At 35.8% G+C, this 203,173-nt stretch overlaps 16 protein-coding genes, 1 long non-coding RNA gene and 1 pseudogene across 22 annotated transcripts; 9 read left to right on the top strand and 9 right to left on the bottom strand.

Annotated features, from left to right (window-relative positions):
* The first annotated feature begins 8,851 nt into the window (after positions 1-8,851).
* Positions 8,852-30,370, top strand: LOC136809429 (uncharacterized). Of its 3 annotated transcripts, none has more exons than XM_067065962.1 (13): positions 8,852-9,459; positions 10,006-10,059; positions 10,321-10,413; positions 11,805-11,906; positions 12,209-12,414; positions 14,128-14,258; positions 14,780-14,871; positions 15,094-15,180; positions 15,411-15,631; positions 15,769-15,835; positions 16,604-16,785; positions 17,305-17,515; positions 30,020-30,172. In XM_067065962.1, the coding sequence occupies exons 1-13, from the start codon at positions 8,863-8,865 to the stop codon at positions 30,134-30,136; spliced, it is 2,160 nt and encodes a 719-aa protein (XP_066922063.1). In that variant the 5' UTR covers positions 8,852-8,862; the 3' UTR covers positions 30,137-30,172. The 3 variants fall into 3 exon arrangements, with proteins under 3 accessions (XP_066922063.1, XP_066922062.1, XP_066922060.1); XM_067065961.1 differs by lacking the exon at positions 30,020-30,172 and adding an exon at positions 18,056-19,041; XM_067065959.1 differs by lacking the exons at positions 8,852-9,459; positions 10,006-10,059; positions 10,321-10,413; ... (7 more) ...; positions 16,604-16,785; positions 17,305-17,515 and adding exons at positions 21,990-22,650; positions 23,543-23,596; positions 24,813-24,905; ... (7 more) ...; positions 28,947-29,128; positions 29,352-29,562 and having other exon boundaries at positions 30,020-30,370.
* Positions 30,371-39,458: 9,088 nt separating this feature from the next.
* Positions 39,459-77,097, bottom strand: LOC136809528 (polycystin family receptor for egg jelly-like). Its single transcript, XM_067066067.1, has 62 exons — positions 76,981-77,097; positions 76,436-76,727; positions 76,128-76,268; positions 75,912-76,020; positions 75,187-75,299; positions 72,627-72,753; positions 72,020-72,260; positions 71,608-71,746; positions 71,450-71,518; positions 70,247-70,360; positions 70,019-70,081; positions 69,517-69,876; positions 68,651-68,707; positions 64,923-65,084; positions 63,768-63,971; positions 63,622-63,671; positions 63,384-63,520; positions 63,078-63,206; positions 62,812-62,990; positions 62,460-62,665; positions 62,000-62,171; positions 60,826-61,020; positions 60,471-60,634; positions 60,172-60,286; positions 57,917-58,140; positions 57,524-57,658; positions 57,219-57,392; positions 56,774-56,877; positions 56,505-56,618; positions 56,224-56,430; positions 55,944-56,065; positions 55,277-55,545; positions 54,744-54,998; positions 54,486-54,654; positions 54,000-54,172; positions 53,787-53,892; positions 53,465-53,682; positions 52,863-53,141; positions 52,197-52,431; positions 51,657-51,842; positions 51,366-51,490; positions 50,929-51,159; positions 50,344-50,470; positions 50,083-50,226; positions 49,643-49,788; positions 49,443-49,552; positions 48,862-48,935; positions 47,230-47,420; positions 46,840-47,063; positions 46,637-46,760; positions 46,131-46,297; positions 45,793-46,015; positions 45,288-45,456; positions 45,001-45,130; positions 44,700-44,836; positions 44,444-44,605; positions 44,087-44,319; positions 43,789-43,909; positions 43,006-43,167; positions 42,324-42,645; positions 40,905-41,017; positions 39,459-40,059 (listed from the first exon to the last, which is right to left on the bottom strand). Exons 1-62 carry the CDS (start codon positions 77,095-77,097, stop codon positions 39,716-39,718), a joined length of 10,404 nt encoding a protein of 3,467 aa, XP_066922168.1. The 3' UTR covers positions 39,459-39,715.
* A 2,879-nt stretch (positions 77,098-79,976) lies between these two features.
* On the bottom strand, positions 79,977-84,867 carry LOC136809428 (DNA mismatch repair protein Mlh1-like). Its single transcript, XM_067065958.1, has 7 exons — positions 84,637-84,867; positions 84,191-84,506; positions 83,432-84,079; positions 83,086-83,350; positions 81,428-81,681; positions 80,745-81,295; positions 79,977-80,300 (listed from the first exon to the last, which is right to left on the bottom strand). The coding sequence occupies exons 1-7, from the start codon at positions 84,778-84,780 to the stop codon at positions 80,052-80,054; spliced, it is 2,427 nt and encodes an 808-aa protein (XP_066922059.1). The 5' UTR covers positions 84,781-84,867; the 3' UTR covers positions 79,977-80,051.
* Positions 84,868-85,416: 549 nt separating this feature from the next.
* On the bottom strand, positions 85,417-86,907 carry LOC136809427 (manganese-dependent ADP-ribose/CDP-alcohol diphosphatase-like). The gene has a single exon (XM_067065957.1). It carries the CDS (start codon positions 86,614-86,616, stop codon positions 85,579-85,581), a length of 1,038 nt encoding a protein of 345 aa, XP_066922058.1. The 5' UTR covers positions 86,617-86,907; the 3' UTR covers positions 85,417-85,578.
* A 9,359-nt stretch (positions 86,908-96,266) lies between these two features.
* LOC136809425 (adenosine receptor A3-like) lies at positions 96,267-97,656 on the top strand. Its single transcript, XM_067065956.1, has one exon. The coding sequence runs from the start codon at positions 96,489-96,491 to the stop codon at positions 97,527-97,529; it is 1,041 nt and encodes a 346-aa protein (XP_066922057.1). The 5' UTR covers positions 96,267-96,488; the 3' UTR covers positions 97,530-97,656.
* A 409-nt stretch (positions 97,657-98,065) lies between these two features.
* LOC136809424 (neurochondrin-like) lies at positions 98,066-106,340 on the bottom strand. Its single transcript, XM_067065955.1, has 2 exons — positions 105,086-106,340; positions 98,066-98,905 (listed from the first exon to the last, which is right to left on the bottom strand). The coding sequence occupies exons 1-2, from the start codon at positions 106,335-106,337 to the stop codon at positions 98,268-98,270; spliced, it is 1,890 nt and encodes a 629-aa protein (XP_066922056.1). The 5' UTR covers positions 106,338-106,340; the 3' UTR covers positions 98,066-98,267.
* A 772-nt stretch (positions 106,341-107,112) lies between these two features.
* Positions 107,113-108,232, bottom strand: LOC136809423 (uncharacterized). Its single transcript, XM_067065954.1, has one exon. The coding sequence runs from the start codon at positions 108,217-108,219 to the stop codon at positions 107,332-107,334; it is 888 nt and encodes a 295-aa protein (XP_066922055.1). The 5' UTR covers positions 108,220-108,232; the 3' UTR covers positions 107,113-107,331.
* Positions 108,233-119,596: 11,364 nt separating this feature from the next.
* On the bottom strand, positions 119,597-142,099 carry LOC136809422 (smoothelin-like protein 1). 3 transcript variants are annotated; one of them, XM_067065952.1, is made up of 8 exons: positions 141,846-142,099; positions 134,764-134,831; positions 124,078-124,893; positions 122,352-123,056; positions 121,963-122,030; positions 121,422-121,742; positions 121,051-121,299; positions 119,597-120,404 (listed from the first exon to the last, which is right to left on the bottom strand). In XM_067065952.1, exons 2-8 carry the CDS (start codon positions 134,812-134,814, stop codon positions 120,248-120,250), a joined length of 2,367 nt encoding a protein of 788 aa, XP_066922053.1. In that variant the 5' UTR covers positions 134,815-134,831; positions 141,846-142,099; the 3' UTR covers positions 119,597-120,247. The 3 variants fall into 3 exon arrangements, with proteins under 3 accessions (XP_066922053.1, XP_066922052.1, XP_066922054.1); XM_067065951.1 differs by lacking the exon at positions 141,846-142,099 and adding an exon at positions 138,581-138,988; XM_067065953.1 differs by lacking the exons at positions 122,352-123,056; positions 141,846-142,099 and adding an exon at positions 138,581-138,853.
* Positions 142,100-142,121: 22 nt separating this feature from the next.
* LOC136809421 (uncharacterized) lies at positions 142,122-143,311 on the top strand. Its single transcript, XR_010846980.1, has 2 exons — positions 142,122-142,702; positions 143,007-143,311. It is a non-coding gene; the product is annotated as an uncharacterized lncRNA (long non-coding RNA).
* Positions 143,312-154,032: 10,721 nt separating this feature from the next.
* LOC136809527 (uncharacterized) lies at positions 154,033-156,378 on the top strand. The gene is made up of 4 exons (XM_067066066.1): positions 154,033-154,174; positions 154,609-154,882; positions 155,128-155,768; positions 155,942-156,378. The coding sequence occupies exons 1-4, from the start codon at positions 154,033-154,035 to the stop codon at positions 156,376-156,378; spliced, it is 1,494 nt and encodes a 497-aa protein (XP_066922167.1).
* Positions 156,379-160,166: 3,788 nt separating this feature from the next.
* LOC136809526 (uncharacterized) lies at positions 160,167-161,099 on the top strand. Its single transcript, XM_067066065.1, has one exon. The coding sequence runs from the start codon at positions 160,167-160,169 to the stop codon at positions 161,097-161,099; it is 933 nt and encodes a 310-aa protein (XP_066922166.1).
* A 1,089-nt stretch (positions 161,100-162,188) lies between these two features.
* On the top strand, positions 162,189-162,818 carry LOC136809525 (3-oxoacyl-[acyl-carrier-protein] reductase FabG-like). The gene is made up of 2 exons (XM_067066064.1): positions 162,189-162,278; positions 162,660-162,818. Exons 1-2 carry the CDS (start codon positions 162,189-162,191, stop codon positions 162,816-162,818), a joined length of 249 nt encoding a protein of 82 aa, XP_066922165.1.
* On the top strand, positions 162,660-169,174 carry LOC136809419 (3-oxoacyl-[acyl-carrier-protein] reductase FabG-like). The gene is made up of 8 exons (XM_067065948.1): positions 162,660-163,539; positions 163,868-164,007; positions 164,237-164,329; positions 165,094-165,179; positions 166,324-166,376; positions 166,488-166,528; positions 168,220-168,390; positions 168,836-169,174. The coding sequence occupies exons 1-8, from the start codon at positions 163,500-163,502 to the stop codon at positions 168,992-168,994; spliced, it is 783 nt and encodes a 260-aa protein (XP_066922049.1). The 5' UTR covers positions 162,660-163,499; the 3' UTR covers positions 168,995-169,174.
* A 263-nt stretch (positions 169,175-169,437) lies between these two features.
* Positions 169,438-171,912, top strand: LOC136809420 (3-oxoacyl-[acyl-carrier-protein] reductase FabG-like; annotated as a pseudogene).
* A 525-nt stretch (positions 171,913-172,437) lies between these two features.
* LOC136809418 (zinc finger C4H2 domain-containing protein-like) lies at positions 172,438-174,834 on the top strand. Its single transcript, XM_067065947.1, has 3 exons — positions 172,438-172,563; positions 173,291-173,462; positions 174,006-174,834. The coding sequence occupies exons 1-3, from the start codon at positions 172,496-172,498 to the stop codon at positions 174,183-174,185; spliced, it is 420 nt and encodes a 139-aa protein (XP_066922048.1). The 5' UTR covers positions 172,438-172,495; the 3' UTR covers positions 174,186-174,834.
* On the bottom strand, positions 174,078-178,833 carry LOC136809416 (myophilin-like). 2 transcript variants are annotated; one of them, XM_067065946.1, is made up of 6 exons: positions 178,697-178,833; positions 176,875-177,008; positions 176,456-176,525; positions 176,086-176,223; positions 175,439-175,549; positions 174,078-174,167 (listed from the first exon to the last, which is right to left on the bottom strand). In XM_067065946.1, the coding sequence occupies exons 1-5, from the start codon at positions 178,745-178,747 to the stop codon at positions 175,439-175,441; spliced, it is 504 nt and encodes a 167-aa protein (XP_066922047.1). In that variant the 5' UTR covers positions 178,748-178,833; the 3' UTR covers positions 174,078-174,167. The 2 variants fall into 2 exon arrangements, with proteins under 2 accessions (XP_066922047.1, XP_066922046.1); XM_067065945.1 differs by lacking the exon at positions 174,078-174,167 and having other exon boundaries at positions 175,152-175,549; positions 178,697-178,832.
* Positions 178,834-185,171: 6,338 nt separating this feature from the next.
* LOC136809415 (myophilin-like) lies at positions 185,172-187,947 on the bottom strand. The gene is made up of 5 exons (XM_067065944.1): positions 187,823-187,947; positions 186,928-187,070; positions 186,207-186,276; positions 185,826-185,963; positions 185,172-185,479 (listed from the first exon to the last, which is right to left on the bottom strand). The coding sequence occupies exons 1-5, from the start codon at positions 187,871-187,873 to the stop codon at positions 185,369-185,371; spliced, it is 513 nt and encodes a 170-aa protein (XP_066922045.1). The 5' UTR covers positions 187,874-187,947; the 3' UTR covers positions 185,172-185,368.
* A 1,082-nt stretch (positions 187,948-189,029) lies between these two features.
* Positions 189,030-191,585, bottom strand: LOC136809414 (uncharacterized). The gene has a single exon (XM_067065943.1). It carries the CDS (start codon positions 191,382-191,384, stop codon positions 189,510-189,512), a length of 1,875 nt encoding a protein of 624 aa, XP_066922044.1. The 5' UTR covers positions 191,385-191,585; the 3' UTR covers positions 189,030-189,509.
* Positions 191,586-203,173: the final 11,588 nt, after the last annotated feature.

Raw genomic sequence — 203,173 nt, 5'->3', positions numbered from 1 at the left:
TGCGGCCGAAACACCCGACCGACAGAAAGAGATATACCTTTTTCTATTGAGATTTGTTAAGAATATTCAATTTTTTTTTTAAGCTTTAGGGTGTTCTTTCTTTTGAATCTTAACCCTAAAAATATTATTGAAATTTTTACGGCGATCTTTAACCGGTATGACCGATTTTAAGGGATCCCAACCGTGATCAGGATAGGATAGAGTGATCTGTTGAAAACGAAAGTGTCTCAGAAATTGTGACCTGGTTGATGTATGTATCAAAAAACTTCTTTCTTCTACATTTTGACTTGTCATAAGGAGACTTTATCATTACTTTTAGAGATACTAAAGAAACGCTACACAGATAGTGATCTGTGAAAACTACAGTAATTTATTTAAAATTATTTAAAAAATAATGTCAAATTCGATTCATCCATTATTTTATAAATTTTCTTGTGCCGCTTCTTAGAAGCCGTATACAGTACGTTCTTTATAAAGTTTTTGACATTGAGATTTCAACCATTACTTTTTGCTAGACGGAACAAGAAAGCGATATTCCATTCACTTTAATAGTTTGTTTGTTAACACCTTTAAACAAAGAGAGAGATCAACCATAGACTATTTATTGTTGTTTCATTTGTTTATTAACACCTTCACATGAAAGAACAATTTTCTTGTTTAATTTCAACAGCTATAAAGGTGTTACAGAACAATACAATTAAAAAAAAAGCAAGTAGAAACCACCTCTAATCTCAAGATCAATCAGAAATAATTTATGCGATTATTCATGCATATATTATGACGTAAAAGAGAAAATAACAATAGGAGACGAAGTAAGGATATGTGACGAAGTAGTGCTATGCACACCCCGGCGTGCGAATAAAATTGAGGGGGCCAAAAAAATATGTCGCCCACCATGGTTGGGCGACGAAGAAAATTTTCGACTTTTCACCCTTATTTCACCCCTCTAAACGGTATATGTAAGATCTTTTAAAGTAAAAAAAATTACTTTGCAAAATATTGGGGGGGGCCATGGATTCAGTACTAAAGTCTGTTCACGATAATCCGATAAGTGTGCGCTCTTTTTTCTTTTACATATAACTTTTGAAGGAATTCTTCAATCTTTATAAATTTGGTATCGTTGTAGAGATATTTGTGAGTGGAACAATTTGAAATAAAAAAGTCTTTAAAAAAATTCTAAAAACGCCGAAGATGAAAATAAAGAAGAAAAAAATGAAGATCTTGTAGAAAAATGCTATAACTTTCATTTTCACTGGAGAGATTTTTTGATTTTGGGAGGTCATCACTGTGAAAAAATTTCACTGAAATATTTATTCAATATAAAGTTATGATACAAAGTTAATAAGTGATTGACCCCAAAAAAACAGCAGAAAACAGCAGAAAACAGGGTTTTTAGACGTCAATCAGCTTATATAACTTTGTTTGATATCTTTTGACTGAATGATTATTTTTTAGAAATTTTTTCACAGTGATGACGTTCGATGATCAACGATTCATTTCAGGGAAAATGATAGTTATAGCACTTTTCTATAAGATCTTCATTTTTTTCTTCTTCATTTCCATCTTCATTTTTAGAATTTTTTTAAAGACTTTTTGATTTTATATTGTTCCACTCACTAATATCTTTCCAACGATACCAAATTTATGAAGATTGAAGAATTCCTTCAAAAGTTATAGGTAAAAGAAAAAAGAGTGCCTGCACACTTATCGTGAATAGACATTAGTGTAGTATATCTAGACGACTAGAATTATAAGCTACTGTATAAAGTAAGGAAGACCATTATAATATACTGTTTATACAAACTCCCGTGATAAATTGTTGCCATATCGAATAAGATTACGTCATATAGATAAACGACTCCAGTCTAATTCAGTACGAAAACTATCTAATTAGAAAAACTTTTCATTATGTGTTTGTTCGCTTTTTTGATTAATGTAAGAAATGCATTTGAACCATGAGTCCAACAACGTACGCAATTTATTGCAAACTTCCTTTATATTTTATAATTTGCTTTTCTGTGACGGTAATAGCTGGGTGTATGAGTATTATCTCAATGGGTTACATGGGCGCCCCATGGGCGATCTATTAAATGTTTTTTTGTATCGTTATATATCGTTCTATCATTTTATCAACAATAGCAAAGTATGTTCTTCTTTATGTTATCATATAATTTATATACCAAATTGAGACAATGCCGTTCTTTAGTACAAAAGTCTCGATTGTCTCGATGCACCGTTCTCCAAACTCGTTTAAGAGACTTAACTACGGAAAACTTTAATGGGCTCAATTTGGCAGCTACATACCATTTTGTTTGTTGCTGTACTATTCTGTTAGATCCGCCCCTAAAACAGTCAGACAGCTGCACGTTTTGTATAAAAACGTTATGATTGTAATCCCTTGACACGGAAGTAAAATGAAGTACACTTCGCAACTGTATTCGGCTACAGTTATCTATATATTAATAGCCGTAGTCTGTATGTCAGTTTGTATGTTTGTTTTTTGTGTGTCACTTTCGTTTTCGCAAGCAATATTTTTTTTGTTCTCGATAAGTTTGTTTTGATTGACAGATCGGATAGAGCCTGGTTTAGACTTTATTCAGCCTTTGTTTTGAAATTTAAGGCCCATCTACATTTAATAATTTTAATTTCTGCTCAGCTTTGCCCGATCCTGTTTTTCTCTTTTCTTTTGTTTGAAATGTTTTCGAATAAATTTAACGATCGTATTTATTAATGACATTCGAATTCTTTTCAAAACAAAACAAGTTTCTTTTATAGAAGAGAACATTTCAAATGTAAATCAAAACATAAAAATTAAAAAGTTTGTCGAACAATAACAGCATTCAAAGGGCGATAAAAAGCAAGAGAAGAAATTAGTCTATCTCTTTCTTCATATTAAAACATTCAAGTGGTTGATACTGTTAAGGGACTGTTAAAGGGGTATTGACGGACTTTCCCAGGGGGGTCTGAGCCTTAATTTTCCAAGGGGTTTTTGTTCATTTTCAGATTTTCCAAGACGGTTATTAAAGGTTTCCAGGGGGTTCTCTTCTCAAAAACAGACATCAATAGTCATTTTCCAGGCTCTTTTTCATAAAATTTCACTTTCCAGGGGTGTTGACCCCTAATTTCAAGGGGATAGTTTGTTATCCAAAATTTCCAGGGGGTTTAATGAAAAAAGTTTGTCAATACCCCTGTTACAATTTTTATTTGGAATAGCCCATTTTACATGTTTAAATTCGAAAAGTTATGACAAGGGTTTAAAAAAAGCAATTTAGAATTGACTTATTTATCGTTTTAAATCTGATAAAAACAAAGTTGCACTATTCTTTGTGGCTTTCCCGCTTTTTCCTGAAGAATTGTCATTTCTACATTTCACTCCTCTTTACCATGACATTTTCTCAAATTGTCGAAAACTGGACGGCGTATTTAATGCGAGCGAAGCGAGAAAAAGATCTCCGGGCGAGGGTTCGAGGGTTAGAGTCAAACTTTGAAGATATCTTTTTATTCATTTGATCGTTTTTTTAAAGCCAGCTTCAACATCCAAAGGACTTTTAGTGCGTTCAGCTACAGCTTAACCGGCGTGCGACGCCGGGTACCGGCTAGTACTTTATATTGTTCTTGTAGTAAGTCATATAATGGTTGTTTGGTATGTTTGCATAATGTGTAGATGTGAATTGAAGCCATTTTCTATTAACGTCCAAATTCCATTCAAGACCCGAATTGGGGCCATTCAAAAAGTACGTTCGTCGCCGAGGAGGGGGGGGAGGGGGTCAGCAAAAAAGCGAACAAAAACGAACGGGAGGAGGGGGGTCAAGTCGATCTGTGTACGTTCGCTTTTGCGGGATACGTGACTTTAAACTTAGTCTATGAAAAATCTTTTTCTATCTATCTCCTAATTACATTTTTTCTTTGAATCGATAACCGAAGATAATTGTTAATCCCCTAAACAATTGTGTATGTTATAATTGTTTAGCAATTATTAGATAATTAGAGAGCAAAAACGGGGGGGGGTAAAAACTTTAGATAAAAACGAACGTACAAATGGGGGGGGGGGGTACTTCAAAACGAACGCTGACGAACAAGGGGGGAGGGGGGGTCTGAAAAATAAGGGAAATTTGGACGAACGTACTTTTTGAATGGCCCCATTTCCTAAGTTTTTGAATAATAATAAGCAGTCACGGTGTTTGCGATTTCCGAAATACCGAATAATTTTGCCAAAATTTCCGAAATTCTGTAAAAAAATACTTGCAATTCCGATACCGATTTTTTTGGGTATATATTTCCTCGTTTTGACCAATTTTTCATCAAATTTTTCATTTATGAATTGCGAAAGAGGGGGATGAAAACTTTATAATACCAAAATTTCGAAGCAAAATTTCATAGATTTCCGATGCCGAAACAATTTCAGAATTCCGAAATACCGAAGGAGTTTTGCCCGATTTCTGAAATTCCGAAGAAAAGAGGGTCGATTTCCGCAATTCCGAAATAGCGTACGCCCCCCACATCATGGTACTTGTATCAGAGATTTTGAAAAGAAAATATAGGAATTTAATTGGTAGAACCGCTTTTATCATTATTATATTCCTTTCTTTTCCTTTCAATTCGGAATTCTCAGATGGGGAGGTACGGTTCCACTATTTGTACGTAAAACGGCTATAAAAAGATCATTAAAAGACATTATCATTTGAATTTTGATGATTTGAAACACAACAAGGACGTCGCAAGGACGAAAAACTAAATTCATTGTTATTTTTGGTCAAAAAGTCAAATGTAATATTTTCCATGTAGAAAATATGATCACGATTCTGTTGGTAAAGTGATCAGTTTTTCTCGGCATGGGCTCAAAACATTTGGCAAAGAAATTTTAAAATTCCTTTATCTGATTGGCCGAAAAGATTGTTATTGTAAGTAGTTTAATTTCACCTTACCTTACCTGTGTTCTTCGCCAAACGGATCTATCGGACATCAGTGTTACCAATTCAGTTGAGTTGTATATACCTGTATCTCTTCTGAGGGTATCGATGTACGTTTTTTTGGTCTTCCTTGTTTGCGATGAACCAGCTAGCGATGAACATGCTTCGGTTCCCAAAGAATAAGATGATGCGTGCTGAGCTCAGGATGAAAAAAACTATAGCTAATTGGAGTCGTCTTGATACAATCTTATCGCTTAAAGATGGAAGTTTCCCGTACAACTCTGTGTTAGGTATTCGATCACTCCAGTGCACATTTTTGACAACCCTCAACATCTTGGGTTGCTGTTAATGTCACAACCGTATAATAATACAGACTCGCCAGTTGCTATGATAAGTTTCACTTTTAGGGAGGTGTTCAGGTTAGATTTCCATATCTTGTTCATACCTTTAAGTGATTGCCAGTCAAGGGGTTTTCTGACACTGACATCTTTGTCAGTAGAGTTTACCCAGGACCCGAGGTATTTGAAATTGTCCACCCAAGTAAGGTTGGTACCGTTGGATGTGTGGAGTGGTGTAGGACTATCGATGTTATATGCAAGGTATTTCGTTTTCTTTTTCCGAGTCACACCTTACTACACTCTCCTTCCACTGCAGACAACAACTTTTGTGCTTTCGCAATATCATCTGATAGTAACGCTATATCATCAGCGATTAAGTCTAGATCAGTCAGGACGATTGAAGGGTGTCTCCTGGATTTTCTTGGAGTTATGGTAAATCCAAATTCAGATTCTTTGCCTGTAATTGCCATCCGCAGAGAAGGATTAAGTGAATGATTATGAACAAGAAAGGAGCTAGTCTGGAGATCCATACTCTCTATTCAAAGTTACACCACATAAGCAAAAATCCCATCACAAGCTACTCATTGAGAGTATGGTATTTTTGACCCAGTTTGAATTTTTTTACATTTGGTCTGAATGTTCCGTGCCAAAAAAAGCTGTTGATAAGGTTAGCCAATCAGGTTCGCGTACTTCCAATCAAAACAATAATATCACATGATTTCAACAATTGTTTAACAGCCAATAGAATTCTGCGACCAGATTTGGCATCTACAAACCCCGGCTACTCTGTTATTTCTATATTCTAGAAAGGAGCTAATGAAATAGCTAATTTCAACGATTTCAAAAGAAACGAGAGTAAAACAGCACGTATTATATACATATACATGAATAGCGCGTTTCTCATCTCCCTTTCCAATATCTCTGCTTGTATTGTAGATTATTATTATTAAGGTAACAAATTGTTTTATCAGCCTCTCCCTTCATTATCGTACGAGGATTATGAAAGGTTAGCAGCTAGCTTATCTTGGATAAACAATCAGACGGTAAGTGATGTGAATGAAACGAGAGGTTGTGCAAAAGTATTTCCTGTTCAGAATGGTTTGTGATAGCTTGAGTAGATTTGCAAAGTGAAAAATTGACAAAGTAAGAAGTTTCTGGCATAGTGAAAAAGTAAATCATTGGTCAAGTCGAGCTTTTGAATAAAAGATTCAGAAGCAGCTGTTGGCCGATTTTTAGGAGATGACGTCATTGTTGGCCAACAGATCATTATTTTCAGGTCCGGGGTACTTAGCCAAATGGAGGGTACGGTATGTGCCGCCCTTAAGGGTACGCCTTTTTTGGATTTCCAAAATTTCTAACCCTAACCCTAACCCTAACCCCGCCAGGAACAGCTCCGAACTTAAGAGAAAAATTTCTACAGTCTACAGGAATATCTCCTATTTTCTAGTGGGGCGTACGGTATTTCGGAATTGCGGAAATAGACCCTATTTTCTTCGGAATTTCGGAAATTGGGTAAAATTCCTTCGGTATTTCGGAATGCTGAAATTGCTTTGGTATCGAAAATCCATGAATTTTTGCTTCGGAATTTCAGTATTATAAAGTTTTTATCCCCTTTCTTTGCTTTTTCGGAATTCATACATGAAAAATCAAATTTGATGAAAAATTAGTCAAAGCGAGGAAAAATACTCCAAAAAATCGGTATCAGAATTGCAAGTATTTTTTTACGGAATCTCGGAAATCTTAGCAAAATTATTCGAAAATTCGGAAATCGCAACCCCCCCCCCTTCTAGTCAATGGGAAAATTACTGACCCATTCATAATTTTGCCTGGAACAGCTACATTTTCCAGGATAATTATTTTTCCAATTTTTCAGGAACAGCTAAGCTACTTCTGGCTCAGATAGGCCTTTTGGCCTTTGCTTTCGGACGGTAGTTTAGTATACAACATGTTATAAACACAGTCAGAAGCGGATCTAAAAGTTGATTTTGTCGTATTTTTAGATACGACACTTTATTGCTAAAGTGAATTTTAAACGATAACTAGTTTAAAACAAGCACAATGTGAACTTTCCGTGTTGACGTCACACGTAGAATATTTTTGTATTTACGTAGGAACTTTTTCATGTAATACATTTGTAAATAAAATGCATTATAGTCAATATGTATTCTGCTATACAAATTAAAAAAAGGTAAACAAACACCCATAATATTTTCGTTTCTGGGTCAGTGAAAAAAAAGGCTGACATGAAACCATAATCATATATTATATGTTTCAAATAAACGGTTGACTAAAACAACAATAAAACAATAAAATTATAAATTTATAATTCATAGAAACTTTGGATTAAGTAAAAATAACAAAATAAAAGAAACATGGAAATACTATGAATAGTTTCAATCATGAATATAAGAGTAAATTTACAATTCTTTACATGTAAATGAAAGGAATTGAATGATATAAATTTTTCAATGAAACACGATAAAACATTTGACCCAGAACAAAATATCGAACAATTTATTTATATACGAGATTCATGTATGATAATTCTTTTCGCAAACACAACAATAATCATAACAAAGCTGCAAAGCTGTTGCCATGTAAGATAAATGGTGGAAGTTATTTAGTATACGATCTGTCGTTTTGATAAAAAGTATAGTTTAGTGGTATAGATTCGGAACAACATAAAACAACATTGGAAATAATGGGTTGGTCCTCTAACACCATCGGGGTATGTATTTTAGTAGTATCAGTACATAGCTTGCCTGGGGGTACTACCCTTGCCGACGGACAGGGGTGCTCTGCTGAGGTTCGAAAAATAGACCCTACGTGGGACTTGTTTTTTCAAAAAATTTGCCGAAATTTGCGAAAAAAGTGACCCTAAATAATGGGACTAAAATTCCAAATGTTCTCAAAATATTCTACTTTTTCCCAAAAAAGAGTTTCTAGCCTCCCGCATAAGTTTTAATTTTTCACCCGGTAACGCAGAAACGAATAATTTTTTGGGTTGGCCTTTCTTGAAAAAGTTTTCAGAATAACTTTAATGAAAACTTCTTTGAACATTTTAGATTTATAAATATCTTGAAATCTCGTTAAAAAGAATCGTATCAAGATGTTGGATTATTCTTGAAAGTAGATCTTCAGGCACGGATATAGGATTTAAATAAAGGATCTCCGAAGAAGACGTGAATTTCCTTTTGAAATATATCGCTCACCTTCCCTTGTTTTGTGGCACATAAAATGAAAAAATGAAAAAAAATTTCGTCCGGGGGCATACTTGGGCAAAAAAGAATATACTCTTGTAAGGACTCTTTTGAAAATTTGAGAAAAAAATCTTTAACTAAAGAGTTTTTACAGATCGTGGCTAGGAAATCCAAGGGAAACGTTCGTAACTCGTATGTAATAGGGAATTGTCATATTGAAAGTCTGAGGCTTACCCAGCTGGCACACAACGTTGTTTCAACGTCCATCTAATGTTCACAACGTCCATATAACGTTACATGAACGTTGAAACAACGTTGTTTGCCAGCTGGGTATGAAGAGGTTCTTACTCTCCAAGTATATATTTTCATCCTTTTATATTTAATTATTCCCAACAATAGAATATCATAGACATTATGTCGTTAAACGGAACGGCTCAGAATGGAACGCTGGCCGAAGACCTGGTTGAGAAACCCTCAGAGAAGATCAAATCAGTATTGGTCATGTGTGTCTTCATTTTCGTATTTGCTGTTATCTTCTTCACATTTACGAGAAAGAAGAACCGAAAGGTATTCGCCCCTCGACTTTTATTGCTCGGTACTGAAAGTTCGATCAAGGAAGGGTTATTCTCGTGGGTAACTGATGCATTTTCAACAAAAGATGAAGATATCTTTATGCTTGCTGGCATGGATGCTCTTGTCTTTCTTCGTTTCATGAGATTGATGTTGAAGTTTGCAGTGTGTTCATTGCCATATGGTATATGTGTTTTGATTCCTTTGAATGTCCACGGAGGGAATGGTTTGGATGATGGGTTAGAAAAAATGAGCATGTCAAATGTCGAAGAAAAGTCGGCCTATTTATGGGCACATTGGGTGGCAGTATATTTGTATTCGATTTTGATTCTTGTGTTTTGTCTGCAAGAATGGAAAGTCTATATCAGTTTCCGTCAACGCCATTTGAAGAACGCAACGTCCAGTGACTTTGCTGTATTGGTCAAAGAACTTCCTAAAAACGTGAGTGAACAATAGTTTATCATATATAAGTGTCTTTGAACTTTGCAACAGAATAACTGCACGAAAGAATTTTCTGAGCTTTGAATGCTCAAGGAGCTCTGGGAGAGTAACTGCCTACTATAAACTTCCTTTCAACAGACGTATTCATGAAATCTAAGCTCAACTATTCTAGGAAATGAACCTAAACTTTTGCTCCTATTTGTAGGGGGGAGGCTCAATTTCCATTTTTTGGGAATAAATTGCCAAATTTTTTTACCTAAAATGTGCTCTAATTCAAAAAATATTTGAAATATCTTTGAAAACTCAACGATTTTGAAATCGCCTTTAACGAGAGCAGCACTTTAAGCCACTTATTACCCCTTCTACTATACTAGAAAACAATGTTGGGGGACCCCGCCCTCATTTAATTAGACCCCACCTCCTACGATTAGGGACAAAAGAGTAAATTCATAAACCAACCAAAATATACTTACGCTCTCTCCAATCCACCCCCATTAAAACTCTGATGATCATCCATTTAGTTATTTCATTTTCTTATTTTTTCAGATGACTGACGATGATACTCTTTATGAGTTTGTCAATGAACTTTTCCCTAACGAGGTAAATATATCATTTTAAATACAAGTTGGTACTATTATTGTACGGTTATTGTATGAAGTTAGACACACCTGTACTGATACATCCAGAAACACGTCATAGCAACACAGAGTGAAGAGTGTATTTTGCTAATTCTCCGTTGCTCGTCGGAATTTATCTCAAATTCCGTGGTAATTTTTAGATCCGCTTTCAAACAAGTTAGCCTTTAAAATATTTGAAATGGCATAAAATTATCATTGTTAATGAATCATTGATCATTTTTAGGTTGCAAGTGTTTATGTTATTAGAGATTTGGGTAAATATAAAACTTTGGTCGAAAAGCATGATCTTACTGTTCTACAATGGGAAGATTCAAAGGTATTTCAATGGAACAAAAATCTTTATTGATCTATTATTTTTCTATTGTATCTATACATACAGCCAACTCTCTCTCTCTATCTTTATTGTCATCTCAGAGGCCCCCCAGGTCACCCCTCAATTCATGTCTTCCAGCAAATATTTTTCAAAATTCATGCATTTATGCAATCCTGTTTTTTCTATAATCGGGGAAAGTTTCACGCATTTAGCAATTCACGTATCAAAAATTCACATTACGTTTCTAGAGGAGGAGTTGAACCTCCCTTACCTGGGAGTCAACCCTCCTCAAATCCAAACCCCATACAAAATTCATATAAAATTTTCAAACCTTTCCTTATTACGAAATACTGCACTTTACACTACGTTCTTGCTGCTACCACAGGGTTCCCCGGCAGCTCATAGCTAATTATTTTTCTAAAAAGTAACCTATATCATCTTTTGAAAGTGATTAAGGGACTGGAGCCCAGTGTTGAAAGTTAGGGGGCCAATTGAAGTGATAACCTTAGCTTAGAGCCAAACTGAGGCACCACCATGGTTGAGAATCGCTGCGGGGCCAAAAATTTCTATTGGAGCTGATTCCAGGGTGCTGAAACGGCTAAGATGGACTTGTTTTTCTGTTTGTTTTCTTATCAGTATCTCAACAAAGTTTTATTAATTCACGCATCGAAAACTCACTTTTCACGCTTCACGCAAGCAACCTGAATTCACGCTATCACGCAAAAAAATCCCATTCACACAATCACGCAAACGGCTGGGGTCAAACATCTCTATACCAAACCTTTTCTATGTCGAACAGCGTCTCCTGCAAGTTTGAGCGGAAGAGATTTCTCTGTATTTATAATTAAATATACAATTTTATATTGATTTTACTTCAACTCAACAAATTTTGAAATGAGTTGTCAATCAATTAGTCTTTTCGAAACAATATAAAAGACAAATTTACGGCAATAAAAGAATTATTGGGTTTGATTGAAAGATGATCTCTTTACATTGACTTTATTTTTGTTTTGATTGATATAGTGTCTATGTAAGAGTAATCTTTCAACTATTATACATGTACATGACTTCGTGGCCATATATTCCCCGCATGCGACTACCATAATTTGACTGATTTGAACAATAGCGCCTTTTGTTCAACTCTCGTCCAATCAGATACCGTATTGTGTCAGATTTTCCCAAATTTGACTGCTAAAACAATAAGAGCTGTGTCAAATTATTGTTTGATTTCAAATTTGGGACTATACTGCAATCTGATTGGTCTCTGCGAAATTTGAGACTATCCTGCGATTTGATTGGCCGAGAAAACGAAAGCGTTCTTGAAACAAGATGGTCACCCGACGAAGCGACAGAAGCAAAATTCATCTACTTAAGATATTTTTTTCTTTTCTCAGTTTTTCGACGATTCCAATGACGAGAAGAAGATGATGACCAAAGGATGTTGCTGTTTCGGTGAAAAGGTTGAAGCAACTCAAGAATACGAGAAACAACTCGAGGTAAAAATATAAGAAAATGAATTTTGTATCATTTTCTATCCTATATACTAGTGCAGAATAATTTCCCCCAATCTTTCAGCTTATTAGATCTGCTCATTTTTCTAACATGAACATATAATAATAGGACTCATAACATGAATGATTTTGACTATCTTCTGCTGGAATTTCTCTCAAAAGATTTAAAGTAGATCAGACAAAAATATTAACGTGAAAGTGAAGAATACTCCTCTGCCACCACTAATAATTTTCAAGATATGGATAGGCGTTAATAACTAGGATGATAATATTTCTATTCGTTTTAGATTCTTCAAGGAGATATGAAAACCGAGAAAACCGAAGGCAATAGAAATCCAATGAATTGCGCTTTTGTTGTTTTCAAATCAATCAAAGCAAAAGAATTAGCTTTGAAAAGTACATGGACAAACAATCCAATTGATTATCAACCATGTGCTGCTCCTACAGTTAAAGAAACTCTCTGGTGTGCTTTGAAATTGAACTACTATGTCAGGTACGAAGAGGAGTTTCACAGCTTTCTGTTTCATTTGACTTAATCTGGTCATAACAGAACAACACCCTGGACGTCTTCCAAATCTAGAATCTTTACTTATTGATGAAGGATTAAAGTTAAAAAAGACTGAACACTCCCAGGGATATGTTATAGCGGAGCTGGATAACGCACATTAAAAAGCCTTGTTCTATCTCTGTCCCTGACATTAAAATTTGATATGAAATTTAACTTTTTTAATTGCAAACTCGTGAAATTTGGATTTCCTCTTAGCCAATGATTCTGCTGCTGCATTTATCGTTCACGATTAAAAACTTTTAATTATCAAGAGGGTCTGTAAAACATTGGTGAATGACAATTTAAAAAAATTAAAAACATTGTTTTCATTGTAAAGTTATAAGAAGTTTCTTCTCTAAGATTATAAATAGCTCTTTTTCATTTGAAATACCGCGCTACACCGCGGGGTGCCTCACTTTCTAACTGATATTTTCCGATAGCAAGTCGGTATGTCTGATTATGGGAGAAAATTCATGTCAATTGAAACAATATTTGTCAAAATATTTACATCTGAAATTTTTAAAGAGAAATCGTGAAAGCTTCTCAAATTCATAACACACGCTGATAAAAATAAAGAGATATACATTAGAATAAATATAAATACCTATTATAAGACTAAATTAGTTAAAAACGAATAATAAGAGGCAAACAAATCAAGTATCACAAATCCACATCATAAGGATAGTGGCTGATAAAAATAGATTTTATTTACAAGGAAGCTTTTGGGGTATCTTCTACAAAAAATTATTTTGATGAAAAGCGGGAACATCATAGCAAAATATGTGCAAACGTACTGCATGAATACTTTGTCTGCCTAATTTTTCTTATAAAAACAGAACACTCAAGGGGACAGAGATGGATTTCTATTATCAACAGTTTACAATAGAAAAGACAAAGAAGCAATCCGCTAAGGAATTCTCGTCCTTCATCCAGCTCCGCTATAACATATCCCTGACACTCCTAAACAATGGATTTGCATCAGCAAGCCCCCAAAGCGTAGCGTATTGTATTCGTTTGTTAAAGCTAAATCAAGTCTTCAGAAAGTCATCTTGACAGTCACCCTTGTCTATTCTTACAAGCACGGATCTAGAGGTGCAGCTCGTGTAGCTCAATCACTGCGATAGAGTCGATAGAGTGTAAAGTATTTAATGATACACTCCCTTCTCACAGCCCCGGTGGGACCCCCCACCCACTGGAAAAATAGCCCCAAAAACGTCCCCGGTGGAAAGTAACCCCAGAAAATTTGTCCCCGGTGGAAAATAACAAAGAATGCTATCCCCCTCGGAAACTTTCTATCTTAGTTTTCCATCCCTACTGTTTTTTTTGTAGTTGAAACAATAGAATTCAAATCTCCGGTCATAAAAAAGAACGGAATTTCTATCCCCATTGAAATTTAGGTTCTAAATTTTATCCCCACTGGTCAAAAATTTCCCACCGGGTCTGTGAGAAGGGGGTGTAATGATATACTCGATTTAGATTTAGAACTAAATATCTCAGCATACAGCAATCCTTATGTCTAGATTCACCCTTCTCTTATAATAGACATTTTTGAAGGCCATCTCGTTTTGCTCTTTTTAAATAGTTCTATATTTTATACGCCTTTGTGTTATACATGGCGTGTAAATGAATTAACATTTTACTAAACTTTATATTCTCTAGGTTGGCATTAGAAGCAATTGGTTATGTTATTGTTTTCTTGTTGGTATTGTTTTGGGCCATCCCAATTACTTTCGCTGCTTCCATTGCAAAGTTAGATTCTCTTGCTAAAGAAGTACCTTGGATAAACGACAGTATGTGATTTAAACAGAAATATGAATAGACTCAGCCTTTCTGTCATTACATAGTATAGCGTATATTAGTAGAATGTTTGAATGTTCTCGTTGGAAGCCCGGGGGTACTTGGGAAAATGGAGGGTACGGTATGTGTCGCCATTAAGGGTACCTTTTTTGGATTCCCAAAGTCCCGCTAAGTGTTGGAAAAATCAAATTTCAGTCCCATTAAGGGTCGGAGAAATAGGAAAATTTCAACTTTTTACCCCCGGAAAGATCAAAATTTGGTCAAAATTTGTTAAATTAGTCCCAATAAGGGTCGTAAACTCACAAAATTTTCCCTTCTTTTCTCCTTTTTAGTCCCAGTAAGGGTCCAAGGATCGAAAGTCAGGCGGCAGCCCCCCCGTCATCTTGCGACCCCATTACCCCCCCCCCCTCCCCGGGATTAGAAGATAGTCTTTCTGCATGAAAAAATATTTGGTGTGTAATGAATTGATATGTAATTTACACTTAATTTGGAAAGCCTGTTAATTTTATTTTAGTCTTGAATGCATTGTCGCCTGGTTTTGTGAACTTCGTCCAAGGATTATTACCCGTCATTCTCATTGCTGTTTTCTTTGCTCTGCTTCCATTGGTAAGCATTTTAATATTTTCAATCTAACATCCCTAGTGATTTCTCTTCATTACGTACGACACTATCTCCTGCAAACTGTAAGATAAGACAAGACATACACCTTTCCAAAAATGGGAATCGGCCCTAACCTATAAGTCAGAGGTCATTGTACAATAGAAAATTGGAAACTGTTCTATTTTTTTTTTTTTAAACTAACTTGTTCGTTATTTTGTTCCATATTAGATTCTGTTCTTAATCGCAAGACTTCAAGGAAATTATTCAACCAAGATTTGCGCAGAGTTAGTTTTTAAATACATGTTTATTTTCCAAGTAAGTTAAATTATTTTTAAAATTGTTTTAATATAAACGAAAGGAAGGTGTGTACGCCTAACGCAATGCAAGAATCTCGAATCCAATGTTGACAATGTTGACTTGAGAAATGCAATAATAAAGAATTAAATTGCTTTGTATTTGACCACAAATTCTCCTACTCTTTCAGATTTTTAGATCCCTTTAAGTGCTAAATCATGACGTTAAATGTATAAACATTGTTTCTTTAGACGGTCAATTCATTCTTCATCTACGTATTATCTGGTTCCATTATCCAACAAATCTCTTCAATCGCGCAAGATCCATTCCAAATCCCAAATCTGTTAGCCAAATCACTTCCCAGTCAATCTGGATTTTACATCAATTATCTTGCTTTTGCAACTTTTATTGGTTATTGTATGACATTAACCAGAATTGTCCCTATGATCATTATTTGGCTTAAATTGAAATGGTAAGATTTTGTTGATGTTTTATAGGATAACAAGCAGAATGTTAGTAAAACCAATAATGTTAAATTCTACCAAAGTAGCGCGAAATATGGAGGTTCAGGAAGATTACACTTTTGTTGTATTTTTATCTCTCTTTAAGGTTGGCAAAAACACCACGACAAAGATTAGAAGCCTGGAAACCACCACGAGCTGTTTATGAACTTTTGGTGAGGCTTGATTGATATACAGAAGCAGCCGGCGGAGAGATTTTTTGGAAATATGTGTTCTTATCTTCTAGGAAACCAAATGTTATGACCATTCAATTTTTTATACAAATGATGTGTTCTGATTTCTAGGAAACCTTTATCGCACCTTTTGTCTCCCTAAACTTATCATTACTTTATGGTTTGATGTGTTCTAAATCTAGGGAAAACAGTTTGCCAAAATAAACTTGTAAGATATTTATTTTGCTCCACGAAAGATGTGTTCTGAAAATTTCTAGGGTTACACGGTAGATGACTTTGATTATATCCCTGTCTCACCAGAACACATCATTATTTCTAGCTGATTAATTTTCAAAGATCTGATCACAACAGATCAAAATTTCTAGCTGAAATATGCTCTCAGAACACATCGGAAAAAAGGTCGCCTCGCCGGCTGCTTTCGGATATACTATTTTTAAATTATTGTATTTTAAAGTCTTTAGATTTGAGAATTATAGTCTTTTAACAACGAAGACACCCCTGTCTCAGTGCCCCGGTAGAACCTTTTCCCTCAGTGGGGATGAAAATTTCTATCGAAATTCTAATAGGGATAGAAAATCTATTGATTCAAGCTCAAAAATTCCAGCGGGAAAGGTTTTGGAGTCCCAGTGCGGTTAAAAATGTAGAATATTTTTTCCCCCGAGGACGATTTTTTAGCCTATTTTTCTACCGGGGTAGGGCGTCCACCGGGTCTGTGACAAGAACGTAAATCATTAATTTATTTACTTTCAGTTTTCGAAAGCATTGTTGTTTTTCTTGGTTGGACTTTCATACTCTGTTCTTTCACCGATTATTGTTCCATTCGTCATCATCTTTTTTGGATTCGGATATGTTGTTTATCTTTATCAATTGACACATGTTTATATGCCAGAATTTGATCACGGTGGTAGATTCTGGATTTATATCTTCAACAGGTAAGTAAAATGACTTTCATTCATTTATTTATTTATTTAAATTGAACTGTTATCAATGAGGGTCCTTGCTAAAAACATTAAATTTTCACCACCAAAGGCCTCACGAGGATTGAACTTGGGTCCACTTGAAAAACTTGCAACAGAGATACAAATTACCTATCTTATGCTTAGACAAAATAAGGTCGGCCTAATTTTTTGTCGAAATAATTAATTATTCGTCAGACAAAATTTTCGTCACCCTCGAATATTTTCGTCTTTTTTGTCCTAAAAAAACATCTTCTTTTGGATTTTTTATTCACCAGTTTTGGCCGGACAACAAATAGCTCTAAAACCTTAGGCAATATGCAATATTTTGATTAAGATTATTTTTAGATAATTAAATTTAAGTCTTTCTGTTTTGTTCGATTTTCCCAGTTCTTGTTCTGTTCATAGTGGCCCTTTGTGGAAACAATTCTTCAGCTGCCTAAAAGCTTTAGAATTTTTCGGAGCATGCCACTTAACTTTTTTCTTGTTTTTTAGAATAATGGTAATAGTGTTTTTATTCCAATTGTTGATGGTTGGAGTGTTTTTATTAAAAGAAGGTTTCACTGCTGGTATCCTTGTCGTCCCCCTTATCGTCTGTACAATCTTCTTCTGGATTTATGTCAACAATAAATTCGAGAAAATCAGTTTGTATCTCACGCTTAAAGAATCTGTTGGTATGAAAAATGGTTACCAAGAACGTCTTGACGTAAGCTACTTATGACATGTTACACGTTTTTTTTATATAAGGAACACGTTTATAAGGAACTCGAGGCTGAAAATGGTCCAAAAAATAAGGAATTGTTTAGGAACTGCTCAGGCTGAGAATAAGAAAACAAGTCTTAAGGAACAGTAAGCGATGGTTATCCAAACTTAGCAGCTATGTAAATAAGGAACTCGATAAGGAACTTTGAGGCTGAAATTCTCTGTAAAAATCAGGAACTCCAGGCTCAGAGCAAAGTTAAGGTTCCTTATAAAAAAAACGTGTATAAAACCAAAATAACCCAAATTTGCATGAGCATTATTCGTACCGTTCTATCGACTAAAAGAAAATCCGGGGGTTTTAACTGCGTCATACTTACATCATACTTACTTACACCAAAATCTTGGCCACTCGTAACTAATTATTCAAAAACCAAGGAATTTTTTATATCAATTCAAAGTTTGACGTAATAAAGAATTATTGCTTATTTTCCCTCTGAAAATCACTTACAATTAATAACAAGTTTTATATTTTCAACACTTTTAGGATTTGAAGAACAGTTACATCCTTGATCACAGCGTACCAGAAATATTTGCAGTCAGTACAGATAAAGCACAAACTGAAGAAGACTCGCTTTCATTAGCCAAAGAAGATTCCAAATTGTTGTAAACATAAAAACAAAACAACAACAACAAAGATACGATATTGTTTTAACTTGATCTGTCTACGTTTCACCTCGAAGAAGAAGATAAAAAAACAATGGTGAAATTCAGTCTAAACAAAGAGACATCTTTAGATGCCCAGCACATATCAATATACATTTTGAATGACAAAAAAGTTGTATACTCCCTAGTCATTAACATTCTGACACTCTATCCATGGATATTTTAGATAGAACATATAGAAGACATATACTTGTACATTTTATTTTAGATGTCAAAGATTGAGATAATTCCACCATTTTAAACTTAATGGAATCTTCTCAAATTGATAATTTTACTGAACAATATTATTTCAAGTCCCGGGGGGCACTTAGGCAAAATTGGGTACGGGGACGTGTCGCTGGTCAGGGTCCCTTTTTTAGGCTCTGAAGATATCTGACAGGGTCTTAAATTTACTAATTTTCAAGATGTTCATCTGACAGGGTCGACTCTTGGTAATTTTTGGCAATTTTCACGGTGAAAATGGGAAAATTTTCCGATTTTTCTTTTTGACAGGGTCCCAAATTTACCAGATATTCATATCTGACAGGGTCCATTTTTTCAAACTCCAGCGGCACGTCCCTGTCGGCCGTCAAGGTCAGTGCCCCCCCCCCCGGGTTTCAAGTAGATAATTATTTTGAATCTTATGTTGATAGTACAAAGGATATATAATAAGAAGAAGCCTTTTTTTTTCATGCACAATTTTCTCTTTTTTATTTCATTGTAAGCAACTTTTATTGTGATATTTACTTATTTAGTGATAATAATATTTAGTGATATTTTAATCATCTTACGAGTTTGGTAAAAGAAATTACAAATTTTAATTTTTCACATTATTAGAAGAATTTTTTGCATTTTTTAAAATAACACATAAAAGCGTCTTCGAAATAATATTAAGGAGCCCCCCCCCCCCCCAGCGAACCCTCAACACGCAATCACGCAATTTTTTTTCGGAATTCACGCATTCACGCAAACTTTCCTCGAGTTTCACGCAATAACCCGATTTTTCAGAAATCTGGGAAACATTGAAAAATCGGGAAAACTGCACATAATCGGTGGAAAAAAGGGGAAATTCACGTATTCTCGCACAAAATAGCCCAGATTCACGCATTCACGCAATCTAAAAGTGGATTTTCACATTCACGCAACTTTTTTCAATTCACGCATTCACGCATTTTTTTTTCAATTTTCAAGCATTCACGCAACCGAAAATGCCCATTCACGCATTCACGCAAACCGCTGGGGGGGGCCATTAAGCACATGTTGAGTACACTAAACTAGTACACTAAACGTGATCTCAAACAGAATTTTAAAAACGATTATCTTTGAGACACAACAACAACCTTGAAAAAAGTATCAGAAGTATTTCTAATAAAAATTATTTTAGTCGTCTATGCGAGTCTGTGTAACTAAGCTCGTTGTTTTGACACTCTTTGCTCTTAACAGCACCGTGAAAAGATAATCTTAACTTCTTATTCTTAAACTCAAACGAAAATAACTTTTGTTTACAGTATTTTCATTCATAACACACATCAAATTATCATCACACCCTCTGTCCAAGTATCTTTTTTTCCTCCTTTTTTTGAAAAATCAATAAACACAGATACAGATACTTCAAATTTATAATTTGCCATAATTTAATTTGTTTGAAAATTTATTTCTTAAAATAAGCAAAAAATTTTCGGAGATAAATACATCGATAGAATTCTGTTAAAAGACACATTATAATTCTATACAAGTTTTTTAAAAAAGTTATATTCACGCAATAGAAAATTGTTTTTGTTATAAAGTAGTCTGGTTATAAAGTGGACGACCGAAAAAAAGTCAAACGATTTGTTTCCCCTCAATGAGATAAACACTTAAAAACTCTTTGCGTGCTTTATTACCAAGGTTACCACTGTTGTTTTTTTATAGTAACCATGATGTGATGGCTTAAGCAACATCCTTAGGAAAATAGATGATCAAAATCGGAACCAAGCCACCAAACGCAGGAAGTATTGTCTACATCTTGTTTATTGAGATGACTCCTGATTTGTTGGACGTCAGATGGATGTTGTTGAAAGAATAACGTTCTTTTTTTACTACAATCGTCGCCGTTAAGCCTTAGAGCTCGAAAGACGCCATTTGTCGTTCTGAAAAGGTAGTTTTACCGCACCACACTCTCTTGGCTATAGCTCAAAATCATTTCATTTTAAGGCATATAGGGGCATATAAAACTGGTGTTTTTAGAAAGAATATGAGAATGCCAAATTCTTAGGCTACACCTCATGCTTTAACGGTCCTTTGAAGTTTGAATCTTATGTAAAAAAGTTGTGAAATTGTTCACTTTTTTTTCAAAGTTACTGCGGTGTCAAAAAGGTTAATAGACCGAATAGAAATTTTCAAACTTTTTTAAATGACTCTAAACTGCTCAAAATGACAATTGGTACTAAAACAAAGTAGTTTAAGGCAGAATTAGTGAGAAAAAAATACTTGGGTGCCTGTTAAAGGACGTCGGGTTCGTAATTGATTGCTTAAGTTAACTTTAATATATTAAACGTTATGGGAAGAAGGGTGTTTACTCACTGGTGGGGCAGCTGAGATTTATTGAAACTTGTACGTAAAAGTTAACGCTGTTTGCTTGAGGTCATCAAATGATATGGACACCATAATCAAAGAGGATTTTATTAATCATACGGAGATTATATGCGACAATCTTTTCTTAATGCAAATTGGGAACAAAGTTTTATTACAATATTCATCAGCAGGTATTACAAAATGCGGCAAGTATTATCAAGTGCAGCAACAGGCTGATGTTCCGATCAATAAAACGCATATAACCAATTCAATCAATGCAGGACCTTTTATTAGAACGAGACGATTACACGTTTTTTTTTTATGAATGTGCTTATTTTTTTAGCAATTTTCAGCCCAAATTGTTCTTAAATGCGTTCTTAATTTTTTAGACTCTAAATCGACAATAATATCATGCAAAATAAAGAGCACTTAAAATTGGTAAAATTTGGATAATATTGGACTCTCGATGTAGCTTCTTGTCATTTTTTTCCAAACTGAGGCTGGGCATGTTCTTACGATGTTCTTAATTTTTCGACGAATTTCAGCCTCAATATTCTTATAAAATAGGTTCTAATAAAAAAAAAACGTGTAGTTGTTTATCCGGAATAGTTTTATCATTTTTGTAACTTTTTTCCAAGTGACGTCACAGGGACAAGCATTGTGAAATATGGAAGTGCCTGAAAAACAGTTTAATAAAAAAAAATAAAGATAATGTAAACGAAGCACAACCCAACCTAGTAACCATTTTATCTTTAAATTGAAAAAACATTTTACTCATTTCGGAGAGATGTTAAAAAAGCTCCAAATCTCACACACACAAAAATTGGACCAACCCTCTCCTTATAGGGATACATAACAAGGAACAATACGAGTTTGTTATTTCTAACAACTAACCACTTCAGTGAGAAACATATTTGACCTCGAGAAAAGATGGAAAAAACCTTTACATTTACTACGATATGATATTCTTTCAAATCATTTAAACATCGTACACTGTAATAGAAGTTGAGTGAAACGATACCAAATATGTATTTTGCAGTGGCTATTTATTGCATCCTTTGTTATTCCATTTCTTGCGATTAATAATTACTGTTTGAGGCACGTGTCTCCTTTTTCGATAGATTTGAAATATGATGGGAAACTAATTAAGTTTGAACTTTTAAAGCGAGTCTGTGTAGGTTTTTGGAGAATTAATTTCTGTCAGTTTCGGAAAACATTTCATTTGTTTTACCTACAGTATTTCTATTGAATGATTTAGGATACATATATACCATGGCATTGAATGGGACAACTTGGACCAATGGGACCAATGGGACGGCTGACAAATCCACCGATGAAAGTGTGGAAAGACCTGCAGACAAAATCAAGTCAGTCTTGGTGCTATGCGTTATTTTCTTCATTTTGGCCATTCTCTTTTTCACCTTTACGAGAAAGAAGAACCGAAAGGTATTCGCCCCTCGACTTTTATTGCTCGGTACTGAAAGTTCGATCAAGGAAGGTTTATTCTCGTGGGTAACTGACGCATTTTCAACAAAAGATGAAGATATCTTTATGCTTGCTGGCATGGATGCTCTTGTCTTTCTTCGTTTCATGAGATTGATGTTGAAGTTTGCAGTGTGTTCGTTGCCATATGGTATATGTGTTTTGATTCCTTTGAATGTCCACGGAGGGAATGGTTTGGATGATGGGTTAACCAAAATGAGCATGTCAAATGTCGAAGAAAAGTCGGATTATTTATGGGCACATTGGGTGGCAGTATATTTGTATTCGATTTTGATTCTTGTGTTTTGTCTGCAAGAATGGAAAGTCTATATCAGTTACCGTCAACGCCATATGAAAAAGTCCAGAGATTTTGCAGTGCTGGTCAAAGAACTTCCTAGTAATGTAAGTGAGCTACTGTTTATTATATTTCAGGGTAAAAAGATTTCCTGACAAAAACACCCCTTTGCCACAGACCCACTGGGGCTCCAGTCCTACTGGAAAATATGGCAAAAATTTTGTCCCCGGTGGGAAAAATACCCTAGATTTTCAGCCCCACTGAGAAATTGACTTTGATTTTGTTCCCATTCGAAACTCAACGTTTAAAAATTCCACTCCAAAACCATCCCATGGGATTATTTTACCTTGGAACAATAACGAAATTTTTATCCCCATTAAGATTTCAATCACCACAATTTTTATCCCCGCTGTAGGAAAAAGTTTCACCGGGGCTGCGAGACTGGGGTGTACAAAAATCAGGATTCGAACACGGCTAAGCCCGTACTAGGTATATTCTCTTATTCATTTATAAAAAGTACCTGACTTTCTTATTGACAATGAATTTGAATTAGCATAAGAAGAAATCTGTAGGATTGGCATACGTTTGGTAGTATGTAACATGAAATTGATCTGCCAAATTAACCACGTCGTTCGTCTTTAGTACAAAAGATTCTAAAAATTGCTTGAATAAAAGAGGCAAATTTTTCTCTCGATGCTTCGTTCTCCAAACTCGCTTAAGAGACTTTTCTACGGAAAACTTCAATGGGCTCAATTTGGCAGCTGCATACCTCTCTAACAAAAAGAATATTAAAAGATATATTCCAGAATGTCAAGTTTCATGCTCGCGTTGTGGACAATATTCAGCTAGAAAGACGAACTTTCAGTTGTCGATGAGAACTTTCTTCTGAAGGGAAAACATCGTATTACGAATTAATCTTGCTATTATAGAATATATTTTCATCCCAAAAAATTTGGAACATTTGGGTCTTCATTTTTATCTTCATTTTATTTTTCGTAGATGACCGGCGATGACAAACTTTATGAATTTGTCAACGAACTTTTCCCCAACGAGGTAATTTTTATATTTCTCCAATAATAGTCGGACGTCTGCTAGGTGCCTCCCCCTCCCCACCACCTCCAGGAGTTGAATGTAACCACTTCACTATGCAACTTAAACCTATTATTTAAAAATTAATCGCGTGACCGAGCTAAGTTTTTGCAAAGTAATCGACAAGATTCATCTACTTTTGTAAGCTGATATTTCAAAATATAGATCATACAACAGACTCTCGATAACTCGAACACCCAAGGGGGGGGTCGAAAATCGTACGAGTTATGGAGAGTTAGTGTTGTGGAGAGTTTGAAATTTTCGCAAAATTGTTCTCTAGTTCAGGAATGAGTTGACCATGGAAATGAAATATTTGATAAATTATCTACTTTTTGGGTTGAACATTTTAGCATCAACAATTTTTCATTTTGTTTAATGTTAATTTAAATCCTAAAAGGAAGCAAGTATTACTTCCCGAAGTTGGAGAAAAGGCTAAAATCTCGAGAAATTTGAGTTATAGAGAGAAAATACTCCAAGGGACCAATAATATCATTCGAGTTAAAGGAAGATTCGAGTTATGGATGTTCGAGTAATAGAGAGGTTTTTATAAGAATTTGTTAGAAAATTTTTACATTTGCTCGAGTTAAAAGAGATGTTCCATTTATAGAGAGTATATTGATTTGAGATTAATGTCAACAACTTTTTTTCAGCACTTTTTGTCAAAGGGTGGTCGATTAAAAACACTAACATTTGACAACAACTTGCCACCATAAACAACTTCATCAAAACATTATGGTTTAAAGATTGTCTCCCTAGATCTCTCCCATCTCTCTAAATAAAATATAAATATAAATTTAGATTTTTGACCATTTGATAGAGATTTAGATCTTATTTACTCAGTTTAGCTATTTTAGCTTCATTTAGCCTACTTTAGCGTACTTTTATTCTTCATATGTCTGCCAAATTTTGAATCAGTTTCTAGCAATACCTAGGGGGGGGGGTACCTATACTTGTCGTTTGTACCGAGATTACATGTTTGTTTGTCCTTAGAGTAATTTCCTTCTCGTTGTCTAATTATTCCAAATAGCGTCATTCTAATTAATATATTAAAATTATTATTATTTTTATTTTTCATTTCATATCAGGACCACTAGTAAAATTTGTTTTCCCCTCGCAATAATCAAATCTGAACCCTTCTCATCTGAGAAAGAAATTAAAAATACCCATTATTCATTTTTAGGTCGCAAGTGTATATGTCGTGAGAGATTTGAAGAAGTATTCAAATCTGGTCGAAAAGCACGATCTTAATGTTTTACAGTGGGAGGATTCAAAGGTATGTCTCTATATTAAACATGTTTTATAAAAATTGATAAAATCCACGTCAATTACTATATCTAAATGTTTTTTACATTTCTGATGTTTATTTTCTGAGCTTCCTTAGAATAATTGCTCTTAAACATAACTATCTATAATATATATTTCCACAAGCGATCTGTTGGTTAAGAGAATCTGGAAAAAGCTCGATTTGAGAAGTAAGTAACTGTCTCATTCTGCTCTGAGAAGAACTCCTAAAAAGGGGAAAACTGCTGGTCTTGTAATCTGTGCTCCTGGTTTAGAACATATATTGTTAGAGAGACTATATTGTTAGGATCACACAGCACTTCGCACTAAAAAACAAGTTGGTTACCCAGATAACCTCTTTGAGAGGCCAGAAAGCTATACGCATCTGTTAAGAAATAAAGGAATGACAATGACCATTTTCCATTTCAGTTTTTCGACGATTCCAATGGTAAAAAGAAGATGATGACTAAAGGATGTTGTTGTTTCGGTGAAAAGGTTGAAGCAACTCAAGAATACGAAAAACGACTTGAGGTATAAAGAAAAAAATTGAAAGATTTTGCGCAAAATTATCATCTCGACTACCCTCTAGCTCATCTCGAACATCTTGAACCGAGAATCTGTTGTTTTCAATTGGGATGGGCTTTTTTATAGTGGGAAAATGAATTCCTATATGATGTATTATGCTAATTTTTCCACCGGGAAATATTTTTTGGCCGTGTATTTCCAGTGGGTATGGGGTCCCACCGGGGTCTGTGTAACATGTGTGTTGAATATGCGGAATCTTCTTTCTATTCTTTAGGTTCTTCAAGGAGATATGACAACTGAGAAAACCAAAGGCAATAGAAATCCAATGAGTTGTGCTTTTGTTGTTTTCAAATCAATCAAAGCAAAAGAATTAGCTTTGAAAAGTACTTGGACAAACGATCCAATGGATTATCAGCCATGCACTGCTCCTGAAGTCAAAGAAACTCTCTGGTGTGCTTTGAAATTGAACTACTATGTCAGGTACGAAGAGGATTGTCACAGCTTTCAACAGTCTTTTTTACTTGGTCTGGCAAAATTTAACTTGCACTATAAATAAGGCATTCATAATGTTCTTTTTTCAGTATAAAAATGACTTAAATATATCTTTCTCAAAGCATAGGAAATTGTGGGAATAAGAAGTCTTAAGGGTTGCAAGAAACATCAGAGAATTGAGTAAAAATACTTTAAACAAATAACACGAGGAACAAATTAATTTGGAAAAATTACAGTCGAGGATATGGACCTACCAAATTCTTGAGCTTATTGAAGTCTCTAAAACGAGTTGTGAAGAAGGAAACATCGAGACAAAAATTAGTCTCTTTTATTCAAGCAAGTTTTAGAGACTTTCGTACGGGTTTCGTACTAAAGAACAACAAATCTTGCACTATAATGCTTGATTTAATCACCATTCTAGATTGATATTAGAAGCGATTGGCTACATTCTCATTTTCTTCCTGGTAATCTTTTGGGCTATTCCAATAACCTTTATCGCATCATTGGGAAAATTGAACTCCATTGCAAGAGAAGTGCCATGGCTTGCAGACAGTATGTATTCTTAAAAGATTTTTTGTTAGTTAATTCTAAAAGTATCAAAGTATCAAATAGTGTGGATCCATACTCATTTTCACCCCCATTTTTATAAACTCACATGAGAAAAATTAGCATGATAACTTTGCGCAGTTTGAATTTGCATCAGAATGACAGTTGAGAAATTCAATTAATCGAGTCGCACGAATTTCAGCCCGCACAAAACAAACCGCAATAGGGATTTCGGCCAATCAGAGCATTTCTTCAAGATCTTGAAGGAAAATCTATCCAATGCGATCCGTGTACTTTCCACTGGGCGAAATAAGAGATTTCCAATCCTGGAAATTTCTTGAAAATATGATATTTCAGAATTGGAAACATCATGAAATATGATATTTCCACAACTTTGGAAATATAGAAAAGTCATATTTCCATATTTACAAATGTATATGGAAATATCATATTTTCAAGATATTTCCAGGATTGGAAATCTCTTATTTCGCCCAGTGTTCGACTTGAATAAGAATCGGATGTAGCCCGGATCCCATCTAAGTATTACAAAAACTGAATTTGATTTTTTTCTTCTTTCAGTTTTAAGGGCATTATCAGTTGGTTTTGTGAATTTCGCTGAAGGATTGTTGCCTGTCATTCTTATTGCCGTATTTTTCGCGATCCTTCCTTTGGTAAGTATTAATGGTTTTCATTTTATAAGTCAGATAAGAATAGGATGTAGACAGGATTCAATCTAAGTACGAAGTATGACGCTACACAGATGACTCAAGAAATTCAAGAAAACTAAAAATGTCAACCAAGGTATTTTGACACATAAAATTCATAAGTTTTAGATGAAAGTGGGACCTTGATAAGTTGGATTTTAAATACTAATAAGTTTCTGTTATTTCTGTTTCATATTAGATTTTGTTCTTAATTGCAAGACTTCAAGGAAATTATTCATCCAAGATTTGTGCAGAGTTGGTTTTCAAATACATGTTTATTTTCCAGGTAAGCTAATAAATTAAAGTCATGTGTGAACTGTTCTATGGTCTTGTGAACATTGATTCGAACCACAAACATGTCATTTCTGTTCGGTCGTAGAATAGATGGTAGTCTCTATTAAGATTGCCTGCACCAAAAAATTAACCAGAAATACGGAAACTGCTCCGAGATCCTGTATGACTTTTTTTCTTTTTGAACACCTACTTCCTCCCCCTCCTGGAATTGCCATGGTTACGCGTCAAAGGAAGGGGCTATCTAGATAGTCTAGTATGTCGTGTCAAGAGTATGTATGAATTTTATTCTCATTTTCTTCTTTTTTTTAGACGGTCAATTCTTTCTTCATCTACGTATTATCCGGCGCATTGATCGAACAAATCACTGCAATCGCTCAAGATCCATTCCAAATCCCAAATCTGTTAGCGAAATCAATTCCCAGTCAATCTGGATTTTACATCAATTATGTGGCTTTTGCTACAGCGATTGGATATTTCTTAACTTTGACACGAATTGTACCAATGATTGTTATTTGGCTCAAATTAAAATGGTATGTCAATGTTATATCCAAGTTTCATTAATTCTTGATCCTTAATATGTAGCCTGAAAATCTTCGGTAAACGCCAAATATTTTCTTATCAAATATAACAATATTTAATCAAGAACATGTTTAAAAAGGGCTACAAGGTTATTTTCATATGCTCACATCCAGAGGTGTTTGCACTCAAAAATCGCGATAGAGTTTCCTATTCTTTGACACTTTACCGATATCACTCCCTGTGGGAGTTACAACATACCTCAAAAATCTCTGAATCGGCTTTACGTTATTTTTATTTTGCTATACCTTAATGGAAGAAAATTTCGCCGCATTTGATTTTGTGGTGAGAGTAAACGCCAATTTTAGGGGTACACTTTCGAAATTTAAGATTTTATGTGTTTCGTGGAATTCAATTTCGCAGTTGACACCCAAAACCGCTAAATTAGATTCTGAGAAAATAACTTCCACGAAAACTCTTCCCCTAAGGGGGGGGGGGCGTACGGCTTTGACGGTGTGACGGTATTAACCCTTTTTCTGTCGGTGTTTCGGTGTTTGAAGAAAAAAGTGACGGTATTTCGGTGTCAAACATGCCATGTGGTGACAAAAATAAGGATTTTACCAAATTTTGCCGTCAGTGTTGACGGTAATCCAAGAAATATGCGTCGGTATTTCGGTGTCTGCGACCCCCGTACGCCCCCTCCCTTAAGGTATGTTATTTTGCTAGATATGTTGACAGATTTCCACCAACGTATTATAAGAGTACTGAAAGTTTTTCATTTTACATTTAGTTTGGCAAAAACACCACGACAAAGATTAGAAGCATGGAAGCCACCACGAGCTGTTTATGAACTTTTGGTAAGTATTGGTTGATATTAAATTGTTGTATTTTAAAGTCTTCAGATTTGAGAATTATAGTTTTATAACAACATAAATCATTAATTTATTTACTTTCAGTTTTCGAAATCATTGTTGTTTTTCCTGGTTGGACTTTCATACTCTGTTCTTTCACCGATTATTGTTCCATTCGTCATCATCTTTTTTGGATTCGGATATGTTGTTTATCTTTATCAATTGACACATGTTTATATGCCAGAATTTGATCACGGTGGTAGATTCTGGATTTATGTCTTCAACAGGTAAGATATTGAAATATTTATTTATAAGTCATCTTCTGTTTTTAAAATCTGGCTACACCTCCAGCCAAAGAAAACAAATACTGCCGTCACAACAATAAATTTAGGACGTCATAACAATTAATTTCAACTCGATTCGCGAGCTAGGTAAGCAAGTAAATTCTGTAAACTTACTGAAAATTCTAAAATAAAACTTGCAAGCCGAATTGTATTTCTTCCTTTTTAGAATAATGGTTATAGTATTTGTCTTCCAATTGTTGATGGTTGGAGTGTTTTTGTTGAAAGAAGTTTTCACCATTGCAATCCTTGTTACTCCTCTTATCATATGTACAATCTTCTTTTGGATTTATGTTAATAATAACTTCGAGAAAGTTAGCCTGTTCATCACTCTTAAGGAATCTGTTGGTATGCAACATGCCGACCCTGCACTTTTAGAGGTAAGCAAGTTAAGAATTTAAGGGTGGAAAAAAACGTAAACATGTATTTTTCAAAAATCAAATTTTCTTGTCTTACTTGACTTTTTTCTAAACTTTTTGACTGATAATAATTCAGTGTATTTGCTATATATCTCAGGACGTCTAAAAAGTTTTTAAGACATCCACAACGTACAGAAGACCATTTCAATATAGGCTGCTTACACCTCTAGCGAATCTCATAGCATTCATATCCTTGTAGAGGCTGCTCATCAGGCTCAATTTCCTTGTTCGAGGACTAACCGAAAAAAAAGCCGAATAATATTCTGCTGATTAGATTTCTCATTCTGCCAATATTTTGAAAATGTCTAATAAAATTTAGAAAGTATTAAGGGAACGGTTTTAACTGTTTTAACATATTGCTACACAATCACAGTTAATTTATGAGACAAACAATTTTTCATATTTTCAACACTTTTAGGATTTGAAGAATAGTTACATCCTTGATCACAGCGTACCAGAAATATTTGCAGTCAGTACAGATAAAGCACAAACTGAAGAAGAATCGATGAATGATGAAACTTCAAGATTGTTGTAAACCTATGGACGAAAACATACACAAAAAGAACATGCTGCTCGTTAAACAAGAAATAGACAACACACTGACTCATATTATTTTTCTACACGTTTTTCTTTTTATAAGAAAAAAGTATATAAGAACATAAGGCTTCGATGGCCGAAATATTAAGAACATGTTAAGAACATTTTAAGGCTTTGTGGACTCGAAAACACCCAATTTCTTAGGAAATAGCACAAAAATACTCACAAAATGGTGAAAATAAGAACATTTTAAGAACATTTTTAGGCTGCAAATCCAAAAAACTAAGAACATCCGAAGGCTTCGAAAATTTTTGACGTTCTTATAAAAAAAAAACGTGTACAATCTGTAGCAAAAATAAATTACCAGCAATGAAAATGAAACCCCTACTTCCCAAATATAAATGTTGAAGACATGCTTTTTTTTTATGATTCAACCATAGAAGTCAACACTAATACTTGGAGAGACGGGGACTCAATTTGTTGTAGATTATCATCTTTGGCCACTGGTTTTACGAACACATACATGTTATCGAACTGAAATGACTACCCGTCGACTTCACATGGCAAAAACCGTACACAGCGCACTCCATAACCCCGAATGGCCATCTTTCCTACGTATATCCAAATTAACCAACCCTGACAGAGAGCTGTGCTCTGAAAACATTATTTTGCATGATATTGAAAACATAAGTTGTGTGGCTGGTACCTTTGAGCACGAGGGTGCTACACGTTTTAATGATCTACCTATCAACACAAAGCATATCGAATCAAAAGATTGTTTTGCAGATCTAGCTTGGAATTTTTATTTTGATAGGGCATTAGCTAAATCAATGAATTCATTTTGATCTTTGAAATAATCACCTATCCGAAGTTATCTAAGTATCTCAATACCTAGATTCTTGACCGTGTTGCGAATTCTAATGTTTTACTACTTCAAGATCCTCCCCTGACCAATCCTATAGCCAGCCAACTTCATCCTTTCCTTCTCCTGCTTCTCATTGTAGCTTACCTTAGATTTTGACATACACGTTTTTTTTTTTATTAGAACACCTAAAATTTGGCCTGGATGTGCTTATTTTTTTAGCAATTTTCAGCCTAAAATGTTCTTAAATGCGTTCTTAATTTTTCAGACTACTCTAAATCGACAATATGATACAAAATAAAGAGCACTTAAATTTGGCAAAATTTGGACAATATTTGTCTCTCGACTTTTGAAGATCCACCCCTAAATTCGGTTAAAACTGCTTAAAAAGAGGAAAAATTGTAGCTTCTTGTCATTTTTTTCCAAACTGAGGCTGGGCATGTTCTTAAGATGTTCTTAATTTTTCGACGAATTTCAGCCTATATGTTCTTATAAACTAGGTTCTAATAAAAAAAAAACGTGTATTGAGCTTTAAATTTGTTTAAAATTTATTTACATTTATGCTTATACTCCTCTTGCATTTTCGTTTGCATGTTTTTTTTTAATATTTAGTAATTAATTCTATTAGCGACGTATCACATTCCTCAACTAAAACGCATCATTGAATCAACTACAATAGTTTTTTTTCACACTTCTTACGATCTTGTTTTTATGCCTAGTCTATATGAAATCATAATATATTTATGAGGTAATATTTATCTAAGAATGGTATATTTATTCCTTACTTTCTGCCATAATTTATCTAGGACGACTATCTTGCGACCAAGAGGAATTTTCCTTTTTTCTCAAATATTATGACTTTGATTTTAGTTACGCGACGGTGATGACAAAAATTGTTTTTTCGAGGTTTCTCTGAGACGGGTAGCATGGCAGTACCTTTACGGCCAATCAAAATTTTAGCTTCTCAAATCTAAAATCAGCCTCTCAGATTTGGAATTCGGCTTCTCAGATTATAATTTCAACTTCTCAGTTTTATGATATCTTTTTACTATTAAAGTTTTTCTTCTTCAAAAATTAAGAATTGATTATTTTGCTTCTCAAATCATCTTTCCAGATTCTCAGATCATCTTTTTTCAGCTCCTCAGATCATCTTTTAACTTTATAACTTCTCAAATTGAATAACTGTGTTCTAATTCAAGTTGATGCCTGAGTTAATGCTATTGGGAATAAATATAAGCTGAACAGCTGATTTGAGAAGCTGAAAGGCTGAGAGTAAAAATTTGAAAAGTAGGATCGATGATTGGCCGAAAAATACCTCTCATGGGGTAGACCACAAAAGAACGATTGAACTGTAACTTGTTTATGTCTCAATTTTTGATGTAATCTGATTCATGTGACCTATCTGCTATACGACTAGTTCAAATGCAAGAGTTCAGAAGAAAATGTGATTGGATAACACAGGAGCGAATTTTCGATTTCCAAGGTTGGAAATTTCAATTTTTCTCCAATGGAAAATCCAACCTGAAAATGTGGGAATTCTCCAAGGTTGGAAATCTTGCATTTTCCATGGCTTGGAATTTTCAGGTTGAAAAAAGCCAAAATCCAAATTTAACAAGGTTGGAATTTTTTAAAATTCAATTGGAAAAAAGCCAAAATCCTAATTTAACAAAGTTGGAATTTTCGTAAATCCAGGTTGAAAAAAGCCAAAATCCAAATTTAATAAGGTTGGAATTTTTTAAAATTCAGTTGGAAAAAAGCCAAAATCCAAGCTAAACAAGGTTGGATTTTTTTTTAATTCAGTTGGAAAAAAGCCAAAATCCAAAAAGTGATGGCAGAGATGTGGAAAAAGAGATCTTAAACAAGGTTTTTGGTTTTGTGATTAGTCACTCGCTAGCCTAGGCTCGATGGCTCCCGGTCAATCTCTCGTTATTGGTTCGCACAGGTACGTGGTTGATCTTAGATCACTCACACAGCTCAGCAGGCCACCATTTGAAACTATGACACAAGTACCCTATGTGCTTCACTGTGCAAACATACTGTGATTGACCGAGGCTGCTCCGAAGGTACGCCTCACCTGACGGAAACTTACAGCTTAGGTTAGCCATACATCAAAACAGTTTTGAGCGAAAAATCGCTTGTGGTTTTCTCAAAGGGCATGCGCAGAAAATGATTAAAAAAACGTATTTTCCACATGGATTTTTTTTAACGTTTTCAAAACTGTTTGGAGAAACACAAATTTCCAACCCAAAAAGTCTATTTTTCCAAGGAAGAGTCTCAATTTCACAAAAATGTAATATCAACATGGATTTTTAACGCTTTTAAAATTTAAATTTTCCGACCCAAAAAGTCTAGTTTTTCAACCCGAGGTATCGAATTTACAAAAATATCTATTTTCACACTTTTTTTCAATTCCCAAACTGTTTGGAAAATAAAAATTTAATGCCACCCAAAAAGTCATGTTTTCCAACAAGCCTTGGAAAGTTGTCATTTCTACATGTTTTTTTTTCAATTGACTTTTTAAGGGCATTGGTTTATTCTACAAAACCTATGGGCCCGGGGGGGGGGGGTGTTACTTAGGCAAATGGAGGGTACGGTATGTGCCGCCCTTAAGGGTACCTTTTTTGGACTTCCAAAGTCCCGCTAAGGGTCGGAAAAATCAGAAAATCAAATTTCAGTCCCACTAAGGGTCGGAAAAATAGGAAAATTTCAACTTTTTACTCCCTGAAAGATCGAAATTTGGTCAAAATTGGCCAAATTTGTCCCGCTAAGGGTCGTAAAATTCCCAAAATTTTCCTTTGTTTTCTCCTTTATAGTCCCGGTAAGGGTCCAAAGTTCGAAAGTCGGGCGGCACCCCCCCCGTCAGCTCGCAACCCTAGTACCCCCCCCCCGGCCTATGGGTAATTTACGTTTTCCAAATCAGCTTAATAAGGTAATCGCTCAAATTTCCAACCTTCAATTAAAAAACCAAAATTTCCAACATGGAAATCGAAAATTTTTTCCTGTGTAAAAAAGTTTATTGATTAGATTAGAGAAATTTTGATTGTTTCTTTTGATAGTTTGTTCCCGGGGGGTACTAGGTTTGCGAGGTGACGGGTATGTCCGAGCCGAAACTCGAAAATCGACCCTTTGAGAGACAAAAGTTTGGTGATTTTGGGACCCATTGAGAGACTTTTTCCTAAATTTTGGTCCATTTTTTCCAAATTTTGGTTTGATTGTCACCAAATTTTGGTCAAAATTTTTGGAAATCGTGACCCTTTGAGAGAGAAATTTTTTATTTTCGTGATTTTGGGACCCTTTCAGAGACTAACTTTTGAATTTGTACCCCTTTGAGCAACTTTTGAGGAATGAGAAAAGGTACCCTTATGGCTCGCACATACCCGGCACTCATTTTGCCTAAGTACCCCCCCCCCGGGAGTTTGTTGCTTCTAGTTGTAAAGAGTGCTCGATGTCAACAAAAAGTCGAAGAACTGTATCAATATCATAATTTTATTTGTCAGTAAAAAATTACACTACTGTCAGTTTCACGCTGAACGATTGTCAAGTGTAAAACTTCTTCGAAAAAATCTCATTAAAATGTACAAAAAGTTGTAATCCCTTAAGGAAACATATTGATTAACTATTGACAATAAAAGGTAATAAAATGCTAAAAATAACCGTAGTAAAATGTAAAAATGTAAAAATGTAAAAATTCAATCGTCCGGAGGGACTACTTTGTAGCTATTAAAATAAAATTTGCTGCTATGGCGACAGTTAGAAATTAATTCAGTTCTTTTGTTAAGCAACTTTAAGTTTTAAGTTATTATATGATACTTTCCAGTCAAGCATAAATTACAATTTTTGCTGTCATTCCGGTACGCTGGGGCGTGGTCAATAATTTCCCAAGATAATGTTGGTGTTGAACCGGCTTTTTTCAAACTCCAAACGTGTTTAGATAGTTCAGTAGATTTTTCTTTGGACTCATTTCTAAAATCATGGCGATGGTTGTACCAGCGATTTTTGAAAGTGCTCTCAGTGACACCAATATAATGAACACCGTTGTCTTCTGGGTTGGCTTTTACGTGGCATTTGTAAGTAACGCTTTTTTGGAGGCATTTTCCGTGCCAATTCAATATCAAAAAGCTTGTGAATTAAAATTTGACGAGTAAGCAAACGATGTAACTAACATTTAAAAACAAAACCTTTAACTTTACTTTAAGTTAAAAGATATTGATCCTAAATCTAATTTTCAATGATTTCTGATGCTAAATGGTGACATTTAATGCAGCAAATCTTTTCGCCATTTACTGCCGTTAATTTGTTTTGAGGGCTCTGACTATAGTGCATTTCTTTCATATCCTCCTCAAAAACCTGATGGAACCCCCTTACTACTGGAAAACTTGGGGAAAATATCGACCATCCCCACTGAATTTAATGACTCAAAAATAACTGGAACTCAAGTCCCCAAACATAAAACAAGCTTCATCCTCAAAAAGTAATCTTCAATTACTCTTAGGTGCCAAATAAACGCCCCCCCCCCGCTTGTTAATTTTTCGATTTTTTTCCAACCCCCCGGACCTTATTAGGACCCCCCCCTGTTTATTAATTTTTGAAAAAATTCCCAGCTACAAAAAGGAAAATTCCTTGTTGTACTCTAAAAAGCCTAAATTTAGTCTATTTTAACCTTTTTTAGGGTTTTTAAAAGGTCCATTTTCCAACCCCCCCGGTAATTAGGTCCCCCCCGTTTATTAAATTTGAAGAAATTTTCCAACCCCCCCCCATTTATTCGAAACCCCCCCCCCGTTTATTTGGCACCTAAGAGTATCTCATTATGGTCAGAGATCTATTTCAAATTTGTCAATACAGTAGACTCCCGGTTATTCGAATAATTCGAAGTTTGAAGTGAGATGGCGTTCCCCTTGGATCTGCTTACTCAACCCAGGCAAAAACACTCTCAGTTATTCGAACTTTTCTTTATTGGAAGATCGTCGAGTGAGAACATTGATTTTCTATGCGATTGAAATACTTTTTTTCTTTAAGAAAGCAGGATTCAATATTCATGGCTATATATCGCTATTCGTGCAATTTCTTTGTGTTTATGACGCTCATGAACCGCATTGTCTCAACTACCTCAGAAAAGTCCCTCCAATTAAGGTTAAGTTGAGAATCTGGCGCTAAACGAATTTTTCAATTATTCGAACTCCCGGTTATTCGGAGTAAATTCTTATCCCCCTTGGAGCTTCGAATGACCGGGAGTCTACTGTAGTTGATTAAGGAATTAAGCGTCGACATAAAAAGAGCCGATAGGTAAAATGGAACGATCCGAAAATATTCTAAAGTGATAAACTTCCAGGTGAAATAGTGCTGTCAAAATGTCGAAGAGAGGTAAAATTTATTGAAAACAGACTTACGCTTCGAATGAACCGGCCAAGATACCAAGACAAGAAGTGAAAACCAAAGCCGATAATATGAAGCCATTATTGTACAAAGCCATGAACCAAGCATAAGATGAAGTAAAGAAAGACCCGTTCCCTATTTGTATACTTGGAAAAATGACGTAAAGGAACAGAAAGCCTCATTAAGTCGCGTTTTTAAAGAAGACACATGTTTCCTCATGGCATCGTGTTCCTCAATATAATTAAACTTGATTGATTGATTGATTTATTTTCTCTGGACGGTTGTTTCTTAAGCTTCTTATCAATTATGGTATTGATGTATTAATTAATTTTTACCAGTGCGAGGATACATTTTTATAATATGTATCTTGCTCCACTCGTCATTGATTCTTTTCTATGATTGCCGAGCATTATGCTGGGATTCACTATCGTTTTGGAGTCTTTGGTATGACTCTGCTAGGGATTGAACTTTGACCTTGCACACTGTAGCCAAAGGCTCTCATTTTGCACGATGATTCACTAAAACATAGCCTTTGTCTAGCCATAGTCATTATAAAAATACTGGCCTGGAAGGCTTTTGTCTCTTTTTATTATTAAAAGATGGAGCTTACGTACCGAAATCGATTTATTTTGCAAACTTTTTGATCATGTGATAAGAAAATAGACCAATCCAAAGAGGAGAATTTGGTAACGTGATCAAAAAGTATGCAAATCTCAACTTGTCTTTTGTTTGTAACAAAAGAAAATTGAACAAAAAGCTAAAACAATACATTGCCAGACCGGGGTTTTTTATAATGACTATGGTCTAGCTCGCAAACTTATTTCAAGATAAAATAGCTCAAAATTGTTCCAAAAAGGCCCACTAAAACCGCCCCAGTACTTTTTTCGCATCTATAGGCAATAGAGAAATGTGTCAAAAAAGGATTGGGTCGAGTTTAGGGGGATGATTAAATGATTAAGTAGCACGCGCCTGACCGCGCGACTACACACGCCTGTGTCACAGACCCGGTGGACCCCCGCCCGGTGGAAAAATAGGCCACAAAATCGTCCCCTGTGGAAAAATGCCTTACATTTTCAACCCCACTGGGAAATTGCCCTCATTGAAAATTGAATGGAAAAATTGGACTCCAAAACCATCGCCACTGGAATTTTTGAGCTGGAAACAATAGATTTTCTATCCCCATTGGGATTTCGATAGAAATTTTCATTCCCACTGTGGGAAAAAGGTTCCACCGGGGCACTGAGACAGGGGTGTGACTACGGTCGAAAAAGTGTATAAAACTTTCCCAAATGGAAGTATGAGCTTACTTAACTGGCAATTAAGGGCTCTGACCATAGTCCAAAAATTGATTTTGGTATTTAAACATAAAAGTTATATTTCAGGTTCCTTAACACTTTTAACAAAGAATTGCCTTTATAAATTGCTTTTTAATCGAATCCCTTAAGAGTAATTAAGAATTTAATTGCAAAAATGACGTTATGAACTTTAACAAGATGTTAATAATATGTTGCATCACCCTCTTTTACAAAAAGTGCTTAGTTTTAAAGGGTAATTAACTTTTTTGTTTCAAAATTTTTTTACACTGTCCGCAAAGAATTGAATTATTTTAAATTTTGCGGAAAATTTTTCTAAAATAATGTGTCAAAAGTTATGACTGTTTTTTTAAGCAAAATCCAGATGAAAAATTGATGAAAAACCACTATTTTGAAGATTTCGAGACAAAGAAGCATTTACAAAAATTTTCCGCAACAATTTTTATTGTTCGGTAAAAGATACACCATCTACTACGAAAATTTTTTCAAAATGTTTTTTCTTCGCCGAAACTAAGCTCTTCAAAGTCGAAATACTCTTCCTCGCAAAAGTCTTCAGTTTCTTCTTCATCAAATTTTTTCATTGCGATTTTTGAATTTTCAGATTCAGGAATAGTTTGTATAACAGAAAATGTATAACATGCCATAGTTTTGTTGGTTACATCAGTCAGAAAACACATTTTAAACACGGCAATTATGAAAAATTCACTATGGTCAGAGCCCTTAAGGCTGAAATCTCTAAACTTTGAACTCTGAAAAACGACAAGACTCAAAAATCTCAAAATATTTCGACATGATTGTAGATGGTATGAAATTAACGGAATTTAATTCTTGATCAACACAAAATGCTCTGACCGCAAAAATGTGCTCACACGCCGTTGATAGTTGTTTGGCTAGATGACGCCTAAGGAACACAGCACATGGTCGCATGTTTCGATTTTCTAATTAAAATGGACTTTTAATTGCGATATAATGAATAAAGAATTCACACGAAGGTACCGTGGTTTGAAAAAAAAAACTTATTTGGCAATGTGGTCTCCTAAGTAGGATAGGAAACGAGTAGTGGTGCAAAAAATCAATGAAGTAGTTTTGCGATAAAAGGTCTGTTTTTTTATTTAAGGACTAAAGTTCATTTGCTTTGAGTATACACTTATGTTTGTTTTGCTTGTAACTTGTAACTCCATTTTGGTACAGATGTATTTTGAAGCCTCCAAAGATATGGGTCTTAGAAGGTTATCCGTTGAAGTGAAAAAAAACAAACACCAAAAACGAGCTACCTTCTAGAGATTGTGACCTTCGATGCAAGAACGTCAAGGAAAGAAATAACTGTCGCTGAAATAAGGATGCTTCAAAGTATCCATGTACCAAAATTAAGTTTCTAGCGCTAAAGAAAATTCATTTTTCTTCTTCGATTTTCATTTTCGAATTTCTAAATTTTTCGAATAATCTGTTTTCTCTAAAGTAAAGGAAAGTTAGATATCGGGGCTGTTCACTGACAAAATAAGGACAAAGGTTAATTTAAAGGACCTCCAGGTAGGTCCAAAATGGGTTTTACTCTGTTGCGTACGATAAAGTGTCAACCTTTTTCCCTTTTTCTACTAACTAACAGCCCATATTGGAAAACTTAAAAAGGTCTTTTATATACAAATATTTAACACTTTTTTATTTATAATTATAATAAAAATATTGGTCAAATTTATCAAAAATTGCTACCCTTCGATAGGAAAAGTTTTTGGATTTGACTTATTTTTTGAAACTTTACTTGTTTTGACATATACGGTAGTCATTATTGTATTTTCTTATTGTATTAAAAAGGTAAACTGAAAAATTTATGTATTGAACATATAAGCAATGACACGCTTCCAAATGATATACAATATTCGACGAATCAAGCCGAAGTATTCTATATATTTATTCCTGAACTTTCTCGAAATATTTTCCAGACGAAAATAAAGAACGTCTAGAAAGTCTTCTCAAAGGTGTTTTATGTGTATTGGTAGAATGTTTGGGATGCGTATGTGTGAAGCAATTCTCACTTTTTCAAACGAATCAGTTCAATGGAAGGACTTTCTCTCCCATCGATGAAAGGATGAACACCCAACCTCTCTTTCATTCTGTCTGCATCCGACTCTTCACCGTCACACGGAGCTTCATACGTCTTCAAATCAACGTCAACAAAATGTTGATCAACATATCTTTCAATCTTCATAACACGCAATTCGAAGTCTCTCAATAATTGTTCAGTGTGCTCATAATTTTGCTGATTCAGCATTTCATTTTCATCCTCTTCCCCGTCAATGCGTATTTCGTGAGTTTCATTCAAACCGAGCAAATCCTTCAGGTGCCGTGTCATATATTCAAATACATGAATATCACCTGTCAAAAACGAGAAAACATGAAATTAGCTTTAAATAAAAAAATGGAACTTTATCGACAGCCATTTGGTAAAATAAGATTGGAATAGGATTATATGATTGGAAAAGAACAAGTCTCGATAATTCAAACATCTTTCTGATCCCTCCAAGTAGCGAATCCTATGAAGCAAGGCCGGTAACTCGACTTTTCTCTAACTCGAGCACATTTCAGTTTCCGTCCAACCCGGGGGGGGGGTAAAAGCGTTGCGAGCACAGATATCTGTAAAGCCCGAAGGGCTAGATAGGCAACTTTAAGCTTTCTCCAGCAAAAGAAAGTGAAGCAAAAATTTGACTTTTTAAATTTCGTGCCGATGGATAGGATCTAGCATTTTAATTGTTTTCGGAGCGCAAGATCAAAAAAAGTTGGCGCCAAACGCTATTTAACATCTCTCAAACCGGTGAAATTGCATATTTTAGTCACGTGACTTTGGTAGGAAATCCTTCCAAACCTAGGCGGCTTCACTTTTCGATAAAAGCCGCAAATCTAGCCCTTCGGGCTTTACAGATCTGTGGTTGCGAGCTGACGGGTATGTGCCGCCCGACTTTTGACCCTAGGACCCTAAGTGGGACAAAAAGGAGAACAAAATAGGAAAATTTTGCGATTTTTACGACCCTTTTTGGGACTAATTTGACCAAATTTTGATCCTGAAAGGAGCAATATGTTGAAATTTCCCTATTTTTCCGACCCTTAGTTGGACTGGAATTTAATTTTCTGGTTTTACCAACCATTACAGGGACTTTCAGGTCCCCAAAAATGTGTGAAAGCAAAATGAAGGGATAATATCAATGGATGCATGGTGAACTCACCAGCTTCCTTTTGGAATTGTTCATCGTAATCACCATCAATGGCTTCGCAAATAATCGCCATGAACATATTAAAACAGATCATGATCATGAAACCAGAAAACGCCAAGTAATATCTAAATAAAGGTGACATTCTACTACTGTCACTATAGTTAATCAATTTCATGAATAGAAAAAAAAGCCTAATATTTTAGGAGCTATCAACAAAGTTTGTCAATCGAACAGAAAATACCTTTTTGTTCGAAAAGGGTTATTGCTTATTCATACACTTAATATATATTGAAACAAGTGATATTTTTATGGACCTACCTGGTTACGCATTTAACACATATATACTACATAAGCGTGACCATTAAACAATAATTCAGAACACAAATAGTGACGATCTATTAAAATTAGTCGTTTGTTTCTTATAAAAAAACACGTTCAGAAACCAAAATTTCATGCTCTTGAAATATTCTTTCATATTCAAGACTTCGAGAGCAAAAAACATATCTCATCAAAAAATTCAGTAATTTTAAGAATATTGATGTATGCTTATTTAATAGTGATTCTTATAGATAAATATGCGTTTTTTGAGCTGAAAAATTCTTTTTTTACAAAAATCTGCTTGAGCCATCTTTTACCTACTTTCATGCAAAAAGTCAGAAAATAACAAGTCCAAAAAACCCTTTTTTTAGCCGTTTTTTAGCTGAAATTTACCCCAAAATTTTTTTCCCAAAAATCGAGCCTCGTCACACTCGAGGGTTTATAGTTATGCATCTTTGTGCAAAAAATCATAAAGATTAAAAGAGCCAATCTCGAGAAAAGCTAATACCTAAGTAATTGATAGTGTGCTTGTAAAAAATATCGAATTTGGCCAGTTTTTCTATAAAAACACGCCAAGCAACCAATAGTTCATGTCGAAACACACATATTCTTTAAAAGTAAGCCCTCCTGAGCAAAAAAGAGCATCTATCTCATAAAAAAATTGAGTAATTTGACTAAGAACATTGATGTATGCTTATTAATAGTGATTCTTATAGATAAACATGCGGTTTTTGAGCCAACAAAATTTTTTTGCAAAAATCTGCTTAAGCCATCTTCTACCTACGATGGTACCCTACTTTCATGCAAAAAATCAGAAAAAATTAACGACCTGATTTTTCACAAATTCCAAAAAACCCGTTTTTTAGCCGTTTTTTGGCCCAAATTTGCCCAAAATTTTTTTTTTTGAAAATCAGGCTCGGTCACATTCGAGGGTTTATAGTTATGCATCTTTGTGCAAAAAATCAGAAAAAACTAACGAGCCAATCATGAGGAAAGCTAATAACGAACGAACGAACGAACGGACGGACAAAGGTTAATTTATAGGACCTCCACCGGGGTAGGTCCAAAAAGTATCGAAGAGGAGAGGAATAGTGTTATTTTAAAAGAACTTACAAAGGTCCAAAAATCGGGTTATTTTCTTTGAGAGCTTCAAAGTCAGTGGCACCCAGTAAATGTAAGAATTGTGTTGTGATTGTGCGCAAGATGGTTTGGTAATCTTCGGAGATTCCACCGAAGCCGAGATGAGCGCACCATGCGAAGAGGAGAAAGTAAAGTGTGAAAGGGATGGTGAAGATGAGAAGAGGGTAGGAGAAAGACTTCATCACTTTTCCCACCACAAAGAAGAGTTTGGCGAACTGCATCAAACGCATGAACTTAATGTTGAGAAGGAAACAGATGATACCCATCACTGCCATCAGGGCTTCGTCTGATGCCGCTGAAAAAGAAATGTAATCAAGCTTGCTTTAGAGAAAATGGTATCGCATTAGTACAGAATAGCTTTTCTTTGAATAGCCTGTTCCCGCTAAAGTGCAAAGCAAACAAACTTTTTGTAAAAAGGTATTTTTGGTGAAACGTTCTCTGGCTGTCAAACGAAATAAGAAAAGAGTGTCCAAATTAAATCATCGAATAATGGACATCGTCAGAGGTTCGAAATGACCATTGAGTTATCATGCAGCATTGCCTCATTTTGCCAAATCTCAGAATAACGTCTTACTATATAAACAACTTATTTTGGGTAGGCTACATATCATCAAAAGCTAAAAATCGAGTATAGAAACAAGCAAAATCGACTGACCAGAGTACTGAAAGCTGACGAAATCTTTGGGGTTTGCTTTAAATGATTGAATATTGCGTGAAGCTGTGAGCCATCGAATGATAATCAGGGTGAACATGACGATATAGAGCGGCATCAGTGTGAACTCCAACACGTTGAAAAAACTTTTGAAGTACAAACAACCTGTGTCAAAAAGAAATCAAATCTCATTTCAATCTCTGTGCTTTACTTTAGGGGTATAAACTTTCGCGAGAAGAAACTTTTAGCGAATTTTAGCCCTTTTCGGGAAAGTAAATGTCTTTGAAAATTCTTGACAGGGTAATTCGCGAAAGTTTATGCTCGTGAAAAAAAATCTGAAAAGAAAATTTACTCATAATTTCCTCTTTGATGGTAACAAGGATAAAATTTAGTGTAGATATTATGCAAAAGTCCACCAATTGTGGTTTGAATACATTTGAACGATCAAAACACTAATTTTATGCACCGAAAACTTGAATTTTCTACTAAAAATATACCTCTTTCGCGAAAGTTTGTGCTCGCGAAATTTTTTTTGTCAAACAAAAGTAAATGTCGTAGATTTCGCGATTTTTTGACCTCGCGAAAGTTTCTGTTCACAAAAGTTTTTACGGCTAAAGTAATTCAGCCAGGGGTCTTGTAAATGTAAGAGATGATCAGGCCTGTTAAAATCATACTCCAGAAGTAAAGACTTTATTATGCAGTTTCAAAATATATTCTTTCGGTGTATAACTTTTTGTTTCAGACCGTTGACGATTGAAGCTAAAGAAACTCTTTGGAAAAGGTCACCTTGTTTTAACATGCGGCTGATTTCGCGAGCGGAGTAATAAAGCATGAAAATAATGAAGAGCATTTCAGCCCACATCGATTGCAAGCCATCTTTGGCAGAGTAACGATATCCGTTGAACACCTGAAAATTGAAAGAAGTATTGAGAAAGTCCTTTCTTTGGTGTATGGTTCTGTGAATTCATGGACTTGACTGGTTATGCTAGGAGGCTCTTATAGGACCATACAGAGTGGCGAGCGGTCGAAAATAGAATTTCATTAGAAATGAATGTCCCGTGTAGTCAGGCATGTAGTCACCAACCTTAAAGTCAACCCATGGGAAGGCGCCTCCGGTGGGCAAAGTTTCGATGTAAAGAAAAGCGGTTGCAAAGAGGTTGACATTTCCGTTATAAACAGTGAATTCAGTGAAAACAGCGCGCGTTTGTCGATCCAACCAATTATGCACGTGCAGGTCAGCAAGAACTGTCCATGATGTCTCTTCGTTGTAACCCAGGTTGGCAATAAACCCTCCTCCTGAATAAGTTGTCAATCGTCCTAAGATTGAAGCAATAAACGAAAAATGGTATTACCACCGCTATCCAAAGTGGACAGTAGTCACAGAGAAAGGGACTTGGTAATACTGGGCGGGGTGTTTTTATAATCTCAAAGAAAAGTTTACCTGGAATAGGGAAGCCTTCCAGTTGGTCAGAAGTGAAGTACATCCATCGATCTTTGCATGATAAAATCGTTCCATCCGGCAACAGCGCTTCCGGCGAAACGTAGTATACACCAGCACCCAAATTTCGCATTTCTTTGCGGCGACGCAGTTGCTTGCTACGACCTGTAAGAAAGATTTACGAGATTTTATCGTAAGACCAATGCCTTGTAATACAAGAACTCCGAAGGAAAAGCTTTTGGTTAAAAGGCTGTCTAACCTGTAGCCATGGTGTGGTAGGCTGTTCCAACGGAAGCCGAGGAGGTAGATGCAGATACTGCACGTCGTTTCCGATGGTATCTATCACTTTTTACTGAGGTATGATCTACCTTCCACCCGGTAGTTTCACGGCGCTTCCTGAAAGAACGAAAGAAGGAAAAAAATCTTTAAGTTCCTGGATAATTTATTTGTTCATTGAATGAAATCTGCTTTTAGTGATTTATTCCTCTTCAGCATTTGATATTCTTACCGCAGTTCAACTTGTTTCTGTAAGAGTTTATATTTACTATAATATACCTTACCTGTTGTAGTTTGAAATATTATAAGGAGTCCATGCTATGCCATAACTACTATCATCTTCGTTGTAAAGTTCATAATAACCGTCACACTCTTCAATTAAATTCTTGAACTCTGCAGGAACGTGACAGCTTTCTAAAAATTAGAATAAAGCGGGACGCTTTTCAATTTTCCGAAAGTATTAGATAAAACGAAACCCAGAATCTCTCTAATAGACAAAATCACCCGTATCTTGGGGTGGTTCGATACAGCCTACTCCTAAATGAAAAAAAAAGCACGAAAGAAGGCTTACTTTTTCGGACGCGCAATTGACGCAATCTTGGAATGCTGACCAAAAGACTTTCATGATTATCGATGAATCCTTCATACTTGGAAATTTCATCATTATACCAAGGCCCTGCAAACACCCCTGGTATCAACGTATCTCGAATCCATGAATAAAAATAGCCATGATTCGACACCTGCAAAGACAAATCGTTAATAAAGTTACTTATGATTTTAAATAGAAAACTACACTCTAAAATTTGATGAAAAAAGAGAACAACATTTGTTTAAAAATTGAAGCAAAAGCTTTTTGGTCTAATGCATCATCAGTTCTATAGATAGTTAAATCACAAATTTATCAGTCTAAAAACAATTAAAAGCTGTTAAAAAGTTAAAAAAAGAAAGTCATTAAAAATCTATGTTAAATCATCGCGAAATAAAATGAGCCGTTTTGAATCTATGGGAGCTGGTCTTATTACAAGAAAAAATAGCAAATGACACAGGAAGGTAAAGAGAAGATGACTTTGACTCACTTGATCGAAGTCCATAGTTTCAGGGCCGGAGTACGTTGCTCGATGAAACATGTTCACAAGGTCCTCTCGAAACATGAACGTGTGGTAATCCCGTTCAGCGTACGCCAATTTGGCGACCACAATGAGAAAGATGACATAGATGGAAATCTCTTTAATCGTCACGTAGGTGATTTTATCACGCAAAGCAGATTTCCGTGCTTTCTCCAAATCGCTGTCTGTTGGCCTAAAAAATATAAAACAAATTTCTTCGTCGTGACCCTGTAAATAAACTATCATCAACTATCATTGAGACAGAATGAAAAAGTTCGACGAACAAACATGGCTCCTTTACTGGATACCTTATGATTGGGATTTCGTCTGCAGAAATAATTCCATCATTTCCAGCAAATTCTTCGAAGCCTTCCTCCACTTCTTCTTCATCTTCTTTTGCCAGTTCAGTGATTTGAGTTGCTTTTGATTCGTTGACGCTTTTCAATGAAGATCGCTTTTCTGCCAACTCATTGATCTGTCGGTGAAAAAGGAAAATCTATAGAGATATACAATTTTAGGAAAAGTAGTCTACCATCGAGTCTTCAAATTGTTTTAAGTGCAAGAAGTATGCGCTTTCATTCCCAGAGGTCAATTTGAGCTTCAAGTTTTATTTCTTTTCTCCCGAACTCTCTCTCTCTCTGTAACGTGTAAAATGATATTGCTTTTTATTCTTATTTCTAAGAGGTGAATTTGATATGAAATCAAATCATCTCGGCTTTGGCGAAGTCGAAATACAGTTGACTCATCTTTAACCCTAACTTGAATGGGAAATATCGATATTTTATGGAAAAGACTAAAAAAGACGGAAAATTACCTTGACAGAGTCATGTTTTATCGGCATTCGGCAAATGATGGACAATAAAACAGCCAGGAAGACAGCTTTCAAAGGTTGAATCACCAACACTGATTGGAAAAAACCCATAAACATCGAATCCAACCTGGAAAATTAAAAGAACTTTAAGTAAGCAATCTCTTTATGAAAATAAACATCCAAATGTTAAGTAGAAAGCAGATTACCATTCATCAGACTTCCGTGCTCCCCACATCATGGAGTAGAAGAAACAGATGACTGAAGAGCTGGCCACACTGACCAGAACCAAGAAATATGCCAAGTATTTGAAACTGTTTGGTAGGAGGAATGGATCACCCTTCCGTTTCTCTGAGTGGATGTGATGTGCTTTTCTGATGAGGTTTTGTTGAGAGGATATTGATGAAGGATCACTGTCAACACCCACTGAAATCTAAAAACGAGAATGCAAATGTATTACAACATTATGTGGGAGTTGCACGAAACAAAGTTTGGACGCCTAAAGTAGCAGCGTTTATAGGTTCACAGTTAGAAATAGTGTGGTAAAAAATGGCTTAAATACGAAGAAATTTCTGTTCGACTGGAAGACAACAACAAACCTCACTATCAAGCGCATTATCGTCCACTCCTTCTTTCTTCTCCTTTCTCGGGCCCAGTCTTTTGAAGATTTCGATAATGATCAAACTAGGCGGGATGATAATGATACTAGACTGTATTCCAATGATGATGCCTGTAAAATTGATCTTGAAATTGCCAAGGTAAGCAATCTTTCTTGAGCCAGGATTGTCATCTGGAAAAAGGGAGAATTTCGAGAAACATTAGAACATAATATTAATACGTTGAAAAAGAAGTACCACCTTATCGGGGAAAAAAATGTCGGAGTTTTATATATTTTATCAAACCATTAGTTTTAACTAAGCTTGTTGTGTTTACTAGGCAAAAGAACTCGTTTGAAAAGAAAGTCATTTTATTTGTTCTGTTAAGAAACATCCCTGGAAACGTTTACAATGGAAAACTAGGACAGAAGTCCTTTTTTCTTTTGAAATAAAAAAATCGAGGAAAAATCTTGGTCGAGGATTAAAAAATCGGGTAAAAGTTTTGGTCGGGGATAAAAAAATCGGGTAAAAATTTTGGTCGGGTGATAAAATATCGGGGAAAAAATTCGTCGGGGGAAAATTTCGTCACCCCCTCAAAATTTTCGTCACATTCCCCCGACAATTCTTTTCCCGATAAGGTAATTAGCAGTCAAAACAGGGGGGGGGGTCGGTACTAAAATTCAAGACATATATGAGTACTAAAAGGTTTTTTAACCATTTTTGACATACCCCCACCTAATTTTTGAAAAAGGAATTTTAATACACATCTACTAATTTTTTTTTGACATTTTAGCATAGTGACCACCTAAATTAGGCTTATTTTGGAATTCGTTTCAGAGAATGGGTCTTCCAACAAAATGCCAACTCTGTTTATGCTGTCAGTGAACCTGATCTATGATTCTAGATAAAGACTCAGAAACAGTCAAGACACTTTTTCTCTGCTCTACTTCAGTTATTGCAAAGATTGATTTGTTATTTTTCACTTCTAATTTACAGCTTGCTATTTCTTTTCTATCTAGTTATCTATGGTTCTTTACAAAAACAAAGCATTCAACTTCGAAAACATTTTTTATTCCATAGTATATAAAAGCAGAACATTAAATACACCCCTGTTTCACAGCCCAAGTGGAACATTTTTCTCAGTTGGGATAAAAATTCCTATTGAAATGCTAATCGGGATAGAAATTAAATTAAAAACCCACAGTGGGGATGGTTTTGGAGTGCAATTTTTAAACATGCAATTTCGAGTGGGGATGAAATCAAAGTCAATTTCATAGTGGGGCTGAAATTCAAGCGTATCTTCCCACCGGGGACGAAATTTTTGCTTAATTTGTGACACAGGGGTGTTTAAGTCTTATTTTTTTCATTTTGCCTAAAATGCTCGGTCAATAGTTAAATTTCCTAAAATTTGGTGATTCTTGAGTACTAAATTTTTTCTAAAATTTCTTGGAAACTAATTTGGGATTTTAGTACACATGGTACTAAAATGTTTTAAGGCTTTTTTCGTAATACCACCACGTCACTAAAAGTCATGAAATTTTAGTACCGACCCCCCCCTGGTCAAAATTGAATTTCTTTTCGACTGATGAATCATGATGAATGGATAAAGATTTATAAAACAGCATTTCTTTTTACCTGCGCCGAAGAACATTGCGTTTGTTAACATCGTCAGGAAGATCAAGGCCAAACAAGCGGTCAATCTTCGAACCCTGTAACGTACAGACAAGAATACACTTTGATCGACCTATCTTACTTTCTCTTAATAATTCAACTCTTTAGTTTTTGTTGACAATGCCGGCAATGAAGATGAAAAGTTTGATCAAGCATAGTAATACTAGGTCACAGTGTGGATCTAAACCACGCTGGAACGACCGCCTTCCATCACGCATCACGCTCGCAAAAGAGCGCGCGCACACATTAACGCCTACATTTCATTTCCAGTACATTTTAGATTATTCATTGAAAACAGATTACAATATAGTCATTTTTCATGTCTCGATTATTCAATTCTGAATAAAAGACATTCAGGGGAAAAAAAAAGAAACACCTGGGTAATCTAGCTAAAAAAACCGAAAGTAAATGGTAGACAAAGTAATGAGCCAAGGCAAAACGAGATTAGCGTACCACTAATGAAATAATGAAAGAAACCGCCTCCGGCGGTCGATAATTTATCGGAAAAATAATAGATATACGGAACCAAAGGGAAATCAAATTACCTTGTGAAAGTGCTTTGATTTGGACGAAGGAAGACTGAGAACCAAATATGGCCATCAATCAAGCCTTTGGATATTGTAGATGAAAACACCAAATGTGGTTGTTTCATCTCCTAAACAAGAAAAAAACAAGGTACGAGCAAATGTACACAACAAAGATTAGTTCTTCATTTCCAAAGAATACAACAGGAGAGACTACTAACCTCAGGTGCAGCGAGGTGAAGTTGCTTTTCAAGCTGACCGTGGCTGCATTCCACTGCCAACCAATCTTCACATACGAAGGGGAATTCTTCATCTGTCTCCAAATCTGTGATCAAAATACTCCTCAAAAACCATGAAGGACTTCGACCTGAAAATAGGTTCTTATTGATCACTTGTCTGTCCTTGACTGTGATAGGTATCAATAGTTAAAAAAAAACCGGTCATCCCTGTTAAAATAAACAAGCCACGAAAGCTCATTTAATTCACAACCACAAAAAATCATGTAAATACACCCGAAGATTCTTTCAAAAACCCGAACTTCCAATCAATTTAATATTCTAAGTCAGGGAAGTCAATTTATTGATCCCCATAAAAATAGCAAACACGATTGGTATTGGTTTAATCATCAAACTGGAGCGCGAGAAAGACAGTGTAAACATACCTTTATTATCGTGGAACACTCGTATGCTCAACAAATCACCGATGTCCTGTTCAAGCAACACTTTCACCACAACTGTCGACCGCGATTTGAACAAAGAGCGACTTTGGTAACTCAAAGGGATGATTTTGCTGTCTCCCTTCGAACCTACGGAAAGTGTTTAGTTTATTATTGTACGAACTTTTCAGAATACCCATGTATAAGATATCAATGAAAAAATAGTGTACGCAAAAGGTGTCCGAATAAATTCAAAAGATCGCTCACCAGTGAGTATGCAGTAAACGTTGGCAGTTGTACCAGAGTTAGAAGAAGCTCCGGTGAGGACGTTCAACAGGAATGTCTGTTTAGCTTCCAGATCATCGGTGGTACAATCCACCGTCACAAGGCGACTCTACCAAGATAAGATTCACAAAGCATTCATTTAATACGATCGATATGTCGTGGTCGAGTCTCAACAACCACATAAAATACGTTAACATCAAGTATTATATTATTCACATACGAAAACAGTTAAAACACTGATAATTCATATTAGCAGTTTATTAGACAAAATTTCACGGATTTCGCAGATTTCGGTTTCATCTGCAGAATTTAGTCCCAATGGAAATTTGGAACGGCCTCAACCGCGAAATATTTTTAATCAAAACTCAAAAAATGTCAAATAAGTATTTCAACGATCAACATGCATGATTTGGCAGTAAACTAAAAGGCGCAAATCGTGAAAATATTGTCTCCCAATAATGCCGTGCCTGCAGAAATGTTAAAATTTCGCAGATGAGCTCAACCGGGAAATTTAATCCCCGCGAAACTTTTTCTTGTTAAAGTACAATGCATGGAAAGGGAACTCACATCAACTTCATCTTGTCGATCCTTCTTCCTAGCCCACACACACAACACGACGTACAACAAGATGAGAGTTACAATCACCATCAACACTCCTAAATTATCGCCAATGTTCTTCAATCCTTCAAACACTTCATTCATATCGATCGGGTTGGGTGCCACCAAAATGTCTCCACCAAAGTCTGTCAAGTGATCGCACAGACAGTGCGTCAATTCAGGTGTTGTGTCGGAACCAACCTAGTAGCCATCAGAAAAGGATTCGATGTGAAATCGGCTGTGAAATTTCAATAATTACTGTTTCCTAGTTGTCATACTTTTTGGACCGTGGAAAAGGCACTAGCAATTTCGAGAAGGCCTTTAAATCTTTACCATACTCAAATCTTTATTTAGCGTATTCATTTTTCAGAGCAAATGAAACAGCTGAAAATCACAGATCGTCTTACCACGCAGCCTTGAGATGTCCAGGTCTCATTGACGGGCTCCCAGAACAAACACTTCGCTTTGGTAATACTTAAGCTGTAGTTCAATGAAGAATTGGTCACGACTGGAGCAATGTCCTTAAATGTACCTGCAATAAAATATATGAAGATCTATGATATATGAAAATTCCTTCATAGGTACTGAGATATTAAGCCAGTGTTCATAACAGACATTCATCGCCATAGTTACGGACATCAGTAGCTGATATATTTCTAGACTAATTCCTCTCTGGCGATGAAATAAACAAAAAATACCTGGACCAAGAGTGGGCGAAGGAGTTGGCGGGGGAGGTTTGATGATGACACAAAGTTCTTCATCGATTTTATCTGTATCCATCTCTTCTGTGTCATTGGCGACATTTCGACGTCGTCGACGTTTCGTGGTCCCCGCGTCTTGTGTCGTGTTCGAACTTGTCGAGTTTTGAGGATAGTAGAAGATACCTGAAAATTTCAAGAGATCAGTTCCAAAATTTCTCTACTGAAAAAAAATGAACAAACATGTCGTACGGAGATGGTTTATGATAGCACTTTCATCTTCGGTTTGACTGCAAAAACCAACTGGTTTTTTTTCATTTTTTCAAGGAGGTAAAAAATTATTTCAAAATTTCCGGGGGTTGAAAGACTGATTTTAATTCGTTCACCGTCACTTTAAGGTATGAAAATAATTTTTTACATTTTCCAGGGGGTACCCACACATTTCCAAAAAACATTTTTTGACTTCAAAAGGTTCGTGCACGACCCCCTGTATGAAAATTCATCTTCATCTTCAACTCATCCCAGCCAGGTGAAACTTACCAAGATAGTAAATACCATCAAGTTGTTCTTTATCGCTGATGAAAATGGAATAGGTATCTTTGGTGCAAATGAACTGATCAGGGTTATCATTCAACACGTCAATGGAAGCATTCTGATTGGTAGAAATGTTTTTCCATTTGCAAGAAGAACTATCTGGTAACCGCCATTTGAACAAATATTCTCCGGGCGTTGGGCGCTTACCGGACTGCAGATAAACGTCCAATCTGACAAAATCCTGCAAAAGAAAGACTTCGAATTTTCCGGAGCATGCCAATTAAAATTATATGTTATTAGGCGAAAATAAAAAAATATAGTGTTTCCGGAATGCGGGTGAAGGAAAAAAGCTCTAACTACTAACAAACAAAACTTGATTTACAAGTGGGAATATCTAACCAAACGACGTTTGATAGCTTTAACGGTCAACTTGATTTTCTTTATGATGAACCATATAGATTAACCCATAGTCTACGGCCGGGTTAGAAATTTTTTTGTTCACCCAGCCCGTTTCCGGAAACACTACATTTTTTTTATTTTCGCCTTATTATTATTATAATGACTGAAAAGGGATGATGGTCCTTCAAACTGTTGTTATGATTTAATAAATAGCAAAATATAAAATGACCCTGAAAAATAGACAATAGATTTCTTCGAAAGATGATATTTTACCATTGGATTAAGAACGGCCCTCAAACTTTCATTTCGAATTTCAACTTTGTGGAAGGCTGATTGGACGTCAGAATTCTCCTCCTCGGATAAAGAATTATTTCCCGATTCACTTCCGTCTTGTATTGGATTATTGGGTATGGTGATCAACATCGGTTGACGAGAATTCCGAACTTCTACAGGTTCGCCCGATCGGGTTTCTAACGTGATACCGACAACGTTGGATTTGACGCGCGACGCCGTGGAAGAATGACGGTACGGATTGTATTGAAGGTTTTTCAACTGGAAAAGTAAACAATTAAAACTTACGCGCTTCATACATAAACTCCTTACAAGACCGTAATTTCAATACAATGACAAATTGAACATTCAAATAAAACAACTCTTTGTTTTTTGTTCTTGTGAATATTTTTCTTCAGTTTTTGCTTAAATTGTATTCGTCACTTTTGTGGGCCAATAAAAATAGACGGATCTGCAATATAGCACTTCATGACGGATATCATAAAGGTGATAGTAAACACCCTTACCTTGGTCCAATGATTACAAAACTATGAAGAGAAATAGTCTAGGGTAGTTGAAAATAGATCTTGTGTAAGATTGCTCACCTTAACAGCAGTATAGTTTTTCGCTGTAGAATAGTGCTGGGTTACTTCTTCTGACAACGTATTATTGTCTGCTGTCGTGGATGAGGTTGTAGAGGGCTGCCCACCGACTGCATCAGGCTGCAGTATGGAAGGGTCGAATGAAATGCCAATGGAGCCTGAAACCTGCACCGAAGCATCTTTAGCAGCGGGTAATACTTTGCGAACTGCAACTTGTGCGCCTGCAAAGAGATTTCATACGTAAGTATACATTCCAGATATATCAACTCTTTTGGAGAGCGAGAATTTATCATAGTATGTCAAAAGAGAAGAAAAAAAGTGTTACCTTCACTTTGGACGACGATTTCAGCGCCTCCAGGAACACAAAATTTACCAATCAGATTCTGAGCTTTTGTCAACTGGTCTTCTGCCTGCTTGATCTGATTCAAAAGCTGAAAGCGAATGTTGATCGAAAAATGAATCATTGCTAACAAAATTGATATCGGTAGAACTAACCGTTTTTGAGGCATATAAGAAGCTTTGGAAAGCTATGGAGTACCTTTTGTTTGCTTTCTTCAGCATCGCCCACCAAACTTCTGACAGCTTCGACATCTAAATCGTTGGGGTTGACGACGTCGACGATATTTGAGGAGACCAGGGCCACCTTGCTCGCCATGTTGATGACACCAGAGAGGCTTTCTTGAACGTCTTCTGCTGATAGATCATCGTCATCTGCAATTCAAAAAATTGCTTCAAAATTTAAAAATTCCAAAAAAAGAGCTTTCATCAAAATCCACACAAGAATTTTTCTTCAAAAAAACAAAGAAAGATTTCCAAAAAAGTGCAGAGGGAGATCCTTTTTCATACCTAGATGAAGGATGATTTTGTTAGAAAATACAATCAGGGTGTTTCCCGAAGACACAAAGAACGTTCATCCAAAACACATAATATGTTAACATTTTCCTTCAGAACAGATATAAAGAATTCTCTCTCTGCATAAAAAGGCATGGCGATTGTAAAACACTTTAAAACTTTGATGTTATACCTAATATTTGAAGGAAGGAGTCTACTTGTCCAAGAAGTGTTTCTTGAGTCCGTGGAGGAATTTCATTCGGTATCTTGACAATTTCTGCATTTGTTCCCGTCACAATATTGATATCTTCAATGGTGGTCACCTCAACTCTATCCACCTTTTTGAGCAATTCTTCACGTAGCTATGAAAGGAAACACAAAAAACAATTTGATTTGGTCTGCTTGCAGTTGTACACACGCATGGTGGATGACGTAAAATGTTTGAGGATACCTGCATTCTTTTCAGTTTGCTTTCCCTCATTTCTTGCTTTTCATTGTCCGTCAGATTGTAATTGGTGGTAGAGTTGGCCAGAACTTTCTGTTCATTTTCAGTCGCTTCGTTCAAGAGGGAAGTGTACATCGAAGCGTAGTTGGAAAACACCAAATATTCTTTACTCTCTAAAAGGACGTCCACTGTCGAATCGTTTGACGTCACTGAATTAATGACGTCATCAAATACACTTTGGATTTCGACAGGCTTGTTAACCTAAAGAAAGAGAATTCAAATATTATCGAACAAGGCCTTAAAATTGGAATTATATATTTTTTACTTCATTCCAGGCAGATTTATCAATAAATATCACTCGTAAACTTAGAAGCTCTCAACCAATTGAGCAGGACAAGGATCTGGATCCGTGAAAGGTCGTTGTTTTTTTTCGGGCCATTTTGTAAAAGTCCTTGAAAACCACCATTTACCACATCTGGACTTCCTTTCACGAAACAGAAGGAAACTTGAAAATGACAAAAGAAAAACAGATTTAATACCGTCACGTTTAAAAGAACGTCAGTTCGTCCTTTGTATCGATCCATAATGGACGCATAAACGTTCAGCCGATAGTCTTCCGATGATTGGCCGATCGGTAGAATGGTTTGACATTCGGGATCAACGGAATCACACAATGGTTTCTTGACGTCGTCAATGATGGTGAAGAATTGATAGGTTAGTGGTTGATGTTGGTCTTGCCAACCCGAACAAGAGATGAGATATTCATCGATGAGAACTGTACCGACTTCCGGACTGATGGAACAAGAACCTACAGATGGAAAAAAGTGGCAAAAGGTTTTCTCTTTAAGTTTTTTCTTTTATTCAATAGCTTAGTACTCTTGGCGATATCACTTAGTGCCTTTTGGGGGGAGGAGCTATTTATTTTTTCTGTGTTTGTTTTTGTAAGTAAATGTTCGTAAGTGTAATGTAGTTTCTCAAATCATATGTTAAAAAAAAAAGAAGAAAAAAAAAGTGGTAAAAAATACGAGCTTAGATCTCTTCCATCTTCCGCCTTTATGTGTACTCGCCATCTTAATCATTTCAATTAATACCTTTGTTTCGAAAACACAATTTCCTACTTTATGCCTGAAAGTAAGGTTTCAATGTTTCACTCTATGCAAAAATTTATACTGGCCTATTTTCTACCAGTGCTGTTAATTCTCATACCTGATTTGGGGTTTTCATTGACGAGAAGCATACGCGAGCTTTCACCAAAAACATGGCGCGTTTTGTAAGCACGGAAAGCTAATTTGTACCACTGGTTGTCTTCATACGCATGCGCATAAGTGCTGAAAATGTAAAATAATAGTCAATTATGTCATTATCGAAAGAGATTCTCAAATTCCAAGCGATACTACGGAACAGATTTCCTCCCTTTGTTGTTTATTAACCACACGTTGCCTATGAATGAGTCTTTGGAGGATCATTGGAGAAATCTTCAACTAACCTGTAAAATAGGCTATCCAGATCGGTGCTGACCATATCTTGCAATTTGTCATGGTCTACTGGCACACACCCATCACCCTGTTCATTTGAACACTTGTAGAGAAGCCATTGGAATTGAAAAGAGTCTGTCCCGTCTGCAGATTCCAATTCTACTTCATAATTATTTGGATATCGATTGTTGATCGATCTGCCGGAATTTTTCAGGCCCCTGAAAAAGAAACGTACATATATAAAGATACGGAAAAGATATATGAACCTTATGAGGTCTGTAATGAAACTTACTTTATTCGGACGGTCGGCGGGCTTCCGGATACCACCGATAACTTCTGCACAAAAAATGAAGTTCGGGGGTGGTTTTTGGGTTGCAAAGCATGCATGAAGATGATCAGTTCATATCTTAAACGGAAGACGAGAAAGTCAAGGATGAGATTGTGCGTTGAGTAGTAGCTAAAGATGAGATACAGTAGGATAAAATGCGAAAGAAAATTTAAACTGACATTTTACATCACTTTATTAAAAATGAAAGCTCCCAAAATTTTTAAACGACTCACGTTTGATCCCAAATCATGTTTTGTGTTTTCAACGTAACTTGAAGTTTTTCATCGCCGATGATTTGACCAGCGCCGTTGCCATAACAACCACCTCTTGAAACAAACTTAAAAAAAATTCCTATGGTCATCTTTCAGTACTTCTCAATCAGGACGACTACACAACTACAAATGCCTGGTAGTGATGCCTTCATATCCTATATATAAGCTCTTGACCTGTAGTAGCGGAGACACACCTTTGAATGGCACCTGGAGATAAATTGTCAACAATTTACAGCAAGAACCAATCCACGTACTTTTCTTTCTCGGATTTCTGAAGATAACTAGATTTTTGGAAAAAGGAAATTTTTAGGCCAACCAAAAGTCGATAGACGCGACGTCGAAATCGAGAGATACGCATTTTTCAATGTCATTGTTTACAACGTGTGTTTCTAGATTCAAAACTTACACCCGGAGAATTGACATTTTCCAAGGAAGGCGATTTGTAAGGGAACGAAAGAACGTTCGAAAGAGTCAAATTGAAAGGTGGGTCGTCCATTGATCGACACAAAAAGTGAACCTGGACATGAGCCAATGATTCGTCTTCGTCTGGGTCACGTGACATTGTAGCATCAATGAGGTACTGTAAGAATGAAAGAATTCTAGAACAATGAAGTCGGTGATGGCACGGATAAATTCGAAGACATTTCATAGTTTTGAAGAGAAAAGATATTTCATAGTTCTGAAGGGAAATAGAGAACGAATAAGTCTCACGTCTAGCTCTCCAGCAGCTTGAACTTCGACACCGCCCTCGATGACCGCCTCAAGAGGAGAGGGTTCGATTTGAAGGAAACCACACGCCATGGCATGGAACATTTCGTCCACCATCATATACGTGGTTGAACACACCTAAGCAAAAAAAAAGTTCATTCGGGCATAAAGATAATACACAAAGTCACTATTTTGATCACAAAAAGTTTTCCCGGGCCTAATCCGCGTCCTCCCTCTCAAAAATATCTTGTAATATACTGTTCTTTGGAATAGACTAAAAATGGTTATAGGTCGTAGAAAAGATGTCACGGAACCCCAGGCTTGGCCCCCTACTATTATGGATAAATCATAAATGTTTTCTTATTCATCCATAAATGTGAATCTTTGATATTTTACCTTGTAGAGACCATAAGAAAGTACTCTCGGTTTCATATGTACAGCCACCTGACTGCTCAAATATGCCGTCAAATTGACAGGTTGGTCGAACAGTTCACCACCATTAAAAGTCCAAACTGTCCGTGTTATGTTGGAAGCGATACAATTGATGGAGCGTTTCAACTCCACACGGAATGATTCGCTACGTAAGTGAACCACTGGAAGGTCTTCTTGGATACCGATGCCTGACAAAAATAAACAAAATATTAAAGAAAACTTACCACGGAATAACGGTTATTACTATGGAATAAGAGTACAAGAAGTAACGAAGTAAGTAGGTAACGAGAAGTAACAAGTAGTAACGAGAAGTAACGAGAAGTAAAAAGTAACGAGAGTAACGAAGTAACGAGAAGTAACGAGAAGTAACGAGAAGTAACAAGTTCTCAAATGAAAGTAACGAGTACCAAACCTAAGTAACGAGTACTTTAGTCAAGAAAATGCCGTTCCATTGTCTTTCTTTGTCAACGGTTAATTGTTTTAAGATTGATGACGTCATTTCTAGATTTTTTTCAGGCACCTATATCTTGTGATTGGCTTGTCCGTTTCTTTTCAAATTTGGCATGTGACACCTTGACAATAATGCCTTGAAATTAACCTAATTAGATTTTGTCAATTTTGGCGATGACGTCATCCTTTGGGTCCTTTAAATTTGGTACTGGAATCCGGACACCTATATCTCGTGATTGGCTTGTCCGTTTCCTTTCAAAATTGGCATGTGAGACCTTGACAATAATGCCTTGAAATTAACCTAATTAGATTTTGTCAATTTTGGCGATGACGTCATCCTTTGGGCCCATTTTGGTACTGGGATCCGGACACCTATATCTCGTGATTGGCTTGTCCGTTTCCTTTCAAATTTGGCATGTGAGACCTTGACAATAATGCCTTGAAATTAACCTAATTAGATTTTGTCAATTTTGCCGATGACGTCATCATTTGGGCCCTTTTTGGTACTGGAATCCGGACACCTATATCTCGTGATTGGCTCGTCCGTTTCCTTTCAAATTTGGCATGTGAGACCTTGACAATAATGCCTTGAAATTAACCTAATTAGATTTTGTCAATTTTGGCGATGACGTCATCCTTTGGGCCCTTTTTGGTACTGGAATCCGGACACCTATATCTCGTGATTGGCTAACAAGAAGTAACGAGAAGTAACAAGAAATAACGAGAAGTAACGAGAAGTAACAAGAAGTAACGAGTAGGTAACGAGAAGTAACGAGAGGTAACGAGTGTTTAAATGGAAGTAACCAGTACCAAACTTAAGTAACGAGTACTTTAGTCAAGAAAATGAGGCTCCATTGTCTTGCTTTTGTCAACGGTTAATTGTTTTAAGATTGATGACGTCATTTCTAGATTTTTTTTCAGGCACCTATATGTCGTGATTGGCTTGTCCGTTTCCTTTCAAATTTGGCATGTGACACCTTGACAATAATGCCTTGAAATCAACCTAATTAGATTTTGTCAATTTTGGTGATGACGTCATCCTTTGGGCCCTTTTTGGTACTGGAATCCGGACACCTATATCTCGTGATTGGCTTGTCCGTTTCTTTTCAGATTTGGCATGTGACACCTTGACAATAATGCCTTGAAATTAACCTAATTAGATTTTGTCAATATTGGTGATGACGTCATCCTTTGGGCCCTTTTTGGTACTGGAATCCGGACACCTATATCTCGTGATTAGCTTGTCCGTTTCCTTTCAAATTTGTCATGTGACACCTTGACAATAATGCCTTGAAATTAACCTAATTAGATTTTGTCAATTTTGGTGATGACGTCATCCTTTGGGCCCTTTTTGGTACTGGAATCCAGACACCTATATCTCGTGATTGGCTTGTCCGTTTCCTTTGAAATTTGGCATGTGACACCTTGACAATAATGCCTTGAAATTAACCTAATTAGATTTTGTCAATTTTGGTGATGACGTCATTCGTTGGGCCATTTTTGGTACTGGAATCCGGACACCTATATCTCGTGATTGGCTTGTCCGTTTCCTTTCAAATTTGGCATGTGACACCTTGACAATAATACCTTGAAATTAACCTAATTAGATTTTGTCAATTTTGGTGATGATGTCATCCTTTGGGCCCTTTTTGGTACTGGAATCCGGACACCTATATAGTAACAACCCGGAATAACTTGTAATTTTATGGTATTAATTTTCAACCTTGTTGATTGATTTAATGTTTGATTAAATATCCTTTTGATGATACCTCTCATTTCGACGACCGGAGATTCACAATCCACATCCGATACTGAGATGATGTGAGTTTCCCTTTGATCATGCACGTCATTCTTCGCAGTAACTCTGAAATTGTAATCACCAACCTGCAGAAGAACATGTCATAAAATCGTTATATATATATGCATGCAAAGAAAGAGACTTTGTTGTCTCAAAATTCAATGTCTTTAAAACATGGAACAAAAGAAATACAGGGCAGGAATCTAGATGGGAATGAAGTAGAAATCTAATAAATGGAAACCAAATCCATTTTTTACAGAAAAAACATACCGCTTGATAATTGTGTATCAAATCAACTGTCATATGACCATCCTTGTGAGTCCGAAAATCAACATGCTGAACAGAATGTCCGGAAATGTCAAGCTCTCTACTGATGCAATTGTGTGTGTTGTGAGGTGCGTTCGCCTCGTGCAGGATAAACATTTTGCCATCGCCTGCAAAGAATTATATTTATAAACCTTCTCAAGAAAGTAGTCCACAGTGATCAAGAAATTTTCCCCGTGAACCAATTAGAAGTAGAGCCTAAGAAATAATATGTTTTGATGCGCTTAAACTGATGCACTTAATCTCTTTGTCAAGGAGAGTAAAAAATAGGTCTAAGAGTTTTAAGAGAAAATCGGCGTACCTGTGGAAAAAGCCAAACAACTGTTTCTACCGAGCTCGTAAGCATTCACAGTCACAACAGAATCTGTGCCCAGAGTTTGACCGAGTTGTAAATTGAGTGTGATGTTCATCCCGACGTCCACACAAAAGGAATCTTGGAGAATGGTTGAGATGGCGTGACTGGCCGACACAATCACCGTTACGTTATGGCAATCTCCTATTTGAAAGATGCAATCACAACAGTAATGAATGATGTCATCAAAGATATTCTTATAAAAAGGGAGCGCGCCTCTTAGCTGACAAAACGAAATTAAAACAAGTGATACTTTTATGGACCTACCTGGTTATGCATTTAACACATATATAATTGATATCTACATAAGCGTGACCATTAAACAATCATTCAGAACACAAATAGTGACGATCTATCAAAATTAGTCGTTTGTTTCTTATAAAAAAAACGTTTAGAAACCAAAATTTCATGTTCTTGAAATATTCTTTCATATTCAAGACTTGGTGAGCAAAAAAAACATCTATCTCATAAAAAAATTGAGTAATTTGGCTAAGAACATTGATGTATGCTTATTAATAGTGATTCTTATAGATAAACATGCGTTTTTTGAGCCAAAAAATTTTTTTTGGAAAAATCTGCTTAAGCCATCTTTTACCTATGATGGCACCCTACTTTCATGCAAAAAATCAGAAAAAGTTAATGATCCAATTTTTCACAAAGTCCAAAAAACCCGTTTTTTAGCCGTTTTTTGGCCCAAATTTGCCCCAAATTTTTTTTTTGGAAAATCGGGCTCCGTCACATTCGAGGGTTTATAGTTACACATCTTTGTGCAAAATATCAGAAAAAACTAACGAGCCAATCACGAGGAAAGCTAATAACGAACGAACGAATGGACGAACGGACAAAGGTTAATTTATAGGACCTCCATCCCACCGGGGTAGGTCCAAAAATATTTTCAAAGCTTTGTGCTAGCACGGCGTGGGAGAGGGGAATTTGTTATTTCTTTTGTCCTTTTACATCAAATAGAGGGTCAATACAGGAATATCGACAAAACAAAAATTATTACATTAGTGCTGAGTGGAATGTTCACCGATGAGTTGATTTAGTTTCACCTTGTGTTGAAGCTGTATAGGAAATGATGATCACGTGATATCAAAATTGAAATGACTAAATCTCCACAAACCTGCATTGACACTTGGCAGTCGATATAAATATTCTGGTATTAGTTGGTCGGCTTCTGTCAAAAGAATTCCGTCGACGTCATACGAATATCGGTATTCCAGTTCATCGTCTGTCGTGTGTTTGACGGCAAAACGAATACGATATAAACCGTCAAACTCCAAAGAAGACGGTACCTTCACATAAACAATAAAAACATATCATAAAAAAAAACACAACATAATATACGTAGGATTGACAGAGTACGTGTGGTGATCACCCTTGCGATGAATGATATTTTGATATGTCGTCTTGCGAAGGTTGAAGGACTATTTCTGGATAAGCCCAATCGGAGCACGCAAATTCTATTTCTAGCTTTTGAATTTTGAGAAAGAAGCAATGACAGGCAGAAAAGATATATTTTCAATACAAATGTTTTGTTTAAATTCTCAGTTTCACAAAAGAAGTCTTGAAAGAAAACTGACCTTGAAAAATCGTTTTGAAGAAGTCAAATCCAAACTAGCGACCAGCAACTTTTTCTCTACCACCTCCCGATGTCCACCACGACTCAAAGTGGTCAACTTCAAAGCATAGTTGCCAGTGTTATCCAAAACGTGATGGAATTGAAGGTTGTGTCCATCAGTGGATCTAATTTCAATGTAATTGAATTCATACGAATCGACCAAATCCCCTGAAACGGCAGATTTCAAAAAACGATAAATAGAATGTCTATAATCCCTTGTTTTATCGCATTCTAAAGTCGCTCCACTAAGTAACGAATGTTTAGATCAACCACAGATTTATTGTTCGCAATAAAAAATTGGACCGTTCTCTAACCTTTTGTATCCTTTTGCAGAAGTGCCAACGATTCTACACTCTTCAAATGTTCGGATTCAATAATCGGGATATGAAATCCGGATGGTTTTGTTTGCACGGACAACATTTGAAGGAGTCCTTCTGAAGCAGTAGTATGGTTGAAATAAAGGTCGAAACTCATATAATCTCCGGCGTGATTCCTGCAAAAGAATGAAGAAGATAAATTGCCTGATGCAATATGATGAAAATCATAAGCAACATTCACTTAAAATGAAACCAACTCTTACCAACAGTATCCATGAACTCTCTCTGTTACTGTGACGTCAACAAGGAGCACGAAATCCATTGTTTCGCCTTCACAACCAAGCTTTTTTAGCTCACCAATGCTTTCACTCAACGGGCAGTCGATTTGGTATCTAGGAAAAGAAAGTATAACTGTAGGAATTCATTGCAAGAATAGCAAAAACATAACACCTTTCATAAGTGTAAACTGTACTCTTCGATGCATTGAAACACTGAGTAACATTCCAGAAGTATAAAGAAAACGATAAATAAATCGAAGCGAGGAAATATTAAAGAAAATGAATGCTCACAAAGCGGTATCTTGTTGAGCTTGATATGTTGTTACTGCACACTCCGGCTCGTTGTCGTCGCTTCTGGAAACTGAGACAACGACCTCACAGTGCCGCAAGTCACAATTTGTGTAATACGGAGGCGTTGAGAACGTAAGCTAATGAAAAAAACATGGAGAATGGTATGCAAAAATGATCAGGTGCAATATATGACAAGGAAGATAAAAGAAAAGCTTCAGAGAGAACTTGAACTCCATACCTCCGTGTTCGATGACGGAAGAGGCGTAGGTGTGCTTGTCGAAGATTGTTCTGAAACAACAAGCATATCATACTCAACAACTCATTTGAAATAGAAAAACAAGTTTTGATGCTCTGACATAACAGTGAAGATAAAAAAAGTTTTACCTGCACGGGCGGTTTTGCAGACATACGCGGATTGAGCGTCACAATCTGCATCAAACATAGCATATCTATCGTTGCTATCATAATGCAATGAGAGGCAGTTTTCTACCAGATTTTCCTCGGGGCGATTGTAATACCAATAACTGTAACTCCAAGGCGTGTTGTCTGTCCAATACCACAAAGATGTTCCAGGAGACTGGTAACCACCTAATATTTGAATATAAACGCTATGAAGTAAGGGATTCATTTTTATTTCAATTATTCCCCTATCAAAGCACAACTTCAAAAGGAAGTTTATTTTCGAAGTACTGGTGGATGGATACACTTTCACGATGCAGAAAAGTTTGAAATAAATTTTTCATAAAATATTAAGTTTTATGTAAAACCAAGATGAAGCTTCTTGTTGTTTAAGTTCATTTTACAAAGGTTGGCCGGGATAAACTTATATGATTGACAAAGTGCAATCATGTTATATTGGAGACAAAAAAAAGAATGTCGTTGGGAAGGTATTGAACATTAGACATGTGATCTTTATATGTTAGAATCCAAAGTCCAAAGATATTTCTATGAGGCTTAGAATATATATAGTCTGGAAGCAAATAATTCCTTCTTAAAGCTAGATGTCCGATGGAAGTAAAGTGGAAGTGCCATCCTCAACCGAATTTTAAATTTTGAAAAATGTTGAAATACCGCAATGTGTCAATACATTTTGACCATGTGGCAAAACCTTTGATTTAATTTCCATTTTCAGAGCTTATTAACCATGTTTGTCGAATCTACTTCATTTTTGGCATAACCTAGTTGGTCTTTGTTAGCTCAAAAAGAAGCGAAGCTTCCTTCGTCCTCAAGGAGTAATGTTGGTTTTGTGCAAAACTGAACAGATGTCGGCCGACTCTAGCTAGCTTATTAGCTTATTATATTCATAGGAAGTAAGAGAGGTACTATAAGAGAAGTACTATGAATTAATTTTATTGTTGTGCTTATTATTATTATGTTTCTTATACTTATTTTTATTGATCAGAAATTTGCTATGGAAAGCAGGGGAACAAAGGGGACAAATATTTATTTTGCGGATTCTTAAAACGAAAATGAGAAAACGACTCAAAGAAAGGAATAACCAGGTTGGACGAAAATAACTTGATTATTATGAAAACCCACCAATCCAATAAGTGGTATTGTCTAAATTTCTACTCGTTAACTCAGCCGATAGAAAATCGAGTTCGTCATCCGATAGAACGCTTGCCAGGTTTCCTCCAAGATTGTCACAAGCTCCATGTGCGTCGTTCCACTGCAATAAGTTACCTCCAAAAAAATATTCATCTAAAAGAATAGAAGTATACAGTTTTATCGTCAACATGAAAAATATAAGCAATCTGATTGGCTAAAAACGCGTACATAAATGTTGTATTTTTTATTGTACCGTACAAATACAAGACCGCGTTCAAAAAGGGTCTGGTAAGCGAGAGATCGTATTCTGTACACTTTGATGGTTAGAAATGTTTGCTTTTAGTATTGGTCTAGCCGTCACCCGGCGTCGCACCCGCCGAGGAGTAGATAAGCTGAACCCCGGGGGGGGGCACTGGGTTTGCGGACTGACGGTATGTGCGGGCCAAAAATTGGCTTTTAAAATTGCACCCTTACAGTGCAGCAAAAATCAGTGAAAATCATACCCTTAGAGTGCATTTTCCCCCAAATTTTCGATCCCTTTCGTGCAAAAAATGGTCAAAATTCTAGCATTTTTGGTCAAAATATCTAGATTTTTCAAGAATTTTCTGAAATTTCTACCCTTACAGTGCATTTTAAACATATTGGAAAAGGTACCCTTAGGACCCGCACATACCCGTCGGTCCTTTTGCCCAGCTGCCCCCCCCCCGGGAGCTGAACGCATCATAAGCCCTTTGGATAGTAAAGGGGAAACTTTTGACTGATTTAATCCCAAATAACAAAAATTGTCACTCAAGAAGACCAATCAAAACTCGAAAAATCGTAAATTTAATGTTTTGTGACGTCATTTGGGTCCTAAATGACGTCATTGAAAGGGTAATAAATGTTTTGCTTGACTGAAATCAATTTGTCATTTACCGAAAAGATTCTCTCGATGATTTCCGATCCAATGAGGGGTCAATCATGGCTTAAATCCTTCTCAAACCCAAGGTATTGTATTTTTCCGTTTTCAATGACGTCATCGGACCGAAAAAGCCTTAATTTGAATATTTTTAATTTCGAAAGTTTCTATATACCCACTCTTAGACCCTCCCAACTTATTCTCCATTAAGTTTCCGATCCAATGAGGGGTCAACGACCTCCCAACCCCTTTCCAATCTCGAGATATCGCATATTTCCTGTTTTGATGACGTCATGAACTGAAAACGCCTAAAAATTCAGCTAAATTTTAAAGTCACACTCAAGCCATATAAACCCTCCCATCTTATTCCTCATTGAATTCTCGATCCAATGAGGGGTCACCGACCTCCCAACTCTTTTTCAAACTCGAGATATCCCATTTTGAAGTCTTTCCCCGGGAGTCTTTCCCAAATCTATGACGTCATTGGGTCCCTTTACCCCTAATGTTGTCAACGGCCAATTCGCGAATTTCGGAATTTTTGCGGTCAACGGGTAGCTTATGCCCCAAGGGTCCCAAAAAAACAAAAAACGTCAATTATTTCCACGGGAAAGTAAAAGTCTTTTAGTTTTTAAATTTGCGAAAGATTTGCACTGCAACGACTTCTTACAAAAACGCTAATTTTCACACTCTTCCCCTGACCACTTTCGCTTTCGTTTTCAACCACCCAGCCAACCACCCAACCAAAAAATCGGTCACGTAACTCTCGAACCCCCATCTCAAAAATCCATAATGGCCCCCTCACGGCTCACTCACATTAGACTTTTAGTATATAGACTAGCCGTCACCCGGCGTCGCACCCGCCGAGTAGAGTGTTTTTGAACACATCAAAAGCCCTTTGGATGGTGGGGGAGTATAAAAAGATCTGATTTGTATATTGTAAGCCCAAAGAACGAAATATTACCACTTTTCACTGATCAAAACTCGGAAAACCGCATATTTCATGTTTGGTGACGTCAATTTGGCCCTAAGTGACGTCATCGAAAGGGTAATAAACTTTTCACTTCACTGAAATCAATTTGTCATTCATCCAAAAGATGCTCTTGATGATTTCCGATCCAATGAGGGGTCAATCATTGCATAAATCCTTCTCAAACTCGAGATATTGTATTTTTTAGGTTTTGATGACGTCATCGGACCCAAAATGCCCCAATTTGAATATATTTATTTTCGAAAGTTTCTATATACCCACTTTTACACCTCTCAACTTATTCTCCATTAAATTCCCGATCCAATGAGGGGTCAATGACCTCCAAACTCCTTTCCAATCTCGAGATATCGCATTTTTTCTGTTTTGATGACGTCATCAACTAAAAACGCCTGAATTTTCAGCCAAATTTTAAAGTCATATTCAAGCCATATAAACCCTCCCATCTTATTCTCCATAAAATTCTCGATCCAATGAGGGGTCACCGACCTCCCAACTCCTTTTCAAACTCGAGATATCGCATTTTGAAGTTTTTCCCAAATCTGCGACGTCATTGGGTCCCTTTACCCCTAATGTTGTCAACGGTCAATTCGCGAATTTCGGAATTTTTGCGGTGAACGGGTAGTTTATGCCCCAAGGGTCCCAAAAAACCAAAAAACGTCAATTATTTCCACGGGAATAGAAAGCGGGTTTTTAAATTTGCGAAAGATTTGCACTGCAACGACTTCTTCACAAAAACGCTAATTTCCACACTCTTCCCCTGACCACTTTCGCTTTCGTTTTCAACCACCCACCCAACCATCCAACCAAAAAATCGGTCACGTAACTCTCGAACCCCCATCTCAAAAATCCATAATGGCCCCCCCACGGCTCAATCACATTAGACTTTTAGTATATAGAAATACACAACAAGAAGCCCAGAGGGCATGAAGGCCCAGCGAATAAAAATATGAACTGAACAAGACTTGAGTAGCAGAGGGGATTTGAACCTGGAGTCGCTAATACAAGCCATAAACGCCTTAGACCACTCGGCTATCTCTTATTTGCAACAGGGTTGGTGTAATTTAAGATGCACAATCTAACGATGTACACTTTGATGGTTAAAAATGTTTGCTTCAAATATACAACAACTTCAAAAGTTCAAATCTTTTTTCGAATGTTTTGATGTTTGATATTTCATCAAAATAGAGGAGAAGTAAAAAAGATTGCAGAGAGAGAAGAACAAAACAAAGAACAAGAGACGGTACACGAATGGAGAGAGAAAACGCAAAAAAGTTTGTTGATATTTTTCAAGTTGACGATAAACCGGTTGTCACACTTTTACTGATACTCGTACTAAACTAAAGGCTCGGAAAATATGACGAAAAATCTGAATATATCCTATATTGTACTCTGTACCTCGCGATAACTATTAAAAATCATAACCAATGTATTTCCCAATATGTGATGACAAACGTAGTCTAGTAGGTCTTTTATTCAATACTTCAGGGTATTAGCTGGTCTTTATTACAGGCATACGCAAAAACGTCAAAAAACCTGATCTACTAGAGGCGTATGATTGTAAAATTCGCTATACGTGTTGCTAATAGGATTATATTAAAAGCTCAAAAGTTTCAGAGTTTCAAAAAAGTTTTCCAGTGAGCTATTAGCAAAAGGCGCCAGGATGCGAACTTTTAACAGCGGAAAGGGAGCGGGGTAATGTTGTGTTGTTGTGTAAATTCTCTTAACCTTGAAACATTAACGAAAAATGAATGGATGGGGCGATGAGGAGATGTAGCAAAATTAAAAGTGGACATTTTGAAAAGGCACTTTTACCCATGTTAAAAATTAACTTACGTTGGTTCCAAGAGGTAGTAAAGGAATTGAACACCACTGTACCACTCGTCTTTGTTGCTAAAAAAATGGCATCATAGGTCAGGTGATATATTCCTTTCAACAACATGGTGATGTAAAAGAGGGCTTCTACCCTGAAGGTTTCTTGTTGGAAAGAAGCTTCACCTTTAGAAGGTATATAGAACTGTATAACAGCGTGCGAAATTCAGAAAAAAGAAAATGAGATTGTTTAATAAATACCCCACAAACTGACATAGTTCACTATTTCGGCCGCTGGTCTACTGAAGAAGGTTTCATGGAGAGAATGTTACCTTGGAAAGGGGGTTATTTTGGATAGAGGGTTACCTTGGAGAGAGGGTTATCTTGGAAGGAAAGTTACCTTGGAGAGAGTGGTTACTGTGGAGAGAGGGCTGTGAAGAGAGGGTAAATTTGGGATGAGGGTTTCCTTGGAGGGGAAGGGTTACCTTGGGGTTAGGGTTACTTTGGAGAGAGGGTTACCTCAGTTGGAGTGTTACCTTTGGGAAAGGGTTGCTTTGGGGAGTGTGTTACTTTGGGGTTATCTTGGAGAGAGAGAGAGTTACCTTTGGGGATAGTTATCTAAGAGGGAAAATTACCTTGGAGGGAGGGTTACCTTGGAGGGAAGGTTACCTTGGAGATTACATAAACAATACATGAATATTAGAACCCATTCACTTTCAAGGAAAAGATAACGCAGTTTTGAATGTTTTGGCTGAAAAATCAGGTGAAAAATCTTTTTATTTACCATATGCCTTTATGGCAGCACGTGGTATGAGCAGAATGGATGATCTGTAATAAGACTACCTGTCAGCAAAAAATCAATTCTTTAATTCTAGAAGAAGAGATCATACCTGTTTTCTTGCAAACATAATGGTATTCAGCTGCACAATGACCATCTCTCCATAGGTGAGCAAGAGGGGTTACTGATGAGCTTAGCGCAACATGAACACATTCGACGTCATTTGAACCAAGAGGTCTTTCGAAGTCCCAATGCGTAAAATTCAAAGTATTGCCATCAGACCATTGAGAGAACGGTTCCCAATTTTCTCTTTTGAGGCCTATCCAAAAATTACTTCCTCTTTGATCGAACTGCTCACTTAAGAAAGTCATCTCTTGTTGGGACAAAATACTGACCAAATGCGCATCGTACATCTGACATCCAAATTCTGCATCGATCCAGTTTAGAGTGACGCCATCGAAGATGTATTCATCTGCATAGAAAGAGTTATAAGCATGATGAAAAAAAGAAATAGGAATACATTGAAAAAGTGAACCACCGCGAAATAACCAATTCGAATGATGCAATCTGCAAGTTCAAAATAAAAGTTTTTCCGTAAGAACAACCGAACTTACTCTGCTCCCAAAAGATGTTTGTTGGTAAAGTGACTGCTACTTGTTGAATGGTGGTCGTCGAACCTGTTGAGTAGGACCAAAGTAACATTGTTAATTCGAAGAACAATCTCGCTTGAGGTTGTGGTCACCCAAAGTTTACCCAAAAATTCATAGTTTATGAAATAAAATAAATGTTTAATCATCACTGAGTTAAAATGCGTTAAATTACGCTGGGAATTATATACTTACCCTCGGTAGATTGGCTTGTGGTGGCGGTTGTTGTGGTTGTGGTGGCGGTTGTTGTGGTGGTGGTTGTGGTGGTCTGCAATGCAGTTGTCGTACTAGGAGTAGAGGTTGTAGTGGCTAAGAATAAGAAAAATCCATTCATTGATTTCTTCCAAAATTTAACATGTAATGTTTTTTCACAGTATTTACGATACTAACTAACTTGTCATTATTTTGATAAAAGGTTTTTGATACCGGGTGACGCATAAAAAAGTATAACGTTTTGATGGCTAACTGTGTGCGAAACAATGTGAACTTTTAATGAATTCTTTTGTCATTGTAACATGTCACATGCGATGGTTGTTGAAATTTTTTACCAAGGGTGACAGGGATGTAAGAAAGTTTTTTTACCAAGGATGACAGGGATGTAAGAAAGTATTTTTACCAAGGATGACAGGGATGTAAGAAAGTATTTTTACCAAGGGTGACAGGGATGTAAGAAAGTATTTTTACCAAGGGTGACAGGGATGTAAGAAAGTATTTTTACCAAGGGTGACAGGGATGTAAGAAAGTATTTTTACCAAGGGTGACAGAGATGTAAGAAAGTATTTTTACCAAGGATGACAGGGATGTAAGAAAGTATTTTTACCAAGGGTGACAGGGATGTAAGAAAGTATTTTTACCAAGGGTGACAGGGATGTAAGAAAGTATTTTTACCAATGGTGACATAGATGCAAGAAAGTATTTTTACCAATGGTGACATAGATGTAAGAAAGTATTTTTACCAATGGTAACATAGATGCAAGAAAGTATTTTTACCAAGGGTGACAGGGATGTAAGTAAGTTTTTTTACCAAGGGTGACAGAGATGTAAGAAAGTATTTTTACCAAGGGTGACAGGGATGTAAGAAAGTATTTTTACCAAGGGTGACAGGGATGTAAGAAAGTATTTTTACCAAGGATGACAGAGATGTAAGAAAGTATTTTTACCAAGGGTGACAGGGATGTAAGAAAGTATTTTTACCAAGGGTGACAGGGATGTAAGAAAGTATTTTTACCAAGGGTGACAGGGATGTAAGAAAGTATTTTTACCAAGGGTTACAGGGATGTAAGAAAGTATTTTTACCAAGGATGAAAGGGATGTAAGAAAGTATTTTTACCAAGGGTGACAGAGATGTAAGAAAGTATTTTTACCAAGGATGACAGGGATGTAAGAAAGTATTTTTACCAAGGGTGACAGGGATGTAAGTAGATGGATTCCCTTGACCATTGCCACCACTGATTTTCAAATCCTGACCTGAAATAAATCAAATGCTCTGTTAAAAAGATTGACTATATCATATAGATCACATGGTGTTGTGAATATGTAGTTAAAAACCAACCTACCTGAAGTGGCGGGCAATTTGACAACATAGACAAGCCTTGCAATGCGATCCATCTTTTTACCGATGGTTCGGTCACCGGCGAAATAATTCTGACCCAATGTCATAGTGTAATCGTTCCCCTGTGTCTTCTTGAACAGAAACTAACGAAGAGAGAGGATGATATCGGTTTCAAGTCAGATTATCGCATATATTATTTTCTTTCTGGTCGACAACAAAGTTTTGATATATCATTAGAACGAGATGCAAAAGGAGGTAATCATGTAGTCAAAAAGTGACCAATATAAAGGGGGGTAACAATTTACCGAAAAACATTTTACAAATCGAAAGTTGAAATTGGGCTGGTAGTAAATCACTAAATAATCACTATTATTATACACCTCAGATTGTTAAAAAAATATATTTAAATGACAAACCGTTAACGTTCCGTTATCTTCATGGACCGGTGTTTGGCCGATAACGGAAGCGTCACTGATGAACGTCATTCCGGTGAACTTGAATCTACCGTACACCAGAGTGTGGTGATTGGAACGAATGGAACGACCCAAGAGTTGTACGAAGTGTCTTCCTGCAATTGGTTTAAAGGTGTGAGAGGTGATGGTTTCAGAATTGATGGCCCATTTAATGCTCGTTCCACCAAATTTTGCGATAGGGTCTCTGAAAAAAAAGAAAATAACTTGAAAAAGTATCGTTTTTGGATCACTGAATAGCCTCCTGTTGTTGCAGAAGGTTTACTCTTTTGAATTTCGAATAATATTTCTAAACATTCGTCCAAATATGGTATACGTCTATTTATAGGTCAGTTATATCTACCGTGAACCGAGCTCAACATCTGTGCTGTAGAGAGAAGCCGTAGCAAATAAAACGGGTCTCGAATAAACTTTTTGTTTTGGTTCTGCACGAAAGGTATCAAGTGCACAATGATACATAAATGCGCAAAACATTTCAGCGGATGAGAGTTTCTTCACTTGAAATTTTTTGGCAAGTTACACGAAATCAGAAAATCGTGTTCAGCCACAGTACCTGATGTTAAACTGAGGTGTGACCATGGCCTTCATCGTGATATCATGCATGACGTTGTGACTTTTTTGACACGTCGGCAAATAACAAAATCCTTGCGAACCGCTCGGTCGAAAAACAGAACCCATCCCTAGCAAAAGAAAGGGAAACATATGTTATATATATTCTCCTCTAATTCTGTCCTGTATTGTAATCAGAATTTATGAAGTAACTTCACTTGACTTGAGACGTAGGGTAATGTTTGCCACCTGCTTTCAGATTTGTAACCGGCCCTTATTACTCGTCATTGTATATTTTTATTTTCGTACGTCACAAATTTCGTTTTCGGTTTGTATTTAGTTCTTTTGAAAAATTACTTTGCAGCTTGCCCCTAAAATGTATTCAATTTGATTCGAGCTGCATTTACTTTGAAAAATAGAGCTGGATCTGTAAAAAAACACCGCTAGATTTGATCCGTCATTCGAAGAGCGGCGCAAATTTTAAGATTTTATACTTTTTCTTCCTGTTGAAAGCTCAGTGGTTTATACATCATTTAGTCTTGAAATTAAAGACCCATCTACAATTTGCTATTCTGGGTTTCCCTTATCCTGCCTGTCTGCACCTTTTTGTTTTTTCTAAACGATCCTATCGTCTACACAATGTCACTAAGAAGGGGAATGATTCAAGAGGTGGGATAACTTTGAGAACGGAGTTTAGTTCAAGGGGTTGAGTAAACTGTTGCGGGGATGTTTACAGTTTGATGGCTAATCTTGATAAACCGCATCCAGGAAGTTTCGATAAAAAAATGACAAGCCTTGAAAAAGAAGACTTTTGCCATTCCCTATTTGTTGTCCAATAAAAAAATCTTGAGTTGGAATTTCAGCGAAAATACCAAAAAATTTAAGCTGGTACTCCCTCAATAACGGGGGATGCCAAACTTAAGCTTAACAGCTTCAAAAGCCTAAGAATACTGCGCATCGACAACCACACCATCAGCCATTGTCTCTTAAAGTTTTGATCTTCATATGACAGGTGACCTCTTGTGTTTATTTTCGATTCCTACTCAATAGTCCAAAAACACACGTCCTGATTACATGAAATTCTTATCTCTTTTTCAAAATCCCACCAACCCGCGCCAAATTGGTATGATCCATTTGTTCCAAACTCTACCACTACTATCAAAACCACAAATGCACATATGGAGAAATCACCAAAGTCCACAAACGGACATTACTGTGTGATTTCAAAAATGGATATGAGGTTTTATTGCAAAAAGGCAAATGTAAAACGGTTTATGAAATTCAGCTTTGCTTTCTAGAGTGGGATACCCAGTTAGCGTGAGTTTATAAAGATTCCCGTTTGTTCATGTCGGCAGTATATTTTGCTGTGACTTCTTTTCGCATTCAAATAGTCACAACACAAACACTTATTTGATTTATTCAGTTTGATTTAGTTTTTATATATATAGTGTGTCTAGTGCAGTCGGCTCCAAAGAGTCTAATTTGTTTACACCTTCGTTGAATATATATTTGCCTAGTACATCAGGATGTGCGAGGATGTCCCCTGCCTGGTGTCTAGTGCAGTCGGCTCCAAAGGAGTCTAAGGTGTTTACACCTTCGTTGATTATATATATTTGCCTAGTACATCAGGATGTGCGAGGATGTCCCCTGCCTGGTGTCTAGTGCAGTCGGCTCCAAAGGAGTCTAAGGTGTTTACACCTTCGTTGATTCATTTTTTGTTTTCTTCTCCTGTTAGTCTACCTGGAGTTTGTTGTCATCTTGTACAGGCCGCTGGGGTAATGTCGCCTGACTGACTTGAATGACAGTCAGCCTGTCCCAAGCCAGGATAAAGACAGAGGGACCCAGAGAGGACTAATACCCTTTCATTATAACATCGTCTCTCTAAGAGGAAAAAGAATTCGGCCATTCTTTGTTGTTTCTGACAGGAGAAAACATTATATTTTCATACTATATATATGTATGCAGTGCTGATGAGTCCTAATAAGGACGAAATGCATATGCTGCTCTGCCACCCAAATCTCCTGAGTGAATATAGTTGGACAGAAATTCTTATTTATTCACATATATAACGGTTTGAGAATCACTTTAGATTTACCCAAATTTTCGCTGAAAATTCAAACGAAAATATCGCACTCAACAATGAATTAAAAGCTCAAACCCTTTAAACTAAGTTTTTCTCTGAAACGCCATATATTTTGTCCAGTTCGTGCCCAGAGTGAAATTCACGCAAAGTGGGTTAATACGCCAGCTGGGCCAGTACGCCAATATTCTTTATTCATAGTTTGTCACCCTTTCTTGAGGGGGGTTGACAAATTTTCATGAAAAAGGGGGGGGGGTTGCCAAAAAGGGTGAATCAGACAAAAAGCAAGTTCTACTACAGAGTCGTCTCGTTGGACGCTGGTACTAACAGTAGTTTTATTAAATTCTGGTTCAAATTAGTGCAGATCTCAGTATTAAAAAATTACTACCCCGTTACTTGTCAGAAGTAAAAGTTGATAGTTGATTAGACCCCTTGATATTATACGAAGGTGCTCGAAGATTTCTACAAAAATTTGTGACCTCACCTGCAAAAACTTTGGTTGTTTGCTTGAATTTGTACATCTTGTTGTCGTTTTGGAACTGTGGAAGTAACACAGCCCTGACATGCCATACTTTGTAAAACTGCTCATGCCAGTGCCTTAAAACGGAAATGAAAAAGAAAGTCTATTTCATTAATCCTTCCTTTAAAAGCGAACAGCATATAAAGGGCCTATTTGTTTCATTGCTATTTTTGCTATTTTTACTATAAGAGCATTCGCTTCGATTTTTTCTTTCCAAACACTTTTTGTAAATAAACTTGCAAACTCCCCATCAGCAAAAATAGTAAAAACCCCGGGTAAAAACCTCAACCTTCTGCAAGCAAAGCAAAGCAAAGTTTGCAATTTCTTCACAGTAAAAATTGCACCTAAAATTAGACTGGATGATGTTTTGCTTGCCGATTAAACCAATAAAATTAGAAAAGTGAAGAGCTGAAACTGTAGCTTGCTCCACGCAAGGGTCTATATCTGAAATTAAAATAGCAGTTATTTTCATAATGGCGGGATGGTGGCCACACAACTGTGAATAAACGATGGATTAAAATTTATCATTTTTAATCCAAAGCACAACCTGGCTGGGAACATCAAGATGGCAGACAGCAAAGTTTTCATGGAGCACATTTAGAAGATAGCATCTACATCATTTATAGTAAGTGAAACAAATAGGCCTAAAAGTTTATGACGGATTCGAAAAAAATGATTTTGAAACATACTTTCCGTAATTAGCGGAGATAGTAGTGCGATGTATGACATTATTATTCTCGTCCAAATACTGCACTTCAAATACCCACTTCGGAATCTTCTGAGTGTCATATGAAAAGCCTGAAATAACCAAATGAAAGGAAAGTTTTCGATGAAGACAACTTCTCACAACTTATACATCTGTAAAAAAATGTATCCGGTGTGTATCAATTCACATTCGATCTTACCATTCACGTATAGAGGTCTGGAGAGATATCCTTCGAAAGTATAATAATCACTGCCAGGAGGTTGGTCGCTCGTTAATTCTTTCACTTCATATTGATTCATGGTCATCCCTAGATGTTCCCATCGTGGTGTTTCTTCCAAGTCTGAAAAATCATTGTTTTTCTTTGGTCATGGTAGTGTTATTGCATTCTTTCTTCAAAACTTGAAAGTAAAGCTCCAATAAAGTAGGTATAGTATAGCAAAGTTCATATGGACTACTTGGAAAGGGATCATATAAACCTGTGGAAGAATGAGAGTAGGTTTTACTTACGAACATCCCTCCATTTCACACCTTGATCCTCAACAGAACCACATTTAATAATGTAACCTTGCTGTAAGTTCGAACCACTCACAAAATGGGGCGCAATGGCGTACACCCGCCCGTCATATCTGCGCTTCAAATTTTGATACTCGATGTTGATCTCGTTTTGGAAGACACCGTGGTAGTCAAGGATGTCGCACGTTTTGTCGGTTGGAATGAAAGAGAGGTTGTACGAGTTGTAGACGATAACGTTGATGGTGTCTCCATTGTAAGGCCAGCCATCTCCTGCGTATACTGGCTCCTTTATTAAAGAAATTAGAAATGAAGGAGAGATTATTTGTATCAAATCAACCCATACACGGCCAACTACCAGCACATAATATCTCTTTTAGTGGAAGAATGAATGCGAGACTATAGTCGTACAGTATATTACTGAGTATATTACTCTGATTTGTTTGAAATTATGATTAGTAAAATTTTAGGGATAGGGAAAAAAGTTGATCCAAAATGTCTTCCACGATGTATAAAAATATGAAACAAGTGAAGCAACTTACTGCTTGTACTGCTCTGACTTCAGTATAAGGAATAGTAAAATCTGCTGATTCTTTGGCAATTATTCCGCCCTCAAAACTGCTCTCAAACGTTCCACTGTGAACACCTATTGTATGCATTGTGGAAGAACGGAAATAATATCATCATTGTTTGGTTGGTAATTTATTAGATTATCGAATTATTGAATTAGCAAAGTCTACGCCTAAACATTTCGTAACAATACAATGGACGCATTTCTGCAGAAAGCTCGAGTCAAACAAACTAGAGTGTGATTATTTACGTGGGTACCGTGCCCTCGTGGGTCCCGTGCCCTCGTGGGTTCGTGCCCCCGTGGGTCCAAAAATAAAACCCGTGGGTCCAAAAAAAAAACCCGTGGGTCCGAAAAAAAAACCCGTGGGTCCAAAAAAAAACCCGTGGGTCCGAAAAAAAAACCCGTGGGTCCAAAAAAAAAAAACCCGTGGGTCCGAAAAAAAAACCCGTGGGTCCAAAAAAAAACCCGTGGGTATTTCGTGGGTCCAAATTTCAGTCAAATCCGCCAAATCCGCCAAATTTTCTTTTCGCCAAATTTTCTTTTCGCCAAAATTTCTTCCTTATTAAGGTACTTTATTTTGTTTTTCATATTTTACCAACTAATATTACTTATACCTCAATGTTCTTGTAGTTGTATATTTCTTTTAAGTTCGTTTATTTTGTATTTGAACGAAAAGCTAAAAGAAATATTTTCTTTATCATCATCCAGACTTAAAACTCTTTCGATATCGCCCAGCCAAAAAATCGTTCCTTTTGGAACGACGTCTTCTTCACCTTATAGCCTCTGATAGAAACATCCACTCGCTTTGAAACTGAATTTTCTTCAAAGAGAGGCCTCCCCAGCGATTTGCGTGATGGCGTGACCGGGGGGTTTTTTCAAGCGTGATGGCGCGATTCCGAGTTTTTGTGGCTTGATTGCGTGATTGGACCGTGATGCGTGATTAAACGAAATTTTGCTCTGTATGTATTGCCTATTGCCGATAATTGCGTGATGAACTTCGATTTGGTCATTTTTCGTGATGAGTGATTGAACTTGAAATTTAGCGTGATCGCCTGATTTGAGTCTGATTAGGGGTCTCTTCAAAGTTAATGAAGTTTACTTTCGATTAAAGCAAAAATGAAGCAAGTCTTTTCAATAGTGAGAGATCGCCCTGCAACAAACTTTCTCATTTGTCAATTGCTAGAATCCGGAAACTTTCTCTTTCTGGTGGTATTGAAAGAGTTGATATTCGACTGTTTTGTCCTACCTTGAACTCGAGAAAAAGACTTTCGAACACTTAGTCTCCTGCAGACAATATCTAAAACCGACCCGAAGTTTAAAACACACAAGCAAACAATAGAATGTTTCGAGACATTTATTTTTCCGGAACTAAACCAACCAATGAAATCCACGAAGTTGGATTTTCAGGGTTTTTTTTGGACCCACGGGATTTCTTTTTTGGTCCCACGGGATTAGGTTTTTTTTTCGGACCCACGGGTTTTTTTTTTGGACCCACGGGTTTTTTTTTTTGGACCCACGGGTTTTTTTTTTTGGACCCACGGGTTTTTTTTTCGGACCCACGGGTTTTTTTTTCGGACCCACGGGTTTTTTTTTGCACCCACGGGGGCACGAACCCACGAGGGCACGGGACCCACGTAAATAATCACACTCAACAAACTACTGGGAAATATTCGTAGACAGGAGTCTTGTTTCTCACTTAGAAGTTCCACGCTTAAACAAAAGACATACCATCATCAAGGGAAGTAACTTCTACACTAGCAATAAAGAAACTTCCATTATCTTGCAATTCGATGTCATCGTCATTCGTGCTCCACAATCGAGTTTCTTCTTCACCGGTCAATGAAAGGAATTTCATCGTCAAATTCATCTCATGAAGACCGGATGTCCCGATTGTCACCACAGCCTGTGGACAAAGTCAACATAAAGAGATCGTTTTAATCGAATGATAAATTATCTAAATTCAATTACATAATTTCTCGAAATTCCAAAAACAGTGACACTTTTTAATAGAGGGAACCATCGGGAGAACGGATTTCTGTCCGTTAATTAGAGGTCTCCGCCTTTTGGTAGGTTTTGAATCCATTCTTTCTGAGTGTATCAGTATATCATGAACGTTACAGACATCTAAAAAAAGAGAAGAGCTTACAGAATTGTTGGAGAGTTTTTCAACTTCCATCGTTGGTGGGCCGGTACCGAGTATCACGTTCATCAAATGAGCTGTCGAAAAAAGAAAGTTTGTCGAGAAATATAACACTCTCTTTTATTGGTAAGACTAACTATTTGGCTAAATATCAAAAAGTTAAAGAAATGGAGGTACAGCTTCAAGAATTCAAGTCATATGAAAAAGTTCAAAATACTAAGGTATATACCATGGTTATATGATTTTACAAAGGAAAGCTCAGCAGACTCCTGGATGAGAAGAGGAGGTGATGAAATAATTTTTGTGAAGAAGACTGAAAGAGATGAGAATTAGAGCATAAACAATTTTCGACAAAATGATTGCGACTTACATAAGATGAACAAATGAACAATGAGCCACCCAAAAAAATTCATTGCTGATGGAAAACACAAATCATTTGTTTGTTTAAAAAAGAAATGAAAAAAAATATTTCACGTGAAATGCAAATTGAAACCTTATCAAAAAAAAATTATTCAAAAATATTTGTCACTTTCGAGCGGACAAATTTTCATAAAAATGAAATATTTATCGAAGTGAAAAATAACAAAATTGACTTCAAATTGAATAATTTTATTGATCATGAACAGCCCCCAACGGTTGAATTATTTCTCATTTCTTTTGACTTTTTGATGGTTTGATAATGCAATTCAGAACATTGACCAAATCAAAGTGGGTTGCTATGGTTACGTGAAAAAATCTCATTCTACATTCCGTTTACCACATGAGAGAAAAATGAGATCAAATTCAATATTCAGGGTGAAAAATCGAAACGGTGAACACGAAAGAACTTCTTAGGGAAATTTTCTTCACAACTTCACAAAAGTTAACATAAAACCAAATCATAAAGAAACTCTTTATCAATTTTAACATCTTTCGAAGACTTTGTACAAGTCAGGCAGGTTTGCAACTTCTAAGAAGCAGCCATCATTAGAGAAACGTTTAGGAGGGATGAAAGTGTTTCTTAGAGCAGGGAAAATGAGGTGTTCGATCTGATGTTTCCATTCCCCTTCATCCTCGTCTTCTGTTTGTTGTTTTGATCCTGCTGTGGAATAAAAATCACTCAACTCTGTCGCGAAATCGTGAAAACATTGCTGTTCATTGTCCCAATCTACCTAAGGATTAAAATGATACATTTATTTGTTAACAAGTATAAAGTATACAAATGTCCGTTTCACGCGAGCGAAGGGTTATCAAATGTAGAATGTTTAGAAAAAGTTATTCCTTTGAAAATGTTGTTTGTGAGCAAGATTTGTCTTCTAAATTTGATTTTGTTTACGCTAAACTAATATTTATCTCGGCTGAAAGTCAGTTTTATGTCATCAGAGTGGAAACTTCAGGGAGAACTCGTTAGTTTTCACCGAAATTTAAAAAAAAATCTCTGCATCGCAAAAAGTCTGTTCACGATTTTCAAAAATAGACATTAGTTCCAAAACATATTTTTCATAAGTAAGAAGAACATATTTACTTTCTCTTAGAATTCACGTTGCTCGCGAAAATTACTTCTTGCTTAAAATACCTCCCTTTGAAAGTGTAATAAACCATTTTAACAAACAAACCTCAGAAGCAAGCCGCAACATCAGCAAGGGCAATTTATTCCAATTCGGTGTATAGTTACTCAACAGAAGAGGTATTGCTGTCAATTCTCCTTGTTCGTTGATTTCAACAGAGAAATAATCCATCAACATATCAGCTTTACTCTTCAACAAGTCCACAGTGTATTTCGCAAGTTCGTCTTTCTCACCGTCTTCCGGTTCCCAACCGCTTTCCGGAGTATCCAAAACTAACCGGACAAGTTCAAAAATCGGGGCCGGTTCTGACAATTCTAAATATCCGAAATTTCCGAATCGGAAAATGATGATCTCGTAAAAAAGCTCTTGACTTAAATTTTGAACATTGACAAGATAGAGTTGCGTCAAGTGTTGCATCAAAGCTAAAGACCTATTTACACAGCCAACAAATTTGTGCTCCTCTAAAATCTTTTTCACGCCTAAGTGTTCATTATCTTCAATTTGACGTTTCAAGTTTCGGATGCTGGTCAACTTAATGGTTCGTTCATCACACGCTGTTGAAGATATCTTGCTTGACGATTTCGCAACGGGTTGCTTTACTAAAAAAGGTAAAGAATTCGTTCATTCAAAAAAAGAGTTAGCGATGAGAACAACTAGTTGAGATTTTTTTGAAAACGTGTAAAAAAATAGCAAAACAGTTGTTTAGAAATTGAAAATGAAAGTATATAGACCATCAGCAGCATGTCTTTTCTGATGCGTATTATTTGAATGCTCGTCTCCTCTTCTTGTGTTTTGTTCAACATCTTTCATTTGGACGTCTCCTTCTTCATCTTGGAGCAAGTTGATCGTTGTCGCTTCTTCTCTACCATTTTCTTTCCGTTCTTCACATGGTAGATCATTGACTTCAGTCACGTGAGCACTTGATTGGTCATCAGGGATACCATTTTGGTTTGATGTGTTCGAGTATTCATTTTCATGAAGTTCACTATTTGAAAACGAAGGGTAAGAAAGTGACTAAGTCTGTCTCAAAATAATTTGCAGCTGGAGACAAAAATGGCTCAACGATGTAAAAATAATAGATAACCAACTACCTCTAGAAGGCACTTCTCCCAAGAGAACAACCATTGTTTTCCTATTGAAATGAGCACTCCTTTAAATAGCTCTGTGTGCAGTGCGTGTTATGCTTTTAGCTAGATTTTGACACACTTTTTGACATCCACTGAATTGATAGAAAATTTGAATTGTTATTTACTGCAAATTTTGGAATTTTTTTCAAAAGATAAAGGTACCAATCTTTAGACAAATTGACTACGGATCGGCCTGATACCACTTAATCTTCATCTGGATAAATAAACGCTCCTAAAATGATGTTATCTGAAAAATATATGTGTGATTTGAAGTGCGATATCTCACGAATGAGAAGTGCATGAAGGTTGCCTGATACAAAATAAACAGATGAATGTTTATAGAACAATAATATCTAATTAAAAAATTCCTTCTGTGAGGCTGCCTATAGGAAAATACACTTTTTCTAACCCAAATTTTGGAAAAATATACATCACGTGATCGATTCTGGCCAATAGAAGGTTGCAAATGAAGCAAGTTTTTATTTAATTGCACTTTTTACGATGCAAAATGTCATTAATATTTTTACAACCGTAACACGGATGTTTTTTGAGAGGCAAGTTGGTTATCTATTATTTTTACATCGTTGAATGGCTGTGACTTTTGATAGAATTTGAATCAAGCTGCGATTTTGTGCTCGTTAAAAAGATATTCGTGAGTGGAATATTATCAAGTAAAAGATTTGAGAAAGAAAAGGAAAATGAAAATCAAAATTTTTTTACTTGATAATATTCCACTCACGAATATCTTTTTAACGAGCACAAAATCGCAACTTGATTCGAATTCTATCAAAAGTTACAGCAATTTTTTTCTCCAGCTGCAAATTATTTTGAGACAGACTTTAACTAGTTCATCACTGACACTGGCATTCATTCGTAAAACCGATACGGAATTGAAATTGATAACGTAATGTAAGAGCAAGTAATTTGAATATTTAAATATGAATAGATATTACAATCAAGAAAAAAAGACAAATATTCTTTTGTCACAAGACTCTGAGTTTCATTTCAATCATCAGTTGTGAAAATATTGGAAATAGCGTGAAAATTTGCTTACTAATTGTAGAAACTATGAAACTAAGAGTCTCGTGACAAAAAAAGATTTGTCTGTTTTTCTTGATTGTATACCCGCTCCTAGTTGGTTGAGCACTGTTTGAAGGTTGCAGATTCATTTTCTGTTATTGAATAGATATTAGCCATAACTGTTCTCAAGGAACTGACACTTTTCAGGATAATTGATGAGTGCTCATTCAGTGAGTAAATACCTATCTACTGTTGAAATTGTTGCATTACTAGCTCCATAAGTTTCGACATTTTCTTTATTAACATGTGAAGTTTGGTTGACCGTTTCTTCCGTCACTTTTGAACATTGTGTTGGACTTTTGACTTGCGCTTTGTAGGGAAAGAAAGCTTCAATCTTTTGTTCGCGTGCGTCCGTTCGCACCATCTGATGGGCGTACAGTTTCTTCTTTTCGCTCTCTCCTTCGTTTGCATTGTTGTTTTTATCGCTTTGGTTACCTTGAACAATATCTAAACGAAAGGGAATTATTCAAACATAATTCTGTAACAGCCTGTATCCGCTCAAGTAACCAAATAAGTAAAAAGTTTAACCTGCAACAGGACAATCAACACCAGCCGACAACATTTTCGGTATCAACGACTGTGTGTAATATTGTCGGGATTCATTAGAGCCGAGCAATTTGGTTTCCACGCACTTCTGGATAGATTCAATGATAGCTTCTTCATGGAGGAACTTCACTTCGTGTTTTGTAGGGTGGACATTGACATCTAAGTTGATGGGATTGAGTTCTAAACTCATGTACATGAAAGGGTGTTTGTCTTTGGGTAGATAGTTCACATACACGGCATCAAGAGCCTTACGAAGCGCCGTTGACTCCACAAGTCGGTGGTTGATGAACAGCAACAGAGTACATTTCTTTATGGAGTAATTGGCGTTTGATACAAAAGCGTGCATTTTGAAAGCGTACTGAGTATCCTCGTGAGTAACTTCCAGTAACTCTTTCGACAAAGTCGGTCCATAGATTGTCTTGATGTTGTCGATGACGGTGGATTTTGGTGACGTCCGAACATCTCCGACACTGTTACCGACTTTCTTGAGTGAAAACCCGACAGACGGATTATGTATAGCGTATTTACTGATGACGTCAACAATTTTTGCGTGCTCCTCGTTGGTATTACGTAATGCTTTTCGACGCACAGCAACGTTGTAAAAGAGGTCTTCCACTGTGATCTGAGTACCTTAAAGAACAAGGAAATCAAATACAATACTTTCCATGAGTAACAAATCAAAGTTTACTTTAATCTCACTATAGATATATCTCACCACAACGAAAGGGAATGGAGACATACCTTTGTTACCAGCGCATGCTTTGGCTTCCACTTTCCCTCCCACTTGAAGTGGCACCATCTTGCCATCTTCATATTTGGCTTTGAAAGCGCATGGCGAGTCCCCCGTCTTCGTTGTGATGGTCAAATGGGCCACGTGACTGATGCTAGCCAATGCTTCACCACGAAACCCGTACGTTGCTATGGATTTCAAATCATCGAACGAAGCAAGTTTACTTGTGGTGAATCGCTCACAAACAATATGCATGTCTTCTTTGCGTATCCCGCACCCATCATCCTGTATCTGCAGCAACTTTAACCCACCATCTTTGACTATCACCTGTGAATGAGAAAATATGAAATGCTTCCATGATCAAAGATTTCGAATACCAACCAACATGCAAGTTAGTATCTAGGATGGAAAACACAATCATGAGATAAGAAGAGGGTCTGTGAACTGTGATTGATACCTGAATAGATTTGGATTTTGCGTCGAGGCTGTTTTCGATCATTTCTTTAATGGCGTTGGCAGGCCTTTGGATAACTTCACCAGCTGCGATTCGATTGACCACCACTTCATCAAGTTTTTGAATTTTCGGAGTGTTCGATGCCATTATGACTTTGTTTGGTGTATCAGTTTTATTTTTCAGTTTATTTTTTATTTAATTTCTGAAAGAGTCAGTTTTGATAAAACAATACTTTAAGTCAAAGAAGTAATAGGGCAGAGTACAATATGGGATATATTTTTCGAGCTCTAATTTTTTCGTCATATTTTCCGAGTTTGATCACTATGATCATTTGTTATAAAGAATTCTCCTACCCGCAACAAACGATTTCGAACCCCGTTCTCGTGAACTTTTGGAGAAACAAATGTAAACTCTATTTTACACAATTCCTCTATATAAGTTTTCGATCCCACTAAAGGGGGTTGAAAAAAGTGTTTGTTAATCCAAAAAAAGCCTACCGCCCTCCCCTAAGAATCATCAATGAACAACATCAACGGTAGACAGGTATAATCTCTGATAAACATCTTAATTTTCATTTTTCACTTTTCATCACCTTGTTAAATATCTGATAAAGTAGGCTATGCATATATGGTTAAATATTCTATAAAGTTTAAAATAGTGATAATAGTGATATATTAATCGTAAACAGTGGTTAAAACAGCCTGATATTTCACCTCCATTGTAAAATTGCATGGAGCACTATTGAAGATGATTGATTATTTGTGATAATAGCAAATCTTGAGGCTATAAAAAATGTTACTGACGTTTTGAAGAAGTTATCGAGGAGTGTCAACAAGAAAAGAATGCATTTTAGATTTCTAAAGAAAAATATAACTCGTTGAAAAAATAATTTTAAAAGCTTGAAATCAACCCTAATCTCCTCGCAAGCTGTTAGATGTTAGAGCCTCAAAATTTCAAAATTTTGCTATCGATTTTGCCATAACCGTTAATTTTCAGAAAGTCTTCATAAACTTCGATCACAGCGAACGCATTAGTAGCTGGATCTCTTTCAATGGCACCTTGAAAAGTCACGTGATGTATATTGTTCTTTTGATCGTGATAATAACCTCCCGCATGGAAATGTCCCGCTAGACAAGCAACCACGCAGTCAAAACAATGAACCATTCGCATCACCTCCGCCGCGTTCCAAATCAAGGACGCTTCACGTGAAGCGCGTGCATCAAGGGGAACGTGCGTCAGGAGAATAACTTTCTGATTTTGTTGAGTAGCAGTAAGAAGTTCGTTATGCAGCCAATTAAGTTGAGCATTGGAGAGAGCACCATTCCAATTGACAATGGATGGATACTTATCATCCTTCTTGTATTTCTTCAAAGTACTGACCGCCTTAGTGTGCAGGTCACAACCTACGGGACGCGACATATCTCCTACATCATACGCATCTAACGCAACGAAACGGAAACCTTTGTACGTGAATGAGTAATAATATCCGAATTCGTTGTTAATCTTTGCGTCGTCCAAATCCAAACTGGACGCAGATCCGGAAGGAGCTACAAAGGAGTTAAATTCACTTTTCCACAGTTCGGCACGCGAGTAATTATAAAACTCATGGTTTCCCCATAAGTGGCACATGTAGGGCGTTTTTTCTTCCTCGCTGGCGTCGTCAAGGGCGCTATAAACGCCCGAATCGGTTTTTTGCACGGGCAATCCGACAGATTTGAATTCTTTGACAACATTCGTTAAGTTTCGGAAATCATTTTCTAGATGACCATGCTTCCCACTGAATCCATCCACAATGTCACCCAGCTGAATGGCAAAGTCCACTTTATTGTCGTTCCACGTGTCAACGGCCTCTTTGAACTTGTGCAGCGCGTGTCGATAAAACCTCATGAAAGTGCGATGGAAGTTATATGCGTTATCGATGTTAGCATGTTGAACATCCGCTATGACACCAAATCTCATCAAAGGTTCCTCTGTTGGTGCCATGATCGCCAGAATAAAAACTGAATTGTTTTTTTATATATTTTAACTGTAAAGTAAAGATGGCGAACATATGTGAAGAATACCAAGTACTATAATAGAAAATTAAAATAATACATATATCTCTGTGTAATGAATGGAAAGGGACTTCTCTAGTTCACAATACTATATACCTTGCTTTGTACTTGGTAAATTATATACTGTATGTTACTTAAACAAAAAGCGAGAAAAGAGTAGGGGAAACGTCGAAGCTCCAACGTTCAATTTGTTTTCGAAGATAAATCCATCCCCTGAAAAACATCAACATTTATACCTTGAAATACAAAACCTCACTGTTTCATCAATATAAAATGAACAGTACGCTTTCACTCGGTGCAACTTTATACATATCTTTATTACCGTGTGTTTTGATTACTATGTTGCACCATACTATGAAATATGTTAATTGTTTAAACATTACATCATTTTGCTAATCGTCAGCATTTTTGTGATTGACAGAATGGAATTTCACTACAAACTGAAACTAATTAATATAGGAGATGTTGTTTCTTTTCTCAAAGACAAATGAAACTAATTTTTTGCCAATCTAGAAGTGATATTTATATATAAAGTAAGACCCAAATTTGAGCTTTCGCAACGTGACAAAACCAACAAAGGAAGGTTCCTACTAACAAAGTACATCGTACTCTGATACAAGATGCCAAGAATACTATCTTTCAAACCCCCTAGAAACAGATGATTGAAATTTTAAGCACTTGGTGAAGGCATCTTGAAAGAAAGAAAAGCGGGGAAAATAACAAAAAAAATTTAAGGATGCTGCCAAATTTTCAGTTAAAAATACTTCAATCCTACTGTAAGTTTTTTGAAACGGTTATCTTTACTACCTAGAGCACTTCCTAAACAAGATAAGGATTAGATAATATAAGATAGTCTAGTTCATCCAAGCTCCAGAATAACGGTTCAAAGCAGGACCAAGTATCGGTGAAACAATGTAAGTAAAATAGCTCTTACTTAGTTCGCATTGTTGCTATTACGTATTTACTAGAGGGGATGCTTCTTAATTTACCCCCAGTAAACTTCTTAAAGCTCGCCTGTTCTTATTATTTCTTAGCACTTCGAACCTCAAAATTATTCTTATACTGTTCTTATATTGAGAGGACAATCGATTGTTTGATTCTTGTTTGATTGATTTATTCTTTGTACCCTATTTTCATCATTTGCTTTAAATCTTTTCAAACTTTACCTAGCTTTGTTCTTAAAAAATTGTTCTTATTTTTGGCGTTTTTGAGAATGACCTTATAAAGTTGTTTTTTAAAATGAGTTAACTCAGTGAAATGAGATGAACAACTACGTCACTCTTTGTTCTCGGGAAATGTGATTGATGAGCAAGTTTTGACTGGTCTGTGTTAATTGGTTCTCGCAAACAGAAATGCGCAACAACTAACTGGCTTTCTTTAATTCAATACTTATCAAAAACTAAAGTCAACTAAATTTGATTAAGCTCTAAATATTCTTGACAAAAAGTCGATGATGAAGGCTTTTGTAGATTCTTTCACGTTATCAAAGTTGTGAAGTTTTGTTGTGTTGGGAGATGTCTCGAAATGTTTGTTTTTGATGAGACATGTGTAGATAGCCCCTAAAATATACTTCTCTTCTTGGGATGACTCCTTGTCTCTTTGGGATGACTCCACCTTGTCTCTTTGGGATGGTCCCTTGTCTCTTTGGTTGGGATTGTGCAATGAAGTTTCTCACCAAATTGTGATTAATCAATATCATATTATCTGTGAGATCTTTCTGGCGTTTGAAAGGCACTGTACTGATCGGGAGAAACAATATTTAATTTAATTATAAATAAGATATTTTCAATCGAAGTCTGATATTTTGGAAGATGGAACAATCATCTGACTACAACTACATCTTCAAGGAGCCGTGCTGTCATAAAAAGACTCATCAAGTACGTTCAATTGTTGGTTTAGCTTTTAACTCGTTATTTAGTCGCAGTTAGACACATTCAAAAACTTAAGCTTTCAGTTTTAGAAGAGGACACGAAGAAAAATATCCTGAAGAAGTAGGGGGGATGCAGTATTACTGAATAAAATCTTGCTCTGGCCTGTAAGTCTGCGATTCGTAGAAAAACAAAAAGTACAACATAATTAGAATGGAAGAAGTCATTATTCAAACCTACGTTATTAGGTGGTTTTGAAGCATGACCACCAATATGGTGTATAAGAAAACTTGAAACAAAGGCATTGAGGAAGTGTTAAAGACTGAATAAGTAGTGTGGGTAAGAAAGAAATGAGCAAGAAAGAGAAATTTTTAACAAGTTACTATCGAACAAACAATTATTAAACATTTCTAATGGAAAGTATTTTCTTCCACTCTTGACCAGTCTTATCAATAGAAAACAAGAAACTCGAAAAAAAAGTTGGCAACAAAAAGAAATTTCCATAGAGCAAACTCATCTCTCTCTGACTATTATTCATCACCTTAGAGAAAAATACAGTGAAAAATTTCATGTGAAAAATTCATGTGAAAAACATCACCAGAGAGTTGAACGGACTGTTTAGTTTGGTGGTTTCTGTGGTTGTGATGGTCAATTATATGGAATGAGAAAGGATATTGGGGTGAAAGATAAGTACTTATTAAGGGCTTTAGTAGAAGTGGTCAGTTCATTGGTAAAACTTTGAAATTAATGGAATATAGAAAGAATCATTGTGCCATTAATGTTGTAATTTTTTTAACTTTTCAAATCCCTAAATTGTGAAAGATTTTGTTTTTTGTATTGCTTTTTATGAAGAGAGGGAGAAAGTAGAAAACAAAACTGAAAACACGGATGGGGTGTTATAGAAAACTGAACACCCTTACACGTTACAGGGTGGAAGACCTCTATTAGTAAGTTCTGCCAAAGTATAAACCTAGATGTGTAGTCTAATGTGTAGACTAAGTGGCCGAAACAACTTTTGTTATATAATGTAACTTTTCTAAGAAGAAGGGAATGATAAAGCATTAGAAATAGACATTTTTTTGTGAAAAACGTGGAATTTTAAATATAGTTTTGACATTCAGTTTATTATCAGAAATACTTAGCTATAGAGGTGCGCGAACTCAATGCACTTGTTGTACCGAGGAGTTGAATTAGGACGATAACATGGTAACAGAAAGTACAAAAGATGTAAATGAGTAGTAGTCTTTAATCCAACCACGCCTCTTCATAATCTGAAAGCTTGAGGACATCAAGGTCATACATTCACGCCCTTTTTAATCATGCAACTATGTTATTAAGTTTTGTCGAAAAAACGCCTTATCCCATTGAATTTTCATATGTGCCACAAATCTCGGGGAACTTTGAACCTTGACAATAGATCTCCCTAAGCTGATGCCCCACACTGTAAATCAGTTGAGGCAGCAAAATTTTGTCAAGACTCAACTATTCTAAGGTTTCTTTGGCCTGAAATTGTTCTTGCTGTGTTCTCATTTCAAGGCCATATTTAAGGTATTTCAAAGTATTTTAATTTTATCCTTAAAATTCAGTCGTTCAGGTCTGGTTATAGCGGAGCTGGATGAAGGACGAGAATTCCTTAGCGGATTGCTCCTTTGTCTTTTCTATTGTAAACTCTTCATAATAGAAATCCATCTCTGTCCCCTTGAGTGTTCTGTTTTTATAAGAAAAATGAAGCAGACAAAGTATTCATGCAGTACGTTTGCATATATTTTGCTATGATGTTCCCGCTTTTCATCAAAATAATATTTGCAAAAGATACCCCAAAAACTTCTTTGTAAATGAAATCTAATTTTATGAGAAACTTTCATGATTTCTCTTTAAAAATTTCGGATGTAAATATTTTGACAAACATTGTTTCAATTGACTTGAAATTTTTTCCATAATCAGACATACCGACTCGCTATCTGAAAATATCAGTTAGAAAGTCAGGCACCCCGCGATGTAGCGCGGTATTTCAAATGAAAAAGAGCTATTTATAATCTTACAGAAGAAATTTCTTATAACTTTACTAATGAAAACAATGTTTTTCATTTTTTTAAGTTGTCATTCACCAATGTTTTACAGACCCTCTTGATAATTAAAAATTTTTAATCGTGAACAATAAATGCAGCAGCAGAATCGTTGGCTAAAAAGAAATCCAAATTTCACGAATTTGTAATTAAAAAAGTTTAATTTCATATCAAATTTTAATGTCAGGGACAGAGATAGAACAAGGCTTTTTCGAATGTGCGTTATCCAGCTCCGCTATAACATATCCTTGTTCAGGTACAGGGCAGTATTGATATGTTTTAACGTTTTTGAGCCTCGTTGTTCTTAGAAGATTATTCTGATAAAAGAGAAGTTGTGACCAGTTGGAACCAGTACCCTGATTGCCCCCTGAATTCAAAGAGTGAAATGTCCCAAGGTTTTTTGCTATAGTTTTCTTTGACTTTCGGTCAGACATTCACGATAAAATTCACGGTATAGATTAAAACAAGATCACTCTAAACTGACAGCTTTTTTTTCCATTCACTCCTCTCATAATACGAAATTCGCCCTGTCATTTCGTTATTCGGGAAATGAATTTCGAAATGGTGAGAGAAAGTTTTCTTTCAAGAAAGAACCAGAATTATCATCTTAAAGCTCAAACATGGAGACGTTCAAAAGGCCATCTGATGTCACTCACGTCTCCCTTTCATCCTCAACCTTCGATTTCGCTGATTGAATTTTGATTACACTCGATCGTTTTCTCTACACAAAGTGAAAAGGCCTGAATGTTTGATTAAGAGCGATTTCATTTGCCATTGAAGTCCATTCAGATAACATTGTTGAAAAGTTGGCATAAAATACTGAGTGAAACCAATCACAAATTACTCGATTTCTGGCCCTCTTATCTACCCTCTTATCTAATAACGAACTTGCAAAAGGAAACGGCATTTAGGGTAATTCTATTACGAGTGAAATGATTGAATGAATGAATGAATTACTTTGAATTGCGAGGTTGTCACAAATGAAGCTTCAGAATGGTTGTTCATCAAATAAGGGTGAGAAGTTTGAGAAGAGCTACAAAGAAGAAAACATTTTCTGTTCTGTGGGGAAGGTAACGAGGGGAGCAAACAAGCAGAAGTTTGTGTGAACCCTATCAAAAGTTGGTCAATAAAATGGCAGATTTGTCGGAGAGATAGCAAATACAAATTATTACAGAAATAGCCAGAAAAACGTTGGAGATATTTTGAAAAAAGGTCATAGACATTGGAAGATCGCTAGCTTTTTATTGCGAAATAAAGTTCAGTTTTAAATTAGTCCTGTTGCGAAGAACAAATTTTTGATACCTTACAATAAGTGAATGAGTGCAGTATAGCTTAGTTGCTCAAAAAGCAGACAAAATATCACGTATTGCGTAACATGAAAAGAAATTTAATAAAGTTTAATTATTAGCTTTCTTTAACATTGTTAAAAGAAACGAGAAGAAACGATACCTCTCTGAAGGGTCGAATTTTCTTTGCATTTATCATTGCAGTTATTTGATAAGAATGCGAAAGTGAAGCAAGAAAGCATGAACGCGCGTGAACAGAAAAAAATCAAATTCAAACACAGGGTTTATTAAGTGTGTGGACATTTTTGCTAAGTATCTTTCCAGCGCCTGTTTTGCTGTACTGAAAACACGGTTGGAAAAATATTTTTAAGCAAAATGACTTACTACGTTAAAGGTTTTTGATACATTGAAAAATGAAGATAACACTATTTTTCCTTCACACACCTTTGGAAATTAAGAATGGATGTTGGCAAAATATATATTTAAAGTTTTCTGTTAGACGAGTGGGATTTTTTAAGTTTACGTTAAGTTTTTTTTTCCAGAACGTTTACGAAATATATGCTTGCTTACCAAATATTCTTCCTTTCAGGTATATTGATGAGTTTTTAAAAGAGATTACTGGACGCATTTGGTAATGAATTCCCTGAAGATTCTAACGTTGTCAAAATCACTGAAAATGTAGTCCAACCTTCAAAAGAAGCTTTTCTTTTCGGTCCACTTTATTTATTTTTTCTAATGTTATTTAAGGATGGGTAGGGAGAGAATGTGTTGATTTAGCTGACTTTGAAGATATTTGATTTATCTGCTGTACTACAGTGAGACTCGTGATTTTTTCATTTTCTTTTCTAATATTCAGAATTGAAATTAAAAGTTCTTCGCGAGATTAATCTTCACACTTTCTTGATTAGTGATTTAGACAGAGTCTCACACTTTGATTAGCATCCAACCATTAACCAGCTCAGTAAAGAAATGTGCCAATCATTTTTCTAATTTAAGGCCACTACCTGAAATTATATTCAAATGAAAGTCGCAAATTTGATGGTTTGTTTGGATTCAAGGGTTGAATATATGAAAAAAGAAAATTATGTTTTGAAGGATTATATATCGTATTTCGAAGTTTCATCAAAAAATAGCTCAATGTTTACATATCTCATTTACACTTACTGACATTTTAAAATTAATACTCTTGACTGATGAATATTCTTTTACAAAAAAGGTTTGTTTACGCATGCGTACAAGAAGCGGAACAAAATGCGTTTTGTATGGAGACTTCAAATTAAGACCACGAAGTCTCTTTTTGAAATCGCTTTAATTACAAATACAAATAGCTCTCCAGCTAATGTTGTTGTTCAAATTTTGTAAGCTTTTGGATTACTAAATACTCAATGCACGCGCATACGTCAAATTTTAGAAAAACTTTTGCACTTTTTTTCGTCTTAGGACAGTTTTTACGCAAGTCATATTTTTAATGAAGAACTTTATTGCAAACATTCAAAGAAAAAATTTTGAAGTGAAAAGCTAACAAGTGCATTTTTGTGAAAGCGAAAATCGAATGCATGAGCAATTTCGAAGAAAGCAGAGTTTCCAAGAACAGTTTGAAAATAGTGAAGGAAATAATTTAGAATAACTTTCTTCAACGACTGCTTTGTCAGTCGGTACCACTACATGAAAAAGACAACTATTGCCTTAACGGAAGGCAACGGGAAGGTGGAAAACTTCCCGAAATGGCTAGACTTTCCAAATCGGGAAGTTCGCCAGTTTCCCGATAGGGAAAGTGGCCTCTGAGCACTCCGGAAATGCCTGTGGAAAGTTTAAAACTTGTCCCTCTTGTAAAGGAGGAAAAATAAATAGTATTCACGAGGTAGTTAAAAAATCCACCGGGTAACCGCTTCTTAATTCTACTTTCCCCATTCCCAATTAAAAACTTCCCTATTTGGAAACTTTTTCTCGATCGGGAAACAAAAATCTGCTTTGTTTACAAAAATTCTATTTCCCGTTCGGGGAAGAGGATGAGAAGTTCTTAAACAAAACTGGAAACAGAAAAGTGATGAAATTTTCAATCTGGAAACAGTTTCCTTTTCGGGTTATTTTCACTTTCCTGTTCGGGAAATATTTACCGTTAAGGCAATAGTTGCTTTTTTCATGTAGTGGTACCGACTGTTTGTTGAGGGTTTGGTCGACTTCGTTATGATGTAGTTCTGTAGATACTACTGAAAGATTGTAGTTCCCTTGTAATATAAGAGAAAGTTTGACAAACATATTAAAATGGGTGGGGTTTGAGAATTATCAGGAGATTAGCCATTTCAAAGAAACTCCACGCTCTGGGAGGGGATTGAAATATTTCGTAAAGCAAAAGACAAATAAGTTCACAGAACTTTTTCAGACAGTATAAAAAGATGATGGTCGAAAGCCAAACAAAATAGAAGTTAGTAGAAAACGATCGGATGCATAGAGTTGAAATCGAAAATGTCATGGAAAATAATTCCAAGGTCCTTCATGGTTTGAATTGAATTTACAAGCTGACGAAATACCTAGGGTTTAACGAGCAGCGTTTTGAGAGTAAGCATAAGAGGAGAGCTTAATATTGGAAGTGAAAGAATTGTAACAAGGTTGACTCTGCATGATGTAATGGTATTATTAACAGTTAGTGTAGTGGATTACCCAGCTTGAGTCGAATGGGATTATGCTGACCAATGCATTGTGGGAAACATTTAACGTACTTTCATACTTTATCTTGCAGGGGAGATGATGGAATCATTTTAAAATGATGAACTGCAACAGTATTGAAAACCAGCAGCGTTTAAGAGATAAAATAATTTCTTTCATCTTTCAAAGAGCATAATCAATTTCTGAAATCTTGAACTCTAGACTCTGTACTTAAATCTTAAATGTTCTCTACACAGTGCCGTAGCAACTGGGGGGCAAGGGGGGGGGGCTATGCCCCCCCCCCCCAATAATTTTTTCAAAAATGGTTATTTTGCAAAATGCAAAGTTTTTCTTGTTTTTTCTTGAAAGCATTTTGTTTTGAGTGCATTTTCAAGCAATCTAGAGCTTAAATTTTCAAAATTTCCCCCCTCGGCCCAAACCATGGTTGGCCCTCAAGGTGTCACTACACTTCAGCCCCCTCAATAACAAAATGCTTCCTACGGCAATGCTACATATTGTATACGATGAAGGAGGATAAGGGAAACGAGGAAAGAAAAGGGATTCCAAGTGTGGGAAAAATTTTAAACAACTTTAAGAAGTTGAAGGGGAAATTATCCCACAATATTGGGGCAAAAAGAATAATTTTGAAACTTGGTAACTAGATTAGTGGGATGTATATATTATAAAGTATCTGATCAATATAACGGTTGCTATTATGCAATTCACTGGATAAAAACCAAAAATTCAGCCTTTCTCCCTGGATGATAGGTGGAGGCGTGGAAGGGTGTGACTGGTCTAAACTATAGGTATATAAGAGGCACAGACAGTCTGTGCCACTAACTCGATCGGGAAGATTCTTCCGAAATGGGAAGAACCTTCCCGAACGGGAAGAACTTACTCTATTTTTTTCTGCCCGTTTTGGAAGATTCTTCCTCTTTGGGAAGTTGAAAATTGACTGAATCTCGGCGAAGCTGTACGATGACCAGCGAAAGTTGAAACTTTTTGGAGGTGAAGAAGCATCAAATTTTAAGGTTTTTCACCGAAAGAAAAATAGACTTTACCGTAGAAATCTTGTTAAATTGTGAAAAAACTGCGTAAACTTCCCAAACGGGAAGTTCCAACCCGATCGAGTTTTCGCTAGTTTCTCGCTTCTTCCTGATCTGGAAGTCCGTTAACCTGTTTGAGTGTTAAGTTAATTTCCCGTTCGGGAGTATTCTTCCCATTTCGGAAGAATCTTCCAATTTTGGGAGAATCTTCCCGATCGAGTTAGTGGCACAGACTGACAGAAACAAAAAGTGAGAAGGTTAATGCGAAGAAACGAGAAAAGCGTTGTAATTGAGACAATGTGGGCTGTGAGTAAAGATTTTGATTATGTTATTTTTGATTTTGATTGAAGTTCATTCGTTAGTTTGTTCGTTTGCTTGAAATCAAATGGAAAGAAAATAGTTTGCGAAAAATGAAGGATTTGGACAGTGAAAAGTGAATACAGAAAGAAAATAACGCAGTTACTTTTTCTATTGTGAAGTCAGAATTGAAAACCTGCACAAGGTCAGTGGGACGAGAGAAGAAAAAAACAGAAATTCAGAGAAAGTCTTCGTACTTTCGAAGTTTACTTGCAAAAGTTTCGTAGGGAGATTTCCTGAGACAAGTTTCTGAAATATTATTCCGACCGCAAAACCACTAAAGACAAGGTCGTCAATTGAATGTCTGGAATGAAAAGAAATTATAAAGATATTTTTGTCCTCTGTGTTTCTTATTACAAAATATTAGAAAATCAAAAGACCCGTCTAATTGAATGTTCCTCCGGGTGAACTTCAAAAATTTACCGCCATCACTGAAATTGTCAGAAACTGACAAACATTTTAATTCTTTTCAGTTCTAGATATATTATCATTAAAAAAGAAAAACCAAAACAAGGAGAGAACAAGTTCCAGAATGGAATCAATACAAAACAACGAAAACTCTACAACTTATCTGAACGAAGTATTTCGGAATCTGACCAATGGGAACGCTAGTAGAACGATGGAAATGGAGGACACCTTCACACGCGACGCATCCATTTTGATCGTCATTGGTCTGTTCATCACCAGCGTCAATGCGCTCATCATACTGGCTTTCTCAACCGCCAAAAGATTGCGGCGGCGCTCGGCCAATATCATGATCTTCAGCCAGGCATGTTCTGACTTGTTCACAGGCATTGTGTTTGTGCCAGCTCACTTGATAGAAACTTATCAACACACAAACCACGCGAGAGGCTTCTTAGTCTGTTACATGCTGTTCCTTTCACTTTTCAACCTTCTGGCCCTTTCCACCGACCGCTACATGGCTTTATCAAGGCCCTTTCTACACCATCGTATATTGAGTGTTTCTCGAACAGTAAAACTCATCTCCTTCATTTGGATAATTCCACTCATTTTAACCTTGATCCCACTCGCATGGTGGTTCGACCTCACAAAAGCTGCACATGCGCAGAAAATCTATCTCAGTATTACCTGGCTTTTCATGTTAGCTCTGGTGATCGCAATGACAGTGCTTTACTCCTTTGTGACTTACAAAGCGAGGCGTACCATCAAACGCAAGCGACACTCTACGATGGGACACAACGCAGAATCAAAGATGGCGACGTTAGCACGTAAAGAGTTACGAGTGATCCATTTATTCGGATTGTTGCTCTTCTTCTTCACAGCAACTTATTTACCAATCCTCTACATGAACTTCTGCGATCTGATTGGCTATCCCGAATTCATCCCACAAGCAGTCGAGATCGCTGGATTTTACTTCCTTTTCTTGAACAGTATTGTGAATCCAATCCTGTGTATTTACTTGAAGAGAGACTACTTCCAAGTGATTGTCAGCATTTTACAATGCAAAGCTATCGAGCAGAGAACGTGGAGTTTCAAAAGCTCTGGTAAAGAGACCTACGTCGAAGTAGAAACCACTCTTTTGAAACAAAACTCAAAAAGAAAAATCCTATAAAAAATATTCGTCAATTTTATAACCTTCATAAACTTTATCTGATATGAAATTTTCATCGAGTGTACAGCAATGACCTTCATAACGACACGCTAGCAATTCTTCATTAGCTACAGAAAAGTTTAAACCAATACTTGAAATTAATTAACTTGAAGTCTTAGAGCGTCATGTAAATTGATTACGTCAAATCAAATAACTCGTTTTTTGGATTTGAAGCCTAAAAATGTTCTTAAAATGTTCTTATTTTCAGCATTTTGATGTAATTTCTTAAGAAATTGCATGTTTTTAAGTCTCCAAAGCCTTAGTATGTTCTTAGAATGTTCTTAAATTTTTGGGCTCGAAGCCTTATGTTCTTATATAGTTTGTTCTTATAAAAAAAAGGTGTATTCACTTCAATACAATGGTCATTTATTTGACTGAGACTTCGAAGCTAAGAAAATCAACCCTGAAGTGGGCTACCATCAATAATCTTAATCATCAATAATCAGCTCGACTGCGATCGAGTAATGATGATGCTGATGATCAATAATCTTTGCACATAGAAAACGTAGATCTAACATTGTATTTTACTCTTAAGTCTTAATCATTTTACATAGTATTTCATTATTTATTTCGTTAATTTATTAAACAATTCAATACTAAAGAAGGACCTGATCAAGAATTCCCGTATATAATATTCCTTGATGTCAACAAATCTATTGTAGTTTCTATGAAAAATTATTAAAAGAAAATTCAAACCTTTCAGGTGTACAAAATTCTTTGCAAGTCCTTGATGAGAGATTTCACGTTTTTTGACATCGCATTTTTAGAAGCTTCAGATAAAGCTCTCTTTACACCAGAACTTCCTTTCAATTTGTTACGCTCAAAGTCATTGTTGGAAACTACCTCCAACAGTGATTGCATTGCAATGGACCACATACCGGAGTAGCTTTCTCCCATGTCTTCAAGATCGTCCACATTATCCGATAAAAACCCAGTTACACTTTGTAAAAAATTTTCGTCGGGTAGCTTCAAGCCACATAATACAGGTAATCGCAATAGGACTATTGTCATTTCAACGCGACTGTATAATGTAAACATACCTCTAATTTCGTAGCCTTGGTGATACAGTTTGACAAACTTTTCAATAAGGCTTGCTTTCCACGTTACACGCTTACAATGTGTAGGAATTAAAATGGTAACCTCATGGAAAATATGGATAAAGCACTCCACCAATTGATTTTCTTTCTCATCCGTTTTGATGACGTCACCAAAAGTTTGAAGAAGGTCAAGAAGGCCATTATCAATCATTAATTTACGCAAATCATTATCGGGAAGTAATTGCGCGATACAGGGGAGCAGTGATGTGAACAGATGGTGAATTGTGCCATTGTTCTTGTCTAAATGAGAACAGCGGAAAAATTATTCATTTCTCTGCATTTTACATTAAACATTATAACATTGGGCCATTCCATTTTATATCCATACAGGGGGTGGACAAACATTTCCAGAAGGTAATCCGAGAAAAATTTCCAGGTTTTTTTTTTTTTCATTTTTCCAAGCGGGTAAAAAGTTATTCTAAAATTTCCACGGGGTAAAAGACTGATTTCAGTCCATCCACCCTCACTTTAAGGTATAAAAAGATTCTTTCCAAGAGTATTTTTGCAATTCACGCTATTTTCCAGGTAGTCCAATGGCCAAGAAGTAGCAATTTTAAAGGCCACCTTGTACATATGGGTTTTTATTGCATTTCCTATTACTATATAATGAGTCTAAAAAGCCAAACTTGCCCTCCTCAAACTTTGGGGGAAATTTTTTACATGGTTTTTAAGGAATGACATGAAAAATGTCAAAAAAATCGTGAAAAAAAATTAAAAAATTGTCTAAACATAGTCAAGTTTATACTCGTTTGAAAGATATTTTTATGTAGATTGCGAAAATGATAATCCTAGGGGTTTCGATATATATAGATATCTTAGTATAATGAAAAATTCTTTAGAACTTTTAGATCTTATTTTACATCTTATCTATATCGACGGAACAATAGCCACAATTGAAAGAATCTAAAACCTACAATATAGTTATATAGGCGATTGCTTCCTACTAAATTTTTGCTTGAATTAGCGCCAGATAAACAGATTTCCCTATTGGGAAAATGGTTTCGATATTGAGTATCCAAAAGGAATATGACAGCAGTGAATTACAAACCATTAATCAACAAGACACCATCAGATCCATCCAGAATTCTAATAGCCATGTGTAATGTCGAAAGTGTTTCCAACAAAGTAGGTTAGAGGGTAACTGTGTTCATCTGTGATCAGCAGCTGTATAGGGTCACAATGGACATCATCTGGAATGACCCGGCAAGATGGGCAAATTTCTACCCAAGAATTGGTGGGATGCACTGGCTCATCAGCTTCGTTGGGTCGGTTGGAAAACCCATGAAGAATAGTGGACTTGGCAGGTTTTGCAGGCGTTGAAAAGATGTTGACCAGCAAAAAATATCCCATGAATGTACGAGCACTACGGATTGTTGCTTTTGAGCTCCTAAAGCACTTAGTCGACGAAAATACGACCCGAAAAGACCTAGTCAAGTCCTTAGATGATCTATCAAAAAACAGCAAGCTGGCACAACATTGTATAACGAATCTCATTGATCCAGTGTTCCTCATGATGAAATACCTACGCGCAGAGAGAGAAGGAGATTTTGGATTGCATTTGTACTGCTGTCGAAAGATGATCCCGTACTTCTTTGCTGCTGGCCATCTGAACTATGCGCGTGATGGAATCGTCTCTCAGATCAATTCACAGGTTGCCAAGCGATCTACTGAAACAGTTTATGAAGGGAGAGCATGTGGTAAGACTCAAAGACGGAAAATCCAATGGTATATGGATGATATGGCAATCGAATCAACCTACATGAAAGTAGGAAAAGGTAAATGCATTTTTATCTCAAACATCATAAACTACACGAATCTGATCTGGTACTGTTTAGTAAGTATCTCAAATTCTTGTTAGGGCCAAATTGAAAAGTGGTCAACCAAAACACAAAATCAAAAATCTTACAAACAAAATAACTAACTGTGATTTTTTTTAAAAATAACCCTTAAATTTTCCAATTTCAACTTTTAAATCAACTGAGTTGCACTTTTAGTCTCTGTAATCAGGTGATTATATCGAAACACAATTGTGAGGTTTGTCACGGAAGGACAAGTGTTAAAATATAATGGATCTTCTTTTGAAAAATAAATGATTAATCAAAAATAAAATGTTGTTTTAAAACAAGTACATACCCTAGTTAGTTTAATAGGGTTTGTTCATTTTGAAATAAGTCAAACAACAAGAAAGTACTGCAAGCAGAAACTTTTTTCAAATATCGAATTCCTTCCGTGACAATTTCAAGGCAAAAAGTTTTTTCACCAGTTTTGTGCAAGTACACTATTCTTGATATTATTGCAAGTTCTAACTATTGGTACCCCCTAACAAAAAATGAAATTACATTCCAAAGCAACCTCCTTCATATTCACTTACAAGGTCTGAAATTATTGTCCTTCCGTGACACTTTCACCTTGTCCTTCCGTGACGGATTAAAAATATCTTGTTATTTTTAGAAATCTTGGACTTCAATGGGTCTAATTTATTGCAGGTGAGTGTCCTACGAGGTTTAGAACCATTGGGAACCAGCTCAACCCTGTATGGAGCTCATAATAAGCTTAACTAAGGCTCCAGTACAGTGCTGTAAGCTTACAGCGTAAGCCCAGGCGGCTCTGGAGGCCTAAAAACCGGTTTTCTGGCAAAGCTACTGTTCCCAGCGGGCTCTAAACGCTCAAAATCGCTTCAGCACCATGTAAATATGCTAATTAGAGCCTTTGGAAGTAGCTCACTTGCTTGCAAGGTTGCGTTTTTACATTTTTTGCTTAAAAAAGCCTTAAAAACGCTTAAATAGAGCTTTTTAAGCGTTTTTAAGCTATTTTAGTGAAAATTTCTTGGTTCTGCCCCCTTTGCTGGACTTCAAAGGGTCTAGTCCATTGCAGGGGAGTGTCCTACAAGGTTTATGACCATTGGGAACCAGCTCAGCCCTGTATGGAGCTCAGAATAAGCTTAAAACTAAGGCTCCAGTACAGCGCTGTAAGCTTACAGCGTAAAGCCCAGGCGGCTCTGGAGGCCTAAAAACCGGTTTTCTGGCAAAACTACTGTTCCTAGCTGGTTCAGGGGGGGGGTACATGTTCAGTGTAGTGACCCATGGCCGGTGGGGTGGTGGTTTTTCTAAGTTATTTCCATTTGGTACATGGTAGTAAACAGGGTGGTCTCCTAAAAAAAATCCCAGAAAAAATTACTACCATGTACTAAATTGGTGGTACCAAAGTAAACTTTAATTTTAAAGGATAGTACAATGTAGTATATTCAGCTAGATTTGATCAAACCAAATCGAAAAACTGCCAGTTGTATTATCGTACTGCACTGTACTGCATGTGCCATAACTAAAATCTTTCTTTCTTCTTTCTTTCTTTGTTTATTTTTCTCTTTCTTTCTTTTTGTTATGTTTAGAAATCTCAATTTCGAATGTTTCGAATAAACGCCCCTCCTAAAAGAAAAATTATTTAATAAACGCCCCCTCAAATAAATGCCCCCTTGGAATGAACGCCCTCTCTAGTGGAGGGGCGTTTATTAGAAACTTGTGACTTTCAATACAGATTTTAGTCATTCCTTGTAACCAGAGCAGTTGTCGATGCAATTTTAATCGTTGAACCAAAGAAGTTTTGCACTAAAATCCTGATAAAGAACTAAAACAAAGAAAGGGCATAGTTGCTCTAAATATTATACTTTAGACTAAAATAATTAAAAAAACGCCCCCTTCTTTTAAACGCCCCCTCCCTCGAAAAAAACGCCCCTCTTAGAATCGAAAAAATTAAATATTAAATAAACGCCCCGGGCGTTTATTCGAAATAATACGGTAAGTAGGTTCAAGGAGCCAGCGAAAGCTTTTCTATCTCAAAAGTTTAGAATAAAATCATGGTTAGTATCAATGACGGTATTTGTTATTGCTTTTCAGTACTTTTTCAAAAGAACCAGAAAGAATGGTTATTTGTATTGAAAATAAAGACAAAGTAAATGGTACAGGTGTGGTTAGTTTCCTGCAGCGTATTAAAAGGGTGGTATGAGGATTGAAATGGGTGGTGCTAGCTACTACAGGTTACTAAAAGGGTGGTATAGGGATTTATATGGGCGGTGATATCTACTACAAGGTACTAAAGGGTGGTATAAGGATTCGAATTGGTGGTAATAGCTACTACATGGTAGTAAAAGGGGTGGTCCCCTAAAAAAAATCCCAGAAAAAACTAGTACCATGTACTAAAAAAGGGTGGTGGTCCCAAATTTTTTTTAAATTACCGAAAATCAGGTTATTACCCCATGGGTTACTACACTGAACATGTACCCCCCCCCCTGGCTGGTTCTAAATCCTCTAAATCGCTTCAGCACCATGGAAATATGCTAATTAGAGCCTTTGGAAGTAGCTCACTGGCTTGCAAGGTCGCGTTTTCACGTTTTTTTGCTTAAAAAATATAATCTTTCCTGTAAAATTTTCTAATCATTATCACCATTATGGTTGAACAATAAAAATACAGTTCCAAGGTTTTGAAATGAACTGAATAGTAAAAATGGCTATGATTCATGATATGATGTGTCACTTCACTAGTTTCAGTCAACATTTCTTACGCTATTGCTGATTTTGAAAAATAGGAATTTTTTCCTTCCGTGACGGTGTCCTTCCGTGACACTGACCTTTCTCAGTTGCAAAGGCCTGTAGCCATTGAAATTAATTTTTTTGACTCAGTTCTTTTTTCAACGACAAGCAGATAGACATAAGTTTCTTCTGGTGGTATTTTGGTTTTAAAATTCTCTTTAAATTCACAGGAATCTTAATCAGCATACTTTTGTCTTTTTTAATGTCTTTGCTGTGTTCCTTCCGTGACAGAACCTTCAAAGTTCAATTATTCAACGAGGAAAAACTTTTATGAAATTTATTTTGGTTTGGAAGTAGTAGTACTATGAAGGCTTTAATTCAGGACTAATACTATTTTCATCAAGTTTACCATTTTTCAAAAATAGACCAAAAAAGGCTCTGATTTCCTTCCGTGACAGAAACGGGACTTTTCAATTTGGCCCGACCATATTTTCAAATGTTGCTGATTCAGGCTAGGCTTGTCAAACTACTATCCTTGATAAATTTAACATTGGTAAAATTTACCTTCATTATTATTTTTATCAGGACCAACTGGGATGATTGGTGTCACCAAAAGTGAAAGGACAGTGGCATTCTGGGCAAATAGTCATCATATCTGTGGAGAGCTCTTTACAGAACATGGTGAACTAAGGGATAAAAGGCAACCAGACAATGAAAAACACAAGGAGGAAGGAAATGGAAGAATCAAATCAGATAACAACGATCCTATGAAAATCAGAAGAGCTCTAGAGAAATGCATCCACCCACTTCAAATTCACACCCATGCCTCTAATACACTCTTCAGCATCTACAGTGGAGAAGAATCTGACTCTTCTGTAAATGTACATAAGGCTGGCGAGATTGGTGATAAGCAGATCTTCCGGATTCATTTAGAGCCCCTATCAGCTCAAAGGTGATACTCTGTGCAATCTGTGAACGACAAACGGTCAAAGAAAAAGAATGAAAAAAATGGATACAACACAGACGTCATTTTCTCCAGTGTTCTTTATCTTCTTGGAACAAATCAAATGGAATTCGAAAACATCTTCAATTACGAGCTCGCTTCTGTTCCAACTGCACTATTCAAGGAATCTGGAGAACAATGGTACCCAAATTGCAAATCGGTCTTAATGAAAAATCTTAAGTGTCAGGAGAGTTCTCGTGGAATCAAACCTGAGGTAGTAGTTGTTGATGGAGGAATGCTGCACAACATTTATTGGTCCTCGACTGGTAATGTAAAGGATTTCGTTACCAATGTCAAGCATTATCACCAAAAAGCATTACCATCGTCAGATTCAAACCCATATGTACTCGATGTCAAGGTGAACTCAGGTGGCCATTGGACTAAGGGGGTATCGACACATTTACAATAATTTTTTTGACTTATAAGGGAACTGTTCTATAGTTACAACCTTTAAATAGCGGGCAAGCGATTAGCGGTTAACATAACATCTCCTTTCAGCGGATAAAAATGTATACACAGATTGGTCAAAAGCTTATTTGTCCCTCCAATTAGCGGACATTGAGGGCAAAACTAGTTTCCGACATCAGAAAACGAATAAAAATTATCCTTTTCAAACCACTTTTTTTTTGCTTTTTGTTTTCAGAAAATTCGCGACACCCCAGTACGGTTTATCTCCAAGACTTGAGCTTGTAAATCGACACCCTTCAAAAGACCCTTCTAATCAGCGGACGTCAATGCGTCCCCTCGATGGCGTCTGCTGAATAGAGTTTCCGATGTACTGTTATAGTTTAGACCAAATTTTGATAAGAAATTATCACGTTAACCTTTTAAGAAATAAAATTGACCTCACAAATTAATGTTTTGGATAAAAAGGAATAAAGAAGTACTTACTCTCTAATGTCTCACGAGCAAATTTCAACAAAATGGGGATGGTTGTTTTCAATTCTTCTTGAAGAGATTCAGTTTCCTCGGTTGCCCAAACGCAAACTAGATCCATAGCACCGAGAAGTAGCGGATGATCGAGACAAGCATCTTGGTTATCAAAAGTTTGAATGAACGAGTAGACGGTGTTAATGATATTTTTGAAAGTGTTAAACAGATTGACAATAAAGGAGCTATTGCGCGCTAATTCACTGTCTTCAAACTCCTCACTACAAATACGAACCAAAATCATTTTGGTGATTTCGAAACAAGCAACCACAAAACGTTCATTTGCCAATACTTCATTCTCAGTTAATGTAGAGTCACTATTCAATATCCAGGCTAGCTCAACAGAAATACAGGCCAGCAAAAGCAAGCAAAATTTTGAAGAGTCTTCATTCACTGTGAAAATCCAGTCTAGTCCAAAGAAATGTATCATGTTGGATACCAGGCTAATCGTCAAACATTTATACTCTGACTTGACACGTGATTTCAATAAATCTTGCGCAGCTAATGCTACGTTTTCCAACATCTTTGTTTTCTTCTCTTCGTTCAACTTCATCTTCGCATTGTGACGTCTCAACAATGTGGTTAATTTCTCCAGAATTTCGAGCTCTTTGAATTTCTGAAGATCCTGATTGTTGAGCAGGACTTCGCAACGTTCATACATAATGGTAGCCAAGTGGTGTGACCAAGAATCTGAAGACATGATGGTCGTCAAAAACATTTCAGCTGATTTCTCTGTTACTTTCTCTTTAAAAAGTTTCAAAGACGTACTAAGTAGCTTCGTTGGATTCTTATCGAGTAAGAGTTTATGGGAATCTTTGAGGAGAACAGTGAGTAAGTCCAGAATGCTCTGTTGCTCTTCTACTTTTGTGGTTTCGTGTAACAAAGACACTAGTTGCTCCACAACACAGTCATCTTTAGAAATGGAATGTGAATGATAACGAGCGACCACAGTGAGGACATTCAAAGCCAACTGATGAAAAAGTAACGCATTCTCATCTTTGCTCTCTGATGTTTTCAACAAACGTACAATGAATGTTCCAGAAACTGCATTGTAAAGACGTCCAGCTAACTGCTCATTGATTTCCAATGGTTTGGGAGAATAACCAGTTGACGTTGGTTGAGTCAGTTTGGAAATGACCATCAATGCTGCCAACCTTTCATTATCTGATTTTGACTGCTTCAAACTTTGAAGACAGTTCTCAAAAGTTTCCATTTTTTATCTAGAAAAGAAGAGCAGATTCTTAAGCTTTGAGATATAGTGGTACCATGAAATTGAAATTATCATAAAATAACCACATAGTATGAAACAAAAGGAGTGTCAAAAAACTGATGGAATTGAGTTACTTGATTACCCAGGATTATCTAATCAACTCACTTAATCAAATTAAAACAGGCCTCGTCAAAAATCTCTTATTAATCCCTCATTAAAAAAGGACAAAAGGATAAGAAGAGGAACAAAGAAAACTTAAATTTAAATTAAAATACCAAACTATAAACATAAAAATTTCAAAATCGACTAAATACAAATTGCTGTAACAATATTTCAAATTAAAATAAATTCTAACTCAGCACATTTAAAAAATTGAATTGTTGTGTTTTGACAAGCCAAACCACTTAAGACCTGTTTTTAGAGAGAAATCAATGGACCCAGATGAACCTCTAGATTCAAAAGCAAAAATAAGGCGAGACCAAATTTATTGTTCTACGGGCTAGACCGATCCAATTTTCGAAAAAAATAATAGTATTGAATTTCCAAGGAAGGAATTTTGCAGATATTTTTGTTGGAAAAAATGTGTATTCATCTCAGAACTTAGATAAATTTAGAATATCAAAATGGAAATAGCTACAACGCCGCTCATTGATATAAAGGAAAAGTCGAAACGTCACAGATGTTCAGATCTTGACCTTCCGACTTTACATTTTAAGCAATTTATCATAATACCGACCAACTGATCCATATTTTGGTGAGTGTCTTCCCGTAGAACGATAAATTAAATTTGTCTCATCCATACGCTTCAATAAAGACTTTATGTTATCGTAAAAAGTTCAAATTTAGTGTTCTTGTATAAAAAAAAGACTCGAAACACGTTACAGTGTAGAAACACCAAAAGAAAGAAAATACAATTTTACCAAAGGGCATTGCAACGAACGAACATAATGAAACAAAACAGAAAAGACGAACGGTAAAAGAAACAAAGAATTCATTTTTAATCGTCGTCGTCGTTCTTCTTATCACCCCAAGTGTTCTTTTGAATCATCTCCATCCAAATCTTCTGCCGCATAGCAACCCATTCGTTGTTGATAGGTTGTAAGCATGGCGACACTTTGAGGTAGATGTTCGAATTTCCAGCTTGACTGATGTGAACACACAACAATGCGGCAGCTTTCATCATCCACTCAGTATCCAGAGTCAGTTTGGCCATGTCGCAGTGTACTAAATCACGTTCCAAACTCAACAACATTTTTGTTTGAAGTCCTTTCAAGCCAAGAAGTAAGCGACGTTCATTATATGGTTCGTCTGAAACCCAGAGCCCAACATACTCTATATCCTCAATGGGAACAGTTTGCACATCTCCTAAGGTATTAACATACAGTTTCCCATCGTTGAATAAGAGAATGCGTTCCACTGGTGTAAATATACTGAACGGTTTCAATGTGAAGCCATGCTGCCAGGAAGAAGTATCCACTATATCCAATTCACCATTATACACCGGAAATTTGGAGTGAGCTTTCAAACTATTGATCAATAAATCAACATCAGAATCTCTTAAACAACAATCCAAAAGTTCTTGGCTGTCAAAAACATTGATTGATGAATCTTGAAGAAAATCATCCACGAAATTCAACATCACTAAACGATCTTGGTTTTTCTCTTCGTGATATTGACCAGTCCCGGCAAATATGGCAGCTCCTTTACATTGGAGTAGCATGTTATTCAAGAAGGTAGATGCATCTTGTACTGTATGTTTCTCGATGCGATCTGAGAGAACTGGCAGAGTGGAATGGAACAAGCGTTTTGAAGTTGTGTGCCTTGATAAAATTTTACCACTTTTTCTGAATATTGATCTTGTAAGCTGCGTCACTGAGGATGTCATTTTATATTATTTATCTATTGAAAGAAAGAAGAAAAATGGACAAAAATTAAATGTTGCTCAATCATGTAATCAAAACGAAGAAAAACTCTTTACTTCAACATGTATGTCTGATATTTCACTTCAATATGAAACAAATTTATAAAGCTGATTTTACAAAAATGAATCCTTAAAATCTAAAACCATTCAAAAATAATTAATATTAAAGATCGTTATTAGATTCAAGTTTGAAGCATCTTATTTTATTTTATAAAACAGACAGAAAAAGAATGGTAGTAGTAGGTTAGAACAATAAGTAGCAACCTGCCTCGACAATTTAAATCCAAAAAGTATGAAAAGAAGTCAGTACCAAACTACAAGTAATAAATCACTTAATGGTTTAGTTAAAAGATTTTTCAAAAAATTATTTCTTTTGCAAACAGAAGTAGACTGTTGCACTGTTGCACAAAAAATGGTCATGGTATTTCTAAATGCGGGTCAAAGGAATGTGACATGATATTCGAAAATTAACATCACTCTGATTTGTTGGTAAAGGGTCATAATTAAGGCGACCTGGGTCAACTCTCGTAAATAATAAAGACTAGTTCCGTTTTGTGAATTGAGGTTTCTTTCGTTCCTAGTTCCACACCCTTTCCATTTCGTCAACAAACGCATCTTTATAACTTCTGTGTTTCCACTTCCATCTTTCTATTTAGTGAACCGTGTCTTTGTACACTTTTTTGTCAAATAATCTTCTAGGGGGATGAACATTAGCGCTTTTCAATTAGTCGCAATTGTTTCTTTTTCATTCGTTTAATTTTTGATGAATCAGTAATTTTTTGAACAATTTCAGCTTTCTTAGCATTTTCTTCTCTACGTCTTCGATTCTCTTCAATCCTTATCCGTTTTTCTTCTTTCTCCACTGCAATGGCTTCTTTCAGTTCCTTTTGATATTTTTTTACAGATTCTCGTTCTGCACGCTCTTTAGATCTTTTGCTCCATGAAGGATGTAAAGATTTGACGTTGATCATTGTGGATTTCTTTTGCCCCGGAGATTTCCAAACCCGTCCAGATTTTGGTTTACCTCGAGTCTTCCTGGAAACTGTTTGCTGGGTTTTGGCCACCATTTTGTTGAGATAACAGCTATATAAATATTGAGAGACCAAACTGGTATATTAAAAATAAATTATTTTTTTCCTTAAATACTTCTAAACTTGAAAACTAGTAAACATTTTTAAGATTTGTAAAATGTTCTAAATACACCCTGAAAAAAAGCTATAACAACATGCTACTCCAACCAATGTAAAGGAGCTGCAAATGCTAGCATCCTATTGTCAAAACATTAGAAATTCTAAGTAGACTGTTGTAGATTGCAGAAGAAAGGGGTGATTGTACCAGTCTAGGTTCTGTACTCTCTTTAACACGTCTTTAGACGACCCTGTTGACACACTGAACTTTCTAGTGTTTTTGTCCAGTGCTGAAAAATATTATTAAATTATACTGGACAAAATGTCGCATGGAAGTCCTGTTCTAAATAATTAGGTGTCACTTTCTAATTTCAAGCAAAGTTCTTAGCAGCAGGACGTGGATACATAGCAACAGGGCTGGGTGGAAAAATCTAAACATCATAATCATATTCAGCACTAAAAAATCCATGTTTAGTTCAAATTCTACCTTATACCAGGTGCGCCACAAAAAAGTTTCCCTCTTTGAAGCTGATCTTCTCGAAGTCTAAAAATTTTGAAAGAACTATTCATATTCCATTAGAAAGAAGAAAGATAAACTTAAACTTTGATAGGTCATACATAGACTTTATCCAGTCTAGTTTCGGTAAAAGTAAATTAAAATGATTTTGATGAAGATTTTAAACCCTTTCGAACCATCAGTTTCAAAATTTATGTGTTTAATTACTGAAAAATGCTCTTAATCATGCAAAGCCTATTGTGATTGCAAATTTTGAAAATAAAAATTTGATAGGTCGATTTTTAACGTTTTCGGACACTTTCTGAAAGTAACTTTTTTAATTCAATTGAGCATAACTTTCGATCTAGTGAACCGGATTTAATAAATGACCCATCAAAATTTAAGTTTATCTTTCTTCTTTCGAATGGAATAGGAATGTTTCTTTTAAAATTTTCAGATTTCGAGAAAATTAGTTTTAAAGAGAGAAACTTTTTTGTGGCGCACCCGGTATTAAAACTGAAGATATCTTAAAAAACTTGGTCTTGTCACTAACCTGCACGGTCGTCCTTTTCAATTCATAAATAATGAATAAGAGGGCCATTTGTTTAGCTAAGTTGTACTCGCAATAAACGTTAAAGAAAATATTTTGTAAATAGTTCTTTATAGACGATTCCCGTCGTCGCAAACGCCGGTTAACGGTTTTGCTTGCACATCAAAATCCTTTAAAATACTATAATGTGGGTTAATGCCTGACATCGTTTTGGCTTAAAATGCCGAATACAATAATAAGAATTATACTTCTAAACTTTCTACATTAGTCAAAATTTTGTGTCTGTAAGCCTCGATGATATGTCTTTTTAAGATAACGTTTTTACAATAGAATTTTCAATAAAAGTGATCGTTGAACTTTGAGTAATCAGAAAAGCTGTTTTTCCATCTCTTTACATTCCTCTGATTTCATGGTGTGAGCTTAAAATCTACAAAATATTTACAATATAAGTATAAACTGTGATAATAATAAAAGGTAGTCCCTACTCATGGTCAAGGTATTCAGATCGAAGTTAATATTTGTTACCTATCTAGATTGTTATCAACATTTAAATACGGTAAATTCCCATCAAAAATATTTTGTAATGACGTTATGCCTAATCCTGCCCACCTGAAATTGTGGATATTCTTAAAAATTCAATCGGAAAAACCAGTTAATGTGGTTAAAAACGTATGGAATGATTCCTGACTAAAGTTTCTCCGAATATTTATTTGGATGAAGCTTTAAAATTAATAAGAGGTTTATTACTTGTGAGTTTTAAAACTTACATAAATAATTGAATGCAATATACAGAAGGTTTGGTAATGTTGATCAGGTAAGTTTTTATTCTACCCGCACTAATATTAAAAAAGACTAAGTAAGCTCTAACTAGCAGTCTAACAGGGCATTGACAAAAAATCCTAACATAGAATTTCAAAAAGATTCACACTATCATATTCTGCATTACAAAATACACCTGTTCTATGTTGGGTTTTTTTCTCGATGTTTTGTAGGCTTAATTATCGTCATACAAAGTAAATAAAACCCCCTGGATATCTTTAGGTTTTGATAAGCAAAATACTTACATACCATTGTTTACTTTTCAGGTATTCATCCAATCAGAATTCACGCTCAGAAACTTTCAACCACTCAAAATTCAACCGTGGCGCTGAGAGATGATCTAATCAGAATCCTGAAGTTAAAGACTTATATACAGCCAATCAGAATTTGTTACCGAGCAATATTCATCCAATCAGATTCGCGTAACACAAAAGTGAAAATGAAAGTAAATGCGGAAATATGTTCTTTTTTTGACGTGATTTGCATATAATTATTAGAACAGCAAGAAACGCCACAAGGTTCAAATTATAGCTTTGCACTTCGCAATATGCGAATTGAATATTACATTTAGCGACCCAAAAAGATTTCCTAGCTCAAAAATGTGAAGTTAAAAAAATGTCTATTTTGGTTTGCTACTTCATTTCATTCTTTCATCTATCGCTTTATCAACTCACTAAAGTTTGCTTCGTCTACAATCTCTTACTTCGCTTTTCTCGAGAAATGCATTAAATATACTTTCGCATTTTCTTCCAAACAACATTGCAAAATACTAAAAATGATTCGCAAACAGTAAAAAAATTTGCCTGCCCTTTTTACCTCAATGAGCTTGGAAAAATTGCGAAGCTCTGAAATTTAATAATTCGAAAACCCTGCGCTAACTTGTCAAAGATTTCTTTAAAACCACCTTATTTTTTGTTGAGCATCGTCTAATTTTATCGAAAAAACAAGAATTTCAACATTAATCATCCTAAAATCTCTTTACAGTATCCCTCGGGGCTCAACCAGTCAGGGCTTCTTTTCACTTTATCGATATTACACACAAGTACGACAGTGTGCGCAATTATTTTGGTTTCAATCAAAAGTCTTAGCAACAGGGCGCACGTACATAGCAACAGGACTGGGAAGAAAATCTAAACATAGAATTCGAAAAAAATACCGATCATCGTATAGAGCACTAAAAAATACTCTCTTTCTATGTTTAGTTTATTCTACCTGAGTGTGATTTTTTTCGTGCCTTGCGTGCCTTCGTGCCCTTCGTGCCTTTTGAAAAAAAGTTCGTGCCTTTGAAAAAAAGTTCGAGCCTTTGAAAAAAAAGTTTGTGCCTTTTGAAAAAAGTTTGTGCCTTTCGAAAAAAAGTTCGTGCCTTTCGAAAAAAAGTTTGTGCCTTTTGAAAAAAGTTCGTGCCTTTTGAAAAAAGTTAGTGCCTTTTGAAAAAAGTTCGTGCCTTTGGAAAAAAGTTTGTGCCTTTGAAAAAAGTTCGTGCCTTTGAAAAAAAAGTTGGTCCCTTTTGCACACAGACTCAACATATTACGTTTTATAATAAACAAACTATGTTAAATCATTGTATTAAAATAGTATATTATACGGACGATAGCATCGTCTACTAGTTCTTTCACTTCTTCTTTGCATCCGCGCTAATTTGCACGCGTTTGTTTACTTCTCAAACTCGACAATTCATGTATATCCTTTTTTGTCTTTCCTGTCTTTTCAAAACAAAACATTCGAATCTTGAAATAAACATTCGAAAGCGCATTCGTTAATATGCAATGTCTTCTTTTTTTTCTCATTTGTGTAATTCATGTAATTATTTTTCTAATAATCAAAAGTTAGTTATGAATTTTTATCCGGGGGGGGGGCACTTATATAATCTGGCCTACGTCATGTGCCGCGCTTAAGGGTGTGGTTTTTCGGCATCCCAAATTGCATTGTCAGCACTGTAAGGGTGTGTTTCTGTGAGATTGCACTGCAGCACTGAAAGGGAACCTTTTAAACCATATTGAACTGCACTGTAAGGGTACGATTTTGAAAAGCAGATTTTGCGCGGCACATACCGTCGTTTCGAAATCGAGTGCCCCCCCCCCGGGTTTTTATGAATTATGAATTTCAAAGACAAAAAGCAGCTGAAATTTGTTTAAAAAAATAAGTATACCCTGCTCGCCAAAACTACTTATATGATTTAAACTTTAAATTAAAGGCGTTCTGATAGAAAAGTGTATGTAGTTTAAATCACCACTCTTCTAAGTTTTTTAACCTCGTGAAGCTTCTGGTTATTTTTTTTGTCATTAACTATTTTCAAAAGGCACGAACTTTTTTTCGAAAGGCACAAACTTTTTTTTGAAAGGCACAAACTTTTTTTCAAAAGGCACGAACTTTTTTTCGAAAGGCACAAACTTTTTTTGAAAGGCACGAACTTTTTTCAAAAGGCACAAATTTTTTCGAAAGGCACGAACTTTTTTCAAAAGGCACGAACTTTTTTCAAAAGGCACGAACTTTTTTCAAAGGGCACGAACTTTTTTTTCAAAGGCACGAACTTTTTTTCAAAAGGCACGAACTTTTTTTCGAAAGGCACGAACTTTTTTTCGAAAGGCACGAACTTTTTTTCAAAAGGCACGAACTTTTTTTCGAAAGGCACAAACTTTTTTTTCAAAGGCACAAATTTTTTTTCGAAAGGCACAAACTTTTTTTCAAAAGGCACGAACTTTTTTTTCAAAGGCACGAACTTTTTTTTCAAAGGCACAAACTTTTTTTCAAAAGGCACGAAGGCACGAAAAAAATCACACTCATTCTACCTTGGATTATAACTGAAAATATCTTCAAATAACCTTTGTCCGCTATCAACCCGCGCGGTAATCTCTGCCCGCTTCAATTCTTAGATAATGAATAAGAGAGGTCGCTTAGCTAAGCCGTGCTTGCGGGTGATAAATTTATCTTTACTTATCTTGTATATTTTAGTGGTATTTATCCAATGAAAAGGATGTTGACAAAATATGCACAGTGTAACAAAATATGCACGGCATTAATTATGACATCATTAAATATGTCAATGTTGATTCGAGGCCTGTTAAAGAAAATAATTTGTAAATATTCTTTTTATCGTGAAATTTAGAAATACTGTACGAACAAAAAAAGAATCAAATTTAATATTTGTTTCCTATCTTGATTATATTAGCGTTAGAATACGGTAATTTTTTGACGGTACCCCCATTTTTGCCCCTGGGAAAGTTTCAATTTTTTTATTATTGGGAAATCGGGGAAACCGGTTCACCACGTGGATAAAAAACGTACCGAATGAAACCTGACAGAAGGTTTTCAACCAGATTTATTGAGATAAAGCTAAAGGAGGTTTATTACTTATGGATTTTATATTTTAGCATAACAAAGACAAACTCAGGAGGTATATATAAGGTAAATTGGGACATACCAGAAAATTTTTGTTACCCCTGTCGGACGACGTGCATTTTTCAATTTTATCTAGCCTCGGAAATAATTTTTCTTTTCCAGTGGTGGTCAGAAATTCCGATGAAAATCCATGTCCTGTAGCTACTTTTGCAAAATGCATCGGAAATTCCACTCTTTTATGCATTTCTTAATTCAATTAAAAATTCATACATTTTCTTCTCTCGCCTTGGAAATTTCGAATTTTGGTGAAAACTTTTGCCCTTGCTTGGAAATCCTGTGTCGTCCGCCCCCTGTTACAGACAAATTTTGGAATGGCCTCTATTGTGCGTTTTGACTGTTTTTAACCATTTTTCTAATAGAGAATAATTTCAAACTTGGCCTCACTGACATTTAGTTTTACAAATTACGAGAAAGGTGTATTTATTCAATGATTTTTTATTGTATTCAATTTTGATTCAGCGTACAATATTCATTCAATTGACAACGGGTGGGTTGGCAAACGATATCATCCACCAGGATGCATCCTCTCTTATTTTCCCCCTTTTTTCTACTTTCCTATCGTCTATCCTGATTTTCTGTCTTTCTCTAGTGTTTCTAACTGTTTTCTAGGTATTTTTCTGAAATTTGCCCATACCGGTGAAATAAATAGGTCTCCGCCGACCCCGGGGCTCGAACCACCAAATTAGGGTGGTCAGTCGAAATTTCAAACTGATTTGCAAAATGTCAAACCAAGTTTAATAAAAAGCCCTTATCCTCAGAAAAAAAATCAGGGGTCACTCATCTTTAAAACCTTTAGTAGTTTTCCAGATATTCCATTTTGAAGTTCCATTTTTTGAAGATTTCTGTGCAAAAACCTCCCACCATCTTGTAACCTCTTCACGGCACTGAAATCAAAAGTGTTTCACAAAAAAAATCCTTGTGAGAAGTTTGGGGCGAGTGGGTTTTTCCGTAGCGCAAGCTACAGACGGGGGTCACCATACCATTAACTTTCCCTTAGCGCTTTCCACCCGAATCTATTTGATTAAAGATTTTTTCAGATTTCGAAAGAAAAAGCATTTATATATCTTGTTAAAATAATAGCTAACGTTGGTTGAAAAATATTGTAAATTTAATGGAAATATTTGCAGTTTAAGTGCTTATTTTAACTTCCTGAAAAAAGTATTAACACTCTAGTCAGCCAACGTGGTACGTTTCGAAAGCTAAACTATTACGGGGAAAATGTAAAAAAATTTAGGCCGATAGCTGACTTGTGTGGCTAGCGCTTTTTATTTTAGTAACCCCCGGTAAAAAAGTGCCGTGAACAAGACGTTTGAAAAAGCGCACCCGCGAGTACTCATTTTCAAATTTTGAAAGAACGAAAAGACATATCTTGATAATTTCTTTTGCAAATGAAAGCTGAATAAATTCTCATGAAGTTGGAAAAAGAATTTGTGCTAGAAAACTTTTCCTTCCTGGATTTATGTAAGTTTGAAGATTTTTTTTCAAAAGTCCTGCTTTTGTTACTGCCGGTGCCGCAGGCGCGAGCCTCGACCTCCCTAAGCAAATGCAAGCAACCTTGATTTTCAAACCCAATGCCTTACCGCTTGCGCCAACGAGACACAGAAATAGAAATAGAAATACCGGTGCCCCTAAAAGGATCCCTGCCCTACGGGATTCTAAGTTAGGTCTCAGGGTACGGATGTCCCTAAAAGGCCTTCGGCCTTTTATTGTGACTTTCGAGCTCCAACCCTAACCCTAACTAATAATAACCGAACCCCCATCTAGGTCTGTCTAGGTCCGCAGATTGAAAAATTTCACTTTGCATGCTGGTGGATGATATCGCCTGCCAACCCACTGTCTGGGCATGCATGTACAAAAATTTAAAAGAAGAAAATAACAAATTAATAGTCTGGAACTAAACTTTTGCCATTAACTCACAAAATACTAAAATCTAAAATAACAAACATGAAAGCTCACCCATGACCCAGCTAATTTTTCGTTGTTTATCAGTGTTTATAAACGTTTTCCAACGTGTTTTTCACAGCTAGTACAGTCGGGTTTAGGCGGGAAATATACCATAGAATGACTAAAAGCGATTTTGATGTTATATACCAGTATACGAACCTTTCTTTCGGATATTATGATTTGACAGTATCCGATTTACGGATCTACGAATATTTTCAGGCTGAAACCAGCTGAACTTCCGCTGTTCCTGGCTCCGGATTGCGCAGCACGAAGAACAAATACTTTGGATTGGACTCTGAAAATCAGGAAAATTAATCCTATCCTTTCAACATTTCAACTTCAAAAGGACTTTTCAGTTGACGCTCTCTAATTCGACTTTCGAGGGGGCTCCCCCAGGGGCTGGCGTGACACGTGAATGAGCCTTCTTTCTGACGTGAATACGTGAATTGGACTTTTTTAGCACGTGAATACGTGAATTGATTTATTAGCGTGAACGTGAAAATAAGATTTTTCCACCGTGAATTCGTGAATCAAGATTTTTAGCGTGAACGTGAAAAGCAAATCATTGTCTAAAACACAAGGAAACTCTAAAAACCTATCTAAGACCTATAAATACCTAAATCTCTAAAGTTTTCTTGCTCGCTTCGTCGCATAGTCTTGGATTAACTTATTGTCATGGTAAAGTCATTCAAAATAATCAAAACTTTATAAAATTAAAATTCTCAAACATATCTAAACAAATTTTATCGTTATTTTTTTGAGGGCGTATTTTTTCATTTTTAATGACAATTTTTGTGATGCAAATACTGCTCCAACGAGAGCGTCTTTAGCCAAAACAAAAGAGTCTAGAGAAAATTTTCTCCGTCAGCGTTTAGTAATGGTCGTCTCTCCGTAGTCACTTATATTGTTACTACGATACAATACACAAAATGATACTGCGTTAACTTAGAGACTTAGAGGATTTTTGCTCCTTCAATAATTTGCAAAGTAGGTAGTTCAGGGTAGTTCTAAAACATCTTGTATACATGCAGAATCGAACCATTAAAAAGTTATTCTAATAGATAGATGTACATGATGCGTTTTCAAGCAATCTAGGCATTCTAAATCTTAAAAGTTTTCTATTTGGCGAAACTCTTGGAACGCCACACCGGGTACAGCAGGTACATTGTTCGCAAACAAGGCATACTTGACTAACAATAGCGTATAAGGCCGTTTTTCAGTCATAAAAGGCGAAAATTTTACAAAAGAAAACTTCATATTGGCGAAGATGTTTGGCATAAGAATAGGTCAAACTGCTTAAAGAAACCATAAAAAGGTCATATTTAGCCCAATAAGGTCACAATCGTTTTAACCAAAGATGTAAAAGCAAAATTGGCGTGAACGTGAAAATGGTTTTTTTCGCGCGTGAATACGTGAATTGGCAAAATTTTGTGCGTTAATACGTGAATTGAGGGTCGACTGGGGGGGCCTCTTCGAGGGGAATTGGATTTTCACCGAATTATGAAGCGTATCCGGGAGCGTATCGAATGGCAGAGCCGCAGAGCGTAGTTTATGAGACTTTCTTGTTGAAACTACAATCATGGTCGTAATATTTGAGAAAAAAGAGAAATCCACCGGGAAGTTTTGAAACCACAATCGATTTGTAAGTGCTCTAAAGTAGGTTTGAAGGTTAGAGTTTTAACTCTGAGTTTTAACACTAGGCTTAAGACTTAGGACGTTAGGATCTCAGGATCCAAAAGTTCAAAAATAGTCCAATAAGGCTCAGAATATAGCCTGGAAGTCTGCCAACCCCTCCCAAATTGAAATATTCGATTAAGTTAAAGAGAGCCCAAATCGACTTTATCGCCAGAACTTTAAATCTTGAAAAACGTTAAAATAACCGAAATTCTCATTCTATTTCGACCATGATTGTACTGACATACAATATTATCAAATATCAATATCGAATAAGTAGAACGTCGAATTATCCTAGCGTGTAAGTCTACGGTGCAGGTGTCTTCCCATAACTTAAAAAGTGGGACGAGATCTTTTTGGGCTTATTTGAAGGTCCCCCAGCAAGACCCAAAATTCCCAATTTGTTTTTCCGAGTTAAAAACCCGAGTTATGGAAAAAACTGAGTTAACGAGTTATCCCGATATTTCGACCATGATGATTGTATTTTTTGGGCGAAGAAAAATTTGCTCAAGAAAAATTAGCGTGAACGAATACGCGAATTTCGAAAAAAAATTGCGTGATTGCTTTCACTTGATTAGTAAGTTTGATTTGTATCAGAGATCTTTAAATTTCATTAAATTTGAATTAAAGATTTGAATGACAAGAGATTAATAAAATTATTTGATTTATGAAACTTTTCAAGAAAATTGAAACAGACCTCAAATGATTTGTGATCTGGTTTTTCAGCCAAAATTTTCAAAACTGCATCACCTTTTATCATCTGATAAAATCTAAAATTTTCAACTTTCCTGCGGCTTAAAGACATAGAGATGACAAATTTCAAACTTAAATTGTCTAAATTTTTGTCCAGCCTTCAAAAATATTCATCCATTTTTAAAACCAGAGAGAGAAATATCCTATATCTATTTTGACGATATTTTGATTGTTGTAACAGAAACATATTTTCTAAAGTAATTAGTTCGAGCCATGAGAGCGTTAAAATGAATTAAAAAATTTATGCCGGCTATTCACCAGGTCACCAGGAGTCAGCATAATTCGAACCCCTTGTTGAGAATAACCAGAGGTGGTGGAGGCTGTTTCTGTTAGGGGATGAAACAATTGTTAATACCTCCTGAAATAATAGAACTCTTGGCATGAAATTTTCTGTAAAGTCCTAGTTTTTATTCAGCTTCAAAATAAAAAAAATTTCGACACCTAAAAATATCCACACTTTGAGAATGATGACATTTCTGACAGCAAGGTGTCACCTAAAGGTTATAAAGGGGAAAGGGGTAATTGAAAAAGGGTCAGCCCTTTCGTAAGCAATTTTTAGATGAGAAAAATCCGATCTCCTCAAACTTAAATAATTTTCTATTCCGTCTCTATTAGTCAAAATAAACATAGTCAGATCAACATAAGAATTTTGTCAAATATAAAATCGTATAAAACTTTTTATTTAAGTATATTCATAAAACTAAAATTATTGTAATTTTGGGAAAATTAATAAGAAGGGAAAGGAAAGTGTTATTCAATAATTTTACAATAAATTTAGAAGAAGAATGTATATACAAAAAGCATCAACGAAATATCGAGGATAAAATAATTATATACACGAAAAAGTTAAAGTTGGTTCTTTGTATGATTTCTGCTCCGTGCTTCATAAACAAATTAGTTTTACCGAAACTCTACTTAGAAATAAATTTCTTTCTCGTATAAATCAAAAGCTTTTCAAACCAGACAAATGTGAGAAAAATTGTATCAGAAAGAAATCGAAGAAGAAAAATAATTTATAAGTCGTCTATTCAGCCTTGCTCACTTATGAGGTTTCATCTATCATGTATTCAGTTTGTATTGTAGAGGTCTCAAGCCATCAAAACTTCTGGGAAATTCAGTCGCACCCGTCAGTTCCACTATAAGTCTCTCTATTTTTTTCAGAAATTTGTGGATAATTTTGCCATCCATCATCTTTTCCAAAATATTTTCTAACAAAGACTTTTTATGTTTTCATTTTTGTACTTCTTGTGGGGTAGGCCCGTACCCAGAGGTTGGTCCGTAAACACTCCAAATCCATTGAATGTAGGTTTGAACACTCCTGGGTTCAGGACGAGCCATAGCAACCATATCATCTGTGTCCAACAACTTTGGAATCTTCTTCACTTTACTGAAACATAAACAGGAAAATTCTACTGGACATCTTTTTAAAAAGAAATTCTTTCTAGAAGCCACCAACGGTTTAGTTTGATGCTTGATTACAATTAGGTCTTTTTTCTTGCGTGATAACACGTTTCTTAGTTTCAATTCCTTCTAGATCTGGTATGATGTCTTAATGTCACGATACTTTAAGTCATTTTCAAATTAGTTATCAGTAAAATTACAAGTGCGAATAACTTTTGATGGAGTTATCTATGAGTGGGGCATTATCATAAATTTTTTTTTTAGAAAATAGTTACATAATGAAAAAGCAAAGTTGAAAAAACAACTCATGGGTGGATTTTCAAAAATTTGTCAAATTTAAAATTATATAGCCCAAATTTAAACTCATTGACTTCAACAGACGTCAATAAAGTTGAACAAATTTTTCACAATGTTTGAGTTAAAATCGAATTCCCACTTTTAATTCGTCTTCTTAATCTTATGGGCAGCTAGTTTGAAAACGGCTTCCTTATGTTCTTTGATTAGTTTGTAGATTATCCGTCCGTTAAAGGCCTGTCTTGCTACTTTATGGGCGAATGATACCTTATCCAGATACGGTGAGGCCAAAGGCCAGCAGAACAAAAGCAATGAAATACTAAAAGAATTACACTTACTATCCTGTGTCGAATGCCAAATCAAAATTGTAGCGTTTGTTTTCCGGTTTGAGCTCACTAAAATCAAACTCATCTTTATTGAAAGCGTGAATGAGTGCGCAGAAAGCCATGCCATTATTCCAACTAGAGGAGAAGTTGGTCACTTCCACTGGATAATCTTTGATCATTTCCTGCACCCAATCGAGGACGATGCTTCCGATGGACATCGTTCGACGGGTAACCTTCTTTTTCTCGCGCCTCTTACATGGCCTGAAATGGAATATAGTTATGGAATGTAAAAAAGCTAATCTGAATAAAACGAGCGCAAGTCACTTGTAGCTGTTTAGATTTTTACTTAATCAAATAAACAGCACAAGTGATGGATAACTTACGCAGAAGATCCTCCTTTCTTGGCGCCCCCTTCATTACTCTCTTTACGTGTAGCTGGTGTTTTTTCTTCTTCCTCTTTCTTGGTGCCACCCATGGAGACCTCTCCATTCATCACAGCGTTCAACATTTCTTGTTGCTTTTGTCGCGCTTCCGCCGCCGCCTTCTTTTCTTCCACCTTCTTCTTCTCTGCTTCTGCTGCTTGTCTGAAATACGCCATTCGATCGGCCGCTGATTGGGTACCAGTTGGGTTACCAAAAGAAGGCGTTCCGTTCTGCTTTGGTGGTTCTGGTTTAGGTTGTGGTGGCGGAACAGGGTCAGAGCTCCTGGTGTAAATAGAATAAGGCTAACTATACATTTACCATTAGTCTTCGTTATCCCCCGTCTAGCAACATACAAGCATTCCTTATTTCCAAGCAAAGAATCAAAGATTGATACTATAGAATTTAGGTTTTTTTAACCCTGATAACACCACAACCTTACAAGCATGGGGACGAAAGTGAACTTTGCAAGAGGAGTAGCACATCAAACATTACGTGAACTTACAAATTTGCAAATCTGCCACCACCACCATACGAGGAAACGGGTCGTTTTGTCGTTGATGAAGAATTACTCTAAATGAGAAATAAATTTTAATTGACAATCATAAAAGTGAAGACAACTAGTGCTTACAATTTACAAGACTTATTGAAGATATGAACGAGATTTGAGAACCCTATAAATCATAGATCTCTTACGGTCGTTGAGGCCGTTAAATGTCGATGCTTGGATTCATAACAGACAGAAATTTTTTCACTAAACTTGTTAAATATGTTAGGCGTAGACGCTTGTGAAACTTTACCAAACCGTAGATTAAAAGCCATAAAGGCCATAAATAAACGCGTGTGAAACTTTATCAAACCGTATATTAATCGTCTTATGATGAAAAGACTTACCTCTTCGCTTACAGATCTCAAACCAGTTGCACTATTTGTGCTACCGACCCTGTTTAAACCGGTCAAATTATTCGAATTAACCTGATTCAATCCTGTTAGATTGCTCGTTCCAACTCGATTAAGTCCTGTAACATTGGTAGAGTCCGAGATAGATCTGTTCAGTTTGTTATAAGACACTGAAGGCTCAGGAGGTGTTTGTGTTTTCTTCAGGTTCCTCTCATAAGCAGACATTGACACTGACCGGCTTACTTTGTTTAAACCACTATCCGGATTTTTATTGGGTGTGTATTTATTATAACTGGGTGTCGATGTGCTTGACTTATTTCTCTCCAATTGGTTCATAATGTCTTTAGTGGGAGAGAATTTTCTTGGTACAAAAGCCGTACCAACGTCACTAGACACTTTTGACTCTTGTGGCTCTTGTGAACTGTCTAAATTTTCTTTTATAGCTTGAGAGTTCTTGAAGTTCATGGCAGGTGTCGTGTATTTATTAAATGAGGGTCGGCGTGCGCCTGTACTTTCAACGCTCCCATTCGATTGTGCGTTCGTTGATGTCTCTGATTTCGTTACTGGTGTGTACGGGGCTTTAACAGTGGCGACTCCGGGTGTGTATTTGTTGAAAGATCTGGGTGTGTTTTCAGGTTTGGGCGTATTGTTCTTCTTTGTATAGTCGGTGCCAAATTGAAAAGGAGTGCTCTCTCCAAGCTGTATGAGGTGGTGATGTGCAAAAAAGAAATGTTTTCGATTATATGTGCATATTTATAATACGAAGTGATACAGAGACGTGCTTGGTCATGCATTGTCTCAGAGTTTGTTCTAGAAAATAATGTTCAACATATTATCAAAATCTAGTTTTCATAACATTTCAAAAAGTGTGACACGTGTATATTTTTTGAAAAAAAGCGAAAAAAAATAGTGCAGGGTGGGTTATGCTATCTAAAAATATAAATTATTTCAGTGTATTAGAATGATTAGTGAAACAGAGAGAGAGGTCAATGAGGATGAAGATGTGATATGGTGTTTGAGATTTGGAAATCATTATGTCTCAAAACACCCCTGTGTCACAGACCCGCTGGGACCCCAGCCCCACTAGAAAATTAAGCAAAAATTTCGTCCCGGTGTGAAAATACCCTTAAGAACTTAAGCCCCACTGGGAAATTGACTTTGATTTCATCCCCACTCGAAATTCCATGTTTAAAAATTGCACTTCAAAACCATTCAAATGGATTTTTTAACCTTGGAAAAATAGAATTTCTATCCCCATTAGGATTTCAATAGGAGTATTTGGATAAAAGTTCCACCGGGGCTGTGAGACAGTAGTGTTTCAAATAACGACGGCTAATTAAAAGGCGTGGTTGAATGAATGAATGTTCAAGTGAATATGAATGAATAAATGAATGGATAAAAGGAAGTTTATTTCAATTATGCAACCTCTGGATCTACACAAATGAAAAACGCTGGAGATGACCTAATTTTGCTTGAAGATGGAAATGAAAATTTGTGTTTGTTTGCATGAGTGACATGGAATGAATGAAATGAATGTGTGTATTGAAATGGATGTGAGTAATGATTTCAAAGCAATCAGTGTAGCTCACAACATCCGCAACTTCAACATGTTAGTCACTTGGTTCCAAAGATGGTTAGTCCATTTAACATCAGTATCGCTTAAAAAGATGATAATGTTAGTATTTATTAGTCGCAGAAGAGAAAGTTAAAGCTCTCATACCTGTGGTCCGAATTTGTTTAACGCTTTCCCGATATTATTTGCTGCACCATTTTTATCTTTAGCACCCCAAGTTGCAGTTCTTCTTAATCCTGCTGACCCCGTGTTCTTTGTACCCGTTCCTCCAACGGAAAGAGTGCTCGTCGATTTCCTCTGTTCTGTTGTCGTCTTTGGTTCTTCCTTTTTCTCTTCTTTTGGCGCTTCAACGATGACCGTTTCTGTCGGTTTTGGCGCTTCTTCTTTGTTCGTTTCAGTATTCCCTTGGTCAACACTCATCTCACGTTGCTGTTGTGCGCGTCTAGCTCTGCGTGCGGCCCGATCGGCCGGGTCGCGCGTACGGAGCGTGGGCGTATTATCACCACCATCGTTGATTTTGAGTTTGATTCCATTTGCTTGTGGAGCAGAAGATTCTGTTTTTGATGCATTGTTGTTATCGTCTGTTTGGAAAAGTCGAGATCGTCGTGCAACGCTACTGCTCATGTTGTTGCTGGAAGTAGTGGATGGCTCTGATGAAGTTGTTCGTGGCTTTTCTGTTTCTTGTTCCGAAGTGGTGTCCGCTTTGATTTTGGTTTCTATGGTGATAGGTGTCGGTTTAGATGTATTCAACGTCACACTGATCCTCTTGTTTCCGTTCAAGTCGAGATTTTTCGCGTTTTCTTTCTCGATATTCACTTTCGTATTCGAAACTTCAGGTTCCTTTTTTGTCGTAACAGAAATTGATGTGGTCGTAGTTGTAGGAGCTTCGAAGATTTTACGCCGTAATTCTCGTAGCTCTGTTCGCAGTTGTTTTCTTTCTTCTAAACTTTCTGCGTTCTCTAGCTGAAAAGGAATGGGAAGATTTTTAGTGAGAAACGATTCCCTAGTAATTATAACAACAAAAGAAGGTGGTGTTGGGTTTAATCGTTCAAACTCAAATATCCCTGACCTTATAACTGCTACATATACCCCGTTGAAAACATAATATTTCTGGCCCTCAACCTGTTTATGTATTATAATTGGATCTCCGTAATGAAACCTCAATCACGCTCCAATTCGCATAAAAATTCTCCTCTTTTCCGGATGCCGGTTGTTTTGAAAATAAATCAAAACATCTCCTTGAATGTCTTATTTAAGTTTCAGAACTTTTCTAATGTAAAAGGAACTCCAATTCAATATCAATTTTACGAACGTGATAATATCAAAACATTGAGGAACTTTCTGACAATAAAAATGTCCTTCACACTCTCGTAACAAGCCTGAATCATTTACCGTCTTACGAAGGATCACAAGCTAATCATCTTATAAGCACCGTTAAAGTATAAAAGGCCTCAAACAACAGGCTTAGACGAGATGGGTCATATAAGTATTGACTTAAACATTTTTAAGTTTCTCGCTTCTGAAAATTTGAAAGTTTTCTGCGGTGCATGACATCATAACATTTGTACGTCAAAACTGATTCAAATCATATACGTTTGAATATTGGCTCTGCTACCGTCTGCTACCCGTCGCATATCAAACAAATCTCAAGAAAACAAAACACCCGACAAAGTTCATGTCCAAGTATTATCAAACCCACTGCCAACCTTTTTTCTTCTTTCTGCACTATTAAGTCTGAACAAAATGAAGCAGCCCCCCCCCCCTTTGAAGCTTTGAAAATCAGAATCACTGAAATGCTTCATACACATGTGTAAATTTCAAACAGACCATGAAACAAAGTTTCTCAATGACATTATTTCTTTGACTACATGCTAACTATGAAGAAAATACCTTATTCAAAAGAACTTTATATGTCATCTCTTCCATTTACGGAAGTCTTGTTTGTTGCGTTTGTTGGTAAGAGGAGCTTTTACGTGGGATTTTTTCAACATACTAAGTAAACAAACATACTCCAGTCCCTAAGTTTTGCTGAAACTTTGGACTTGTTTGCGTTGCATTCCTTTCGTTTGTAAAATATCTTAATCCTCATTGCATATTGAGAAATATCAAAATATTCAAAAAATTTTATCGAATGCATATTTTCTGCAATTGCTATTTCAAAAGAGGGCCAGAGTTAGTTGATCAGTTTATTTACAAAAATTTGCAGGATTTTGTCAAATTTTATAAATCGATTATTACTCGCTTCATTTACATATGTTTTGGCTCATAATCCATTGACAGGATCCCCCCTCGCATATTTTTGTTTTTAAACTCAACATTTTAAGTTTAATGTTCAATTACCTGATCTCCTTAATCTGAGACCAAATCAACTTCTTAAAATGTTGAAAATATTAACTTTACTTGCAAGCAAGGCTATAAAGGCATCCTTAATCACACGTTTGGTCCTCTTTTGTTATCGAAGCTTAAACCAAAAGCTATGTTATAATTGGCCATGTATTTGTAAATTTTCTAGTCATCGCTGTAAAAATATTTCATACGCCACGAATCAAAACAATTAAACACAAATTTACCAGAATTAAACCACATAAACTGCCACTAAATAGTCATTCTAAATGCGACTGAAAATACTTTTGCATTAGCTCGCTTCCACAAGGATACCACAACTTCTTTCCCAAAAAGAACAAATACGTATAAAACTCAAAAAGTTTATCAAAATCCAACTAAAAACAGTCGCTAACCACCTTAAAAACATTTTTTGAAATTTGTAAACGAACGCCTGTCAGTCGTTCAAAAGATGACAAATCAAAATACTTTTCGAAATAAATTCTAGGTCTTTTTTTACTAAAAGAATTTGGTTTAAATTTGTCTGGAGATTTTTATCAAAAAGAGGAAGGCCAGGTTTTAAAAGGCCTTTCCAATTGGAGAAAAGGACCTTTCAAATCGCTAGACGGTTTTCTTAATGACCAGGAAGCTTTTCAAGAAGATTTCAAAAATGTGATGATAACATACAATTTAATGTTATGATAGAAAAATATTCTAAAGTTTTGTTTATAATAAAGATGGCGTCCCTGAAGTGCAAAATATTGAAATTCAACGCTTTGATATAATAGTTTAAACCACCAGTGACAAAATTTGTCGATGACCTTCAATACAACAAACTGAAACTTTCAAAAAAATTAAAAAGTCATCAAAATTAAATCAGTTATTATGTGGCCGAAAATGGAAAGGATTGCTCCTGAAAAGGGTTTGAATTAAAAACTAGTAAATAACTGCGAAAGACTACATCCTTTTCACAGCGGTCCAATAAAATGACAAGCCGTGTTGAATATTGAAGGCACGCACTACCAGCTTTCCTGATTAAAATGAGAATAAATTCATTTGAAATTAGATTCATTCTTTCGATAAATCTTTTCGGGCGAACGGTCCCTTCAATGGTCAGATTGAAGAAAAGTTTTAAACGATTCTATTACACTTTCCCAAAAACCTAACAAAAGTTTTCTTCGAAAATATAGGCTCTTTTCAATATTTTCCAACAACGAAATCTTTCTGCTAGTTATCTAATCAAACTAATCAAAAAACTTAAAGCATTGTATCGTCAACCTTTTAGCCCACATAAGTTTTTAAGCCAATAAAAGAAAATATTCCACTTCCGTGCGGTAACTGGCTAAAAGAAGACGATTAAGAAACGTCAATCATAAAGATAAAAACATTACAACACCCAGCTGGCACACAACGTTGTTTTAACGTTCAAATAACGTTATTTGGACGTTATGAATGTCACATGGACGTTGTTTTGACGTTGTGTGCCGTCTGGGCAGAGTTGCTTTCACTTTCTTTTTCAACCCAAAGCCAACAAAGTTTGGGATGTTTTGGCCAAACAACCATGTCCACCATAGCACTTGCCATATCCCTTTAGCGCAGGATCGATGACGAGATTATTTCTCCACCATCAAAATTCTTAACTGGAAAAGCCAATCATCATGTCATATCAAGTGAGCATTCATTTTTCACAGTTGAGAGATTGAGAGTAAATCATTTTTTGATTTTCGATGACCGTGATTTACTAAGGTTTTAAGTGATCTTAAGACGTCCCACAGATGTGTAGCCATTCATTAAGCAAATTGGAAAAAAGACAAAATCTAAGTGCTACGCATTTATGGCAATGGCAATGGCAATGGTAATTCATAAAGTATGTTTTCATAAGGATGGATGGAAAGTGAAACAGAACAATTTTAAATGGAAAGAAGATCAAAGTGAAACAAAAACTGCTTTAGAAAAATTGATGCCAGCAAATTTTCCATACACTGACATACTATTGCAATACAACCAACTCCATCAAAAATATTTTGTTTTGGAACAGTTTGTCATCTATATTGATTGGAATTTGTCAAAAAACAAAATTATTTCAATTTTTGAAAGGTTGTTGGCATGTAATAGCTTCCTCAGAGAAAATATCTCCTTCGTAGAGTGAAATGCACATTGATGTAGAGCTGACATGTCAAGCCAGTTAAAGATGGAGAGCCATGTGTGTGAAAATAGCCGGAAATTTAACGTTACCGCAACTGTAAACATATAGAAACACTTGTTGTTAGGGTGAGATTCTCTATACTGTCAAAATATCGTTTTGTTGTAATACTTTATATGTATGTGTAGGATCACTGAGTCATATTGTGTGAAACTATGCGGTCCTCACAGGCTTTCAACCTCAGGTTTGCTCTTCGTCGTCCACTTCGAAGCCTCCATTTCTTTAAAAATTGAACTCGCCAACAACCCACAAATATCCTAATTATATCATGATCAGAAGCAGCCACCGACCTAAAATTTGCAAATATCTGTTCTGATTTGCCAGCTGGAAGGATTTCCACGAAATTAAGAACAGTTCCTCGTTTTCCAGGCGAGAAATTTTTACTTCAGAACAGTTATATTTTTCCAGCTAGGAGGTAAAAAAACTTTCAGAACAGATACGAAATTACCAGGCGATTGATTTTACGCGAGTTAACTGTTCTTATCTACCAGGGCTGACAAAATCTTATAAGAACAGATCGCTAAATTCCAGCTTGACATTGAAGGACTTTTAAGAACAGAAACTTAATTTCCAGCTAACAGTTCGAACAGATCCACAATTTCCAGATGTTGTGTAGAACAGATGGAGAATTTTCAGCTGCCACTCCAGGCAACCACATTCAGGACTTTTTTTAAATTCCCTCAGAACAGATAGGAAATTCTTAGACACGTTATTTATAAATATAAGATATCAGACTATTTTTTCATAAGAACAGATCATATTTTTCCAGCTGGTCCCAATCTTCAGTAGAACAGATCATATTTTTCCAGCTGGTCCCAATCTTCAGTAGAACAGACCATATTTTTCCAGCTGGTCCCAATCTTCAGTAGAACAGACCACTTTTTTCCAGCAGACTTTTTTCTTTAGTTCGGTAAGAACAGACCGCCATATCCAGCTGGAACGTGCCTTCAGAACAGATATTTTGAAGTCCTCCTTCGGTGGATGCTTTCGCATGATGATAATGATAATTCCTAATGATACATTTAAAAGTTATTCCAAATAAAATAGGCAATTTTTTTTCCGAGTGCCAATCCTAAATGCGTAATAAAATTAAATGTTGACCCTTTTCATGCTTATTTGCCAAGGCCAGAGCGACCAGCTTCTGAAGACCCATCTTTGGTAAACCTTGTTTACAAACATTCGATAATTAGAGATTGGCCTTTATTAACATTTTACGCAATTTTGATGAAAGAAAAGTCTCTTCAAACTGAGCAGGCCTTAATCCCGAGTTAATGAGTTTACAAATTAAGAGATTTTGAATGCAAATTAATTGAACTGAAAAGAAACAAAGGTCATCAGCAACGGATTAAACTCTTAATAACATGACGGGATCTCATCAACTTTAAAAAGACCGTAAGTGAATCAAGTTATTGGTCCATTTAATTTGAAAAGTGATTGTCATCGAAAAAACAATAGAAATATTTAACCACAACAATCGTATGCTATATACGTGTCTTGAAACATATTCCTTTTATAGCTAAAACATTCTCATTGGACATTTTCACCCCAGGAAATCTAGCCAGTTTATGTCCCAAGAAAATGTGTAAAAACAAAAGCAAAATTTCCCCAGAACCTAACAAGGCTACCAAAAGTATTCCAAAATTTGAAACGCTTTTGCACTTTATGAAGAATACCATACTGTAAATTCTAAAAATAATATCACAATGACCAGTGACGACTCCTTGAAATCCCAAAAATCCTCGAGAAGTCATAAAAAAAACAGCACCGAACTGCTTCATACAGTTTTAATGAGCGAATCGACTGATGGAATCCGTTAATTTGTAGTTTCCTAATCATCAACTGGAGAAAACCATAAAAACTCGCAAAATATCAACATAAAAATTTTATATTTTCTACTTAACAAATGAGGCACGAATCTTAGTAAAACAAGCTGAGAAAATTTGATGATCGATTCTTGACCATTTATTGAATGTTTATATGTCTGTTGAGGTCCTACTGACATTGATGTCTTTCTTTTAAAGATTGAAATTGGTCATCATATCACGGATTCAAAAGTTTGGACGTAGTGATACTCTCACCACAAGCCAACACCTCCGATCGACTAAGAAAGATTAATTGCATCTTGGTTGTAACCGTCAAACAGTTTTAAATTGATGAAAATCTTAAAACTAGTTGAAACAGGGGTGTTCAAGAGATTAGCAACTTGAACGGGGGGGGGGGTTGTACTTTTACGGTGTGAAGGGATTGGCCCTTTTTGAGTACGGTATTACGGGATTTGACGAAAAAAGAGACGGGAAAACGGTATTTTAAAATCAGACGGTGACGGTATTTAGGTACATTTTTTCCCTGTACAAGCCGATGTGGTGTTATAACTTTTTCAATTTTCGGGATTCCGGGATTCAGCAAAAATTTTGACGGGAAAACGGTATTTCGAACCCCTACAACCCCCCCCCCTTGAACCATTTCAGGCAGTCTCCCATTCCTACTCCTTTCGGCTACTCTATATTTCATCATCGCTAAAATCTGTCAAATCCCTTGTCAAATCAAGCACCATAGAATGATAAATCACATCAAAAGAAAGGAGATGGTTAAATTTTAACAACGTCAGCAATATATAGGAGTTTTTGGCTCTGCTATGTCCAAAAATATCTTTCCCATCTCTAATATATAATTTTCAAAAATCTCTGATGATTTTGACAAACGCCCTAAAATACAAACTTGTCTTAGTTTCAAATAGAGGTTTTCTTCAATATTTTGAATCGTGTCATCCGATCAAATCAAACTTCAAATCTGTACTTCTTACTTTTCTTGTCTACGTTCCGTTTGTTTGTTGTGAAAGGGAGGGAGAGATTTAAAAGGGTAATAGCAATGAAGACCGCAATGATTAAAATCTCGTTAATTTTAATGAAGTTTGTGATCATGATATATTTTCAATTCCATTAAACTACAATAAATCCTCTTTTCGACATATACCTGGATGTGCGCGTTGAAATTCTTCATTTTGACAAAAAAAAGTATCTACGCAAACGCTTAAGAAGCCAATGCCCTGTTGACCCTGTCCCCTCAAATCTAGAATTTCATTATATTGTTTTAATCTTGCCTTTGATGAAATCTGGGCGTTGCTAAGGGATATAGTTAATTCAAATTCGAATCAATCTTACTGAGTGTATGATAAGAATTAATCTCTCTGACAAACTGACAAATAAATAGTATAACTGCCCTACTATGATTTAGCGAGGAAAGACCTACACAACGAAGCGTCACCCAAACTAGGTCAAAGTAGACGATTTAAACTGCTATCTTATATTGACCCTTCGAAGCAGGATATGAGCCTAATTCTTCACTGTAATTCTTACTCCTAAAACCAGATTCAAACCATTCCAGTGAAAGGTTGAAATTTAACGAGAGGGAGAAAAAACTTCTTGAATAACGTCAAGCCACATACTGAAGCAAGAAAATAACAAACAGCCAGAAAATAAAGTTCCATTGCAAAGCCTGCTCATAAAAGCCAACAGCGAACTAACAGCGTTTCTTTTCAACCTTATTTGCTCGAGCAAAAATGTTATACATTCATTATTCTAGCTTGTAGGAGGGCATTTTATGCCTATATTATTTTAAAAGTTTCTTTTTTTCTTTTTTTTATGGTATGCTGACCGTTGGAGATTTGTGGAAATTTCCTGATTGACACAGTTTGTTGAGGAAGTAGCATGCTTAATTCAGAAAAGTCACGCCGAATAATCTTACCAATGATGTTTAACTTTTTATTATACCTTGGCATGATTTGTAGGGACTCGATCTTTGTTTAGAGCAATATTATCTCATTCCAGCTGTTTTCTTGTTGTTCAAGGAGTAACTTTGATTGCTACACCCCTGTGTCAGAGACACCTGTATTGCAAAACAATAGCTCAAAATATCACCCAGTGAGAAATAAAACCCCGAAATTTCATTCCCTTAGAGAAAATCCACTGAGTCTCATTTCCAGTGAGAATAAAACTTTAGTGGTTTAAGTGAACATTTGTCCTGTAAACATTAGAAACCCAACGGCAATTAGTTCCTTCATCTCCATCTGTCAATGAGACAGGGGTGTTTTGTGGGTGAGGGGTATCAAAGCCGCGACAAAGATAATGCAAAGGAGCACCCCCAGCTTTAGTTTATTTAAGCTTGTATGCTAGACATCATTGTCAGATGATAACATAATTGAAAAAGTCAAGAAAATTAACGAGTCTTTTGGTCACCAGAAAGTGAGAGCATCTAGCTAAGTATGTTTTCCGTTTAATAGACATTGATTGTTCAAAACGCCTTAGCCTTTACCACGCCGAGGCCGTAAATTTACGTTCTAATATATAGCTAAGGCCGTAAATATACGTTTTTCATGGGGTGTTAAGAAAAGCCGCCCTACCGCCTTAAAGACGCCTTTAAATCCCGGGAAATGTCTTATAGGACGGAGAGAAAATGTAAACAAACTATTTTCAATAGTTTGAAACCACCTACTTTCGATTTTAACTGTCAAAACAAACTGGAAAATCAGGCGAAATATTCTTTTGGAAATTATGAGCTCATTGACTGCTGTAACTAACTTTTTATGTTTATTTAGTGGAAAATGGTTTGTTTTATTGGTTGGAAATGTTATGTATTGCTTGTTTGTAGTTTAGTCAGTGTTTGAGGTAAGTTTCTGCCTCCTTATTCTTTAGTAAGACGGTACATTAAGGGTGAGGACTGGAGGCTTGTCGGCCGTCATCGACCGTCACCGAAACCCAAGTTAAGGCTTCTGATAAGGCTGCAAAGAGTTTCAAAGTGTATATACTATGTTATTTCTATTGCTTTCGTGCTGGTTGATGATAGGAAAGTCATTTTTAGCTGTTTTTAGTGATATTTCCCATAAAAATTACCTCAAGGGGCCTCTGTCTTACGTGCCTCTGATTTACGTGGAAATTTTCTCGAAAACCAAGGTTTTCTAAAAATGAATTCTGCCTTTTCTAGTAAAGGTATGATTGTGATTTTTTGGCTAGCAGTTGTTGTTATAATGGTGGAAACAATGAGCCAGAAAATTATGTTATCGCAAATGTTCTCCCCACTTTTTTTTTAACCGGAACTTAAAATTTTGAAAAATATGACAAATTGCGTTTTGAATTTTTTTCAACTCTAAGGCAGAAGACTACTGTGTCACCATTAATAGAGGAAAATCCTTTATTTTAACATTTTTAGAAAGCAGGATAGTTGGGCTTTCCAGAATAGGCTTATTTATCGGTTTAGTAGATCAAAAGTTATGACGGAAAGCGTAAAACTGTCATTTTTCCCAAAAAGACAAGGCGTGCACGGGGTGAAGTTCCCAAAGAGAAGGCGTGGTAAAGGTTAGGCATATTTTTGTTTTATTTATAGATCGTCTAAATTGAAAATAAACTAGCAGGTAGTCTTTTATTAAGGTCAAAACATAAATTAAATGCGTTCATCAATTATAATTCGAATCTTTAGATTTCGCTTAGATAGTGAAGGGGGGGGGTTGTACTTTTACGGTGTGACGGGATTGGCCCTTTTTTAGTACGGTATTACGGGATTTTACGAAAAAAAAAGACGGGAAAACGGGATTTTAAAATCAGACGGTGACGGTATTTGGCCTATTTTTTGTCATTATGCCGGTATTTGAACCTGCGCAAACCGGTGTGACGGTGTTATTATTTTTTTCAATTTTCGGAATTCTGGGATTCAGCAAAAATTTTGACGGGAAAACGGTATTTCAAACCCCCCCCCCCAGTGAAGTCTTGGTTATAAAAATCTTTTGTCATAAAACAAAAACACCAACTACTTCAATAAATTCCAACCCTGCAGAATGTTGACTTAATACATCATCTTTATGTTTAGAAACCATGGATCAAGAAAGATACCCCATTAAAAGCTTTGTTGCTGTTTGCCCAAATTATCACAGAGTAAACAACATATAAAGACGACAATAGTTAGTTGCTTAGTGTAAATATAACCCTACATTATCCCTCACCCCAAAATGCTGTGTCGAAATTTAGAATATAGAATAGGGGACAATTGCCAATCATTAGGGAAATATCGGTTATTAAGTTTAGTCAGGAGACAAAAATTCCTTTCAAGTTTTATAAAGTGGCAATCGATTTCTCGTAGCAAATAGTAGAGCAAGCATGCGTGAATGGCATGGTTATGAATTCGAATCTCGACGGATACGATATCTTTACCCCTACACTTTCAAAAAGTCGTACCTTGTAAGTGAGAAGGAGGTGTATTGTAGTTAGACTCTCTAATAATGGTCTGTCATTATTTGAATCGTAAAAAGTTAAACATACCATGACTTTGATTTCTTTTTCACGTTTTTCCATTTCTTCCAGGGTCGTCATTTTGCTTACTCTTTTATCTGAAAAATACAAAACAAAGCAAAAGTTCAATATATTACACTAGCCATAACTTTCATTATGGTACCACCGCAGCAAAACGAACACATAGAGTTCAATTTGCGTTCAAAAGGAATGATCTTAGCCCTACAGTATTTTTTGTTAAGAGTGACCTCTCATCTGTCAAGGGAGTGATTTACAGTCTACTTAGAGTGACATCCGTGCCTTGTCTTACACGTTTTTTATAAGAACAATTTCATAAGAATACGAGGCTGAAATTTGGCCAAAACCTAAGAACAAATTAAGAAGAATCTGAGCCTCAGATTTCAAAAATTACTGAGAAGTACATGTTTCCATTTTAATTAATATTGACATTTAAGGCTGAAAAACTCATATAAATTTAAAAGCAGCCCAGCCAGAATCATATAAGAATGCTACCGTTAAGCGGAACTAAAATACTGAAAAACGCGCGCAAAATTATGAGATGTTTGCCCAACTTCCTTATGCGTGAAGTTATGAATGCCATCCTCAGAAGCTTTAGGCTTCCTCCGGTGGCAATAACAATCCCTACAAAAGGTTATTAATCTGAGACGATAGAGCACCCCTATTCTCTTGTAGGCTTGAGAATCTTGCTCTTCTCTTTTTATTAACTCTCTCTATTCTTCCCCGAACAATCTTATTCTTGAGTGCATGGTAGTCATGCCAGACACCAATATCCAATCGAATAGTGGTTGAATGTCGTTCTAGAAATATCAATTCTCTTTGCAATTTAAAAGCATCAAACTATCCTGTATATATATACACAAACAAGCAAACTGAATGTTTTGAAATATATTTTTATGCAAATAATATGCGTTAAGTTCGCATTACTAAACCCTGAACAAATGATGCAGGGAGTATACAGCACACACAACACTTCATCCGAACTTTCATCAAAGCTTAGCCTACAAGCACACTAAATGAACAGTCTTTAATCAAATTAGGAAAAACAACAATCAAGTGATGGGTATCGCTGGAGAAAAAGAGAAAATCGACTGCAATCTTTCTATGGAACCATTACAGCGTAAAAGCCTTTAACCCTCTCTTTTTTTGTTTTGTAAATACAAGAAAAATGCTTGACAAATTGGCTCAAAGAATCGATATAAGCGATTACTCTATTAATCTTTCCATTTCTCGCATCAAGAAAATTATGTATCCTATAGTTGAAAAAGGCTAAAAATTCAATTTGCGTCGCCCATGGTGATGGGAGGCCCGGAAAACCCGAGTTACAAAAACTCGAGTTACAAAAACCCGAGTTACAAAAACCCGAGTTACGACGAATGTGACGTCACAAGTCTCAAATTATGACGTCATAAGTGGGCTTTTTAACTCGAAAAAGTTTTTTACTGTTGTTTTGTAACTCGAAATATTTTTTTTAAACTTTGTTTTAGAGTTACGTAACTCGAAAATAAATTTTAAATTTCATTTTTCGAGTTACGTAACTTGAAATTGTAGTACATTATTTGAACTTTCGAGTTATCTTCAGGTGAAACCAAGTGGGCCAAAGATTCTAGAATTCATATTATTAATAAATATACACCATTTCTTTCGAGAAGATTCAATAGATCCGATTAGAATAGAAACTGGAAATTATAGAAACAGCGTCAAAAGATCTAATTTACAAAACAATAAGAGAAAGAGCAGACGTCATAAACAAGATTTTGAACAATCAGAAAAATCTTAACGATTACAATTCATTATATCATTTTTGTACATTGTGCAATCGAAAATCTTTTCAAAGAAATATGTGTTGTGTTTTTATAAGATTTAGCTGAGCCTTAAAATCTTCTTAAAATGTTCCTTTTTCACTATTAGCATTAAGGCGAGACCACATTAATTTGTTGTTCTACGGGCGCGACCGACCCAGCATTTTCTGCAAACAAGAAAATAATAATATTGGATTTCCTGTGCCACAAATTTCTAATAATAATCATTTAAAAAAATTACACTTAAAAAAAGTTGAAAATAATCTAGAATCATGAACTCTATGCACGAAAGATTTTATTACAAACTCCATCAAAGATAAATGATGAATTTTCGACCAAGATTATTTGAAAATATTACTTAAAGCCTAATTACCTTCCTTGATTAATGAAAATGTTATTTTTATTTTACCGGCCGATCGACTCATATTTTGCTAACGATCTGCCCGTAGAACAACAAATTAAATTGGTCTCGCCTAAGTGAGTATTTTCTGCAAATTTTTGAGTCCATAAGGCCTTAAAATGTCGAGAAATGTTTCTTAACTTATGGTTACTATTTTAGCCCTCGAAACCTTCTGTTCTCGTATGGTTTGTTCTAAAAAAATGTGTGAAAAACCTAAAGAAACTACAAGTTCTACCGAAGTTTTTAGTTTTTAGCGAAATGACAATGAATTTGAATTTAACAAAGATAGATTGTGGAATAAAAAATGTATTTCGAGTAATCGAATCTTTTAGATTTTAGTCTACTTCACCATAGCTGTCCGTATATAAGCTACGACTTCACCCAACAAAACCTTCAGAAATTCCTATCAAAATAGAAGATTGTTTACTGTCCCCTTTCATTTTTATTCCCTTCCTTCTCTTCTTTTAGTTTTATTATAGATCAAAAACCCCATTCGTAAACTAAAAGAAAAAAAGCGCTTTCTAGAATTTTTGGCCAACTTGGTTGCGCTTCAACATAACTCGAAATATTTTTTTAAAATTTTGTTTTAGAGTTACGTAACTCGAAAAATTAAATTTAAAATTTATTTTCGAGTTACGTAACTCTAAAACAAAATTTAAAAAAAATATTTCGAGTTACAAAACAACAGTAAAAAACTTTTTCGAGTTAAGAAGTTCCCTTATGACGTCATAATTTGAGACTTATGACGTCACATTCGTCGTAACTCGGGTTTTTGTAACTCGGGTTTTTGTAACTCGAGTTTTTGTAACTCGGGTTTTCCGGGCCTCTGGTGATGGTATTCGTTTAAAGGGAAATCAAAATGGTGGAATGAATGGCGATTATGAGTTAATTGTCTGCTTCGGTGGACTCATGTTGCCCTTAATTAAAAAGCTCCCTTGTTACTCAGTGCTTTAATTAAACATTGCTCCATTATTAATGCTGCTGCTCATAATGCTTAAATGCTCGTCCCTGGAAAAGTAGACGAGGAACATTATCCGGGGCCATATTCTTTTTCACATTTACTCTATCAAATGACATTTAGAAGGAACATATTAAACTTTCAACAGCAAATATGTGAGTTTAGATTATCCAATTTTTAATTAAAAGTTGTTCATGTTTTTCGATTAATGTCAAAAGCTTTGTAACAAGATCTGTTCGTTTGTGCATTCCGCTACAAATGGTTTGAAGGAAAGATGAGGACAGCAAAATGCTTAATCTCAATTACCAACTTAACCTCACCGAAACAGCTGGTCCAAGACCATGAGTTTATAACCCCTTATAACCCCTCTCCACTTAGGGAAAAACAGTCTCTTTCAGGTAAAAGCAGTAGAAAAATCCCTTTTCTATGAGATGTCACCCTACATTTCTAGAAGTTTGCCTGTGAGAGGTACTGTTCTTGGAAGCCAAGCATTCTGCACAAAATTGTTTGTGATGATCAAAGCACATAAAAAGAAGTAAAACATTCGTCTGTATGAGCGAGAGAAGTTTTGAAGGGAATTTCTCATAATCAGAAAACAGTTCTACAAGAATAGGATAAAAGAGGATGCACAACATGGAGATATAAAGAACAATGAAAAGCAATGCGTACCGACAGGTAAGTTATTCTTCAAAGAATCTCTTCCATTCAAACTTGCGATGGGTCGAATCGACACTTTTGATGACGTCGTTGTTTTGTTGTTTTTTTGTCCGACAAACAGTTGACTTTTGCGGAGATTAGTGGACGACTCGCAAGATATTGAAAGCGGCATTCTGAGTATTCAAAAGCAGAATATCCCAAAGAAATTTCTTCTGAATTACCAAACTACAGTCGTCGTAAGAACGTTCCTTGAAGTAATCTTTCTCGTCAGCCAGCTCCCTCAAATGCCAGATATGTTTCCCTCGTCACAAAGACATGAATTTTTGTCGAAATGTTATGCAAAGATGACAGACATCATGACCTGATCCTTTTTGTGATCAGAAAATTAAGAAGGGTAGATTATTTGATCGAAAAGATTTCTTTTTTTTTTTTACTTTCCATATATTTGTTTGTATTTCATTTCATCAATCTTGAAAACGAGAACCTCTGCGGAGAAGAGTAATCAATTCTACATCAATGCAATATCAGGTAATCTGAGCACTCTTTCGTAGAGATTTTGGACAATAAATCGGAGGTCCTTCGGGAAAAGGCGACCAATATCCTGTTAGAAAGTATCAACATTGTCTGATGACGTCATACAAAATGAAAACTGACTTTTACCCTTGGAGCTACCATGAGATAGCTTGTATCACACAACTAGCTACTTATGCTAACGGTTTGAATGTTCTATGTGTCTATTCTTCAGGACTATAAAGATATGGAAAAGAGCTAGAACTAAAAAAGCAGCTGATGTCACCGACGATATAATGATCTCTGGAAGTGATAAATATGTAATGTTATGAAGGAAGGAGGAAGTGGTGCTATTGGTCACAAGATACACGCAAGAAAATGCTGTTGGAAAGTTCAATGGACATATTTTTGCTTCACTAACCACAATCGCAAAACATCGGAAGTAAGAATTCGATAAACAGTTTTTGACACTGGTCATATTTTGCTCTCTTAGAGATGTCCCTGGAAATTTCCATGGAAGTGTTTTAAAGAATCTAAACCTCAATTTTGTCAGCCACGAAGATGGGGCAAAGACATTACGTAATGACAAAATACAGTCTAATCCACATCGATTACAATCTACTCTTTATGACTAGTTGACGTGAACTTCAGATTTCTGCCACAGATAAACCTGAAATGTTTGACATTTTTGCCACACAATATGTCGAAGGAAAGGCACATCGTGAAATTCTGTTCGGTGTAGAAGGTAGGTAATGTAAGGAGAACAGCACTGTCAGTATTCTACAGACATCCTTTGACAAGATCCGCATATGTGGGACGTAACATTGTATGTGTTCAGAAAATGCTACCGATTTGATTCACGTAATAAAAGAAAAGTCGTATTTGCTTCTATTCCGCAATATATTCTGCTTTTAAACAAGAATGCTTAGATCAAATTACGACAGAAGAATTCGAACCTATTACGTCACCAGTATATTACTGCTCTTTCTATTTTTGAAAAAGATTTCATGGCAAGTCCTTCCGAAAAATTCAGTGAATGCCCCTTCCACTGAAAGAATTGACCAAAATATCGTCCAAAGTGAGAAATTATACTCCAATTTTAGTCCCCACTGAAATAATCAAATAAATAATCCTCTTTGCAAAATATTTTGCTATTTTTTCCACTCCACTGAATTTTTTGACTTTAGAACAAAGGAATTGAAATCCCCAGGCATTAAAAACAAGGAAATATCAATCCCCATCCCTGTTTTCCGTCCGTTATTTTTACCCCACTGGCAGAAGAAGTCCTACCAAGTCTATGAGAGGGGAAGTTTCAAGATTAAACAAATCTTGAAACTTGGAGGACTGCAACAATAAGTAAGAAGTATGGATATCATTAATTTCTATTTAAACGATCGACTGTCGCCAGTTTAACAAGATCAGCTTATTCTCTTATCATTAAATGTTTGGAAATGTGAGCTTTTTTGACCAGTCACACGTCTGAGAGAGCACTTATCACAAATTCCAATAAATTTTGCTGGCTACTGAAAATGTAGACAAATGGAGAAGCTTAAAAAAACTATTCACAGGTTCTTATGACTTTGACTTAAATTCAGACAACCCTTCAGGTCCGGCGGAAGTGGAGAGACTGTGGAGACTTTTCACTTTTGGGCAAATTATATTTTTTCCTCAAATTCCTCAATTTTCCACACTTTTACGGTTGTTCTACCGAGCCTTCAATGCTAACCCTATGATAATAAGGACAATACAGCTAAACATTGACCGATAGCCAATCCAAAACACACATTGTGACAAACACAAAGTAGATTTAACATGACTAAACTTACATATCCTCAGCCTTAAATATTCTCATCCATTACTGGCCATTTTGTAAAAAGTAAATTGAAGTAGAAGCTTTTAAAATTCATTATATCACCAATGTTGACTTATGATGTCAACCGTAAATCGGATTTAGAAACGCTTAAAAGAATACCATCAAAATAGAATGCCATCTTGTAAAATTAAAACAGGTCAATTGATTGCGATCAAGTCAATCAAGCCAATCAAGCCAAAAGTCTAACCATGCACGGGAATATGCAGATATTCTAACCGTATATTTTCCAGTCAGGGGTTTTTACAAAAATGTTATAGGTAAGGACTAAGCTAGATATTTTAAACTTATTTATGTACCCCCTTAAAATCCTGGAAATTACACAGATCCTATGTGATAATACTTCCCACAGACTCACTGAAACCCCTTCCCACTGGGACTCCTTCTCACTGGAAAATATCGTCCCCAGTGGAAAAATATTCTACAATTTTAGTCCCCAATGAAAATAATCAAATAAAGCAAATTTTGGCTGCAAATCATAATGATATTTTCCAAACCCCACTGAATTTTCTGACTTGAAAACAAAAGAATTGAAATCTCCATCCATAGAAAATATGTGAATATCAATCCCTTTTGAGTTTCAGTCCATCATTTTTATCCACACTGGATGAAAAAATCCACGAGTCTGTGAGAAGGGGGTGTTAACACTGAGAAAAATCTCGTGAAATCAGCTCAGTCTAAAGATTTATGACTAACAAGATGATCTAATGATTTAAAAATCCGTTCCCCATTTCTTGGGCTTTCTCATGCCAATGGAACAATACCGAATCTGAGAAGAAGAGGGTCAAGGGTTTATGATCCTGCTGTCTTGTTCTTCCCTCTTTATACACAAGAAAGATAACAAGAGATAAGACCACAATTAGTCATACTTCGTGATAAAAAAATGCTCACTCTTACCTGCTCCAAAGAATCGAAGAAACAACTTCTTAAAGGTCAATTTTATTCGATTGTAAATTCCATGGAGAAAGATTTTCAAACCTCACATCACAACAGTATTTGTGAACTCGATATGGAAAAAAAGATTTCCCGAACACAAAATCAATGTCCAACACAATGTCACAAGCACTTGTAGAAAGATTTTCTGTTTATTTGCTAAGGAAATAAAAATACATTTCTTAAGTAATATCTTTATTGATTTTGATAGGATGACTATTCTGACTTGTTAAATCAGAGATTTGGGAAAAGAGGATAAGAAACGCCGCTGCCGCTCGCTGTTTTCCTATTCTTTCCCTTTGAATTCGGCACCCTTTGAAGAAGCAAGGCTGTAGAATAGTTGAGCAAGAAGGAAGGCCGAAACAAAATGGCGTTACGTACAGGTTAACCAATGTTCAAGAAAAAAGTCCTTGAATAAAGCTTTCCAGTGAGTTCTTTGTGAAAAAGAGACTGGGGAGTGAATCTTTGATCTTTTGGGGGTTTCCCCTGAGAAAATCGAGGAAAATCATTCCATATTCTGGGAGTAAAGATGGCGGACATGAGGCATGCTTGAAATTTTGAAAAATTGGGACCAATTTCTTTCTGGCTTGTATTGCTCTGAATGAATTTTTTGTGTTGCAGACATAATTTTTATGGGTAGTAGGAAGGTTGATAGTGATCATGTAAGTATTAGTTTACCCCGGCACTCTCTAAAACGTCTTGGCATTTTGATTTAAGATGGGCAAAATCAATTGATAATTTTGTTGTTTTTCTTCAACTTTTAGATAAAAAAAATGTAATTTTAAGCAAAACTTGCCCCATGGTAATGGAATTGAGATTCAGTAAGTATACTTGATTTCCTCTGTGGTACTTTTAGCTTTATCTAGGGAAACCATTGATTTTTGGGTTGGAAATTTCAAGGTTTCAACAACAAAAACATTTCAAAAAAATAACTTTGACATGTGATATTTATAAATTGTGACTACCTGAAGGGCCATGATTTTGACCAGTCAGTGGATTATGATTTAGAAGGTGCAAGGCTTTGGTACTTTTACATTCAAAATTGTTTAATCCGTGGAATTGCATTTTGTATTTAAATGGATTAGGGTAATTTCATATACAGATTTACATTTTATATATTTTCAGGCTAGTTCATATTCTTTGTGAAATACTGTTAACAACACCGTCCCATAGAAGTATTGGCCATCCAAGTACAGGTTGCCGATGCAACGACGATTGACTCAAGATTCAGACATTTTTGCATGTTGACTGTCACGTCTGTTCTCTGCAGTGCCAGCAGAAAAGGACTGCTAAAAGATGAGTGGGAACTGATGTATGAAAACTTTACGTGTATTATATCTATTTGACTCAACAGAAGCAGGATGGAATAATAATTCTATGGTGTTTGATGTTATATTTATGGAAAAAGTGGATTTGAGCGGTTGGACCTGTATGCCCTTTGAAAAATGGATGTCGATATATTTATTATTAGAATGTTCAATGGAAAATTGGGGATTTCGATATACACATTATTATGTAAATGTTCTCTGGCGAAGTGGATTTTGATGCAACTTCTTTTTGGAATCTTTATTTCGATGTTTGTTTTTTTATCCAGGTTGTCCTTGGAAACTGAATTTTGAGGCATAAATACATATTGCATGGTATAGATGAAATGGATACGTGCTGCGATGATAAGTCTACTTCATTTGTCTATATTTTGATTTGGGGGCTTTTGCCCTGAAGCTATCCCTTAATTTGGGAAGCAGGTCAAAACAAGTCATCAAATCAGGGAACATGTAGGCCAAAATTGCCAAATGTAAACAAACCAGGAAGAGCCAGAAATGCTTCTATAATAGACCTTTTTTCAAAGAGGACGTCCTGTTGAATAATTATGTAGTCCAGCCATAGAAACAATGATAGTGTGCTGTATCATGTATATTGTAATAATTACGCATCATTGTTTTTCTGCTGGACTACATAATTATTCAACAGGGTGGCCTCTTTGAAAAAAGGTCTATTTAAATTTATATTCATATTTTCAGTCTGATGTTATCTTTAAACTATATTTTTCAAATTTAGATTTAAATTTTTTTAGCATTGAGTCATAACACCTTTTGCATTTAGTGTTCATGGAGCAATAATCCAATTTTTAATCAGCTTTGAAGTCTTAAAATCTGTATGAAATGTACTACTCAAGAACATAGTTGGAAAGGCTTTGGTCGTTTTTATTGTATATCCAACTTTTTACTTCAAGTAAAGTCAATGGTGATCTATTTTTGTTCATGCTCTGCAATACACATTGATTTGAGGTGTTTTAAAGGCCTATAAATGAAGTTAAATTATACTGAAAAGTCTTTTTGTTCTTAATCTTTTGCAGCAGTTGCAAAGAAGATTTATATTCAGAGAAATAGCGAAGTCATATTATGCACTGAAAAAAAATACAAACTAACAATGACAATCTGTAATTCAAATATACACTGTGGAAGAATATTTAATTTTTATACACTATTATTTGTTGGGTTGGATGGAAATGCATAGTTTTTTTAACCTCATTTTTACGATGTTTTTGTATATATAATATTTTTTCTAACATATCTGGGGAAATTACCTGGTGATGTCTTCGGTATAATTTTTGTATTTTTTCAATGGTATTGTAAGATTATTTTATGTTTTGTTGTCTAGAACTCATAAAGTTCTTACAAGAAAGCCTTCATGGTATTTATGACCTCCTGGCATTGATATCATGAATGGCCATCGTTTCTTTTTTCCTTTTCTTTCTTTGACATTTGTTGTTGTTTTTTTGTCCTCCAAGGTTTTATTTTCAACCTCGCTATCCCTACTGAAGAGGCCTTTATGGTATTGTTTCTTAAAAACTTTAGCCCAAGAATAATGATAAACTAGTTTTACCAGCTTCGTTTGTATTCTAACGCAACACATTTCAATTATTTTGGTATCTAAACTATCCAGCAAGGAAAATATTTTTTACAAATAAAGCTGAGAAACTATTTAAGGCTCGCAACCCAAAGTCTTGTCCAAAGTAAAAAAGTGCTTATAAAAAATAACAAAATTCTCGATTTTAGAAAGAAAAAAAAATTCACTTTCGATATCAATCACGGCTGCCATTTTTTGTTTGTACTTCTAGTCTTGTGCGCATAACGAATCAAGCGCTCTGATTGGTTCAGAACGAAAACAATCGATCGGCCGCAGACATTTCAATAGAAACAAAAGATTCTACAGCCTAGCTTCAAATAGATGAATAGCGCATTTCTTATCCTCTTTTTCCAAATCTCTGGTTAAATACAAGACCACTACTTGACATCTATCTGATGACTAAATGACTATATATGGGCTGAAAGACCTACATGAAACTATCCAGCGTTTTCTACCTTCTAGCAATCATAATTTCGCGAAACTTAACATGACGATATTGCCGAACTGGAAAAGCCGGAAAGGCTTCGGACTTTTTTTACTTTTCATCATAAACAATTTTCTTCTTGTTTTCATTAGAAACTCAACTTAAATCACTCATTCCTCTGCTTTCCTGGGAAGCCCTGGGAAGAAATAATTTCTCTTCAAATTTCTTATTGACAGAAAAGGGAGGTATTTGCAAGTGTTACGAGCAACATTTGATATTTTGTTAATCCTCTCTTCGGTTTTTCTACTGAAAGTCTATCCCTCAAAATGTCTGTATTCGATTAATAGAAACGCTTGATGTTAACCAAAATTAAAATACTAAAAACCAGCGAGGCGGTTATGGGTGGCTAAAAAGTCTCATTCAGTTAATATCTCACCGTAACGACCAGCCAGTTTCTTGATGTTCGGTAGTTGAGACATCTCTGTCAGCGACTGAAAAAGGAAAATATACATGACCTGTTACGATCAGGAAAATACATGAGTACAGTACATAGATTCTTTTTCAATTTATTTGATATTCCATAGTCATACTCTTTACCACCATTGTAAATTTCAAAAATGTCAAGTTAAACTACCTTTCACTGCCCACAGGAAAAGAAATCCTGTTTGGACCCAGCATTCCTGCAAACAAGGGCCTAGTTTATTATTAGCTCTCTTTTAGTGATCTTCTTGCGTGTTCAGGTGAGCAAAATTCAGTAAATCCAAAATGGAAACCCACTGAAATTTAGCATTTGAAAATCAAATCCCTGTAGAGTTAGATTGTAACAACTTTATCTGAAAACTTACCCCTTACCACTTTCAATTATCTTTCCAAACATCAAAGTATAGAAAAGTGAAGAGTGAACATTTTGAGCGCAAAATCTGGAGGATATTTCAGCTTCAACACAAAATTCAAATGACGATCCGAAAAAAATCACACTTGTAAAAACACCGTCAAGATATCCTCAAGATCTCCTGCTTTTTCCCTTTGAATGCATTCTAAAGAAGATATTCAAAAATTGGTGACTGCTCTTTTTCAGAAATCATTTCTTGCGGTAAGAATTTATAAGGAAAATGCTTTTAATAATTTAAAATTTGAAAGTATTGAGCTATTGCTAGTAGCTTTCCAGCTATACAAATAAATTAAAGATAACTCGAAGGTATTTATTTAAAGCAGGAATATGTAATAGCATCTATATTATAATACGCTTAAATCGGAACTCTCCCATTCTCGCAAGAGGCTTTTTCGCTAGCGATTTTTAAATACACGGCAATTTTTTTCGCGCCTTTTTGATTGTATATTCAATTCTATTCGCCAAGTGCACTTCCATTCAAGAGAGCACATTTCTCCTTGATGGAGAAACACAACTGACTGTGCAATAGCACTATCAGCATAATTTATAGTTTTTTAAAAAAAAGTTTATGTCGGTTATGAAATAATTTTGATTCACATGGGAATACGTCGAAGATAAAATTTGAGTTTTCAAAAAGACATCATATTTATGATTACCCTTGAGATTAATAAAGCTCCGATGACATTTCCCTTCTATTTGATACTCTGATAAAAACATTTCAATTTAATGGACTTGACAATATGAGAAAAGTTGATGACTTATTCCCAATTCAATTATGAAATTTTTTAATCAATGTTTGCTATTTTTTGTTCTATTGAGATAGCAAAATGAAAACGCTTTTACTTACGCATTGAGTTTAATTGTTAAATAATTGTTGACTCTGTTAAGAGGTATTGAAAAAAGGCACTCTTTATATTCCACCGTAAAGCACTGTGGTCTTTGGAGTGATCGGTGTTGCCAAGTACCTCTAATACTGAATTTGAATTTCTATTTGTTTTTTATCTTCATCCTTGCGTGAGGAAAATAATAGTCTTTCCTCTCCCAAAAACCCTAAAAAAAGCACGTTTAAAGTATGACCGATTTCTCGCGAGAAATTTTTAACTCAATTTTCACCAATATTTGCATGAGCATTATTTTTAGCGAGTCAAGAACATTATTGTTTGAAGGTTTTCAACAAAAGCAATTATGACAAATTTATACAATTTAATAAGGAGAAGAAAAATCAAAATTCAACTAAAAATACTTTCACCATATTTTTTAATGTGCATTAATTTTAGTGTCCCCTTAAAAATTTTAAACATCAATTTTTACGAAAAAGGCCTAAATTTAAGAACATTTCTTCTCGCAAAATAAGTACATTTGTATACAAATCCCTACAAGTTTCTGAAAAATAGAAAAGCGAGCGAAGCGAGCGTATTAAAAGGAGTAAGAAGTCGTCTCGGACGACGCCGGGACGGCTAGTGGTGGTATAAAGAAACAGGAGAAGCATGCTATTGTAACCAAGCTCGCCCTACGATTAAAAAGGTTACGATGTAACTTCTGCTCATAATCTCATATATCGTGTATTTCTAATGAGCTCTTTTATCCATAGGTGAAATCTTATTGGCTCATTTAAGCTTCAGAAATTAGATGAGACGAGATTCATTGTTTCTGACATCAGTGTAAGAAAATATTTGGACTAAAAAAAGGTCTGTAAACTTGGCAATCCTTCATCAAATGACAAGGTTTTTCGATCAATGTTTTCTTTAAGGTGAACTCTATTGCTTGATAATTTCCTCCAAAATTCTCCAGCGACTTTATGTCTACAAATCGAGTTTGAAATCGTGTGTGCTTATAAAGAACTTTTCATTTTCTGGCTTGAGAAAATATCTTTTCAAAACAACATTGAACGGATAACGAAATGGAACGAACATAAATTTGTTTCGTCGACGAAGTTTTATCTAATTTTCGTTTATTAAATGGCTAGAATCTTCAATACTGATAATTAGAATATTCAGAGCAAACTTGAGTTCTACTAATTTCATCGGGTGAGCTTAGAATTTCTTTTGATACATTTTATAAAAAAATTCAAAAGACTTTAATGGGGGGGGTTTCATGGTTGGCGGAGGAGCGGAATCGGCCCTTTTTTCGGACGGAGTGGCGGAATTTGGCGAAAATTTAGACGGAATTACGGAAATTGGGTTCTCTGACGGAGACGGAAAATTAGACAATTTTAGTGCGGAAAAACGGTATTTAGCAAAAAAATTGGCGGAATTTCGGAATTAGTAAAAGATTTTCAAAATTTGCGGAATTTTCGACAAAAATATTGAATTTCAAAGGAATTTTCGGTGACGGAATTTTGGTTCAATTTAAGACGGTGTGACGGAAATTGGAGAAAAAATTGGCGGAATTACGGAATCGGGTACCCCCTGAAACCCCCCCCTTTAATGACCAATTACCGACACATTCAACTCCTGTTATTCTTTATACCTCCATGGTAATAGCGGAGCTGGATGGAGGACGAAATTCCTTAGCGGCTTGCTTCTTTGTCTTTTTTATTGTAAACTGTTCATAATAGAAATCCATCTGTGTCCCCTTGAGTGTTCTGTTTTTATAAGAAAAATGAAGCAGACAAAGTATTCATGCAGTACATATTCATTCATGCACATATTTTGCTATGATGTTCCCGCTTTTCATCAAAATAATATTTGCAGAAGATACCCCAAAAGCTTTTTTGTAAATGAAATCTAATTTTATCAGCGTGTGTTATGAATTTGAGAAGCTTTCATGATTCCTCTTTAAAAATTTCGGATGTAAATATTTTGACAAATATTGTTTCCATTGACTTGAATTTTTTTCAATAACTAGATATACCGCTATCTGAAAATATCAGTTAGAAAGTGAGGCATCGTGTGGTGTAGAGCGGTATTTCAAATGAAAAAGTGCTATTTATAATCTTACAGAAAAAACTTCTTATAACTTTACTAAATGTTTTACAGACCCTCTTGATGATTAAAAGTTTTTAATCGTGAAGGATAAATGCAGCAGAAAAATCATTGGCTAACAGGAAATCCAAATTTCACGAGTTTGTAACTAAACAACTTATGTTGTTTTTAACACTTTCCGTCACGAACACAAACAGAATAAGAACATCGAACCAATTCTGAAATGGAAAGTTATATCGACCACGCCCAACCTTACAAAAATGGCAGCAAATCATGTGATCTATGCCTTACGGAAAAATTCCACATTACCGAGTTTATGTATGTGTGTTTTTCAGCGACGGAGACGGTAAGGTTCTAATTTGGCTAGATCCTAACCAGCTGGGGACGACGGTAAATCAGCATTTTTACCGTCCTCAAAAGTGCAAATACATAAACTCGCTATTATTTCATCAAAGGATAACTTTTAAATAAACGATCCGAATTAATTTCTACGTGTCTCCATGTGACCAAGTATTTATTAAAAAAACTTCAAAGAGGTCCCACCAGACCCTTGAAAATTCTACAGCTTTACTACCTTTGTCTTTTTTATCTTTTAACGATTTTTTAATAATCCTCCATCACATGTTTTATCACTTTTTAATGAACCAGAATTTTTTCTTGTACATAAATTTCTTTTCAACACTGTTTTTAGCCCCCGGGGGGGGTACTAGGGTTGGCGAATGAGGGGTATGTGCGGGTCCGTCCGAAAACCGACCCTTAGAGAGACTGATTTTTGCTGAAAAGGTGACCCTTAGAGAGACTTTTTGAAATTTTTTTTTCGATTTTTGAAAAAAGTCAAAACCCTTAGAGAAACTTTATTACAATTTTTTCTCTGGAAACCAAACAATTTGCTAAAAATCCTGAATTTTTCGACCTTTAGAGAGACTGATTGAAAACTTTCTGATTTTTCCGACCCTTAGAGAGACTTTGAAAGGTGAAAAAACCGACCCTTACCGTCCACACATACCCATCATCCATTTTTGCCCAAGTACCCCCCCCCCCCCCCGGGTTTTAGTCACATCTGATGATTGTACGCAAGTGCAAGAAACTTTTAGTTATGTTTTTAACATTTTGATTTTTTTACCTAGAAATCAATATCTTTTGAAGTTATCTTCAAGATCTGCAGGCTTAGTTTGAAGTTTACTTTATTTTATTATGAAGTTATCACTCTCGATTGTGAGCTCAACCCCGACCTTGGACGCAGTCCTGCAGTTTTAAATTCAATTCATTTCAATATTATAAAGAAATGAAGCTCTTTTGAAGTTTTGTACAATACGTGCAGACTCAGTCTGAAGATTCCTTCCTTAAATTATGATATCATCGCTATTTGAGTGTGAGTTCAACCCCGACCTTGGACGCAGTCCTGCAGTTTTAAATTCAATTCATTTCAATATTATCAAAAGATCAACATCTTTTCAATATTTCTTTAAGATATACAGGCTTAGTCAGAAGGTTCCTTCAATTATGATATCATCGCTTTAAAATACCGTTTTCCGGTCTTTTTTTTCTTCAAATCCCGTGATACTAAAAAAAGGGCCAATCCTGTCACACCGTAAACGTGCAACCTTGTACGACGGTGCATTTTCTTGAAAAACGTTTTCAGTCGTTTTGTCCATTTTAAGGCAACAAAATGATCAGATGGGGTCAGATTTTCAAAATTTTACACCCTTACCTTATAGCAGTGTCACCTCCTCTCACTTTATCTCCTTTTGACATTTTGGTAAAATTTAAACACATTTTTATATAATTTGTGACGATGAGAACGTGATATTTCTGATTCTAATTAACTTTCACTTTCGTTTTTCGATTTGCTATTGAACCCAGTCTTTTCCACGAACTGAAGTTTTCTAATTTAAAAATGGTAGTCGGAAAAGCGCAACAGACATCAGACAGGATCCCAACAGACATGTGTTCAAAATGTTAGAAAACAACTTATATACTCTTGAATTTACTTGTACCGTAACTTTTTAGGTAAGATCCATTTCAAATAAATTTCTATTTCTTAACATGAAATTTCCATTATTCCATTATTTATTAAATTTCTGTCAGTCTGTCTGTTTCTACTTATATCCACAACGCCCAAAGTGAGTAACTTAATGATGTGTGCTCCATCCCAGTCTGGAAAGGAGCGGAGGGAGATGTTACACCGGAGCTGCGCCAACTTAACTGGAAAAAGTTGAAGGTAGCAGATCTCAAAAAAGCACGAGCTGCAATTTCCAGACTGGGCTCCATCGTGCTGATGACTGCCGATATCTTCTCTTTAAGGAGGGAAAGTTGAAAATTTTACCAAAATTTAGCTCATGAAAGTGGTCATTCATATTTACAAATATTTACAAATTTCTGCAGTAAGATTCTTGCCACTTTTCCTGAATCTTTCCACAATTTTTCCTGGGATAACCGGCATGGTATGAGATTGGATGGAAAGGGTTTGTTTTCTAAAACTAAAGGTGTGGAGGTGTGTTTACTCACAAAACTTCCTAACTTTCTTTCAATTACCCGGAGTCCTGGTCTTTTTCCTGTCTTTTTGCAAAGGAATCTTACAGTAGTGTGGAAATAGGAATATTATAATATTTAGTTTTAGAAAACAAACCCTTTCCATCCAATCTCATACCATGCCGGTTATCCCAGGAAAAATAAACAGAAATAAACAGAAATAAACAGAACCCTTTTACTCCTCTAGATGTAGAATCCATCTATAAACTTGAATGTTGTATATAACCTTTAGGATAAAACATAAAACAGCTCCTAAAATCTTAAACGACCTTTTCATTGACCCTAAACATCAAACAGGTACTAGAATCCAAAAAAATGCATTGTTCACCTTACACTATGATCAAGCAAAGTCTCCTATAGACCTTTTTTCAAAGAGGGCGTCCTGTTGAATAATTATGTAGTCCAGCCATAAAAACAATGATAGAGCCGTGCATAATTACTGTATCATGCATATTGTAATAATTATCCACGGTTTTATCATTGTCTTTCTGCTGGACTACATAATTATTCAACAGGGTGCCCTCTTTGAAAAAAGGTCTATTCGTTTCTACGGTCCTCAATGCTGGAACCAAAACTGTTTACCTTTTAGCACTTTGACAAGCCATTCCACTTTCTTTTCCAAACTTAAGTTAAAACTTGTCAGCTAAATCTGCTATTTCCACCACTTCCATCATCCAAAAATAAATTCCTTGCTGCTGCCAAAGCAACTAATAAAATAATTATGTATATATCTATTCTTTCCTCCATTTCTACTCATTTCTATTTTTCTCTTCTTATAGTTTTTATTTCTTAGATTTTTAACATTATATATATCATTATAGTTTTTATTTCCAACCGACCTTGTAAACCCTTAGGGTTATTTCGTGTTAGGAATTTTTAAATGTACATAACCTCGTAAAACAAAAATAAACTTGAAACTTGAACTTGACAGTATATATATTTTTTGGTTTAGACAGTATTTTTTCAATAAAATATCTTGCTCAAAAGTTCATTCAATACTCACCTACCCTTTAAGATATGGTAGGATAGTTGATTTTTGGCATTTTTCATAATAATGTAGCCTTATTTTTCTCCTCTTAGCCGTAACCAGGCTGTAACAAAGCTATTTTACAAGGAACAAGCCAGTCTGGAAAGGAGGGAAATGTTACGCCAGAGCTGCGCCAACTTAACTGGAGTTTGGAGTTGAAGGCAGCAGATCTCAAACCTTTGTGTTTTCAGTTTGAGTCAAGCCACGCTACCTTGGTACAGACCGCTGCTTGCACGTCGGTACAACAGCTTCGACTCTAACTGCAAAAACTCACATCTGCTTTGTCGCTGTCTTTCACACGTCATGTCGTGAACTCGACTGCTTCGATGCTGTCTATCAAACTTCACGTTGTCAACCTCAACTGAGCTTCATTAGTAAGGCTCAGTTCACACTTTAACTTTGTTTTGGGAAGTGCTCAACTCAACTGCTTTGACGCTGTCTGTCAAACGTCACCTCATCAACTCAACTGATTCGACGCTGTCTATCAAACGTCACATTGTCAACCTCAACGAGCTTCGTTGGTAAGGCTTTTTTCACACTTTTACTTTGTTTTGTGAAGTGTTCAACTCAACTGCTTTGACACTGTCCGTCAAACGTCACGTCGTCAACTCAACTGCTTCGACGCTGTCTGTCAAACGTCACGTCGTCAACTCAACTGCTTTGACGCTTCTATCAAAAGTCACGTCGTCAACTCAACTGCTTTGACGCTGTCTATCAACGTCACGTCGTCAACCTCAACTGAGCTTCATTAGTAAGGCTCAGTTCACACTTTAACTTTGTTTTGTGAAGTGCTCAACTCAACTGCTTCGACGCTGTTTATCCATCATCAACCTCAACTGAGCTTTGTTGGTAAGGCTCTGTTCACACTTTCAACTTCGAGCTGTCAAGTCAACAACTGGAAACAATCTGGTGTTTTCAGTTTTTTAGTTACCTTGGTGCAGACCGATGCTTGCACGTTGGTACAACCGCTTTGACTCTAGCTGTCAAGTCAACACGTCAACCAGAGCGCTTGTTGGTTAGGCTTTATTCACACTTTCAACTTTGAGCTGTCAAGTCAACAACTGGAAACAATCTGGTGTTTTCAGTTCGAGTCAAGCTTACGTTACCTTGGTACAGACCGCTGCTTGCACGTCGGTGCAACTGCTTTGACTCTAGCTGTCAAGTCAACACATCAACAGAGAGCTTGTTGGTTAAGCTCCATTTACACTTTCAACTTCAAGCTGTCAAGTCAACAACTGGAAACAATCTGGTGTTTTCAATTTGAGTCAAGCTTACGTTACCTTGGTGCAGACCGCTGCTTGCACGTCGGTACAACCGCTTTGACTCTAGCTGTCAAGTCAACATGCTTATTGGTTAGGCTCTATTCACACTTTCAACTTTGAGCTGTCAATTCATTGTCGCTGACAAAATCAACTGCTCACATTCAACCACCAAACCAAACGATGTCTGTCACTAGTGAAGCTGGAGACCAGATTTCTGTGGATCTGAAGATAGCCAGACTTCGCAGAAAACGAGGAGGAAAGAAAGGCTCAATAACCAAACGAATCAACTTGAGCGAGGAAATCATGAAGATGAATGGCAGTCGTACCAGAATTCGCTCATTGTACGACTCTATGATTGACTCAGATTGACTACTTGGGAAATTCCTCCGAATGGACAAAGCACAAAAGGAAATCACCAAGGAGCTTGAAAATTTGACTCCAATCACAACACAACCAGCAAGAACACTAAACGTATCTGCACCAGGATTTCAATCCAATCCAACATTGCCACTGACAACTATAGTTAATCCATTCGTGACTACCATAGCTCCTACTTGCACAACATTTTCCAATGCATTCGACAAATCAACGTATGTTCAACCACAACGTAGTAGAGTGGATCCATCACTCCATCACCATTCCAGATTATCAGCACCCCAAAAGAACATGCAGCAAAGGATATAGTACCGAAGAATCAAACAATTATAGATCACTCATCTATACCAATCAACTCTAACAATGTCAATTCATGGATAGATGAGCTCGACGTCAACAAACCACCGTATCAACTTGCCACATGGTTCGTACAGCAAGGTCTGCCAAGGATCAGAATACCATGGTTTGATGGCACTCCATCAAGCTACGTAGAATTCGTAACCAGTTTTAGAGATCTTGTCCACAACCAAGGATATTTGACCACGCTTCAGAAATGCATTTATCTACATCAAGCTGTACGAGGGGAAGTCAAGAGGTCGATCCAAGGCTTCAGAAATGACCATGAAGGCTACGTCCTCGCACTCAGAAGAATAAAGTACATGTTTGGTCAACGATCAAGAATTGCAGAGTCCGTCATCAGAAAGATTTTCAACTACAAACCGATTGGCAACAGAGATGAAACTTCGCTCACTGAGTTCTACTACACATTAATTACCGGTGACGCTTGGTGACGCTACATTATTGTCTTACCCCGAGAAGATCCTGTGAATCAAATCTCACCCACTTGGAAGCCTGGCTTCAAGAAAGGATTCTTGCATCCAAAGACTCTTATCTACCAAGAAAGAATGATGATAGAAAGGATCACAGGGACCATAAAGGTCAAAGAGATTCAAGAAATGGACAAGGACAGGGGAAGCAAAATCAATCACAAGACAATGGCCATCGATCAAATTGGTCTGGCAAAATTGGGGATGGAAAAGGAACAGGGCAGCAAGGAACAAAAACAAAATCCAAAGACAACAAGTCAAGCAACAAATGCTACTTATGCAAGGATGAGTATCAAATTCAACCAGAACGCTTTGAAATGGCAAAGAAATTGAATCTTTGCTACAACTGCTTGAAGAAGGATCATTTTACTTCAAAATGCAAATCAAAGAACAATTGTTTCAATGCTGGCTGCGATGAACGTCATCATACCAGGCTACATGAATACTTCACTGAACATGTAAAAGAATCGTTCTCAGGAAACACTCAAGTTGTTGAACCATCTGGTACAGTGTATCCGTCTGTCGTTCCGGTAAAGCTTCAAGGACTGGATTCTTCGTCTATCACTACCTGCGTACTTTTGGACACAGGTAGTCAAAGCACAGTCAGAGATGACGTTGCCAAGAAACTCAAACTGAAGAAAAAAGACAAGAAGATCACCATAACAACAATCAATGACATTGGAACAAAAACTAAAGTCAAAGAAACGTCAATGCGTATCGAAAACAGATGATGGAATTGGCGTCAACATTGACCACTGCTATATTGTGCCAAAATCAAGCTTCCATATGCCAAAGCAGCAATATCCTTCAACAATGATGAAAAAGATTAAGGAGGAGAAAGGCATAACTACACATTGCTCTTTATGAAGAAATTGGAATTCTCATAGGATCAAACGTTCCATCCGTCCACATACCCTTGGAAGTCAAGGAAGGAGAAAATTCCGAACCACTGGCTATTAAAATAATCTTTGGATGGACTTTATTCGGTGCCAGTGGACAACCAGAGATGGTATCAATGAACAGAATTGTTATCAAACCAGAAGCTGATCTCCATCACTGTGTACAAAGAATATGGGATCAAGACTTTATTCCAAACCCATCAGACCGTGACGAAGCCCTATCAATAGAGGATAAACTGTGCCACGAAAGGCTAGAATCAGAAACTGTTCTCGCTGATGGAAAGTATCAAGTACCAATACCAATGGAAGAAAGGAGTAACACTTTCAAACAACCGTACTGTGACCGAGAAAATATTCCACCAACTTCAAAACAAGCTGAGAAGAGAACCAAACCTTTGAAAGCTTTACGACCAAAGTATGACTAAATATGTTGAGATTGGTTATGCAAGAAAGATGATGTCAGAAGAGGCAGCTGCCGAACACCCAAGAACTTGGTACCTACCACATTATGGCATCTTCAACCCAAACAAACCAGGAAAAATTCGTCTTGTGTTTGATGCAGCTGCAAAGTTTCAAGGAATAAGATTGAACGATGCTCTATACACTGGACCAGACCTGCTTAACAATATGCTTGGAGTACTGATGAGATTCAGAACACACCGCTTTGCATTTTCCGCAGACATTGAAGGGATGTTCAATCAAGTGAAAGTCAACAAAGAGGACACATAATCATTGAGGTTCCTTTGGAAAGAAGATATTGATTCACCTGATCAACCGGACACATATCAAATGTTGGTTCATATTATGGGTGCCACATGCTCACCAACATGTGCCAATTATGCTCTATAAAGATGTGCAAGGGATCACTTAGAAGACTTCGACCCAAGCACAATTGAAACAATCTTACGATCGTTCTATGTGGATGACCTATTAAAATCTACAGAAAACATCGAAACTGGTTAACAACTTATCAAAGAAGTTATTGACATCATGAAGCTGGGCGGAAATCGCAAAACAAAGTTCGTTAGCAACGACCTAGAACTACTCAAGAACGTACCAGAAGAATTGATATCACCTTTAGTAAATATTCAGATGGAAGATGGACAAAATCATTCTACTAAAGCACTTGGCATCACTTGGAATACCAAAGAACATGTGCTAACATTCCTGCCAAACATTGTGAACGCTTCTTCAACCAAGAGGGGATTCCTTAGCGTTGTTAGCTCGTCACTGTATGACCCACTGGGTTTTCTTTCACCTTTCACCACTACTGCAAAGATGATACTACAAGATGTATGGAAAGATGGCACAAATTGGGATGAATCAGTCAACAACGAAATTCAAATAAAGCGGAACAGATGGCAGTCTGGCCTATCCACTATCGACATGTTCAAGTTGGAGAGATGCTACAACATTCCAATATCATCCAAGATTCAACTACATATCTTTGGCGATGCATCAGAAAACGCTTATGGTGCAGTTGCTTATCTCGGAACAACCACAGAACCGATCAACGTTAGCTTTGTATCAGCCAAAGGAAGAGTTACACCAACAAACCAAGTTCCTCTACCAAGATTGGAATTGAGTGCCGCAACAATTCTGCCGTGATCTGACAAAAGGAAGTAACCTTCAATTTTCTGAAATTCATATTTTTGCAAAAATCAACTCCTAAGAGTCCAGCTTGTGTTTTCCAGTAGTTGATTTCTAGTAAAAGACTTCTTTTTATCAATTCTTTTTGGACTAAAGTTTCATTTTATTTTCTGACAAAAGGAAGTAAGTCACTTACTTCTTTTTATATCCTGAAAAATGAAAATTGCTCGCAATATTTTGCAGTTTATGTTCTGACAAAAAGAAGTAACTTTAAAATTTTTAGCTTGAAAGAGCTGAGTATAGTAAAACTTGAGTAGATTTTTCCAAAATCAAGATGTTAAAGGGGAAGTTAAGTGATTTTTAAGGTATATGTTTTTTCCCTGAAAACCAATCCTAACATTATAGAATTCACGAAAATCTCAACTTCAATGTCTAAACATCGATATATCTTTCATAAACACATACTCTTTTAGACGCAAAAACCGGTGTTTAAAAGACCCCCTTTTTGTTTAAAATTTCTTCTAATCTCTCTTTCGTGTGACGTCATTTGCTCCAGAAAGAATCTTTTTTAAACGATTTTGTAGTAGAAAAGAGCTGTATCATAACTGATCAAAACTTTTTTCAACCCCTGATTTTTTCAATATTTCATTACTTGATGTTTTATACGGTCTAACCATACTAGGCCCATACTAGAATCCAAAAACCTTGTTTTTTTCAATAGAAATTCAATGGTAGCCACAATATCTAGGCATGTGAAAGAATCTTTGTGTTTTTAGTAAGGTCCAGTAAGCTTAGTAATTTTTGGACTTCTTTCCATGTGAAGAGGCGGTAAGTAAAGTTATAGTTATGAAACACGAAAGACAAGAGATATAAAAATTGTATTTAGACCATTCCTCGCTCCTTAAAGAGAAAAATGTTGTTAAATAATTCTTATTTCATGATAAGTCAACGTTAGTGAGTTAAAGTCTAGAACTTGTTTTTACCAGTAGGTTTTTCTAAAGGCTAGCTAATCCAATGGGAAATTGAAGTCTGAAAGCAACTGGGTTAAATATATATTTTTCTAAATTCTAGGAGAAGTAAAGGAAGGAGAATCTTCTAGGGAACCTTCGAATCTCGCACAGTAAAGTCAAAGTCAAAATAAGAGACTTTTAAATGGGATATGTTAATTCTTTTTTTTTCTCGATGGAATCAGTCGTTTTCAGCCACAAAATTCAAGTGGAATTAGCGATTTACCCAATCGGGATGAGGACTATTCATGGACACATTTTCCTCTGGAGAGCCGTAAGCTTTTTCCGCATCTACAAATCTAGCATTTACGGTTGCTTCATCAAACTAAAATTATCACAAAAGGTCAAGGACTTACAAATCTTGTAGCGAGAAAGAATGAGAAAGTATAGGATCGAAGAAACGTGAAGAAATCTTGAAAAAAACGAATAAATGTCTAGCCAGGTCTAGCAGAATCTCTTTACAAAACACTGTTTATCAGTACAGATTTTGTTTAAAAGAAAAATTTCTGTTCGTCTTTTGGAGGAAATTACGTCAGAACAGATGCTCGTGCCATTCCTCTTTAAAAAACGCGTTCTCTTTAAAAACTCACTTTTATTGCAAAAAAGAGGGAGCTATATCTCGTATAGTCTAGCATGCTAGACGACTTAACTCAGTAAAAAATAGGAAGTAGAAAACTTGACAGGAGCATCAATATAGTCGTCTAGAATATTTTGTGCACAACAAACTTTTCATAAAAATTCTCTTTTTTCATGTTTTTGGATAACATTTTCAGGGGGTCTTGTTGGTTTGTTTTGGTTTGTTGTTTTTTTCTTCCACTTAGAAACTCTCATTGGCTGAAATTTTTATTTGTTTATATATTTTTTTGTATATGATTGTTTTCTCACCCCGCAGAAATCTGCGGGCCCTGCTGGAACTCCCGTAAGCTACGGAAACCACCTTAGCCCAGTCGTTTATTTTAACCATATCCCGACATAAAAATTTCCCGCTTCCAACAAAAACGTTATAAACGACTGGATTCCCAGTCTATATCTCGTAGAAAAAAGTGTTTCGCACGATTAAAAAGTAACCTGAGGCACAAGATATTGTCATATAATGATGATAACAGCAAAAAATGGGTATCCTAGAAATTACTTAACTTCCCCTTTAAACTCTTTTTAACTCCTTCCTTTTAAAATATTATACTATTCTAGGGTTTGGTCTTTCACAATCAGCAAAAGTTTTGATCTTAAAACGATACCATTAATCTTGAATAAGGTCAACTCGTTTATGCAATTATCTCAAAATAAGAAAAATGCAGTTACTTCCTTTTGTCAGATCACGGCAGAATTGCAGTACGATTATACAGATTAATCATCAAAGAAATTGACTTGCAAATCGAGGACAGTCATTTTTGGAGTGACTCGACACTGACCCTCCAATACATTACAAATGAAAGGAATCGTTTCAAGACCTTCGTAGCAAACAGAAGACTCCTCTTTTGGCATAACCTACACAATGGCATCACGTTAATGGTGAAGAAAATCCTGGTGACATTACCAAAAGAGGAGTCTTTAGCGTAGAAGAACTACTTCAGGGAGACAAAAAACGAAGTTAGCTCAAAGGACCATCATTCTTGATGGCAGACGAATCAACTTGGAAGGACAATAAGATTGAAGAAATTGACCCTGGTGATACTGAAATCAGAAAAGCCTTCATTTCAATGATTAGACAGAACAATTCAACCTGGTTATCTTACACAGATTACTCAAACTTTAACAAGATTGTATACGTTACAATGGCTTGGGTTCTTCGTTATATCCGTAACCTTCGAGCAGAAGCTAAATGGAAACGTGAGAATTCCAAGAAGAGACGAGACAAAGGAAAACCATACCTAACACCAGAAGAAATCAAAGCTGCAACAATTATCGTCATCAAGGATGTTCAGCTATCAGAATTCGATGAAGAAATCGATGACCTTACAAAGAAACAGGAAGTTGAAAAGGAGAGCAAACTCTATCAATTCAAACCATTCCTGGACAAAAATGGTATCTTGAGAATCGGTGGTAGACTCGAGAATGCCTCTGTCTCATTTGAAGCAAGACATCAAATTGTTATCCCCAAAGGACATGTTGCATCACTCATTGCTGAGAAATATCACAAAGAGAATGGTCACAGTGGTGTAAATCAACCCTTATCTGAAGTTAGACAGAAATATTGGATATTATGTGAAGGACAAGTAATCAAAACAGTTATCGAAACGTGCATGGAATGTCAAAGATTTAAAAACAAACCTGAGATTCCAATGATGGCTGATTTACCTGCCAGCAGAATGCAACTCAACCAACCACCATTCACCAACACTGTGGATCTTTCTGGACCAATCCTCGTTAATCAAGGTCGCAAACGTCTGAAGCGCTGGGTGTCACTATTTACATGCATGACAGTCCATCTTGAAGTTGTAGAAAGTATGGAAACTGACGATTTTTTAAACGCACTCCAACGCTTCATCAGCCGCAGACAGAAACCAAGGAAGCTGCTCTTGGATTGTGGCTCTTTAAAGGTGCGGTAAACGAGCTTAAAGAAGAACTAAAGAAATTGAACCAACACAAAATTGGGGAATTTTGTTCACTCAGGGTGATTGAATGGCAATTCAACCCTCCATCGGCGCCACACATGGGTGGAGCCTGGGAAGGACTAGTTTGAACCGTCAAAACAAGCATGAAATTCACCCTGAAGAATCTAATATTAACCGAATTTCAACTTATGACATTCATAACTGAGGTGGAAAATATCGTGAACAGTCGTCCACTAACTCCAATCAGTGAAGATCCTAAAGACTTAGAGGCACTAACACCGAACCACCTGCTAAAAGGATTCAACGCAGAAGTCCTACTCAATACAGACAAAGATTTGGACATAACAAAATGCTATCGCAAACGATGGAAGCACATTCAAATGTGCTTAGAACACTTTTGGAGTAGATGGAGATCTGAATATATCCCAACACTGACAACAAGAGGCAAATGGGTCGAAGAAAGGAGAAACCTGCAAGTTGATGATATGGTCCTCCTGCACACGGATGCACCAAGAGAACAATGACCATTTGGTATCATTGTAGAAACAATACCCGGACGAGACAATCGAATTCGAATGGCGTATGTAAAGACGAATGCTGGTACATACTTCCGACCCGCTTCGAAGATTTACAGACTTGAACTTTCCAACGTTCGTTAAGGGGAGGGGTATATTGTAAACCATGTTGTGTTATTACTGACTTCGATGCACGCTCCACCAAAAGAGCTTTTCTTTGTGTTTAATTGCTGCTGAACTGACGTCATTATTCCCAAATGACATGCGGAATTAATTTTGTTTACATTTTAAAATGAATAGTTTATTCGATATACGTATTAATTCCCAAATGACTTATAAGAATTTGTTTGTAATTTATCTAGTCATTAGGGATTTCTACCTTATCTAGATATCCCTCCTCTTTCTTTTGTATGATTGTATTCCCTAATGACATTGTTGGATATTTTGACATGTTGATATGCTATAAAAGCTGTGGAAATTTTCATTTAATCTGAGAAGGTTGTGAGGGTAGCTCACGCCACATTTTGAAATGGTTTTTTAACAGAATCCTGAAGCATTTGCCTATTGTATGTCAAAAGCAGCATTAGATCAATACACAAGAACAACAGCTTTGGAGCTTGCATCACACCAAGTCAGATGTAATGCTGTCAACCCTGGAGTAACCGACATTCATAAGAGAGCTGGGAAGGAAGGTAGATACAGACATGATTGATTAAAAGATCATACTAGAGTCTACTTCTAACTGAACTTTGCTTTCTGATGAATCTGATGGGGCTGAGTCAAGTGAAGTAGACTAGAGGATATTACTATCTTGGAATTTTTCACTTTTGTTTTCAAAAATTTATATAAAAACAATGAAATATTCTAAACCCCAGTTTATGAAACTATGATAAATACATAAAAAAGTACCTCCCAAATTCAAAAAAATGATTCCTATTTATCAATAATTCTATTCCTACAATTTCGTCTGATTTCACCCTCTTGAAAGTGACAATAAGTTTAACTAATTTTCAGCTATTTCTTTCTTCATCACTTTTAGTTCATAAACCATCGTGAAGAAACACATCGTTTTGATCGTGTAGGAACTGTTGAAGAAGTAGCATCGGTCATTGCGTTCCTGGCTTCAGATAGTGCTTCGTTCATCACTGGTGCTACCATTCCTGTGGATGGTGGAAGACAGCTCTTGTGTCCAAGATAAGGGTTTTAAATTTCTTTGGAAAATTGACATCAGGGTTAACCTTCTGAGTGAATCCAAGGGTTATATCACTCCATATACATCATATATATCATACAGTTTTGTCTACTGGCATAGTTGAGTCTTTAGTAAAATTTTCATATTTTTCTGTTTTAAAATGAATTTTTTTATATTTTTTGGTAAAATGTCACAAATTTGGTTTAGTTAAAGTCTTGATGGGTCTTTTCCGTCAAAAAGATGGATAGAAAGAAGATCTTTTTAACAATCTTGTTATGGGTTGGCGGGTCTGGTGTTTTTCAATATTGACTCCCATCTGTTAATGTGGCTCACATGCCAAGTGAATGTACCTTCGCCTGTTAAAAGATATTGGGTTTGGCCTCGCGATGAACACTGCTGTCCTAGTGTCGTTGTACTTTCAAAGCTTACGCCATGACTCTTATCTGTAGAGTCCTGATGCTTGGCTTGGCAGTGATTCCTACTTCCTTTGGGTAGAACCATTTCGAGAGATCAGAGAGCATATGTCTATTGCCATAGTATCGCAGTGCAAAGTAGATTACAAATATTACTTATCCATATTTTGGGGTTACAGTATGATTCTTTCAAAAATTGACTTTTTTCATTTTTTAATATTTTTCCAATATAAAAAAGGTCTTTCTTTTTGTTTAGGTCAAAAAATATTTTAAAATGTCATTTGACTTGAATGGAAAAGTTGCTTTGATCACAGGTAGAGACCAAATTTTGTTTTATTCTTTTTCATTCGTAAAATTTCTTTTCCCCACCAGAATTCTTTAATCATTACAACAAAAATATTCATTTTGTCCAAAATAATAATTTGAAGAAACCTGAAGAAACGTGGAAATTGGTACTCTATAATTTGACTTTTCTGGCAAATACTTTTTACATATTTCTTGGGATTTTTGACTAATTTTGTAAAAATATGGCTTGATTTCTTTGATTTAAGGAGAAAACTTGAAAACCACTAGTCAACTTGCGAAAGTTGGCATCTCTAGGGAATATGTATTAATAATTTGGTTTTTCATTATTTCCACCAGGAGCAAGCTCAGGTATTGGAAAAGGCACAGCTCTCTATTTTGCGAAGAATGGAGCCAGATTGGCCATCGCTGGAAGAAAGGAAGACAATTTAAAAGAAGTTGCGAAAGAATGTGAAGAAATTAATCCAAATAAAGAGAAGGTACGATAATTTTGGGAAATTGTCCATGAAGAAAAGAAGTAGTAAACGAATCTAATTTAATTACCATTGAAATATGCTGGTTTGCCAAGACAGGATCTCTAGGGAAATAATATTTTCATTATTTTGTCATGTAAAAAGAAATCCATGATATCAGACGGCTAGAACTTCTAAAAGTCTATATTTTACGTGTAGCTCTCTCAAGCTGAAACTTTAATATTTTTATTGTCAGGTGCTGACATTAGTTGGTGATTTAAGCAAAGAAGAAGATACTGAACGAACTTTCAAAGAAACTATCAACCACTTCAATCAATTAGATATTTTGGTAAGATTGAAAATATATGACGTTTTAAAGTGTCTTTTCTTTTTTAGACTGCAATAGTTATTCTTCTTCTTGCCATTTTTCAAACAATATTTAAGTTCTAACAAATTATATAACTGTTTATACCTGAAGATGAATATTAGATTCAAAATATATAATCAAAATTAAAAACTGCTGGTCAAATTTCATCGCAATTATATATTTACTGTTAAAAATATATTTAAGAACCCTATGTTATTTGAGAAAAGTGAATCAACAAATTTTTCAAAATCATTATGAAGAAAAAAAGAAGATCTTTTTATCCTATGTTGTTGAAAACTTTGATGCCTTCTGATATCAGCTATACAAGTTCTATTTTTTCTCATAAAATTATTGTATCAAAAGGTACTGTGTACAACCCCTAGAAAACCCTGTTTTTACTGTATTTTTTTTCTTCAACGGACCCCGGGGGTATTTGGGCAATAAGGAATACATGGATGTACCGCTGATCAGGGTACCTTTTTTCACCTCCATGAGTCCCAGGTAGGGTCGCAAAAACACCAAAATACAAAAATCAGTCCCACGTAGCGTAGGGTACCTTTTTGGGGGAATTTGGGAAAAAATGTTGAAACTTTTGAGAACATTTGGGAATGTCAGTCCCATTCAGAGTCACTTAAAAAAATGAGAGTCCCACGTAGGGTCCATTTTCTCCAGCTGCACAGCCCCGTCGATCAGCAAGGGAAGTACCCCCAGGCAACAGACACATACTGACATTATGTTATTTTCAGGTGAATTCTGCAGGAATAGTGATGAATGGTACAGCAGAGTCAACTCCTCTTCAAGATTACGATTTACAAATGAACATCAACGTCCGGTAGGAACAAACCAAACTCTCTATTCGGTTTTTGTTGAGTCTCTCTAAGGCCCCTCTTATCAATTATTTAAAAGGATGTATTACAAGTTTTCATTGAAATTTAGGTCATTTAGTTTGGATAGATAAAACATCAGTCACGTTGAATTTTTGGACCTACCCCGGTGGAGGTCCGTTCGTCTGTCCATCCGTTCGTTACCAACTTCTCTCGAGATTGGCTCATTAGTTTTTTCTTATTTTTTTGCACAAAGATGTGTAACTATAAACCCTTTAATGTGACGGAGCCCGATTTTCGAAAAAAAAAATTTTTTGGGCAAATTTGAAAAACGGGTTTTTTGGACTTTGTGAAAAATTGGATCATTAATTTTTTCAGATTTTTTGCATGAAAGTAGGGTACCATCATAGGTAAAAGATGGCTCAAGCTGATTTTTGCAAAAGAAATTTGTTGGCTCAAAAAACGCATGTTTATCTATAAGAATCACTATTAATAAGCATACATCAATGTTCTTAGTCAAATTACTCAATTTTTTATGAGATAGATGTGTTTTTTTTGCTCACGAGGGCTTACTTTTGAAGAATATGTGTGTTTAGACAGGAAATTTTGGTTGCTTGGCGTGGTTTTATAGAAAAACTGGCCAAATTCGATATTTTTTATAAGCATATTATCAATTACTTAGGTACTAGTATTTCTCGAGATTGGTTCTTTCATTCTTCATGTTTTTTCCACAAAGATGCATAACTATAAACCCTCGAATGTGACGGAGCCCGATTTTCGAAAAAAAAGTTTTTGGCAATTTTGGGCCAAAAAAAAGGGTTTTTTGGACTTTGTGAAAAATTGGATCTATACATCTTTATCTATAAGAATTACTATTAATAACATACATCAATTTTCTAAGCCAAATTACTCAATTTTTTTATGAGATATTTTTTTGCTCACGAAGTCTTGAATATGAAAGAATATTTCAACAGCATGAAATTTTGGTTTTTAAACGTTTTATTTATAAGAAACAAACGACTAATTTTAATAGATCATCACTATTTGTGTTCTGAATGATTGTTTAATGGTCACGTCACGATCAAATATAAATGTGTTAAATGCATAACCAGGTAGGTCCATAAAAGTATCGCTTGTTTTTATTCCTTTTAGATCTATCTTTCACCTGACAAAATTGGCAATTCCTCATTTAATAAAAGTTAAAGGTACCAAATCTTTGTTTTCAGGAGAATCTAAAGTGTTGATCTTTTGATGATCTTTATAGTTCACACCCACACATACACAACTTTGATGATCTTCCTTTCTTCTCAATACAGGAAATATTGTTAATGTATCAAGTATAACAGGATTGCGCTCGGTGAGTCAATCAAACTTTGTTGATTAACTCCTATAATTTCTATTTTTCACTTTCACGATCGATTCCCAATTAGTAAGAAACTTTTTGGACCTACCCCGGTGGAGGTCCTATAAATTAACCTTTGTCCGTTCGTTCGTCTGTTCGTCTGTTCGTCTGTTCGTTCGTTATTAGCTTTCCTCATGATTGGCTCGTTAGTTTTTTCTGATTTTTTGCACAAAGATGCATAACTATAAACCCTCGAATGTGATGGAGCCCGATTTTCCAAAAAAAATTTTGGGGGGCAAATTTGGGCCAAAAAACGGCTAAAAAACGGGTTTTTGGGACTTTGTGAAAAATTAGGTCGTTAATTTTTTCTGATTTTTTGCATGAAAGTAGGGTACCATCGTAGGTAAAAGATGGCTTAAGCGAGTTTTTGCAAAAAAATTTTGTTGGCTCAAAAAACGCATGTTTATCTATAAGAATCACTATTAATAAGCATACATGTTTTTTTTGCTCATGAGGCCTTACTTTTAAAGAATATATGTGTTTAGACATGAAATTTTGGTTGTTTGGCTTGTTTTTATAGAAAAATTGGCCAAATTCGATATTTTTTTATAAGCACACTATCAATTACTTAGGTATTAGCGTTTCTCGAGATTGGCTCTTTCATTCTTTATGATTTTTTGCACAAAGATGCATAACTATAAACCCTCGAATGTGACGGAGCCCGATTTTCAAAAAAAAAAAAATTTGGGCAAATTTGGGCCAAAAAACGGCTAAAAAACGGGTTTTTTGGACTTTGTGAAAAATTAGGTCGTTAATTTTTTCTGATTTTTTGCATGAAAGTAGGGTACCATCGTAGGTAAAAGATGGCCTAAAAAAATTTTGTTGGCTCAAAAACGCATGTTTATCTATAAGAATCACTATTAATAAGCATACATCAATGTTCTTAGTCAAATTATTCAATTTTTTTTATGAGATAGATGTTTTTTTGTTCATGAGGGCTTACTTTTGAAGAATATGTGTGTTTAGACATGAAATTTTGGTTGTTTGGCTTGTTTTTATAGAAAAACTGGCCAAATTCGATATTTTTTATAAGCACACTATCAATTACTTAGGTATTAGCGTTTCTCGAGATTGGCTCTTTCATTCTTTATGATTTTTTGCACAAAGATGCATAACTATAAACCCTCGAATGTGAGGGAGCTAGATTTTTGGAAAAAAAATTTTGGGGTAAATTTCAGCTAAAAAACGGATAAAAAAAGGGTTTTTTGGACTTTTTTTCTGACTTTTTGCATGAAAGTAGGTAAAAGATGGCTTCAGCAGATTTTCATAAAAAAAGAATTTTTCAGCTCAAAAAACGCATATTTATCTATAAGAATCACTGTAAGCATACATCAATGTTCTTAAAATTACTGAATTTTTTGAGGAGATGTTTTTTTGCGGAGATGTTTTTTTGCACTCGAAGTCTTGAATATGAAAGAATTCTTCAAGAGTATGAAAGTTTGGTTTCTAAACGTGTTTTTTTATAAGAAACAAACGACTAATTTTAATAGATCGTCACTATTTGTGTTCTGAATGATTGTTTAATGGTCACGCTTATGTAGATATCAATTATATATGTGGTAAATGCATAACCAGGTAGTTCCATAAAAGTATCACTTGTTTAATGAGATTTTTACCTAATACAAATTTTGTTACATTTTTAACAGTTCCCTGGCGTCTCAACATATTGCATGTCAAAAGCAGCCATTGATCAATACACAAGAACAACAGCTTTAGAGCTCGCACCACACCAAGTCAGATGTAATGCTGTCAACCCTGGAGTCATTGTAACAGAACTCCATAAGAGAGGTGGCATGTCTGATGAAGCTTATGAAAAGGTTTGTTGTAGAAAGCTGTGCGTAATCTGAACATATTGCAGGTCTTAAAAGGGATAGCCAGATGGATAATATCGGGCCTTTTAGATTTCAGATCTGGACCTGATTTAAATCTGTTCTCGACCTTCAGTGAGAAAATGATAGAGTTCTGACGTAAGAACCCAATTTTAGTGAACACAAAGTATCATATCAATCTCAAATTTGAAAAATAATTTAGTCAAAGAATTTTACCCAGAGCCAGGATGGATATCTCCGCGAATATCCAGAGGTATATGGATAAAAATGACCTCGTAATTTACAAATACTTTCTGGAACCTCTCATTCCACAAGTTATCAAAAATCGAATATCCATAATTCTTTATGACTGCTAGATTAAGTGATTTCTTTTTAGATTTGTATTCATTAGCAGGCAAAGTTTTCTTTTTTTAACCGTTTATTACTTTTTCAGTTTTTAGTGAAATGTCAATCAACACACGCATTGGGACGTGCTGGTAATGTTGATGAAGTAGCATCGGTCATTGCTTTCCTGGCTTCAGATAGTGCTTCCTTTGTCACTGGTGCTACCATTCCTGTGGATGGTGGAAGACATGCTATGTGCCCTAGATGAGATTTGAGGCTGAAATTGTATGGGGGTTTTGATAGAAATTGGTGTTTTTTGGGGAGGATCAACTTTTGCAAAATGAAAGTTTTTGTATTTTCATTTCCAGTAAAGATTTTGTAAAATTTATTTTTATAAGAGTGGATTTATGAATTTATTAGAAAACAAAGTAAGTACAATTTGCAAAAAGACTTCAAAGTCGAAAACTAAAGAGCTAAATTAGAATCACCAAGTAGTATTGTAAAAAGTGTAGCTATATAAACTTAAGAAGGGAGCAGAAATTTTGTTTTTTTTCGATTTAAGAATGGGGGGATAAGATAAAAGAAACACCCACATTTGGTTATTAGTTATTTAGCTTAAAAATAGCATTGGCCACATACTTTGATAAAAAAGTCGTCAGTTTTTACCCGACTCCTGCCCCCTCTTGGACATTAAGTCTCCCAGAATTTATAAGCTCCTCTAAAGTGATATACAAACTTTGGTATCATTTCAGAGAAAAGTAATACTAATACTACTATAAAAATGTCATTTTGCTTGAAAGGAAAAGTTGCTTTGATCACAGGTAATTTAAAATTTTTAAACGTTACTTTTTTCTGATTTTCTAATACAATGAATTGAATTGAAATATCTCGGTTACTCCTTTTCTCCCGAATTTACACTTAGTCTAATTACATTGTTACCATTTCAGGGGCAAGCTCAGGTATTGGAAGAGGTACAGCTCTCTATTTTGCGAAGAATGGAGCCAGATTGGCCATCGCTGGAAGAAAGGAAGACAATTTAAAAGCAGTTGCAAAAGAATGTGAAGAAATTAATCCAAATAAAGAAAAGGTATTGGACGGAAAAGAGGGCGAAGGGCCTAATTGATTTATATTTAGCTGCCAATGATCAAAAAAGTAATTTCAACATTGGACCTTTAACTTCGATGTCAGCAATTTGATCTGTTTGTTATTGAATGTCTCATTTTGGGTGAATGAAATCTTCTAAATAAAATTATTTACAGGTGTTGTCAGTAGTTGGTGATTTAAGCAAGGAAGATGCCACAGAGAGAACTATGAACGAAACAATGGACCACTTCAAACAGTTGGATATCTTGGTAAGATTTTCGTTCGTTTACAGAAGTAGCAACCATTAGAAGGCGAAGTTGCACGCAAGAAAGATATCAGTTTTAGCTAATCTATCTTCCAAAGTGAAGTAGATTCTAGTTACCTTTGATGAATTAAGTTGATTGGAGCAAAATTTGATCGAATTCGTAGCAAAGCTTAAGATGTCTTTGTTTTCAAAGACTTAATCTTCCGTTTAGGTGAATTCTGCAGGAATAGTGATGAATGGTACAGCAGAATCAACTCCTCTTCAAGATTACGATTTACAAATGAACATCAACGTCCGGTATCAGTTTTTCATTGTATAGTGAAAGTGAAAGTTATTATTTTTTACTTTTGTTTAAAGCTATAAATAATCCAATTGAGGGGCTAAAATATGGAAGAACTTGCTGCTGGCGGGAATCAATGGTTATTTTCTATTTTCTATTGGACATCATTACAGGCAAAGTGATTAATCGATCTACTAACTGTCTCACTTCATTCCATTTCAGGTCGATTTTTTATCTGACGAAATTGGCCATCCCTCATTTAATTAGAAGTAAAGGTATCAAAACTGCCAAAAATCTTCCATCTTACTCAATTCACGAGTCTTATCGTCTACGAGAAAAAACTTGGACCGGTGGTTCAAAAGCGATTGTTTTCTTCTTTAGGAAACATTGTGAATGTATCAAGTGTTACAGGATTACGTTCGGTGAGAAATTTAACATTTCCTTCAAAACAAAGCACTGAATCGCACGAATACTTAATATCTGTGCATGTTCACAAAAAAGTAACCTTCAAATGTTAAGATTACAAATGCGAATAACATTTGATAGAGTTTGAATGATATTGCTATTTTGTACCCGTTGAAAAGATCATCGTGGATGGAAAATTATCATGTGGCATTATTGGAGTGATCCAAATTTCTTCACTTTCAGTTCTCTTTAAGCACAAAATCCCAGACTAACCCGCACTAAATTATTCGTCGCATTTGTTATTTGAATGACAGCTGTACTTTAGTCTAATATTATGTTATACCAGGTTATGCATGATGTTAACGATTGAAGTCAGATTTTTACCTAATACAAATTTTGTTAAATTTTTATCAGTTCCCTGGTGCTTCAACATAATTGCATGTCAAAAGCAGCAATTGATCAATACACAAGAACAACAGCTTTGGAGCTTGCACCACACCAAGTCAGATGTAATGCAGTCAATCCTGGAGTCATTGTAACACAACTTCATAGAAGAGCTGGAATGTCGGAAGAGGACTACCAGAAGGTTTGTCGAAATGTGTCGGGAAAAAACTTGACACTGTCTTCTCAGAAATTAGTATGGATTTTAAGTAAAACAAACTTTTGATGAAGACTTAGTTGCATTAGCTTACCTCTGTTACATAAGTACAGTAATCAAAATTTTTATTTCTTTGACATTACAGCATTGACCAAAATCAGTAATTTCAGAATTGGCTTTTACGGAGACTGTAATATTCATAACAATAGAACCACCATCGATATTTTCACGAGGATGAGAAAAAAAAAATTCAAAACTGCATTACTAAAATAAGAATCAAGTTAATTCTTTTCATTCTCCATTTTATTGCAGTTTCTAATAAAATGTCAGTCAACACACGCATTGGGACGTGCTGGCAATGTTGATGAAGTAGCATCGGTCATTGCTTTCCTGGCTTCAGATAGTGCTTCGTTTGTCACTGGTGCTACCATTCCTGTGGATGGTGGAAGACATGCTATGTGCCCTAGATGAGGAGCATTTGAATATTTTTGTACAAATGAAAAAGTGACATATTTCTTCTTGAGGGAGCTGCAAAGCTTCAAATTCGAGTACTTTTATTAATTTGTAGGAGGTGGACTGTTTCTCTAATTCGACGTTCTACTATTCGATAGGCTCCCTTATTCGATGAAATTTAAAAACCCCGTCAACTAGAAACTCTCATAAATGACGCTCCCTTATTCGATAAGCTCCCTTATTCGATGAAAATCGAATTCCCCTTGAAGATCGAATTAGAGAGCGTCAACTGTATTTCTTCTTGAGGGAGCTTGAAACTTTTAAGTTCAAGTACTTTATTGATTTTGTAGAAGTGAATTATGGATGTGACTCAATGGCTTAAGGACCTAAATTGGGAGAATTTTGAAGACGAAATTTTATTATTTTATTGAAGCTATAGTTTTTTATGTAATATATAGCTTTTTTTTTAATTTTGATATTTATTTAAAGATTTGACATTTGAAAATAAGCAATAGAAAAATAAACTAGAAAAGTAATTAGAACGTTCTTTTGTATTCAAATCTGTTTGTGTTCTTCTTTTCCGTGTATTTCACATGAATTAACAACTATTTCATTGGTTTCTTTAGAGAAAAGGAAAAATATCAAAGAAATAAACAAAGCTATCGTAAAATTGGATAATCAGAAGATGAGCGGGGAAAATGTTTTGGAACATGAACAGAAAATGTTGCATTTGGAAGTCCTCAAAACGCTCAAGTAAGTCAAGTCCTTCCTTGAATGTCAAACAACGTGCGTTCTCAACACGTCCATAAAACGTTGGATGAAAGATAAAACAAGGTTGAGTGTAAGCTCGATTTATGTGAATAGGGGAAGAAGTTCTTCAATGATTTTTATTTATACACTTAAAGTGGAGCAGGTGTCAGAGGCTATCGTTTGACATGAAACGAGAATATACTAAGCACTACAATGCAAAATAGCGCATACACATGCGTCAGTGAATACACAGTGAGTAAAATGAAATATTTTAAGCGTACAAACTTTTGTGAGCAGAAGCTTTCGCGATTTTCGTGAATTTTGGTCTTTTTCGCGATTTTCGTGAATTTTGGCCTTTTTCGCGAAAGTAAATGCGTTTGAAAATTCTTAGCAAGGTGATTCGCGAAAGTTTATGCTCGCGAAAAATTCTTTAAAAAGTTAAAAATCTATGGAGCTTCGACAAAAAATTTCAATTGTAACTTTTTTATGCCGTAAGAGCGTTATTGATGTCATAGAATACCAGTTTTAATCGAATACAATAAGTATTTGTCACTTTCAAGCCTTTTTTTGGATTAAAATTGGATTACCCAATTCGCGAAAATAAATGTCGTACATTTCGCGAATTTTCGACCCCGCGAAAGTTTGTACGCCTAAATTATTCTTGGGTTTATTTTCATCTTTACTTTTAAAGAGATAAATTTGTTTATACCTTCCTTTTCATCTTCGTCAGGCCGAAATTATCACAACTTGAAACATTGAAAGCGAAGATTCTATGTGAAGTTGAACGTTGCTTGAAAGAGATCTCTACCAGTGAAGAATGTGAGAGAGAAATTCATATTTTGGAAATGGAGAAAAGATTACATGAAGAAGCTATCAAAAATCTCGACAAAGATATAAACGAGGTATGCAAAATGAGGCTTACTCTTGTCTCCCGAATAGACGCCCCCCCCCCCCCCCCCCCGCTAATTGCTAAGAGAAAAAAATCCATCCCCCCGCTCTTATTAAGACCCCCCCCTCTGTTAATTCGAATAATTCAATATTTTATTACAGGTGTAGATAGAACTTAAACTTGGTAAAATTTTCCTTTGATGTTAGTGTTGGTTCTTATTTTACGTGTTCATTTGTTAAAGTTTCTTTTTTGCTGTTGAAATTAATATCAGTTAAAAATAATTATGTCTTCAAATTACCCCCCCCCCCCCCGCCTGAAAACCCTTGATATATATTAGTATTTCAATAATTGTACTCGATTTTGTGAGCTGAAGGGTATGTGACGCCCGACCTCCATTTGCCTAAGTATCCTCCCTGGGCAATTATATTTCCAAATTTATCTCTCTTCTTACACCAAAGGGCTATATTTTCTTCTAGAAATAAAAATTGACAAGCTTTTTGGCCAGTTCTTAAAAGTTTAATAGTTTCTCATTTTCGATCTGACTCCTCATTTTTAGTTGGAAACATCGGTGTCACAATCAAAAGTGGAACAAGATATCCTAAAATCGCACGCAAAACAACTTGTTGATGAATTCAATCCACTGAAACGAGAAGTGAATGAGATTCGTACATCCATTGGACTTGATACCTTACCCGACCTAACGGAAGTTGACGTCATACTGAAAAAGAAGAAATGATTTTGATGTCGGTATCATCGTTCTGAAACGGAGAACTATATTCTTACGGAGAATGGTAGAGAAGAAACATTGGAAATGCTTAAGAAAAAAGACGATGAAAGTCATAACCGGCGTCACTTCTACATAAAAAACTTTGGCTTGGCTTTCTACAATGCAATAATGATCAGATGGACCTCGGAAAGTCTGCTAAGTAAAAAACAATTGATAAAAGTCTTTCATTCATGGGAAAAGATCAAGGTAATAGCAGTCTTCTTTACTTGATGATATAATAACGAACATTTGATATTTTCGTTGGAAAGATGTATACGTATTGAAGAAGGAAACATAATAATTAAAGGTTTGTAAAAAAAGTCCTTGAGTCAAAATTTTGTGTCATTCGGTTTTAAGCTATTACACGGCTTCCTGATTACAAACGAAGTCCCTACACCATATTATTTCTGAGAACTTTAGGAATGCGTTCCTTGGGGTGAATAGTTTTTTTTCATTTCTTAAAAACTTTTATTTTGGGGACGAGCTCTTCTCTAAAACGAGGCATCCTGGAACCTTCACAAATAGAGTGGACGATCGGAAATTTCGCATCACTTGTTCTTTGGTTGAATGGAACACCTTTGGGTACCTTTTTCATTTTTTCGAAAATGTTTTACTTAATCAGGCTTTTGAGGGATTTTCACTTCTACCCAGGTGAACTTAAGTGTTTAATAAGTATAATGTGACGAATTTAGCCCGTTTGTTGACCCTCTTTTTTACGAGTCCCTAATTTCATTCGTTAATGGATCTTCATACGGGTCACCCCATCATATTACCTAATCAAATCTATTTTATTAATAGACCTTATCGGAGTTTTTGAATTTTCCCAATACAGCGATGCATTGTGGGATTGCTTCGCAATCTGTGTCACCGAGGTTTAAGACTGTGTCACCGAGGTTTAAGAATTCTGTACAGACTTTAATAAGGCTGCTATTTATGTTTTTGTATATAAATAAGTTTCTTTCTAGTTTCTATGTTATAAAAATTCATTAAAATATACAAATGGATTAAAAGTGATAACTGTGAAATAAGAAAGATGAGGACAGGTTTTGAAATTTGTTCAGTGCGGTGGCAGCATGTTCATGGTGGCAGATAGTGAGCTATAAAAATGTTTCTGTGCTATGATGATATGATTGAGCTGTAGTGATTGAATGCTTGAGAACGTGAGTTGGAAAGAAAGTGGAGAGTGGAAGTTGTATAGAAAAAGAGTAGAGAAGTATCATTACTTAGTATCCATGGACACGCCCATGGAGTAATTGCTCTTCAGAAAATTCGCGAGGGTTGGCTGAAGATTCTTTGGGTCCCAACAATGGTCCTTTGAATCCATTCGTCTGTGCCTGAAGATAAACAAAAATAATGTTGATGACAGGATCTAGTGATTAAAATTTATAATGGTAGTGCCGATCGGAGAAGTAAGTTGCTTAGATGAATCATTGCCCCCAATGGAATTGAAATTGGAAAAAAAGCTGCGTGAACAGAAATTGCGTGAATTGGGAAAAAGAAATTAAGCTCATCATGCAATCTTATATTTAGTAAAATTTCGCAATTTTTTTTTAAAAACTCTTATTCCAGTGAGGCACTCTAATAGGCATGTAGCTCGATCGAGGGATGATCTATCATTTTACATTTGTAGGTTGTGGATACGAAACGTGGATTAAAAATGAATATTGTTGAAATCAAACGCACAGGTTTAGCTTGCAGCGCAAATCTAAGGGTTTTTAAAAACGTTTCTCTTCAAAGGACATGTCTATCGATTGAGGGACACCCTTGAAAGAGGTATGTGCATAAAAATAGTGATCCAATGTATCCAGCAACAATCATATCCCTTTTTGTCGTGAACCGTAATCAACGTAATAATGGATAAGAAACAAACCTTTCGTCCGATGGCATGGATTCCACCGATAACCGCTGGCATATTTTGCCCGTCTGTCAAGTATACTGATTGAAAAAGATCTCCTCTATGACAACCATATTTCTCGGCTGCCGTTAAAAAATTTGCGATGTTCTCCATCTATGATGAAGAGAAAGATAAGTGGTGTTAAAAGAAAAGATTTCGTCGCACATTCAAAACTTCTTGGTAGGGCTTGCTACATTACCAAAGTGTTTTCAGAAATAGATCTAGCGGGAACACAGTTGAATTATTAGGATCATTTTACCTAATAATGTCACGTTTTGAGGTTTTTGTCTCTGTGGACTCTTTAGGTTGTTTTTGTAGATTAGAGGACTTAGTAGATATGACTTACTTTTTTGAAACTGTTAGATTCGGCGGGATGAATTTTTCCGATAATTCCAGGTTGTAAAATATTCATCACTCTGAAAAAATAAAATGTTCATAGCCTTGTTGCAAAATCTGATGGATAAACTTAATTTACATCTTCTTCTTGAGGGTTATCAATATAATAATGCCCCCTTGTTCTTTTTCGCGAAATTATTTTGAAAATTAAAAAGAACTATAAGTTTAGGCTCTGGAAAGGTCAAACAATTCTATAAGCTTTTTGCAGAAAGTTTTCTTCTATGATGATCTGTTCATTTCCAGCATATTTTTGAGACTTTCCTGGTCGTTTAGACTTTCTCTGGGGGGAGGGGGTTATAGTGAACTAGCAGCCCCATCAAACATCCATAGTCTTAGCATTATCATTCTCCATCCCTTTCAAAAGCTTACTTGCAAAGGATGACGCCATCTTTGAGGGCATGCTGAACATTATCTTTTCCATAGGAGACTTCTTGACCACCTAACACAGCGTTGATCCAATCGATAGCTTCTCGCTCACTCTCGGCATCATATTTGTCATCAATCTGAAAGAAACCATTTAACGTGTTAAGTTCTGTCGAAAATGGGCTCTTCCAGACAATGTCCGTACATGTGGATGGAGGATATATTGTCCGAGGGTTAGCGAAAAATCATCAAAATTTGTCTTTTCCAGGGGGGGGGGGTAAATTCGCTCTGTCCGGGGGTAATTTGAGTTGTCTGGGGGGTCAACTGACGCTTGTCCGGGGGGGGGTAAACCCGTTGTCTGGGGGGGGGCCAAAAGTCACTTTGTCCAGGGGGTAAATCACTGAAAATTGTTATATCCAAAAAGTTCAGCCAGAGTTAGACTATAAGCTAGTGTGATTTTTGAAAGTAATCTTTCAAACATGCATTCATGCTGTTTAAAACTTTTTCGTGTTTTATCATAATAAAGGGACACCATGTCAACTGAACGGAATGGGGTAATTAAGTGAATTCGGGCTTTGGGTTCGTATGGTTGATTTCTTCATTTTATCGACATACATTATTATTTACAAAATTGTTTTTTCTTGTGATGATTAGACTAGGTCAGCGTGTTTCAAACACACTGTTGGCGATCGCTTATTTCCGACAAAATCATCGGAGAAAGAACCTTTTGTAGTGTTCAGTAAGAAATTAATTTTCACTTTGTCCATTTATTTGTTTAGTCGTAGAAGGCAAGGTTTATTACTTTACACCCTGCGATGCGGATCTGCCCCTGATAAATTATGGCAAGATTAGAGCAGCTAGACTATATTATAAAGTCGAGTAAAATGGTCGAGTGAACCTTACCTCTTTAAAACCTATTTTATCGTATTTTTGTTACTACGGCCATGCAATTTCAATTCAGGACGCTTATTTCACTATCAAAATCGTTGTAGTAAAAAACAAAATGTTTACGCATGCGTTTTAAAACAGCTGTGAAATTATTGTCTCGCTTAACGAAGTAAATCAATTTCAAAGCTCTAAGCATAATGTGGCATAATGAACATGGATAAATGAGACGAACATTGAAATGATAGGGGAATGACGTCATAAACAATACAAAAGTGATGAATACAATAGACTACTTAAGGCTGTTATACATTTTATTTGATCTGCAACTTTTGCCATTATTAGTCAGTACATAACACATGATCAAAGCAAAAGTAAAGCGTAGACCCTAGAGAAAAAAGTTACACTTTGAGGAAGGGGATGGGATATAGCCTGAAAAAAATTTAAAATCTCTCCTATTCAGACAAAATGTAAGGAAACCAATGAGTTTATAAAGGTAAGCGAGTCAAACATTTACTTTCGATTTCAAAAACGAGATTTGACTTGTATATCTACACTGTTAAAATCGCCCTCAGGCGATCGATAACCATGAGCTTGCTTGTAATGATCACCTCATTTAATTTGCTTCCGCAAAATAAAAAAATTGCGGTTTCAATAACTGAACTACTGCAAGATAGTAGTTTAGAAGTTTGTGATTTTAATTACGATGAACTACGAAAAGTGCTTTTTGAATTAATGCCTTCTAAGGGGATATAGTTAACAGAAAGATATTTCCATCGTTTTAATGGACAGTCATTTTTATAAATGTAAGTACATGTCATATAGAACAGATAGATTAATAGTCTAAAATTGTCTTAATGATATCATAACCAGTGCATAATGCTAAAAGGAACAACGCATGATTGGAGGGATTCGAATATTTGCTACCTGTTTTTTCGCTTACCCTTTTAGTAGTTTCAGCTGTGAATCCATATCCTACAGGTCTGTTGGCCATCTTTCTTCTCTGTCTGTATCTTTTTTCTCAACTCACAACTGTTTTCACTGTTAATAAGAAAAAAGCTTTTAGATCAGTCACTCATTATATCGAAATGTAATTTGATCTCAGGAAAGGATGGTAGTTCGCCCACGTGACCTGTTTCAACCAATCAGGAAATGAATTGAGGAAGCTAATTGTTTGTTGTTATTATATTTGTCATCAGACGTCAATTTCTTGTGTCAATGTTTACTTTTTCCTGTGATTGTGTCGATGAAGCTTTCATCCTTATATGGTGACTATTTTTGCACATTGATGACAAACCCTCTTCCCTATGGCACGTCTACTGAAAATTCTTGGATGGATTTTTAATTTCTTTCTCAATTTGCTACTTAAGTCAGAACATGATTTTAAACCATTATATTTCGAAATTTAGATGCCATTAACAGAACCCGATCAGGCCATGCTGCCAAAATTCGTTTTTGAGAGCGAACTCCTTCAAAGAAACCCTACTGATTGGCGTAGTATGGTGAGAATTTTCGTCATTTCGATCGTTTTTGGACCTCATTTCGTCAACGTTCAATAAGATATTGTTCGCCACATGTTTTCTTTTCTACAATAGTAGGGGAAAATTTGTTCGTTTTTTTGAGGTCGCTCGATTTTTTTAGTCAAAGCACTTGTTATACATTTTTGGAAAGCTAAGGGATAGGGGAATCAAAATAACTTGGGTGCCAATTTTTTTTCGGACACTTTGGTGTGATTTTCGGACAAATCCGACGGTCTCAAGCTAAAATCGTAGGGTGAAAAATTAATGAAAATTTTAGCTTGAGAAAACGGAGACCTATGTTGTATATTTTTGGAAAGCTCTCAAAAAATTAAGATTAGTGATATATTGCGAGTATAGGTGATTTCTTTACCTAACTCGAGATATTAATCCTTAAAATCAGTGTTTTCAGTGTTTTTCAGCCAGAAACAGCTGTTTTGTCCAGTTTTTGCGCTTTCGGAAGCTCAATATCTCGAGTTAGGTACTGAAATCACCTATACTCGCAATATATCATTAATCTTAATTTTTTGAGAGCTTTCCAAAAGTATACAACAGGTCTCCGTTTTCTCAAGCTAAAATTTTCATAATTTTTCACCCTATGATTTTTACCTGAGACCGTCGTATTTGTCCGAAAATCCCACCAAAGTGTCCGAAAAAAAATTGGCACCCAAGTTATTTTGATTCCCCTACCCCTTAGCTTTCCAAAAATGTATAACAAGTGCTTTGACTAAAAAATTCGAGCGATTTTACAAATTTCCCCCTACTACAAGAACATAAAGCTTCGAAGTCAAAAATTTAAGAACTTTCTTACAGAACATTCTGAGAATATTTTAAAGACTTTTTGCTTGCTTTTTAGAACGTGCAAATTACAAAATAACATGACACTCTTATAAAATAAAGTTTAGCCATTAGATTTGGAATAGTAGTGGTTTAAAGGGACTCTTTGCTGGTAAAACCATTCAAGGAAAACTCTCCAGCTCTGAGTTATTTAAAGGGACATAACAGTAGTAAAATGTAAACATTGCGCGAACCACGTGTCATTAAAGAGAACAATTAAAATCACGTGTCCAAAACAAACTTGTAAAACAATTGAACAATCAAAATTAGCCATATTTGGTTTTATTTTTTATTTTGACATGTGACATTTGTTTTGATTTTGTATCCGCTGCATACAGTTTGTTTACAAATTTCGCAAGTACTGTTATGTCCCTTTAACATCCAAGCAGTGAACTGTTATCAGATAGAATAATATCTCACTTTGGCTACTTCATCATCTATTCAGATTCCCTTTGTTAAAAGTGATTATTGGTCGTAAAAACAGTTTCTCAAAATCTGATGCGTGGATAGAAATCTCTTTATAAGGGTATGTTTGCACGGTATTTTTTCTCAGTTACGAGACTTTTAGTTTTGGAAAACGATTGATATTTACAAATCTATTTTAGCTTACAATCTGGAATTTTAGGAGCTGAAATTTAGTGATTCCATCGATTTAAACTCCTAAAATTAAAAAATAAATTTTAGTCTATACGGAAAGAATAACTAATTTAGGTGAAAACTTGACACCCAAATTTCTTTTCTTAGAAGTGCGTTTTCAAATAGTTTTCAACACTGGTCAATCTATAAAATGAGCTGATTTCAAATATGTAATTCTTATTTGCATTGAGGGGACCGAAGTGCCCGAAATTTCCAGTTGAAAATAATCAAATTATGTGCATAATTTTTGAGAATTCAAAAGAATCCAATCAAGCATGAGAAAATATGCAATTAAAATACGATAAGAACAAAGAAATGACATTATCATTGCACACGTGCAATTGAATTCCCATTGTAACTAAGGGACCCCTTACAGACACGCTTCATTTTGAGGAAAAAAGCATGAATTCATTCTATCTGATAATAATTCTATGATCCAAGTGTACCCGTAGATTAAGTCAATTCGATTAATTATGAATTAACGCTCTAGTATATTATTTCTTCGCCCCTGAGTAAATCTCAAAACCTCAAAAGAACTTGATTATTGAATATTTTCCCCTTGAATAATTGGTCAGCCTAAGCTGAGCATTCAAATAGGTAAAATTCGTTTCTTCTTCTTCTTCCATAAGACGGCAAAAAAAAAATTTCCCGATCTCACTTTGATTTCTAAACTTTCTTCCGATCGGGTTAACTTTTTGGGTACTTTTAGCGTGCGTTGTTTTTACAGATCATAATGTGGTGTTTCAAGATGGCGGCTCAAGCGATAAGTCAGATGTGATAAGTCAGTGTTGTACTAAAGTATTTCCAGTGTAAATCTGTTGCAAGTTTCAATTTCTGTCATTTATTTTTTTAACTCGGCAAATCAAACACATGATTTTCATCAAGGGGATTCTTTTTCTACATCTTTTGAAGGTTTAAAGCCGTTTGCTCAAGTTTTTGTTTATGTTGAATTTTCTGATACTTTTTATTGCTGCTTTTTATTAGTTTTTGCAATAAAAACATATTTTTCTTGTTTGCCTCTAGGTGGGATTGGTGGTGTTATAATGTTATTGGAATTTGATAAAGTTTACAAAAGTACAGCTACTGTCTAAATTTGATAAAGACTGGATGCAATTGTGCTTTTTTGGACTAAGGCGAATCGCAAAAAATTGTTTGGTTCCCGTCATTTCTACTTTAAAAAGTGGGGGTCGTTCGTTCATTCGGTTGAAAATATTTTTCTTTTAAGAAGCAGCTACATCTTGTTGAAAGGGAATCCGTTGTGGTGACTGATCCGAATTAAGAAATTGAGAAACCGTGGATAAACTGGTTTTCGGTTTACTCTCCATTAGCATGTGGCTCGCTACTTCGATTTGAAAACTTGTAAACACAGAGCGTGCAGAGGTCGACAGTGGAAATCCAGCAAAGCAGCGGAAAAGCTTTCCGACTCTCCAACTCTACCTGCTGACCGTAAATCAGGGTCGGTCAGATGACGGGAACCAAATGATGACATCACATCTCCTATTATTGGACTTGCAAAATTATGACAAATGGTCTTTGGAATTTGATCAATTATATTAATATTAATATCATGCAGTTCTCGTTGAAATTGATCAAACTATTTTTCACGCAGTTCCGGACGCAGATTGTGTTTTTCTAACCTTTCCTAACCTTGGCGCACGTTTTGACCGAATAATGGAATGGAATGAATGGCGATAACAGTTTATACATATCTCTTATCAGACTTGCAGAAAGCGGACTGCAGAAAGTTATGAAAAATGGTTTCTAGAATTTAATGAATTATATCGCCAAGTTACACAACAACAGATCCATCTGGTCTTCATTTAACATTGTTTTAAAGTTTAAAAAACACTGCCAGTGCTTGGCACAGAAGAGAGGACTCCCAGTTGAAATTAATTGCTACTCCGCTGCCCTGTTGAATTTATTTATTATGCTTGTGTGTTTATTCCGCCAAGGCAGTAAAGCGATCGCCCAAATTCATAGACCAATTAAAAGCGAGTTTAAAGCAAAACGGGGGAAAATAAGCTTCCCCGCAAAGTTATGAATTTTAAGTTTTGCTTTCCATTATCATTTGCGACCAGCAAAGTCTTCAAGATGGTTGTGTGCATGTTGTGTAACTTGACGGTACTAAACTACAAAATTTATTTACGCAGACTGGATGCAAATTGTGTTTTTCAAGATTTTGTGATTTTGCTTCAAGTGCAAAGTAGATATCTTTATTTTGGTTCTGACGTTTTGGCAATTTTTTTATTTATTTCTAGCATAACACTTTGGTCAGATATGGATATTGTCTACATCCAACAGAAAAAATGTATCATAACTGACTGTAATGAAATTAACAAAAAGTTTAATAACACTATGTTTCTCTTTTATTTGACAGTAATGAACTATAGCTTAATTGTTTGATGTCATAGAAACAGTGCTACAATGCTATAAAGAGAAGTATACTTTGAGCTTCTCGTGGCGGGTGGGGGGGGTTGTTGGAGGAGCTCTCAGGCTTGTTTTAAATAATTTTAAATCAAGTTATCAAATGTTTCACATTTTGTACATTATTCAACATTTTTAGTCTACTCTGTTTCAGTACATCTCTTACATCTGTTAACCCACTTATTAAAGCTATCTAGCTAAGCTCTATTGGCTGACCTTCCAGCCTCGGCTGGTTTATTCTCATTAGTCTACCTTTAATTTTGAAATTTATGTGCCCAATATTTCACACAACTATCTGATGGAATAGATGTTTATTGCATAGAAAAAACGCGGTGACGTCTAAAGTCTATTCACGATAAGTTTGCACTCTTTTTTCATTTACCTATAACTTTTGAAGGAATTCCTCAATCTTTACAAATTTGGTATCGTTGGAAAGATATTAGGGAGTGGAACAATTTGGAATAAAAAAATCTATAAAAAATTATGAAAATGAAGATGAAAATGAAGAAGAAAAAAATGAAGATCTTGTAGAAAGGTGCTATAGATATCATTTTCACTGAAGTTACTCCTTCATTATCGAACGTCATCACTGTGAAAAAATTTCTCAAAAATAACCTAACCATTAAGTAAAAAGATATCAAACAAAGTTATAAGCTGATTGACGTCTAAAAACGCTGTTTTCTGCTGTTTTCTGCTGTTTTTAGGGGTCAATCACTCATTAAAAACTTTGTATCATAACTTTATATTGAATAAATATTTTAGTGAAGTTTTTTCACAGTGATGACCTCCTAAGATCAAAGAATCTCTCCAGTGAAAATGAAAGTTATAGCACTTCTCCACAAGATCTTCGTTTTTTTCTTCTTCATTTTCATCTTCGTTTTTAGAATTTGTTTAAAGACTTTTTTACTTCAAATTGTTCCACTCACAAATATCTCTCCAACGATACCAAATTTATAAAGAACAAAGAATTCCTTCAAAAGTTATAGCTAAAAGAAAAAAGAGTGCACACTTATCGTGAACAGACATTAGTATAGAAAGCGTGAAGAATTAGGCTTCTTGCTTCTGCTTGAGAGCCAGTAATTATCGGCTAAGCCTTGCTTGTTCTACTACATTTTAGAACTTTCAGACTTTGATCTTTATATGCTTGATACTTAGTTTCTTTACCTAAAGACATAAAATGTAATCAGTACTATCTTAATAATTTAATGAATCTGAAGCTCGGGGTTCTTGTTCTATAAAATTCAGCCTCATTACATTGTTCTTTGTTGCTGTTGGCCTTATAAAGAATATTGTTAACATCGTTTAAAAACTGTTTTTTGTGAATAGATTTTTAAGAAACGGAAGGGCGCTTGAGAAATGTAGGGTAAGAACCAAGCTGCAGATTATGCTTTATTGTGTTATACGTTGCTGAGCATTATTTTTCGAAAGTATTCATAAGATTCTCAGTATATCATTACTCTCTTCACTTGAGGTTAAGAGTTGGGCTCTTCCAGAAAAAATTTGAATATGGGAGGTGGAGGAAATAACGTTTTTTGGAAATTTACCCTCTGGATCATGTGACTTTTGACTCCCCGGACATCAGGTCTAACTCCCCGGATAACCATTATTTGACCCCCTGGACATTCATAAATACCCCTAAACAGAGCAGTTTTGCCCCAAACAAGACAAATTTTGTAGATTTTTCACTATCCCCGGACAATATATCCAATATATTCTATTCTTCACCCCCATGCACGAAAATGTTCTGGAAGAGCCCATTGCCTGAAATTAACCACATTTCTTTAGTTGAACCCATATCGTTCTTCTCTGAGTTAGTCTTCATTAACTTCCTAATATAGTTTTAAACTTTTAGTTTTAAAAATATCTTTGGGCCGAAAACTTTGCTTTGAAGCGCAGTCTGAAAATTTTGGTAAGATACGAACAACTCGGTCAAAAAAATTCTTTAATCATATAAAGTCTAGTTTGGGACAGGTTTTTGGGACTAAAAAAACGAAATACATATCCTTTCCAATGGTGGTAAAAATTCTATTTAACTTAGAACAAAAAAAATGTTTTTAATATTTACAAATTAGGATGTTGTATGTATAAGAATGGTCAAAATGTACAGATGATATTGGCTCTACTGCGCGGAGAGATATCACTTCTGGCGCGGACAATAATGTCCGCCCGATGTTCTCGAAGAGAGCTTTGATGTCAGGTCTTTAAATTCCATGGACACGGCCATGTCTCATTTGCTCCTCGGAGAATTCACGTTTGTTGGGTGTTGACACTTTCGGGCCAATGGTTGGTCCGCTAAAGTTGTTCTTTTGTGCCTGTAAATTGAAAATATATTCTATTGGTTTGTAAATAAATCTACACTGGTATGTTGATTGAGCGTTTAATCGTTTCGGTGACTTTCTTTTGCTTTCAGTGAAAGTTAAGTACTTTGGAAGTAGTCACTTAACGTCTTAATTCGAAATTTCTTTCCACTGGCGGACTTTCACAAACTACAGAAGGTTAATTTTTGGCCTAGTTGGCCTCTAACTCAAGTGAAAGTATTTTGTCGGGTTGACAAAATTTGAAAGTACTCTGAAAGTATTATAGAGCTTCAGTCACCGCTCATCATCTAAGGTTTCATCCAGGTTTGCAAATCAGAATAAAAAGAATAAATTTTCTTACGGTTCTTCCGAGAGTATGAATTCCTTTGATGACGGCTGGCATGTTTCGGTCTTCCGTCAGATCGACTGTTTGGAAAATATCGCCTCTATGGCATCCGTATGCCTCGCTTCCGACCAAAAAGTTGTGTACGTTTTCTTGCTGTAAAAGAAAGTTTCAGGAGTTCAAGCTTTCTGGAATTCTTTCCATACTGGGGAATCTCCTTGAGAATAACTCCTTCTTCGAGAAAGTAATGATCTGAGATAATTAATAGTCCCCTCAATAGGATCTCACTTAAATACACACGTTTCTATTTTGAGTTAATTTTCATCCGTCAAATGCATCATCTTCATCCTCCAATGCAAGAAACACGAATAGAAGTAGCTTGTCATATAAATAACTTACATGTTTAAATTTGTTTGCATTTTCTGGATGGACTTTCTTGACTGCTCCAGGGTTGATAGCGTTCATTAGACTAGAAATAGAATAAATCAATTATGGTCATTTTTAAACTCGTGCTGATATTTCTATATATTTCTGGATTAAATTTCAACCAATGTCGTTGGTGATGGAACTAAGAGTTCTGAGGATTACGTAGAGCTTTGATGGCGGATAATACTCAAAATACACCCACCCCTGTCTAACAACCACTTATGTTTAAAAGTCATTAGTTTTTGGAGTTTCTCAAAAGTAACAAATTAGACGTTGAACTAAGAGACTGCTTTAAAGGTGAATGTAGAGAGTTTATATTAATACAATAATAACTGGTTTGGAGGTCAATACAGTAAAATATTGACCGCAGTCGAAGTACAGACCGAGCTTTCTCTTTTTAAAATCATCGTCAGTTTGACCATAGCACTGAAGTGGTCTTTACCGTACTATATTGACCGCTAGAGAACCAATCAAAATAGCGCATTTTCTTGTATTGACCGGCTTTGACTTCAACCGGTTAATAAATCTGTGTGTTTCGGCGACGGATACGGTGAGCTTCTTTCTGATTTGTCTTGATCTTAGTAAATTTTACCGTCCTCGATTTTTTGCGGGTCAAAACTGCCAAATATATTACAAAACGCTTGAGTTACTCCGCCATCCTCAAAGGTGCAAATATAAAAGAAGAAGGGCTTACTTGCAGAGGATGATTCCGTTAGCAAGAGCTTGTTGAACATTATCTTTCCCTGTGACTCCTTTCAATCCAGAGTTTCCTCCTAAAACAGCATCGATCCATTCTAAAGCTTCACGTTCGCTCTCAATGTCGTATTTGCTGTCGATCTGAAAATGAAGAAATTTACTGAGATTTATAATTGCTACTAGATCAATGCATCAAGACAAGGGCTACTTTAGCTTCAGCTAGCTTAAGCCAAGGAAAGCTTTTTATTGGTTGCTTTCTGCATAGGATTTTCCTATGTTACAACAATCACCTTCTATTTTAGTTTAGGAATTTGTGAATCTTTCATTCGAAAAGTATCACTCACAAAGTTATGCAAACATGCAAATACCAATCAAATAAAATATTTGCTATAAGATGAGACGGAGATCATTTAAATGTTGACAAAATTAACTCTGATATCCGTTGCATAAGCAAGATCATTTCCTTCGACTTATTTGGTAAAAAATCATGTTGCTGTTTGGATACAGATAAGGTGTGGAAAACGCAAATGTAAAGCGAAAAGTATTGAAACGATTCTCCATATCGTGTACTGTAATTCCTTCCAAGAATTCTAAGCTCCTTATGCAGGTAAATTCCGATGTTCAAATCAAGTGACGTGAGTTGAATGTCTCAGTGCTACCATAAAAGACTTTGCTTTGATGAGACCTTGGCTGTGAAAACATCCAGTAATATCGGATGCTTCAAAAATAAAACACATTAAAATACGTTACTTCATATAGACTGTATGTAGAACATTCTCAACTCAGGCTACGTCCCTGGATTGAAGCAAAACCTTGCCTCATTTACCCATGTGAAAGTGAATATAAATGAGTGATGTTTAATTAAAAAAAGTTGCTGGAAATGAATGACTTACAGCTCTCTTTGTCTCAGCGGTAAATCCAAACCCCTTGTGTCTATGTTCCATTCTGATTTCAAAAAATTTATCACCTTACTTGAAAGTTTTTGTTGAAGTTTCAGGTTTTTTATGTTTCGTTCTCTTCGAAATTCTGTAACCGCTTTTATATGAGAATTTGAGACAATCATAGGAGCGTTTAGTCACGTGACCAAGTTTAAGCCAATCAATGACGAGAATTGACATCCATCCATCTAAGTTTAAACAGAGATGACCAAACATCGATATTTTCTTCTGGCTATGGAATTCAATAAACATTTCATCCTTATTTGGTTAAAGACAGGATATGTGATATTTTGTTTTGTCATAATGTTATTTCTTTTCTTTCATTGTGTTTGTGTTCGCTTGGTTTGTTCGCTCGATCGTTTTCTAATCTCATCTCACGGTTTTGTCTGACCCAGTTGTTTTCTTTAGAAATGAACTCGTCCTTGATTCTAAACTAAATTCAACTTTCAAGACCAGAAATAAATATTCCCTTATTGTTTTCATTGACTTTAAAAGTTCATTCAAAATGATGTGTAGCAGAGAATTTATCATCAAATTGCTGAAGATCGCTTCCGGTATTTAATTACCGTACCACTAAATACTTCCACTAACATGTTGGCATGTGAACAAAGGTTAAATTACAACTACTGTCAACTTCCTTGAATATGAGCATATCCTCCGATATCTTAAAGCCCTCTTGTCCTAATTAAGTTTTTGAAAATTTCCCCCGGCTTTTAATTATGACCTTGAAAAATTTCTCGGCCCACTCAGACCTTTCATTTACTTGGTACTGTTTCGAATTAGAAGAAAGATTTTGATTATGAAATGCCTCTTAATGTTAAATCGATGTTGGAATTCTATGTGGTTTAGTTTGAGATTGAGATTATTGTTTTATTTCGAGCTATTGCTCATTTAAAGCTAGACTTGTACGATGACAAAATTAATTAAAAACTGAGAACATGTTTTTTCTTTTATAAGCATAACGTTTATAAGCATACGCAGGCTCAGCTTTGGGTACCTAAACAATGGCTCTATTGTTTGAGAACAATAGAATGCTAAGCATAATGCGAGCCTGATGTAGGGGCAGACACTTGCTTATAAAAAAAAACATGTAGGTGCTCACTAGACTATTGCTTTGCTCAAAAGTCAAGAGTGTGTACGGTCAAAATAAACTTTGAGAAGCTCTCATAATGTTATTCTTTCACCCGTTACCCTACGAGATTTCATGACATTTCTTGATATGTTTTAGACCCCTCCAAAAACACAAAAAATTTTCCACTCCTACATTTTCAAAATTCATAAAATGTTTTGCACTCTGGAGAGACGAGTTTTCAGCCTAACAGAATTATGAAATAAACTACTGACTAAAAATTCGTTGCTAGTTTGTTTACTCGTTCAAGTTCCGAACTACTTTTGTCGGATTTTTCGTTCACTTGTTCACTGAAGTTCGCTGTTTTAGATCATAATGCTCCTTCGTTTGTTTGTTAGCGCGTTTGTTTGTTCATGATATTTAATCGTCATTTCGTTCGTTCGCTCACTTGCTTTAATCCATTTGTTTCGGGTACCCATTTGTTTCTCGTTACATCGATTATTCGTTCGCTCACACAAAGCCTTCATAAAGATATTGCGAAAGATTCGAGCTGTTTTTGTGATTTCAAGTCGATCATGTTCGTGTAGTGCATTGAATTGTTTTATCCAGCGTTGTGCTAAACTTCATCGATCTCGCACTTCGCCCCATGCCTCCTGCCCTGTAAAGTTTCAAAACTTTTTTATTGAACACGAACAAAAAGCATAGAAATAAGCCTTTCAAACTCCTTGTGGTAGAATAGATGATTGACAATACCAGATTCAAAGTCCTGGACTTTTCACCAGGAATCTGAAGAAATCCAAGAATCTCGATCAATCCTAACCCAATCGTCAGTTTCAATACAATCCTCATAATATTGACATTATTTTGTTTGTTCTCCAATGTTATGTTACAATCTTTTTTCGTTTTCCGAATCTTGAGAAAGGTCTTCAGTAATATTGCAGTTATCAGAGAGTATTGTATACCCATTGGTACAATATATGACCAAAGTCGAGCTTCAAAATCTTCAATCCAACAAATATCCTCATATCCTGCTTCGATGTCACCAAGAATATCCAAGGTAACAACTGGTGACACAAACAATAAAGGCGTGGTTGAAGCAATCACCAGATACTTAAGAAGTGTTTTCGTTTTGTTTCTTTGGCTTCTTGAGATTGAAGAATGCATTGTAAGCGCAAAATCAAAGCAAATAATGGCCACCCAAAACTGTGATTCAAGAAATAAGTAATGCATAAGAATGCCAAAATATCTACAAAGCTTAGTGCCATAGTATGTTTTCTTTGTGATGAAAATCAAATCTGAGATCAGAAGACTGAATACTAAAACCATAGTATTGAGTCCAGGGATGTTTTGTAGTTCTTTGAACTTCAAATATGTGAAGAGGATTACGACGTAACAAAGTAAACTGATGCTGGTACCCACCATGACAATATAACGTTCCATTTCACCAAAGATTTCATATTCAGAACCTGCAGGGAGATTTTTCATTGAGTTATTGAACGTGGAGTTTTGTGTGTTATTAAGAACGTCCTGGGTCTTTATAGTTGCAGTTCTGTCTTGGAAAAGATGAAGTTTTCCTGAATAGTCGAGGGTGAGGGACCAACTTGGAAATTGATACCTTCCCAATTCATTACATGCATACGACAGGTGTTCATATTGGTCTAAATCACTCATGCATTTCAAGCAATGGTAATTTGGGTAAATTTCGTAACCTGCTTTGATAGGTGCTGTGTAGGATAAACACTGGTCACTGAATTCTTCGCTTATACAATCACGTTTTGAAACAGTTTGCATACATTGTAATGAATCAAAGTTCTTATCCAATTTTACCTTACACTCAATTAATTTCGTGATATTGTCACATCCAGTAATCTTGATGTCAACGTTGGTGAAATTTGCAATATTGTTGCATTCAGCACAAAATGAACTTCTATAAAGATTTCCTTCTGCATCGAAGACTGGCCGTGAGTCTGAAAATGTGGACGTGTGGCAGGAGCTTAAACATTTCTGATGAGTTGGTTCCGTTAGGCTGTTGTTACACGTTGAGATCATTAGATAATCCTGTTGTCTCTTCATTCCAAGATCATATTCCATGATGGCACTATTAAATATCTGGTGACATTGGTACCCTAAATCTTGGACACCCGTCATCTGCCGGACAAAACGATCAAAATAAGTTTTCGCGTTTTCATCTTTTTGCCAGAATTTGTCAACGCAACAATTTTTGAGTTTATAACAAGAGTCATCACATGAACAGCATTTAGGTTTTCCTGCACTGCACAGATTCCAACTCTCGTCATTATCCTTGGTTGTTTCAACGGCTTCTGCATGGATATATATCTGTGATAACGGAAATTCTGTATGCTTGATCGAAGGACTGTTTTCGGAACACCAAGCTTCATAAAGCAAAAAAAGCAAAACAATTTTGAAAGTCTGTGCTGCTTTTTTCATCCTCCCTCTTAAAACAGTATTTCACTGGAAAATTGTTTACCTCCGTTTTTTTCTGATGAGATGTCAACTGATGTGGATCAAAATTTCGAAATTACTTCTATAGTATAACTGTTTTTAATTTATTTTAGAAGTTAATTTTGTCACCTTCCCTCTTTTCAATAATTCATAGCTTACAGCCAGTTCATATTTAGAAGTTATTGAAAGTTCGTTTGACTTTACTTTCTATTATACTTTCAAGCGCTTTGAACTTATGTTTTAATTTATTTTTTTCTTAATTTTTAGAAGTGTATTTCTCAGGTCTATTGACCTCTATGAAACAATCTTTACAATTTATAGATCTTATCATTCCATTCGTTTGTCAACTCTATCATAGAGTTTTACAGTTAGGCACACACTGGGCCTCTAACCCGCTCTTTTTATAATTATGTTGTTTCCGTCGTAAATTTCTTTAAATAGAGTTTAGTCCTAGGACTACCTCTCACTTTCCATATATGACTCTTGTCTTTTTCATTCGATGTTTTTTCTTTTGCTTTATGATGCCATTGTTTTATTATCTCGCGTTCTTTCCTTGAAAAATCGTCTGATACTCTGAAATCATCTTTATCTAGTTTGTGGGCTGATGTAAGTATTCTAATCCTTTCCTCTTCACTGTCGAAAGTAACTTTTAATGGTCTCCATCGTTCATTTGCATACATTTCATCTTTACGAGCAACTAAGCGTTCTACCTTGATTATCGTCACACCGAAACCCATTTGTTTTTTCAGCATTCTTTTTATAAAATCTTTGTCACCAACTCGTTGCTCTTCTTCGTTTTCGTGCTTGTTTTCACCTAAATTATGCACCATGATGTTGCACTTGGTTGATTTGAGCCAACGCTCCTCTTCATTCACTGATTTGATGAAACTTTTTATGGTCACCAGTGCCGTAGCAACTGGGGGGCAAGGGGGGGCTATGCCCCCCCCCAATAATTTTTTCAAAAATGGTTATTTTTCAAAATGCAAAGTTTTTTTTAATTTGTCATAATTGTCTTTTATGTGCATGTTTTGAGTGTATTTTTAAGCAATCTAGAGCTCAATTTTCACTAAACTTCAGCCCCCCCCCCAATATGAAAATGCTTCCTACGGCACTGATGGTCACCTCTTGTTTTTGTAGATCTTCTTTGGTGACTTCTGCATATGATTGTTTTTTTTCTGATTGTTTCTGTGTTGTTGAGCTGTGTTTCAGATCGTTTGTTGTTCCGTTCTTTGTTGACGTCTTTTTTATTTATTAGCTTCTCAGCTTTCCTTTCTAGAGAGGTTATTCTCTCGTTGAAATCCATGATGCTCATCTTTATCTGCTTCTTTCGCTGTGATGTTACTGCGAGCTTTTTATCTGCTTGTTTTAATCCTCTCAAGTAAGAGTGGCGTTATTTTAACAAAATTTCCACTTTCGAAGCGCCGCTTTTATACTGCAGACTAAGCTGAATCTGATAGGCCGGGTGCTCAGAGCAAGCATAATGGACAAGTCTATCACATCTCCTACATTGTAAGGTGTCGTTATCTGCTATGATGGTGTTTGTTAAACAGTTATTAGGGTGTGCAATATCCATAATATTGTTGAATTTTAGGATTTTCGTTGATTTCCGACATATTGTTGCATTTTCAGGATCGTCGCAGCACAGCACATGTTTTACCCCTCACTGAGAGACGGATTGCATAGATATCTTCTTTTTTCTATAATAACTAAAACTCTACCTTCAATGAAAAATAAAAACGTTAATACCATTACTGGGGCCTATAGGCCTATAGTGGGGCCTCCTTAGGTACTATTTAGAGCACATTTAGTTTTTGCATGGTACCCTTCAAATCCTAGATCCGCTCCTTAACAACATATTGAAAGAGGAAGAACACAAATCTAAAAATACAAAATTCACATTTCACAATCTTCATTTCAGAGGACCTTTAACAGATGTGTCAAATACGAAAGAAATTTAATCAATTTGTCTTCAGTTTCTTGTTATGGTTATAGATAAAAGACGTGAATTATTGAAGGGTCAAATGACAGCACAATCATATCCACTGATGAATTGATTGGTTGACTTCAGAAAGACACTTCGCAACGGAAAAAGAAATTGTGGAAGTGGAAAATTAGAAAATTTGAAATCGTCAAAGAAGAAGAAGAAGAAGAAGAAGAAGAAGAAGAAGAAGAAGAAGAAGAAGAAGAAGAAGAAGAAGAAGAAGACACAAATTTTAATCATAGCTTTGCTTTTCGTGTTGTGCTGCAAAACTGGGAGTACTTTGGGCTACGAATTTCCCATATCACTATCAGAACTTTATAACGATAGAGAAATTATAATAACAGATGCAAATGTAACAACACGGGGTTTAAATCTTTGCATTGGTAATGCAAAATGCTGTCATGTGAAAATTCTTGTTACAAACTAAAAATTGCTGTGTTGACAAATTCTGGCAAAAAGGTGAAAATACTGAAACTTATTTTAATCGTTTTGTCCGGCAGATGACGAGTGTCCGGGATTTAGGATATCAATGCCACCAGATATTTAACAGTGCCATCATGGAATACATGGAATATGATCTTGGAATGGTGAATCAACAGGATTATCTGATGATCTCAACTTGTAACAACAGCTTAAAGGAACCAACTCATCAGAAATGTTTAAGCTCCTACCACACTTCCACATTTTCAGACTCACAACCGGTTGTCGATGCAGAAGGAAATCTTTATAGAAGTTCATTTTGTGCTGAATGCAACAATATTGCAAATTTCACCAACGTTGACATCAAGATTACTGGATGTAACAACATCACGAAATCTCCAAAACATCCCTGGACTCAATACTATGGCTTTAGTATCCAGTCTCTTCATCTCAGATTTGATTTTCATCACGAAGAAAACATACTATGGCACTAAGCTTTGTAGATATTTTGGTATTTGTATGCATTACTTATTTCTTGAATCACAGTTTTGGGTTATCATTATTTGTTGTGATTTTGCGTTTACAATGCATTCTTCAATCTCAAGAAGCCAAAGAAACAAAACGAAAACATTTCTTAAGTATCTGGTGATTGCTTCAACTATGCGTTTGTTGTTTGTGGCACCAGTTGTTACATTGGACATTCTTGGTAACATTCAAGTAGGATATGAGGATATTTGTTGGATTGAAGATTTCCAAGCTCGACTCTGGTCATATATTGTAGCAACGGGTATACAATACTTTCTGATAACTGCAATATTACTGAGGACTTTTCTCAAGATTCAGAAAACGAAAAACGATTGCAACATATCGTTAGAGAACAGACAAAATAATATCAATGTTATGAGGATTGTATTGAAACTGACGATTGGGTTAGGATTGATCGAGATTCTTGGATTTCTTCAGATTCCTGGTGAAAAGTCCAGGACTTTGAATCTGGTATTGTCAATCATCTATTCTACCACAAGGAGTTTGAAAGGCTTATTTCTATGTTTCTTGTTCGTGTTCAATAAAAGAGTTTTGAAACTTTACAGAGGAAGAGGCGCGTGGTGAAACGGGAGATGGATAGTCGAATGATTCAGATCAAAAAAGAAACAATACAATTCGTACATGAGTAAATTCATCTAGATGATTGGAATGAACTACCAAAAGAAACAATAAAAATAAGGCTCACCTTTAAGCCTTGGATCCGGCAATACATGACAAGCGTACCAAATGGATTTGTAAATAGCACACCCGCCACCTCACATCAACCACAAATCAAGTTTTCCCTAAAAGCCGCACCACACTATCCTGATCCTGATTCCGTCTGATTTGATAATAGGCGGAGCGTTTAAACTTTTCTATTTAAGAAATCTTATTTTCAAACTTATAATCAGAACACAGATTATATTTCGAGACTTTTCTTTTTTTCTTTTAAATTTTTTTGTCAATTTAAATATAGTCCTTGTCTTTTTATCTATACACCTTTTAATTATATGTTCCAATCCCGGGGGGGGTACTACCCTTGTCGACCGACGGGGGTGCTCCGCTGAGGTTCGAAAAATGGACCCTACGTGGGACTCGAAATTTGCGAAAAAAGTGACCCTGAATGGGACTGAAATTCAAAAATTTTCTCAAATTTTCTACTTTTTCCCCAAATTTTCCAAAAAAAGGCACCCTACGAGGGACTGATTTTTCTATTTTGGTGTTTTTGCGACCCTACCTGGGACTCGTGGAGGTTAGAAAAGGTACCCTGACCAGCGGAGCATCCCCGTAACCCATCTTGCCCTAGTACCCCCCCCCCCGGGGTTCCAATACTCCATTGTCAATCATCTTAGTGATATGATCTCATTAGTTCATCATTTTCCTCGAAATGTATTCTTGATCGTCTAGATATAAGTGAATAGAATTGAAATAGTAAGCAGGATATCGAACAAAATATTGAGGTCCGCTGTCATCGTTTTTCCATTTGACTTCAAGGCATACCAAATAACTTTTTCGTTTTTCTCTTCATTACACAAGTCGGTTGAACAACACGAACTCTGGAAAGTAAATGTAATATACTGGGTCACCACAGGTATCATTGTTTTCATTGAAAGTGTTCCATTTTGGTGATTTTTGGGCCGTTCTGGGCCTTTTCTGAATGGATGTAGCCTGGAGATCCATGCTATGATTTCTTATTCTATATACTGATGGCGAAATATATAGCATGGTATGGGCTGAGAGTTTGAATTTCCCATATCCTAATACCGGTTGAAAACACAGCCAATCAAATCCTGTTATTGTTTCACTGGTCACACTTTCTTAAAGAAAGCGCAAGTTCCGAAATTTGGTTTTTATTTTAGTAAGTGAGGACAGCGCTAAATTCGAATTTCCCACTGTAATTTTGAGGCCAAAATCGGACTCACAGCTCTGACCCGTCAAGTATTCATCAGATTTAAAAAAATACGCAGACGGGTTCCTGTTTAGAATGGCTGTAACTTATAATTTGAGTAATAATGTAATGATGTTAATAAATAAATACCTAAACTCGTTTACAAGTTTAATATACATGGTGTCCCGGAAAAGATTCCTTTGTTAGAACGCGACTACAAGTTAAAGTATAAGAAAAGTTTATTGGTTGGTTATTGGATTTGTTAACCCTCAGTGATGTATATTCAACTCGACTCCGCCTCGACTTTGACCCATCGAATATCTCGTTTTGAAATATTTAAGTTTTGAAACAGGACTTTTATCCGGGACCCCCTGTATAGCAAAAATTGGTTAACGAATTTATGATTAGGGACAAGGTCCCCATCAAGTCCCTATTTTTAAATTCATTATTTCATTTTCATTTTTTCTTCATTTTTACAATTTTCAAAAATATTCAATATCTTTCCAACGGTTAAAATATCTTCCCACATAATTAATGGGCGCCTAGAATGTATTAAAAATCATAATGCCCACGGCAACAAGATAGACACTAAGATTCTTAAGAACTAATTGCTACCAGAAAATGAAAGAAGAATAGACTTACTTTACAATCGAAAGAAGTATCATCATTCTTTTGGCAATTTTCTTTGCAGCTTTCCCATCCGTTGGCGCATCTCTTGATAAATTTTGGTTCCGCTATATTCTCAAATATCTCTTTATATGCCATTGTTAAACAAATTTGATTCGGCGAACACTTTAAAACTCGTGGAGGATCACATGACTCCCCATAATCGGCCGAACAGGAGTAGCATCTCAAAGATATCACTAAAATAGAAAAAGAAATACTTAGTGCCATGCTCAATTCAAAATAACATTGGCGAGCTAAAGGGAAGACCGGAGTGTAGTAAAAATTTGAATCCTGAAAGACAAAATTTGAGCTTTGATGGATAAAAGTCAGACCCAAAACCTTACATTTTTCCAAAACTAACCCCTGAGAGTGGTGAGGATGGCCAAAATTCAATCCTGTTAGGCATAACTTTCAAAATTTAGTGAATTTTCGCCCCTGTCAGATATTTTCAATGGCACGTCCAAGTGACCCCCGGATAGATAGTATCGCTTCTTCTGTTTAATTTTTCAATTTAGTAGCCTTACCCTCACTCAGAATATTCAGTAAAACCATTACCGAGAAATTTTTCAGGTTCATTTTTCAAGTTTTAGAGTTTTTTTAACCTCGACAATCATAAAAATGCGATGTTCTTTTAGCATAAAAAATTTTGAACATATTTTTTTCAATTTTCAAAAAGTTGAAGATATTAAACTAATTTTTGAAAAAATTCTTTTGTAAAAATGTACTCAATAATTTATCATCAAGTTAACAGGGATTCTAAAACAAATACATTGAAAAATAATATTCCCTCATAAAATCATTTTCATTTGAAAGCTTTCTCTCCTCATAAATATAGTGAGTAATCTACAAGACTCTTCATTTTGATTCGTTTCTATGTCTGAAGGAATGAAATTGTTTTGCCATTACGAAAATCTCCCTAGTTTCAAGCCTTTGACGTTGTGACGATTTCAGTCCCACTAAGAGTCGGAAAAACAAGAAAATTTCTACTGTTCGTTCCTTTAAAGATCAAAATTTGGTCAAATTAGTCCCGATAAGAGTCGTAAAAATCGCAAATTTTTCCTATTTTTTCTCCTTTTTAGTCCCGCTAAGGGTCCGAGGGTCGAAAGTCGGGCGGCACATACCCGTCAGCTTGCAACCCTTATACCCCCACGGGTATCTAGGTGTCAAAAATGCCATAAGCACAGGAACAAATTGTTAAATCACACTCGTGTGAAAACTGATTTCCCAGGATGGGATTTGGTTTGGTAATTAACACCCTACGTGTTTCCATCTTGTTGAATTAAGTATCAGACTACTGTAACATTTAAGAAGAATAAAATCAGATTGTCATTGCAGATTGAGCGTTTAGTTTAATAATTGATTCAACAAGGTGTAAACACGTAGGGTGTTAATTACCAAACCAAATCCCATCCTGGGAAATCAGTTTTCACACGAGTGTGATTTAACAATTTGTTCCTGTGCTTATGGCATTTTTGACACCTAGATACCCGTGGGGGTATTAGGGTTGCAAGCTGACGGGTATGTGCCGCCCGACTTTCGACCTCGGACCCTTAGCGGGAAAACACCTGTGTGAATGACAGACTAAGTATTTTAACAATACTTTTACTGTCGGTTTTGACGGTGATGAATAAAATACGTCGGTATGTTCCTTGTTGATGACCCCCGTACGATCCTGAAAATATAGTATGCTCTTAATTGGACGAATATTTAAATGCGCTTATATTTTCCGATAATTTGTTTTTCAATATTCGTCTAGGAAAGAGAACAAAAATGAAGAAGAAGAAAATGAAAAACAAAAGCGTTATAATTACCATTTTCACAAGAATGGAACTTCCGTCTAAGATCAGCAAAATGATTCTAATTTTCAAAAAGTAGATTGCGTTAGTTTTGGGCTTATTATTGCCGGCTTATATTGGTGAAGAGCTTGGAATTTGTGCGGTTGCGGTTATTGGTAAAGGAAAAAATTTATGGACTTTGTATGTTTGTAGATAATTCGAGTCAAAAACTCATAGAGGTGGTTCAGTCGGACAAAGACAATTTCTCGGAATATGGCCTTTTAAAAGCGTATAATATTCAGAGTCAAGAAGCAGAATAATCTTTAAGTACAAGCATTTCGTTTGCCCACTTCATCTGCATAAATTGCTTCTGTGTCGAAGGGAGATTAACAAAGAGGTTCGGTTTGTAGAGAGTATTTTATTTCTCTCTCAGGATTTTTTATTCATTAATTATTACAACCTTACCTAAATTCAAAAGTTAGTCCTTTTAATATGAAAAAAACTTGACCATATTATCTAAGTCAATAATTTTCAAAATTTTTATACTTCTAAAACTTCAAGAAAAATCATATCTATCAAGTTTTCTTTCAAATTTCCCGAATTTTGGCCTCGAGAAGGTTTCTGCTCGCAAAAGTTGGTCCATCTAAAGTAGTTTAAACAATGTTCTATCAAATCTTACATCTGACAGTGTCGGCATTTTGTCTGTCGGGTCCAACTTTTGTCTGATAGAGTTTGAATTTCGTCAAAAACTCGTCAAACTGGGCCCGATTTTTGCTAAAAAATGATTTCTAATAGGTTCTGTTTTAACTCTAGCGGAACGACCCAGTGGTCGACGAGGTCAGTGCCCAGCACCCCCCCCCCCATAGCACAGGGGGGGGGGCTGTATAGGGACTGGTTGGTTTTTATCCCTAAAACACCGGACCTGTTAAATGTCCTATAGTTGTTCAAACTCAGAGACCTGAGTTTTAAAATGAAGAGTCTTGTAATTACTCACTATATTTATGAGGAGAGAAAGCTTTCAAATGAAAATGATTTTATGAGGGAATATTATTTTCCAATGTATTTGTTTTAGAATCCCTGTTAACTTGATGATAAATTATTGAGTACATTTTTACAAAAGAATTTCTTCAAAAATTAGTTTAATATCTTCAACTTTTTGAAAATTAAAAAAATATGTTGAATAAAAAGAACATCGCTGATCGAGACAAAAATTATTCAAAAAATTTTATAAAACTTTTCAGTGAATAAGAAGCCCTCTTGTGCGAAAGTGTGATGTTATTTAAGGCTGAAAGTTTGATTTTTATCTTGAGCAAACTATTTTTTGCACTAGATGGTGAGTACTTTTATATTTCCTCAATTAGCCTTAATAATACTTTCTCTGGCTTCTGCGTTAACTGTGTGTCCGGTAAAAGTTGGAACAGAACTTGTATTTACGGAAATCTTAATTCACGTTTTTTTTTTTACAAGAACAAACTGTAAATAAGGCTTCGATGGTCAAAATATTAAGAACATTATAAGGCCTTGCGGACTCTAAAACACCCGATTTCTTAAGAAAACGGACAAAAATGCTCAAAAAATGGCGAAAATAAGAACATATTAAGAACATTTTTACCCTTTAAGTGCCACAGTTATTTTTTTCTAAGTTTTTTAAAGAAAATCGCTAGTTCAAACTTAAAAGACTTAAATCTCCGGATCTAGAAGGAGTTAGAAGTTCGTTCATAGTTCGTTGGATAGGTGGGCGGACCTGCCTGAATGATGAAAGGTGCCCAGTAGTAAAACTTCAAATGAATTTGCTAGAGGACAGAATCAAGTAAAGCAGGGCCAAATTCGGAAGTTCTTGAATCACTCGTTGACCAAAAATGGTCTAAAAATGGTCAAAATCTTAAAAAAGTGGATTTTTGTCAAGTTTTTGCATTTTTTTTGACTTTTTGGCATTCTAACTTTTTAATTTTTTTTGCTTAACCATGAAGCCCAATCCAATTACCAAAAATGACGATTTCTAACTCAAACTGGTCATGCACCGCCCTATATGTATAGTATACTCGACATTGGCACTTAAAAGGTTAAAACTCAAAAAGTTAAGAACATCCCAAGACTATAAAAACTTCGGATGTTCTTTTTAGTAAACGTCATTATCTTAGCAGATATCTTTTCAATGATTAAGTTTAAATCTAGTAATTTTGAGATATCTCTGAGGTATTTTACATAAATTTAGGTTCCACTTTTACTGCACAAAAAGTAGAACTTATCAATCGAAAATTGATACCATAAAATTTAATTTTCATTGCAGGTCATGAATCTCTGGAATGTTATTCCTGTTACGGACGTGAACAATTTTGTAATTCGTCACAAGTGACCAAGCCGTGCCCACCTGGCCCTCAATATTCATGTCTTCTCTATTTTGAGAACTCTAGAAAGATGACAACTTCTTTCATCAGACAAATTCGAAAAATGAAGCAGGGCTGTGCAGTTGAAGATCGAAATTACTGCAAGAAAAGAAAGGATGGAGACCCTGGTATCCTTTCTTGTAAGGTAAGAATTTCGAGAAGATTAATTCGCTATCCATACCTGGATAAAACATTTACAGGAAAAAATTGTTGACCCAATTTTTCAGACGTGAGGACTCCACAGGGGCTTTGACGAGAGGCTTGAAACAAATTAATTCCTATAACTGATCTACCATGAGAATTAAGGTATGTAGTAATAAAGATAACACAATAGTAGAGAATTTTGACCCTAAATCTGCATTCTAGGCTTATTGGTGCTACAATAACAAATGTAACTTTCCGAACTACGAAAAAGAAATCGACAACAACAAGGAGCTTGGTAATAACAATGGTTTAACTGGTCCATCTAAAGGAATCGTTGTCAACAATCAGAACTTCTACGAAGAGTTCTTCTCGAATGCTGTGTCAGCAAAATCGTTTGGATTTGTCACTTTTATTTGCTGTCTGTATGCCTTTTGTTGCTCCTTATTATGATAAGTTTTTATTTTGAAATTTTTTTTTTTATCAAAGAGTGTAAATCGTTTTTGTACTGTAGAAAAGTCACTGTTTGATTTTTGATTCATTTTGAAATTGAGGAAAATAATAAAGATGGTTCTCGTCATCCCTTTTTGATCACTTCCTGAATCGTCTTTTAGGCCCCAACAATGGTAGACATCGATCCCGTTCCTTAGCCGTTAGATTTACACAACTTTTCACATCCAACCTTCAATTCCCTTGTCAATCAAAAGCATTGTACCATGGAAAAGTAAAACGTTACCCATGTGCCCTGATAGAAGCTTTTCTGTAAGGTCGGGGAATGAATTTGACTTGTTTTTGGTTCTAAGCTGAGTCCATTTGTTATGAATATAACCACAAATGCCGAAAGATCAGTTGACAGATTTAAATTGGCCCTTTACCCGGGGGCACTAACCTTGACTGCCGACTGGGACGTGTCGCTTGAAAAGTGGACCCTGTTAGCTACGAACGAATGATAAATTTGTGAGCCTGTCAGAACGAAAAATTAAGAAAAAATTCCTATTTCTAACCTGAAAATTGTCCAAAATTTTTCGGACCCTTAATCTAATGAAACTAAGACTTAATTCGAGACTAAATCTTCTGATTTTTCCAACCCTTCGCATAACAAGGGGCTGCCAGGTTCCAAAAAGGCACCTAAAAGGTCCTTAACTCGTACCTTGTTTCAGTTACCTCTAAGTACCACCCCACTTGGGGGGCTGGGTCTGGGTCTGGTCTCCATCGAGTCTGACACACAGAGGGGTGTCAGTTCCGAAATCATCCAGCGAGGACCTTTTTTAGACATCTGTTTCCCAGGAAAATTTGATCTATTGGACAAAAGTTTCAAAAATTTTATTCCTAGAAATGAAGATTTGTTTCTCCTCAAAATCTAAATTTTTAATCTCAAAGTATCTTCCCTAGAAAATTTGGTCTGTCTCCACAATTTTCAGAATTAAAATTTTGATCTGTTCTCCCAAGCTTATAAGGAATAAAATATCTGTTTCTCTGTTTCCCTCTCCTGGAAATTTTCATCTGTTTCCCTTGCTTTTTGTGATTTATATCTGTTTTCCACCAGAAAGTTCAATCTGTTTCCAATACAATATCTTGGGGGGGGGGGGGGGTTTCAGGGGGTACCCGATTCCGTAATTCCGCCAATTTTTTCTCCAATTTCTGTGAAACCGTCTTAAATTGAACCAAAATTCCGTCACCGAAAATTCCTTTGAAATTCAATATTTTTGTCGAAAATTCTGCAAATTTTGAAAATCTTTTACCAATTCCAAAATTCTGCAAATTTTTTTGCTAAATTCCGTTTTTCCGCACTAAAATTGTCTAACTCTAATTTTCCGTCTCCGTCAGAGAACCCAATTTCCGTAATTCCGTCTAAATTCTCGCCAAATTCCGCCACTCCGTCCGAAAAAAGGGCCGATTCCGCTCCTCCGCCAACCATGAAACCCCCCTATCTTCTTTTTGGAAACAGATATCTGTTTCTCAATTTATTATCGCGTCATCTCCTAGAAATA

This window comes from Clytia hemisphaerica, unplaced genomic scaffold, assembly GCF_902728285.1.
Source record: "Clytia hemisphaerica strain Z4C2 unplaced genomic scaffold, Clytia hemisphaerica genome assembly, whole genome shotgun sequence".
Classification (NCBI taxonomy): domain Eukaryota; kingdom Metazoa; phylum Cnidaria; class Hydrozoa; order Leptothecata; family Clytiidae; genus Clytia; species Clytia hemisphaerica.
This window is presented reverse-complemented; position numbering and strand designations above follow the sequence as displayed.

What these genes read in the sequence shown, in the direction of transcription:
- LOC136809528 (XM_067066067.1), bottom strand. Translation starts at nt 77,097, where the DNA reads ATGCATACAATAGGTGTTCACAGTGGAACGTTTGAGAGCAGTTTTGAG. An exon ending in AACATGATTTGGGATCAAAC is followed by an intron (nt 56,619 to 56,773) that starts GTGAGTCGTTTA and finishes CTTCCGTTTAAG; the next exon opens with ATATGAACTGATCATCTTCA. An exon ending in TCCCATGGGTTGACTTTAAG is followed by an intron (nt 43,910 to 44,086) that starts GTTGGTGACTAC and finishes TTCAATTTTCAG; the next exon opens with GTGTTCAACGGATATCGTTA.
- LOC136809419 (XM_067065948.1), top strand. Translation starts at nt 163,500, where the DNA reads ATGTCATTTGACTTGAATGGAAAAGTTGCTTTGATCACAG. An exon ending in TTAATCCAAATAAAGAGAAG is followed by an intron (nt 164,008 to 164,236) that starts GTACGATAATTT and finishes TTTTATTGTCAG; the next exon opens with GTGCTGACATTAGTTGGTGA. An exon ending in GTATAACAGGATTGCGCTCG is followed by an intron (nt 166,529 to 168,219) that starts GTGAGTCAATCA and finishes CATTTTTAACAG; the next exon opens with TTCCCTGGCGTCTCAACATA.
- LOC136809526 (XM_067066065.1), top strand. Translation starts at nt 160,167, where the DNA reads ATGGCAGACGAATCAACTTGGAAGGACAATAAGATTGAAGAAATTGAC.
- LOC136809422 (XM_067065951.1), bottom strand. Translation starts at nt 138,740, where the DNA reads ATGCCGCTTTCAATATCTTGCGAGTCGTCCACTAATCTCCGCAAAAGT. An exon ending in TGAGATCTGTAAGCGAAGAG is followed by an intron (nt 122,031 to 122,351) that starts GTAAGTCTTTTC and finishes TTTCTCATTTAG; the next exon opens with AGTAATTCTTCATCAACGAC. An exon ending in AAGAAAGGAGGATCTTCTGC is followed by an intron (nt 121,300 to 121,421) that starts GTAAGTTATCCA and finishes ATTCCATTTCAG; the next exon opens with GCCATGTAAGAGGCGCGAGA.
- LOC136809428 (XM_067065958.1), bottom strand. Translation starts at nt 84,780, where the DNA reads ATGGCATCGAACACTCCGAAAATTCAAAAACTTGATGAAGTGGTGGTC. An exon ending in AGCATGCGCTGGTAACAAAG is followed by an intron (nt 84,080 to 84,190) that starts GTATGTCTCCAT and finishes TTGTTCTTTAAG; the next exon opens with GTACTCAGATCACAGTGGAA. An exon ending in ACAATTTCAACAGTAGATAG is followed by an intron (nt 81,682 to 83,085) that starts GTATTTACTCAC and finishes GTTTTCAAATAG; the next exon opens with TGAACTTCATGAAAATGAAT.
- LOC136809414 (XM_067065943.1), bottom strand. Translation starts at nt 191,384, where the DNA reads ATGAAAAAAGCAGCACAGACTTTCAAAATTGTTTTGCTTTTTTTGCTT.
- LOC136809424 (XM_067065955.1), bottom strand. Translation starts at nt 106,337, where the DNA reads ATGGAAACTTTTGAGAACTGTCTTCAAAGTTTGAAGCAGTCAAAATCA. An exon ending in TGCTCGTGAGACATTAGAGA is followed by an intron (nt 98,906 to 105,085) that starts GTAAGTACTTCT and finishes GTTCTCATTTAG; the next exon opens with ACAAGAACAATGGCACAATT.
- LOC136809525 (XM_067066064.1), top strand. Translation starts at nt 162,189, where the DNA reads ATGTCAAAAGCAGCATTAGATCAATACACAAGAACAACAGCTTTGGAG. An exon ending in GTAATGCTGTCAACCCTGGA is followed by an intron (nt 162,279 to 162,659) that starts GTAACCGACATT and finishes CATCACTTTTAG; the next exon opens with TTCATAAACCATCGTGAAGA.
- LOC136809423 (XM_067065954.1), bottom strand. Translation starts at nt 108,219, where the DNA reads ATGACATCCTCAGTGACGCAGCTTACAAGATCAATATTCAGAAAAAGT.
- LOC136809416 (XM_067065946.1), bottom strand. Translation starts at nt 178,747, where the DNA reads ATGGCCAACAGACCTGTAGGATATGGATTCACAGCTGAAACTACTAAA. An exon ending in CAGCTGAAACTACTAAAAGG is followed by an intron (nt 177,009 to 178,696) that starts GTAAGCGAAAAA and finishes GGTTTCTTTCAG; the next exon opens with ATTGATGACAAATATGATGC. An exon ending in TCCATGCCATCGGACGAAAG is followed by an intron (nt 175,550 to 176,085) that starts GTTTGTTTCTTA and finishes GTTTATCTTCAG; the next exon opens with GCACAGACGAATGGATTCAA.
- LOC136809415 (XM_067065944.1), bottom strand. Translation starts at nt 187,873, where the DNA reads ATGGAACATAGACACAAGGGGTTTGGATTTACCGCTGAGACAAAGAGA. An exon ending in AACGGAATCATCCTCTGCAA is followed by an intron (nt 186,277 to 186,927) that starts GTAAGCCCTTCT and finishes TTCTATTTCTAG; the next exon opens with TCTAATGAACGCTATCAACC. An exon ending in TTCATACTCTCGGAAGAACC is followed by an intron (nt 185,480 to 185,825) that starts GTAAGAAAATTT and finishes TTCAATTTACAG; the next exon opens with GCACAAAAGAACAACTTTAG.
- LOC136809427 (XM_067065957.1), bottom strand. Translation starts at nt 86,616, where the DNA reads ATGGCACCAACAGAGGAACCTTTGATGAGATTTGGTGTCATAGCGGAT.
- LOC136809527 (XM_067066066.1), top strand. Translation starts at nt 154,033, where the DNA reads ATGTCTGTCACTAGTGAAGCTGGAGACCAGATTTCTGTGGATCTGAAG. An exon ending in CATGAAGATGAATGGCAGTC is followed by an intron (nt 154,175 to 154,608) that starts GTACCAGAATTC and finishes ATTCATGGATAG; the next exon opens with ATGAGCTCGACGTCAACAAA. An exon ending in AGTCAAAGAAACGTCAATGC is followed by an intron (nt 155,769 to 155,941) that starts GTATCGAAAACA and finishes GAATTCTCATAG; the next exon opens with GATCAAACGTTCCATCCGTC.
- LOC136809425 (XM_067065956.1), top strand. Translation starts at nt 96,489, where the DNA reads ATGGAATCAATACAAAACAACGAAAACTCTACAACTTATCTGAACGAA.
- LOC136809418 (XM_067065947.1), top strand. Translation starts at nt 172,496, where the DNA reads ATGAGCGGGGAAAATGTTTTGGAACATGAACAGAAAATGTTGCATTTG. An exon ending in GAAGTCCTCAAAACGCTCAA is followed by an intron (nt 172,564 to 173,290) that starts GTAAGTCAAGTC and finishes CATCTTCGTCAG; the next exon opens with GCCGAAATTATCACAACTTG. An exon ending in TCGACAAAGATATAAACGAG is followed by an intron (nt 173,463 to 174,005) that starts GTATGCAAAATG and finishes CCTCATTTTTAG; the next exon opens with TTGGAAACATCGGTGTCACA.
- LOC136809429 (XM_067065959.1), top strand. Translation starts at nt 22,039, where the DNA reads ATGGCATTGAATGGGACAACTTGGACCAATGGGACCAATGGGACGGCT. An exon ending in TGGATTTATGTCTTCAACAG is followed by an intron (nt 29,129 to 29,351) that starts GTAAGATATTGA and finishes CTTCCTTTTTAG; the next exon opens with AATAATGGTTATAGTATTTG. An exon ending in CCGACCCTGCACTTTTAGAG is followed by an intron (nt 29,563 to 30,019) that starts GTAAGCAAGTTA and finishes CAACACTTTTAG; the next exon opens with GATTTGAAGAATAGTTACAT.